The sequence below is a fragment of the Bos mutus genome, chromosome 7, assembly GCF_027580195.1.
Source record: "Bos mutus isolate GX-2022 chromosome 7, NWIPB_WYAK_1.1, whole genome shotgun sequence".
In the NCBI taxonomy this organism is placed as follows: domain Eukaryota; kingdom Metazoa; phylum Chordata; class Mammalia; order Artiodactyla; family Bovidae; genus Bos; species Bos mutus.
In genome coordinates this window covers 96,815,190-97,042,901 of record NC_091623.1, presented here as the reverse complement: position 1 = coordinate 97,042,901, position 227,712 = coordinate 96,815,190, and the positions used below count along the sequence as shown (strand labels likewise).

The window sequence follows — 227,712 nt, the reverse complement described above, 5'->3', positions numbered from 1 at the left end:
GCTGTTTTTCTTTTTTAAGAAGAAGAGTAATTAGATAATCAGTTTTCCTTTTTAAAAAGAACTCTGATGATGATTTTAAAAGAACAAATGAGAATATTTTGATTTGATTGTGATCACTCAGTATTTTGTATAAAGAACAAATAGGTCTTAAAATAATTTCTTTTAGCTTTGATATATTCAGTTAGCCACCAACAATATTTTTTCAAGGCTAGTATTGATAATTTATAAATAGTTATTTGATTATACTAAATTTGGGTGTTTTAAAAGAAGAGAATTTTTTCCGTCCTCAGAAATCTGCATTTATCAGATTTACCTTTAGTCCAGTTGTGTTTAAAGATCAAGCCAACAGTATTGCATATTTATTTTTTTTATTCTTTCTGGAATGTCTTTAGATATTGTCTGTGTCATCTCTTTTCATATGAGGAAAAAATATTAGATATTGACTGATAGCAAGAAAACAATTGCATTTCTTGAAGGATTTCATGTGGAGAAAGACCAATTCTGATAATCCTAGGAAACCTGAACTCTAACTTTCAGATCATATGAAGAGATTTTATTGCGCTTCCTTAGTTTGCTTCATACAATTTGAGATTACAGGGCCTAGTTGAATGCTTTATTACAGATTCATTAAGACAAATCATAGAATGTTAGAACTGAACGATCCTTTAGAGATCATCAAGTACATATCATTGTTTATCTGCTAGGAGCCGGCAGCATAGCAGAGTAGATAAGATTACATGCTCTGAGGTCAGACTAGCTAAGTTAGATTTCCATTTCTTCCATTTGCTACTTGTGTGCTTTTGGCCAGTTACTCAACCCATTTCTTCATTTATAAAATGAAACTAATAATGTACCTACTTTTTAGGCTTATTGTGAGATACTCAGAGGAAACAATCGAGGAAAATCTTACATATATATTAATAGCATAGTGCCTGGCAAGTGGTAAACCTTCTGAAATGCTGCTGCTGCTGCTGACCTTCAATGATTGGTACTGAATACTACTATACAACTATATCAGGGTATAGTAGTAGTAATAATAATTGACTTAGGACTAATAGGATTACTATGGCTGATAATGATGTCATATTTGTTTGGTTCTTTTGGGGCAACTAATTCGTTTGCCTTCCATTAGATTCTTTTGTTGCTCCCTCAATCTTCATAGCTGTAGTTACTCCCTAATCAAAGTAAGTAATCCTTCCTAAGGCCTAAACAAAGGCTACTTAGGTGTAACTTGGCAAATTAAATGAAATGTGCTTGGTCAAAAAAAGAAAAAGGAAAATAATTATACTATTGTGAGTGATTGTGCCTGTTTTAATAAATGAGCCTATGAACCTGTACTTCCTTGGATTACAGGTGAGTTGGGATTCATGGATTCTCTGTTCCCTCAGTCTCAATTCTAATATCTCTCTCCTAGAATAGATGTCTTGCTAGACTGAATATGTTTTTTTTGTGTTTAAAGATATGTAAGTTTTGCATAAGGAAGCCTCTAAATGTAAGCCTATTATTTTATTTGATGTGCAACTGAAAAAAACAGCAATTAATTGAAATACTGAGGGAAAAACAAGTTGCTTTGGGCTTATTGTATTAATATCATAGGAGGTAGTTACCTTCCTAAATGAACAATGAAACAGAATTCATCAACAAAGGAAAAACCTATGTAATCACCTCACAATCAAGGAATAGCACAATGTCAGCACCTCAGAAGCCTCCACCCTTAAAGACAAACTTATGGCCCAGTGTATGAACAGTCTTTATACATGTTACATGTGAGATTTTAAAGAATGTTTAGTCTGCAGTTGTGGAGTTCTGCATACGTGCATTAGGTCATAGATGCAGATTGAATTGTCCAAATCTGTATCCTACTCTTCTGTTTTCTTAGTGTACTCTCCATTTTGGAGACGTACTAAATCTCATGACCCCGGATTAATACATTTCTCTTCTAGTTCAGACAACTTTTGTTTTATATATAATATTTTATGCTGTGTTTGATGCTATATATAATATTTTGATCTATATAAAACAGTTTTTGTTTTATATATATTATGATGCTTCTGATGTTATTCAGAAAACTGAATAACAGTCTTCTTTTGGTTAGTGTTCATATAGAATATCTTTTTCTATCCATTTACTTTTAACCTTCCATAGCTTTGTTTTCTTTTTAAATTTTATTTTGCCAAATTTTAAACCTATCTAAAAGTTAAAGTAATCAGCCAGTAAACACCCATCACTGAGATTTATCAATTTTTAACATTTTGTTTCATTTGTGCTCTCTCTTTAAACATACATTTTAAAAATTTTATTTTGGGATAGTTTTAGCTTTATAGAAAAGTTGGATCTAATGTATGGAATGGCAAGGCGATGGCACCCCACTCCATTATTCTTGCCTGGAAAATCCCATGGACGGAGGAGTCTGGTAGGCTGCAGTCCATGGGGTCGCTTAGAGTCGGGTACGACTGAGCGACTTGACTTTCACTTTTCACTTTCATGCATTGGAGAAGGAAATGGCAACCCACTCCAGTATTCTTGCCTGGAGAATTCCAGGGACACAGGAGCTTAGTGGGCTGCCATCTATGGTCGCGCAGAGTCGGACACGACTGAAACGACTTAGCAGCAGCAGCTGCAGCAATGTATGGAAAGTTCCAGTACACCCTTTATTAATTTCCCCTAATGTTAACATTTTATGTAGCCTTGATTCAGTTGTTGCAAGTAAGTAAGATTGGTACGCAGCTATTAACTAAAGGCTTCATTAGGACTTTACCAGTTTTTCCACTAATGTCTTTTTGCTAATATAGGATCCTATCCATGATACCACCTTGTACTTAGAATATACTTTTTAAAAATTTTGAGCCATTTGACAGTAAGTTGCAGAAACCATGACAATTCATTTTTCAATACTTTAGCATGGAACCCCTAAGAACTAGGACATTCTCCTGTATAAAACACAATATACACATATCTTGCCCAAGAAATGTAACATTGGACATGTATTTTATATGCACAGTATAGTTTAGCAATATTAGGTAATAAGCATTCCTAATACATGAAGTAATAAAATTTCCAAAATATCTCATCAATAAATTTTTTTCAGCATCTATCCAGAGATTAAGCATTACATTTTGTGTTCATGTCTCTTGGTCTCCTGCACACTACAGCAGTTTCTCAGCTTTTCTTTTTTAGTCTTTCCTCACAGTAAAATTTTTGATGGGACTCTATGCCAGTTGTTATTAAGTTTGCCTCACAATCTAGATTTGTCTGTTTTCTCCTGGTTGAATTCAGATTTAAGTCTTGACAAGAGTACTACATGAGTGATATTTCCCATTGCATAATGTATTCATGATTGCTGGATTCATATATTGTTGGCATATTCCTATTACTGATGATGCTAAGTTTGATCATTGATTAAAGTAGCATCTTTAGATTTCTCAACTGAAAAAGTGAGCTTTCCCGTTTATTATTAATAAATAGCCTATAAGGTGATATTTTAAAACTTATGTGAATATCCTGTTTGCTGGCAAACTTTCAGGAAATGGTAGCACTCATGGATCATTTTTCTGCCAGTAACTACACTGGTATGAGAGTTCTTAATTTTACGATTTTTTTTTTCTCCATTTATTAGGTATCGTTCTTCTGTAAAGAAGAGATTTCCCCTTTGTTTCCAATTTTTGTCTTTCTTCATTCTTTACAAACCACTATGGACTGATGGATTTTTTTTTTTCATATATGCCATAACCTATTACTATCGTTATGCTTTGACTGCCCAAATTTTGCTGAGTTGTTACCCAATGGGAGCCCCTTCAAGCTGGTTCCTATGTCCTTTTGCTGTCTCCTCATCAGTCTTGGAACATTTCTTTGCTTACTGGTACAAGAAGTTTCCAGCTCACCTTGTATTGTCCTGTCCCATAGGAGGAATCAGTTTTTTTCTCCTGGGAGCCCTGCTTCATTTTAATGGAGAATGGTATTAAGAAATCAAGATCTGGGTGTTTTGTGTGCTCATTGCTCCTAAGTTTTTTTTTTTTTTAGGCCTTTCCAGTGGTCAGAGCTAAGAAATATATGTATACATATTTTTAAAATCATAATTTTATCTAATGCCACAATTCTTCCTTGCCTTCTTCCTGAAAATATTTGTATGTTTCTTCTCACAGAGTGAGAACTCTGGTTCCCAAGAACCTCAGTATATTTACTCATTTGGTCTGTTAATAATTTTGAAATTACCAATCCAGGGCTACTATGAACAACAAGTTTACTAAGTAGAGTTCAATATAGATTTTTTTTTGAAAAATTTTGCAGTTCTTTATGTCCTTAAAATGTTTCACACTAAAACATATAGACAAAGCATATAGACAAAGTTCAAATGTTACCTGAATGAATTCCTTTTCATTTGTGGTTTTAATACAGTCATTTGTTTCTCTTTTCATTCAATTTTATGCTGTGTTTTTTCCCTTTCTATTTATTTTTTGAGTAATTAAAATACTTAACACTGTTCAGAAGTCAAAATTACATCCATTCAGAGAATTTTTACTTTTTGCACAACCTTCCCATATTCTGTAGCTAACCGTTTCATTAGTTTCTAGATATCTTTCCTGTGTTTCTTTATCCAAAAGCAAGCAAATGTTTATTTTTATGTACTTTACTTACTCTTTTATCATTAAAAAGTCAATATTATAATTGTTTTATACCTTGCTTTTTTAACAACTTTATTTTTGATTAATATATATGTAAATATCTTTCTATTTTAGTTCATGGAGATCTCTTTCTTTCTTTGTCCTCCTCCTTTTCTTCCTTTGTCCCCTTCTGTCCCTCCTCTTCTTTCCTCTGTGTTGTAGTATTATAAAGGTGTACCATAATTCATTCAACTAGTCTCTTATGGATGGGCATTTAGGTTGTTTATAAATTTCTGATGTTTTATAGAATCTGTATAGAATTATATAGTGGCAAACTTTGTGGATATGTAGTTTTGTATTTGTGGAAGTGTATCTTAATAAATTTATAGAAGTGTTATAGAAGTGAGCTTGTACATTCAAGAGTAAATGTGTATATAGTTTTGTTAGCAGATAATCTGGGCAAAACATATTAGGCAGAGGGTACAGCAGGTGTGAAAGCTCTGAGGCAGGGGCATGCAGTGTGTTCTAGGAATAGAAAAGATGCCGCATGAAGAACAGGCCTCAGGAGAGCAAGTGACCTGTCCATATCCCATACACCAGTGGCAGAGCTGAGTTAGAGTCCTGGCCTCCATGTCTCCAGTCCGTTGCAGCACACGTATTAGACAAGGAATGCAGGCATGAGAGACAAGAATGCATTTGACCAAGGCCAGCGATGTCAGGGCTGTTAGGTCAGAAGAGGGAAAAGTTTGTTGGATTCGAGTCAGATAAGACTTCACAGATGAGATGGGACATGAAGGGTGATTAGGATTGGAGTAGCAGCTAGGAGGGAGAAGGCAATGGCACCCCACTCCAGTACTCTTGCCTGGAAAACCCCATGGGCGGAAGAGCCTGGTAGGCTGCAGTCCATGAGGTGGTGAAGAGTTGGACATGACTAAGCGACTTCACTTTCACTTTTCACTTTCACGCGTTGGAGAAGGAACTGGCAACCCACTCCAGTGTTCTTGCCTGGAAAATCCCAGGGACGGGGGAGCCTGATGGGCTGCCGTCTATGGGGTCGCACAGTCGGACATGACTGAATCGACTTAGCAGCAGCAGCAGTAGCAGCAGCTAGGAGAGAGCAGAGCCGTGTTTCTAGCTTTTAGAACGATGTGTGGATGACTGCTTGGAGGTGAAAGCAAATGCATGGCTTGTTTGGGAGATGATGCCAGGAATGGAATGTTTATCTTGGCAGAATGAGAGAGAAATTGGAAATAGATAAGTTAGCAGTAAATTGGGCCTTATAATGATTATTGGATTCTAGGCAGATATTCGAAGTTGATTTAATTACCTCAAGAATCATTGCAAATTTTTGAGGTGGGAATAAGATGACATGTTCCTTCATGTCTTTTACAGTTTGTGGTAGTTGTGTCTGCTTTTCTCTTGAGAAATTCATTCACTTAGTCATTCTAATGACTGTTTACTAGTTATCTATGTGCCTGGTTCTCAGAATTAGCTGATACTTTGTTCTGCTGTTCTCTCTCACTTTCTTTGGACATTACTTCACGTCTGTCTTAGAGAATACTCAGTTACCACCCAAGATTTGTAGCATCAATTAAGTTTTCTAATTGCTCACTGCTCTCCTTAGAACTTAATTGGTTTTAAGGTAGAGAGGAAAAACCTTGCACACTTGAAAAACAAACAGGATAGGACATGATCCTTGCTCCTAAGTACGGGCTTGAGGAATGTGACAAAGGAGTGCTTCATGTCTTTCACTGTGGAGAAGTCAGTGGTAGTTTGTTGTATCCCTTGTTTGCCTTATACTGGAGTTAGGTCTAGAACTGTGCCGTCCAATCATGTGTCTATAGAGGACTTGAAACGTGAGTAGTCTGAATTGAGCCGTGAGGTAAAAGCAGAGAATACACTTCAGATTTCAAAGACTTACTGTGACAAAGAGAACATAGAATACCTCAATAATAATTTCTTTTATGTTGATTATATGCTGACATAATATTTTGAATAAATTGGATTAAATAAAATATATTAAAGTTAATGTCATTGATTTTGTTTTACTTTTTAAAAAAGGGCTACTGGGAAACTTTAAATTGCATATGTGACTTGCATTTTATTTCTATTGGACAGCATGGTCTGTAGATAATGAGGTTGAGGTTAAACATTACTTCCTGTTGTCCCACTCTTAGTGATGCTAAATTTTATAATTTCTTAAACCCTTCATTTTAAAGATACATTTTGATTTTGATCACTTGCAGAACTTTTCATTATAAAAGTACGTATTTTTAAAATCACTTTCAGAATTTTTGTTTTAAAGATACATTTTGAGTATTTCTCCAGAGTTAAGATCGGTTATTTCTTTTACAAATGCAAATCTGTAGAGTGATGATTTGGCATCTTGGGAATATCCTATTCTCAATTTTTTGTCTCATGGTTTTATTACCCCAATGCTTTCCTGAATACATTATGTTGGAGACTGTGAAAAATGGTGATTTTCTAATGCCAAAATATTACCAAACCAAACTTGGGTTTGCTTGTCTGCTGTGCAGCAAAGCCAATTTACTGACACTGGGTTGTGGTGAAGGGAAGTACAGCATTTATTTGTGGGGTGCCAAGCAGGGTTAATGGGCTTCCCTGCTGGCTCAGATGCTAAAGAATGTGCCTGCAGTGCAGGAGACCCAGGTTCGACCCCTGGGTCAGGAAGATCCCCTGGCGAAGGGAGTGGCAACCCACTCCAGTATTCTTGCCTAGAGGATCCCATGGACAGAGGAGCCTGGTGGGCTACAGTCCATGGGGTCACAAAGAGTCGGATGTGACCATGTGATTAACACACAAGCAGGGATAATGAACGGGCAGCTTGTGCTCAAAAGACCGGAACTCTGATGGCTTTTAAGTAAGAGTTTTTAAAGACAACATTTGGGGTGAGGGTTGTAGCTCCTTCAGTTTCTTCTGATTGGTTGATGGTGAAATAACAGGCTAATGTTTGAGGAATCTTACTCTTCAGCTTTCTCATTCCAGCTAGTTTCAGGTTTCTATGCTTATAATTAGCAGATAATCACCATCTTCTACCAGGTTGGTGGAGGAGGGGGCTTAGCTTCCGCAGAAAAACTCAAAGATATGCATCAGATTGTCAGGTATATCCTTTGAGGAGCTAGGCCTCTGTTTTCTCACCGAACTGTTTGCTTTTCCTTTGTTTTTGCATTCCCTCACTTTCTAATTAGTAATTGCCTTAGTTACTTAGCGGGAAGGCCTAGGAGCCTAAAGGCATTTACTGCAAATAAAAAACAGGGAACATGGAGGGATTTCTGTACCTGAGAGGCCCCTGCAATATCCTGCTCAATTTCAGTTCCCCCCTTCTTTGATACTCCTTAATCCTGAGGGGAGAGGGGCTGAACAAGAAAAAAAAGGTCTTTTTATAGTGTGGTAATTCATGAACTCAGCAAGGGAACTCTGTTTTAGGGGACTGGGTTTCAGCTATCATTTCTTTTCCATAAATAGTTGTCATTCTTCTATAAAGAAGAACATTCTTTTTTCTTCTTTCTCTTTTTCATTTATTTTTTAGGTGAAAGAGCTGTGTGGCATGTGGATTGGTCACTTTATTCAACAAATGCTGTGCTGTGCTCAGTCACTCAGTCGTGTCCAACTCTTTGCAACCCCATGAACTGCAGCCCACCAGGCTCCTCTGTCTATGGGGATTCTCCAGGCAAGAATATTGGAGTTGGTTGCCATGCCCTTCTCCAGAGAATCTTCTCAACCCAGCAATCCGAACCCAGATCTTCCACACTGTAGGCAGATTCTTTACCAACTGAGCCACCAGGAAAGCCCTGTACAATAGATGTTTGATGAGAGAAGCTGGGACAAATTAAATTTTAAAATATGGAATTAGCTTATGTTGTTCATTCTTCAAAGGAATCTTATTCTAAATCTTTTTGCAATGCTAGTACTCACTTCTTAATTTCTGTTATAACCTTGAATTTTCATAGATAGCACATTTATTCAACAAATTATGGAGTGCTTATTAATATTGTTTCAGACACTGTGTTAAGCACTTGAAATAGAGTGGTGAGCAACATGGCTGTCCTTCATGTAGGATTCATCCTTAGAGTTAACAAGACAATGAGAGCCGCCCGGACCTAGTGAATGAAGGCAGTCATGAAGCTATATCTGAAGGATCTTGATTGGGAGGGATTATATAGGCTTTTGCTAACAACCGTGTTCGTGTAAATGCTTTGAAGTTCAGAACCCTAAACAGTCATTCTTTATGGTTCTGATGAGAGGAATGTACAGTGTAGTTGGCTGCTGTTGTCTTTCTAGTGTAACACTGAATTGTGATTGCAGACCTTTCCCCTCAATGTGCAATTTTCTTGAATTTTTCTCCTCTAGGAACATTTTTCTATTGTTTCTGGTGTCCATGTCTCTATAAGGTATGCTTCAGAGGCTCCTAAGACCCTGAAGATGCAGAGCAGTAGGGAGGCAATCACCAGCCAAGCCCTGCCTTGTTCACTAGATTCCATTTGGCCACATAGGGAAGAGGCAGTACCATTCTCCTGCTGTAATCAAAGAAGTCCATCTGTAATCAAGAAGTCCTGTAATCAAAGAGTAGGAGACTTCTAGAAATTGTGAAAATCCTTAGAGGCTTGGGACAACTTAGCATAGCTTAAACTTTAGAAAACCATCTTTTATTAGGTGGTTTCAAGCATGATCTCTGGGCTTAAATACCTTCTGTCTCTGTTCTCAGGTTCTGGGACTCATGTCTTCTTGCTGAATTGGACCAGCAGCCTTGGGGGTGATGAGAGGCCCCTCCCTATCACTTCTCAGCTACAAGGCATGGCTGAAATATGTAGCTTCTGAGTCCCCTTAAGGAAAGGTCAAGTGATGCTTAGCTAGATAAATGTTTGCTAGAATTAACTCTTAAAGGGATTTTTCCACCGAAGAGAAGTTTTCTTTTTATTTAACTTACACTGTATCTTCAGCAGTATCTCCTTTCATGTTAGTAAGATGGCCTTGCCCATGGTTAGGTGTGTACCTGTCTTTAAAGAAATAAGATGTCTGTCAGTTACACTGCTATGACCTCAGGTTCCAGAATATCAAGGCAACATTCTTTAGGTGTTTCATTTTGAATTGAACCTAAGTTTAGAATCAGTCAGCTTATTGTTGAAGGGAAAAAGGATATCCCAAGTGACAAGAAAATACCTGTTAACTATGGATTGGTTTGGAAATTGCTTCTCTAAGTTTCCTGAGGATGTTTCCTTTCTCAACACACATGCACCTCTGTTGCTTTCACTCATGTCATCTGAAGATGAACAGCATTTTATCTCCAACCTGAGGTATGAAGTAGGGTGATTTTACCCCCAACTTTTGCTCTTTGGTTGGAATATCAAATCAATCTGTTCTTATAAGGAGCCAGGAAAAAGAAAACTGGGCTCAGGAAGAAAGTAGCTGCTATCATTTCCCATGTGTACTTGAAACGGGGGCAACTGACTAGTTCTTCCTGGCCTTGCTTGGCTGGTGAAAAGAGAAGAGCTGACTTGGATGAAAGGGTGTCCGTCTGTTCTTAACTTAAAATGATGAACACTGATCAAGTGAAACTTTATTTCTGGTGGCTGCCAGTAATCTCCACCCTTTTGAAATCAAAACTCAAGAGTCTTGACTTTAGTTAAGAGTTTGAAATAATCAAGGAGGCCTCAGTGAAGGCAGAGTAAAGTCTTAGTGCTGCAAGTCTCAGTAAGGCAGATGGTGACATGAACACCACCCACCCCCCGCCCCCAGTCAAAGCATCAGATGTGTGGGGACATGCAATGGGGAGTGTGTTTAGCTGCCCGAAGAGGTGAAGGTTAGAGTGAGGGTGAAATGGGGAAAGGCTGTGTATGTCATCCAGCTCTCAGCACTCACTTATTAGGAGCTGATAACGAGAATGACTGGAGTCAGCTTCCTGCCTTCCACCAGTTGAAGCCCCTCTCTGCTTCTTCCCTTTCGGTGACCAACCTTCTTGGTCTGCCTGGGACTGTCCATCCTGGGAAAACCTTTAGGCCAAGGCAAACTGGAATGATTAGTCCCCCTGATTGAATTTTGAGGTATTTGGGTAGCATATGTGACCACTGAGAAACTGCCCCAGGTCTGCTTCCTCTGTTACTAGTTTCTCAGAAAACAGTACATACATGCAAGATCCTTAATTTAAATAATAACAGTAGCTGCTATCTACCATATGCCAAGTACCTGGTGTTTAATCCTCAGTGCAACTATGTAAGTAGGATATTTTAAATCCAGTTTTATGCAAGAGGAGACCAGAGCTAAGGGCTGGGGCAGTTCGTGTTTTCCAAGGTCAAACAACTAGGATGCAGCTGAACCACATTGGACTTCAGTGTGTCTAAATCTAAGCTCTGTCCCCTTTGCACTAGTTGAAGAAGTTGCTGGATTTGATAGCAAACGGTTAGCTGCTCAGGTTGAGAAACTCTATGACCATCAGCTTTACCCACTGCTTCCAAACTCATTCCTCTTAATGGTAGTATAAGATTCTACCTATAGAATATAGAGTAATATACAGAGTTAAAAGCTGTGCATGCATGTGTGCTTAGTCATGTCCAGTTCTTTGCAAACCTTTGGACTGTGGCCCTCCAGGCTCCTCAGTCCATGGGATTCTCCAGGCAAGAATATCAGAGGGGATTGCCATGCCCTCCTCCAGAGGATCTTCCTTACCCAGGATCTGAACCCATGTCTCCTGTGTCTTTTGCATTGGCTGGTGGGTTCTTTACCTGCTGAGCCATTGTGTGTGTGTGTGCTCAGTCGCGTCCAGCTCTTTGAGACCCTATGGACCATAGCCCATCAGGCTCCTCTGTCCATGGGACTCTCCAGGCAAGAATACTGGAATGGGTTGCCATGTCCTCCTCCAGGGGATCTTCCCTACCCAGGGATCTAACCCTTGTCTCCTGTGTCTCTTCCATTGGCAGGTGGGTTCTTTACCGCTAGTGCCACCTAGGAAGCCCCCACTGAGCCACTGGGGAAGCCCAAAATCTGTGCAGTTCAGTTCAGTTCAGTTCAGTTGCTCAGTTATGTCTGACTCTTTGTGACCCCAGGGACTGCAGCATGCTAGGCCTCCCTGTTCATCACCAATTCCCAGCTTACTCAAACTCATGTCCATTGAGTCGGTGATGCCATCCAACCACGTCATCCTCTGTCGTCCCCTTCTCCTCCTGTCATCAGTCTTTCCCAGCATCAGGGTCTTTTCAAATGAGTCAACTCTTTGCATCAGGTGGCCAAAGTATTGGAGTTTCAGCTTCAGCACCAGTCTTTCCAATGAATATTCAGGACTGATTTCCTTTAGGATGGACTGGTTGGATCTCCTTGCAGTCCAAGGGACTCTCAAGAGTCTTCTCCAACACCACAGTTCAAAAGCATCAATTCTTCGGCACTAAGCTTTCTTTATAGTCCAACTCTCACATCCATACACGACTACTGGAAAAACCATAGCCTTGACTAGACGGACCTTTGTTGGCAAAGTAATGTCTGCTTTTTAATATGCTGTCTAGGTTGGTCATAACTTTTTTTCCAAGGAGCAAGCATCTTTTAATTTCATGGCTGCAATCACTGTCTGCAGTGATTTTGGACCCCAGAAAAATAAAGTCAGCCACTGTTTCCACTGTTTTCCCCATCTATTTGCCTTGAAGTGATGGGACTAGGTACCATGATCTTAGTTTTCTGAATGTTGAGTCTTAAGTCAACTTTTTCACTTCAGTAGTGTCCAAAATCTGTGCAGGAAGCTACAATAACTACTTTAGTTTAATACCTGTAGCAGCCCCTGAATAGCTATTCAATTTTTAAAGGAACTACGAAGTAACTGGCACATAGCAGATGCTCAGTTAAGAGTAGCTATGTTTATTTTAATTTTGACACATGAGCTATTATCTTGAAATGTTTTAGTTAATGCATGTCAATTCAAACATAAAAATGGCCAAAGATTCAGAATTATCCAAGGGAAGAAAATAATACAGTTCTTGAGTTCAAAATTAAGCAAACACATACAAACAAAAACCAACTTTTTTTTCCCCCCACCAAGGAAAAGCTATCTCAGTTATTTGATTTGGAATAGAGGAGAGGCTTCCTTGCCGTAATGAGGTGTTACACATATAATGCTGAGGTAGAAGCAGAAAATTCCCTTCTAGGGCTCCAAGCTATAAGTACATTTCTGGGGAAAATCTAATCTAGGGCTCAGCTCTAAGAAATTCCTTTACTAAAATCATTGTAAATTCTTAGTGTAATAGTGGAAGTCCCAACTTGGAGGGATTACGTTAAGAGGTAAATGCACTGGGTTGTGTGGAGGCGTGTAAGAAGCTTTTAGGCTACTCTCAATAAAAACTTGATGTTTTTATGTAATCAGTTCATACCTGAGAGTTGTGCCTTTACTAGAGGATGAAACACAGTTATGGTTACAAAATTTATAGCTATATTTGAGGAGGAGACTCATAAGAGATATAACTTGTTGAAGGTGAAAGAGGAGAGTGAAAAGGCTGGTTTATAACTCAACATTCAAAAAACTAAGATCATGGCGTCGAGTCCCATCACTTTAGGGCAAATAGAAGGGGAAAAAGTAGAAGCAGTGATAGATTTTCTTTTCTTCACTGTGGACAGTGACTGCAGCCATGATGTTAAAAGACGCTTACTCCTTTGGAAGGAAAATTAGGACAAACCTAGACAGCATATTAAAAAGCAGTCATTAGTTTGCCAACAAAGGCCCATCTAGTCAAAGCTGTGTTTTTTCCAGTAGTCACATACAGATGCAAGAGTTGGACCATAAAGCAGGTTGAAGGCCGAAGAATTGATGTTTTTGAACTGTGATGTTGGAGAAGACCTTTGAGAGTCCTTTGGATTGCAAGGAGATCAAACCAGTCAGGCCTAAAGGAAATCAACCCTGAATATTCATTGGAAGGACTGATGCTGAAGCTGAAGCTCCAATACTTTGGCCACCTGATGTGAAAAGCCAACTCATTGAAAAAGACCCTGACGCTGAGAAAGACTGAAGGCAAGAGGAGAAGGGGATGACAGGATGAGATGGTTAAATAGCATCACTGACTGAATGGACATGAAATTTAAGCAAACTCTGGGAAATAGTGAAGGACAGGGAAACCTGGCATGCTGTAGTCCTTGGGGTTGCAAAGAGTTGGACGCAACTGAGCAACTGAACAATAATAACAATATATAACAAAAGAGATACGTGAATTCAGTTTTATCCAATTCAACAAATGTTGTGTACCCACTAGGTTTCAAGGAGTGTGCTAGAGCCTGGGGATACAGGGAGAAAGCACAGGTGCCCCCTGGCCTCAGAGTCCACATGGAAGGAGAGGAGATAAGATATATATAGAGGTAGTTTTTCTAGGACCATTCTGAAATCTTCATAGGGCCTTAGCCTGCTCAGACTTTCATAACAAAATACCACAGACTGGGTAGCTCACAGAACAGATACTTTTCACAGTGCTTGAGGCTGGAAGTCTAAAATCAGCTTGCCAGCATGGTTGTGTCCTCTGAAGACTTCCTGATTTGCAGCTTTCTCATTGTGTTTTAACATGGCCTTTCCTTTCTTATAAGCCAGTAGTCCTAATGGACCAGGCTGCTGCTGCTACTGCTGCTAAGTCGCTTCAGTCATGTCCGACTCTGTGCGACCCCATAGATGGCAGCCCACCAGGCTCCTCTGTCCCTGGGATTCTCCAGGCAAGAACACTGGAGTGGGTTGCCATTTCCTTCTCCAATGCATGAAAATGAAAAGTGAAAGTGAAGTCACCCAGTCGTACCCAACTATTAGTGACCTCATGGACTGCAGCCCACCAGCCTCCTCTGTCCATGGGATTTTCCAGGCAAGAGTACTGGAGTGGTGTGCCATTGCCTTCTCCAATGGACCAGGATCCCACCTCTATTTCTCATTTAACCTTAATTGTCTCCTCAAAGCCCTGTCTCAAAATGTGGTCACATTGGAGGCTAGCTAGGTGTTCAACATATGAATTTGGGAGGATATAATTCAGTCTATAACAATAGGCCCTAACCCACATCATAACAAATATATTAAAATGCACCCATACCAAATGTTATACCCATTATTTTGCTGCATAGTAAGTGAAAGAATTTTTATAATTCTGCTTTTGAAATTATTGGGCTCTCAGTAATTTATGATTGGCTGCTACTGCCTAGCAGTCAGTCATTTTTGGATTTTTTTTTTTTTTACAAAATTAGAAAATCATCAACTGTTTTCAAATGTAATGAAATACTACATCTAAATTCCAAATTTGACCTTAATGAGATAGATACGATACTAGATTTTTATGTTTAATTGAGCATTAACTAATTTATACTTTGCAGTTTTTATATTTTGTAGCCAATATATTTTTTCCAGGTCTCAAACACTTCTGTAGGCTCTTGTAAAGCTTGCTAGGCCCTGTTCCTTGTCTATAATGTCAAATGGACGAAAGGGTGGGGATGTCTCTTAGCTCTGCTTCACACTGCTAGGTAGGTCACTCCTAACTTTCTTTGCTCTTCCAAACTCTGGTGTGGCGTTCCCAGCTGATGTGTCTCACTGGTACTATAGCCTGGCTGTGTTCTACGCACCCTTGTCCCTTCCACCCTACCTCATAGCCTGTTTTCCTTGCCATCTCTCTTACCCTGACATCACCATCTACCTGGTAGGAGACTCAGAAGCCATTGCAGTGACCATAAGTCTCCCAAGTCCACCTGTTTCAGGTTTTAAGCTGTTATCAGGATGACTACATGGGAATTGCCTGGAAACTTTGCATACCGATTTCTATGCCTCATCTCTGGAGTCCTGTATAGTGGTCTTGGGGCTTGGGTATAACAGGGCTTGGGAATTTTTTTTTTTAACAAGCTAATGTGCTGTCAGGTTTGAGGTGTGGACTTGGGCAATATTGGTGAAATGAAAAAAGAGATGTGGATCTTCATAACAAGAACAATGTTCCCTATATTAGGATAACATGAAATCCCATTGGCTTTAATGTTCCAAATCAGAGGTTCTCAAAGGACTCCCCAGCTGTTTCCCTAGTGCCCCCAGAGTGTTGCCTTAAGGATGTTCAGGAGCATTCTCTCCTGGCCTCTAGTCTTTGTGTTCCAGAATAGGAAATGACAGCCCACTCCAGTATTCTTGCCTGGGAAACCTCACAAACAGAGGAGCCTGGCAGGCTATAGTCTGTGGGGTCACAAAGAGTCAGCCATGATTTAGCGACTGAGCATGCATGCCCTGTAACAACAGCTATTACAGGAAGAAATTCTGCTGTCTCTTTATTTTCTCTCAAGTATGAGGCAGGCTCTTTATTTCTTCATAACACATCAGAGACCAAGTGCAAACTCATAATGAAGCTTGCTAAAAGCGCAGAGCAAAACAATAACTCCTGTTATGTATAGGCTCAGATGCATTTTCAGCCCCTCTACCCTACTCTTGACCTGCCCCTTCCAAGGCCAGACAACAGCTTATCCTTTACGCTAGCACTCATTCCAGATATATCTCTATGGTAAGAGTTCAGGCAAAACTAACTTTCAGTCCAAGAAAGAGATGGAAATATTTTCCTCACCTCACTGTTGAAGCCTGTCCCCTGGGCCTGGTTTTTTATTTCAGAATGATTGAGCAGAATAGCTGCGCCCTTCAGGCAAAAGCAAACCAAAGTTGTACTTTGTGGCTGCACTAGGACAATCCTACATACAGTAGTATGGTATCGAGATATATTCTGAAGTCCAGATTATTCACTTAAATGATACCATCTGTTCAACTTCAGTAGCCTCGTCCAGATTTAGATGTACACTTAGTCTAATTCTTTGTCTTTTCAATAAAGGTTCAAAATCCTTGCAGTATAGTCTTCCTCATGGTCACCTTGTTACACATGCTCTGGGCACAGTAAATGAATTATGTGTCCTTCAGTTGATGTAATAACTGTATATGGTAGTTGGTAGTTTTTGCTCTTCTTAAATTTGAACAAACAGAAAGCAGAGAGGTTAAGCAGCTTAACCAAGGTCAAGCTTCCAGGAAGGGGCACACTGAGGTTTGAACAGAGGCCCCTTGGTTCCAAATCTGTGAATCTAACTATTATGAAACACAGAGAAGCATTGAGGTAGTAGACTGAATATTGAGTTTGAGTAATGGGACTTGGAATAGTAATGCCATTAATTAAAATGGGGCAAAAGATTGGAAGAGGTGGTATGATGGAGGAGGAGGGAGGGAAGTGGTAAGGTCAGCTTGGGCTATGGAACAAGAGCCACTGGGCATCATTGGGTCCTTGTCTGTTTATCACTCTGTCCTGGCTTGATGAGTATCTTTCTGAATCATCTTTGTTTCCAAGTTAATCACCATCCTTGACTCTCCAGGAGCTGTGCACCAGCCCAGGCTGTGGTGAAGCAGCCTGTCCGGGGAGCCAGCAGCAGGACAGCAATCACAGCCATTGTCCAGACTGGTGGGGACTGGAGCACTGGCCTCTTCAGTGTCTGCAGAGATAGGAGAATCTGTATGTTTTTTCTCTTCCTTTAAGTTCTTTACTATTTTCTTTCCTGAGACACCAGTAGGTAGAAAAACTACGTTAGGTCCAAGGACAGAAATTAAATGGTTTCAGACTAATTGGACTAATATTCTAGTGACTCAAATATACTCCTTGGCAGGAAGAATTTTGCTTTCAGTGATGTGGATGTTTTGAAAGAGTAAGTGGTAACTTAAAAGATTTTTTAAATGACAAAATCCATTGTAAATAAAGATGCACAAAATGGGCTCCTTTGTCTGCAGCTGATGGAGCATAAATTATTACAGGTTTCTTGGTGAATGGCTAGTAATACCTGTAAAAACAACCTCAAGTGTAATGTAGCCTTTGACCTAGTAATTACATTTTTAGGCATTTAGTCTAAGGAAACAAATCATGTGCAAGGTTTTAGCAACATCATTAAAATTGGCAGCACTGGTTATTGTAGCAACAATCTAGAACAAACCAAGTATTCCATGGGGGCTTCCATACCATGAATTATTATACAGCCATGAAAAGTCATATTGTAGAATGATACCTACTGAGATGGAAAAATGTTGGGATACATTTTTAAGTTAAAGAATCAGATTGTAAAACCATACACATTAGACATTATTTGGGGGGAGGATATTTAGAGAAATATCTGGAAGGATACAAATACAAATGCTTACAGCAGTTGTCTCCAGATGGTATGCTAATGAATAATTTTTCTTTTCGCTTATTTCTAGTATTTCTGTGAGGAAAGTGTATTACTCCCATAACAGTAAGACCAATCATAAAAAGAAGCTCCCTTTGTTGACTGAAATCTTCAGATGCTGGTTTAGCTGTGAAGAAGCACCAGCAACACTGTCCTCTACTGCATGATTTTCCCCTGGGTTAAAGTTCAGAGCACTTGGATTCTATTTTTACCTTGGGACATTCTGACTGGATACCACCTGTCAGTATCCTTTTCCAGGACCTGATGCTCTCGCCCTAAGGAGTAACTTGGTCACAGAATCTTCTTGTTTGGGGTGTGGGGTGGGGGTGGTTTCCTTTCTGATGGATGAGGGCTAGTCTCTTAAGTTCAGTAGACTTTAATATTTTCATGGCTCCTCACCCTGTAGAGGCCCAGACAAGATCTGAATTTGTCCTAAAGCCTCACAGGATATATCAACCAGAGAGCTCTGAGCCATTATCCAATCCAAGGCTTATTCAGCTGGGTCTTGCTGAGTCAAAAGCTCTAAACCATTTTTGGTGTTCTGATCATCCAAGCCTGAGCCTTCATTGTTTGCCTGGGCCTCACAGACAAGAGAGCTCCCAGCTCTAAACCATACCTTCTGTTGCTGTCCCTTTGACCATCTGACCCAGAGCCCAGCAGATTTCTTCCTGCCACTGCTACCCATGTGAACTCCTGACCAGACAATTATGGCAGCTCTGATTCTGTCAGGATTCTTCCTGGTTCTTGTCCACACTCTCTGACTTCAGTTGTTACCCAGTATTGTAGTACAGAGAAGGCAGAATAACCATAGGGAGATATGGAGACCTTACCCCAATTTGGGAACTGGACGATTTTCCTTTCATAGCTTGTAGCTGGTGATTGGGAGTTGGGGTATCAAGGCATTTCCAAGTAGAGCAAAGCTTGAAATATAATGTAGTGGTTAGGAGAACACATTTGTGTTGAGTATAGTCCTCGCCTTGAATCTTAACTTTGCCTCTTACTGGCAATTTGACCTTGAACAAATTCTCAGTCTTCATTTTTCCACCCCTAAAATGAGGGTAAATAAAGGTGCCCACCTTAAAGATTGTCAGGATTAAAGCAGATAATGCATAGTACCTACTCAAGAACACTGGTCTGGAACATAACTGGATCAGAGTCTTTTTTGGTTGCCTACTATATAGGGTTAAACACTGTCCCCTCAAAATTCCTGTTCACCTATAGGCTCTGCATGTGGCCTTATTTAGAAACAGTCTTGCATTGTTGTCAAGTTAAAAAGAGGTTATGCTAGATTAGGGTGGGCTCTAATCCAATTTGGACACACACACGACAAAGATTGCCATGTGAAGACAGGCACAGATTAAATAATGCATCTATAAGCCAGACACGGTCAGCGAGCGCCAGCAACCACCAAAAGTTTGGAGACAAGCATGGAAAAGACTTTCCCCAGAGCTTCCAGAGGACCAACTCTGCCAACGCATTGACTTCAGACTTCTAGCCTCCAGAATTCTCCAGTGAGAGAATACTTTCTATTGTTTTGAGACGTCCAGTCTGTCGTATTTTGTTATGGCAGCCCTAGGAAATTAATACTGAAGCAAACATTGAATTTCATTAGGAGGCTATGGGGCAGTTCACAAAATCAGGAAATAAACGAAAACCTGTGCTTACGAGGGACAAGATGCATAATCAAGAGATAGTTGACAAACTGGTCAACTCCAAACATTTTAATCCTTATGCTTTCCTGTCTGAGAATTACTCTGTCAGCAATGGAGCCCAATTTGCCTAGCCTAATCATGCCTGCTGCTTGACCGGCCCAGGGCAGTTTGAGTGACAGTTCTCCCACTATGGCTGGCAATAGTGAAGGGGTATTTTCCTAAATTCACTACTGGGGTGTGTTACCATGAACACCCCCCTCCCCACGGCAATAATACACAGTAATGACCTTAGTAGAGCTCAGGTATTAATATTGTTATTATAAATTTTTATCTTCTAGTGTGTTGAGAGCAAAGAGTAGAATCAGGAGACTTAGACTAGCTGCTGCCTAATTCCAAGAGTACTTAAAAAAAGTTGATCAAAGAAGGGACCATTCACCACCCCCTCCGCCTTAAACATTGTTTCACTGCTTAGCTCTGCACCCCACCCCCAACAGTGTTCTCAAGACCCAGCACACTGGGTCTTCTGGGTCCCTGCTTGTCCATTTGAGAGCCCATTCGAGGGGCCAGCGAGGAAGGAAGGACATGTGAAGAATACAGTATTCTTTACAGTTGGATGTGACCTGCACAGGAGAGGCCATGGATATTATAGTACCAGGTGATCGCGAATGTTCTGTGTCCTAACTTATCTTCCCTGGATGGGCCTCTGCTTCATGACTGCTCATAGTGTCTCTAAGCTCATTGCCTCACCAGAAAATTTGAAGGCAGTATGACTTTATACACTGGTTGTCTGCACCATAGTTCCCAGGATGCAGCTGGAGCACTAGTGCCACGAGTGGTGGATTTTTTTCCTTTGTTTAAAAGGTCTGCTTCAACCACAAAGTTTTATTTCAAGCAAATCACTGGGACAGTAGTTGTGACAACCTTCGAAAGGGAGATCTTCTTTCCATGACTTTGTTTCACATCAGGTTCCCATCCTGGGAACCGTTTTTGCATTAAATGTTGAGGATGACTGCTACAATTTGTCATCCATTAAGCAAAGGGTACATTATGAGCAGTGATGATTTCCATTTATTTTTGACATTTTGATTCTTCATTTAATTGCGACTCTATTTTTTAAACTGCCTCCCTCTTCCCACCTCAGCTCTTTCATCTGAATTCACACTGCACAGGGATTAGAAATAGGTGCTTCTATGTCCTTTGAAGATGTGGCTTCTGAAAGCTCAGATGAGAAGATGAAGCCAAGATGAAATAAGTGGCTGTGAAATGGCTTCATGGGTGAAAGGCTGGCCATTCCAGCTGGGAATGTTTGTGATGTTGTCTCAGAGGAGGTTGATGTGGAAGGTGTAATCAACCTGGGTTTATAGTTCAGCCAGTATTTACCTATGTATAGTCATGTGATAGGTGTTATAGACATAATAGTGAATAAGACAGAGATGGTTTCTGAGAGGAGATAGGCAATAAGCAAATAGACAAATAATTGTAGTGGTGCTAAATGCCATGGAGGAAATAAACGGTGTTTTGAAAGTAAATTATAGGGGGTAAGTAAAGGATGGCATCTCTGGGGAACTGACTTAAGCTGATTCCTGAAAGATGGTAAACAGCCAGCCACTAAAACCACCTTCCCTGTGGAGGCACCACAAGTGTCAGGCAGCAAAGAGCTTTGTGTGGAGGAGGAATCATCAGATGCCCAAGGTGGGGAGGGGGAAGCAGGCCAGGAATTTCTCTTTGGTTTTCTGGAAGAGGAAGAGGCATGAAAAGGCTCCAGACTAGGAGTCACATCCCTGAACGGTATTTTGGGTACACTGTGTACCATCTGTAAGCAGTCACAACTGGTCATGCTAACTGGTCTTGCCCAGCAGAGATCTGACAAACAGGAGGCGCTTATGAATATTTCCTGAATGACAGACACATCAATGAATGAATTTTAACCTGTATTCTCACTTGCTTCCTTCTTTCCTGCACTTCACTGAAACAATCATACAAACACAATCAGAAGGGATATTGAGGTCACCTGATCTGGGCCCTCACCAGCTTGTCTAAGTTTCCCCTACAGGAGGCCTGGCAAGGACCTGACAGCCTTGGCTTTCTGAACATTTCTGGGGAGGAGGGCTCCTCTCCCTTGGAGCCTGCTCAGTGCTTAAAAAAATGGTTTTGAATAGATTAGCAGGCACATGGTACAAAATTCAAAAGTACCTGTCCCTTTAGTATATGAAGAGCAGGAAGTCCATCCCTGTTCTCCTATGCCGCCCAGTTCTTCCCAGAGCCCATCACTCTTACCTGAGCCCCAATGTAGTCTGTAAAGATATAAACCATTTTAATGAAGATAGATTAATTTTTTTTTATTAGAAAAGTATCATATCATCATGGGAATAAAGAAAAATATAAAAGGCTATAAAAGAAGAAAGCAGTACCCTATAATTCCAGCCACCAGAGATAAAGTGTTAATATTTCAGTATCTGTCCTTCCAGATTTTTTCTGTATATGTGGTATATATAATTGATGCAAATAATGGAATTATAAACACAATTCTGTGTTTTTATTTTGTTTTAATTTAACAATATAGGTGATCAGGCCATATCAGCTCTTCTGGAGCTAATATTTTAAATGGCTGCATAGATTCCATTGTATGAATGTACCATAATTCATTTATCTGCAGTTCTTACTAGCAGACCTTTTTGTGGTTTCCAGATGTTTTGCTATTCAAACCAGTGCTCTGTGAGTATATTCATATAGGCGCCATACGTGTGTCCGTTGATCTGTCGGGTAATTGCTGAGGAGTAAACCTGCTGGTCTGGAGAAGGCAATGGCACCCCACTCCAGTACTCTTGCCTGGAAAATCCCATGGATGGAGGAGCCTGGTAGGCTGCAGTCCACAGGGTCGCTAAGAGTCAGACACGACTGAACGACTTCACTTTGACTTTTCTCTTTCATGCATTGGAGAAGGAAATGGCAACCCATTCCAGTGTTCTTGCCTGGAGAATCCCAGGGACGGGGGAGCCTGGTGGGCTGCTGTCTATGGGGTCACACAGAGTCGGACACGACTGAAGTGACCTAGCAGCAGCAGCAGCAAACCTGCTGGTCAGAGAGCACGTCCCATTTTACGTCTCCACCGATGTTGCCGAACAGCTCTCCATTTAGAAGCTGTACTAATTTACACTCCCACCCGCCTCAATGTATGAGCAAGCTCTATTCCTTTTTTAAGCATCTTTTTCTGTTAGATGATTCTGCTTTTTGTAATAACTGATCTGAAATGTGCCTCACTGCAGTTTCCACCCACCTTTCCTGCTTCTGCTCCCTGGGGCTCCACATGGTTCTGTGTGGCTCCTTTTTATCTTGACCCCTCTGTGAGTTAGAGGGATGAATAGTGAGCTACATTCCATGCTTGAGGGTGGAGTTCATGTCAGAGAACAGGCCAGGAATACTTAGGCAGTGGGAGCTGACATAACCACCAGGCCTTTGAGTGTAAGAGGAAGAGGCTGAATTTATGGCTTGGATCTTTCTTGACCCTCAGTTTCTTAAAAAAAAAAAAAAAAAATATATATATATATATATATACACACACACACACACATATCTATATTTATATGTATGTATTGGAATATATATCTGTGTCTGTATATATATATATATATACATGCATATACAAATAACACATGAATATGCTTATTTTATTAAAAAAGAAACATTACAGAAAACAATCATGTCACTCTTTTTCATTTACATATACATCTATTAGTAATATATACTACTGCTTTGTAGCTCTTTAAACAAAGCATAAATGAATTATGCTATAATTTTATTATGCAGTTTGATTTTTTTAACTCAAAATATATCTCAGAGATTTATCCCTGTTGTTACTTAATTTATCTTTCACTGCATTCTTAATCATTCCCTAGTATGATTTATACCATCATGATTTATTTATGCTTTTGTCTATCAATGTACACTTGTTTTAAATTTTAAGTCACAAATAATGCAGCAGTGGATATCCTTGTACCTGCCTCTTTGTGTGCATGTGTAAGCATTACTCTTATATGTGGAATTACTGGATCCAAGAGTATTTAAAAACTTTACTTGATTCAGCCAAGTTGCTTTCGAAAATGTGCCAACTCCACTCCCATCTGTGTGGGGAGTACCTATTTCTCTACGGTGTCCCACAACATTTGATATTAAAAAATTAAGAAAAATTCGGCATTCTTATTGGTAATAAATGGTTTCCGATTGTCAATATGCAATTCCCTGATTACTAATGATGTTGAACAACTTCTCATGTTTGTTATTGGCCATTTGTGTTTCTTGTTGAGTAGATTACCTATCCATGTCTTATGTTCGTTTTCTTCTTTTGTTTAATCCTTTATATATTGATTTGTAGGATTTCTGTGTATATTCTGGATACTAAACCTTGGTCTATGGTATAGGTAGCAGAATTTCCTCTGAGAGTCTCCTTCAGACAAAGGATTCCATCATCCTGCCCTGAGCAAGGATCTTTCATTTCCTAAAGAAGCTGCATAATTTCAGCCTGTCCCACAGAAATAAATACCAAGTGGTGGTAATGAGGGCACTGTCTTGGAACACATAACTCCAGAGTTGTTTACTAGATAAATACGTAAAACGTGAGATCATATGGCATATGTGTTATGTGTGGTAGTTGAGACTTTGGAGTCAGACTTATTTGAGTTCAAACGTGGCCTCTGTACCTTCCTAATAAATGTATGAACTTGGGCAAATAGCTTAAATCCTCTGGGCTTTAGATTGCTCATCTGTAAAATGGGCCTAGTAAGAGTAAATTTTATAGGATTGTTGTGAGAATTAAGTGAGTTAATACATGCAGAGTACTTTTAGCAGGGCTTGGCACATGGTAAAATCTGTAAATTACCAGCTGTTATGTAATAAAACTTTGGCTTTTATAGTGCTTTGTTTTTATTATATCTGGCTTCTGTCCAAAGGTAATTGAATTTTGGGTGTGTTTCCTCAGTATCTATTACTGCCTCATAATGAACACTAAGATAACGTGGCTATACAATGGGCAGGCTTAAAAATAAAATTAACAGCATGTGTTATTTAAAAATACGTATGAGTCATAAAAATAAGGTACAAGAATTCCAGTGCACAAAACAACATCTTTACAAAAGGCTTACGAAGGATGGTGGGCATTTCTTTGTCAAGTAAAGTGGTACAGCGCAGGCTATTGTGTCAACACAATTTATTACTCACTTAGCTTGCCAGCTTTATGCAACTTTGATTAATTTTTTATTTGCAGAGATACACACTACTGTATTTTGTAATTGATGCATAAAATTAGTTTTGGTTGACTTCTATGTACCATGATTTCAAAGTTCCCTAAATCAGGGCTGCATACCATATTACCACTCTGAACTCACGGTGAGTTCTTGGGCCACTTGCTGTCCTCTGACCTGTTTGTACCAGTAGTCAGTGCTGTGTGGGGCCTGCTGATCTTGCTAAGAGTAATGATTTTTTTTAAATGTGGGCTGAAACATCCTAGACTTAATCAAGGCTGAATTTAGTGTTTGCTTTGGGCCAAGTGATGACTGCAATACATAATCTAGCAATTATCTCAAGATTCCTGATGAAAGAGAGGAAACAGACCTTCTGTTCCTGGAAGGTAGGCTGCTCCTCATCCTCCTCCCACTCCAGCCTCATGCCCTTCGTGCGCATGTGCTCCCTCACCCCTTACATGAAATGGAAGAAGTCCAGAATCCAGGCACATCCCCTGGAGGTTATAAAATAAAACAGCATTCCTAGATTTCTGCTTCTTTGTCACTGAAACTGGGAGTGGGACTCTGTACTCCTGACTGTTGAAGAGGGAGGGAGGGATGAAGAGTCAGAGACTGGTCTTTGACAGGGTATTTTTTAAATTAATTTATTTTAATCAGAGGCTACTTACTTTATAATATTGTAGTGGTTTTTGCCACATTGACATGAATCAACCATGGGTGTACATGTGTTCCCCATCCTGAACTCCTCTCCCACCTCCCTCCCCATCCCATCCTTCTGGGTCATCCCAGTGCACCAGCCCTGAGTACCCTGTCTCATGCATCGAACCTGGACTGGCAATCTGTTTCACATATGATAATATACATGTTTCAATGCTATTCTCTCAGATCATCCCACCCTCGCCTTCTCCCACAGAGTCCAAAAGACTGTTCTGTACATCTGTGTCTCTTTTGCTGTCTTGCATACAGGGTTATCGTTACCATCTTTCTAAATTCCATATATATGCATTAGTATGCTGTATTGGTGTTTTTCTTTCTGGTTTATTTCACTCTGTAAAATAGGCTCCCAGTTTCATCCACCTCATAAGAACTGATTCAAATGTGCTGTTTTTAATGGCTGAGTAATACTCCATTGTGTATATGTACCACGAATTTTAACCATTCGTCTGCTGATGGACATCTAGGTTGCTTCCATGTCCTGGCTATTATAAACAGTGCTGCGATGAACATTGGGGTGCACGTGTCTCTTTCAATTCTGGTTTCCTCGGTGTGTATGCCCAGCAGTGGGATTGCTGGGCATATGGCAGTTCTATTTTCAGTTTTTTAAGGAATCTCCACACTGTTCTCCACAGTGGCTGTACTAGTTTGCATTCCCACCAACAGTGTAAGAGGGTTCCCTTTTCTCCACACCCTCTCCAGCATTTATTATTTGTAGACTTTTGGATAGCAGCCATTCTGACCTGCGTAAGATGGTACCTCATTGTGGATTTGATTTGCATTTCTCTGATAATGAGTGATGTTGAGTATCTTTTCATGTGTTTGTTAGCCATCTGTATGTCTTCTTTGGAGAAATGTCTGTTTAGTTCTTCGGCCCATTTTTTGATTGGGTCGTTTATTTTTCTGAAATTGAGCTTCAGGAGTTGCTTGTATATTTTTGAGATTAATTCTTTGTCAGTTGCTTCATTTGCTATTATTTTCTCCCGTTTGGAAGGTTCTCTTTTCACCTTGTTTATAGTTTCCTTCGTTGTGCAAAAGCTTTTAAGTTTAATTAGGTCCCATTTGTTTATTTTTGCTTTTATTCCCATTACTCTGGGAGGTGGGTCATAGAGGATCCTGCTATGATTTATGTCGGAGAGGGTTTTGCCTATGTTTCCTCTAGGAATTTTATAGTTTCTGGTCTTAAATTTATATCTTTAATCCATTTTGAGTTTATTTTTGTGTATGGTGTTAGAAAGTGTTCTAGTTTCATTCTTTTACAAGTGGTTGACCAGTGTCCCCAGCACCACTTGTTAAAGAGATTGTCTTTTCTCCATTGTGTATTCTTGCCTCATTTGTCAAAGATAAGGTGTCCATGTAGCTGCTGCTGCTAAGTTGCTTCAGTTGTGTCCCACTCTGTGCGACCTCATAGATGGCAGCCCACCAGGCTCTGCTGTCCCTGGGATTCTCCAGGCAAGAACACTGGAGTGGGTTTCCATTTCCTTCTCCAATGTAAGAAAGTGAAAGTGAAGTTGCTCAGTCATGTCCGACTCTTCGAGACCCCATGGACTGCAGCCCTCCAAGGCTCCTCCATCCATGGGATTTTCCAGGCAAGAGTACTGGAGTGGGTTGCCATTGCCTTCTCTGAAGGTGTCCATAGGTGCATGGATTTATCTCTGGACTTTCTATTTTGTTCCATTGATCTGTATTTCTGTCTTTGTGCCAGTACCATACTGTCTTGATGACTGTAGCTTTGTAGTATAGCCTGAAGTCAGGCAGATTGATTCCTCCAGTTCCATTCTTTCTCAAGATTGCTTTGGCTATTTGAGGTTTTTTGTATTTCCATACAAATTGTGAAATTATTTGTTCTAGTTCTGTGAAAAATACCATTGGTAGCTTGATAGGGGTAGCTTGATAGGGATTATATTGAATCTATAGATTGCTTTGGGTAGTATACTCATTTTCACTGTATTGATTCTTCTAATATGCTTATGTGAGCCTTTGTGTCTGTTGCACTATGAACACTACCATGTAACACTCATCAGAATGAATAAGATAAAAAAAAAAGACTGATGGTAGCAAATGTTGGTGAGGCTGTGGAACAACAAACTCTCATATGTTGCTGGTGGGAATGTAAAGTGGCACAAATACTTTGAAGAACTCTTTGTGAATTTCTGGTTAAATTTACATCTGCCTCATGACCTAGCAATTCCACCTGCAGGAATCCACCCAAGTGAAATGGAAAGGTCTATCCACATAAATACTTGTGTATGAATGTTCAAAGTACTTAACCGTAATAGCAAAAAATGGAATTATCAGTTGGAAAATGGATAAATGATTTATAGAACATTTATACATTGGCGTTACTACTCAACAATAAAAAGAACAAAGTACAGATGCCTATAACAACAGAGATGAATCTCAAGAAACACGCGGTTGAACAAAAGACAGTTATGAAAGTAAACATGATTCATTTATATGAAGTTCGCAAAAAGGTAAAACCCCTTAATGGGAATAGAAATCAGAATAGTGATCATGTCTGGAGTGGGGTGGGAGGACTGGGATCATCCAGGAAGGGACACAAGGGAGCTCTGTGGGGTGAGGGCAGTGTTCTACATGTTTGGGTACTTCGGTGAATGTGATTGTCACAACTCATCCAACTCAACGTTTATGGTCTGTGGATTTTCTTGTATATAAATTATGCCTCAATTACATATTTATTGAATACATTTTTAAAGGTTATGGTTAATTTTTTTTTTCTTTCATAGTTCAGATTACTTGTATTCATCAAGGTTGTCATCTTTTGGAATGATGTTAACATCTTAATCATTTACCAGAGATTTATAACCTGGAGTCCAATGATAGCTTTCAGTGGATCCTTGAACCCTGTGAAACTGAATGCACAATTTTGCATTTCTGTGTGCATGTATTTTTCTTTCCCCTTAAAAGTTCATAGCTATCACCGTATACACAAAAGGGTCCATGACCCCAAAATGTTTTTAAAACAGAACCATTGTGTTAATGGTTCATGCAGGATGTGTAGGGAATGGTATCAGTAAGTTAAAGATGAATGAATGAATAAATGATCAACTGTTTCCAGTACATGTTTGAGGAACCAAGCTTCTACTAGTTTACAGATTAAAACTGGCAGGTGTCAGTGGCTCCATGAAACTGCAAACATTAGAGAAACCTTTAGGACTGAGAAATAGAATAAAGTCCTGATAAGAATAGCATGCAGAATCAGTGTATCATAAAAGAGCTTTCAATCACATATATAAAAAAGATGCCTGCTATTCAAAAGTATTATATACTGTGTCTATTTTAAATATTGAAATTAGATAGATGAACATAATAGAAGTAACACATGTTTCAACTATAAAAATTTAATGCTTTTCTCTTGACAGTAGAAACAATTACTGTAGTGAATGTTAACAGAATTGTAGCAGGTTCAGCTTTGCCAGTGTTTAACAAAAGAAGAAATTTTGATGTGGCTCAGTTATGGCAATTTTAATACACTGAATTTTGAGAATTGGTTATTCATCCTCAATCCCTGATTGTAGGGAGACAAAGCAGTATTAAATTGATGGCGTAGGGTTGTAAATGCTCTTGGAGGTGTGATGTGGCTACAAGCACCTCTGAGAAACTTGACTTGCTTTTATGTGATTATTGACAGGTTTCTGTGGTCTTTTTTGTCCCATGTGTCTTGAGTGTGACATCGCCAGGCATTATGGAGAGTGTTTTTGTTGGCCATTGTTACCTGGGTCCACCTTTGCACTGAGAATTGGCACCAGAGAGAGACATAAAATACGGGTAAGTGTGTTTGGATGTATGTGTATATGAGAACCTGGATGGATGCCTTTCAAACCTGTGATTATTTTTATAAGTGAGGTGTGGGTGAGGATATTAAAAACACCATACATAGTGGAAGGCTTTGGGAAAGGAAAGGGAAGAAATTTCTCATTTCACTTGTTACTAGGATGTATATTAAACCAAAATGCCACATTTTGAAGGGTATTTCCAAGGGAGACCTATTATAGTTAGACTGTTGGCCAGTGAGCCACTTCTGTTTCTCTCTTGTTACATCAAGAGAAGACAGTTGTTGTTGTTTAGTCACCCAGTTGTGTCTGACTCTTTGCAGCCCTGAAGACTGCAGCACACCAGGATTCCCTGATCCTCACCATCTCCCAAAGTTTGCCCAAGTTCATGTCCATTGCATTGGTGATACCATCCAGCCATCTCATCCTCTGTCATCTCCTCCTCCTGCGCTCAATCTTTCCAATGATGACAGGTGGACATGCACCAGATTTGAAGGATAAACTTGGGATAACCTCACTTAAAATGTAGGCTCTCTGGCATACTCAGAATTCACTTAGGGGATTCCCTGAGGACACTTCAAAGAACCAGACAATTTCTAGTGTGGTTGAGACTGCGGTACAAGGAGAGACTGAGGAGAGACAAGTCATACCTACTCAGATGTGTACAGATAAAAAGGCATCTTTTTATCTATTCTTGTGAAATGATCCCTAAGATATATATTTAGCAAAAGAATATATATATATATGTAAAATGTAATGTGTACATATCTATATATATCTGTATGCCTAGACTTAGAATTTATCTGGAAGTCTATATAAGAACTGCCCACAATGGTTGTGTCCTGACAGGTAACTGGGTGGCCAGGGGGATTTACTTTTTTACTTCCTCTCCCTTCTTACTGTGGGAATTTTGGATCACGTACACTTATTACTCCAGATAAGTAAATTAAATAATTAATTATAAATATTAAGTTCTAAGAGAAAAAAGAGATGTTGACAGAGAATTTTCTGTCAGTGAGACAGTGTTTTTCAAGTATGAAGCCTTGAGGGCTGGTCTCTGAATTGCAAGGATTGATTAGTAGTCGAGGTGCTTGGCACCCGAGTAACCCCAGTGGAATTGTGTCCATGGGCAATGACTTCAGGGTGGTGGTGGATCTTAGGAGCATTGGATGGGATGGACCATGAGGTAATACTGTGGAGGTCCCCAGGTAGTGGAACTGAGCCTGTGTGACGGCACCAGAACACACACGGTTTCTCCCCTAGGGTACCCTGTGTGAGGACTGGCTGGCAGTATATTGTTGCTGGCCTTGCTCCATCTGCCAGGTGGCCCGGGAACTCAAGGTGAGAACCTCCCAACTCTACGAGATCTATACGGCCCCTTCGACCAAAGAAACTATTATTTGACAGAGCAAGAAAACTCCTCCTTCCTCACTTCCCCACACCCTCCTCTTAAATCCCTCTTGGTGGAGAGATTGTTCTTAAGGTTTCCCTGAAGTAGTATGAAAATAAATGGTTTCCCACTACTGTGTTTACTGTTGTCCTTTCTTCACACATACCCCCTGATGAAAACGCTTATTGGTCTGAAGTTGCTGTCCCAGCTCGGCCATGCTAGGCAGGTTAGAGAGGTAAGCTTTGTGCCCTCCACACCCTGCGTGGAGTTGGGAAGGTTGAATTCCACCCCCCATCTTCCCCTTTCACAAGGGATGTCTGGGAAGCTGGAAGAATTGTTATATGGCTTTCTTACGCTAAGCCTCTTTTCCCAAAGTATCGATGATGGGGCAGAAGATGGTTAATTAAATTTTAACGTTTTATTTTCTTATTTTTAAATTTTTATTGGAGTATGGTTGATTTACAATGCTGTGTTAGTTTCAGGTGTACAGCAAAGTGAATCACATAGGACCTGGACTGGGCCCTAAACACCACTGTAATATAGGAGCATTGTCCTTCCTTTGTCCTGACTCCTTCAATCCTGACTGCATAAAGGAGAGAGCCTCAGCTTGTTGCTGACTTTGAACAACTCCCCAGCACGTGTAAATCTTTAGCCCCAGACTCAAGGCCTTAGGTGGGCAGCTGTTGAATTGTGCCCCTCCCCCAACCCCTTCCTACCAAAGATATGTTTAAGTCCTAACTCCTGGTATATGTGAATGTGCCCTTATTTAGAAATAGTCTTGCAAATGTAATTAAGATGAGTCATTAGGGTGGGCCCTAACCCAGTATAGCTATTGTCCTTACAAGAGGAGATGAGACACAAAGGTGGAGACACACATAGAGAAGACAGCTGTGTGAAGATGGAGGCAGAGACTGGAGTGATGCTACCACAAACCAAGGAGTGCCTGGGGGTACCTGAAGGTAGGAGTTGTTCAGTCGCTAAGTTGTGTCCAACTCTTTGCCACCCCATGGACTGCAGCACGCCAGGCTTCCCTGTCCTTCACTGTCTCCTGGAGTTTGCTCAAACTCATGTCCATCGATTTGGTGGTGCCATCCAACCATCTCATCCTCTGTTGCCCCCTTCTCCTCATGTCCTCAATCTTTCCCAGCATCAGGGTCTTTTCCGATCAGTCAGCTCTTCACATCAGGTGGCCAAAGTATTGGAGCTTCAGCTTTAGCATCAGCTGGGAGAGACAAGGGAATATCTTCTCCTAGAGGTTTCAGAGGGAGCACTGCCCAGCCAGCATCTTGATTTTGGACTTCCAGCCTCCAGAACTGTGAGAGGATACATTTACATTGTTCTAAGCCATCCGGTTTGTGGTTCTTTGTTACAGCAGCTGTAGGAAACTAGTTCACTCACCATCTACCATGTGAGTAGAATACTCTTGTTTTTGTTAGCATGGCAGCATAGAGCAGTGCTGAGGACCGTGGGGTCTGAAGCTGAACTGCCTCCTTTATTTACTAATTATGTAACTACAGGCAAATTTGCGAATCTGTCAGTACCTCAGTGTCTTCCTCTGTAAAATGACAGTACTAACTTCACAGGGTTGTGAGGATTTTAACAAGTTAAGACACTTAGCTCAATGTTCAGAAAGGAGCAAGGACTTGGTAAATATTAGCTAGCTACTATTACTATTACCTTATATTGATAGTAAATGATATACTTTTCCATTTACAGTTGGGATATAAAGTTTTCTATCAAGTTTTAGATTAAAATTAAGTTAATTAGAAGAAGAACATTAAGTAAACGATAATATAAATGGTTGGTGGATAGGGCAAATATTATGAAGGTGGTAAAACATGAATTGAGTGCTTGTATGTGCCAGGCACTATTCAAAGCACTCTACATATTTTAGGACATTTAATCCTTAATATTCCTCAGGAAACTGCTATTATAGTTCCATTTTCCAGACAAGAACCACAGAGAGGTTAAGTACTTGCCCAAGGCCACACAGCTAGCAGGTGACAGGCAGTCAGACTCTTGAGGCTGTGCACTAAGCAAGCAGAGAAAGTTTCTGGCCAAGAGGCTGTCTTGGCCCCCTTGTGGTTTTACAAACCGGGATTTGTCCTAAGGAGGTGAACTCAGCCTGGTGAGCATGGAAAGGAAGTGTCACTCACTCTGCCTCCAGTCATCCCCTCTGAAAATAGGCAATTCCTGTCTGACAGAGTCACTCTTCTCCTCCCAGCCCTGCTTTTGGGTGTCCAGGGAAGCTGCCAGCAGCCAAAGCCCTTTGGGAACAATAAAAGGCTCAGTGTTGACATTTAATACATGATAAAGTACTCCCCTCTCCAAGTCAGCTACTGAAAAAAAAAAAAAAACAGGCCTGAGGGATGAGTCTATTAAGTGAAAAATAAACCTCTTTTATTGTTTTGACCGAAAACACATACTGCGTTTCACAAGCTTATAGCTGGGAACAATATGAAATTCTGGCAAAGGAGACTGGGGTGACCTCTCCACTCTCACATGATGACCCCTCGCTGTGTGAAGAGTAGATGGCATATCGTGCACTGCCTATGGGCCCAGGGCTTCTCTCAGCTGTGGTCAGAGGTGGTTAGAGGTGTGAGTGAACCTCTCCACAAGGAAACCCCCCTCTACCCCCACCGCTTTCCCTTTGCTGCTGCTGATCAGCCTGGGTGGTAGAGCAAACTTAGCACTTCTTTAGAGCCACAAATCCAAAAAAGTAAAACTCTGGGCTCTAAAAGCATTGAGTTTGCCAATGAATCATGGAATATCAAACAATTAATACACAGATGGTTCTTTGAAAATGGATGGTGGAGAATTGTCCTGAAGCAAGGTGGCTTAAGGGCCATGACTTCTGATTTCCCCTAGAACTTGTCAAGTCCATGAAGAAAGAAATTAACAAAAATTTATGCTTCCTTCTCAGGAGAAAAGTTATCCAACATCCAGTGTTTAAGTGAAAGACAACAACCTTGATCTTAAGCTGTCTATTTCCTTGGACTTACGAGACACTGTCAGTGGTACAAATCTGAGTTACCCAACAGTGGAGGCTTCTTCTATGTATTTTTCCTCTCACTAGAAAATTCCTTTTGATTTTCTAAGATACAAAATGTGGAAAGGATCTCTGATAACTCCTTGTGGGCAAACAACACCCATACATAAGCAACAGCCATTTCAAAGTAATCCATTCAGATCATTATAAATTACAAAACCAGAAAATAAACACATGAAACCCCACCACACCTTTTGGCTTTCTAGTGGCATATACTAACAAAGAAATAAGCTGCCAGCCCTGTAACTCTCTTTGTTTTAGAACAAAGATATGAAAAGTGTCCCTGGACCTATAAAATAATCTTTATAATATATTTTACATGTCTAAGGTTTATTTACACAATTGTTCATAATGACTAACATGTAATACCCCTTCTATAAACATTATTCACATACATATTACCTCATAAAGATTCTCTTTTGGTCTATTAAAAAACACTGTACTGAAAAAACAAGCAGAGACACAAGAGTCTATAGATTATCTGCTGATATTTCCATGGAAAGGTGAAGTTTTCTCTTCTGTTTTCTCTTTCTTCTTTTTTCCTCTAAACAATACCCGCTCCCTGACCCAATATAAGAAGCAACAATTCCAGAAGATGAAACTCAGAACTAATGATTAGCAAATTATTCTCAGGTGGATTTCTGGCCTGACCTCATTCTAATCACTCAAATTCATCTGAATCTGCCTCCTCATACCTCCACCACTTTTGACTCATGGCCATTTGAAATCTATATTCTGAAGCTGACAGTCCAGAGATGAAAACTTTAGGGAATGGGGGAGCTTTTCTTAAGCTTCTGAATTTGGGTGGGAACAAATCAGGTTCTTTAATTTGTGCTTTGGGGAAAAAATATCTGTTTTACTGGCTAAGCAGGTTCAAAGAAAAAGCTAAATCTTCATGAAACCCTCCATGAAACTGTAAGCTGTGAAAAGATTCCAGAGATGAAAAAACAGCATGTGTAAATATTGGGAGTGGTGCTTTCTTGCTGTTCTAAATGTGAGAGGCAGAGGCCAGTCTGCTGCTGCTGCTGCTGCTAAGTCGCTTCAGTCGTGTCTGACCCTGTGTGACCCCATAGATGGCAGCCCACCAGGCTCCTCCATCCATGGGATTTTCCAGGCAGGAGTACTGGAGTGGGGTGCCATTGCCTTCTCCATGGCCAGTCTAAGAAGAAGCAAATCTGAATGAGAGAGCCTTGAGGACATATTTATAATTACCCAACGTGAACTAATATTTTTTGGGAATTAAAAGTTGTATTGTTTTCCCCAACTCAGTTTATACAACTTGCTTTTGTGTGCACAGCTTGCCTATACCTAACGTTTTGGCATATCATCTATAAAATTAAAATTCCTCCCAACTCTGACATTCTATGAGTGCCCTGAAAAGTGAAGTCATTGAAACCTATCTATAGGTGAGCTGTAGGGCTTCATGGTTGTAACAAGTAGATTCCAGAATCTGAAGGCAGCATCTCCATATTCATTGCTTCCAACTCTAAACAGCAGCCAACCAAACCCGAATTCACACCAGAGAAAATGGAACCAACATTTAGTCATGGTAGTTGAGAGAAAAGAGATGACTGACAACTGGTGGCACCCTCACAGACCATGTGTGAGAAGGAGCTGTCATTACTGCGTTAGCCTTTCTGTGGTCTCATTGTGCCTCTTGCCTCCTCACTTACCTTTTGGCAGGTAAAGCCAATGCTGTGGGGTTTCTAACAAAAACTCTCTGGATCAGAAAGTATCAGGGTGAAAAGACAGAATGGAATTGGAATGGAAAAGAATGCAGATGTGGTAGAGTGATGCAGTGTGTGTGGTCAAGGGAGGAGGTGAAGGCTGGAGACATTGTGAAGAAACCCTGGCCTCTCTGGCTTGAACACCTGAGAGGAGAATATGATACCACCCCCCTGTATTGCTCTAAACCGAGCTGGAGTGACAGGCTAGACACAACTCTGGGAGGCATTTGATGTCTGGTCTTTTCATTTGTCGGTTAGGTGCCAAGGTGTGAGAAATTGGCAAGGGGAAATTTGGCTTTGACAGCAGAACAGAAAAACAGGAGGGCCCAGGGTCTTGTGTAACCTGTAATGTCACATGGCTTGTGTGTTTCCTCCAGCCTGGCCCACCAGCCATTGATATTGTGGGAAGACAGATTTACTTTTTCTCCTATTCCCCTTCTGTCTTGGAGGCCAGCCTATTGGTATTCCTGTACCGTCCCTGATGTCCAGGGAGTATCACATGGCCCAGAACTCTGCACCGAGGAGTTTCCATCCAAGCAGACGGTTTGTTCTCTTCAGTATCCCATTATTACTACTCCTCCAAGGAAGATTTCCAAGGCGGGATCTGTGAAGGTGAAAAGGATTTCAGAATCTATTGTATGTAAATGCAGCCCAGTTCCAACTACAGTTCTTTAACAATTTTAAGTAGTTTGGGCAGGAATATGTCTTTTAATTTCACAAGAGAGATACGGTGTTCTCCATTCATCATATCAGAAGACACATACTCTCTATTTTCCCATTTCTGTGGATGCTAACTTGATCTTTGGGTAAGGTGGTTGTTTACATTCTTGATAGCATTCTCCACTATCAAGTTGTTATTTTCCATTTTTAGATTAATAAGTATCTTTGGAGGAGATACTCTGAGCTCTTCAGGCTTTTACCCACTACTTTTAATATCCATGAGTGACTCTTGCCCAAGCCAGTGGCTACTGTAGTGGTTACCAAATGGTGATTTAAAAAAAAATTCCATCATTCCTTCTATATTTTGTACCTGGGACTCTACTGTCAGGAAGAGCTCTTCCTTCTCTCTCATTACTCTATGTATATAGTATAGACTCAAGGATTCCTATTTGATTACTTGTAAGGATTATTATCCATTACTGCCAAAAATGAACAATCGGATCTATTGATGAAGAAATGCCAGACAAACCCTAATTGAGAGACATTCTCTAAAATAAATGGCCTATGTTCTTTGAAATGCCAGGATCATAGAAGACAATGACTCAAGGAACTGTTACAGATGAAAAGAAACTAAAGAGACAAATGTGTGGTCCTGGATGGTATCCTAGACAGGACATTAAAACCTTTATTCTCTGTAAAGGAATAGGACAATTGGATAAGAGCTGTAGATTAGTTAATAGTGCCATATCAATGTTAATTTCTTGATTTTGGAATTATATTGTGGTTAGGTAACATCCCTGTTTTTAGAAAATATACACTGAAATATTTTAGGGGAAAATGAACATTTTTAGCTTGCTCTCAAATGGTTTGGAAAGATTATATATATAATTTATATTAAATTTTAATTTGACATTTAATTAGTATATATGTATATACATATTTAAAAGAGAGAGGGTCAAAACTTACATAGGAAAATGTTAATATCTAGGGAACCTAGTAATGAAGGGTATACAGGAATCCCTTGTACATTTTTAGCAACATTTCTAGATATCGGAAATTATTTCAAATAATTTAAAATTCACAAGGCCTCAGAAGTTCTCCAAAGCCTGAAATATTGTATTTTGATTTCCAAACTCAACCTGCATCCCTATCACCCCCACACATGTGGCCAATGTCCTCCCCTCCCTGTGTGTCCCTTGGGGCCTCTTCTCTTCTTGAGCACATTCAGGAGGAAGTGCAACCAACACTTCTGGCTTTCCCTTGTCCAGGTGAGGGCAGGTGGTTTGGATGGGCATCACAGGAGCTGGCTGCTCTCTACGACTTTGCTGCCAGTGCTTGGCTCTTGGCCCTTCTGAATGCAAATGAAGTCCCAACTGACTATGCTGAAGGGGGACAGGAGAAAACTAAGAGGGTAATGGGAAAGTGGTCCCAGGACATTGAGAAAGACTTGTTTTCTAAAAGACCCAGGCTCAGGGTTTGTCCACAAGTGAGTTCCACGAAAACCCAGTAAAACAGGAAATAAGTAGGAGAGGGAATTTTCCATCTCCTGTCCAATGTCTTTCCTTTGGAGCCTGATTTCTTTTCTATCCAAGGACTCCTGCTGATTTAACAGGCCAGTTTTCTCTTTGGGGAAACTTTAGTGATGATCACAGCCTCACTCTTTTCAGGGTGACATTGCAAGCAAAATTTATGGGAAACAGCAATCTGGGGAGTCTGACTCAAACTCCCAACCCTCGAAAGGCCAAACTATGATTTGTTGTTACAGAGACAGAGTGTACTGAAGGAGGCTGAGCTTTCAAGCAGGCAGCCACATCTGGGCTAACCACTGAACTTCTTTACCCTCTCAGGGCCTGCCAGTGAATTACGAGCCTTACTCCTTTGTTGACGTGCTTCACTCTCCATAACAGCAGGTAAGAGGCATGAGGGGCTTAATGGGGTTGCTTCCTATTGAGAGGGAGAAGCAGGCATAAATACAGAGTCTGCCTCCCATCAAGATAATAAGTTACACAGGATCTGGAGTTACGCTGCCTCCATTGTCCACCCCCAAATGTGGGCAGGAGTTTCAGCTTGCTGTTCACAACTTTTATTTATTATTAAAAAATTTTTTTTATTATTATCTTTTTTGGCCATGCCATACAGCAAGCAGGATCTTAGTTCTCTGACCAGGGATTGAACTCATGCCCCCTTCATTGGAAGCACAGAGTTTTAACCACTGGATCACCGAGTAAGTTCACAACTTTTAGTCCTTAAATGGGAAAGTGCCTGTGTTAGTCATATCCTGCTTCTTTTATCTTTGCCTAAGTGGGTACCGGCTCTGATGCTGGGCACCTGCCTTTAGAGATGGGTCAACCCATAGCTATCGCAGTGGGCCCAGAAATGACTGCTTTGGTCTGCACATCAGGCCTGACATCAGCAGCTGGGGGCATATCCCTCTGAAACTGCAGGTAAGGTGATTTGAGTTGACTGCTTCTTGATCTCAAGGGAGTAGTAGCGCTTTGTTAGCTCTTTAAGTACCTTTATTGTGATGTAGCATTTCTGAGAGTCAGCACAGGGACAGGGTAGTGATAGGAAACAACTGCCAATGGAGGGCTGACTGCCACATGAATCTGACCTTCGGGTTGTACTAAGTGATATAGAAAGAACTTCCACTCTAGGATCCACTGACATCTTAATAAACACCTCAAAATCCCATCAGTGGCAGGAGGTGTGAATTTACGTGTGGCTGGCATTGTGCTGTACCGGGTAGCAGCTCATATCAGTCCTGTGTCTACAGGCCAGGGGCTTTAGGATTGGCAGGTGATGATTCTTTGTTTATTAAGTGATCAGGGGACAGGTCTATTGAAGTAGAAAACCCTGGTGTCTGCAGGAAAACTTTGGTGTCTCATCTTAAATGAGGTGGCAAGCAGCTTCCAGTGAACACTAGAGTCCAATTGCCTGGCTTTATTCCCAAGCTCCACCAAGTCCCAGCTGTGTGACCCCATGGAAACGATTTAATCTCTCTAGGTCTTAGTTTCCTTATCTGTAAAATGGACATAGTGATAGTGTTTACTTTGTCTGGTTATGGTGAGATTTTAAAATCAGTCAATATATCTTTTTTTTCTCTCATTGCCATGGCTAAGACTTCCAGAACTATGTTGAGTAAGAGTGGCAAGAGTGGGCACCCTTGTCTTATTCTAGAAAAATGGTGCTGATGAACCTATTTTCAGGGTAGAAATAGAAATGCAGATGTAGAGAATGGCCTTGTGGGCACAGTGGGGAAAGAAGGTGGGACGAAATGAGAGAGTAGGATTGACATATACACTACATATATCTGTGTGTAAAACAGATAGCTAATGGGAGCTCAGCTCTGTGCTCTGTGATAACCTAAAGGGGTGGGATGGGGGGTGGGAGGCTCAAGAGGGAGGGGACATATGTATACACGCGGCTGATTCACATTGTTGTACAGCAGCAACCAACACAACACTCTAAATTAATTATCTTCCCATTAAAAATAAACAAAAGATGAAAATTTAAAAATATCGGTCAATATAAGTAAAGCACATAAAAGAGTGTCTGGCACAAGGCAGGGGATCTGTCTCTCGTTATTGGCTCAAAAGTATTACTATAAATTAAGAGACCTCTTCAAGGTTATGTATTAAAATCCTGCTTCTTGATTATCTCAAAGAATGGAAAACCATACAGACCATTAAATGGATACAGACCATTAAACTGGCTCATGATCACACTCATTACTGGAGTTTCTTTTGCCTTAAAAACCTAAATAGAGTTATTAAAATCTTATATCCTAATCAACAAAATGAAGATAACAGTAGCTCAGTATTTATTATACTTTATATAATTGTCATGAGATGGCCTCTATTATTCTTCTTACTATATAGATGAGAAAACTGAGACTCAGAGAGGTGAAATGACTTACCCAGAGTGACATAGTGAGTCACATTTGAGGTATAACGGGTGTTCTGATTCTATAGCCTGGGCTGTTCATTGCTATGCCAGAGAGAGGAGAGCCGAAAAGGGGGAAGGAGCTGGGGGTGGGGAGTGGGAAGGAGGAAAGGAGGGAAGGGGAGAGGGAGGCTGGCAACTGATAATAAGTATTCTCGGAATGAGTAAGTGGGCGTGGGAATTCAATAAACGTATCCTAATGATAACAAAGCAGATGACATTTCATGCCTTGTCTACATAATTCCAAACAACCATTTGACCACTTAGAAAAATGAGATTGCTTTTTGCGTGCTGCAGAGTCATGGCTTTAAAGAGCTGCGAGGGCCAGTCCCTTTGGAAGGTGAGTTTTTATGATCCTGCAGTCCTGGAATGCTAATACGTGATCCAAGCCCCTTGTTTGAGGGATGAAATGGGGCCAGAGAAAAGGGAAGCAAATTGCCTCTAAGTTTGTGGCATCTCCTTTAAGTTCATTCTTCCTGTGAAGATCCCTCTTGGCAGGAAAAGGGAGGATTCATTTATTCTCCAATTGTTCATTCAACACATAATTGATTGATGACCAAAAGTGTTTGATAAATGAATGAATTTCCTTGACACTTTGAGCTTGTTCCTGTTCATCTCGAAACTGTGCATGTCTGAGTTCTTCTCAGTCTTCGAATCTCAGGAATCAAGGAAGCTGGCTTCCTTGGAGAAACATTGTTGTCCACTCTACCTAATGTCACTCATACCTTCCAGTCATTGTCTGTCCCACCAGTTTGTTTCCTTCATAGCATCTGTCATATAGAAATAATCCTGTGTGTTTAATCATTTTCCATTTATTGCCCTTCATGAAGGCAGGAATATTACTTGCTTTGCTTTGTTCACTGTTGTGAAGTGTATGGAACAAAACCTCACACACAGTAGATGCTCAATCAATATTTGTTGAATGAAGATGAATGAATAAGTGAATGAGGTGACATTGATTTCTACCCAGGAAGAAAACATTCTGTGACTTTAAATGGAGATGGAGTGAGAGCTGGGATGTTGGCCTGGAGCCCCTTGGTCATAATGGCATGTCCAGCAGGGGTTTAACTAATCAGCACATACATTTCCTGAATTACAAAGTGTGCCAGGGACATTTAATTTCTGTTAATTGGCACTGAGGAGGAGGGGTTGTTATCAAAATCACCAGCCAGCTGGAAGCATGTCTGTGTCAGACCTGTTTGCAAATCAGAATGGACATTTCATAAACCTTGTCAACCTTGTGAGGCTGCAAGTCCCCAGAGAGGCTGCACCAAGGTGCTCACTAGCTGCATTCAGGGTCATAGACAACCTTAAACCGCAGACCTTCAACAGATGGCAGGTAAGGTGTAGGGACAACCAGAAGACAAAGGACTGATGAGGGTTATGGCATGAGATGCTTTTAAAAATAACTGTCATATTGCCTCAACCCTGGCACCATTCACCAGCTGATCTGAAAAGTGAAAAGAACAAAGAAGCTGAGATTTTCTAGTCTTGCAGAGCCAGCCCCACTGCTTCCTTTCTGTGACCTTAGACAAGTGATTGATCCTCAGAGCCTCAGATCTGTTTGATCTATAAATAGGGGACAATAACACCCAACTCACGGGATTGTTGTGAAGGTTAAGTGCGAAAAGGCATGTAAATAGTCATGACAGCTAACGTCACAGAGTGTTTTCTATGAGCTAGGCATGGGGTTAGTGACTTCACGCCCCTTATCTCATTTAATCCCCACCTAACCATCAAAGAAAGCACAATTAGAACCTACATTTTACAAACAAAGGGACTAAAGGTTGGGAAGATTAAATGACTTCCCCGTGGTAATACAGGGAAGAAACGCAGAGTCTGGATTTGAATCCAGGTCACCTGACTCACAATGTTTGTAACCTCCCTGTAACAAGCTTCTAAGGCAGTGGCCCCCAACCTTTATTGATACCAGGGACCAGTTTCGTGGAAGATGATTTTTCCATGATTTAGGTGCAGGGGGATCGTTTTGGGATGATTCAAATGCATTACATCTATTATGCACTTCATTTCCATTATTATTTGGGTTCCCTGGTGGCTCAGCTTGAAAAGAATCCGTCTGCAATGTGGGAGACCTGGGTTTGATCCCTGTGTTGGGAAGATCCCCTGGAGAAGGGAACTGGCTACCCACTCCAGTATTCTGGCCTGGAGAATTCCATGGACTATAGTCCATGGGGTCACAAAGAGTCAGACATGACTGAGTGACTTTCACTTTTATTTCCACTATTATTACATCAGCTCTACCTCAGATCATCAGGCATTAGATAGATTCTGGAGGTTGGGGACCCCTGCTCTAAGGGATTAGACCAATACCTGGCATTTAGTACATATGTAATGAATGAATGGCAGCTAGAAGGATCTATTCTTATTCTAGCGTTTCTCCTGATCTTGCCATCACGCCTTTGTCATAACTACAAAATTCACTACTAGGGTCCTTTTTGCACACCAGCACCTGGCCTATATGTCTCACTTCATCTTCCCAATTACTTTGTGAAGTGCTGATTATTGTTTTCACTCTTCAGATGAGTAAAGAAAGTCTCAGAGAGGTTAGTTAACTTGGTTCAAGATTAGACAGCCACGAAGTGGTAGGGCCAGGATCTGAGCCCAAGGACATGTGATTCTAAAACCCTGGTGGTTCCTCTCTATGTAATAGCCATTCTCCACGCTACTGTCTTTCAGAATCTCTTCCTGCTCAGTGGAGCTCTCCTGACAACTAAAACACTCCTTCTAGGACTTTCCTGCTGGTCCGGTGGTTAAGATTTTGCCTTCCAATGCAGGGGGTATGGGTTCGATTCCTGGTTGGGGAGCTAAGATCCCATATGCCTTGTTGCCAAAAAACTGAAAACACAGAACAGAACCAATATTGTAGTAAATTAAATATGTGATTTTGCTCAGTTGTGTCTGACTCTTTGCAACCCTATGGACTGTAGCCTGCCAGGTTCCTCTGTCCATGGGATTTTCCAGGCAAGAATACTGGAGTGGATTGCCATTTCCTTCTTCAGGGGAGCTTTCCAACCCAGGGATCAAACCCTGGTCTCCCTGATTGCAGGCAGACTACTGTCTGAGCCACCAGGGAAGCAATAAAAATAAAAAATGGTTCATATTAAAAAAAATAAAAACAAACAAAAAACCCCACTTCTTTATCACTCCTCTCTCGCACATCTGTCTGTTTGATCGAGACTAGCTCTTTCTTATACTCCATTTCTGAATTGTGCCTCTCTATGTATGTATGGGTAATAGCTACCGTTTATTGAATACTTTGATGTACTGCATACCACAACTGGGGCTGTACATGCAGGATCTCGTTTAATCCTTCTGAGAATCCTGTGAGGCGGAGATTCTGATTCCCATTTTATAGATGAAAAAGCAGGTTTAGGGAGGTGGTGTAACTTTTCTGAGTTGCTTTAGTCATTTGCCAAAGGAAACATAACTAGTAAGTGACAAGCTGGGACCAAACCCCAGATAATCTGATTCCAAAACCCACCACTCTAGCTGTTATGTTTTGTTGTTTCTCCATATCTTGTTAAGTTCCAGTGGATTGGGAACACAGCTAGAATCGCTACCCCCAAATCCCTGTTGACTGATGTTTTAAAATTTAGTTCTTTACTGGTGGTTTCCATGAAGAAGGTCCAAATTATCAAATTTGCCAACCTAAAATGAATGTAAGCTTAAAAAAGAATTCAATTTATAAATAGAACGTGCAGGATGGAGTTTTTGGAAATGTGGTTCTGATATCTAAAAGAAGCCTTCCCTTCCAAACAGTATGATCCCCTCTGTCTGTCTGACCACTCTGTCCTTTGTCATGGAAGCTGCTGCCATCACTCTTGAATGGTGACTGCCATGTCTTTCTCAGGGAGTGTGGTCCTTTGGGTCTCTTCTAGACAGAGAAGAAAAACATCTCCCAGTGAACCAGGCAAGAATGGGGTGGGAATCCAGGTACGATCCTTTGAAGGTGATAGTTATTTGAATTCCTCTTTGGTCCTTCAGGTGTTTTTGCTGTCTCCTTATGTTTTGATTCAAGCTTGCTTTTGCTAATTTGTGAGAGTCTCCTGACTGTAAATAGTTCTCACAATCCACTTGGATGGTCCAGGGAGGAGTCCTCATTTTCATGGGAAAGATGTTAGGATGGCTGTGGCCTCTAGGACATGTGTGGCCTACAGCAGTCAAACTCTGACATTGCAGATGGCCTTCATCAAGTCAGTCGGTCACACTAGCACGGTTTCTAACAGCATTAACCAAGGATACACAGAGTGGCCTTTGCAAATGTGTTTTGCCTTTCTCTCCAGGTCTTGGCTGGCATCGCTTTAGTCTTTACCTGACTGCAGCTCTTGTCCATCCAGCAGTGACCCTATTTGCATAATTACCTTGCATCTGTGGGTGTGTATTTACTCCCCCAAAGCAATTGCCTTTGAACTTTGGATAAATATCAGCATGGAACACTGGAAGATGTCAGCTCTGTGAGCCCTCTTGTTCCCACAGAGAAGATGAAAGTGGGGGTCATTTTGGAAATCATAACCCCTTCTTCTGAACTGTATATCATTTAGAGTGAGGACAGGCAAAACCAGAAATAGACTGGTGAAGAGGGAGAGATCTAGAGACCGCAGAATGATCATCATGTTCTGATGTCAATGATCCAGAACCACATTGCAAGCTTTGGTTCTTTTTCAAGTTGGCTGTGTCTGGCCGCCCTTGCAACAGGGGTAGATGTGCTTCTCAGATATCTCTGTACAGAATATTCTCAGTCACCTTCTTTCCCACCCCTACTTCTTGGTTGATAAGACCCCTAGACTTATTCTCTGGGAGGGCTTCACCCCGAGTTAAACCATCCCCCCACTCCCATCTCCATCTTCATCCCTGAGGTTTCTGCAGAACACACACATTTTGCATCCTCTCCAACTTCAACCATGTTGTGTGTTTACAGTTGCTACTGAAGAAGAGGGACATGATGACTTCTTTTTTTCTTTTTTTTTTAATGGATCTTTCTGGGTCGTGGATTGAACTTACGTCTCCTGCATTGGCAGGCAGATTCTTTACCACTGAGCCACCAGGGATGCCTGGGACATGGTGACTTAAGATTAAGGTTTGGATTTAAGAGTTCTGGGTTCTAGTCCTTGTTACCGTGGACAGATCATTTGACCTCTGGGCCATAATTCTACTCTCTAAAATGGAATAACAGCAGTACCTGCCATCATAGGCTTGGGTAGGATTGGATGGCATGCCACATGTACAGTGCTTGGTACACAGCAGGTGCTCAGTAAATGGTAACAATTATCACTGGATGAAGAGTTAGTAGTTCTCCCTTCCATTTCAAACTCATTATGTGACCTTAGTCAAGTTGCTGAAACATCCTGAGTCTCAGTTTCTTGATCTGTAGTCTGTGGACAAAGATAATTTTTCTCTGAGCATTTCATGCAGTTCTTGGAATAGTTTGGCAGCAGCAGCAAGATGTGTTTTAGTTTCAGAATCTGAGAAGCTACTCTGGTTTCTGCAGTTGGCTACCCAGAGGCTCCAGGCAAGGTGCAGAGGACAGCTGTGTTGAAAACCCTATATTCAAGGAATGTAGGCACAGTCACAGCCCATATTTTCCTTATTCAGGAGCAACAGGGTCTCCTAAAGCAGCTGTACTTGGAAGAATTCTTATAAAAACCCCTTTAAACTCGAATGCCTCAAAACCAGACATGCCGGTGCATCAAAATCTCAAATCCCAGCAGTAAATCAAGCGTTTGAGTCCCAGTGACAGAAACCAGATGGGAGTTTAAATATTCAGGCTGGTGTGTATGGCCTCAGGTTGCAATATCTTCTTTGACTAGTGTTTACTGAGTACCTCTATGAGTTGTGCTGAAAGCTCCATATGGTACATGAGTGGGATATATACATGGGAATGATAAACATGGGATTCAGGATAGAGGTTGTGAGGGAAGTGGGAGGTGGGGAAGGAAGGAATAACTGGGAGAAGCACACAGCAAGTTTCAATTGTTTTTTAAAAAACTAGGTGGTAGATATATGGTTATTGGTTTCATGATCCTATATAATTATGTCTATAGAACATTTAATTATAAAAGGGGAGAAAAGCAGAAAGGAGCCCAAATCCAGAAAAGAAGTAGTAAGAAACACCATTCTGTGGGAGCCATATGTATTTTATCTATCCTGTTTACTGTATCCTCATTGCCTCTCCTAGAGCCTGGGCCAGGGTGCGTGGTGAATTAACTGCTGTTGGATGGATGGATGGGTGAATCTATAATGCTCCTCCATGTCCTCCATCCCATCATCTTTGATCCCACCTCTGCTGCCTTCCATTTGTCAAAGTGTAGGTCAATCGGCGGAAGGGCTTCCTGGGAACATTTTGTTTCTACTCTGGTCTAGGACACGATACTACAGCTTGGCAAACAGCAGATGGCTTGATCATCATTTAACATTGTTCTATTTCAGGGAAAATGTCCTTGTGAGCTTTATCCTTAATGACGCCAACCTGCTATAAGGCTCTCTGGAGTTAATTCCCCCACTTGGTCTTGCCTGTTTAGTGAGTCTTTTATGGTCACCTAAGAGGTTTCTGCAAGTGCTAACATTCTCTTCGCTCAACCCGAGGGGGAACTGGGGCCTTCACTCTCAAGACATAAGTGAGAGAAGCCTTGGTGGCAGCAGCTGCCGCCCCGGGAGGGCCCAGCTTGTTAAGCACGTGCTCCCAGCTGGAGAGGCCCTTGTTATCCTGCCTGCTTCAGCTGCTCACTCCTCGGGCAGGGAGTCAGACGCTGTGGGGCTGGCCTGTGTGAAGAGGCAGTGAGAGGATCAAGATGGGGGCCTGTTCATCTTGTTGAAGTAAAGTACGTGCTTCCTTACCTGCCTGTATGAGACCAGAGGAGCTAGGACACTGAAGTGCGTCATTTACACCTAGGAAACTCTTAGCTGAAAAAGACAGGTGAACAGGCATGTTCACCTATCCTCCAAGTCAGCTCCTTGCCTCAGCTGAGGGCCTACAAAGGCAAATGTTAAGGGCTGAACAGTGGCCAGGATGGGGGCCAGGAAGAGTGTTGGGCTTGATAGTAGTGCTCTCAACTTCTGAGTGACCTCTCTGAGCCTTACTCTGTAGAACAGGGTAACCAGACATTTCAGAATCAGTACGACATAGTGAAAGTGTTAGTCGCTCAGTCGTGTCTGACTTTTTGCTACCCTAGGCTCCTCTGTCCATGGGATTTCCCAGGCAAGAATACTGGAGTGGGTTGCCATTTCCTTCTCCAATGCATAAAAAGTGAAAAGTGAAAGTGAATTCGCTCAGTCATGTCCGACTCTTCGCAACCCCATGGATTGCAGCCCACCAGGCTCCTCCGTCCATGGGATTCTCCAGGCAAGAGTACTGGAGTACTGGTGCCATTGCCTTCTCCGCCAGTATGTCATAGGCACCAGCTAATCAGAATGAAGAAGGGTTTCATTGCTGCGGGTCTCAACTGCAGCTGGCCTTAGCTTTTGGATAGGAGAGCGATGGGGAGGACCTGGAGAAAGAGCCAGGGTGCAAGAGCGGGGAGAGGCCCTGAGGAGCTCAGAGAATCTATCATTCACCTATCAGTACAGGACACTTTCAATATATTGACAACCAGTGTGACCATATTCCTGCTGAATGTCAGAGCCAAATGTCAGCACTGCTATACCATTTAAGAAAGGTGAACTTTCTCTCATTTGTTATGTACCTCTGAATCACTTCGGAGAAGGCAATGGCACCCCACTCTAGTACTCTTGCTGGAAAATCCCATGGACGGAGGAGCCTGGAAGGCTGCAGTCCATGAGGTTGCTAAGAATCGGGCACGACAGAGCGACTTCACTTTCACTTTTCACTTTCATGCACTGGAGAAAGAAACGGCAACCCACTCCAGTGTTCTTGCCTGGAGAATCCCAGGGATGGGGGAGCCTGGTGGGCTGCCGACTATGGGGTTGCACAGAGTCGGACACAACTGAAGCAACTTAGCAGTAGCAGCAGAATCACTTGGGGAGCTTGTCAAAAACACATATGCCTAAGTCCCCACCCCAAAACTACTGAACGGCATCCTGTAGGGCCCTGGCAGGGACCATTATGCTCCTGAGACCTGTGTGCCTGGATCAGCTGGTATCTGGGGACCCAGCTCTACATGGAAGGGGTTTAGAATGCTTCTGAGATGAAGTGGAGCACAGTCTGGAGGGGAACATGCCCAGTTCAGGTGCAGGTCATGTGAGTGAGTGAAACAGGCTGCTGCGGTCAAGGCAAATTGAAGAGCACGTGTCCATTTCACTGACATCTTGACCTTGACGCAGCTAACTCCGGATGGCTGCCCATCAGGAGTGCGGGCCTGACGTAGATGGACTTTCTGAACGTCCCAGGGAAGCTGGAAATCTGTGAGTCAGAAGTCAGTGATTTAGTTTGGCTTCTCACTGAGTCACAGGTGGGGCCATTGCTTTAAAATCTTCCTGTAGAAGCTCTGTCTATGGGAGGGGGTGGGGGAGCCAGTCACACGTGAGCCGGGAAGGAGACAGGCTTTAAGTGAGGACCTTGATGCTGTTTGTGTGCATGCTCAGTCACTCAGTCGTGTCTGATCTGTGCAACCCCACAGGCTATAGCCCACCAGGCTCTTCTGTCCATGGGATTCTCCAGGCAAGAATATGGGAGTGGGTGCCATGCCCTCCTCCAGGGAATCTTCCTGACCCAGGAATTGAAGGTCTCTTAGGTTTCCTGCACTGGCAGGCAGGTTTCTTTACCACTAGCTGCTTATGGCAACCATTTCCTCAAGTGTGGTCCTCAGGGTCTGCCCTCAACTGGTTGCGCCCCTCCTTTGTCTCTCAGGTGTCCCCCGCTCTGTGCCTGCCCACAGCAGCTTTCCTTGCACTGAGGTGTCAGGGCTGATCACAGGGTGAAGGCGGGCCTCTTCTAGGGACTCCGAGTCTTGGCTGAGGGTATAGAGCTCTCACAGGAATGTCTGGCTTCAGACGTGAGGTGTTCCACACCCACCTGGGATCCCTGGAATGTTCCACACAGGAGTGGATTCTTTGTGCTTGGGGACAAGAGATCTTGACTTGGTTGCTACATTTAAACCCATTGCCAGTGCTTCTTACCCCGCTTGGACACCCTTTCTCCCATCCTTTTGCCTGCCTGACTCTTTCCTGTCCTTCAGGACTCAGCGTAGACTGTGTCTTGACCTCCATGACTAGGTTACTTGGTCTCCTTTTAGCGCCACAGCCCTGGGCAGGCCCTTATTTAGACTTTCTTGCCTGGAATTTCAACAGCCCACTTCCTTAAAAACATTCAAGGCTAACCTTTTTCAGGTATTCACTATGTACCAGCATGACTTCAGTCACTTTATGTTACCTCAGTTAACCCTCACAGTTACCCAGTGAGGCTGGCACTGTTATCATGGCTTTTAAGAAGACAAAGCCTAGAGAAGTCAAGTAACTTGCGCAGCATCACACAGCTAGCATGTGGTAAATGAGGAGTGGACCTAGTCTGTGTGCAGCAGAGCCGGCAACTGTGACCACCGCACTGTGCCTCCTCTCTACGGTCTGAAGGCGGTAGACTGACACCAAGGATGGTCTTTTGGTTCACTGAGCATAGTCCTGAGTTAGGCTCTGAAGTTAGATAGCTTGGACTCAGGGTGAGGGCAGCTCTCAAACTCGCTCTGCCACTGTCTGTGGTTACCCTACAAGCCTCAGCTTCCTAGGCTCTATAATTGGAATAGTTACATTTGCCTTATAAAGTTATGGTGGACATTATAGGAGAGGATGTAGTATCCAACATGGTGATGGAACAAATGACAGGGAGTGGCAGTGAGTTCAGCTTGTACCATCCTTTTCAAATCCTCAGGTGACTAGGCAGAGATGGGATTTGTTTGGGAGGGAGGGAGTTTGCTGCTGAGCAGGGGGAAGGGGGCTGGATGGAATGGGAGTGGCCAGTCTGGTATTGCTTACAGTTCTCAGAAAAGTTACTCTATAGAGATCGTGGGCAATGGAATGAATATTCTGTTTCATTTGGAGGGCATGGACTGTGTCTTCATTACACTCAAACAACCTGCTTTTCAGCCACAACAGTTAAAAATTAACTGGCTCCAGTGCTACTGAGGCACAGAGTAAATATTTGGTTGTTTGGGCATGTCACATGTCTGTTGCGCTGGGGGCAGATTGCTAAACTCGTTGCGAGTACTTTTTGGGGTAAATACGAGGGGTAGGTACTCATATTTTGACAAATCATACGATGCCTGCCTGTCTTGGTGACTTTTCTCCATTTCTCCATCTGGATGACTGTTTTCACCTCACTGAATCATGCAGTTGGGGTGACGATTTTGTGGAGTGAACATGGGTCAGTATCTCACAGAAGCACCAGAACGTGTTGCCACATTGGCCCTACCAACCCCAAAGGTCTGACATGTGCAGTAGTCCTTGGCAGGAGGATGGTTTTGTTTGTGTTTTATGAAGGTCTGGAAAAGTCTGGATAATTCAATCTGCCAAGTGTGTGGTTGGTATGTAAAATATAAATGTTTTTAATCCCAGTATCTTTAAGAACTGTCCAGGGAGAAGGTCTAATTAGACTTGTCTTTTTTTTTTTTAATGATATCCAGGCTTAGTAGTAAACGGCATTCATGCACTGAAGTGCCCACATTGATGGGCATGCAATAAATGTTAAATCACAACAGTTAAGTTTAATGAGAATTAATGGTTTGTCTTACAGCATTGTCTGTGCTCCCTGGGCTGCCCTTTAGCCTTGTTTACAAGGCTCTGCCTGGCTGTCCCACTCAGTCAGCCCCCATCTTAGTGAGGTTGCCTAGCTTTGCAGACGCTGCCCTTCTTTCCCCACCTGCCAAGAATTTCAAGGTTGATCCCCTCCTCTTTGGTCTTCTCTGACTCATTCCCTAACCCTCTGTCTTTCTCATTCTCATCATCTCCTCCTTCTTACTCCCTTTCCTCTCCAACTTTATTTGTCCAGTCCCTTTCTACAGACACTTTCCTCTAGAAGGGACCCCCACCCAGCTGTGGATTGCCATCTTCCCCATAACATTGTAACCTTATCCTGCAACCCAGGGAAACATCTAGTCTGCCCCAAATAGAAGAAATCAGTGGAAGTAAAGACTGTTTGCAGTGCAAACAGAATGAATATCTAAACTTAAACCCCTTATGAAGTTGTTTCTAAGCATGTTGTGTTTTCTTTGGGAAGTCAGTCTAGAGCCAGGGATGAACGATGGTCCATAGTACCATACAGGACCCTCTCCATAAGTACATGCTTCCTGCTTATCTACTGTGTAGGACTGTAAGTGGGCAAACAGATTGAGAAGCTTCAAGTATGACAGCAGTCAGCTTTCTCTCTGACCTTGTCTGGAACAAAGCCAGGGAGCTGACTCTTTTTGGTTTAGAGGATTCTTGGAATGTTCACAGCATTCGTCTCATACCCTTCCCAAAAGTTCTCCCTTGGCAGCCAGGATTGTGACTCAATGGAGGGGAAAAAGATACAGTGCCTACTAGTGGCCTGTATCCAGGCCCCAGAAGATGGCAGAAACTGTTCCAAGATGTTGAGGTCAAAGAAGTAATGCCAGCATTCTACCACTGTGACCCCCGGCTGAACCCCGCTTTAGAGCATCTTAGAAATTCTACACAGAGCACAGGGAATGAGGGGTGCACACTCCACACTGGGATGAGAGTGGGCAGGATGAGCTCCCATTCCTTGGTCTGGGCAGTCGTCTTGAGACATCGAATCATTACGTCTGCAAGGTCACCTAGTCTACCTTCCTAGCCAAGGCAGGAATCTGCGCTCCCACCTGTCCTTTCCTGGAGCTAAACAAGGCAGAACAGGACCCATGCTCGAGTCCCCAAAGAACAGCAGGACGCCCTCAGTGGAGGCATACTATATTTAAATGCAATTCACCTCTTTGGGGTCTAGGAAAAGCCGCCTGTAGATTCATTTGCTGGGAAACGCAGTCTGCGTGGCCGAGGCAGTGGACGCCGGGGTCACGGTTTTGCTAAAAGCTGACTTCCTCCGGAGGTCTGTCTGCTGTCCAGAGTGGCAGCCACTTCGGTGGGCGAACAGGATGGTCATCTCCGGGCCCAAGGGGGCTGCCTCAGGCTGGGACCCCTTCGGGGTGGCTGGCTGTTCAGGCTTCCCGGAGGTGTGGTGTTTGGCGGGAGGAGGACTGTAGTTCTGAAATCTCACAGTTTTGACTTGCTGTAAGACAGGAGAACAAAGGGACATGGCTGAGGTGTGAGAACTGTGCTGTTTCCCCCTGGGACTTGGCTCACATTGTTCCTTTACCCTTGTCCCTTCTGGGAATGCCTCATTCATGGGTTCCTCCAGCAAATACTTGTGTCTGCATGAGAGTCCACCAGGGATCACCACTCTGTCAGGTGCTATGTACAAATCCAAGAGTGAACAGAACTGCCCTGAAAGATGACAGTGAGAACCAGTGCCCCCGTGGGGAAGAATAAGATGCTAAGGGAGGGGGTTGGAGTATCCAATTGAAGCTGGAATGGGGCTTGTCATGGAGGGCCTCCTAAAGGCAGAGTTATTTCAATCAAGAACTGAAGAATGACTGGGGATTATCTAGCAGAAATAGAAGGGGCAATCACTGACCTAAGAACAGGGTCCTGGGCAAGAGGGTATGATCCTTTTGAGAAAATATAAGAAGTTCACCTCCCCTCTCTCTTCTCCACCTGCCAGTAAGGCCTGTCTTGAGGCCTACCTCTTCCCTGAGGCCTACCTGCTGACTGCATCAAGTTCTGTGATAAACTTATAAATCCTCAAAGCAGAGCCAGCAAACTAGACACCACTGACTACACTTTGTCTGCAGAAGGTTTAAGAGTTTTAGGTGCTAACACGAAAAATTGGGAGACTGCATATATAAAAGTCAGGATTTCATCTGTCTCTTATGATACAGCTCAGGTGCACCGGGGCCAGGGCCCATTCTGCCAACAGTTGGCTGGTGCTGATCAGCAGCTCCCTGTCTATGTGGGAGTCACCACCTCACATTTGCATAAGCCTTTCCTCTCTCCCTTCTTTCCTAGCCTGTTACAGGATCTGTCTGGTACAATCAGTGTTTACCTTGGCCATTCCCTGTCTTTTGTTTGTTTAGTCGCTAAGTCATGTCTGACTCTTTTGCGACCCCATAGACTGTAGCCTGCCAGGCTCCTCTGTCCATGGGATTCTACAGGCAAGAATACTGGAGTGGATTGCCATTCCCTTCTCCAGGGGATCTTCCTGACCCAGGGACTGAACCTGGGTCACCTGCATTGCAGGCGGATTCTTTACTGCTGAGCCACCAGGGAAGCCCCAAAACTAAACAACAGTCACCTAATTTTCTTGTTACCTCCTCCATCCCACCATCCTTCTTTCCTCAAGGATATTACTGAGAACATAATACGTTTACAAAAATTCTTATGTCTTCTTATGGAAAAGCCATAGAACCACAAAGGTCCTGATAATGGTCAATTGAGTAGTTATAGCTCTGTGTGACCTTGACAAGCCACTTACTCTTTCCTGTCTCAGTTACCTCCTCCATACTGTGAACAGGTACACATTATTCCCTGTGTAAGCACTTTACTCATCTCATTTAATTTCCACTCCAATCCTGTGAGGCTATGACTCTTTGTACTGCCATTTTACAGATTAAGCAAAAGAATCTCAGAAAGGTGAAATGTTTCAACCGGAGTCACCAGCTAGCAAGCAGCAGAGCTGGAATTCAAAACAACATTGTATCTGAGGCTAAAGCCATGCTTTTTCAAGTCACCTCTGGGCCTTGAAAGTAGGATGTATGAGATATTCTGGAAGCATCCAGGAGATTCAGTAACATGTCCAGGGAGGATGGAGGTGGTATGAGGATGTGGAGGGGAAAGGTTGTGTGTGAGGATTCCTTTGATTCCTTGTCCATTCAAAGTTGAAATCTCAGGAGCTGAGACACTGTGCAAAGTTAGGGGTCTAAAGAATCAGGCCCCCCTCACTTCACCTCATGGTCATGCATGCATGTTCAGTTGTGTCTAAATCTTTGTGACCCCCATGGACTGTAGTCTGCCAAGCTCCTCTGTTCATAGAACATTCTAGGCAAGAATACTGGAGTGGGTTGCCATTTCCTCCTCCAGGGGATCTTCCCAACCCAGGGACTGAACACACGTCTCTTGTGTCTCCTGCATTGGCGGGAGGATTCTTTACCACTGCGCCATGTCACCTACTCCTACCTTCTCGCTGCCGTTTCTTGAGTTTTCTGGTTTCACCAGGATGGAGGGCGGGGCAGATGCAGGCGGTTTGGGGAGAGGCTCACTCTTGATGGGGATTTCTTTGCCTTCCATGATGAGGGAGCTGGCTGCCGTGTGGATCCTGGTGTCGCTGCCCCTGCTGACGCATGTGATGGCAGGCTCCCCGGTGGAAGTGGGCTTGGGTCCCAGCTCCGCCACCACCGTGGAGGCTGAGGAGGGGGCCCCCTGTGGCTGGTAGAACTGGAACTGCTGAGGCTGGACCACCATGGTGGGGCTGCGTCTGAAGGAGCCCACCACGAGGGTGGGGATCCCCGACTGGACGGGTCTCTGCAGAGATCCATCTGGGGAATTACAAGACAGAGATATCAGCCCTGGGGCGGCTGACAGCAGCTGGGGGTGGACAGGAGGGGCTGGGTAGGCAGTGCGTCCTGATATCCCAGAATAGTTAAGTGCTTTCCCAATTTGACTGTGCTCACATTCTCCCAGGGTCTTTCAAAGGTGACCTTATTCTTTTTTTAGTACTGCTTGCCAATGCTGGCAGCCAATGACTGGCTAGGTGAATGTTGGTGGGGGGTGGTGTCAGAAGGTGTATTACCTCCATTTGTCCTCTGTCTGTCTCTCTGTCTCTGTCTCTCTTTCTCTCTCTCTCTCTTTCACACACACACACTTCTATGATCTCCTTCCAGGCCTTAAAGATGGGAAATGAAGAAGACAGTACTAAAGACAGGGCTTCACAGTGAGAAGAGAACAGAAATGTCATGCAGACCAAAAAGGACACAAAAGCAGAGGCAACTCAAGAGACAGCAGACATTGAGACTCAAAAGAATGAGTCAGCTGAGAGGCATGAGCAGGAGGGAGAGGGCAGGAGAGAGGGGAGGGGACTCTGACCAGCTTCTTGAAGAAAGTTCTGATGGAAGCATTAGGCCTGTGGTGTGGGGACCTCTGCTCTTCATCGGGTCTGTGGGGAGGAAGGCTGAGTGGGATTTAGAGACCATGTGTACTGGGCAAATGTGACAGTAGCTGGAAGCAAATCTGGAAAGGCTATTTCCGAGTTAGGGTTGGGAGTGGATGAGCTTCGGAAGTCCCATGACACAGGCTCTGGAATCTGATCTCTTCTCAAGGAGCCGGGGGCCAATCAGTCACATCACCTTCCTGCTCTTTGGCCCCTCTGGTTGTAAACTGGAGCTAACAACAGTATCTCATGGGCTGGAGTGAGATTATATTTTATGATGCATGCAAAGTGTTAGGATAGTGCCCGGAACATAATAAATGCCCCCATGTTTGAAAACTTTTTTTTTTTTTTCTTTTTTAGGTAAAGGAGAAGCAAACTGTAAAAATGCATGCATGGTCCAGGAGTTTGGTTTTGCCCCTTTCACTTCCCTGAGCTCATTCCACCCCCACCTTTTTTTTTTTTTTTTGCTTTTAACTGAGATGAGCCTCCTCTGTAAAAGAAAGCCATTCCTTCCCCTCAAATTCTCTAGAACACAGGAGATCCCCACCCCTTGAGCACATGTACTATGGGTGATCTGGAGAATCAGCAAGTTATTGCACTCTGTGGGGGGTAGTGGGAGAGGCACTCTGAGCCGCATTGTGGGTCATTTCTCCATAAGGGTCTCCCAGCATTTGTAGCCATAGCAGAGATGTTAGTCCTCTGTGACACTCTATGGACACGTGTGTGAATCAAAGTTACGTGTGTCTGGCACAGAGGGCCCATCTAAGGCCGTGTTCTGTGTCGTGATTCTTCATCAGGATGGGTGTGAACATGAAAAGCAGACACTCACTCAAGAGCGTCGGTATTCTCAGCCACCGCCGGCAAGTCAGCCACTGCTTACATGAGTCTGACCTTTCAATGTCGACATTTATTTTTTCACTGACAGCCCTGTGAGGTGCACATAGTCAATTCTCTGTCATTTCTCTTTGCTTTGGGGAGATTGATAGCTTGACCAGCCTCACCTTGGGGAAAGGGAGAGAGAGAAAGCTTCGGGGACCTAGAAAAGTCAAAGCCATGCTGGGCAGACCTGTCCTTGCTGTGCTGTGCTTAGTCGCTCAGTTGTGTCTGACTCTTTGCAACCCCATGGACTGTAGTCCACCTAGCACCTCTGTCCATAGGGATTCTCCAGGCAAGAATATTGGAGGGTGTTGCCATACCCTCCTCCAAGGGATCTTCCCGACCCAGAGATAGAATCCAGGTCTCCCACATTGCAGGTGGATTCTTTACTGTTTGAACCATCAAGGAAGCCCAGACCTGTCCTTAGGCTCTCGGAAATGAGTGAAAAATCATTAGTTTATTGCCATATCTATTTATCTTATGGGTTCCTAATTTCCAAGAGATTGGAGCTTATTACATGTGCACATAATGTAATCGGTCAAAACTCCAAGTTGATCAAGATATATGTAAAGGAAGAGAGGAAGTGTCCAAAAGGAAGTGGGAAACATTGCCACGGGGATGTTCTTCTCGGCATTCATAAGTGTGAACATTTCAGCACTAAGTGAAATGATACATTCACATTATGGGTGGACCTAACATGATCTGCTGAATTCTAAGAGCTATGATAATACTGGTAAGACACTAATGCTATAAAAATAGCTAACATTTCTTGAGTGCTTATTGTGTGTCAGGCACCATGTCATTACTATTAAATGGATTCTTTTTTTACTCTGATGAGATAGGTGCTATTTTTATTTTCATTTTTCAAACGAGAAAACTGAAGACCCAAGAAGTAAGTAACTTGCCCAACCAAGGCTATTGTGGTGGGATTACTTATTGTGTGTGTTGCAGGGAGAGGGGGGAGGATGGCACTGGAGGGTGCAGGAGAGAGGCACGAGTGGCTCAAATGAAGAGGCAAGACTGCTGGGATCAGTAGGCAAGCAGGCGACTGGAAAGCACTGAGAAAGAGTAGAACTAAGAAAATAGCTTTAATTTTCTGAGGGCATTTTCCTGTGTGGCATATTGCCTCACATGTGAATCCTTTGCTCTGACTAGTACTGAATTTTCACCTTTAATTATTTTTTTTTAAGATAGAAGGAGGGATGGCAGAGCCCAGGCTAAGTCAGGGGATGTAGAACAAATCAAGTTGACTTAGCTTGGCTTGTTGTCATCTTCTAGAGAGGTGTACAAATATAGAGGTTCGATGTGTTATAGAACAATAGGTCTCAGAAACTTTTTAGAACCCCTCAAAATGAAGTCTTATGCAGAGGTTCAATATATTAGAAGATAAAAGCATGACTTTTAAGATGAAGGAAGTTATGTAACTGCCATGCGTGCAATGTGGATGTTATATAAAAATGAAAGCAAGGTGAAGAACACTGTATTAAGATTACACGGTATGCATGTACATGGATGAGAACTTGGGACTGAGGGTGAAGGATTGGAAGGATATATTTGTACAATATAACGTAATTTTGTACAATATAATTTTTTAAACTTGTACATATATTAGTTAAACAAAGTGGGATTCAGGGGCTCTTAGCATCAACTCCTCTTTTCTTCCTCCCCTGCATCCTTCATTTCCCTTTTGGTACCCCCTGAGGGTTTCCACGGAACACAGTTTGAGAAACACTGATCCAGCAAGAACCAGCATCCAGCCTAGGCCATATTCTAATTACATGTTGGTACTCAGGGCTGGTATCATTCCCAATCAGTGTGTGTGTATGTAGACTGAGGGCTGTGACCCTGAGTCTGTCTTGCTTAATCTAATAAAACAACTTGATATTTGGGAAATGTAAAGCAACCTTAAAGCAAAAATCCTTGTTTTAGCAAAAAAAAAAAGAACAAACCCCCCAAAACCACTCTGTTTGCCCAGAGTGAGATCGCCCCCATCCCTTAGGTCTAGGCACGTACCTCTCCACCACTACTTACTCTTTCTCATGCTACCTCGTCCTTTGCGGAGAGAGCCCTGCCCTAGGGTCCCCAGGCTGGCTGGGCTCCGCACAGGGTTGACTATGGCTGTGGGCACGAAGACGGACTTGAAGGGCCGGCTCTGCCGGGGATCACTTTCTGAAATACTGCCTTGAGAGGACACAGAGGAGGTGGATAACGTCCATGCGGTGTAGAGACCAGGACTTCGGGAGTCTGGAACGCTAGATGTCTTTCTGGTTGTGCAATATTTTTTTTAAAAGAAGAAATAGAAAAAGAAAAAGTTCAGTCAAGAGTCCAACCATATACCACAGTCAGCTCCCAACCATATACCACATGTGGCCGCTCCTCACCTGCTCCTACCCATATATACATACTACACAGAGTCTTAACTACAGAGGCCTCAGCTCCCACACCTGGTAACTGTGTGGGTACACTAAGGGAGGGACGAGGTCTCCTGCTAAGGCCTGGTGGGACAAGAAGACTTGAATTTCACCTTCTTTCCCTCCAGCTCTGATCACTCCTCACCCCACGTTCCTTTAGCCCTGAGTTTAAGACCTTGTATGTGTTCATCTCACTTTGGAGGGGCAGTTTCTTGTTTGTTCAGTGACTTGTCCACTAGATTCTAAACTCTTTGAAGGCAGAGATTTTATATGACTTATCTGATATCTTCTGTGATCTGCATATATTGTTAAAGTGTTGAATGGCTGCCATAATGCACTTAGCACTGAAGCCAGCCATTTTGTGTCACACATATTGAGCACTTAGGCTCAGATGGTAAAGAATCTGCTTGCAATGCAGGAGACCTGGCCTCGATTCCTGGGTTGAGACAATCCCCTGGAGAAGGGAATGGCTACCCACTCCAGTATTCTTGCCTGGAAAATTCCAGAGGAGCCTGGCAGGCTCCACGGGGAGTCCATGGGGTTACAAAGAGTCGGACATGACTGAGTGACTAATGCTTTCACTTTCACTGTATATCTGGCATTGGCCAAGTCCTTTGCCCACATTATCTCATGGGTTCTTCACAACAGCCTTCTGAGTTAGCAACTATAAATACTACTGTTTTGTAGATTAAAAAAATACAGATTTACAGGTAGTTGAGATTTGAACTCAGGTCCAGGCTGGCTCTTGTCACCCACGCTCTTATCACTGAGCTACACTACCTTCTGGCTAGTCAGAGCATTCATAATTTGGAAAACCCTGCATCTTGCTTGAAATAAATAAACCAAAGGAGGTGGTAGGCCCTACACATGCTTCCACAAAACCTAATCCTTCAGCCTTAGGCTCTAATTTTTAAGAATAGTATTTAAATTTTGAAAACAGCAATTTCTTGCTCATTGCTTTCCAGCCTGCAGCTCCATGAACCCCGTGGGGAATGGCTGTCACTTTACATGTTTCTCTTGTCCTTGTCCCATCCTACCCCAACATCACAGCCCCAGTGGAGTAGCCCATCAGTCACCTTGTCACTCTGTTGATTCAGTAACCTCTGCTAATTCCCTGGAGGTAACCAACTCAACCAAGGTCCTGGCACAAAGATGTCCCCATGTAGTTTCCTTCCTGTCAATGCCTCCAGGTTTCTCTTTAGGTAAGTTCCTCTTATTTCTCCTTTTTCTCTCCCTCTTTTGCTTGAAAAAAGTGTATGTAGTTTAATAATGAGCCACCAGTGTTGCACAAGATGGGAAAGGCACCACTTAATGTGGCCAACTCTGCCCATGAAGCATATGCAGCCACATGCCCTGGGGACAGATGCTTGTGGTGAGGGGGTTTCTGTCCACAGCTTTCATTCTCCTCTGGTCTCTGGGGATGCAGTCAGGGAAGTGGAGTGGGCTAGCCACCAGTCAGAGCTCAGACTACATTCTGGAGATGAGTGCTGGGCTGAGAGAACTCCCCAGTGCTGGCTTTCATAGCAGCGTCTGCACCTGCCTGTGTTTTAAACAAAGACCTCAAAGTGTAGGATGCTGCAAAATGGACCAGCAACAGGGAACACAGGTTCCAAAATGGTTGGCAGTGGCAGTGGCAGCAAGTACAGAAAAGTTAATGAGGCCTGAGCCAGGCTTATTTGACTAGTCCTTTCTTTGGCCAACTGTTTACAGACTGAGGTGCAACCTCATTTTTCTGGGCCCAGCATGAGGCTGGACTCCAGAAACTCCTAAATTTCAAGTCCCCTTCCCAACACTGAACCCCTCTATGTTTTTTGGCAAAAAGATCAACATGGGCTTCCATGGTGGCTCAGGGGCAACAAATCTGCCTGCCAGTGCAGGAGACATGGGTTTGATCCCTGGTCTCCAAATGCCCAAGTGCCCCAGCTGCTGAACCAGTGCTCTGGAGCCCAGGAGCTGCAACGACTAAAGCCTGAGCACCCTAGAGCCTGTGCTTTGCAACGAGAAGCCCATGTGCCACAACTAGAGTGGCTCCTGCTCACTGCAACTAGAAAAAAGCCCAAGTAGCAATGAAGAAGACCCAGAGACCCAGCACAGCCAAAAAAAACAAAAAAACAAAAAAACCCACCTCAGCACTTACCCAGCATGTTCTAACATCAAAATGCTATGCTAACACATATTCATTAAGCCCCATGACACCCGAGATCTGCAGACATTATGATCCCTGTTTTCTAGATGGAGAGATGGAAAGGCATCCTGGGTTTAAGGGGGAGGTGAGCGTGTTGCCTCTGGTTTGCCCCACTGCACTGCTTTGAGTGTGTCCCCCTTTCTACCTGAGATACAAGCCCTTACGAACTTGCGCAGTACATGAAAGGAGCCTGACACATGTGCCCTCTACCCTGCTCAGTACTAGCATAGCCTCTTGGTAAGGCAAAAGCTTGCACTGTGACAGTCTTTATACAGTTCCGTGTAGCAAGTTAAAGGACAGTTAGTGGTGGCCCACCTGTCACTTCTCTCTACCCCTTAGGCGACAGGATGGCATATGAGTCTGGTGAAGGCTGCCTGAAAGAGAAATATCCTGGCTTACTGGGCAGAAAGGTGTTTATTGGGAGGACAGAAAGGAGTGGAAAGAGCTTGGAAACAGGATCCTAGGGAGGCTTCTGAGACTAGTGAGGTAGGAGTCTGAGGCAGGGAGTGTCTGATCAGGGGCTGCTGCTTGAGTGCCCACCATGAATGGTATTCAACTTGGCCCATGTGCTTTCCTCCCTTGTTCCTTCCTTGTTCCCATTTCCAAGTTCTGAGAGGCTAAGCCTGTCTCTCAGCTGTGGTGATGAGCTGAGGAGGTTGGGGAGAACGGGGAGGGGAGAGGGAAAGTGAAGAGGAGGAGAAGGAATGGGGAGGAGCTGGTTTCTGCAGCCTCTAAAATGGGAGGAAACATGCCTCCATTGAGACTGGGTGTGGAGGAGGAAACCCAAAAGCATGTAGGTGCTGCTACGAAGGGCCTGAATGAAAACGTGACAAGTGTTGTGTACCCTCGACCCACGGGCTATCTCTGGGATCTGGGGAATAGGTCGTGGTGGCAGAGATCTAGGTGTGGTCAGCACAGCTGGATAGGCTGGCATTACCCTCAAGCACAGAGTGCTGGAGCTTCACACACCACAGCAGCCTCTCCTCTTTCGGTAATTAAAAGGCTTACTTGCTGAACTGTAAACCAAAACCCTCGCATTTTGGTCAGCTCTGGTCTCTCAATTGATCCCCAGACTCTGTCTGGCTCAATGCATTAGGAGATGATGCTGATTAAGAGCGAAAGTTCAAATCTCAGGGGGCACCTCACACCTTGGAGGTCTGGCTGTCTTAGAAAAGGCAGTCCTGTACACCATGGGGGCTGGAGGTAGTGCAGAGCCATCTCTGCAACCACAATGAAAATGGGGGGCAAACCTCTCACTCACACAGAACCAAAGAGCAGAAAGGGACCTCGTACACGTAGTCCAACCCACTCAGTAGCAGAAACTCCGCTGACAAAGAATGGCCTCATTTAGCCCTGAGAACTGGGAGGAACCAAGCCTCCCGCAATGGGAAGGGTTATTAAGAACAAGGGTGAGCTGCCCCTAGATAGACAAACTGAGCATGTCATCTGCATCCAAGGTTTTGGGGATGGAAACCTTCTCTGCATCTGGGAGGCTGTCAGAGAAAACATAACACACAGAGAAAGCATTGATCTGCTGTCAACTAATAGCCCTAAGGAGATTATATGGTGACAGTGACTTTCCTTTTTGGAAATGCTGATTTCCTGGAAGCAAACACACCCATCAGCATCAGCAGCATCTCAATATATGCACATAGTCAGGTTTCTATGAGCCAGGGGTGCGGAAGGACTCATGGCCACCTATGGTGCTGCTGAACATCCATCCACCATCTGACACACGGCCACCTCGGATAGAGTGAGTCCAGAAACTCATCGTTTGCCCAAGAATAGATCTACCTTGGAGAAAAGCCAAGGCGAGAATAGGAAGCTGGAGCCTTGAACTTCATTGGAACAGAGTCCCATGTGCATTCTAGTTAGGGTGATCTTAAGTCCAGATTTTCCAGGGAGAATCTCAGTTTACAGCTGCTCTCCTGGTAGTGTCCCTCTTCTATCTCAAAAATGTCCTAGTTTGGATGATGAATTATACAGTGACTCTTACTTTAATGGTTTTTTGTGGAATAATCAGGACTTCAGGCTAAGGCCTGATACAAATGCCCCACTAGACTAGTAGAGATGGCCCTAGAGAGTTCATGATAGTTTCTTCCATGGAAGACTGTTCATGAGTTAAGGTAGGTCTTTGCTCTTCTCTGTCACTTCTGAACTATCCTCCCACTGTCCTCAAGACTTCGCAGCGTGGACTCACAAGAACAGACTCTACCATCTCCTACTCTGCCTTGTTGCAGACATCACTTTCCCTGTTTCCCTGAGGAATTGAGCTCCCGGCTCACTGTCATTCTCTCCACCACAACGGATCCTACCTTGATGATTTCATCTAGTCTTTGGGCTTTCATCTTAAGCTTAGACTTCTTTCTTAAATGCTAGACTTGTATAGATGCAACCATTTACTAGGAATACTAAGGCATCTGAGACAATGTGCTGCAAACCAGGCTTTTGCTTCCCCTCACTAACACCTCAAAACCTGTTTGTTCTCTTTGGATTTACTCCATCTCAGTAAAAGGCAACCTTGTCTTCAGTTATTCAGGACTCACTTTGAATCCTCTCTTTTTACACCCAGAATTGGATTTGTCAGAAAATCCTATTGTTTCTACCTTTAGAATAAACCAAAATCTAACCACCGCCCCCTCCCTCCCTCCACAGCCAGCACCTTTGTTCATTTCACCGTCAACACCCCCCGCCCCAGCTCCCCCGCACCCCCACCCCCTGGATTCTTACCATATCCGCTTAACTAGTCTCTCTGCTTCCACCTTTCCTGTCTACAGTTCACTCTCAACCCAGCACCCGGAGGGGTTCTGATTACAACACAAGTTAGATCATGTCAATGCTTCTGCTCCAAGCCGTATAACATGGCTGAAGTCACATTCCTCATTATGACTGAGCAAATTCTGAATCTGAATCCCTGTTACCACTCTGGCCTCCTCTCCTACGAGGCCCCTCTCACTTCCCTAATCCAGTCCTCTCGGCCTTCATGTCAGTATGCTCCTTCCCCGGGGCCTTTGATCTGTCCTCGCTGTTCCTTGGGCCTGGAAAACACTTCCCGCATTCCTCCATTCTTCCTTCTCACCGCTCAGCCAGCCCACCCCAACCAGACTATTAACATTGTCGTCACCCTCACATAAATTCTATCCCCCTTTCCTGACTTATTTTTTCTCCTTAGACCTTATCATCAGCACACCACTTATATTCCTTACACGTCTATTTATTTTCTGTCCATCCCACCAGAGTATAAGCTCCAGTGGGCAGAGATTTCTGTGTATTTTGTTCACTGGTGTTTCTCCAGTGTCTAGAAGGGTGCCTAACCTACTGTGCTCAGTATATATTTGCTAACTAAATGGATTAAAGCATCAGTTATAGGCATCCTTAGTTTGCCTTTGGGGATTTTGCAAATTTCTAACAAATTCCAAGAACCACTGAAGGGAGTAACTATGACCCTCTATTCCAACTTTCTGGCATGCAAAGAAATCTTTTTGCCTGGAACTATTGGTACCCACACTTTGCCTGTATTCTATCTAGAAAGGGGATTCGCCACCTCAATAAAAGCAAGTGCAGTCTTTTATTGAACCAGAATCTTCTAAGTTGTATTCACTGGTTCACTGTCCCCTGAGGGAACCAGCCTACTTCCTGATCTACACAGTCTATTATGGTCTCTCTGACCCTTGTCTTCTGCACTCAAACAATCCTAGTGTCTTTCTAGGTTTATCTAGTGATGTAGCTTCTATTTCCTCACCATTGCAGCCCTCCTCTGGACACACTGCCCACCTACAGGAAGGTTCCCCAAACTGGCCATATATGACTCCTGCTCTGACCCCCATAGAGAACAATGGGATTATCCCTTTCCTTGGAGTTATGACTCTCTGGTATGTCATAAAGGTAGTGTTTATGTGTGGTAAGGGGCTTGGTACCTTGTGATAGGCTTTGCCTGGACTTATAGGGGGTGGAGGTAGCACCTGGACTTATAGGAGGAGCCATGGATAGTTTTGGGGGCCTGTGTTTACTTGTGGTTGTATGAGGTGGCTGGACAAACTGCAGCAGTGCAATTGATGCATGTGCCAGAGAATGAAAAAGGTTGGGAAAGCTGTTTGGAAAGAAGACCTGCAGGGTAACTAGCATGTGACTCGGGGGTTGGATGTATGGGTAGTGGTCTGAGTCACGAAAACCCTGCCTAATGGCACCACATCCTGGGAAGTCTCCTAAGGTGCTCCCAGAGGTCTTCTGATCATTGGGCTTTCCCATTGTCCTATGATTATGGAGTGTCTTGGTGAAGACAGTGAAGTGTGATTTGTGGGGGTTATACAGTAGAACTGAAGTCTAGTTCTTGAGTAGGCTGGTTAACTGCACATCACTTTCATCATCTGTAAAATAACCCCCACCTATTGGGATACTTGAGCATAGCCAAAGAGTTAAAAGATGCAAAAGTATCAATACTTGTAAAATGTGAAGAGCTATTTAAAAGATAACCATTTTACTTTTTTTTTTTTTTAATTAAGCATTAGGAGGATAGTGAAGCAAAAATTGTTTCTTGGCCCACACTCTGAAAGGATTGAGTCTTTCAGCCATTCAACTCAGAGATGGACTCTGGCCTAGATGATCCAACCCTCTGATGCCTGAGATTGGAGAGGACGCACCTGAAAATGGGGATGACATAGTTGTTGGGGAAGATGCCAACTCGCCCGGTCACCAAGGAGACGCCCCTGAGCCAGCCGTCCTGGTACTTGCCCAGGACCCTGACGCCCTCTCCCTTCTGTAGGTCCAGTTCGTCTGGTCCATGGGCTGAGTAGGAGTGCAGAGCTACAAACCTGGGGAAACACAGGGAACTGGTGAAGGATGCTGGTGAGTGTGCCTAGTGGAACCAGCAAAGGGTGAAGGGAGAGGAAAACTCAGAGTCCTAACCCAGTGGTTAGCACTAAACATCCTTTAAGAATTGAAACCTCACTATGTAAGGCAGATGGAAATGGTGGAACCTTGTTGAAGTTGCAGCGGAGGGGCCCAAATCCCTGCCCCCTCTATCTCCTCACTCCTCCATAGCGTGCTCTGAAGCTCCAAGTCACTCACTGAGGTCACATCAGTATTTTGACATTGGGGAAACTAGCTGAGAATAGAGAAAGGAGTTGGTGACCAGGAATCAGTGGCAGAGTCGGGTCAAAAGCCTGAAAGTGATGGTTCTATCTAGGATGCTTGTTCACACTGCTTAGAGTACCCTCAAGACAGTGGTCACAACCATCAAGGTTCAGGGAACCAAGGGGTCAGCATAGAAGCCTCTCTGATTCATTCCCTCTCCTGAGGATAGTGACGTGTCTGACCCCCAAGATGCTAGCTTAATGTAGGCAGGAGATGGACATGGGGAAGTGGGAGGCAAGGGTTAATTTCAGTGTTTTGGCACACAGTGGAATGAATATTGGCTGCATTGTGGGATGGAGAAGGATGGGCTTGAAACGTGGTAGAAATGTTCTTGGGTTGGAGCAGTGATTTTCCACTCTGAAGTCCACAGAGTAGCTTGGGTAGATAACATCCAGGTATGAGCTGGGGGATAAAGACCCTGGGGAGTAGTTCGGCTTTGGAAGGAGAATAATTACCCAACTAAAGGCATTAAAAATAACCCACTTTGGTTTCCCAGATTTGGGGTTAAAAGTGTATGGCTTCGAGCTGGATAGACGCTAAGGCAGCAGTTTCCAACCTTTTTGGTGCCAGTGGGATGGTTTCAGGATGATTCAAGTACACGTTCAAGTGCACAAAGTACATTTATTGTGCACTATATCTCTATTATTATTATACCAGCTCCACCTCAGATCATCAGCATTAGAGCCCAGAGGTTGGGGACAACTGCTCTAAGGACTTTGAGGCACTGAAAGGTTTTATCAAAGGGGCTAGGAGAATGTTCTCATCTGCAAGATTTCTTTCCCTCCTGAAATGTTATATTTATTTCTCACTGATACAGCAGCATCTACTGATGACCAAGCATTGTGAATCTAAAGAAATACAACAGAAATCGCTCAGTACCCAATCTCCCTGTAGGGTTTTCATACATAATCTAGTCTCTTTCTGCTTTTGTAAAATAATGAGCCAGGATGATGTAGTTTGGTAATTTGTATTTTTCATCATTATTTCCTTTGGACATTGTAAAGGAAGGGAAGCTGTTGTTTCTCTGCATGGGATGGTTGGGGATGGGGGATGCTCGATGAGAGAGGGATGGCAAAGATGACCGCTCTGTGCCAGGACCAGGAGTGGAGGGTTGAACTCATTTTTTTTTTTTTTTTTTTTTTTACTCACATGTTAGCTGAGAGGTGTTGCTGGGAGCCAGGAAGACTGACAATGGCCGTGGAATGTCCTGGGGAGGCAGGTGCAGGGTGATAGGTGCTGACCTGCAGAAACAACAAGCATTAGGAGCCAGACCCACAGCAGAGCTGCTGCATTCTGACGCAACCAAAAACCAACAGGCACACCCAGCACCACACATCGTGTGTCTTTTTCTCTGTGGTTTGTGGCTGTGGGCAGAGCAGAGTGGTGGTGGATTGGTTTATGGTCTGTTGGGGTGGTATGCCAGGGTCACATTCCAAAAGACTGCTCAGATAAGGCTTGGGATGAAGGCCCGTTCAATTTACAGTCAACAGAGCACTGTCAGGCTCTTCCTTATGTTCCCCCAGCCCCTTCCCACCCATTTTCTAGTGCACTCACCTCCCTCTAAGAAAACCTGTTCTCGAAAAATGATATGATGGCTAATGTTGAGAACACTCGCCAGGCAGTTTTAAGTGCTTCATAAGTATCAGCTAGTTTAATCCTTATTAAAGGAACTATTATCATCCCTATTTTTGGATGAGAAACTGAGGGAAAGAGAAAAATCACTCAACTAGAATGAACCAACATTTAAAACCAGGTACTCCAGGTCCTGAGCCCACACTCTCACTAATGTTAGTATTAACACACACACATACATACACACACACACACACACCACTTTATCCTGTGACTTAGTGATGGTAAATCTGCAACCTCTTCACTTTTCCAGGCTGAAAGAGGGAGCAAAAGTTCTAAAAGCATCTGGAAATTACTAACTATCCTGAGGCTTCTCTTATTATCTAATGTCTTACCTTGCTTATTTTCTTCTCAGCACGTATCAAAGACTGTGATTGTTTTCTTGTTTATTTACTGACCATCCCCCATCACTAGACTACAAGTTCATGAGGAAGGGACTATGTCTTGTTTATCTTTGTGTTTCTTATACTCTTAATATGTTACTTGTAACTTAATGAATGAATGAAAACATCTTTCTACCCACTATACCAAATATTAATGAAATCTCCATGCCATCCAAAGTAAATACATTCAACCAGTCTTCAGTTATCTACCTTTAAGTGATGATAACTACATATATGTGCCTTTTTAGGACTGTGCTTTGTGGGTACAACTATTATTTGAAGAATGTGTGTTTGAGCAGTTGTGAATCCATTACTGAGTATGTATGTACAAGTGTGTATGTTTATTCAGAACCTGTGACAATTGTATGTACATGTTTGATGGCACTGGTCTATTGTATGTCTTATTATGTTAATGCATGTGGGTCAGATAAGCATGTATGCTATGTGTGATATATGTATGTATGGTTGTGAATGTCTATCTGGAATTCTGTATATATGTCTATGAACTCTAGAGGTGTGTGCAAGAAGGCATGGACATAGTTTTCTGTGTGTGTCTGTGTCAATGGTTGTATAAATGTTTGTATGGTTGTGTATGTATGTGTGATGTTTCAATTCAGTTATAGGATCAGAAAACCATTCCAGTTAGATAGTAAGAAGGGTTGGCAAGAGTATAGAGAAATCTAAACCCTCATACAGTGTTGGTGGAAATGTAAAATGGTTCCAGCCCTTTGGAAAATAGTTTTGCAGTCCCTCAAATAACTCCTAAAGTTACCATATGATTCACTAAGTCTGACATCCAAGAGAAATGAAAACATACATCTACACTAAAGCTTGTATGTGAATTTTACAGCAGTATTATTTATAATAGACAAAAGGTGGAAATAACCTAAATGTCTACTGGCTGAAGAATGAATAAAGAAAACATGGTATATCTACACAATGGAATAATATCTATAAAATGGAAATTATTCAACCACAAAAGAAATGAAGTACTGATATATGCCAGAACATGGATAAACTGTGAAAACATCATGCTAATTGAAAAAAGCAAGACACAAGAAACATTACATAGTTCTATGTATATATCTTAAATGGGTTAAATGTAAAATATATTTTATGGTATGTAAAATATGATATGGTATATAAAATATATTTTAATAAGCTTTTTAAAAAGTCCCAAACCATATGATTATCTCAATAGATGTACGAAAAGCTTTTTATAAAGTTTGACACCCATTATGATAAAAACTCTCCAGAGAGCATTCATAGAAGGAACATACTTCAACATAATAAAGGCTATATATGACAAACCCACATTAGCATCATATTTAATGGTGAAAAGATGAAAGTATTTCCTCTAAGATCAGGAATAAGATAAGGAGGTCCATTCTTACCACTTCTGTTCAACACAGTTTTGGAAGTCCTAGCCACAGCAACCAGAGAAAAAAAGAAATAAAAGGAATCCAAATTGGAAAGGAAGAAGTGAAACTGTTACTGTCTGCAGGTGACATGATACTATACATGGAAAATCCTAAAGACACCACCAGAAAAACTACTATAGCTCAGAGCTCATCAAGAGCTCTAGTAGTAAAGTTGCAGGTTACAAAATTCATATACAGAATTTGTTGCATTTCTATACACTAACAATGAAAGGCCAGAAGAAGTTCAGGAAACAGTCCAACTTGGTGGGGAATCAATATTATTAAAATGACCACACTACCTAAGGTAACCCACAGATTCACTGCAATCCCTATCAAAATATCAAAGGCATTTTTTTTTACAGACCTAAGATAATTTAAAAATCTGTATGAAACACAAAAGACTCCAAATAGCCAAAACAATCTTGAGAAAGAAGAACAGAGCTGGAGGGATGGCAAACCTTGACCTCAGATTACAGTACAAAGTTACAGTAAAAAAAATGGTATGGGACAAAAACAGACACACAGATCAATGGAACAGGTTTGAGAGCCCAGAAATAAATCTACGTACTTATATTCAATTAGTCTATGACAAAAGAATCAAGAATATACAATGGAGAAAAGACAGTCTTTTCAATAAATGATGTTGTGAAAACTGGACAGCTACATGTAAAAGAAATCAGAACATTGTCAAATACCATGTACAAAAATAAACTCAAAAAGGATTAAAGACCTAAATGTAACACTGGATACGATAAAACTTAGAGTAAAATATAGACAGAAAACTCTTTGATATAAATTGTACCAATATTTTTGGATCTGTCTCCTAAAGTAAAGGAAATAAAAGCAAAAATAAACAAATGGGACCTAGTTAAAAAAAAGTTTTTGCACAGCAAAGGTAACCATTGACAAAATAAAAAGACAGCCTACTGAATGGGAGAAGGTATTTGTAAATTATATGACCAGTAAGAGGTTAATATTCAACATATATAAATAGCCCACACAACTCAACAGTAAAAAAACATATGATTAAAAAATGGGCAGAAGAATGGAATTGACATTAAATGCAGATGGTAAACAGGCACATGAAAAGATGCTCAACGCTGCTAATCATTAGGGAAATGCAAATCAAAACCACAGTGACATATCACCTCATACCAGCCCGAATGGATCACAAATAACAAATACTGGTGAGAACATGAATAAAAGGAAACCCTCATACACTGCTGATGGGAATGTAAACTGGTGAAGCCACTGTGGAAAACAGTATAGAAGTTTCTCAGAAAATTAAAAATAGAACTACCATATGACCCAGCAATTTGACTCCTGAGTGCATGTCCAAAAAAACCAAAAACATTAATTTGAAAAGATACATGCACCCTAATGCTTACAGCAGCATATTTTACAATTGCCAAGATATGGAAGCAATGTAAGTGTACATCAACAGACGAATGGATAATGAACATATGGTACGTATACACACACAATGGAATATTACTCAGCCATAAAAAAGAACAAAATTTTGCTATTTGCAGCAACATGGATGGACTTGGAGGGCATTATGCTAAGTGAAATAAGAAAGAGAAAGACAAATACTATATGACATTACTTAACACCCTTTTCCCTGTATAACTATCATCCACATCTCATCACTGCTGCTGCTTTCTTGTGATTTTTTTCGGGAAAATGTACGTATGCATATACCAACATCATATATCTATACCTGTTTATTTTTTAATTTATAGAAAAATGCCACATTATGGACACTATTCTATTGTTTTTTCCTTGTATTAATACATTTTTAAGATGTAACCAGGGCTTCCCTGGTTTCTCAGTGGTAAAGAATCTGCCTGCAGTACAGGAGATGTAGAAGATCCCCTGGAGAAGGAAATTGCAACCTACTCCAGTATTGTTGCCTGGAAAATCCTATGGACAGAGGAGCTTGGTAGGTGACAGTCCATGGGGTTGCAAAAGAGTTGGGACATGACTTGGGGACTAACAACAACAATAAATAGTGGAATCTAAAAAATACAACAAACTAGTGAATATAACAAAAAGAGAGCAGACTCACAGATACAGAGAACAAACTTGGGGCTACCAGTGTGAAGAGTGGGGAGGGACAATATAGGGGTGGGGAGTCGGGGGTACAAGTTATTGGGGTATAAGATAGTCTACAAGGATGTACTTACAACATAGGGGATAGAGCCAATATAACTGTAAGTGGAATATGACCTTTAAAATTTTATTAAAAAAAACCTAAGACCATTCCTTGGTCATCCATCTGAAAGTCTCTAATACTTCATAAAGTGTTATGAACTTTGCAATCAAACATTGTCACACTGGTTCCCTCAAACAAGCTGCCGGCTTTGGGCTAGGCTGCTCCTCCCCTGCAACTGGGCAAGATATAATCCTTCTGGGATTGGGAGATGTTCCAAGGGAGAGCCTTGTTATGTGAACAACTAATCTTATGTTTGTGAAGGCTGTTGCATCACTGATTAAGCAGGATGAACTTCACATAACACCTGTGACTTTCCATTGTTATGCTTGAGTAAAAAGTCCTACCATCCATAAGCACTATTAACCATTTACAGGGGAGGAAGATGCCAGAATGCAAAGAAAACCATCTTTCCATTACACCTAAAGAAGTTCTCTTTTTACTTCTCTAGGTCTTCAGCTGGAGAGATGGGTATTTTGCTCCTAATTGGAACAGGGAAACCTGCCAGAACTGAAATCACTGGGTTTGTGTTGGATTTCTTTCTAAGGTTAAATGGGAAGGGAGGCCAGATTTTCAGTTTGAGGTGTCAGGGAGGAGAAGGGAAAATACAAGTGGGGAAGGAGGAGGAGAGAGGGAGGGAGACGGTGGACAGCTCTGAGAGTGGGGGAGAGAGTCAGAACCTGAAGCAAAGAAACATGGGGAAAGAGAAAGATCCAGGGGGATAGAGGAAGGGAGAAGAAAGGGGAGATTAAGACTGGAGAAACTCTTGTAACTCATTCAGAAGACAAATAACCCAGTTAAAAGATGGGCAAAAGGGACTTCACTGGTGGTCCAGTAGTTAAGAATCCATCTTGCAATGCAAGAAATGTGGCCTTGATCCCTGGTTGGGGAGCTAAGACCACATGCCATGGAGCAGCTAAGCCCATGGGCTGCAACTACTGAGCTGGCGTGCCGCAACCAGAGAGTCCATTCGATGCCATGAAGGATTCTCCATGGTACAACAAAGACTCTACATGCCCACAGCTAAGACCTGCTGCAGCCAAATGGATTTTTTAAAATGAGCAAAGGACATCACAAAAGATAATATCGAGTGGCCAGTAAGCACATGGAAAAATGTTCAACATCAACAATAATCAGGAAAATGCAAATTAAAACCGTGAGATACTACTACACACCTATGAGAATGGCTGAAATTAAAAAGACTGACCATACCAAGTGTCAATGGGGATGTGGAACAATTAGAATTCTTATCTGCTCCTGGTGGGTGCCACAGGACAATGCATTGGCCATTTTTATTAAAGTATACATTTAGCACACTGCAATCCTACTCACAGGTTTTTACTTAAGAGAAATGCAAACTTATGTCCATACAAGGACTTGTACAGGAATGTTCATAGCAGCTTTATTCATTTTAGCCAGAAGCTGAAAACAACCTGAATGCCAATCAACTGGTGAGTGAACAAACTGCGGTATAAACACCATGGAAAACCCCTCAGCAATACATGCAATGATGTGGATGAATCTTAACATCATCCTAAGTGAAAGCAGCAGGACACACAAAACTACATATTCTGTAGTGACAGGTTAAGAACTGCCAAGAGCCAGGGATGGGGAGAGATGACTCATTGCAAAGGGGCACAAAAGGGAACTTTTGAGGGTGATAGAAATATTCTATATCTCGGTTTCAGTAGTCATCACATGCCTTTTAACATCTGCCAAGTCATTGAGCTGTACACTTAAAATCGTTGAACTTTATTGTATGTAACTATAACTCAATAAAGCTGTTAAAAAATATGACTATATAATCTAGCTGGCAGGAAGTGACCTTAGCTTGACCCAGCCCAAGCGCTGGAATTAGTCAGCAAAGGATATAGGGGTGACAGGTTAACCTAACAGTGGGCTAGTGATCCTCATATGTCAAGGGGCCACCTGAATATGGGAAAAATCAAATGTGGATACCTAGGGATCAGACAGAGGTTCCATGAGTAAGGTGAAAACAAAAATGAATGAATGAATGGAATAAGAGCGAGATAAAGCCAGGGAGGAAGGACAGCCAGAACAAGACAGAGACGAAGGCCCCACCCGGTAAACGAAGACAGCCGGGTAGATGGGCAGCTTCTGAGGAAGGCAGGTCTGTTCCTGTCAGTGGTATTCAAGACACAGGCCCAGCCTGTCTGAACGAAAGGGCCTCTGGTGGGTGGTTTCCTGAGGTCACTTATGACCTCAGGTCCCCGTGCCACAAAGGGTTTGTGAGGCTACCTTTGTGGTCCTCTAGGCTCTGGTGCTTCCTGGGGTAGGATCCGGGGATCTGAGCAGGATGAGAGAAAGAGCTGGTATTAGAGAATGTGGGTGGGAATTTCTGCAATGATCTAAAAGCATTTTTTCCTTCTTTTGAAGGAAGTGATTCATTGAAAAGAAGTCTTTTTCAGGAGCAGAGGAATGCACAGCTGTGTGGCCTCTGGGCGTTTTCAGGTGTTAAGTAAGGGAGGAGAGGGGGCTCGGGCCTGGCTGGAGCTGCTGCAGCATTCCGCTGGCCCTGGCCTCCCAGATCTGGGACTCAGCACCCTGGCCCAGGCCTCTGGAGGCAGCTCTAGCCTACTCAGGCATTTGGCTCTGCGGCTCAAGCATTTTCTGGCATATATGATCTTGGGTAAGGATCAAATTCTGTGGCTCCTCCATTTCCTCATCTGTAAAATGGGAGCAATAATGGTATTTCTCTCCTAGAGTTGTTATGAGGATTGAATAAAAGAACTCGTGTGTATTATTTAGCACAGTGTAAGTACTCAATCAGTTCAGTTCAGTTCAGTCGCTTAGTCGTGTCCGACTCTTTACAACCCCATGAATCGCAGCATGCCAGGCCTCCCTGTCCATCACCAACTCCTGGGGTTCACTCAAAGTCATGTCCATCGAGTCGGTGATGCCATCCAGCCATCTCATCCTCTGTCTTCTCACTTCCTCACTTCTCACATCCTCTCACTTCTCCTCCTGCCCCCAATCCCTCCCAGCATCAGGGTCTTTTCCAATGAGTCAACTCTTCGCATGAGGTGGCCAAAGTACATATTGCTTATTTAAAAAAAATTTTTTTATTGAAACAGAGTTGATTTACAATGTTGTGTTAGTTTCAGGTACACAGCAAAGTGATTCAGTCATATGTTAGTCACTCAGTTGTGTCTGACTCTTTGTGACTCCATGGACTGTAGCCCGCCAGGCTCCTCTGTCTATGGGATTCTCCAGGCAGAAATACTGGAGTGGGTTCCCATTCCCTTTTCCATGGCATCTTCCAAACCCAGGGACTTAACAGGGGTCTCCTGCATTGCAGGCAGATTCTTTACCGTCTGAGCCATCAGGGAAGCCCTATTCAGTTATATATAGATATAAATATATATAGACATAAATACATGTGTGCATGTGCTCAGTCTCTAAGTTGTGTTTGACTCTTAGTGACCACATGGACTGTAGCCTGCCAGGCTCCTCTGTCTATGGGATTTTCCAGGCAAAAATTCTAGAGTGGGTTGTCATTTCCTCCTCCAAGGGATCTTCTCCTGGGTCTCCTTCATTGGCAGGCAGAGTCTTTACCACTGTGCCACCTAGAAGTATTCTTTAAAATGGCTGGATGGCGTCACTGACTCGATGAACGTGAGTCTGGGTGAACTCCGGGAGTTGGTGATGGACAGGGAGGCCTGGCGTGCTGCGATTCATGGGGTCGCAAAGAGTCGGACACAACTGAGCGACTGATGTGATCTGATCTGATACGTTATTACAAGATGTTGTATAGAGTTCCTTGTTCTATACAGTGGGTCCTTGTGTTCTGTTTTGTATATAGTAGGGTGTATATTTTAATTAAATATTACTTATTTTGGTCTACTAAGAGATTAGCTGCTGTGCAGGGTGTGGGTGGTGGTGTGGGTGGAGCACCTTCTTTTATGTGACAGCCCTGCAAGGTCTTGGACTGAGAGCAGGACCCAAGAATGAGGTGGGGGATGGGAGTAAGCAAGCCTCCTCTTGTCTCTTCTAGAGGAGCTTTCAGGTCCCTGGCTTTCCAAAATATGTTTGGTGTCCCCCACCCCAACCCCTGCTGTGGTACTCAGCTTCCAGGGCTCATGCCTCTCAGGAGCTTACAGGGCATTGGGGTGCTGTCCTCCTCAACAGAGCGTGAGCCAGCCCCTGTGCTCCAGCATCTCAGGGCGCCCAGGAACGAACAAGGGCCTGAACCTATGGAGTGTTCACTCAGGGCTGGAAGAAGCGCTGCATTTTAGAGACAGAAAATTAAGTATTATATGGTAGTTTCTATACCACCACTATGGAAAATCTAGAGTTGACCATTGAACTTTATAGAGTTAAAAATTCATTCTACTCTTTTATTACGAGAGACTTGAGCCATATTTAGCAGCTGCAGTGTGTGGGCCATACTTGGTACTCAGCACTGGAGCTAATGGAATGACCAAGACACACAGAGTTCCTTCCTCAGGTGGACCTCACCCCGTATACTGGGGAAGGAACTTAAAGCCACAGTTATATAAACATAGCACATGTTGGCATGGGGGATAGGGTGGGGCTCGAAGTGCTCTGGGTGCTGCTGGGAGAGGCTTGCCTTGATCTCCAAGAGGTATTTCATTCACACGCTGCGATTCCAACACTAACTTGTGATACACAGGCCTCATTTTTGTCATCCTCATTTCTACAGATAAGCTGAAATGGAAAGATTATGTGATTTTCAGTCCAGCAAGTGGGTGGTTAAGTTGACACCAGGAGGCCTTGTAAGTGCTGACCACAGTTAGCACTTGGGGCTTCCCTGGTGGCTCAGCTGGTAAAGAATCCGCCTGCAATGAGGGAGACCTGGGTTTGATCCCTGGGCTGGGAAGATCCCCTGGAGAAGGAAAGGCTACCCATTCCAGTATTCTGGCCTGGAGAATTCCATAGACTATTCCATGGTGTCGCAAAGAGTCAGACACGACTAAGTGACTTTCATTTTCAAGGTTAGCACTTAACTCCATGTGCCTAGAGAGCTCATGTCTGTGAGGCATGCTTGGGTATCCCAGGAAAAGCCTTCTAGCTAAATTCAGCGTTCTTTTTTTTTTTTAAGAAGAATAATTGTATTTATTTTTTTATTGGCTATGCTGAGTCTTCATTGCCATGTGGGCTCTTCTCCAGTTGTGGCAAACGGGGGCTACTGTCCAGTTGCGGTGCGTGGGCTTCTCATCTCAGTGGCTTCTCTTGTTCTAGAGCACGAGTGTTTCAGTAGTTGCAGCACGTAAGCTCAATCGTTGAGGCTCTCAGGCTCTAGAACACAGGCTCAGAAGTTATGGCGCATGGGCTTATTTCCTCTGTGGCATGTGGGATCTTCTCAGACCAGGGATTGAATCTGGATCTCCTGAATTGGCAAGAGTATTCTTTACCACTGAGCCACCAGGGAAGCCCTCAAAGTTCTGTTTTTAGAGTCACAGGTATGTCATGTTCCTGGTGACCACTGTTCCTGGCCAGTGTCCCCTGTAATATACAATAGATCTGGAGACAGGTGGACTATGAAGTGCTTTTTTGTTTGTTTTTCTCCTTCATTCCCTGGCAGAAGCGAGATCCTTGCAGAGTCAGAACTTCGTTTACCAGACTGCTCCCCTTCCTTCTCTAAGCTGGTCTCAGAGCCAGGCTCAGAGCCAGCCCAGCCTGCAATCCCTCCCTGTTCTGGATGAGCAGGGAGCAGCTGCCCAGTGCTATAATCTGCCCTGAGAGTAAAAGCATTGTCTGAGAAACAGAACTCACTCAGGAGCTGGCAGCAGGTTACTTTAGGTCCACCTCTGTAAGTATCTTCTAGGGGACTTCCCTGGTGATCCAATGGTTAAGACTCCTTGCTCCCAATGCAGGGGGCGAGGGTTTGATCCCTGGTCAGGGAACTAAGATCCCACATGCTGTGAAAGTGAAAGTGAAGTCGCTCAGTTGTGTTCGACTCTTTAAGACCCCATGGACTGTAGCCTACCAGGCTTCTCCGTCCATGGGATTCTCCAGGCAAGAATACTGGAGTGGGTTACCATTTCCTTCTCCAGGGGATCTTCCCAACTCAGGGATGGAACCTGGGTCTCCCGCATTGGAGGCAGATGCTTTAACCTCTGAGCCACCAGGGAAGCCCCTACAATGCTGTGAGACATAGCAAAAAATTAAAACAAAAATAATTAAAAATGTCTTCTGAAGTACATAGTGAGGTCAGTAGGGGTAATCCTGTGTAATGCTGTGAAGACAACTCCATTTCCATCTTCCAGGGAGTCATCAAAGCTTAGAATATTCTCTGTGATCTGGCTCCTGCCCCGTCTCCAGCCTCACCTTCCTCACATCCCCCTCCCCTCTTCACTTCCTTCAGCCGTGGGTCTTTTTTCAGCTCCTTGAGCAGATCACACTCTTTCTGTCACGCCTGCCCTTTCCATACCCTCACCCCACCTCTCCTCTTTTATGTTCCCTTGTTACTGACATTTAAAAATTTTATGTGTATATATAAAGTATATATATATACACACACACTATGCATAGAAATGTGTATATAATTTTTTTGTTAAAAGAAGAATAAGAAAACTAACATCTGCATACACTACCACCCAACTCACAAAACCGAATAAAAACAGGAATCGAACACTGTGCTTAGAGGCCCTCTGCATATTCCTCTATAATCAGATCTCTCCTCCCAGAGCTGACAATGCAGAAATTTAGCTAATGGTTCCGGCACTTTTCTATGCAACTTCTACCATGTGAGAATACATCCCTAAACCATATGTTGTTGAGGTTTGCCTGCTTCTCTGAACACAGGGCATATCAATGCACGTTGAGTGTTCTTCTGTGACTTGCGTTTTTCTGCTTTAACACTAGGGTTTTGTGGTTGGTTTTCACTGCTGTCCCATATTTCATCATATGCACCTACCACCATCTAATCATCCTATCATTTATGTGGCATTTGAGTGATTTTCAGTTTAGGGCTGTCCTGAATGATGTTGCTAGGAACATTCTTGTGTATGCCCCCTGTGCACACGTACACAAGTTCCCCTAGGATCCATGCCTGTGTGTAGAATTGATGGGCTGTAGGATAGGAGCCTGCTCAGTTTTATTAGGCAATAACAAACTGGTTCCCAGCGTGGCTGTAACAATTTACACCTCCACCAGCAGTGAATGACAATTCCTGTTACCCCAATGTGTGGGAATGCTGAGCTTTTTAATACCTGTCTGTGGTGGGTGTGAAATGATATCTCATTGTGGTTTCAAATGAATTTCTCTGAGTACTAATGAGCTTGGGTTCCTTTTTGAATGTTTATGGGCCATTCTTGTTTCTTATATGAAATGCCTGTTCATTTTCTTTGTCTATTTTCCCCTTCTCTTGAGTTATTTTCTTATTAAGTTATGGAGTTCTAATATTTTACATATGAATTTTTTGTAGCTTGCATTTTTTACTCTGTGGTGTTCTTTGAAGAGCTGAAGTTTTTATTTTTAATAGAGTCAAATTTACAGTATATTCCCTTATGGTTTATACTTTTGAAGAATCTTGAATACGATTTTTTTTATCCCAAGGTCATAAAGATATACTTCTATATTGTCTTCTAAAAGTTTTATAGTTTTGTCTTTCCCATTTAAGTCTTTAACCCACCTGGAATTGATTTTTTGACAAGGGAGGAATCCAATTTCATCTTTTTCCACATGGATACCCAATTAACCCAGCACCGTAGTTCATTCTTCCCTTCTGATCTGCAAAGCCTGCTCTGTCATAAATCAAGTCTTCATGCTGTGTCTGTTTCTAGGTTCTCCAGTATGTTCCATTGGTTTAATAGAATCTTTATGCTAAATCCAGGACATCTTAATTCCTATAAATTTAAAATAAAATTTGATATCTGATAGGGTAGGTCCCATTCTTCACCCTAACCAAATTCCATCTTCTTTCTTAGAAGTATCTTGGTCATTGGCTTTTTGTCCTTCCATTTGAATTTTAGAATCACCTTCTGAGTTCCACACAAAGAACCCATTGGGATTTGAATTTGTAAAAAAATTTGGGGAGAATCAACATCCTAAAAACCGTGAGTCGTTCTATCCAAGAGCATAATTCTTCATTTATTTTAGGTCTTCTTTACAATTTTATTTAAGTATAGCCGATTTACAATCTTGTGTTAATTTCTGCTGTTTAGCAAAGTGATTCAGTTATACATGTATGCATTCCTTTTCATATTCTTTTCCATTATTATCACAGAATATCAAATATATTCCAGTTCCCAGTACTATACAGTAGGACCTTGTTGTTTATCTGCTCTGTATGTTGCACTGGCTAATCTCAAACTCCCAGTCCCTTCCCCTCCCCGACCTTCTTTCGGTCTTCTTTAATGTCTTTTGGTAAAGTTTTATACATTTTCTCCAAAAAGGGCCTGCATATCTTTTGTTGGACTTATAAACTGAGTTGCTATGGTAAATGATATATATCTTTTTTTAAAAATTATTTTTCTGTGTTTTTAGGATACAGAAATGCAGTGAACTTTTTTGTACTGATTTGTATGTAGTAACTTTGCTAAGTTCTTATTTATTCCTAATACACTTTTCTAGGTTGTTTTGAATTTTCTATATAGACAATAATATCATCTACAAATAATGACAGCTATGTTTCTTCTTTTCAAATATTTGGCCTTTTACTTTTTTTCCCTATCTTCGTTCCTATCTTTCCTTTTTTTCCAGGTGCTCTGGGAGGGCCTGTGTTGAGTTGAAACATAATGGACATTTTATTCTTTTTCCTAATCTTACAGAGAATGCCTTCAACATTTTACCATTATGTATGATATTTGCTGTAGACTATATAAATTCCATTTATCATGTTCCCTTTTACTTCTAACTTGCTAAGATTTTTAAAATATGCATAATGAATAGCTATAGATATTTTATCAAACCCTTTTCTATATCTGTTGAAAAGGTCTTTATTTCCCTTTAATTTGTTAATGAGATAGATTATATCAACTAATTTTGTAACATTAAACTAACCCTTCAGTCTAGGGAAAACACCAACTTAATCACGGTATATTCTATTTCCAGACATTTTTGGGTTTGGTTTGCTAATAGACACTTGAGGGGTTTTGCATCTATGTTTTTGAGTGAGGTAAAACTCAAATTTTCCTTTCTTATGTTGTTGTTTTCTGTTTTTTTTTTTTTAATATTCAAAATAAATATTTTTATTTATTTATTTTTTTGTTTTCTGTTTTTGAAATTATGAATATCTCAGCCTCATGAGATGAGTTGGGATATACTTTCTTTTCTTCCCTTCTTTAGAAGAGTTTGTAAAAAGTGAAACTATCCCCTCCTTGAAAGTGTGAAAAAACTCACATGTAAACCTGTCTGGGCCTGGGGTTTCCTTTGTGGGAAGATTTTAAATTTCTTTAATGGTTATAATACAATTCTAGAGGGTTGCCAAGAGCTATGTCCCAAATGTAAAATATTTTTCATAAACCTTGTTTGCTGAAGATAAATTCCTGCTTAATTTATTTGCCTACTGGCCTCTTCCGGGGCTTCCCTTGTGGCTCAGCTGGTAAAGAATCTGCCTGCAATGTGGGAGACCTGGGTTTGATTCCTGGGTTGGGAAGATCCCCTGCAGAAGGGAAAGGTTACCCACTCCAGTATTCTGGCCTACCGAATTCCATGGACTGTATGGTTCATGAGGTCACGAAGAGTCGGACGTGACTGAGCGACTTTCATTTTCTCTGGCCTCTGCTGGGGAGAAATGTGGTATCGGAATATCTGTATAGAAGCTTGGAAAACCACAGCTGATGTGATCCCCCACACTGTCAGTTCAAGCCCTTAGCATCTCCAGGGTACCACCGCATTACTCAAGAAGAACCCCATGGGGACTGTCACTGATTCGGTGGATTTCTGTTTAACTCCTTGAGACACTATGCAGCTATAGCTAAGAGAATGGACTTTAGGGGCCGTCTGAACTGAGCTTTAAATTTGGCAGTCTAACCAACTGTATGAGGCTCAGGCATATTTCCTCCCAGCCTTAGTTTCCTCATTTATAAAAAGAGGCAATGACAGTACCTACATCATCAGACTCTTGTAAGGATTCAATCAGAATGTGCATGCAAAGTACTTTGCACAATGTTGGGCTCATATGGAAAACCCGCCAAACTGTAACATTGCTACTATTATGAGAAGGGAGACGTACAAAGCAGACGTGTGAGAAGAAGCGGAAGACAGGACTTTCTCTATGTTGGTAGGTGCCAGGGACTGGGCAGTGGGAGGTGAAGAGTGGGGAGGAGGAATGGGGAGTTAGTTTCTAATGGGGACAGTTTCAGTTTAGGAAGGTAAAAAATTTGGGGGATAGATGATGGTGAGATTTGCGTAATGGTGTGAATGTAGTTGGTGTCACTGAACTGTACAGTTAAATATGGTTAAAACAGTATGTTTTCTATTATGTGACTCTTATCCCTTTATCACCATAAAAAACATCAAAAAAGAAGAAAATAGGACTTTCTCAATGAGACTGGATTTTAAGGAGGAAATATTCTTTCTCTGGGACTCAAGGGCCAGCTTCAATAGTCCAGATTGCCTTTGAGAAAGACCCAGTGATGGGTGACTAGCCTTGTACATGGGACATGTATTCAGGAGTCTGTTTCCTGACACTGGACTGGGCTGTTCTCATGCATGCTGAGGTTCCAGTGAAGGAGGGCTCTGGCACCTCTCCACAGCTGGACTTTGCATCAACTTCTTGAGAAAATGCAAAAACAACCTAGAGAAGTGGGATGGGGAGGGAAGTGGAAGAGAAATTTAAGAAGAGGGGGGACATATGTATATCTATGGCTGATTCATGTTGATGTATGGCAGAAACATAACAATATTGTAATTATCTTCCAATGAAAAACAAAATAAAATTTAAAACAAACAAAAAAACCCCACACCTCAAATCAGAAAGGCAAAATCCTCTTTTTTAAGTTGAGTCCTCTATTTGGGCAAAGATGTCCCCAGCTCCACTACTCCCCCTTCCATTTTTGACCTCATGTCCTCCTGAGCCCAACAGCTTGCTGCCTGCAAGGCAGGATTTTAGTACCAAAGTGGAGTCTGATGACTTGAGTGCCATCAGTGTCTTTTGAAATGCTGGGCTATACCAAAACCTTAATTACAACTCTTGCCCTCCTAGTCATAACAGTCCATTTGAAGAAGTAACTGCTTGGCAATAATTATAATTAAATCCTCTCACTGGGCTTCCTTAGGGGCTATAAAAATCTAAACAAGCAAAGTTCCTCTCGAGTCTGCTGTGAGTCCTCTCATGGCCTTTATTCACAGGAGATGCTTGTTAGGCATCTACAGAGTACCAAACTTTGTGCCAGGTCCTGGGGATGGATGACAAAGGCCACTGCTCACCAGGATAGCACAGACTGAATGAGAACAGCTTCTCTCTGTCCTACATGTGGGTCCTGCCCTCACATCCCAAATAGGAGCAATTTCTAAATACCTAGAAATTCACATGTTCACCCTGCCTCTGATACAGACACCATGTCTTAGAAAGTGGCTTATTATGATGGAGAGAATGGAGCAGACAGTTATTTGTTGAAATAAGAAAAACAGACCCACAAGGAGAGCTAGAAGGAGAAAGCAGCAGATGAAGACCAGTCAAGAGACAACCTGGCATCACTGTACAAAACGTGGGTTCTGAATGCAGATTTTCCTAGGTACAGCTCCCCACTTTACTACTCTCTCAGCATGTGACCCTGGGGAAGTTATTTTACCAGCCTGGCTCTAAATTCCTTCATCTGTTTTAGGTGAGGTTTAATAGGATTTTCTCTAAGGATTGTCAGTGTTTATAGGTTTACTTTGGGGGACTCTGTTGGAGAAGGAAATTGAAGCAGGACTTAAAGGAAAGTTAATGGTTAAAAAAAAATTTCCTCCTAAAGAATTTAGTGAAGGGAATTCCCTGGTGTTCTGGTGGTTAGGACTTGTTGCTTTCACTGCCAAGGGCCTGGGTTCAATCCCTGGTTGGGGAAATAGCATCCCAAAAGTGGTGTGGTACAGCCAAAAGGAAAAAAAAAAAAAAAAATCAATGAGCCCAGGAATCATGTGACAATGTCAAGTTCTCTTGGCATCTTCAGAAAGCTAATTACTTGCTACATATCCATTGTCTCATTATTTTAAAAATTTCTCAAAGGATATCATAGCAACCTTAATGGATATTTTAGAAGAGAAAATTGGATATTAAGAAGAGAAAAAAGATAATCACTCACTACCCCTCCACATTATTGAAGTAGTTGTCTTTGCTACTTCTGAGTAATTAAGTCCCCTTAGTAAATGAAGGATTTACAATCTTAGAAACTGTAGGATCTAGAGCTGTCATGGTACCCTGGAATACTGCCTGATGTATTTTGGTTGACAAGTCTGCATTCCTCTTCTGGATTATTGTTACAGGAGACACTTGGGAGACCTCTGATGTGGTTGTCACCTAACAATTTTTCCTTCCCATGGGGTTGATAGAATGTGGTTGTAAAGTCCACCAAGATTCAGAGGTCCTTTCTTGAGACAAGCTCAGGAATCTACAGTGAGTGAAAAGAACATGTAGGATTTCCAGAGCAGGAACTTATAGCCCCTTTCTGGATAGCGTGCTTGTTGGCTTTATAAGATTCTATAGAAATCAGGAGAAACTTGTCTACTACAGTCTCAACTTAGATTTCAGTAGTTCTGGTTGTCTGCCCAGAGGGCTTAGTCTGTGGTGCCTCCACTGACTTTGGCACAATTCTGTGTGTCCTGAGTGGGCCACACCAGCTTATAACCCCAGGCTGTTTGCACAACTGATGGACCTCACCTTTCAGGGCACTGCATCTGACAGGAAATAAAGGGAGAGCACAACCTTTCAGACAAATTCCATTTCCAGGTATCATATTTTCATCTCATTGTGGTTGGAAGGAATGAAATCATGGACGCACTAAGAAGCAGGCCCTTGCTTAGAACAATTGTCACCTTATTGGTTTTCCCAGCCTGTAGAACAGTGGCTTAGCACTCAGTAAATGTCTGCTGAGTCTGCTTCCAGAAAGGTCCATGTCTGAACCATCTGGGAGAGATGTGAAGACACTATCCTCCCAACTCTTTACTGTTGGCATTTAGAATTTGTTAAAACCAAACAAAAGAGCCATATATATTTTTTGGTGTGTGAGGGGGAAGTTTTACTTTTTGTTCTTTATCTTCTTTTGATGTTCCTTAGCTCAGCCTCTTCTCACACACTGAGTCTCAGTGTCCATGGAATTGGACTAACAGGCCTCCTGTACCATTTGAGGATGAATGTCTGATGCCTTTTGATTGTTAAGCGTTCTGAGTGTTTCCAACCTTGAGTGAGGCAATGACAGATGGGTTGAAAAGAAGGCACAGTCTTTCCTCTGAAGGAGTGTCTAATCTCACTGAGATAAGATAGAGAACACCACAACAGATCTTGGAAATCACAACCACCTAAAGGGCTAATATTTAAATTGCTTCCTAAGGATTACCCATTCCTAAGGACCCTATTAGCTCAAGTCCTCTTCACAACACATCAAAAGGCTAAGTATTAGGCTGGTGCAAACATTGTGGTTTTTGCTTTGTTGAAATTTGCTGTTTGATATTGGAATACATTCTTAAATAAGTGCAGTATTGTTACATGTCATTTTAATGTGCATTTCTCACTTCATGTTTTTTGCTAATGACTTATCACTTGCTGTTTATTTTATATTTATTTTAGAGTATGGTAATGATGTTAGACAAAAAGCAGATTTGAGCAATTTTCTTTTGAGTTCAAAATGGGTCGTAAAGTAGCAGAGACAACTCGCAAAATCAACAACGCAGTTGGTCCAGGAACTGTTAAGAATGTACAGTGCAGTGGTGGTTCAAGAAGTTTTGCAAAGAATATGAGAGCTTTGAAGATGAGGAGCACAGTGGCCGGCCGTCAAAAATTGATAACAACCAATTGAGAGCAATCACTGAAGCTGGTCCTCTAATATCTACATAAGAAGTTGTTGAAGAACTCAACGTCGACCATTCTATGGTCATTGGGCATTTGAAGCAAATTGGAAAGGTGAAAAAGTTCGATATGTCAGTGCCTCATGAGCTGACTACAAATCAAAAAGCTACCATTTTGAAGTGTCGTATTCTTTTATTCTATGCAACAACAATGAACCATTTCTAGATCGAGTTGTGACGTGTGCTGAAAAGTGGGTTTTATATATAACAACCAGTGATGACCAACTCAGTTGCTGGACTGAGAAGAAGCTCCAAAGAGCTTCCAAAAGCCAAATTCACACCAAAGATAAGGTTATGGTCACTGTTTGGTGGTCTGCTGCCCTTCTGATCCACTACAGCTTTCTGAATCCCTGTGAAACCATTATATCTGAGAAGTATATGAAATATACTTCAGGTTGATGCAATAGACCGAAAACTGCAATGCCTGCAGCTGGCATTAGTTGATAGAAAGGGCCCAATTCTTCCCCACAACAACAGGCAACCGCATGTTGCACAACCAACACTTCAAAAGTTGAATGAATTGGGCTACAGAGTTTTGTCTCATCCACCATATTCATCTGTGAAAGTGTTAGTCACTCAGTCCTGTCAGACTCTTTGTGACCCCATAAACTGTAGCACACCAGGCTCCTCTGTCCATGGAATTCTCCAGGAAAGAATACTGGAGTGGATAGCCATTCTCTTCTCCAGGGGATCTTCCTGACCCAGGGATTGAACCTGGGTCTCCTGCATTGCAGGCAGATTCTTTACCATCTGAGCCACCAGAGAAGCCCTATATTCATCTGACCACTTGACAATTGACTACCACTTCTTCAAGTATCTTGACAACTTTTTGCAGGCAAAATGCTTCCGCAACCAGCAGGAGGCAGAAAATGCTTTCCAAGAGTTCCGTGAATACCAAAGCATGGATTTTTATGCTACAGGAATAAGCAAATTTATTTCTAGTTGGCAAAAATATGTTGATTGTAGTGGTTCCTATTTTGATTAATAAACATGTGTTTGAGCCTAGTTATAATGATTTAAAGTTCACAGTCCAAAACCTCAATTACTTTTGCACCAACCTAATACTATTATTATCATCACCAATCCCATTTTACAGATGAAAGTCAAGGTAAAAATCCATTAAAGAAATTTAACCAAGGCCATAGAACGGGCAAGTGAGAAGAGCTGGGGTTCAAACCTAAACATCCGGACTTGAGAGCTAGCACTCTCAGAGCTCCCTACATAGTGTTCAAAGCAGCGTGTGCAGTTGGGAGGTTGGATCAAGAGGCTGTCAGGGTTGGAGGGTCCTCAGAGTGCACAAGTCAGTGAGGGCTGGAGCCCTCAGACATGCCCTCTCCAGATGTCTATACCTTATCTGCTGGGCTGAGCCAGGACAAGTTTGCCTGTTTTCTGGGAACCCTGCAAGCATGCCTGAGAACAGATCTCCGAGTCCTTTCTCTCCCAGGCTTTCATGGCACACAATCATGGCTTTCATAAGGCATAGGCGGTGGGACATCAAGGTGGACTTTGGCTTTGTGTGGAGGCTTGGCAAAGCCTGAGGGGGAGGAATGGCTGCATTTGAATAGTCACACTTGATGCTCAGATGGCCGCTGGCCAAAACAGGGATGTCACCACACCCAGTGTCACTTTATCCTGATCATGAGTCAGATGGAATGGCTGTCCCTTATGTAATAGTCAAAGCTATATATATATATTTTTTTACAGTTATGGTAAGGGGACTGAGGTTCTTATTAACTATATTTGAACCTTGGAAAACCTGAAGCCCAATCCCCTTGGCTTTATTTATTTATTAATATTTATTTTTATTTATCTGACTGTGCCAGGTCTTAGTTGTGGCATGCAAACTCTTAGTTGTAGCATAAGGGGTTTAGTTCCCTGACCAGGGATCGAACCCTGGCCCCCTGTATTGGGAGCCTGGAATCTTAGCCACTGGATCACTGGGGAAGTCCCTCCTCTTGGCTTTACAACTCTAGTATATGAGAGCTGCAGCTTCCTTGGTGGCTCAGATGGTAAACAATCTGCCTGCCAAGCAGGATACTCAGGTTTGATCCCTGGGTCAAGAAGATCCCCTGGAGAAGGAAATGGCAACCCACTCCAGTATTCTTGCCTGGAGAATCCCATGGACAGAGGAGCCTGTCGGGCCACAGTCCATGGAGTCATAAAAGAGTTGAACATGACTTAGTGACTAACCAGGGACAACAACATACGAGAGCTGCAAGGGACTGTGGAAATAGTCTGACCTAATCTCCTGAGTCTTTGAAGGGGAAATGGCATGCTGAAGGTCACACGTGGGATTTGGTGGCAGAGTCAGGTCAGGTCCCCACTGTGAGAAGGGATCCTGTGATGGTAGCTGGTTCAAGTGGTTGGTTTACGTGGTTTGTTTTCCAGACTATGTTTCATTCATTTTTCCAAGTATTTATTGAGACTTCTCTGTACCTGGCTCTGACCTCAGAGAGTTTATATTCTACTGAGGGAGCAGACAAAACAATAAACACAAAAATGGAAAATGAGGCAAAAGACTCAAATATATGTGCCAAGAAGGAAACAGGATAATGGGAGGGCCTGGCACTGAAGAGGGTGTTTTTGATTCCAGTCTTCCCAGCTGGTTAGGATGATCTTGGCCATGAATGTTATCCAAGTTGACACGCTGCCCACCCTTTGCACCTGGAAAGTGTGCCTTCGTGGGGCCCTCAGCTTTGGGGTAGGTCCTGTCCCCTGCAGTGCACAGAAGGGTTGGGGCGGAGGACACGTCCTCTGAAGGCGTATATTTTCCATATATGGGAGGCCACAGTCTGGGAGGCAGTTGTCTGGCCCCACGCCCAGGGGTGCAGGTGTTTCTGTCCTCTGACAGAAGCCCTAGACACTAAAGCACTAAAGCATGGGCACACCCTCAGCAAGGGAGGGTGTTGATTAAGTGCTAAATCCCCAGGGCTGGCAGGGCGTGAGCAAGCAAGGCACAACGGGGATCAGTGGAGCTGGGCGGTAACACCCTTCAGCCTCTTTATGTGGCATTTGTAGGGAGCCCATCACCTACTTTCACTTATACCCTTATTTCTCCTTTTCTTTTCAGCTGTGCCATGTGGGATCTTAGCTCCCTGACTAGGAATTGAACCTGTGCATTCTGCGGTGGAAGTGTGCAGCCTTAACCTTTGGACTGCCAGGGAAGTCCTACACTTAGTTCTTTGTTCAGTTCCTCACTCTTACAAGCATTCCCTCACTGACACTTCCTCACTGATACTCTCCTTCCTTTCATCCAACCCCCCAATCACTTGATCATTCCTTCATTCATCCATTTCTCAATCTCTTGTTTATGTTTATTAACTCAGACACCTTGGTACACTCACTGGGTTTCACTCACTTCTTCACTCCAATCAACTAACATTTCCTAAACACGTCCCCATGCCGGGCTCAACTAGAATTAACCCTGGAGGGGGTCAGGAGGCCCCAGTTACCTTATGGTTAAGGAGTTTAGGGTAAGAAGACAGCAGTTTCATAAATGCCAAAACAAGATGTGAGGTGACAGCCATACACCCAGAGGCAGAGATGAATGGCTGAGGGGGTTCAACCAGCTGGTGCCTCTGGTGTCTCCCAGGCCTCTGTGCTGCCTCTTCCCTTGTGTGGCTGCAAGTGACCAGGTACATGCATTCTCACCAAGGCATTAGGACCTCAGAACTCATTAGGAATAGTGTTAGTGTTAATTGCATCCAACTCTTGGTGATCCTATGGACTGTAGTCTGCCAGGCTCCTCTGTCCATGGGATTCTCCAGGCCAGAATACTGGAGGGGACAATATGGAAAGAATGAGTGGGGCTGTGAGCCAATATGACTTTATTCTGGGGGATTTCCCTGGTGGTCCAGTGGTAAGACTCTGCACTCCCAAGCAGGGGAGTGGGCCTGGGTTTGTTCCCTTGTCAGAGAACTAGATTTTGCAGGGCCTCACAGCATGGCCAGAAAGTTAAAAAAAAAGACAAAAAGACTTTAGTTTTGGATGCTGGAAATGGAATTTCATTTAAATTTTACACATCATGGAGTACTCTTCTTTTGAGCCTCTCCTATCCCCAACGAATCAAACCTGCAAAAACCTTCGCAGCTATGGGCCGTACACAACCAGGCTGAAGGCAGCCTCTGGCCAGTGGCCTATAGTTTGCCATTTAAACTGCTCCCCCAAATAAATGAATAGTGGACAATTTCCAGGTGTCAACAGCAGAAATAGTTTGTATAGTCCTTCTCTGGTGACTGAGAGATGAGGGCCCAGCAAGGGCCTAATCTTAGGCATAGGGAATATGACTTTGAACATCAAGGGCAAACATTCTCCAATCTCATTCATGTTCTGCCCACTTGAAAGGGATGCAAGAAAATGACTGAAAAATCGTGAATGCTGTCTATGACCTGGTATACACTGCTTCAAATATATTAAGGGTTGGTCTTCCCAAGGCTTGCCCAGGACTTGGCACATAACAGGAAGTCAGCAAATCTTTATCGAATGAATGGCACATGGTGGGCATGTCATGTATGTGAATAGAATGGGGAAGGCAAGGAGCCTTCCCTAATCAGTGGCAGCTCAGGTCAAGGTCAAGGCCAAGGCAGTGGGCAGAGCAGATAGCTCAGTTAGGCAGCTTGAACTAAGCCCAGTGGAGGGAAGGGTCTGTTCCTGTGACTCTGCCCTCTCTTGTCCTCAGAGCTGCCTTCAACTCAGCTGTGAGAAAGCACATTGCCTTAGCCGATGTGTCTGGAAAGAGACAACCTGGAGTTTGCAATGTTCTCTGCATATGTAAGCAGGTTTTAGTATGCATTAGTTGTGCAATTTGCCAGCAGGGCTGGATTGTTTAGGAGTGGGAAGAGAGGGAGAAGGATGGATACGGCATCTTCCAAAGCCTGTGCTTTGAAAATACAATAAACAAGTTTTTTCTATGAAAAAAAGATGGCTCATTTCCCCAGAAGTTTCTCTTTCCTTTTCTTTTTTGAGTACATGATTACTCACCGAAAATAAAATTTCTCAAGCATTAACAAAGGGCTGTGATAGGGGCTTTTATTTTGTTTTTCTTTGAGAGCGGTTTGTTAAGAGCAGGCTCCTTGTGCCCTCTGTGGAAACCCTCACCTACAGAGAAGGCTTGATTTTCAGCTATGACTTGAGAAAGCATGAAAGCAGCTAATTTGCTGAAAAAACCCAGATGTACCCCTAGTCCAGTCACAGACTGGATGATCCAGAGTCACAGAATCTTGGATTATGGGCCTGTTCATGGATGGCAAATACATGGCACACCTGCCTCCTTTTCCTACTCCTGGGCCCGTGATAGACATTACTAATCAATCCCATCATTCCATCCCATTGAGCCTGGTGGCTGGCCTCGCTTTGCTCTTAAACTATCCCTGTGAATGATTAAGTCAGTGTATGAGGAGTCCCACTCCTGCCACCTGGGTGGGGAAAGAGTATGGGCTTGGAAGAGAGTCAGACCCAAATCTTCTAATCAAAATCTTGAAATGTACTTGCTGCGTAGTATTTAGCTAATTACTTAGCCTCTCTGGGTCACAGTTCCTCCATCTAACATGGAAGTAATTACATCTGTTCACAGTCCTCCCAGAAGCTGGTCTGTATATAAGACCCTGGCACTGGGCCTGACACCTGCTACTCATGACACAAAATTAGCTCCTTCCCCTCCAAGCTGAGCAGAGTGGAAAGTGGACCTGTCCCAACAATCCAGTCAATACACAGGTTCCCTTGAGCCTCTCCATCCAGGGCACATGAGTCTCCAATTGCACATGTCCAGTGATGGCACTGGCAAGTCTGCCTCTCCTGCCTTTGGAAAGTTCCAGTTTCCTCCAAAGCCCTTATATCCTTGGCATGTGTTTGGGAAGAAGGGGCTGCTATTCAGAAAGGGCGGTTGCCTTGCACAGACCTCATGTTAGCTGCCATTAAAGGAAAAAAAAATTAATTTAATTTTGTTTTATTTTTTTGGCCCACATCACTGTGGGTCTAGTTCCCCAACCAGGGATTGAACTTGTGCCTCCTGAATTGGAAGCACAGAGTCTTAACCACTGGGCCACCAGGGAAGTCCCCTTAGCTGCCATTTATTCTGCATGTACTGTACACCAGGCCCTGGTCTATGTCCTGCACATCAGCAGTCCACAGTTGGGGCTGATTTTGACCCCGGGGGACATTTGACAATGTCTGGAGGCATTTTTTTGTTGCCACAACCGGGTGGTGGGTGCTCCTGGCATCTAGTAGGTAGAAGCCAAGGATGCTGCTAAACACCCTGTGATGCACAGGACAGTCCCCACAACAAAAAGTTACCTAGCTCCAAATGTCAGCAGTGCCGAGGTTGAGAAATCCTTCTGTGTGTGAATATCTCATTCACTTTCCTAACAGGTCTGTGTGAAAGGTGCTCTTACCGAGTCCTTGCAAGTTTGAGCCACATGGACAAGGTCCCTGTGCCATTAAGGACTGTCCATGATCCCACATTTCTCTATACAACCCTCCTTGTCCCTGACTGTACCCCGCTTTTCTCTCTCTTGCCCTTCTATTTTATTTTTCCTCTCTTATTTTTCCTTCTTGCTGAATTCTGTCAGTGTGTGTGTGTGTGTGTGTGTATGTGTGCTGCAGACCCTGGTAGCCTTGGGAATCAGTTACCCTTGCTCCCGGATCCCAAAGCTATAGCGTCTGTGTTAAAATGTCTGCAGTGCAGGCTGGGCCACTCCTTTTTTCACCCAGGCAGGGCTGGGGCTCCAGGATTAATTTCTCTTGTTGGAGAAATGCTGAATCAAAGAAGCAAGCCAGGTTCATTACTGAACTTGCTTTGGTCACCAGAAACAAAAATGGCTTTTCTCCAGGGACCTCAGGGAACTTAGGCAGGCCTGGGATCTGAGACTGCAGGCCTCACAGGGCACCAAGAGCTGCTGTTTTCTGGTGTAACTTCAGGATACAGTTACTGGGGCCGTGGAGAGGGACTCGAGTCAACTTCTCCTTTACCCTGGCCTACTCCCTTTATCCTTCAGGTCTCTGCCTGAAGGTCACAGCCTCAGGGAAGCCTTTTAATAGGCTATTTAATAGGCTATTTAATAGGGAAGCCTATTAAAAGGCTTCCCTGACCATGCTGAGTCTCTTCACTCCCCATCCTTCAACCTCACAGCACTTTGCACATCTGCAACCATGTAATCAGGTATTTATAGTATTTTGATTAGTATCTGTCTTTCCTGCTGGTCTGGAGTGTCCGTGAGCATAGGGACCATATCTGTCTGGTCCACTATATTGCCTGTGCCCGGTGCATGTGGGGACCCAACTGCTGTTTCACTGGCTGCTTCACCGGTGGACCATGAGGCACTTGGGCGACCAGATCAGGTAAGGATGCGGCTTAGAGAAAAAGCTGAAAGGTACCAACAGAAGATGGTGGAAACAAGACCGTGCCTCAGTCTCCACCCTGGTCTCCTCCTTTGTCCAGTCTTTTTTCCTGACTTTCCTCCTATGGGTTCCCCTTGGAGTTACAGTTGAGAGGCTGCGCTGAGCAAGTACAATTGCCCCAGGGGCCCCCTGGATACAAGCCCAAAGCCATACTCCTTCCCTACTTCCACAATTGTCATTGCTTCTCAATGAAGCACAGGGACTTTTGGAAGCCTCTGCACTTCCAGGCAGGCTCTGACAGAGCATCCTTCTGAAGCATGCTGCCAGTGAACGGCACGCTCCACACAGGCCAGCCCCGGGGCACGGGCATGGGGACCTGACCCAACATTAATCACACTGTGAACATTTATTGAGCCATTTACCTCTGCCAAACCCTGGCCATTAGCTCATGTACACGCATCACCTCATTTTATCCTCACAGCAATCTTAAGAGGTTAAAAAAGAAAAAGAAAAAAAGAATCACTACACCAGTTCCATTTTACAGGTGGAAAAACAGAGGCCCAGAGAGATTAAGTAACTTGCCTGATGTTACGCTGGTCAGTAAGAAGCAGAATGAGAGCTGATTGACCCCCAAAGCCCTTACTTTCATTCTCTCACTATACTACTTCTTCCTAAAGTGCCAAGAAGCTCTTTGTTAATAAGCTCTTAGAGAACTCTACCTGACATTACTGGGCCAGAGAAAGCTTTGCAGTAGCCAGAAAGGAAACAGGACTCTTGTGTAAAAGAGGGAAGACCAGAGGAACCACAACCATGACCATTATTATAGGAACAGTTCTTTGGGTGCCATTTACCTTTTGAGTGTGCTATTCACTAACAGAGCTACAGAATCCTCAGGTCTGTTTGATTATTCCACCTAGAAGATGAGAAAACTGGGACCTAGAGAGGCAAAATGCTTGCCCCAGGGCCATGTGGCTGGATGGGAGGGAGCCGTTGGATCAGATTCTTAGGCCTAACTGGTGACACAGTTGCACGTCAGGTGGTGGCAGCATGAGTGCTGTGCTAGAACTGCTACTGCAGCCTGGACTACATGGCTCAAGGGTGAGGCATTAAATGATGTAGTAAAAGGACTTTCAATTTGGTCTTAAACTGCAATTAGTTTATTTTATTTCAGGAAAAGACATTGACTCTTATGGAATCACCTCTTTCTGCCAATTTTCTTACATATAAAATGAGACAAGATCACTCTCATGTCGGCCAGGAGTTGTGAAAAATATACCTTAAGGAATTCAGATTGGAAGGGTCACATAGATCTTGGAAGATGTCTGGCTCATTGCCTGGTTTAAACCAGGGGTTCTCCTCAATCACACCAAATGATGCTATGTTCTAAACCAGGGGTCCCCAGCCTCCAGAATCTAATGCCTGATGATCTGAGATGAAGCTGATGTAATAATAATAGAAATAAAGTGCATAATAAAAGTAATGCGCTTGAAGCATCCTGAAACTATCCCACCTGCCTCCCGTCTCCCAGGTCTGTGAAAAACTGTCTTCCATGAAACCGGTCCCTGGTGCCCAAAAGGTTGGGGACTGCTGTTCAAAACGCTCTGCTCGGAGGCAAGCAGGTAAAAGCAATGGCAGCAGCTTGGTGGGTTATGGCTCATGCCTGCAAAGACCCTGGGTGGAAGGACCTACCCATTTTGCAGATGAGGACTTGAGGCTCGGTGGGGTAAGGTACTTAGTTCATTGTCACTTAGTCATTAGGAGGTAAAGCCATGGCATGAAGCTTTGAGAAGGACTCAGAGCCCTTCTATTCATACTAAGAGCCTTTCCTCTATAGGGAAACATAAAAACCACCCCAAATCTAACAGCAGTCTCCATAGGCTCCTTCAGCATTTTCAGCACTTGGTTTCTAACAATCTATGCAATGGGAGAGATTTCTCCTTGGCCCTCATGAGATCCTTCCTGTGCTGATTTATGTTCCTTCCCTTTTGCAGACACACAAACACAAAACCAGTCTCTAAACCCACGTTTGGAAACATAAAGTCATCTCCTTATCCCCACAGCAACCCCGAAGCCCTTTCTTCTCCAGGCAGACCAAACCTGGTCTTAGCCCAGCTGTGAGAGCCGATCCTCAGGAGGGTGAACACATGGCTGCAGAGGCCGGGTCGAGGAGGCGGCCTGAGGGCAGTGATAAGGCTGTAAACAAGGAGACTGGCACAGGCAGGCAGGGGAGATTAGCCTAGCTGGCAGCGACCAGTGGAAAAAGGGGTAGCAGTTCACGGGTAGCAAACATGCCAGAAAAGAGAAGGTGCTGAGAAATGAGTCCTGTCTTTGAACCAGGGGAACGCCCGGGAACAAACAAGGAAGACAGAGAAAGACTAACATGGAGCAGGTGGTAGAGAATAAATATATAGTGGTTAACTTTGGATTCCCCAGTGGACGCTGAGGGCCTATGATATGCAAGTTTGGACATCACTGTGAGATAATTTATTTAAAAGTCACAGGATAGGATCTTACACATCATCAGCTCTTAGAAAGTAGTAAGCATTCTTAAAGAAGCATTGTAGTTTAAAATTCAGGAGAGATGATAGGTTTAGAATGTCACCTTTTTGCAACCCCCAACAAGTGGTCATGAATGGCTCCTCATGAATGGAGGAGGGGAGTGTGTCGACACTGCATAGCCCTAACCAGTAATACCCAGAATGTGGAAAATGGAACAAGACAAATGACTTGGCTCTTTTGTACATGTCCATAGCAAAGGATAAATAAGAGAGAGAGAGAGAGAGAGAGAGAGAGAGAGGATGAAAGCAAGAGGACCTGTAGAATAAAAGAAATCTAACAGACACATCAACCCAATGCAAGGAGTTTACATCATTTAGATGCCATTGAAACAAACCATCTTGTAAAAAAAAAAACATGTATAAAGCAAATATAGAAATTGGAACATGGGCTGAATAATGCTTTAAAGAACTTATTGTGATAATGGGATTGTGCTTGTGTTAAACTTCTAGGGAAAAATACTGATATTTTAAAAGAGACGCTGAGATGTGTACGGATGAAATAATAAGATATCTGAGTTTTGCTTTAAAACAATTGATGAGGGAGAAGGCTCATGAGTGGGGATACGACTGAAATAAGATTGATCCAGGAGTAGATAATTGCTGAAACAGGGTGATATATACAGGAGGGTTCATTGTGTTCTTTTTTTAACTTTTGTATATTTTTGAAATTTCCTGTTACAGAAAAGTTCCAAAAATTTACAGGAGAGTGATTTAAGAGAAATCTAGCAACTAACTACTAAGAAATTTTGACTGCTAACATTTTTGATAGTAATAAAAATGGAAGCCAAACATTTTATATCCATTTTACATCTTTTGATTTTCCCAACAACTTTGTGAGGTAGGGGTTCGTCCTATTTTCTTGATGGAAACTGAATGAAGCTTAGAGCGGCTCCTGACTTGTCTGAAGTCTCACTGCGATGGGGGAGAGGTGTCTGGGTCTAAGGCTGGAGGGGTTTCCCCTACGTGACACTGCTTTTCTAGGTGGCTCCTAACTGCTCTTTACCCGGGGATCTGGCAAAGCAGAGGGTGGCAGAGGCCCTCTGGTTCTACTCTGGGTCTTTTTTTGTTTGTTTGTTTTCAGATGTCTGCCAGGGAAGTTCTGCTAAGGCATTAACTGATAATGTATGAGCACAGTTTAAGAGGCTGTCTTCACCCAAGGGGTGTGCTCTTGACAATTTAATACAGATATCTCAAGCACCTGTTATGTTCCATAGATGGTACTTTGGGACAGATAATGAAGACATCATATAGAACAGTTTGAGGGGCCAAGTGTCCATTTAATGAAGCCTCCCCACCTTTCACCCATGATTCTTTGTAGCCAGTTTGGCCAGTTCAAGAGAGCTCCAACAGCATCATTAGCAAGTAGGGATTTGCTGTGTGAACATTTTAAAGACAAAATAAATTTATATTGGGAGATACCAAAATAAGAATATAAACATAGGGTAAGCTTATTTCTGTAAATTACCTTAGATGGAGGATTAGCTAAGAATCTTAAACATACATTAGCACTGAGACTGTGTCCAGAGAAAAAAAAAGATCTTACTACTCAGTAAAAAGCACCTCTCATGGCCATCCTGAGTACCAGAAATTCGGGTAGGGAGACTTCTCCAAAAGGTGGAGACAAAGGGACATAGGAGATCTGGACTTAGAGTTAAAGCTCCCAGAGACTGCTTCATTCAGGATATTTCAGATATTGGATCAAAAGGAGAGTCAGCTTTATAGACTTCAGAATTCCCTAAGGTGCACAACAGCTCATCTTCCCAGGAGCCAGGGAAAAGATGCTTAGACTTGCCGTTATCAGCCTGGGATGGGATGGAGGAGGCCTGGGTGTGGGAATCGCACAATAAGGAATGATTTCAGTGACCTGCCTTCCCCTCTCTGTCTTACCTCTTGTTTTCTGGGTAATCAGAAGAGTGGAAGGGGATTGGTAGTTACTGGATTGGCAAAAGTTCCCTGAATGAACTTTTTGGCCAACCCGATATTTAAGTAAATCAGAGGCCTCTGTCTTTGTTTTTGATTCTTGAGGCAAAATATGCTATTAGAAAACTTATTGGGGTTTTGGAATGTCAACAGCAACAGAAATGAATAAAACTCCAATTCTGCCCCTAAGAAGTTTTCAATCTGGTGAACCTTTAAGATATATATGAGGTTCTTCCAGCACAGAGAACACAACTGTAGACAATCTGATGTGAACACGGGAAAAATGAATTCTGCAGAAGAGGAGTGGCAGAAGTTTCCTTGAACAAATAGTATGCATACAGGGCTTGGGGTATGGATGTATTTGTGACAAGCAATTGCACCAAAAATAAATTCTAGGAGGAGCAACATTTATTTATTTCATAGACATTATTCATTGCTCAGAATAATGCAGGCACTATGCTGGGTAGAAGGACAAAAAGCCAAGAGGTGGCCCAGTATCTACTGTGCTCATGAATGTTGAGGAGATCACGGCAACTTTTGTGTGTGTGCTCATGTGTGGGTTTCCCAGTGGCACTAGTGGTAAAGAACCCGCCTGCCAATGCAGGAGACGTAAGAGACTTAAATTTGACCCATAGGTCAGGAAGATCCCCTGGAGGAGGGCATGGAAACCCACTCCGGTATTCTTGCCTGGAGAATCCCATGGACAGAGAAGCCTGACAGGCTACAGTCCAGAAGGTTGCAAAGAGTTGGACACGACTGAAGTGACTTAGCATGCAGGTCTGCGTGGTCATGTGTGCACGTATAGGGGAGAAGCGGGGAGGCTGGAAGACTATAGTCAGATCAGGGAGCGTCTGGAATGCCCTTAACTATTTAGGAGAGAGAGCATAGGTCTGCCCTCAAATCCTGGGTCTTTCCAGCTTTAAGGCTTTGAAAAAGTTTCCAAATTTTTCTGTCCCGTAGTTTGGGCTGTTTGGTAAAATGGGCATATGAACACCTACTCTGAAGAGTTGTGAGAACAGACATAATGTCTGTACATCATCTCTTATAGTTTCTTCTTTCTTTTCTTTTTTTCTTGAGAGTTATATCTTATTTGGCAAACGTTTTTAGGGCTGAAGCAGCATCTCAAGTAACCCTGAGAGAACTGCTCCGAGGAGGCAAGGGAAGAAGTTTTATAGTTTCTGATTTTCAGTGGCCACTTAATTAATGGCAGTATTACTGCCTCTGAAGACTGTAGGGAACCACTGGTGGTCTGGGGAGGAGAAGCAGCATATCAGATTTGGGTTTTCAAGAGTATGAAGGCCACAATGGGGAGAATGAAGCTAACGAATGCCCTCTTCTCTGCGTCCGTAGCACCTCACACATGTCTTAGTTCTGCATGTAATTACTCTGGACTTCTGCTTTCTAAACTATATTGCCTCCCATCTTTATAGATTTTTGCCATATCTACTTCCCACCTGTACCTTGTTAACTTACTGTTCTTTAAAAAAAAAAGCTTTAAAATTTTAATAAAGCAAAAATTTTTCATAGACTTCTGTGAACATAAAACTGGCATCTCTTACAGAGGATAACCATCCAACAACATGATACAAACATGCAGTGTTATGAAGTTCAGACATGGGCAACTGGTGGCTGAAGCCCTGAGTCTGATACCTTGTTCTCTCTTCCTGATGCAAGGAGATTAGCACCCTAGTACAGGGTGTTCCAGAAAGACCAGCACTGAACTGAGACTTTCTGATATCACCAAAAGGCTTGAGGAAAACTGGGAAGGGAATACCCATCTCTATGACAGTTCTTGGTTGTAAAATTCCAAGTATCTTCGTGACTGAAGTCAGTGCAGGTGCCAACAGGGTCCTCATCTCATTTCAGGAAGTTCTAAGTCCACTACAGTCATTTATGTTTTATATCCCTGCTAGACTGTGAATTCCTTGGGGACAAAAACTTACTCCTGCTGCCTTCAGTGCCATGAATAAAACATGGGCACAGTTGGTAGTTCATAAAGGAACAAAGTGCTATTAAATGAAGACCTTCTTGAGGTGCAGAAGGCTTAGGGCAAATTCTTTACTGAGGGGTGGGCAGGGAAGAGAATACTGGAAGGCCTTGGAGTCTACAGGGAGTCGAATGAAGATATGCAAGAAAAGGGAGGCTAAAGACTTTCAAGATAATCAACATTGATGTAATGGTTTTGCCTGATGACATCTTTGCTGATGGCATAGTGGAGTGACAAGAGTCTATGAGCCAGAGTCACATGATTCTAGGGTCAGTACCGACTCTTACTGTTCACTAATTACATGAACTTTGGCCAAACCATTTTTCTTTTGGGGCCTTAATTACTTTGCTATAAAGTGGTAAGAATACCTCTCCTACAAAGGCTCTTACCATATTTTAGAATGTAGGGCAGCACTCAGGAGACTGGCAACAAAGAAAACCCCTCCCTCCTCCTGTGCTTCCTTCCTTCTTTCCCTCCCTCCTTCTCTCCTCCCCTCCCTCCCTCCTTCCTATCCTTTTACTTTCAATAAACGTTTGAGATTATTATTGCTGTTCTTATTGTTTTGGTATAGAATACCTAGGACTTGCTATGGTTACTAGTACACTGTAAGCACTCAACAGATGTCTATTGGCTGGAAGAGTTACAATGACCTGTGGTCTTATAGAAAACAATTCCTCCTTCCGTCTTCCCTCTCTATGTATATGTCACTACGATCTGCCCAGATGTTTAAGTCAAATGTCTTGATTCCTTGATTTACTGAGAACCTACTAGGGACTATGTACCATAAATGGTGCTGAGGTGTGGAAGGAAGGAGGGGCTTGAGAAGCCAGATCCAGTCACAGCTCTGAAGGATATTAGAGACAAAGGAAATAGGAGACCTTGTCACTGGCTCAACTTGCTTCTCATCTTTAGATATAGCTCTTAGGTGGGACATTTTACAAGGGTGTTTTTGACAATATCTGGGCAAACATAGAAATACTGATAATCCAGCGCCATCTGAATCTAGAAAAGGCTATCAGTACTGTGCAGTGATTCCTTGGGGACAGGATATGCCAAAGCTACACTTTGGAATTCTCACCATTTGTGAAAATTAAGAAAAAATACTGTTGGATTGATCAACAAGTTCAGTTGGGGTTTTTCGTAAGATGGTACAGAAACCTGAATGAACTTTTTGGCCACCCAATACCTGGGCTTCTCAGGTGGCACTAGGGGTAAAGAATCCACCTGCCACTGCAGGAGATGCAAGAGATGCAGGTTCAATTTCTGGGTGAGGAAGATCCCCTGGAGGAGGGTATGGAAACCCACTCCAGTATTCTTGCCTGGAAAATTCCATGGACAGAGGAGCCTGGCAGGTTACAGTCCAAGGAGTTGCAAAGAGTCAGAGACAACTGAGAGCAGTGTTAGTTATTCGTTAATACTTGTTTGGAATCCCGCTAGGATTCTCTACTTTGGTCTAGCCTCTCTGTCTATGAGGTAAATTGACCAGGAAAAAGAATTTAAAAAGCACATGGAAAGTGACTCTTGGCTAAATCCTTTGGAAAGCTAACTTGTAGCTGAGTGAGCTAGCCTAGGTCTACCTAGCCTAGCTAGCCTAGGATGTGGGCTGTTCTTCCTATACCTATGTCTGTACAGAAAGAATCGTTTCAGAAAATTCTGCTGGTCTTTCACTTAAGTGTGTCACTAGGTCCCCATGTTGGAGAGTGTGTGTGTGTGTGTGTGTATAGGGAGTGTTGAACTTTGGGCACAAACTGCGTGTGTACTTGTAAAAAAGTATTTGGAATGTGTGTATAGGAAGTGAAGGAAATTCATGATTTTTAATGAAGGAAGAGTGTATAAGCAGGGGAGAGTGTAACTGTATGTGTGTGCAGTATGTATGTGATGCAAGTGGTGGGCAGAATGACATCCACAGCCAGCCCTCTAGAGATGCAGACAGTGGCATAAAGTCTGAAGTGCTGTTGGAAGTGATTGTTTTCCTTTTAGATCAGCTCACAGGTCTTTGAGGAGCCCTTGACTTTCTCCTCCTCCTTGTCTTGTTAAAAACGGATTAGAGTCCAATTAAGTCATTTAATCCCAAGGTAGAGAATCATGTTTAAAAACAAGATTTACAGCTTAAAAAAATTGCAAGTTGAGGTTTGTCCTTTCAAGTTGCCACCTGCATGGTTCCAAAGAGTGTTTATAGCAGAATACCCGACATGCAGTTCTTAATTACTTTGCCTCATACCTCTGGTCCTTCATATTTTAAAGCATCCTTCAACCTAAATAGCCTCATGCTATTAGAAGTATGTCTGTGCGGCCGGGTGGTCAGGATTGCCTTTTGGCTTATCTCCCTACAATAGGCAATTCAGGGGCCAGGCTTAATAATAACAGTGGTAATAATAATAATAATAGTATTAAGAGCTAATGCTTATTGGGTACTCAGTATGTGCCAGGCATGGCACTAAGCACTTTATATATATTATCTTATTAAATGTGTCATAGGAAAACACCACAACTGGCTTCATGAGTGTGTGACATGTGTAGTCACATGGGGCTCTCTGCTCCAAAGGGCCCTTCACTTGGTTTGATGCTCTGCTGTTGCCATCTTGAAATTCTTAAACATTTTTGACCTGCATTTTCACTTTTCATTGAGCCTTGTAAAGTATATAGCTAGTCCTGAAAACACCCAATAACCCATAGTTTCTCTTTTTTTCTTTTCCTTCCCTTCCATGTGATGTCTGACACATTGCCAGAGGATGAAACAGTGAATGTCAGACTGTGATCCCAGAAAACATGCTATTACTGTTCAGGAGGGATCTTCTCTAAGGGGCAGGAACCATGCCATGGCTCTTAGCATGGGAAAGCAACCCCCTGCCTCTAAAGCTCAGTCTTTTCATTTGTAAAGCAGGGGTAACAATAATAATAATACCTAGCTCATAGGCTGTTTCAAGGGTGAAATGAGATCATGTAAAGACAGCTCTGACATATAATACATATGACATTAGTTATCATTAACGCGTCATAAGGGCTTAGCAGGTACTGAGTATCCAATATTGCCTGTGACATGGTGTGGACCAGTTGCCCAACTCCAGGGTGGCCTTCTCCCGGGGGTTTGTTCCCTACCTGTCCCACGGAGCTGGGCGAGGCATCCGCTTTCTCCACATGCTGGGTGATCACAGAGGGGTTGCTGGAGCTGATGAGCACTGGGGTGCTGATCTCCACCATGTGGCGCCCCGAGGGAGAATGCACCATCCTGTTGAGGGTGTTCAAGGCTGTTGTGATGGAGAACTGGCCGGGCCCCTTCCTCCTGGATCCCGGGCCCCTTCGGAGGGTGGGTGTGCTGGTTGCCTTGCCTCTGGAGGGCGAGGACACCAGGGACAGGTTTTTCGTGCGGGATGATGGACGGCCTTTGTTCTTCTCTAGGAGGTGTCTTGCGGTGAGGTTTGGCTGAAAAGATGAAAGATCCAATAAGAATTTAGTCATCCTGACCTCATGTGAGTAGCTATATCTTACCCAGGCTGGTCTGAAGCCAACTCCAATGCCACCACCTCAGGTGTCACTCCTTGGACAGTTTCCGTCTTTTATCCATAAGTCCCAATCCCTCTACTGTATCAATCAATTCTCACAACTCTCTTGCAACGTAGGTACAGCTCTACTGAGGGCTGAAGAATTTAAAACAAGCCATGATACTCTGCTCTGATTTGCCCATCTCTCTCAGCATCATCGCAGCTTCCTTTACCTGGAAGACCCTTCCCTTTTCTTCTAGCTCCCCCTGAGTGCCCCCTCCCCCAACCTTGACGCAACTGCTTGTCCTTCTCATTGTTCCTGCAGCCCCCATGCTTTCCCACTGTACACTGTAATCATTTACCTTCCTTTCCTTCACTGGACTGTTAGCTACCTGAGGGCAGGGTGTTCTCTGCTGTATCCCAGGGTGTGTGTTCCATAAGTGTTTGTGGAAGAATGGGTGGATATTTTGCTCAAGTTCACACATTTGATAAGTTTGACCAGAATGTACATCCATTCAGGACCCTGGATCATCTAAGGCTAAGGCCATCTTTTACTACTTCTTTTAAATACTTTGATCTCATCTCCATTCTCTCTTGTTCTATACCTCTTAGTGCTGGTACATCAGAAAAACAGACAACCCCCTTACCATGATTTGTGGTGTAAATATCTACCACTGTCTAGCAATTTAACCACTGTCTAGCAAGATTCCTGTAAGCCTAACACCAGCCGTTGCCATCAAGTTTCAGCCAGTTCTAGCACTAGCACCACCACTGACTGTACTGTATTTTTTGAATACTCTGCCTTTCAAGCAGCCCATGAGTTCATGTGCTTCAGAAATCAGAAGTATGCTGACAAAGGGGATGGTGTGAATAAACTTTCCAGGACAGTTAAAAGTATCTTCATCATGATGCTTGTCACCAGTTGCTCTCTAAAATTGCACATCTCATTCTAATTCTGAAACTCAACGATAGAGGGAAAAGGGAATTTGCTCATTTAAGAACTGTTTTTTCATTAACATTAATGAAAATGTTCAGATGATTAAGATGATTAAAAGAGTTGAGATAGAAAGTTTTAAAGAAGATGTAGTTTCTGCCTCCAGAAGCTTATACTGTTGGGGAAAAAAATCATCAAGTGGGAAAGGGGCATTATTACTTTAAAGACAAGAGAGTTGAGGCCCAAAAGGGTGATTTATACATGGTAGGCCAGCACATAAACAACTAAACAAGAAAATATCAGGCAGGGATTCCCTGGTGGTCCAGTGGCTAAAACTTCTTGCTCCCATTGCAGAGGGCATGGGTTTCATTCTTGGTAATATTATAGGAGCTATTCATAGATCCTATAAGCAGCAAACTAGAGTTTGCCTGCCAAAACTAAAGATCCATGTGTCACCACCAAGACCCAGCACAACCAAATGAATAAATAAGTAAAGTTCAGGCAGTAATAAATGCTCTGCTATGTCAGAGAGTGACAGGGGGAGGAAGCGACTTCAGATTTGGGGAGTTTGGTGAGGTGTCAAGGAAGACCTGCTGAGAAGGTGACATTCAAGCTAAGACATAGATGCCAAGAAGGAACCAGCCATGTGAAGATGGGGATAAAAACACACCAGGTAGCAGGGTAAGCTAGTGGAAAAATCCCCAAGAGGGGGTAAGCTCAGACTGTTTGAGAAAAAGACGTGAAAGAATCAGAAAGGAGAATGGTCTAGAGTGAGCGAGGAGCAGGTGGTAAAGAGGAGACCGCGGAGACAGGCAGGAGTTGGATCACACCAGGCTGGGAGGCTTCAGGTTTATTCTAAGTGTTACAGGAAGCCTTTGGCAGGATTGGGGTAGAAGGGTGACATGATCTGATTTATGCCTTTATTTAAACCTCATGCTATGGTTTGGCAGTTTCTTACTTAGCATCTGACCCAGCAGTCCCACTCCTAGGTAATTACCCAAGAGAAATGAAAACTTAGGCTCACTCAAAAACTGGCATGCAAGTGTTTATAGCTGCTTTAGTGTTAGCTGCCAAACAACTGGAAACAACAGCGATGTCTTTCAACTGGTGAGTGAGTAACTGACTCTGGCACATCCCTACCGTGGAATATGACTTGACAATAAAAATGGATGAGCTTCATATACACCCAACAACATGGGTGAACCTCAGAGGCGCTATGCTAAGTGCAGGGAGGCAGACTCTGGAGGCTACATTCTTTTCTATTCCATTTCTATGACCTTCTGGAAAAGGAAAACTGCAGGGGCAGAGCACAGATCAGTGGGGTGTCCGGGAGCAGGAGTCAGGGAAGGAGCTGACTTCAAAGGGGCAGTCTGCCTTCATATTTCTGGGGAGGTGTAGGAACTATTTTACATCTTGATGGTGGTGTGGTTATATTGTTTGCATGTATCACAAAAGCAGAAAGACCTATTAAGAGGCTACTCCATTACTTAGTTAGAAAATGACTGTGGCTTTGACTAGTAGATTGGAGACAAGTGGACAGATTTCAGGACCTTTCAGGAGGTAGATCCACAGGACTGGGAGTCTGACAGAAGCATGGGTCGGGGAGAGGAAGTGGTTATTCATCATGTCCCACTTTCTGATTTGTGTGCCTAGGTCAGCAGTAGAGCCATTTGCTGGATCAAGTAACATTTGCTGATGAGGAGCAATCATGATGCTTGGGAGACGATGGTTAAGTAGTCCCTTAAAAGAGCAAATTTTACTGTATGTAAATAAAAATAAATACATCAAAAGCTCATTCTGGCTGCTATTCAGAAGTGTCAGGCCAGAAGGAGAGCGATCAATTGGAAAATTACTGAAGTTACTTAGGGCAGTTCTAGTGGAAGCCTGGACCATGCCTCATGTCCCCCCAGAGCACGCCTCCTGCTACTGTTCCCCCAGGAAAAGGATAATATACCCTCTGAGCTGAATGACTAAAGTTCTTTCTGGTCATTCACAGCCACAATGAAATAAATATATTTTTTTCTGGTTCCATCTAATTTTTCTGTCCTTAAGTGAGCAACACTGTGAGTGTTTTCCATCAGCAACACAGACAAAGAGCCCCATGTGACTGTAGGTCTTCCCTGTCCTCTGCCAGTGTGATTAATAGCTTAGTTGGGGAAGGACTGCAGAGCTCTTCAATTTGCACTCACTCATTCGAAACAATATCCTTGAGGTTCACTGGGCTGAGTGAGGTTCACATGACCCAGGCAGGCCCCGCAGGAGGAGTCCTGACAAGAACTGGCATAAGCTCGGCATTTGTTTTAGCACCTTTATCCAGGTGCAATTCAATAAGTCAAATGATACATTAACAAGAAAAATCCCGTTGATGCCAAAAACGCCCCACCTTGCTGCTCCCAGAAGGAAGCTCTCCTTCCTTCCAGTTGTTCTGCATGGCCTTGGTGGTTCAAAACTTATTCAAAGAGTTCTCAGCAAGTGCTGGTCTTAATGAAATGACTGGAGTCAACATTTAAGTGCTGCTTTAAAAAGCTCAATTTGGATTTTAAGTAATTTTTGAAAACCAGGTTCCCAGATTAGAGCAACCACTTGATTATCTTTTCCCCTCCTAGCAATTAGAAGAACAGATGAAGCGATGGCTAGTTTGATGATGATTGTGAGGGTTCTTGTAATCGCTAATTTTAGAGGTGGAGTGGTGGGGAGAATATCCAAATGAATAATCATTAAATGTAGACGTTTTGGGAAAGAAGGGTATCAGAAATGGGTAATAAAATCAATGATGCCTTGTTTTCCCATACTGATGAAAAAGTTTCTTGAAATAATACAAGGGACTATGCAAGCTCTAATCTACAAAAATTTAAGCACCTCCTATGCATCCAGCTAGGGATTAGTTGAGGGGCTTCCCTGGTAGCTCAACTGGTAAAGAGTCCACCTACAATGCAGGAGACCCCAGTTCAATTCCTGGGTTGGGAAGTTCCCCTGGAGAAGGGATAGGCTACCACTCCAGTATTCTTGGGCTTCCCTGGTGGCTCAGATGGTAAAGAATCAGCCTGCGATGAGGGAGACCTGGGTTTTATCACTGGGTTGAGAAAATCCCCTGGAGGAGGGCATGGCAACCCACTCTAGTATTCTTGCCTAGAGAATCCCATGAAGAGAGGAGCCTGGTGGACTACAGTCCATGGGGTTGCAAAGAGTCGGACCTGACTGAGAAACTCAGCTCAGCACAGAGATTAATTGTAGCTGATCTCTGTCCTTAGAGATACAACCATCATCTCCTAAACATCATAACTGCTCCTCTTCACCAAGTGTTGCTTCATCCAGCAGATGGCCCTACCACTGACCTAGGCACACAAAGCCAAAAGTGGGGTTTTATCCTTGACCATTTCCTCTCCCTTGTCCCCCGCTCCTGTGGATCTACCTACTAAAAGGTCCTGGAATCTGTCCACTTGTTTCCAGTATACTAGTCAAAGCCACAGTCATTTTCTAACTGAGTGATGGAGTAGCTCAGATGATCTTTCTGTTTTTTTTTTTTAATCCCTCCTCCTCAAATCATTTTTCCCACTGCATTCAGAGCAATCTTTAAGAAACCCCAATATGGACTTCCCAGGTGGGTAAAGAATCCGCCTGCCAATGCAGGGCACATGGGTTTGATCCCTGGTCTGGGAGGATTCCTCATGCCATGGAGCAACCAAGCCCATGTGCCAGAACTACTGAGCCTGTGCTCTAGGACCCATGAGCTGCAACTCCCAGTCCACGTGAAGCAACAAGTGAAGCCTGTGGGGCTAGATCCTGTGCTCCCCAACAAGAGAAGCCACCACAGTGAGAAGCCCCTCTCTCCGCAGCTAGAGAAAGCCCATGTGCAGCACCGAAGGCCCAGCACAGCCAAGAAGTAAAAATAATAATCAAAAAAGAAACCCAAATCTGATGGAGTCACTGCCTCATTTTAAATATTTCAGTCATGTCCACTGATTTCTAGGTCAAGTTCAAACTTCTTACGATATGGCAGGAATACTCAGCAAATATTCCATGTGGTCCCCTATACTTCTCAGCTGGTTTCAGGACAGAAGGGACTATGTGACTCGTTCAGGCCAATGAACTATGAGTAGGAGTGACAAATGTCACAGAGCTGAGGCTTTCGCTGGTATACAACTCCCTCTTTTTTACTCTTCCCCTGCCATGAAACCTAGGAAGTCCATGTGTTCCAGCTGGCATAGCTTTAAGATGGCCCTGCTCATCCTGCAGGGTTCCTCAATGACTATGTGAGCACCGCCTCTCACCATTGTGTGGTGAGCAAGTGATATGGATTGGATATAATTTTTCTTGTGAAGCCACTGAGATACGGGGGCTGTTTATTACCATGGCATAACTTGGCTCATCCTGACTAATGCAGGAAGGTTTACAGGGTCCCCTCTGGTCTGGTTCCCATTTGTTTCCCTGGCTTTGTTTTCCTGTCTCTCTCTTACTCTCTAAGCTCCAGCTCTAGTATTTTTTGGTTCTTTGGAGGCTAATACACTTCCTTATCCTGCAGGACATTTGCACATATTACCTCCAGTCCCCAAAACTCTTTTCCCTCCATTCTTATCTAAACAACTCCTAATCATTTGTCAGATCTTGGCTTACAAGGCATCTGCCAACACCCTACTCAAGTAAGTTGCACATCATACCTTCCTCCCCCCAGTAATTCCCTCTCCTTCACATTTTGCATCATTCATCACACTTATAATTACTTATTAATGTCTCATCTTACAGTCCTTGAAATTAGGGACCCATATCTGACTTGTATCACTAGAACTTAGCACAAGACCTGGCATGGCAGGCATTCAGTGAAAAATTAGTTGAATGATTGAATATATATTTAGGATGAGGGACGAGGTCATGTTGAAAGGATGGTTCTCTGAGTTTTTTTCCCAGTCAGTTGGAACACTTCCCAAATATTTTTTCATTCATTTGCTTGTGAAGCTAAAATTATTTTTTTAAACAAAGTATCTGCTCTGTGTTGGGCTAGCCTGTGAAGTACAATCCACATATTCATCAGGTAGGTGTTCAGAGAAGAAAGAGACAGCTGAATGTTCCAACTAGTTACTGGAATTTTATGGAAAAATAGGTTTCTAGCGGAGTCTCATAAAATGAGTGAAATTGAACAACTAGAGAACTGGGTGGGTATACCTGGATGGGGCTTCAACAGGAGAAAAAGCACTATCATTTGGTGGTGAGAGTAGGAGGCCCAGCCTCTCTGGGCCCTTCCTCTTTCCCTCCCTTCCATCTTTCCTTCCTTCCATACAGATTGAGTAGGGGTGGCATAGAGGGAACCTCAACAACTGGGCTGTGTTCTGGGCACTCACTTCACAACCTGCTCTGGCTCTTCATATGGAAATACTGGTCCCTTCTCTGCAACTCTGCCTCTGTTTTGTTTCACCCCACCCTCCTAAAGGGCCAAGAGTACACCTTTTAGTTCTTTTATAGCTCGGCACTGCTCACTTTTAAAGCTTTGTGCTTGGTAAGCACTCAACAAATGTAGTTAAACAATGAAGTCTCCCTTTAAAATTTGTGATAACCTGCTTCAAGCTGGGGTGAGGCTGACAGCTAGAGGGTTAGAGGCTATAGATGATATATTATCTGGAGAAACAGGGAGATAACCTAACAGGTGTTCTTTCTTTCTTTTAAAGTAGATTTAAAAAAATAGAAGTAATATGTGCTAATTTCTGAAGATTTACAAAATACAGGGTGGGAGAAGAAAATGAAAATCATTTAGAATCGCACCATCTGGTGATCACCACTGTTAATATCTTGGTACATATTCTTCCAGTCCTTTATCCATTTATGCACACACACACACACACACATTTATAAAGCTACTTTCATGCAGTTACTTTGTTTTTTAAAAATTGTGGTGAAAAAAATACATAGCAAATTTACCATAATCATCATCTTTAAGTATACAATTTGTTAACATTAATTATAGTCACAGTCACATTGTTGAGAAACAGAACTCTAGAACTTCATTTACTAAATCTGAAATTCTACAGGCATTAAAATTTATTTTAGTTAACAATCCTAAGTGATCCGTGTAAAGAAATAGAGGAAAATGATAGAATGGGAAAGACTAGAGATCTCTTCAAGAAAATGAGAGATGCCAAGGGAACATTTCATGCAAAGATGGGCACAATAAAGGAGAGAAATGATATGGGTCTACAGAAGCAGAAGATATTAGGAAGAGGTGGCAAGAATACACAGAAGAACTAAACAAAAAAGATCTTCATGACCCAGATAATCATGATGGTGGAATCACTCACCTAGAGCCAGACATCCTGGAGCGTGGAGTCAAGTGGGCCTTAGGAAGCATCACTACGAACAAAGCTAGTGGAGGTGATGGAATTCCAGCTGAGCTATTTCAAATCCTAAAAGATGATGCTATTAAAGTGCTGCACTCAATATGCCAGCAAATTTGGAACCTCAGCAGTGGCCACAGGACTGGAAAAGGTCAGTTTTCATTCCAATCCCAAAGAAAGGCAATGCCAAAGAAAGTTCAATCTACCACACAATTGCACTAATCTCACATGCTAGCAAAGTAATGCTCAAAATTCTCCAAGCCAGGCTTCAACAGTACATGAACCAAGAACTTCCAGATGTTCAAGCTGGATTTAGAAATGGCAGAGGAACCAGAGATCAAATTGCCAACATCTGCTGGATCATCAAAAAAGCAAGAGAGTTCCAGAAAAGCATCTACTTCTGCTTCACTAACTATGCCAAAGCCTTTGACTGTATGGACCACAACAAACTGTGGAAAATTTTTAAAGAGATGAGAATACCAGACCACTTTACCTGCCTCCTGAGAAGTCTGTACATAGGTCAAGAAGTAACAGTTAGAACCGTACATGGAAAAATGGACTGGTTCCAAACTGGGAACAGAGTACGTCAAGGCTATATAATGTCACCTTGCTTATTTAACTTATATGCAGAGTACATCATGTGAAATGTTGGACTGGATAAAGCTGGAATCAAGATTTCTGAGAGAAATATCAATAACCTCAGATATGCAGATGACACCACCCTTATGGCAGAAAGTGAAGAAGAACTGAAGAGCCTCTTAATGAAAGTGAAAGAGGAGACTGAAAAGTTGGCTTAAAGCTCAACATTCAGAAAACGAAGATCATGGCATCCAGTCCCATCACTTCATGGCAAATAGATGGAGAAACAATGGAAACAGTGACAGACTTTATTTTCTTGGGCTCCAAAATTACTGCAGATGGTGACTGCAACCATGAAATTAAAAGATGCTTGCTCCTTGGTTTCTTCTATGACAAACCTAGACAGCATATTAAAAAGCAGAGACATTATTTTGCTGACAAAGGTCCGTCTAATCAAAGCTATGGTTTTTCCAGTGGTCATGTATGGATGTGAGAATTGGACGTAAAGAAATCTGAGCACCGAAGAATTGATGCTTTTGAACTGTGGTGTTGGAGAAGACTCTTGAGAGTCCCTTGGGCTGCAAGGAGATCCAATCAGTCCATCCTAAAGGAAATCAGTTCTGAATATTCACTGGAAGGGCTGATGCTGAAGCTGAAGCTCCAATACTTTGGTCACCTGCTGCAAAGAACTGACTCCTTGGAAAAGTCCCTGATGCTGGGAAAGATTGAAGGCAGGAGGAGAAGGGGACGACAGAAGATGAGATGGTTGGATGGCATCACCTAGTCAATGGATATGAGTTTGAGCAAGCTCTGGGAGTTGGTGATGGACAGGGAAGCCTGGTGTATTGCAGTCCATAGGGCTGCAAAGAGTTGGACACGACTGAGCTACTGAACTAACTGAACTGAAAAATAATCACAAACATCTTTCCATAATACCAGATACTCCCTGATATTGAGTATTACCTTTTAACATTTTTTTTTAATGGGCTTGTATTTTTCCATCACCATAATTAAAAAAAAACTAAATCCTTATTCTGACTTTTTACCACTTGCACAATGCTATGATAAACATTTTTGCACATTTTGTACATACTTCTTAGCACATTTGTTTTATTATTTTCTTATAATCAACTCTCAGGTGTGGAATTCATGACTCACAGGAGATGTCCCTTTTCCATATCCTTGATAAGAATTTGAGTCTGGAGATGAGAGATGACAGTGATTTGTACTCCCATCAGCAGAATGAAAAGACCTATATTCCCACAGTCTTGCCAGAAATGGGTATTTTGTAATAAAAAAATTGTTTTTGGCCTCACAGCATGGCATATGGGACACTAGTTCCTGGACCAGGGATCAAACCTGTGCCCCCTGCATTGGAGTCATGGAGTCTTAACCACTGAACCACCAGAGAAGTTCAGAAATGGGTATTATGGACTAGCATCTTTTCTTTCAAGACTTTAGTTAGTTCTGAAATAAGCCTCATATCAAATAGAAATTGCTCTCAGGCATCACTGTAGTCCATGTATAATTCTAACCTTGCATCAGATGTAGATTTGATAGTCACGTACCTCTACAAACAAGATTGGGAAGATACCGACTTTATCTCCCAACTTGCCTTCTGCCCAGTTCTCATCCACTCGGCTGATCACAGTGATGATATCATCCTGAAAGAGAGAAAGTCTCCTGGTTAACATTTACTCTCAGTTTTCTGGGAGGGAAAGCTTTTCATGGAGACCAACTTGGAATCTCAGATGGTGTAAGGTGCAAGTAAGGTAACTCTTTCATAATCTATTTACAAAATCTCTCTGCTAAAATACTCTTTTCTCCATTAAGGGCAGTATTTGGGTCACTAAGACCAAAAGAGGAGTAGAAATCTGGAGTATCAAAGAAATCCATTAAGAAAACTTGGAAATATCTCTAATTTTCCATCACCTGCAGAATCAGGGCTTTTCATTTGAATTAATCTGATGAGAAATCAACATGGAAGACATAGGGAGACAGACTTAGCAAAAGGAAGGATGCATTGTATTCTGATTTTGAGCACTTTTCAGAACATGTTCCATTTTTAATGTATCAAACATAAAATGGCTCTTTATTCAAGTTTTTATTATCAAAGGTTATATGGAGATTTGTAGAAACATTTGGAAACGTAAATAGGCAAAACAAAGAATTCTATCACAATATAGATACAATCAGTGTTAACCTCTTGGTTAACATGTTTTTTCCCCAGGTTCTTTTATATGAAGATAAAATATATATAAATAAATATATGAAATTATAGTATATTTTATATTTAATATAAAAATTAGAAACTAAAATTTTAAAAACTTTTTCAAAAACATGTATACAGGCATACAATAAAGCATAAATATTTTAGATGTAAAGCTTGATGAAGTTTTAAAACTGAATATATCCACAAAGCCCCCATCTGGAGCAAGAGAGATGAATATTTCCAGCACCTAGATGGCTCTTGTGCTTTTCCCTGACACCTAGCAAGAGGTGACCTCCACTCTGACTCTAGCATGTATATTCATTTGGCTTCTTTTGTATTAATTCAAATGAAGTCATATAGGATACGTTGTTTTTTTCCCTTAATATCATGTCAGGAACATCTTTCCATGTCCACACCTGTTCATCGATCTAAGTCTGAATATTCATCTATCTAAATCTGAATATTCATCCACTGATCTCTCTTTGTCCCTTAGTAATGTAGATGAATCTAAATCTAAATTCATTACGGCATTATACCGTTTCTAAGATTTCTTTGTCCTTATTATAATCTGCAGTTACACATGTTTACGTTATGATTGCTATAATGTCTGTCTATCCCATCAGACCATAAACTCTATGTCTGTAGGGCCTGGATCTATTTTGATCATTTTTGTCCTCAGGACCTCATACAGTGGCTTCCTTTTAGCAGTCAACCAATCAGTTTTTATTATTTCTTTTATTGAGGTATAGTTGATGTGCAATATAAGTTTCAGGTGTACAACACAGTGATTCACAATTTTTAAACAATCAGTATTTCTTGAATGCATGCATGGTAAATGAATTAATGCACATATGAATAAATAGGAAAATTTACTGAGACAGAAAGTACCAGGAAAAGAGTAGCTTTGGGAGAAAAGATCTTGAGTTTTTTTTAGACATGCTGAATTTAGGAAGACCATGAGATTTCCTAGTGAAGTCTCAGTCTATGATAGCCTTCTGCCACTGTGCTGTGCTCAGTTGTGTCAGACTCTGTGATTCTATGAACTATAGCCCGAAAGGCTCTCTGTTCATTGGATTTTCTGGGCAAGAATACTGGAGTGGGCTACCATTTCCTCCTCCAAGGGATCTTCCCGACCCAAGGATCGAACCAGTGTCTCCTGAATTGGCAGACAGATTCTTTATCGATGAGCCATTGGGGAAGCCCTGATAATCTCCTAGGAGGGAACAAATCCTCTCTTCTGAGTCCTTTGTCATAACTTCCCATTTATGTGTTTGCTCCTTCCACTAGACTGCTGGCTCCATGAAGATATGGACAATGACTCTTCACTGTATCTGCATAGACAGCCTGGTACATGGATGAATTCAGTGAATGAACAAGTTCTTGGGTAAGTGTCCTGGTCTGCAAATTCCCAGAGAGGGGACACAAAAGCAGATATGCTCCCTGTCTATGTCTTCCTCTGGCTGTGTCCCCAGAGCTCAGTGTCTAATGCCAGGGATAAAGTAAATACTCAATAAATGCTTGTGGAATTGAACTGCTGTCCTCTGGCTGTAGCCAAAGTATAAAATGTGCAGGTCGGCTACTGAATGGTATTCTTTAGGGGACTCACTCTGAGGTGTGACGACAATAACAAAGATCAGTATTTCATAATATGGAGGACAGTGAAGTTATCTGGTCTGAGGGAATCTGAAGCAAATCTCATTTCAGGGAGTGATGGAATAAAAATATTTTATAAAACAAAAGACTTTTCCTGAACTGAGTAGCAGTGCTACTTGCACTTGTATTTGACTTAAGTTGCAAAGAATAAAAATTACCCCAACTTTGGTTTCTATGAGAAAATTTGAATGTTTAGGGAATAATAAATACTGAATTTTGTTGTTGCTCAGTTGCTACGTTGCTAACTCTTTGTAGCCCCATGGACTGCAGCATACCAGGCTTCCCTATCCTCACTACCTCCCGGAGGTTGCTCAAATTCGAGACTTAGATAGAGTACAGTTGACCCTCTGAATCCACGGACTCTGCATCCTCAGGATTCAGTGTGTCCTGGATCTACCCCCTCACCCCGAATATACAGGGATGGCTATAGTCTAGACTTTAGCAGACTTGTTGCTTACAAATGGTAAAGAATCAGCCAATAAAAAAGAGAGGTAAAAAAAATCATAGGGTAACTGATGTCCTTGGAAAGTATATCTTGTAAGAGGTCATTTATGTGTAAAGATATAATTATGTTATTGTGTGTGTTTGGAGTGGTTTTTAAAAAGTTACTTATTTATCTATGGTTGTGATGGGTCTTTGTTGCTACACACGGAGTTTCTCTAGTTGCCGAGAGTGAGGGTCATTGTTGTGGTGTGCAGGCTTCTCATTGCAGTGGCTTCTGATGTTGAGGAGCACAGGCTCTAGGCATGCAGGCCTCAGTAGTTGCTGTTTGGAGTGTTTTGAATGTAATGTCTACAGACAAAATAGTGTTGTAAACAAGCAGTAGTGAACTTGGTCAGCAAGAATATCCTTACAGACACTCAATGAAGAGGTAAGATCTGTAGTTCTATATAGCATGCTATTAAACTATGTTTACAATTTTCTGTCTAACCATCTGTTTCTCCCACTACTCTGCCCAAGCACAGATGCTGTGACTTGTTCATGCTATCTCTCCAGTGTCTGAAAAGAATAGGTGGTCAAAAGTGACTGCAGAATGAATGAATGAGTATATGGATACTTAGTTTCATAATTGCAATACAAATGTTTGAGAACCTCCATCAAACTCCTGTTAGATTTCTCTGGTGACCACCTCCATATCGTTTGAAGTATACATACGCATAACATATATAAGCACACGTTGTTCATCGTTGTTTGGTCACTAAATTGTGTCTGACTCTTTGAGACTGTGTGGACTGCAGTCCACCAGGTTCCTCTGTCCATGGAAATCTCCAGGCAAGAATACTGGAGTGGGTTGCCATTTCCTCCTTCAGGAGATCTTCCTAAGCTAGGGATCAAACCTGCGTCTCCTGCACTGGCAGGTGGATTCTTTACCACTGAGCTACGAGGGAAGCCTGTATAAAATGTAATTTAAAAAAAAATCAACAAATATTAAACAAACAACTTAAGTTCTGCCACAGCCTTTATGTGATCACTGGTGACTTTGGTGGCTGCCCAGAATCTCACCTTGAGGAAGGTCAGGCAGTCCTGGTTCTCACTCCTGTCCTTGTCACGAAGGTCAAAGTTATAGAGGGCCCGGCACAGTGGGGGTGGCTGGGGCAGCTGCTTGATGACCTCCACGGAGCTGGCTGGGAAGACTCCACTGACTCCATTAATTTCCCCCTGGTACCAGTTCTCATCCAGCTGTCTTCGGAGGAGGATGACATCTCCCTTATTAAACCTCAGGTCACCGGGATTCTGCCCTCGGTAGTTGCATAGGGCCTTTGCTCGAGGCACCTGGAGCGACACAGATCAAGAAAATATGTATGGCCTAGAGGCTGGAGGAACCAAGGGGGTCACATTAGTTACTAATTACAAAGTATTTTCCATGCACTAAGTGCCATAGGTGGATTACCTTGTTTAACCTTTGAGACAGACAGCATTATCCCCGTTTCTAAGGTGGAGTGACTGAGGCACAGAGGGGTGTAGTAACTCACTTAAGGTAGTACAGCTGGGAAATGGCGATATGGGGCTTGAACTCAGACAATCTGATTTTAGAGACCCTGTTCTTAATCACTATGCAGGGAGCAGGACTTTGGACTTGACTCTGCAACTACGGGAACTTGAGTAAGACCGTGATTCTTGCTAGGAATACTGATTTTGAATTCTGGCTTCACCTCTTTGCTCTTGTGTGACTACAGTCAAGTTATTTCATCTTTCTTAAACCATGTTCACTTATAAGATGAAGTGATAACAATACCTACCTTATTAGAGTTGCTGTGAGGACTAAAGAATATTAATGATGCATTTGGGTTTTGTTTCATATTTTGCATAGAATGTGCTCAATAGATGACACCTCTTAGAATGATCATCTGTAATGCAGGGCTAATGATATCAGTTCTACCTACTCCTCAGTGTTAATGGGAAGAAAACTGAGGTGAAAACTCCCTGAAAATAGAAAGTGCTATGTGAGAGGGATACACCATAATTTGTCTTCAGCCTTGTCTAGAAACTGAAAACCCCGTGTGTGTTTGTATCTTTAGCAAGCACAACTAAGACAAATTAACAGTCAGAAATCAGTCATCACTTAAAAAAGATCAGCTAAAGAATTGTTTTTTGTCAAATCAGTTGTCAGTCTAAACAATTATTTCAGTCAAATGCATTTTTTTCCCCTAATTGAAACTGGTTTCTCCACAGAGAAACGGTCTCACTCTGGTCTCGCTTGAAGTCAGTTTGACAAATGGAAAGTTCTAGTAACTTGGGTTTTATAGAAAGCCCTTCAGTGTCACCTGCAATTGTATTGTATTTTGTGTTTTCCTCAGTCATTGGGTGGAGTAGCCCCTCGGCTGGGGACAGACTTGCTATTTATGAGGGGGAGGTAAGGAGACATTAATTCAGTTCTTCAAGGACCTTCTGAGTCTTCAATGTTCATTTAAAAATGAACTGTAAACAGCTTAGGGATCGAGATAAGACCTGAACAGCACCATATGGCTAATGCGATGGCAGACCAGCGTGTTTCTGCTGGTCCCTGGGGAGTTAGACAACCACGGGAACACACTCATCTGGTGGACAAATCAGCCAAGACGTTTGTACTAGGAGGTTTAACACAGTGTTGTGTATAAACAGAATCAGTTGAATAAATTATGATACACCCATACAATGGAAAACCCTGCAATCATTAAAGCTGATGATGTTGATCTATAATTAACAACATTGAGAGTTACTCATATTAAGTATAACAGAAGAGATTAAAAACAGTTATGTACACTAGACTTTCTTTATAAAAATATATATATATATTTATATATATTCACCTGAGGAAAATGCTAGATGGCTGTACACTAACATTTGAAAAGTGATTATTTCTAAATGGTGAGATTTTTGAATATTTTTTTAAAAAGTTCCCCTAAGTGCTTTGCTGTGTTTCCTAACTTTTATACAATAGAGTAATTGTGTTGTCTATTAAAATTGGATGGTGAAAAGGAAATGAATGAAGCTGGGGGATGAGAAGTGAAAGGTATGGGAGGAATTTAGGAAGAAAATAAGCCAAGCTAAGTAGGACTAACAAACCATGGAACTACCTTTTGGAGAAGCTGTTCCCTTACATGAGAAGTAAGCAGGTGGAAGCAGAATGAGAGTGGAGGATTTCTGGGGAATGATCTAAATCTGTTAGACTCCCAGGGTGAGCTATATCAGGGAGTAATAGTTGTCAGTCTCTATGCCTTCTCTCAGTTTTATGTTGTAATATAAATCACATTTTTCTGGGTACATCAGCATTTGGCACACACAGGTCACATTTACCAGCCTCTGCTGAAGCTGAAACTCCAATACTTTGGCCACTTGATTCGAAGAACTGACTCACTGGAAAAGACCCTAATGCTGGGAAAGACTGAAGACAGGAGGAGAAGGGGACGACAGAGGATAAGATGGTTGGATGGCATCACCGACTCGATGGACTTGAGTTTGAGCAAGCTCTGGGAATTGGAGATGGACACAGAAACCTGGCACGCTGCAGTCCATGGGGTCGCAAAGACTCGGACATGACTGAGTGACTGAACTGAACTCAACCAGCAGCTACATCTGGCCAAAAGGATATAAGTACATTTTAGGAAATGTCCTTACTGAGAAGGACTGACTTTCTTTTCCTTTCCTCCATTTTGTTATGGGGAATGTGGACATGATTGCTGGAGCTCCAGCTGCCATCTTGAACAATGAGGATGAAAGTCTCACCTAAAAAGGGGGGGAAGTAGTCTGCATTGTAGAGCTGCTAGGCAAGTCCTGGATTACTTTACATCCCAATTTTTATCTGAAAGCTAAATGAACTTCCATCTTGCCTAATACACTGTCATTTTTGATTCATAAAAGGAAAGGAAAGCAAAGGAAGGAGGAATGAAAAATTAGGGGAAAAAAGAATTTAAGCCCTTTTGACTTTGCATAATAGGATGATATCAATATCTAATATTTATTCAGCGTTTCTTCCTATGTACCAGATACTGTGCTAAGCACTCCACAATATCTTTTATTTAATTCTCACCATCTGTGATTAGAAAACTGGGGATCAGAGAAGTTAAAAATTTGCCTAAGTTCATGAACTGTTTAGCTGCATTTTTATGGCACTTTCCCTTTCATCCAACTCAGCCTCTGGTCTGAGTTACATTTTATTCTAACTAAAATAGGAGCAATGGAGATTCAACGCAGGTGTTGTAAATGGCCAAGTTGCTTTTTTCCTTTCTTTTCTGGAAGACATTCCCATACAAGTGGCTTACATATTTTAATGACCACCGGGCAAGAATATTAAACTAAAACTGCACAAACTGCTTAAATCTCTTTGAAGAGACATAAACTTTGAAACCCTGAGATGGTACTAATTGTCTGACCATCTTCATCTTATCTCCATCTCCCTTCAGTAGAGATAAAGGATTGTGGAAGCAGATTGTAAATTCTACTTTTAACATGAAAATATTTTCCATCACCTTTTCTCTTCATTGTCCCCTTTTATTCTCAGTTCTACATTCATACTTATAGGAAACATTGGCTTCTACGTTGTAAAGGTGGTGGGGGTGGGGGTGGGGATGGGGAAGAAGAAAGAGACAGAATCTGAAGAGGGGAAGGAAATGAACACTTGTTGTGGTTGTGGCAAGCCATAGAAATTTGTCTTATTGTCCTACTGTGGGCTTCCCAGGTGGCTCAGTGATAGAGTCCACCTGCGGTGTAGGAGACATAGGAGATGTGGGTTTGATCCTGGGTTGGGAAGATCCCCTGGAGAAGGAAATGGCAACCCACTCTAGCATTCTTGCCTGGAAAATCCCATGGACAGAGGAGCTTGGCAGGTAACCTACCATCCATGGGGTTGCAATAGAGTCAGACATGACTTAGCGACTAAACAACAACAATAATTGCATTTTCCATGTACTAGCTCATTCATATGATCTCAAATCCTGTGAAATAGTTTTATCTTAATTTTATCAATGAAGAAACAGAAGTTCTGAGCTGTTCAACGTTGAGGCAAAGTCACACAGCCAATGACCAGCGGCCCTGAGACTGACTTCCGTTCATTTGACCTCAAAGCCTGAGTTCTGTTTCATCCTCCTGAAATCACCTAGTATGTTATCCATCATAAAATTCATTTGGGGTGTTGTTTTATAATCAAAATCTGAACAGAGTTTGAATGTGATTTGCTTGCTGCTGATAGCATTAGCATGAATTATTGAACTCCAGAGCCCTCATGTAAAAGTTAAGCACCTGAAGAGACTGAGCTGGTTGATTCTATCTGGTCCTCAAAGGTTCTCTCAAGGGAAAATGACTCCAAGTTCCACAGCAGCCATCACCCGGTGTATTGCTGGAAACAGCTTTTACTACCCTGACTGTTTTCTGTCTTGACAGGTGCAGGTGGGAGGGGAGATGAGGATAAAGTGAGTGTGGAGGTTTCAGAGTCAGGTCATAACCAAATGTTTTTCCTGGTGCTTTTCAAAGACCCACACAATCCAATGGAAGGCTGAGTGTGTGGCCAACAAGCTATCCTTTTCTGAGATTCAAAAGACTTAGTAAGCCAATGTGCGGTCTATTGGTCTGTCACCTCAGCAGGGTCTGAACGCCTTGAGGGCCATCTTTTGAGGGAAGATAAAGCACAGGACACTGAAATAAGGACACAGGGGCATGCAGAGATATTCATGGTAAAATTATGTTGCAGTATTTATGTGTGTTACTAGTAAAATGGCAGGTGTCCCTTCTCTGAGGATCCACCTGTTTGGATCCATCTTCTCAGAGGCATGTCATTCACTCTGGTCACACCACATACACATGGGTATGTGGCCCAGGCTGGCCACTAATAAACTGAGCAAGGCCCCATGGGGGCCTTTCTGGGGACAGAACTAACCCCTATCCAGTGCCATGTCCTCTGCTTTTTGTTTATATGAAAAAAGTTTTAGCCTCCTAAGGCTTCCCTGAGTTTCAGAAAACAAATTTAAGATGAGAAAATGCAGAAACAAGAACAGCCAAGTAAGACACAATAAATAGTTTAGTCATAATACAAAGTCAAGGACCTTTCGTTTCTCATCAAGGATGATAGATAATATTCTGAGCTGTGTCCTTGAGTTGATTTATAGATACTAAAATCCCCATCAGGTGAAAAAAGTGATGACCACATACACGTAGAACCCAGACCAGTCAAAACCAAAAGGTTGATGCTGTTAACTCGCTAAATACCACCCAGTTACCTCTCCACCAACCACCAGAAAAATATCCATGAGCTGATCAGGCATCCTGCAACCCTCTCCTTCATCTTGCCTTTAAAATCCCTTCCCTGAAATCCTTTGGGGAGTTTGGGTCTTTTGAGCATTAGCCACCCATTCTCCCTGCTTGGTGTTCCGCAATTAATGCTGCACTTTCCTCACCACAACTGATGTCAGTAGATTGGTTTTACCGTGTAGGTGAGTGGACCCAAGTTTGGCTCAGTAACAGAGTGCCCAAATCCTCCTGGTATAATGCCGGTACAGGGCAGGCATGTGCTCCAAATTGGGTCAGTTAGAATCTTCTTTGATGTGTGATATATAGACACCCAAGAAGAGAGTGTTTCTTTTGGATCATGAGCCTGGAGGTGGTGAGCCTTGGACTACCAGTGATGATATTTCCCAGACACCAGACACACCTTCCTGAATGAAGGTGCAGAAGGCACAAGAACTAGCGATACCATAAGATAAATAGGTAACTATAATAGGTATTGATGGACAGAGCCTTGGCAATAAAATTTGAATGTCTACATCCAGCTATGCCTGAAGGATACACAGTTAAATGAGATGATATTCCCAATGCACTGTTTATTATTGAAATTACCTGGAATTGTTTTCTGACCCTGAAACTGAAAAAGTCTTGATTAATACATATTATAACCCCATAGACAGTAAAACTGCAAAACAGAGAAATAACCAAATGGCAGAATTCAAAAACAGCAGCAGGTCTATCTGCCAACAAGCTCTGAGCTTATTTCCAATTGGAAAATAAAGGAGGCAGGTGGAATGATAACAGGGTAAGAGAAAAGGAGCCCAAATTGAATGGAACCATCACAGTGATCCAGACAAGGGAAAAAGCTTTGCTGCAGTGAACTTTCAGCCTGCTCCTGGGTAACGAGCTGTTTACCATGCATGAATGGCACTCCCCACTTGTTTAGAAAGAGGCTGGCCTGGTTCTCTACTCCTGGCATTGGGTGGGGCCAAAGCCAACATGCTGACTTAACTGCTTACCTCCTTTTGCTGGTCACAAGGTGGCCCATCACGGGAGAATGGAGCCAAGAGAAAACATTCTGGCCTTTGGCTCAAGTTATCAGTCACCAGGCTATGAATTCCCTACTGGATAATTTAGGGTTCATGTCTGAAACACCTCTTAAATTCTATCTCTGAGGCCTGGACACAAGGAGGTGTTTAATAAATGCTTGGGTGAATGAATGCATTTGTGAATTAATCCAGAAACATCCAGGAATTGCCATTCTTGGAGGAAAAGAATGCATATTAGATTACTAATTATGACTGATAATAATTATTTGAAAGATCTATTGGCATGAGCTAGAAAATAAAAAAAAAGGAGAGTTGGGGTCCTATTTTCCAAATTGCCCTGAATTTTAACAATTTAGTGCCACACATACTCAGAAAGTGTTCCATACTCAAATAGGCTCAGGAATCACTGAGTTGAACAAACTCATACAGGCTTGTTACTGGCAGGCTTCTCAGAAGCTCCACTCCGCTAATATGACTTTGTGTTGCCATCTGAACCACTTTGCAAGATTGGCAGGATATGCCTGGGGAATGCTGAGTAAAGCAAACATAACTTCGCCCGTGACTTCACTCTGCTCATGAGGCAAAGAGTCAAGCTGACTGGCCTGGGTCCTCACTTCCTAGTTGCTTTCTTGGCCAACTGAGCCATCCTGCCTCCTTCCCTCATGCTGACAATCCTTTTGGAGCAGATAGTGGAGGCAATGGAGTATATTTTAGAAAGTGCTGGCTGGCCCTTGTGCTCATGTATCTCTGGTGAGGAGGGAGACCCCCACCCTCCCAGCACTCACTCAACAACATCATATCTGGCTGGCCTTGATAAGTCCCAGACCATCTGTTTCTGGGAGCCTGAGATCACCAGAAGGTCTGAATCTGGACATTCCTATCTGAGGCCAGGCTTATGAGACATACTATAAGAATTTCTTTTTATCGTAGAGAATTTTACTTGTTCAGGGAATGGTACTAGGGTGCAACAGAACACAGATGTTAAAGCGAAGGAAGATGTTGGTTTACATTCTGGTTTTGGTAACTGTGGCCAAATCACTTAGCCTTCTTGATTCTTAGTATGGATCATTCATAAACTCGGGCTAATACTAACACTTCTTTGTGCAGTAAACTCGGCAAATCTGTGTTAGCCAAACTCTGCAGATTCCAGTGGAAGATTTGGCCCATTCACCTGAGACATAACCTCTAAGCTGCTAGAAAATCCTGCCTGATGAGAAGAACTGTTTGCTTGGAGCCTTGGGACATAGCAGACTAAGTGAGCAATGCAATTTATGTTGGGGAGAGGCTGGGTTATGCAGTAAAAACGTGACCCTTGGAGGGGCTAGAGACTAAGGCCAGCTGCATGGGAAGCCAGTCACACCTTCCTGACTGACCCCCAGTAAGAACCCTGGACATCGAGTCTTGGGCACGCTTCCTTGGTTGGCAATACTTCATGTGTGTGCTCATGCACTGTTACAGGGAGAAATAAGTGCTGTCTGTGAAACTCATCTGGGAGAGGATGACTGAAAGCTGTGCCAGGTCTCTCCCGCATTCTATTCTTTGCGCTTTTCTTTTCTTTTTGTTTCTGACTTTAGTCTGTATCCTTTCACTGTAATAAACTGTAACTGCATATAAGGGGGTTCTCTGATGGCTTAGATGGAAAAGAATCTGACTGCAATGCGGGAGACCCAGGTTCGATCCCTGATCGGGAAGATTCCCCTGGAGAAGGGAATGGCCACCCACTCCAGTATTCTTGCCTGGGAAATCCCACGGACAGAGGAGCCTGGTGGGCTACGTATAACAGATTTGCTCAGTTCTGTGAGCTCATCTAGGGAATCACTGAATCCTGGGGATTCTTGGGGACCCTGAACACACTTTCTCATGGGTTTGCTGAGAAGCCTAATGGGATAAATTACACAGAATACTTAGTAAAATTCTTAGCAAATAAGAAGTATTAAAATAGAATTGCTTAGATATTTTTTGCCCAAAGGAGGAGAGGAGAGTAATGAACTTGCTGTTATACCTTCTGGACTAACTTTTCCAGCCCTACATCTCACTCTTTCTTTCAATAAGTATTTTTTTTTTCTTTTTTTTGTTTTTATTTTATTTTATTTAACTTTATAATATTGTATTGGTTTTGCCATATATCAAAATGAATCTGCCACAGGTATACACGTGTTCCCCATCCTGAACCCTCCTCCCTCCTCCCTCCCCATACCATCCCTCTGGGTCATCCCAGTGCACCAGCCCCAAGCATCCAGTATCATGCATCAAACCTGGACTGGCGACTCGTTTCATATATGATATTACACATACTTCAATGCCATTCTCCCAAATCATCCCACCCTCTCCCTCTCCCACAGAGTCCAAAAGACTGTTCTATACATCAGTGTCTTTTTGCTGTCTTGTACACAGGGTTATTGTTACCATCTTTCTAAATTCCATATATATGCGTTAGTATACTGTATTGGTATTTTTCTTTCTGGCTTACTTCACTCTGTATAATAGGCTCCAGTTTCATCCCCCTCATTAGAACTGATTCAAATGTATTCTTTTTAATGGCTGAGTAATATTCCATTGTGTATATGTACCACAGCTTTCTTATCCGTTCATCTGCTGATGGACATCAATAAGTATTTTTTAAAAATCTTTCTTTGGTTACACCAGCTCTTAGTTGTGGCACATGGAATCTTTCAGCTGTGGCTTGTGAACTTGCAGTTGCGACATGCAAACCCTTAGTTGCAGCATGTGGGATCCAGTTTCCTGACCAGGGATCGAACCTGGGCTCCTTGTATTGGGAGCACAGAGTCTTAGCCAATGGGCCATCAGGGAAGTCCCTTAAGTATTTTTGAGTGCCAACTATGCCAGGTGTTGTCTAGTTGTAGGGGGAAACAACGATCAAACTTAAGTAAACAATTATGTATATAACTAGAAGTTGGAGTGCTATAGAGGAGAATAGGGAGGTGAGAGAACCTGAGGAATAGAAGGAGAACCAGTGCAAGGAAGGTTCTTGTTATTGGTTCTATAGCTAAACATCTCCATTGTAAAGCAATTATCTTCCAATTTCAAAAAGTCTCTTCTGTCCTGCGACTTCTGTCATGTATCTCTCTCCTCTTTCCCTGAAGTCTTCTGTCTCAGGCCTCTCCTGCTTCTGGGAAGAGAGCTGGAAGGGCACAGACCCACATGTGCCTTCTTTATCTCCAGCCACTGTGAGTCAGTGGACATGGCATTTCTTCCTTCCCCCTGAATCAAATATCAATAAGGCACCCGGAACGTGCCAACCTTCTTTCTCCTAGTCCCTCCTGCCTCCTTCCTGAGTTATCAGGGGTCCTAAAGCAGGAATTAAATTATATTCACCCATTCCAGTCCCTTTTAGGTCACTGATTCCTAAAATGTTGATGTTCATTCTTGCCATCTCCTCTTTGACCACTTCTGATTTACCTTGATTCATGGATCTAACATTCCAGGTTCCTATGCAGTACTGCTCTTTACAGCATCAGACTTTACTTTCATCACCAGTCGCATCCACAACTGGGTATTGTTTTCGCTTTGGCTCCATCTCTTCATTCTTTCTGGAGTTATTTCTCCACTGATCTCCAGTAGCATACTGGGCACCTACCGACCTGGGGAGTTCATCTTTCAGTGTCATATCTTTTTGCCTTTTTATACTGTTCATGGAGTTCTCAAGTCAAGAATACTGAAGTAGTTTGCCATTCCCTTCTCCAGTAGACCACATTTTGTCAGAACTCTCCACAATGAGTCATCTGTCTTGGGTGGCCCTATACGAAGGCTCATAGTTGCATTGAGTTAGACAAGGCTGTGGTCCATATGGGGGCTTCCCTGATAGCTCAGTTGGTAAAGAATCCACCTGCAATGCAGGAGACCCTGGTTTGATTCCTGGGTTGGGAAGATCTCCTGGAGAAGGGATAGGCTACCCACTCTAATATTCTTGGGCTTCTCTTGTGGCTCAGCTGGTAAAGAATTCACCTGCAATGTGGGAGACCTGGGTTTGATCCCTGGATTAGTTTGATTAGTTTTCTGTGATTGTGGTTTTCATTCTGTCCATAAGGATAAGAGGCTTATGGAAGCTTCCTGATGGGAGAGACTAACTGTGGGGAAACTGGGTCTTGTTCTGATGGGCGGGACCATTCTCAGTAAATCTTTAATCCAATTTTCTGTTGATGGGCAGGGCTCTGTTCCCTCTCTGTTGTTTGACTTGAGATCAAACTATGGTGGAGGTAATAAAGATAATGGTGACTTCCTTCAAAAGGTCTCCTGCACACACTGCTACACTCAAAATCACTGCAGATGATGACTGTAGCCATGAAATTAAAAGGTGTTTGCTCCTTGGAAGAAAAGCTATGACCAACCTAGACAGCTTATTAGAAAGCAGAGACATTACTTTGCTGACAAAGGTCCGTCTAGTCAAAGCTATGGTTTTTCCAGTAGTCATGTATGGATGTGAGAGCTGGACTGTAAAGAAAGCTGAACGCTGAAGAATTGATGCTTTTAAATTGTGGTGTTGGAAAAGACTCTTGAGAGTCCCTTGGGCTGCAAGGAGACCCAACCAGTCAGTCCTAAAGGAAATCAGTCCTGAATATTCACTGGAAGGACTGATGCTAAAGCTGAAACTCCAATACTTTGGCTACCTGATGCGAAGAACTGACTCCTTGGAAAAGACCCTGATGCTGGGAAAGATTGAAGGTGGGAGCAGAAGGGGATGACAGAGGATGAGATGGTTGGATGGCATCACCGACTCAATGGACATGAATTTGAGCAAGCTCTGGGAGTTGGTGATGGACAGGAAAGTCTGGTGTGCTGCAGTCCATGGGGTCACAAAGAGTCAGACATGACTGAGCGACTGAACTGAACTGAAAGCAGGAAAGGGCTTCCTGGTAGCTCAGCTGGTAAAGAATCTGCCTGCAATGCAGGAGACCCTGGTTCGATTCTGGGGTTGGGAAAATCCCCTGGAGGAGGGCATGACAACCCACTCCAGTATTCTTGCCTGGAGAATCCCCATGGACAGAGGAGCCTGGCAGGCTATAGTCCATGGGGTTGCAAAGAATCAGACATGACTGAGTGACTAAGCACAGCACAGCAAAGCAGGAAAAGGGGAAGAAAGCAGGAGTTCACACCAGTGGTCAGAGATAGAACCACTCACAACCAGCAGCCTCTTTTCAGGGTCACTATTAGCATGCTTTCATTTTTCCTTTCAAACATTTCTCTGAGGTTGCTTTGGAGGTGATTTCATCCCCCCGGCACAGGAAGTAATGCCCTACACATTCATAGCCATAACCCTGGCTCCTGCCATCAGCTGTTTTTGATACACAGCTTGGGGTTGCTTTTGAGATGAGTGGGGTGTCTGATCCTGAAGCTGCTGGTGGCCTTGTCTTCTTCCAGGAGGGCACAGGGAATCCTGAAGGAAGGGCTGGAGGTGTTTGGGAGCCTGAAGGACAAAGGGAGGAGCCACCTCACCCATTCTGGGGGCCCTTCTGCCCTCATTCATTTTTCCCATTCCCCGAGAGAGCTTTTCCTGTAGGTGTGGTGCTGGAGTGTCTTTCCATTTGGTTTGAGAAACTGAGCCCAAGCCACCACACAGGGAGGAAAGATGAGTCAAATGACCCTCCCACCGTCACCGCCACTTCTCCCCTTGGGGGTAAGCTCTGCTTGCATGTACACTGGCTTTCTCCCCACAAGTTCTTTCTATCCTTTTACCTCCGCGTGGAGGTTTCTGGAGTGGAAGGAGGAATGACGCACTTAAACAGCACAGAGTTTCTGATCAAGGAGCCATTGGGTCTGAGCACTGGAGGTGGCCCCAAGATGAGACACAGAACGTATAGACTTGGTCCTCGAAGCACTGAACCTCTCTGGGCCTCAGTTTCCTTAACTGCAAAGCGAAGAAGGTGAATTTTACCTTTCCTTCCAATGCTTATGATAATGGGAAATTAAGTAGATGATTAAAGCCCCAGGAGGATCTCTATTTTTTAATTTTTAATAAAAAAGGATCTCTTTTTTTTATTAAACTTTTAATTTTGTATTGGAGTATGGCCGATTAACAATACTGTGATAGTTTCAGGTGGACAGCAAAGGGACTCGGCCATACATATATACATAGACATTATCCCCCAAACTCCCTCCCATTCGGGCTGCCACGTGACATTGAGCAGAGTTCCCTGTTAGAGGAACTACTTTAGAATATACCAGAAATAGGGCAATGAATGAGACAAAACCAAATTGGCAAAATGCTGCTAGCCATTGCAGGGTCCTGGGTAGAGGTGCTTTATCCCAGCACTCTCTCTGCTCTCGTGTATGCGTTCCTCCGGAGAACAGCTGCTGAGCAAAGGTGCCATATTGGACAGGGTGTGATGAGGGATGAAAGATCTGGGATGCCCCAGACCCTCGGGGAAAGTGACTTTGGTAAGCAGAGCTGAAGTGGCTAGGCTTGTCTTCTGCTGTTCAAAAGTTACATCTGGGTTTCAAATGCTTTACTTCTTAGTCTCCCTCCTTTCAGCCTCGGGTGTTTTTGCGTATGTGTGCCCACTCAGACTTACTGGTATCTTAATCTGGTGATACCCAAAGAAAACGTCTGCATGGCCTTTGCTGAAAATAGAAAGCCCTGGAAGTTAGAAATCTCCCCTCTCAGTTCAGCTGTCCCTGAGACAAGACTGTCACCACCAGGACCTTCTGCATCTCTGCAGTCGTGTCTGCCTCTTTGAAATCAAAATTCACAGCATCCCTCTCCTTTTCATCAAATGGAACAGATGTGACCTTAGAGGAGAGTACCCTGCTTGCCTACAGAGCTGTACCTGATGTTAGGAGTCAGTGACTGGACATCAGAGAAATACTAAAGACCCACAAGTCGTCTGTCACACCGGGCACTGGATCATTGGAGGGGGAAGCTTGAATTTAGGGAAATCCTCTGAAAGTCCCTGAGAAATAGAAACTGCTTCTGCGGGCTAAGCCATAGAAGTAGTCCAGCAGTTATTTGCAACCATATTCCCAATAAGATAAAGTCTGTAGTCTTCCTAGGAATATGAGATGTTGCAGAATACATGGATGGTTGTTTTTTTCCATAAGGTCTTATCAAATAGATGCCAATATCTTTGGCATGGAGTCTCTGTCTTCTGCATCTCGGTCTTTGGGAAGCCTTTGCTGTCTCATCCCACAAAGTTGAGTTGAGCCTCCTTTTCTGTGAGCCACTGCGCCCTACACTTCCCCTGCCACAACACTCATCACCTTGTATCGTAACTGCTGGTTTACTTGTCTGCCTGTCCACCAGATTTGAACTCTGCCTCAGCACAGTCTACAATTTCTCCATCTTTATCCTCCTCTTGGGCTTCCCAGGTATCACTAGAGGTAAAAAACCCTCCTGCCAATGCAGTAGATGTAAAGAGAGGCAGGTTTGATCCCTGGGTTAGGAAGATCGGCTGGAGAAAGGCATGACAACCCACTCCAGTATTCTTGCCTAGAGAATTTCATGAATAGAAGAGCCTGGCAGGCTACTGTCCACAGAATCACAAAGAGTCGGACATGACTGAAGCAACATGGTGTGTACAAAGCAGTAACACCTGACAAAGCAATGCCATCGACTTATTATTCAACACAAATGTACTGAAAACCTACAGTATGTTAGACAGATGCTGTCTCTGCATTTACGGGACTTACATTCTAGAGGCACCTAGTAACTCAATACTTGTATTTGTTGAATGAAAGCATCTGTTGAATGAATGAAAGAATGAATACTAAGCCACACCATTGTCACTTAAATTCAACTTCAACTTTGATATTTTGTTGTCTCTGCTCCTGCCATAAAATTCTAGCAGGCCCAACTAGTTATTTTCCCAGGGTTGAAGAGTATTCAGGCATGCTAGCCACAGATAAAAACAGTATTTCTCTAGGTCATCCTTAAAAAAAGGCCCCATTACTTGGAATGTGCTTTGAGCTATGTCTGCGTCCCCATTTTGCCAATGTATACCTGCCTTGGAGCCTCCTACTGCTAAAGACTTTTTCTTGCCCACACGTCCTTTTCATCAAGGGTCTAATCTCCACTGCAGGAAGCCATGATGAGTGACAAAAAATGCCAGCTGGCAGCCCCAGGAAAGGGAGCAGAAGGGAGCAAGGAGGTATCTTTTTCTGCCTATTCAGAACATTGAAGTCCAATTTCTCGCCGGCCACATGAGTCAAAGACAGCGGCTCCCAGCAGCTGTTGACCTGAGAGGCTCCAGTCCCAGCCCTGTGACCTGGGTGTCACTGGCACTCCTCATGCATGTCTGAGAGCAGGTTGGCATGAAAGAGTGGCCCTGCTCTTCTCTTCCCTGAGGGCTGGCTTTGGGTGGGCCTGCTTCAGATGGCAGGAAAAAATGAGAGACCCACTCTGTGAAGAATCTTTCTTATTGTGGATGGACATTCCTTGATAAATGCTGCCCAGGGTTCCTCCTCTTCCTATCCCTTTCCTCCTCCTCTTGGTGGTGTGCTGGTTAACAAGCTCTCCAACAAAGGGGAAAAGATGGCTCTGATTTGTAGTGTTTGTCAATTTCCATGATGTAAATACCCTACCTGGGCTACCAACCAGGCGTCACTGAGCATGGAGTTGGGAAGACAGGAGACATGTGTTATTGCCTTTCATGGGCCCAGAGGAGCTGAGTCAAATGCCATGTGCCATAGCTCTCTAATTCACACTGGCTCCAGGGGTGAAAGACTGTGCAGACCAGTCCAGTTGTCTTTCTGCAACTGGGACTTTAGGATATGGGCGGTAAAGTACTTCTGCATCTGTTAGGTCACTGGGCTCTAACCATCATGCTGCATGGTTAGAGTCATGCTTATTTGGTGGAGGAAGATCGAGGCACAGGAAGCTAGGACTGCCTCAGCTCCCAAAGCTGGGATTTGCTCAGTCCCTGTCTCTCCACTCTTCACCCCGGTCATTCTCCTCTCACACTGACCACTGCGGCCCAACCATGCATCTTCCTGTGCTACCAATGCCTCATGCACACTTACTTCTAATGTTCTTCCAGGATGTTCTTTCAGCATTCCACCCTCTTCTTCTCCTGCCCAATTGCTACTTCACTTTTAGGTCTCAGCTTAAACAGTGTGTCCCTGAAAGTCCACATCAGGGGCAGGGATCTCTTCCAGGTACTTTAATGATACTTCCTACTACCACCCCCATCACGGGGTTGTTCAAACGGCTTGTTTCTGGATCTGCCTCCTCCAAGACTGTAAATTTGGTGAAGGCAGACACTTTTTTTAAAGTTTTTGTTTTATATTGGAGTACCATTGATTAAAAATGCTGTGATAGTTTCAGGTGTACAGTAAAGTGATTCAGTTAGACTTGTGTCTTTTCTTTTTCAAATTCTTTTCCCATTTAGGTAGTTACATAGTATTGAGCAGACTTCCCTGTGCTGTCCAGTAGGTCCTTGTTGGTTATCCATTTTAAATATAGCAGTGTGTGCTTGTCCATCCCACCCTGAGGGCAGAAACTTTTACTGAATTCATTGATCCTAGTGCCAAACACAGTCTATGGCCAATAAGTATTTTGAGAATGAATGAACCCATGAATGATGGTCTTCTAAGCCTACACTCACAGCATGCTCTGCTTTCTAGGCTATTTCCTATCAGGATCCCCAGAGAATCCCTTTTCTCATAGATTGGTTGAGGTTTTCTCAGGATTCTGGCATGGGGTTTCTGCTAGAATGCACAGCCAGCCAGACTGCTCATCTCCATAGGAGCCACTCCCCTCCCCTGCCTCGTGGTGGGCCCCCTCCCCGCCCCGGGCTCTGCCAAGTGTCACTGAAACAAGCTGAGAAACCTGTTCGGTGTGCTCTGGAATGTGCTCATTACACACATGCCAAGACAAAGACCCAAGGCAGGAAGAAGGTTCCAGACAGAAGCACCTGCCCCTCTGGGAAAGGAGGAATGGTTGGGCGTATTCTGGAACCAGCATGCCCTATAACTGCAAGCCTGAGCCTTCCGGGTTAGCGCTGATTCCCTCAATTTCCCTCTGAGGAGGCAGGGAAGGGTCCGGGCTGCTAGTGCGCTGGGAGCTGCTGACCTTTTAGCATCACGGAATCTCATACGTAGCTACATGTCTCATTGCAAACATATGATCATTGTCTGGAAACACAGGTGGCTGCCACTTAAAACAGGTAGGGGTGGTCTGGCACATGTGAGTGACTTCTCTTATATTACCTAAGCCTGCCTAGTAATGCAAGCTTTGGGGTGGTCATCTTTGATCTTGAGCACAAATGAGGAAAAAATAATTAAACAGTCATAGAGGATATGATGATGTCTCTAGAAGCATTCTGTCCAAACGGCTGTCTGTGATGATGGAAAGGTGCTATTCTGTACTGTCTAATACAGTATCCACCAGCCACACATGATTACTGACTACTTGCATATGGCTATTGTGAAGGAGGAACTGGATTTTAGATTTTATTTATTTTTAATTCATATAAATGTAAATAGCTTCCTGTGGCTAGTGGCTATCATACTGGACAGCACAGCTCTGGATATAACAGTTAAAAGAAATACAGAAAGGGGAATTTCCCGGTGGTCCAGTGGTTAGGACTCTGCGCTTCACAGCGGAGGGCATAATCTCAATCCTGATTGGGGAACTAGGATCCCACAAGCTGCGTGGTGTGGCCAAAAAAAAAAGAGAGAGAGAGAGTGAGAAATACAAAGAACTGAAGAACATATTAAATGACACAACAAGGATGCAACAAGAAAAATTCAAAAAGGGAAACTATAAGACAGATGACCGAATTCCTCTAATGAGAGAGAAGAGAGAGTGTTGTGTGTGTGTGTGTGAGACATAGAGAGATCAAAAGACATGTAAGAAGTAAGTCAATCAAGTGGTAATGTGTGGTCATTGGTGGATCCTGATTCAAACAACACAATCATTAAAAACTTCTGAGACACAAGGAGCTCAACCCAGTGCTCTGTGACAACGTAGAGGGGTGGAATGGGGTGGGAGGTGGGAGAGGGGTTCAAGAGGGAGGGGACACATATACCTATGGCTGATGCATGTTGATATATGACAGAAACCAACAGAATATTGTAACACAATTATCCTTCAACTACAAATAAATAAATTAAAAACAAACTTCTGAGACAATTGGGGAAATCTGTACACTAATTGGATTTTTGATGATACCAAAGAATTTTTAGATGTGATAATGGTATTGAGGTTATGTTTACAAAAAAGACTCCTTATCTTTTGAAGGTACCTATTGAGCTGTGCACAGATAATAGAAGATGATACATGAGTTTTATCTCAATTTAATCTAGTGGGAGGGGAAAGCAGGGTATAAATGAAATAAGACTGGATAATTGTGGAAGCCAAGTGATAGCTACACAGCAGTTCAGAATTATTATTTTGTGGTTTTTGTATTAAGAAACTTTCATAATAAAAACTTTTAGAGGTCTAAACAGCAAAGTGAGATTCCATGGGCTGACCCCATATCCCCACTCCATTTCTCCTCCGACCCTCCCCCTCGGCAACCACAAGCCTGTTCTCTATGTCCATGAGTCTGCTTCTGTTCCATAGATAGGTTCATTTGCGTCATATTTTAGATTCCACATATAAGTGATATGATATGGTGTTTGTTTTTCTCTTTCTGACTTCACTTACTATGATAATCCCTAGTTGGATCTGTGTTGTGGCAAATGGCGTTATTTCGTTCTTTTTTATGGCTGAGCAGTATTCCGTTGCATGTGTGCACCACGTCTTCTCTGTCCACCTGTGGGTGGACATTTAGGTTGTTTCCATGTCTTGACTCTTGTGAATAGCGCTGCTATGAACACAGGGGTGCATGTATCTTTTTAAATTAGAATCTTGTCTGGACATATGCCAAGAAATGGGATTGCTGGATCATATGGTAGCTCTGTTTTTAGTTTTCTGAGGAACCTCTATACTGTTCTCCATAGTACCAACTTAAAATCCCACCAACAACGTAGGGGTTCCCTTTTCTCCACAGTCTCTCTAGCATTTATAGTTTTCAGAATTTTTGATGATCACCATTCTGACTGGTGTGAGGTGGTACCTCGTTGTTTTGATTTGCATTTCTCTGATAATGAGCAATATTGTGCACCTTTACATGAGGCACTTTCTTTTTGAATACCTTCTCAATTTCACATTGAAAAGTCAATTTGGATACACTGATCAAGATTTAAACTGGGTGTTTTGTTTTTTTTTTTAACCCAGAAATCCTAGTTCTAGGAATTTTTCCTTCAGACATATGCAAGAGTTTATAAAAGATTATGGAGTGGGGAATAATTTATAAGAGTGAAGAATTGGAAATAGTCTAAATGTCCTTCAGTCATGAAGTGGTTAAATAAATGCTGGCATGTAGCCAGTGAGGAGTGCTAAACAGCTTGAGAGAGGATGCAATAAACTGGTATGGACCACCATCAGAAAGATGTCCATGATATGTTTTTAGGTTAAAAAGAAAAGAAAACTGCAAAAAAAAAAACCAAAAACAAATGTGTGTACTGTGTGTACATATGTGTACTATGATCTGATAGAAAACTACATATTTGCTGCTGTTTAATCACTAAGTTGTGTCTGAATCTTTTGCAACCCCATGGATGTAGACCCCTAGGCTCCTCTGTCCATGGGATTTCCCAGGCAAGAATATTGGAGTGGGTTGCCATCTCCTCCAGGGGATCTTGGCAACTTAGAAACTGAACTTGCATCTCCTCTGTTGGCAGGTGAATTCTTTTGCCACTGAGCCACAGGGAAGCCCACACATGTGTAGGTATATATATATTTTATCAGTGTGTAAGCACAGAAAAAGCCTGGGGGAAAACTATACGAAATTGGGGAGGGGAGGAGCTTAAATAAGTACCATGAATAATACACAGCTGGCTTTTCCATCAGACAACCTGGCTGCTCTGGTCTGAATGTTGTGTCCCTCGAAAACTTTTATGTTAAAAATCCTAACCCCCAAAGATGATAGAATTAGGATGTGGGACTTAGCAAGGTGCTTAGGTCATGAAGATGGAGCCTTCATAAACAAGATTAGTGTTTTTGTAAAAACGACTCCACAGAATTCCCTAGCTCTTCTGCCATATGAGGACAGAAGGGAGAAGACATGAACTGTGAACCAGGAAGATGGCTCTCACCAGAACAAGATCATGCTGGTGCCTTGATTGTAAACTTCCTAGCCTCTAGAACTGTGGGAAAGACATTTCTGTGGTTTATAAGCTACCTGGTCTGTGGTATTTGCTACAGCAGCCTGAATGCACTGACACTGGCCCTTCCTCCCAGAAGAAAATGAATGCAGCGTCTGTGACCGAGAAGTTTCTTTGGTTAGGTTCAGTGGTTCAGTGGTTAAGACTCCGTGTTTACAATGCAAGGGGGCATGTGTTCAATCCCTGGCCAGGGAACTAAAATCCCACATCTGTGCAGCACAGCCAAAAAAAAAAAAAAGTTCATTTTTATGGTGACAATAGCTACCAGTTACTAAGTGACATCCTGTGCCTAGCATTGTGCTAAGAAGTCTATACACATGTCTCTCACCTACAGGTTCTGCAGTCAAGCTCAGATTCTCCTACTTGCTAAGTGTGGGACCATGGACACTTCAGCTGTTTCCTCATAAATAAAATAGGAAGGAAAATAGTACCCAACTCATGGTTATGAGAATTCAGTGACATAAGGCATATTAAGTGCCTGCACATATAAGTATCTCATTATTGTCTTTCTTCAGCATTTCAACAAATCTACAAGGTAAATACTAAATTCATCCATTTGACAGATGAGAAAACTGAGTCTTAGAGGCAGTGGTGTGCTGGCACCAGCTTGCATGGGTTTATGAGAGCTAATTGTTAAATTTTCACAAATTTTTTGAGTTGGTTGACCATCATGAAGGTAGCTTGAAATTAGCTGAGATGGGAGTATTTATACCATGGAAATCAGCAAACACTACATTCCCACTGAGCCGTTTGTTAAACATTTACCAGCACCCTATCACTCAGAGCAGTTAAATTACTTGTGTCTAAACCCCGTGGCTGGTAAAAGGCAGAGCCTGGATTTGAGAACTGCTCTACTCAGCTCCAAAGATCTTAATGTTTAGATATGGTTTGTTTGAGTAAATCTCTCCTTACAAGTGAGAATTCTCATCTCCTGGACAAAGCTAGTAGGATCATGCGCGTCAATATCATGTCCCTAGAGACGAGGTTCTCAAATTTTAGGGCACCTGAGATTCACCTGAAGGGCTTGTTGAAGCACAGATTGCTGGTGATCTCAGAATTTCTTATGTATATTGGGGTGGGGTGCAATAATTTGCATTGCTAACCAGTTCCCAGGTGATGCTGATGCTGCTTGTCTGTGGACCACTCATGGGGAACTACAGTTTTGGCACAAACTCTAAACCTTTGTGCTGTATCTCTTGCAATCATCCTAGTGGTTTGACCAACTCTTCTCTGATCAAAAGATGGGAGAACTTCCGTACTGGTTCCAGCTCCAGAGCTTTCTACAGGAGACCATTTTGGCAAGAGGTTTATCCTCTCAGCAGTCTGAGCAGAAGGAGACAGGAACCAAATCTTGGTGCCTCTCTCTTCGGTTGGCCCCATTTAGCTCTGGCTGGTATCCCAGGAGCCTGAGCTGCTCCCCACACACAGCGGGAGGCAAATAAAAAAAAAAAAAAGGAACATTTGAAAGTCTATCTTTAAAGCCTGGCAGAAAGTGAGCTGCCCTATAATTACACCAAGTGAACTAGTTACAACTTCTCTCATATTGATGTAGGATTATTAAGAGATTGCTCACACAGCCCTGTGGAATTCAACTAACGAATTTAGAGATATTTTGTTAAACCACCCTTCTCTTCTAACCACTTTCTGCCTCTTAAATATGATAGAACACAAAACCAGGAAGGCAAATGAAGCAAATCCTGAATTAATGTTCCTCATCAGAACGTGATTGCTGCTTTTAGAACAGCATAACTTTCCTAACCTAATGTTCTGACTTAAGTATCTCATTTTTTTTTTTTTGGTAAATGGGGAGAAAGCAAAAGAGCACTGAGGGACTTTTCTGGCGGAACAGTGGTTAAAACTTTGCCTTCCAATGCAGGGGGTTTGGGTTTGATCCCTGGTTGGAGAGCTAAGATCTCACACATGCCACACTGTAAAAAACCAGAACATTAATAACAGAAGCAATACTGTAACAAATTCAATAAAGACTTTAAAAATGGTCTGCATTAAAAAAAATATTGAAAAAAAAAAGAGGGCAAGGAGATATATATAAAAAGTCACCTGTGGACATCATTTCAAAGGAATATAGAGGAACTGGGATGTGGATCTGGCTGCCCCAGGTTTGCACAGATTTAATCTATTCTCCTGGTAACAGTCTTCTGTGGACATCCCAGCCAATTGTGCAGAGAAGGAAATAGATGTGGCCGATGGACTGAGTGGGCCACTTTTGCAATCCTGGGCTTGGCAAACTCTCTTGCCTTAAAATGTACTGTGGGCTTATACCATTTGGATCTGCTTTGAATTAAGAAATTGGGGGACGTGAATCTAGGAATATGAATTCTTTAATTTTTAAATTTTATATTGGAGTATAGTTGATTTACAATGTTGTGTTAATCTCAGGTGTACAGCAAGGTGACCTAGCCATACATAAACATATCTCTATCCTTTTTCGGGGAATAAGAATTCTTGCCGGCAGTTGGGATTCCAATTTCTTGGTAGGCACTAAATCTTATTAATCTTTGTAGCTCCATATTTCTGAGTACATAGAGTTCAATACACTCAGCAAATGCTTATGAATTACAGAATGCTACTGTGGAAAGAACAGGGGCTTTAGAGTCAGAGCGACTTGCATTCAAATCCCAGCTCTATCTCTGACTCTCTGTGTCACTTGAAGCAAGTCATTTAGCCTCTTTGACACTTGGCTTCCTCATCTGTAAAATGGGGGTCAATCAGTCCACGAGATTTACTGAGTGTTTTTGTGCGTGCTGATACATTTTTGGACACTGGGGCTACGTCAGTAAAGCAGTCAGAATTTCTGTCCTCAAGATATATTAGAGCTCCTGTCCCAACCTGCCTCTCACGAAGCCCACATATGAGACAAGGGTCCGAGTTCCTGGTTTCAAATCCTGCCTCAACCCCACTACCTAGCCGTGGCATCTCCGCAAGTGAATGGTAACAGGACTAGCCACGTGGAGATGCTGTCAAGACCCCTGCACCACATATCCACGTGTGCCTGTGTGTATATTTGGGCAGGTAAGTTATGCTTAGAGGCCTGCCCTCCTGCCAAGCAGCTGATATGGTCAAATGTCAAGGTTGGATAAGCAGAGGTTGGATTCAGCCCATATGATACCTCTTTGGCTGGGTTCCATGTGCAAATACACATAAAGCTCCTAGAAGAAACTCCCTGGTGGTCCAGGAGATAGGACTCCACACTTTCACTGCTGAGGGCCTGGCTTGCGTTCAATATCTGGTTGGGGAACTAAGACTCCACAAGCCGCAAGGTGTGGCCAAAAAAAAATCTCCTAGAATGGCACCTGGCTATCTTTAATCAATAAATTCTATCTTTTATTACTGTGGGTGTATGATGAGACTTTTTTTCCTTTTGAACTTTTTATCTTGTATTGTGGTATAGCCAATTAATAACGTTGCAATAGTTTCAGGTAAACAGCGAAGAAATTCAGCCATACATGTGCATGAATCCATTCTCCCCTAAATGCCCCTCCCACCCAGGCTGCCACATAATATTGAGCAGAGTTCCCTGTGCTGTACAGCAGGACCTTTTTGGTTATCCATTTTAAATATAGCAGTGTGTACATGTCAATCCCAAACTCCCTAACTATCCCTTCCTCTATCAACCATAAGTTTGTTTATAAGTCTGGAATCTCTTTCTGTTGTGTAAGTTCATTTGTATCATTTCTTTTTAGATTCTACATATAAAAGATGAGGTGTATGATGAGACTTTAATGTATGTAAGGCATCTGTAGTATATAGTTGGTATTCAATAGCTATTAATTCCCTTCCTTGAGTCTGTGGAAAAATAATAAACATATATGTCAGAACAAAGTATAGGTGACCGGCAACCATTAGCTACCTTGTCTTCTCTTTTATTATAGTTGGTGCGGGAGGTAGTTTGACCTGAGAAAAAGAGCTCTGGGCTAGCAATCAGAAGACCTGAGGGACTTCTCTGCTGTTCTGGTGGCTAAGACTCCAAGCTCCCAAAGCAGGGGGCCTGGTTCAATCCCTGGTCAGGGAACTAGATCCCATATGCACAGCTGAGAGTTTGCACGCTAAGAGTTCGCTAAAGATCCTGCATGCTGCAACTAAGACCTGGTGCCGCCAAATTAAAAACGAAACAAAACTTGGGTTCTGGATTCCATTCACCCACTGCTTGCCTCTAATTGTTCATCGGATGTTCACTAAACCTCAGTTTTCTCATCTGTCACTGAGATGAGGGTGTGGGTTGGTCCAGTCGTGTGCTGCTCTTACGACGTGAATGCACTTCTCTGTAACGAGTTCTTGCCCTGCGCAGTGTGTGTATAGACAAAAAGGTACGTGCCAGACTCTGCACCACGGTGAGCGGGTGAGTCTTTGAGTGACTTTCTGTTCTAACACGCTCTATTATTAAACACTAACTGAGATGACAGGACTTGCCCAGGATCACACAGTGGGTCAGCTCTACATGGTTTCAAATGACCTGAGCTTAGAGAACCACGGGGAGGACTGGCTGGAGAGCCTAGCTGTCAACTGGATGGCCGAGGCGTGTGCGCTTCTCTTTGATGTCCTAGGCTTGCCCGGGCTGACTGGGTTACAGTGGCGATATCACTTCTGCTCAGTTTGGTCTAAGAGTCTATCCAGCTTAGATACTTTATCAGTCGGTGACTAATATCTTTCACTTCTCATTGACTTTTCCAGTTAGAACAAGACTATTCAAATTCCCAGTCGGGCATGAATGAGGCAATCTTTCTCTCAATTTGGGGAGTGAAACTGCAGCATGGTGGTTTCTAAGCAGTTAGTCATTTTCATCTTTAGGCAAGTGCATGTCAATTGATAAATCCCCTTTTGTTTTCCCTTCTTAACTCAGTCTGTAAAAGAGTGAATGAAAGTCATTATTTATCATCGAGTGTTTACTGTGGATCAGCAACCAGGCTAAAGTACCTTTAGATGCAATATCTCATTCAATCTTGACAACCAGCCTATTAGGCATTTTTTTTTTGGGGGGCTGTGCTGTGCAGCATGTGGTATTTTATGTTCCCCAACCAAGAATTGAACCTGTGCCCCCTGCATTGGGAGCATGGGGTCTTTTTTTTGAGGCAGTTATTACTGATGTTTTACAGGCAAAGAAATCTGAAGCTCAGAGAGGAGGCGTTGCCTGCTGATAAACAGGTGCTGGAGTCTGAGGGTGAAGCCCAGCCTCTTGCATCCTACATTTATTAATGATCCCTCTTCAGGTAGTGTTAGACGAGTGGCTTCTCGGTTGTAGTTGCTGGATATTCCGGGTCAATGAACTCCACAAATATTACTAAATCCGTCACATGCAAAGGAAAGCTCTTTGTTGCTGTGCATGTGACATGTCACTGTCTGGCTCAAGCTGCACAGTATTTGTATACATTGTTCAATGCAGGTATGGAATTTTTCAACACCCTTCATTCCTTATTGAGTGTCTGCTGTAAGTTACATTTACTGGTTAGTTAGTACTACGTCCTAAGGCAGCATCCCACCTGAGTCTCATAACAGTCCATGACGTAGGTCCTCTTGTCCCAACCCTCAGAAAAGGGACGTGAGGCCCCGAGCAATGCCACAGATTGTGAATGGCAGGGGCTAGGTATGAGGACAAAATGTCTTCCGTTTCCTTGGTCTCTCTGCTGCGGGCGCAGTGTGAAGTCTGAACTCAGTTCAAATTTAAGGCTTGGTCAGACTCCCACAGGGTTGACTGTGAACCATAAGGTCAATGGTTTTACTCATCTCTCTCTGGGCAGGAGGGGACCAGCTGGGGGCTTTGTCAAGTCAAACAGTGCAGGCAGTGGGGGTGGGGGCTGGGGCTAGTCATACTGCCAGCTCCAGATTGGTGCAGGGGGTCTGTATCTAAACCCTTCCTTTCCCCCACACTGCTGGCTGAGAGTCATCTTCTGTCTGCGGGAGGAGGCTTCCTGTGCTGCCTAGAGCTGCTCCGTGCAGACATTGGAGAGAAGTCAGGGCTGTACAATGTTCAGCCTTCCTTCTTGGAGCAAAGGTTGGAAAATACTAGTTCCAAGGACTGATGCTGAGTAGCACTTTTAGAGCAATTGAGTTATAGTTACTGTTGGAAAACTGAGCTCCAGTGTCACCTGGGAAGGATGGAGCGCCCAGGAATAGAACAGGACATTGCAAATGAGCCGTGAAACACGAGCCCAGGCTCCAGCCCAGCCACCTGGGCCCAGATGTGCTCCTGTAGAAATTTGGCAGAAGGTGGGTATAGGACACTGCCTGGATGAGCTGGCGTCTCCAAGGTCCCAGACTGCAGTGCTTCATTCCAGGGAAAAACCCAGGTGGGCCAGAAAAGGGTTCAGAAGCTGAGACTCATCAGTGGTGCTACCAGCTTCAGTTCAAATTCATGTTTTTCTAACTGGCTGCTTCCTGCAGAAACCAATCCAATATATTATAGACCTAAGATTTCCTTATTGATTGCCAACTCTTTTAGGAACAAATTTGCATTTACTTGGAAACCCTTTTCTCTCTTATTTCTTTATTCTCTCTTTTATTTTCTTTCTCTCTCCCATTCTCAGCTCTCTTAAAACATAGAATAGTAGTTATAAACTTGGACAGTGGCATCTATCTAGTAGAAATGACTGTAAATTCTGGCTTTACTTTTTACACTATGTAAACTTGAGAAATGGACTTGATTTGAACCCTCATTTTCTCTTTTGCAAAATGGGAATATTAGTAACACCTACCGCGCATGGGGATACAATGAACGTAAAGATGACTGGCACAGGGCCTTGCACATAATACACGGGCAATAAATGTTATGCGTGCTCAGTCACTCAGCTGTGTCCAATTCTTTGAGACTCCTGGTGGCTTCCCTCTTTACGATCAGGGCTTTTGTGGTAGCTCAGCTGGCAAAGAATCCACCTGCAATGCAGAAGACCCCAGTTCGATTCCTGGGTTGGGAAGATCCACTGGAGAAGGGATAGGCTACCCACTCCAGTATTCTGGCCTGGAGAATTCCATGGACTGTATAGTCCATGGGGTCATAAAGAGTCAGACATGACTGAGCGACTTTCACTTCACTTCACTTTGTGACCCCACAGACTGTAGGCCACCAAGCTCCTCTGTCCATGGAATTCTCCAGGCAAGAATACTGGAGTGGGTTGCCATTTCCTCCTCCAGGGGATCTTCCCGACCCAGTGATGGAACCCATGTCTCTTGTGTTTCCTGCATTCGTAGGCAGATTTTTTTTTTTTTTTTTTTTTTTTTACCACTAGTGCTACCTGGGAAGCCCAACATGGCTTAAAGGCCGCTGTCAACTTCTTCGGCTTCATTATTGCTCTTTCTTTCTCTGTTGTTCCTAGATCTCTCTTGTTTCAGAAGCTTCCTGCTACAGGAATATGTTGTTCCTATGCCCTGAACCCTCTTTGCCATGTTCTTTAACTGGCTGTCTCTTATCCATCTTTCAAGTCTCAGTTGAGGTATCATTCATTCAAAGCCTTTCTTGACTTCCAAGCACAGGTCAGGTTTCTCTCCAGGGGACCTTTCCTTCTCCAACCATAGCTCTTAATATACTACATTTTAATTGCATGTTCACATGCCTGTCTCACTCCAGTGAAGTGTGAGTTCCTTAAGGGCAAGGTTCATAGCTTGGTTCCTCTGTATCCCTCACACCTTGCTGTGTGCTTACCACTTGACTAAAGCAGCAAATAGGACTGAGGTTCACCCCCATGGAGCTCAAACTAGGATCAGGGTAATGGACAATGCCAGGCCCAGCTCCTCTCAGAATCTCTCAACCAAATAGGCCAGGTGATTTGCCATGGTGGTAGATCATCCGAGGTAAAGATAACATATGCAGCCTCTGTAACTCCCAGAAGGGTACAAAGGATGTAGGAGCAACTGCAGAGCAGATGTTTCCTTCTGGCATCATGTGGGCCCAGATACTCACATGTTGAGGCAGTGCTCAGGTTAGGAGAGGACTTTGCATCCAATCCATTGCCCCGTCTATGGCTGTGGACGGGCACTGGTGATTACCTTGTGAATAGCACCCTGGAGCCTGATCTGCAGGGAGCAAGTCAAGTATTTGGGGTGGTAGTCATGGTGATGGGGGGACTCCACATCCTTCTAATGCCTTTACTTCTGCACTCCCTTTGGAGGTAGCACACCAGCTGGTCCTGAAGAGTAGAAATGGAGCCTCTGCTATTCTGCTGGGATGCTAGAGGAGTTCCTGTTTTCTCTACCTAATATGATTAAGAATGTGACCTCTCTCTTCCTTCTTTCCTCCCTCCCTCCCTCTTTCAGTATTATTAGTTTTATTTATTTATTTTCCAGAGGAATCGATGCAAGCAAAATAAGTTAAAGAACATGCTCAAGGTCATCAGATAAATGAATGGCCTGCTGCTGCTGCTGCTGCTAAGTCGCGTCAGTCACGCCCAACTCTGTGTGACCCCATAGATGGCAGCCCACCAGGCTCCTCTGTCCCTGGGATTCTCCAGGCAAGAACACTGGAGTGGGTTGCCAGAATGAATGGTCTAGTAAGGACTAAAACAAAGTCTCTCTGGTTCTAAATTCCAAGAAGCATATTCACTGAAGAGGGAAAGTACGTTCAAATCCCAGTTTCTCCACTCCTAGCTGAGTGACCTTGGCCCAGTCTCTTCCTCTTTATAACGAGGATGATAATAATACCACCGACTTCATGCAGTTGTTGTGGGACTAAAAGAAATAGTCCATATACAATGCTTAGAACTTTGTTATATGCTCAAATTTGTTAGAATCACCATTGTTACTTTCACTTTTTGGCTATTCCAGGTCTTGTGTTTTGTCTTGTGTCTTAACTCTGTGGATGGGTGTTAATCTGACCATTCTGGATTGACAGTCTTATGTACCAACACTGCTGGGATCAGCTAAGACCACGTGATTTTTGTTTTTTTCCTCACCACAACACCTAGCATGTAGCTGGACACATTGGACATCTTGATCAGTCATTCAAGCCTGGATGCTTGCTTCCCCTATCTTAGAAAACAGCATGGTGTTGAGGAATAAACACAGGCTTTAGAGCTATTTGCTGGCTGGGAGACTTCAGAAAAACAACCCATCTTAATTTCTACTTTCCGCATCAGTCAAGTGGAAAGAATAACTCCCACCCTGTATAGTCCCTGTAGAGGTGAAATGACACATGTGAGGAGCCCCGCATGCACTGATCCCCTCTCCTCTCCCCTCAACCAGCTCCTGTAACTAGGACAGTTACCTCCTGATGCTGGGATCCAGAGGGAAAGAGAGAGGCAGACTGCTATTTACTGGCTCGTTGCTTCATTTACTTACAAACCAATAAAGCCTGCTTGTCAGCTTTTGACTGGTAGGAAGAGTTTCCAAGCCCAAGGGCTTAGTTTGTAGATGAGACAAATATGGCTTCTTGCAGAGTTTTCAAGTCCAGACACAGTCATGCAAATAATATTCATAGGCTGTTTGGGGCTGAATTTCTAAGTTCTTAAAAGACAAAGCAGAGCCCTGATCTAAGAAGAACCAGCCTAATGCAAAGGAAACCTCAAAACTTGAGACTATTTAGGGTTGGAAGTCCTTGGAACTGGGTTCTCATTAATATTCCTTATGACTCAAAAATGAGTCAAAGCTTTGTAAAGAGATTGATTTCCCTCCTTTTCACATGCTCTGAGAATAATGTGGAAATCAAATTGCATTTCTAAGCACGTCAGGGAAAATTACACATTCATTAATTGTCAGAACATCTGAAAATCACCAAGTTCACTTCTCTCTTAAAAAAAATTCTCAAAGCTCTTAACTCCCAGGGGGTTGGGAAAAACTGAAAGAGTAGTTTTCTCATGCTGACTTCCGTTTCATTTGCTAGAGTAAGATGGGACCCATTCAACACTCAATAGGAAGGAAAACAAACAGCACAGAGGTCAAGAGTACTGGGCAGGCAAATCTGATTAAAAACGTATAGAGAAGCTGAACAGACACTTTTCCAAAGAAGACATACCGATGGCCAACGGGCACGTGAAACAAGGCTTAACATCACTAATTGTCAGGAAAATGCAATTCAAACCACAGTGAGATATCAGTTCACATCTGTCAGAATGGCTATTATCAAAAAGACAACAAATAATAAGTGTTGGCAAGGATATGGAGAAAAGGGAACCCTCACATACTGTTGATGCCACCACTATGGAAGAAGGTATGGAGGTGCTTCAAAAAAATTAAAAACAAACCAACCATATAATCCAGCTATTCCACTTCTGGGAATTTATGCAAAGAATATGAAAATAGTAATCCAAAAATTTATTCGTACCCCATGTTCATTGTGGCAGTATTTGTAACACGTGAGATATGGAAATAACCTAAGTGCCCATCAACGAATGAATGGATAAAGAAGGAAAAAAGACATGGCTGTGTACACACACACAGACACACATGCAATGGAATACTACTCAGCCATACAAAAGACGAAATCTTGCCATTTGCAACAACAGGGATGGACCTTGAGGGTGTTATGCCAAGTGAAATAATTCAGACAGATGCAGACAAATACTGTATGACTTCACTCCTATGTGGAATAAGAAAAGCTATAAACAAACCAAAGCAAAGTCAAGGAAAAAAATCAAACAGAAACAGACACATAGACACAGGGTAGTTGTTACCAGAGGGGAAGGGATGGATAGTGGGGGAAGACAGTGAGATGGTAAAGCGGATTACCTGTACGGTGACAGATGGAAGGTAAGCTTTTGGTGGTGAGCACACTGTAGGTTATACAGAAGTAGGGATAAAATATTGTACACACGAAACATATAGTGTTACAAATCAATGTTACTTCAAAAAACAAACAAGCCACTAAGAGGTGATGGGAGAATGCTGGTTTGGGCTCAGACTATATCAAATGCCAACTCAGCCCTTACTGGCAGTAGAAATCTGGGCAAACAAGCTATTTAATGTTTCTTTTTTTTTTTTCCAAGCAATACATGTTGATTTTCAAATTTATATGTAAACATGTAATTCAGGAAAGCATTGAAAAATTAGAGAAATTTTAAACTAGACTTCTCAGATACTTAAATACACTATGAAGTCTTTATAATAAAAGTGTGGCATAAAATAAAGTCCATAATGTGACACACTTCAGTTAATATGAGATAATGGTGACATCGTAATTCATTAGAGAAAAAAGAAATTTATTTTTATTTTAAAAAATTAAGTTAAAATGTAATAAAATGTTGGAGAAGCATTCCAAACATTTAATTTTTCTTGAATCTCAGTTTCCAGGATATAAAATGGGATGATGTTGGTACAGTTACCCAAGGTCTCTGTGAGGATTAAATGAGTTAATACATGTAAAGCCCTGAGAGAAAGGGTTTGGTCATGATTAGCCATTATTATTATTAGGCAGAATGAGTAGGTTCTTTGCACATGAATCTCTTCTTTCTTGTTAAGTAGAGTATTTTCAGATTAAAGGGGTAGGGAGAGAACAAGTCCTAGGAGAATGTGCTCATGATATGTGATGCTACAGGATGACTTTGGTCATTCAAAATCCTGGGAGCCACACACACATGTTGGCGGGTATACTGACCACCCCATCCCGATCTGCCTGGTGTTCTTTGACAACTCACAGCTGGGATCCTTCTTTCCTCTAAGCTGGTTTATCCTCTCACCTCTGCAGCTACTACAAAAACCAGGTAGAGAAATAGGAGGTGTTGGAATCTGCCTTCCAGCCCTTTCCATCACCACTCAGCTAGCTACATGACAACCTGGAGTCCTTCTGATCTATTGAAATTGTTTCTCATCTCCTTCCCTTCCATCCTTTCCTTCCACTTCCCACAATTCCTATTTCTTTGAATTCCCATTGCATTGTCAGCCCTACACTGCCTACTTGATGATGCCATTCAGCCTTGAATTTTTTTCTCTAGTTTTTCCATAAATACGTCTTTTCTTCCAGCAAAATTCTAAATTCAAGGGCAGGAGCTGTGTTTCCTTCTTCTTCATAACCCATATGGGGTTTAGCTCATACTAGATTTTTTTCACACTATGCATTTTTAACTTGATGTACAGTTGATGTATAATCTTATATTAGTTATAGGTGTACAATATACTGATTTGTAATTTTAAAGGTTACACTGCATTTATAGTTATTATAAAATATTGGTTATATTCCTGAGTTACATTAGGTTGTATTCCTAAGCTACAATATATTCTTGTAGCTTATTTTATACCGAATAGTTTGTACCTTTTAATCTATTACTCGCATATTGCCTCTCCCCCTTTCCCATTGGTAACCACTGTGTGTGTGTGTGTGTGTGTGTGTGTGTGTGTGTTAAGTCACTTCAGTTGTGGCTGACTCTTTGTGACCATATGGACTGTAGGTCCCAGGACCCAGGACCAGGCTCCTGGGTCCATGGGATTCTCCAGGAAAGAAAACTGGAGTGGATTGCCATGCCCTCCTCCAAAGGATCTTCCTGACCCAGGGATGGAACCTGCACCTCTTATGTCTCCTGCATTGGCAGGTGGATTCTTTACCACTAGTGCCACCTGGGGAGCCCTAGTAACCACTAGTTTTTTCTCTCTGTGAGTCTGCTTCTTTTTTGTTTTATTCACTAGCTTGCTGTTTTTTTCAGATTCCATATATAACTGATAATATGTAATATTTGTCTTTTCTTTATCTGTTTGACTTATTTCACATAGTATCAGATCAGATCAGATCAGTCGCTCAGTCGTGTCCGACTCTTTGTGACCCCATGAATCGCACCACACCAGGCCTCCCTGTCCATCACCAACTCCCGGAGTTCACTCAGACTCACGTCCATCGAGTCAGTGATGCCATCCAGCCATCTCATCCTCTGTCATCCCCTTCTCCTGCCCCCAATCCCTCCCAGCATCTGAGTCTTTTCCAATGAGTCAACTCTTCGCATGAGGTGGCCAAAGTACTGGAGTTTCAGCTTGAGCATCATTCCTTCCAAAGAAATCCCAGGGCTGATCGCCTTCAGAATGGACTGGTTGGATCTCCTTGCAGTCCAAGGGACTCTCAAGAGTCTTCTCCAACACCACAGTTCAAAAGCATCAATTCTTCGGCGCTCAGCCTTCTTCACAGTCCAAGTCTCACATCCATACATGACCACAGGAAAAACCATAGCCTTGACTAGACGAACCTTTGTTGGCAAAGTAATGTCTCTGCTTTTGAATATGCTGTCTGGGTTGGTCATGACTTTCCTTCCAAGGAGTGAGCGTCTTTTCATTTCCTGGCTGCAGTCACATAGTATAATACCCTCTAAGTCCAACTGCATTACTGCAATGGCAACATACGTTATCTTTTATGGCTGAGTAGTATTCCATTGTATATATATACACCACATCTTCTTTATCCATTCATCTTTTATGGATACTTAGGTTAGCTTATAAATAATGCTGCTATGAACACTGAGGTGCATATATCTTTTTGAAACAGTGTTTTCATTATACCCAGGAGTGGCTTAGATGGATCATATGGTAAACACTCTTTAGTTTTTCTGAGGAACTTCCATGCTGTTTCAATAGCGGTCACACCAATTTATATTCTCATCAACAGTGTACTAGGGTTCCCTTTTCACCATATCCTTATCAACATTTATTTATGTTACTTTTGATGACAGACATTCTGACAGTGCACTGTACATTTTTAATAAACACTTGATGGTTTGATTTATCTGTTTGGCAGAAGCATGTAAATATTTACATATCCTGGATCTAGAAAATTTGTTCTAGATTACAAAATACATTCAAATACATTCTAGTCTGGCTGGATATCTGGCTGAACTTGAGAACAAATTCGGGTACCTCTATGCTGCTCCTAACAGTTCTTTATGTGATTAAATATTTTAATCACATATTAATATGTGATTAAGGAGAACTAAATCTTATCTATAAAAAAATCTAGGCACTTCCCTGGGGGTCCATTGGTTAAGACTTTGCCTTCCAATGCAGGGGGTGTGGGTTCGATTCCTGGCGGAGGAGCTAAGATTCCACATGTCTCCCGGCCAAAAAACAAAACATGAAATAGAAGCAGTATTATAACAAATTCAATAAAGACTTAAAATTTTAAAAAATAAAAGAAATCTAGACATTATAAAATGTATTAAGAAGACATAGCTCCCTTTTCTGCTCTCTCCTCTATTCTACTTCCTGGACAGTAGTGTAGTGTTACTTGTTTAGTCATGTCTGACTCTTTGCAACACCATGGACTATAGCCTACCAGGCTCCTCTGTCCATGGAATTCTTCAGGCAATCATACTGGAGTGGGTATCCATTTCCTTCTCCATGGGATCTTTCTCAACCCAGGGATTGAAACTGGGTCTCCTGCATTGCAGGCAGACTGTAGTTTGACGTCTATGCTTCTGGATTTGCACTCTTCAGTGGGTAGCCACATGTGGCTACTGAGCACTTACAATGTGGCTGGTCAAATTTAATGTGCTTCACGTACACACTAGATTTCAAAGACTTAGTGTGCAAAAAAAATGAAAATATCTTGTAATTTTTATATTGATTACATGCGAAATAATATATTTGATGTATTAGATTAACTAAAATACATTATTAAAATTTAATGTGGCCACAAAAAAGCTAAATCATATACATGGCTCACATTATATTAGAGAATAATGTTCTAGGATTTTTTTCTATGCATATACACATCCATATACATGCACAAACATATGTAAACATAATTTTAACAAAAATATCCATATAGCACATGTAGATATGCTCTGCATCTTGCCTTTTTTCATTTAGTTATACTTTGTGGACATGCTTTATTAGTATATTTAGATCTATCTTCATTTTAAAAAATGGCAATAGATATTCTGTTGTATAGATAGATCATTGTTTATTTGATCATTTCTCACAACTGGGGCTGTTTTCAGTGTTTTCTTTTATAAGCAATGATGCAGAGCTTGAGCATCTATACACAAATATTGTTAAGCACTTCACTAATATTTCACAAGTGAGATTATTAAATTAATAAGTACACATATCTCAAATTTTGATAGATTAAGCCAAATTTAAACACTCTCGAGAATCTAATGAAGGTATGGACTCTCTCTCCAGGAAATTGCACACAGGCAAACATGTGTATGGTTTTCCATAGAGTGTCAGGAATTCAAGAATCTTCTGAAATCAGAGTTAAGAAGCACATGTACACACTGCTCTATGGAAAATGATAACCAACAAGGTCCAACTGTATAGCATAGTATCTTCTGCTCAGTGTTATGTGGCAGCCTGGATGGGAGGGGAATTTGGGGGAGAATGGATACACGTATGTGTATGGCTGAGTCCCTTTGCTGTTCACCTGAAATTATCACAACATTGTTAATCGGCTATACTCCAATATAAAATAAAATTTTAAAATAAAACACAAACAAAACCCCAAGTACAAAAACAACAGAACAAAGTTAAGGAGTCTACTGCTGGTGAAACAACCTGCCATAAATTCAGCTTCTAGGAGTCCTGACTATTGACTAGAAGAGAGCGACAAGCCCGCAGTGGTCCGAAGTCCACACCCTGGTGGTAGGCAGACCTGGGTTCAGAGTCCCACTCTGAGGCTTATACCTTGAACTCACACAGCCTCAGTCTCCTCCACCATGAAGCAGAGGAACACAGCCTACCTCACGAGGTCTGACAGGCACTAAACAAATATTATTTCTCTTTTGGCACTTCTGCTGAAGGATTTTACCTTGAGGCATCTTTGTTCCACCGACAGTTTACAGACTGCTTTCAGTGCTTGGTACCTGGTCAGTGACCAACTTGAACAGGAGTCGTAAAAGGGAGAATTAGAAGGGTGAATTCATATCTATGTTGAGTTTACTTAAAGGCTGGGCACCATTTCTCTACACAAAATTATTGTTTTGAAGCAGTTGCCTAAGTAGGAACCATTTAAAACAGTATTCAACTCAAACCAGGGCTCCTGTTCCAGTATCAGGGTTCCAACTGGCAGATTTTCACCTAAAGGATAAGAGCTAAAGGGTTAAAGAAAAAGGTCCTTTGAAGGATCTTTGGTCCCTGTTTATGAAGTCATTAATTCTATTTGCTTCATGAGGACCCATCTTATCATCTCTTCACTCCCACCCATGAAGTCTGGATTATTCTGAATGTAAGAACCACATCTCCTCTGTCTCTTGGGTCCCCCAGCATCTGATACAGGACTGGATATAGAACGTGTATTTTAATTCTTGTGAACTAGAACCCCTTTCAAGAGGTCCTCATTACAGAGAAGAGAAGTTTGTTCATTTTTTTTTTCCAAATCATTCTGAAAATTGGTCTGAAAATTATGCAAGCAACGATAGTTAACATTTACTGAGCTTTTACAACGTGTCAAACATTGCTATAAACCATCGAATACGTTGCCTTCCTTTTTTCTCACAACCTCAAGGTCTAGGTGTTATTGATTCCATTTTAAAGGTGAGGGAATTGAGTCCCAAAATAGGTCTCAGCTAGATCACTTCTGTCTCACTTCCATTGTCTTCTCTCTCTGCCTTGCCCTCCTCACAGTGTCCCTACTTCCGATTTGCTCTCATCCAGTCCTTCACACAAACACAGCCAGGATGATCCTTAGAAAACCTAAATTAGATCATACCCTTTCCATCTGAAACTTTTCAGTGGCTTCTCATAGCCTTTAAAATCTGACCGGGCCCCTGCCTTCCTCTCCCCTTTCCTGTGACTCCCCGCCCCTTCAGTACAAGGCCTGAGGGCGGGTCCTCTAATAGCTCGCTTTCTCTTCTTTCGGGACTTCTGCACAAGCTACACCCTTGCCTCAGATACCCCTGTCCAGCTCTTTAGCTGGGTCATCCCAACTGATCCTTCACTCCCTTAGGAAGTAACTTTTTCTCATCTCTAATTCTCATTTTAAGAAAGACTCCCTCATCAACTTCTTTTAATTTAAAAAAAATTATTGAAAAAGACCCTGATGCTGGGAAAGACCAAGGGCAAAAGGAGAACGGATGACAGACGACAAGACACTTGGATGGTATCACCAACTCAATGGGCACAAGTTTGAGCAAACTGGGGAATAGTGAGGGGCAGGGAAGCCTGGTGTGCTGCAGTTCATGGGGTCACAGTCAGACACGACTTAGTGAGTGAATAACAACATCAACTCCTGTCTAAAATATCCCTCCCCAAGACTAGGCTAGAGCTTTCGGACCTTTTTCATCTTATTACCAGACACACCTTAGAATGTTCCATGTGTCTATGTGTTTTACTATTTAGCATCCCTGATGAGAAGGCACGCTCTGTGAGAGTGGAAGCTGCATCTCCATTTCCCTCCACTGCAGTATGCCTGACATATGGTGGCTGACAAATACCCGCTGAAAGGATGAATGACACTTAGAGTGGCTCATATCAACACTGATTACCTCACCTCTTTTCAACTTTGAACACCCCAAAATGCCCACTCTATTGCTCTCTGTGCAAAAGGCAATGTTTGTTGAAATGAATATAATCGAGTTTCAACTTTCTTTTCTTTCTGGCAGCTTAACAGAAGACTGCCATCATCCTAGTCCAAAATGGTGATGGCTCGAGATAGCAAAATGATGATTGCTCAGAATGGTCTTAGGGTGATGTGTAACACACGGAGTCAATTGACCATTGACTGTTGGGCTAATACAGCCCCAGATAAACACGTGAACTCACAGCACTCTTCATTTGATAACTACCTGCAGAATCAAACAGAAACTGAGGGTAGACACCTCTGACAAAACAGAGCAGTGCCATTTCTAGGAGAAAACCTGAAAAATTGCAATTGGCTAAAGTAGGGCTCTTCTAGCTTTTGCTTTTTGAAAAACCTGTCAGAAATAACAAAAGCCTGAAAAATGAGTTGGCCATTTAATTATTCTCGGCACATACAAGAAAATGTCTTTCTACTGAGCGTTTTTTTGTGAGAACAAAGTGGAGCTGTGAAGCAGATCACTTAAGGATCCATAGTCAAAATTGACACGGCACGCATCTATAACATGCTCACCTCTGGTTTTGTTGTAAATAGAATTGAACTAGAACTGCAGTTTTCATACTTTCTAATAATATGGCGACACGGCAATAAAAACCCAAAACAATTAAGGGGGACTCCAAGGAATCAAAGAGTTGGGGATGAGGGAGAGGGTTGAGAAGGTCACCTGATGTTATTTAATTCAGCCCCTGTGTTCAGGGGGCTTGAAAGGTAGATACAAGCGAAGGTAGGAGGGGATTTGGTGTTTAATCAGCCTGACAGGACTGATTAGTTTAGTGGTTTTTCATTATATGAAAACAAATTCTCTTATGCAATAGTTTAAGGTATTGTGCTCCATTTGCTTCCTTTTTCTTCCATCCTTCCTCTCTTTCTTCCTTTTATTAAGTTTTTCATTTCTTACCCAGCTGAGCTTAATCCCTTCGTTCTTTGGACCTCTTTTTTATTGGGTAGCTGCTGCTGCTAAGTCACTTCAGTCGTGTCCGACTCTGTGCGACACCATAGATGGCAGCCCACCAGGCTCCCCCGTCCCTGAGATTCTCCAGGCAAAAACACTGGAGTGGGTTGCCATTTCCTTCTCCAATGCATGAAAGTGAAAAGTGAAAGTGAAGTCGCTCAGTCGTGTCTGACTCCTAGCGACCCCATGGACTTCAGCCTACCAGGCTCCTCCGTCCATGGGATTTTCCAGGCAAGAGTACTAGAGTGGGTCGCCATTGCCTTCTCCATTTTATTGGGTAAGGGGAAGGTTTATGCCAGCCCACAGCTGACTCTATTAAGTCATCATTTTTTGTTTATCCATCCATCCATGCATCCAGTATTTATTTTGTGCAAACTATAAAAGAAAGAAAGAATTGAGCAACATAGTCATTGCCTTCAAGAAACTGAGTCCAGGAGGAGAAAAAGGCAAGAAATAACCATCAGAAAAAGAGAGAAGTTTGCTGTGGTGGCCACTACTGGTCGCCAGGCTGTTGCAGCGCACCGATGTGGGTGGCCTGGTATGTGTTGGGTGCTCCCCACACCCACCCTCCCCCCCCAAAAAAAAAGAAAAGGAGAGAAGTGTTATGGTTGGGGAAGCATGGAGTCCAAAGGGGATTCTGACTAAGCCTCTTTTCTTCCTCTTAGCTTGCCTCCTTATCTTTTTCAAGTATTTTCTGAGTTTTAGTCTGGTGACAGAGGTGGTGGGGTGAGTGTGTACAGTAAAACCATGCATATATAGGATACATGGAGGCAGGACAAAGTGAGTGCCAGGTGAGGCTTGCTACAGGAACTGAAGAGGGAGACAGAATCTCAGGCAGGGACAAATAAATGTGAGACCAGATACTGTAAAACTACAGGAAAACATAGAACTCTTTAAATCACAGCAATTTTTATTTTTTTAGATCCATCTACTAGAATAATGGAAACCCAAGTAAAAATAAGCAAATTGGACCTAATTAAACTTAAAAGTTTCTGCACAGCAAAGAAAACCACAAACAAGACAAAAAGACAACCTTCAGAATGGTAGAAAATAGTTGTAAACTTGGTAACTAACCAGAGACTAACTTCCAAAATATACAAACAGCTTATACTGGTTAATATATATTAAAAAAAAAAACCCACAAACACCCCAATCAAAAAATAAGCAGAAGACCTAAACAGACATCTCTCCAAAGAAGACGTACAGATGTCCAGCAGGCACATGTAAAGGTGCTCAACATCACTAATTATTACAGAAGTGCAAATCAAAACTACAGTGAAGTATCACACCAGCCAGAATGGCCATCATCAAAAAGTCATTTACAAATAACGATGCTGGGGAGAGGGTCTGGAGAAAAGGGAACCCTCCCACGCTACTGGTGGGAGTGCCAATTAGTACCGAGAATAGTATGGAGGTTCCTTAAAAAGCTAAGAATAGAGTTACCATATGATCCGGCAATCCCATGCTTGGGCACATATTCTGAAAAGACAAAGGCTGTAATTCAAAAAAATACACACATCCCAATGTTCATAGCACAACTATTCACAATAACTAAGAAATGGAAGAACTTAAATATTCATTATCAGATGAATAGATAAAGAAGATGTGATGTGTGTGTGTACACATACATACACACACACACAACAGAATATTACTCACCCCCAAAAAAGAGTGAAAAAATGTCATTTGCAGCATCATGGATGGACTTAGAGATGGTCATCCTAAGCGCAGTAAACCAGACAGAGAAAGACAAATATCATATGATATCTCTTACACATGGAATAAAAAAAAATGACACAGGAACTTATTTACAGAACAGAAATAGACTAACAGACATAGAAAACAAATTTTTGGTTACCAAAGGAGAAGAGGGTGGGGGAGGGATAGATGAGGTGTATGAGATTAACAAACACATACAACCACATATACGACAGATCAAAAACAAGGTTCTACTGTATAGCACAGAGAAATATATTCAGTATCTCCTCATAACCTATAGTGGAAAAGAATCTGAAAAAGAATATATATATATATACACATTCCATTGTAAAAGGGTTTTCTTTTCTCTACACCCTCTCTAGCACCTGTTATTTGTAGACTTTTTGATGATGGCCATTCTGACCTGTGTGAGGTGATACCTCATTGTTATACATATGGAATCATTTTGCTGTAAACCTGAAAACATTATAAATCAACTATACTTCAATTTAAAAAAAATTAAGAAAAAGAAGAAGTAGCAAAGCAGGATTTTGATGTGCTCAACTGTGGGGTGGTAAAAAGGTTGGATGGAAAGTCAGACAGTTCAGGGAAATAATAAAACATTGGGAGGTACTTGGTATTTTGGTTTGTTTTTGCTTTTAACTGCCATGAATAAATGCCATGCATTTAGTTAATCCTAAATAATACTAAAGATGTGCCCAGGATTTAGGTGTATTCTTACTGAGATGTTTGCACAGGCTCTTCTCCTTCTGTGAGCTACCTTTCCTTTATTCCCTAATAATTCTGGCCCTGTAGTGCAGATGGCTGACCCCAGCCTTCTCTCTGTGGCCACAGGACCTAGTCCTGACCAATCAGAGAATTCCTTACATCCCATCCACAGCAATTTCTCACAGGGTCGCATAAGACCCAAGGCAAGCTAATCAGCATCTCTGGTATAGAGTTGTCAAGGAGAATACCCGCAGTTTCTGTAAGAGTAACAGCCTTAAGAATGTTGTAGAGTTTGGCTGCCAGTATCTTTCTCCTGCAAAGAACTTTTCTAAGAGTGAAGAAAGCAGTGGCAGGTAGGGCAGAGACAGAGAGCTATGGAATTCAGATTGCCATGAACCCACAAACCCTGCCACTCCTAAGATCTGTTCTTCAAATCTCCATGAAACAACCCATCCTCTAGTCACTCTCTCCCATTTTTTTTTTTTTTTTTTTTTGGCAAGGAGTTTTGAAAATTGCAGCTGAAAACATCCTCACACATAGAGCTGATAAACTGTGTTGACACAAGGGAAATTTTCTTGGATAAGCTGGTCTAAACAGTAATAATAAAAATTGACATTTCAGGTTGACATCTGGTTTGGCCAACTATTCATGCTTGATAAGCTGACGGCTTCAATCAGCAACTGCAGTTAAAATGATAAAACCACTGTGGTTCTAAGACAAGGCTAAGTAGATGCCCTGACTTTGAATTCTTTACACCAAAATCACAAAGTTCTTTAAACCGTGAATCACCATTATTATTCGTGTATTTTAGGGTCTTGATTCCTTTCATTCCAGAGAATTCTGAAATAGTTTCCTATCTGCACCTAGGATTTTCTGAGTGTTTACTTCATCTGCCTCTGAAAGGTTATCTCTTTCTCTGGTTCCCTCCTTCCCCACAGGGAGAAAGAGGCAGGATGGTCTGGGGAAGAGTCAGTGAGCTTTCCTGAGAAATGAAAAAATTCTAATGACTCAATACGTGCTAATTTCTACTACCAAATTAGGGAAAGACTGTCACAAGTGATAACTAAAGATAACCTCTAAGGATTTTTCCGTACTACACTCTTTTGAATTGACATGAAGCAAAAAAAAAAAAAAAAGGATGGACGCAGATGCAGGAATACAGTGGTTCCTGAAAAATCCTACTGTCTTCAAAAACCATACCAGTGTACCCTCTTCATTTTATCTCCACAGGCAACTTTCCAAGAGTCAAAGCTGGGTAATGCTCACTGTTGGAGGATGTGTTAGCAAAGCTAATTTCAGCATCTGTATAAAATTTTCCATCAGTGGCGTGCTGCTATCAAATATCACGCTACCTGTGAAAGCTCTTTGAGGGACTGCATTTTAACTTCCTGCCTTGTTTTCAATGAAACTGAGAATTGTATTTGTCATCTGCCTTGCCTATTGGACTCTTTTTGATCCCAGTTTTGACCCTACTAATGTATCTTTAAGTGCCAATAGCAATTTTACATGCTGTTAATGTTCTTCCTAGGTAAGAATCTCATCTTCTATTTCAGCAGACTTCCATTGGTAAAAATGCCAGGTTTCCATTTATCAGAACTATTATATCCCCCTTTTTCCCTCTGCAAGAAGAAATCAGACAGCCATGAACATTAGACACAAACAAGGTATGTCAGCCTGCCCACCTTTAAACAAAAGTTCAGGGAAGAAATACTTTAGATACAAGGAAACCAGGGGAACACAGGACTTTAATTTCATCTTAGTTTAGTCAGTATCAGACACAAAGGAGTCTTGCGATTTGGAATCAGGTCTTATTAGTTAAAGTTTCAGGATTATTTCAGTCCAACAGGTATTTACGATGTGCCAGGCAAAGAGCTGGACACGACTGAGTGAGTGCTCATGCACACAGGCACTGAGCAAGGTGGTGTCGGAAAAGAATTTTTTTTCTTTCTGGGGTTGTGGAGCTAGAGTGATGTAACTCTCAGCTGTCTGTTGTCACGTTTCTTGTAGTATGTGTTCGTGATTCTTTTGAGTGCCATGTATCTGAACTCCCTTTCTATGTTTAGAAAGTCACCCTCCTTATGAATTTTAGTGCATGGGAGAAACTGCCTCAAAATTACGAAGCTGTAAATGCCAGCTTTATCAGTACCACTTTCCACCAGGGGCCAGGCTCTGTCAGTGACAGAAATCTGACTTGGACTTCAAATTGGGAGTGAGTGACACAAGAAGGCACCCAGGGAAGGCTCATCTGCACTTCTGTGGGAAGGTGGTGGGGATAACACCAAGGTGACCTCCAACTGCTGGAGAAGGAGAAAGGCCATGGTGGGGGCGGGGGAGATTCAGTGTTCAGTGTCTGCAAGGTCCACCCTGGAAGTCAGCACTTGGTCATTTGAGGTGGTGTTCCTGGCAAAGTGGCCTCAAGTCAGTCTTTGCAGCCTTTCCAGAAATTCTGTGAACTTAGTAATCCTACCTCTTCTTACTTTTGTTACTACTACCTCTACACCTGGTTGTTGTTTGGTTGCTCAGTCAGGTCCGACTCTTTGTGATCCCATGGACTATAGCCTGCTAGACTCCTCTGTCCATGGGATTTCCCAGGCAAGAATACTGGAGTGGGTTGCCATGCCCTTCTCCAGGGCATCTTCCCGACCCAGGGATAGAACCCTAGTCTTCTGCATTGGCAGGCGGATTCTTTACCACTGAACCACCAGGGAAGTACACTATTACTACTACTACTACTATTATTATTTGCAATAGATTCTCTTGTTTGCAACTAAGAACCCTGGGGGATGCACCTTCTTCCATCCACATTATCAGATCAGATCAGATCAGATCAGTCGCTCAGTTGTGTCCGACTCTTTGCGACCCCATGAATCGCAGCACGCCAGGCCTCCTGTCCATCACCAACTCCCGGAGTTCACCCAGACCCACGTCCATCGAGTCAGTGATGCCATCCAGTCATCTCATCCTCTGTCGTCCCCTTCTCCTTCTGCCCCCAATCCCTCCCAGCATCAGAGTCTTTTCCAGTGAGTCAACTCTTCACATGAGGTGGCCAAAGTACTGGAGTTTCAGCTTTAGCATCATTCCTTCCAAAGAAATTCCAGGGCTGATCTCCTTCAGAATGGACTGCTTGGATCTCCTTGCAGTCCAAGGGACTCTCAAGAGTCTTCTCCAACACCACAGTTCAAAAGCAACAATTCTTCGGCGCTCAGCCTTCTTCACAGTCCAACTCTCACATCCATACATGACCACAGGAAAAACTATATTATAGAGAATGTTATTTGTAATTGGGGAGAATAATGCCATTATAGGGAAAGAAGTGGAGTTATGATATAGGAGTGATCTGGCAAGACAATCTGGGTCCTTTGAGGTCCTGAGACCAGCTTTCTGAACTTCCCGTTTCATGAGTTAACAAACTCCCACTTCTGTTTGAGCTCATTTGAGGTGGGTTTCTGTCACTTGCAAGTAAAAGAGTTCAGCCGAACACAGATGAAAGCAAATGAATATTATGTATCAGGAGGCTCAAAAATATTCATCCCCTTTGAGCCAGTAATCACTTTTCTATTCTTTGGAAATAATTTAAAATGTTTAAAAGACAAAACCAAAATAGTGGTTGCTATTAGGCAAATGGTTGCATAAGAAAGGGCTTTCAGAGAACAATATCCATGAAATTGAGCCCCTTGATGCCAATGCCAGGCTCACCTCTTTCATACCTTTTGTTTCACATAGGAAAGATTTTTCTTTCATTGCTATCCAGTGTTGCTCTATGTCTCTCTGTGTAGTTTGTCCCTTGTTCTTTCCCCCAAGTCTTTAGAAACTGCCTCTTGAGGCTCCAAATTGGTGTAAACTGTAAGACCGTGGAAATGTTTACATGCTTTTCAGCCCAAACTGCAGCTGAGGGCCAGAGGTCTCAAAGTGCCCTTACCAGGCCACGCTGCAAAACACTACACGTGATCTGAATGTGCTCACGTTTCTAAAGGAGTGCTTTATGCTGAAATCTGTTTTGGAGGCCTCCAATCCAAGTCCAGCAAACTCATTACAATGGCCTGGGCAAGAGGCAAGGCAGTTAAAATACAAGGTGCTCAGGCCCAGATTCAGAAAGCCTGGCATTGCTCCTGGTGTCTATTCACAGGTAAACTGTGTAGCCTTGGCTAGTCTTTTCTTCTTGCTAAGCCTCAGACTCCATATTTGTATAGGAAGACACTGTGGCAGGCAGTTTCTTATGATCCTTTTCAGCTCTCAGCACCTGTGCTTTATGATTCCTTACAAGGTGGCATTTTCTTTAAAAAAGAAAGCCTGAGATGAACTTGGGTTAAGAGCGCCTTTTATGTAACACCCAGTCTCAGTCAGGCCTCAGGGAGAGTCATGGGAGGAATTTGTTTGGATGGGTTTCTCCTCTAAAGGAATCTGTCTTTCTGAGTCCTCAGAGTCAAGTCTCCTGAAACAGCGCCTAAGGATGCAAGCCTGATGTGGTCCCAATTCTGCTCCTGGCTGGAGGCACCCAGGGAGCTGGTCTGAGTTGGCTCTGGACAACCCAGTGATTCACTTTGTTGTTATTGTTCAGTTGCTAAGTTGTGTCCGACTCTTTGCGACCCCATGAACTGCAGCACGCTAGGCTCCCCGTCCTTCATTTAATATAAAGAACAGCCATTTGACACAACATTGTAAATCAACTATACATCAATAAAATTAAATAAAAACAACCATTTGAAAAGACGAAGCTGACTTACTGAGGAGGAAACTGAGGCTCAGAGAGTTTTAGTGACAGCCAGCCAGTGAAAGAGCTAGGATCAGACTCAAATCTTTTGGCTTTAATGCCTGTGCTTTTCCCTCTGCCTGACTGACGTTCTGCCAGTCAACACCACTGACCAAGGACACGTTCAGACAGGGGGACACGGGGCTGATCCCCACCTCTTCTTGGGTTTAATGTGACAGTCAGTTCAGTTCAGTCACTCAGTCGTGTCCGACTCTTTGCGACCCCATGAACCACAGCACACCAGGCCTTCCTGTCCATCACCAACTCCAGGAGTTTACCCAAACCCATGTCCATTGATTCGGTGATGCCATCCAACCATCTCATCCTCTGTCGTCCCCTTCTCCTCCTGCCCTCAATCGTTCCCAGCATCAGGATCTTTTCAAAAAAGTCAGATTTTTGCATCAGGTGGCCAAAGTATTGGAGTTGCAGCTTCAACATCAGTCCTTCCAATGAACACCCAGGACTGATCTCCTTTAGGATGGACTGGTTGGATCTCCTTGCAGTTCAAGGGACTCTCAAGAGTCTTCTCTAACACCACAGTTCAAAAGCATCAATTCTTCTGTGCTCAGCTTTCTTTATAGTCCAACTCTCACATCCATACATGACCACTGGAAAAACCATAGCCTTGACTAGACGGACCTTTGTGGACAAAGTAATGTCTCTGCTTTTTAATATGCTGTCTAGGTTGGTCATAACTTTCCTTCCAAGGAGTAAGCATCTTTTAATTTCATGGCTGTAATCACCATCTGCAGTGATTTTGGAACCCAGAAAAATAGTCAGCCACTGTTTCCACCGTTTCCCCATCCATTTGCCATGAAGTGATGGGACCGGATGCCATGATCTTAGTTTTCTGAATGTTGAGTTTTAAGCCAATTTTTTCCCTCTCCTCTTTCACTTTCATCAACAGGCTCTTTAGTTCTTCACTTTCTGCCATAAGGGTGGTGTCATCTGCATATCTGAGGTGATTGCTATTTCTCCCGGCAATCTTGATTCCAGCTTGTGCTTCATCCAGCCCAGTGTTTCTCATAATGTACTCTACATATAAGTTAAATAAGCAGGGTGACAATATACAGCCTTGACGTACTCCTTTTCCTATTCGGAACCAGTCTGTTGTTCCATGTCCAGGTCTGACTGTTGCTTCCTGACCTGCATATAGGTTTCTCAAGAGGCAGGTCAGGTGGTCTGGTATTCCCATCTCTTTCAGAATTTTTCACAGTTTATTTTGATCCACACAGTCAAAGGCTTTGGCATAGACAATAAAGCAGAAATAGATGTTTTTCTGGAACTCTCTTGCTTTTTCAATGATTCATCAGATGTTGGCAATTTGATCTCTGGTTTCTCTGCCTTTTCTAAAACCAGCTTGAATATCTGGAAGTTCACAGTTCACATATTGCTGAAGCCTGGCTTGGAGAATTTTGAGCATTACTTTACTAGCATGTGAGATGAGTGCAATTGTGCAGTAGTTTGAGCATTCTTTGGCATTGCCTTTCTTTGGGATTGGAATGAAAACTGCCCTTTTCTAGTCCTGTGGCCACTGCTGAGTTGTCCAAGTTTGCTGGCATATTGAGTGCAGCACTTTAACATCATCATCTTCCAGGATTTGAAATAGCTCAACTGGAATTCCATCACCTCCACTAGCTTTGTTCGTAGTGATGCTTCCTAAGGCCCACTTGACTTCACACTCCAGGATCTCTCGCTCTAGGTGAGTGATCACATCATCGTGATTATCTGGGTCGTGAAGATCTTTTTTGTACAGTTTTTCTGTGTATTCTTGCCACCTCTTCTTAATATCTTCTGTTTCTGTTAGGTCCATACCATTTCTGTCATTTATTGAGCCCATCTTTGCATGAAATGTTCCCTTCATATCTCTAATTTTCTTGAGGAGATTTCTAGTCTTTCCCATTCTATTGTTTTCCTCTATTTCTTTGCACTGATCACTGAGGAAGGCTTTCTTATCGCTCCTTGCTATTCTTTGGAACTCTGCATTCAGATGCTTATATCTTTCCTTTTCTCCATTGCTTTTTACGTCCCTTCTTTTCACAGCTATTTGTAATGCCTCCTCAGACAGCCATTTTGCTTTTTTGAATTTCTTTTTCCTGGGGATGGTCTTGATTCCTGTCTCTTGTACAATGTCATGAAACTCCATCCATAGTTCATCAGGCACTCTGTCAGATCTAGTCCCTTAAATCTTTTTCTCACCTTCACTGTATAGTCATAATGGATTTGATTTAGACCATACAGGAGTTCATGATCTGAGCCACAGTCAGCTCCCAGTCTTGTTTTTGCTGACTGTATAGAGCCTCTCCATCTTTGGCTGAAAAGAATACAATCAATCTGATTTCAGTGTTGACCATCTGGTGATGTCCATGTGTAGAGTCTTCTCTTGTGTTGTTGGAAGAGGGGTTTGGTATGTGACGTAGAGCACCTTAAAGTCACCAGCTATGACTACATCCAGCTTTGTCTCTTGATCTCTGTGAGACCCTAAGCAAATTATTCTTTCTGAGCCTCAGTCTCCCTACCTGTAAAATGGGATGAAGGTAATGGTATCTGCCTCACACAGAAGTTGCAAGAATTAAATGGAAGTGCTTCACATAGTGAGTTTTCAGTGACACATCAAGGGTCCAGTGTGCATGCCCAAATCCATCAAGTTCCACTGTTTCTACTTTCAAGTGTATTCTCAAACCCATCCACTTTTCTCCATCAAACATACCATCTTAGTCCAGATCACACATCCAGAAGACTTGAAATTGATCTTCTATTCAATTGGCAAAAAAGTTCACTTGGGTTTCTCCATAACATCATACAGAAAATCCTAAATGAACTTTTTGGTCAACCCAGTACTTCCATTCTTGTTCCTCAGAAATTCACTTCCCACCCAAGAGCCAAAGTGATATATTAAATTGAAAATCAGGTCAGATGGTGTCCCTGCTTTAGTCTTTCTCATTGTATCCAGGATCCAAGTTCCCTTCTTGACCATGGCTTCTTGGTCCCCGTAGACCTTCCCTTGCAACATTTTCTCATGCCTCTCACCTCACTGCTTATCATCCCTTAGCCAAGTGGGTGTTCGGTCAGTTCCCCAAACTCAGCGAGTTCCTTCTGGGATCAGGCTCATGATGTCCCCCATCACTAGAACCCATCCTCGCCTCATCACAGAGCTGCGTTCTTCTCATCACTCAGATCTCGGCACAAATGCCTCCCCTGATCAAGGATCTTCCCTTTCATCCTCTGTTTCATATCCTTGTATAGATAAAAGTTAGTTTATACAGCAGACACTTAGCACAATTTGTGATTATCTTGGTTATTTCGTGTGCGTGTAAGTGACACAGTTAGTGCTCTGCCTTTATCTTCTCAGGTCCCATTCCCATTTCTGTGCAATTCAGCTTCACTTCCAATAGCTAGCACCTGCAGTTCTGTTGGAAGACTTGCTTTGAGCTTCTAGAACATACTGTGCCCCTTGGGGTAGCTCTTAACCAATGACTGATAGGTATAGGGGTTTAAATGCCCCAGATCTCTCACCTCTTGGCCACAGTAATTCTAAGGTCTGAGTTTTACACTGTTTCCCACAGTTTTTCCAAAGGGTTAAGCATCAGTAACCCATTGTGGTGAGTGGCTTCAAAACACACCTTAACTAGTCACCTCCCTCTCCTGTATGAGGTCCCCACGCCCTGATCAATGTCCTCACACATCCCAAATGATCTGTGAGCACTCAACTCTCATGTCAGAGTCTGATTCCCGGGGGAACCTAACTAAGACCATGGCTTTTTTGTTCATCGATCCCAGTAGAGCATACATTTTATGTCTGTCTTGTTCATGGTTATATCCTGCTGTCTAGTTTTCTGCTGGTACATAGTGAGAACACGCAATATATAATTGTGTAACGAGTACCTGCTAGTGGTATTACTACTGCAATGTAGCATTTTTTCCTTTCATTGAGTTTAGTTTATACCACTAACCTACCTTGCTTCCTTGGTGGCTCAGATGGTAAGGAATCTGCCTGCAAAGCGAGAGACCCAGTTTTGATCCCTGGGTCAGGAAGATCCCCTGCAGAAGGGAATGGCAACCTACTCTAGTATCCTTGCATGGAGAATTCCATGGACAGAGGAGCCTGGACAGCTACAGTCCATGGGGTTGCAAAGAGTTGGACACAACTGAGCGACTAACACACATATCTTGCACCCACATAATGTTACATGTTTCTTCCCAAATGTACAGAATAAAAAATATTTGTCTTCCATAGTGCTTTCAAGAGTAGCATTCCTGTTACAGTATTGATTAGCAAGGTTTATTATGGCTGGAGGCTCTTTACTGGAAGAGATCTCAAGAGACATTCTCTAAGACTGTGTCATTGCTTCCTGAAATTCCAGTGTGGAGATACTTCAGAGATCTTTCATGAGACAGAACTGTTTACTTTTTAGATAGTTTAAGCAAAAGGCAACTGGATCCTGGACCAGGCGCTCCCAGTAGAATAAGATGGACAACTATGCAAAGACAGGGGCAATACTAATACTAAACAATAACAAAAATCGCCAACATGTAGGAATGTAAATTTGTGTAGCTGCTGTGGAGAACAGTGTGGAGGTTCCTCAAGAACCTGAAAATAGAACTACCACAAGCTGCAGCAAGTCCGTTCCTGGGCATACATGTGAAAAATGCCCAAACCTCCCATTTGAAAAGATACATGCACCCCAATATTCAGAGCAGCACTATTTACACTTGCCAAGATACGGAAGCAACCCAAGTGCTCATCAACAGGTGAATGAATGAAGATGTGCTGTACATATATACAATGGAATATTATTCAGCTAGGAAAAAGAATGAAATTTTGCCACTTGCAACAATGTGCAAGTTGTGTCCAACTCTTTTGCAACCCCATGGACTGTAGCCTGCCAGGCTCCTCTGTCCATGGGATTTCCCAGGCAACAATATTGGAGTGGGTTGCCATTTCTTTCTCCAGGGGAGCTTCCTGAGCCAGGGATTGAACCAGCACCTCCTGCATCAGCAGGTGGATTCTTCACCACTGAACCACCAGAGAAGCCTTGAAAAGGGAGAAATTTATGCATCTTTTTCTTTAAAACATAAATGCAAATACTTCTGAATCATTTCCATATTCTGTAAAATCTGTGATACAGCGGAATTCAGAGACTCAGAGAATCTGACTTTTTCTTTAACCATAGTAACTGCTAACATTTAATAAGCACTCGGATACATTTCATGTCACAGGGTGGTTCTCAGCTAAGCCAGGATTAAAAGCTGACTTTCCTGAATTTCAGGCTCTATTTTTCCCCACCTATAATAGACCATTTTGCCTGTCCTGATGACAGGTTTCTGAAAGGAATGGAGCATAAATATTTTGTTCTAACTCTGTTTAAGTTCAAGAAAAGCAGACCAGCTTTGGATCAAAGCCTGACATGTCTCCTGATAACATATCTCCCCCAGGTTGCCCCCCCAGCCCCGCTACTCCCACACACTTGTTGCCTTGACCAGCTTCTGCCTTTCCTCCTCCTTCCTTCCTGGTTTCTGTCGCCCCTGTCTACATCTCCCATGCATCTTTTCTGCCTTTCTCTATCCCTACCTTTCTCTTTTCTCTGACTCCATTTCCTCCTCTCTTGTCTCCCTCTCTATCCCCTCACTTAGACTCATTTCTACTACTTAAACCCTTCAATTTATGACCAAGTGGCATCCAGTTAAGACACAGCATATCATGCACACGGAGCTGGATTGGTTAGAGATTACCTCGTACTCCGGAAGTCTATCAACCACATTAGAATGGTGGTGTTGGTGCCCACAGAAAGTGGCCGGCAATGGCAGATGGTGCAGGGCTCCCTGAGGTGCCAAGGGAGCATCATGCTTGTTCTGGACACCCTAACTGATCTTGTTAAGAGCCCAGTCGTTGGATGTAGGCAAACCTGGTTCAAATCCTGCCTCTTCTTTCATCCGTAAAATGAGAAAACATCATGGACTTCCAGAGGTTGTTGGGAGAATTCAAGAAAATCATACTTATTTCACAGTGTCTGGCACATGGTGTGTGCTGCGTGATGGTCATACTTATTAAGGTGCTAATGAGAAATGTCCACCTCCCTTCTGGCTTCTCTCTCTTCTGGTCCCACCCTCCTTGCCCAGGCCATCAGGACGAGCATTCCATGTGATGGAATTTGCCTGATTCTCTAGGTTGTGGGACAGCAAGTAAAACAGAGAAGTTAGAAAACCCAGGACCTGTCTCAACCACAAAGTTCTATGATTGTGAAAAAAAAAATCTTAGTTATTCAAAAACTTAAGAAAATAAAAAAGTTAATAGAAACATGCATGCATGCTAAGCACTTCAGTCATGTCCAACTCTTTGTGACTCCATGGGCTGTAGGCAGCCAGGCTCCTCTGTGCCTGGGATTTCCCAGGCAAGAATGCTGGAGTGGGTTGCCATGCCTTCCCCAGGGATCTTCCCAACCAGGGACCGAACTTGTATCTGTTATGTCTCCTGTATTTGCAGGCGGGTATTTTACCTCTAGTGCCACCTGGGAAGCCCCCAAAAGAAATGTATTTAATAGCAAATTCTTTTCCTTGCTCACACAAAGGGAAGTAAAAGGAGTTGATAGAAAGTGTTCTTTTTGTGAAAATACAGGCTCCTGCATCCTGGGCCCTTTTTATGATCTCTCAAGAAGAAGAAAACACTGTCATCTCCTTCTGTTCTTCAATCATCCTATTCCTTCTTCCTTCCAGCATGCAACCAAATCTCCTTGGATTTCTCTCATCCACAAAAGTTCACCACTCTGAGGAGAAACTTGAAATCCAGAAGATTACCTCTCCTGCTTCTCCAGAGGGCCAGAAAGAGAAGTTTTCTCTTTTGCCCCTCCCTTTCTCTACCATTTTCATATACTGAAGAAAAGCCCCAAATAAGATTTATGGCAGCCCTGCCTTTCTCCTATCCAGGCAGCTCGTTAATGTCACAGCCAAGCACCCTTCCTGAGCACAGCTCTGCAGAGATCTATTCCTGCTTCATGCCCACTGACTCTGCCGCATTGCCTTGGCAACCAATTAAAATACTCCTATGTGTGTGGCGATATCATCCTTAATTGTGCAAAACCAGGGGAACCTGCTCAGAGGAACGCACTTGCCAGTTTTGGTGTTCTCTCTATCTGGCTCCATACTGGTCTGACTTCTTTTTTTCACCTCTGAATCCCCTGCAAGCACTTATGTGCCATTCCTAACACACCTGGCCTTGAGTCAAGAAACACCCTGGTCAACAAGACAGGGGCTGAAAGGGATCCGGGGGATGAGATAGTGGGGATGTCTCCTTTCCTCTTGTCCCAGGCGAAAACACCAGGGCCTTAAAGATGCTGAATCTAACTGCAGTTTCTTGCATTATCACCAACACTACGTATTCAGTACTTCAATATTTATTGAATTCTGGTTGCATTTCAGGCACTCTGCTGCGTACAGAGAAGACAAGACACCTCCTTAACCTCAGGAGCTTACATATGCTGGGAGGCTGGCGGGTAGTCTCGGAGAGCCTGAGGAACCTGCAGCCGACTGGCTTGGGATTTGGGACAGAGGGCTGACTTTCTGGAGGAGCGAAGGGGACACTGAGATGGGAGGATGGGCTGCAGCTGACTATGTGGACCAATTTTCCAGTTAGGCAAGTGGTTCCACACTTGCCTTCTCCAACACTGGCGGGTGGCTGATACCCTTAAACGGGGGTGGTTGGCGTCAGGCACTCTGGGAAATATTTGTCTTCTTTCTCCTTAGCTTCTCAAGGAAGATTAACAGTGAATAATCCAAGCTCTCTCATCAGTCCTCTTGCCTTTCCATGTTGTGAGTGTGAATGGCAGCCAAAAGGCATATTTTTTCAAACCAGCGGTGTGGGGACCATGATGCCAGGGCTCCCCACCCAGTGTACGTGCCTCTCAGTGTATTTTGAGGTTTGCAGTCCTCAGTGTCATGGGTTGCTGTGAATGGTCAAGAATAAAACTAGCTGCAGGGACTTCCCTGGTGGTCCGGTGGCTAAGACTCCACACTCCCAATGCAGGGTCTGGAGTTCAATCCCTGGTCAGGGAACTAGACCCCACATACCACATCTAAAGTGTTCACATGCAGCAGCTAAAAACCCCAAGTGCCACAACTAAAACCCAGTGCAGCCAAGTAAAGAAATAAATAAAATTAAAAACAAACAAAGACTAGCTGCATTTAAGTCTTCCCTGGTGGCTCAGTGGTAAAGAATCCGCCTGCCAACGCAAGAGATGAGGGTTTAATCCCTGGGTCAGGAAGATCCCCTAGAGAAGGAAATGGCAACCCACTCCAGTATTCTTGCCTGGAGAATCCCATGGACAGAGGAACCTGGTGGGCTACAGTTCATGGGATTGCAAAGAGTCAGACACAACTAGACAACAAGCTGCATTAAAAAAATAAAATAAAATGCAACCTCAACAACTGCCCTGAACACAAGCACAGGAATGCTCAATTTTGATCTGCACCCGTTTTCTCCCATTGTGTTTTCGTATATGAGCTCTTCTTGAGCACAAACCTCGTATGTGTGAAGTAGACAAAACGGGAACAGTCATCTCAGATTTGTAGAGTTAAATGAGATTCTGTAGATTCTGTAGTAAAGAGTGCTTTACCCAGTGCCTGACACAGTAAGTCCTCTGTTTTAACACTTATTACCTGGCTCGTAATTATTACCTTACGTGGCTGCCTCCCAAAAGTCCATGAGCTCTTTAAAGCAGGGTTTCAGCCATTTTGGTGAATTACTCAGTTTTCCTGGGTCTATTCCATGTCTACATGTTAATAAGAATCATATATTATTTGCTTTTGTTCTTCACTAGAGCCTGGCATTGGGTCTTACTCATAAAAGGCATCCTGTATATGCTTGCTGATTGAATGAGGCATAGGAAATAATAATAATGCCTCACAATTATTATCAAGAAGTAGTGTGTGTCACGCCCTGTGCTAAGAACTTTACAAGAATTGTCTTGACTTATCCTCCAAATGAAGCCACGATCACAGTTACCCCCATGTCTTCAATGCAGTAAAATAGCAGGCTGACCGCAATAAGCGTGGTAGTGCTTTACAAGTTAACCTACCCAGATGAGTGCGAGCAGACAGCTCACCCTTAGCAGGAGCTTACCTCATCCAGACCCTGTGCTAAGCACTTTACAGGAACTGCCTCATTGAATCCTCCCAAGAACCCTAGGAGCTAAGATTCCTATTTTCATCTTGTAACAATGATGCTCAGAGTTACTAAATAACTTGACCAGAAGCATACAGCCAGTACACATGAATGAAGAGCCTTGGTTCTGAATCACAGCATTATCTTGTTTGCTTATCTCATTGGAAGTCTAAGGTCAGAAGCAGCAGAAAATTAGAGTATATATTTAAAAAATGATATTAAAAGACTTATTCCTCTTACCCAGAAAGAAGTTAAAAAATATACATGTGAATATCTATTTGTCAATCTATCTACACACACACACACACACACACACATGCACGCACACTTACACATACACACCAGGAGGCAATGAGGAGCTATTAATTGGTACAGAGTTTCAGTATGGGATGATGAAAACTTCTGGAGACAGATGGATAGTGGTGCTGGGTGCACAACAATATAAATATACTTAATGCGACGGCCCTACACACACAAAAGGGGCTAAAAATGCCAGTTTTATGCTCTCTATATTATATACATGTGTGACATAGGTTGGTCAGCCTGAGAGGTGTAGGAGCCATGTTCCTACCTGAAATGCTGCTTCCTTCATGGAGGAGGCCAGGCCAGTTTAGTACATAACTCGTTGGCAAATTCTTCTGATGTTTCGTCTTTTCTGCCACTGGGGCTAAGTGTAAATTAACTCACTATGAATATTTTTCCCACCATCAGAGGAGTACATAGCGTTTGTGGATTCCGATACAGGAATTTGGTCATATATGGAGACACATTTCCTATCTTCTTAGGGTTAACAATTCATGAGCTAAGTGGTTTTGAACTTGGCCCACTATGTTTTCTGGGCAGTACTGTCTGTCACCCCAAAAGGTATTTAATAAGGTGATTCACCTCCAGAATATTTCATTCACCACGTGGCTTTATGCCTAATATAATACGCTGCTCATTCCTCATAGAGCTTTGTCATGGCTCAATTCAGGAAGAGTTCATTTCCACATTATGAGGGGTTATTATTCCATGACTCCATAAAGTCTACCAAAAACGTGAATGTGTTCATTCATTAATTCAAAAAACATTTGAGGGTTCCTAATCTGGACCAGACTGTAGGTTTGTGCTCCAAGCATGGTACTGAGACCCAGACCCAGACCCAGGACAAGTTGCCTGTTGTGCTGCTGCTTGGATAAAAGATTGGAAAAATGACAGAGATCTAAAGTGAACTCAGCTGCTATTTGAGTCCTGGAGTCTGAGCCCATGAGCATTCCTGCTGTGAGCTTTCAAAGGTGTGAGCTTTCAAGATGGAGCCTGGCACGTAGCAGGCACTTAGAAGCAGTCTGTTGAATGCCCTGGCTTCTGAGCCAGGCATCGGGAACAGTGTGACCCTGGCAGCTGACACAGACCCAAGTTGCAGGAAGCAGCTCATGATGAATAGACTTGTCTTTCCCTGCCCTGTGTTCTGCCCCTTGCTGTGGATGTGCTGGCTAGTGTTCCTGCATGCTGGGGTTGTCAGGTAACCTGACCATTTCAATGAAAAAGAGTGGTCCGTCTGCCAGTGAAGTGGAAACTGCTCTTCAGTTTACCCAGGGAGCTTGGCCGTCTGTTCAGAGCAGAGATATCTTGTTTGGCTGCTCTGAATCCATCAGGTAGATACAACCCATAGGCCACGTGATTACATGGAAGTAGACACAGAGATACTTAATTACAGAGTAATTGACATGTGCCTTCCTAGTGGTGGTTTTGAAGCAGATAACCAGTCACGCCAACTCCTCTCCATCTCTTTCTCCCTCTCTTCCAACTTTCATTCTGTTCAAGATATCCCATCTTTCCTAGCCCCCACGTGCCCAGACTAGACCCTGCCTTTTCATTCTCTGACCGTGTCCTTCCTACCATTAAAATGCCCATATTTTTAAAGGAAGTTTCTTTTTTTAGACAAACTTCATTTCCCTTAAACTGAATCACCTCCTCATCTGACATTTTCATAAACCAGTATCTTTTGAGTCTAAGACTTCTTTGTCTTAATCACTTTATTGGGTTATATATATATACACACCAAAAATGTACTCTTTTTAAGTGTACGATTTGATGAATTTAGACAAACCTATATAACACCACATAAAACATTTGCATTACCCAAAAAGCACTATAGTTTGCCATTTCTGGAATTTTATATAAATGGAATCAGACAATATGTACTCTTCAGTAAGACAGTCCTTTTTTCATATCTTAACATTTCTAAAATTGGATGTATCTTACAGTGAACATCTAATATAGTAGTGCTTTTTTTATTCCCTTTGGGGCTATAACTAAATAATGTATCTTATAATAGATAATATCTTTAAATCAGGGATATGTATGTATATATTTATACACATATGCTTAATACACGTATCTAATTAGTTGGTTTTACCATCAGACAGTAAGCACTGGGAAGGTAGAATCTTTACTTTGTTGGGTAGATTCCCACAGTACCTATGGCTGACTACTGACAGAAGCTAAGGGACTTCGTTGGTGGTCCAGCAGTTAAGATTCTGTACTTCCAGTGCAAGGGATGTGGGTTTGATCCCTGGTGGGTAAACTAAGACCCCATATGATGTGTGGCATGACCAAAAAATAAAATGATAGAAGCTAAATAAATACTGCAGAAACTGGTGGTAGCAAGTTTCAAACAGTTTTCCAAAAATATCTTCTAACGACAAAAACTTGCCTACAACTCTTCTTGGAATGCATCAGTAGTCTCTAATTATAATAGGGATTCTCTTTGAGGGCTCAGCTATCTCTGCATTAATATGAGACAACATTTCCCAAAATTTGTTCTGTGGACAATTAATATAACTCAGGGCACTAATAAAAGTCTTAGGGTTACCACTGTCACAGGAATTTGGGAAATGTTTCTTATCATTGTCTGCTCTTTGGAGATTCACCATTCTTTAGTACTAAAAGTACAAAAAAGTCCTGCAGCAAAGAAAAAAGGTTTAACTCTGTTTCAACCTCAGGTTTCTTTGACTCTGGAGCTTTATGGAACCTCCATTAATCACTTACATAATACAGTTTGTCAAAGACAGGTCTAACACCTAAGTATAGATTTGAAAATGAGAAAGAGGAACTTCCCTGGTGGTCCAGTGGTTGAGAATCTGCCTTCCAATGCAGGGGACACAGGTTTGATCCTTGGTCCAGGAACTAAAATCCTATATGCCACAGGGCAACTAAGCCTGAGCACCACAGCTACTGAGCCTAGGTGTTCTAGAGCCCATGCTCGATAGCACAAAAAAACCCCTGCATGATGCAACTTAGAGAAATCCTACGTGCCCAGTGAAGAGCCTGCACACCTCAACAAAGTCCCAGAAGGCAAAATAAAATAATAAAAATAAATTAAATTAAATAAATGAAAAAGGGGGAAGATATTGAGATTGAAGAGAACCATATGTGAGCTGGTCCCTGCTCAGCCAAAAGCTATGCAGTGGCGTCTGGAATGAGATAGGTGGGGATGCTCTTTGCGTGTCAAGGGCTGAACAAGCACTTTCCCTTGTTCCATAATCTCTTCATAGTATGAAGGGACACATGGGCAGACAACCTTTCCTAAGAGGCATCGAAACAACATGAAATATGCACTGACTAATCCCTTAGGTGACACGCCCCAGTGCACATGATGGATAATTGAGGTTGAGTAAGGAGAACCTTCTGCCCCAGCCATCTGCTTGGGCCATCTCCACCAGGGGATGCGCTGCTGTTTGTCTACTGGCCAGATACCTCTAACTGATGAGAAAACTGAAGCAGTTAATAGAATAGTTTGCTAAAACAGAGAGAAGCCCACCCGCAGGAATTACCCTGATTGCTTAAATGATGGCAAAATCCTTCTCCAAAATAGCGTTGACCCAATACACACAGACATGAAGGGACATCAGAGCAGGCCAGGTGAAAATCAGGTAGAGACTCAAAGAGATGTACAAGAGCTTCCTTTCATTTTTAAAAATATTATTTTAAACATTGGCATACAATGAAATTGACTTTTTCCCCTCTTGGCATATATTCATATGAATGTTAACACATACATAGATTCATTTAACTTTCATCACAAACAGGATGCAGGATAGTCCCTTCATCCCATAAAACTCCCTCATGCTATCCTTTATAAATCCTCTCCCAACCCATAACCCCTGGTCAGCACTGAAAACCACACTTTTTCATCACTGTAGTTCTGTCCCTTTGCTTTTGGGTTACACCACTTGGTATGTGGGATCTTAGTTCTCCAACCAGGGATCAAACCCATGCCATCTGCATTAGGAGCATGGAGTCTTAACGACTGGACCACCAGGGAAGTCCCTAGTTTTGTCTTGTCAGGAACCCCTTTTTCTTTTGTTATCCCCTTTGCTTAATTTTTGAACAGAGGTCTCTGTATGTTTATGTGTGGGTACAAAGAGCTCCAAATCCAGTGCTCCAAACTTTGTCCTCTACTGTTGCTGTTTTGTTACTTAACATTTACCATAGTATACTAAGCATTTTACATACATCATCTCTTGTAACCTTATGACATATGTATACCATTAATATCACCATTGCACAAATATGGAAACTGGGGATCAGAGAGGTTAAGTGATTTGCCTGAGGCCTCACAGCTCAAAAGTAATTGAATACCAGCACAAACTCAGCTCTATTTGACCACAGTCCTTAAACAGTAATCAGTGAAATGGGGAGGACTGTAATGAAGAGGGTGGTATATCGACAGAGGGTAGGGGTCAAGTCAGTTTGGAGCCATATGGTTTTGTCAAAGGTTTGCAAAGGTGGGAGGAGCCGGAGAACTATCTGGGTCTCCTGACTTCTCAAACTTGGCTCCTCCACGTGCCACATCCAGGCCTCGCTGACCCAGTGCCATCTGCCTGCTATCTTCAAGGGCTTGGGATGGTTTTAACTGCCTTGCAAATTTAGCAGAGATGACCATGTGTGTCGCGGCACTGCTGCAGGACACAGCAGCTGAGACCCAGGAAAGGGACTGGATGCCCTTTGGTTTCTCCCCAGCCTCAGTTCCCCCCTGTGCCTTCTGACCTCATTTTTCATCTCAACTGCTTGCCACACCAGCTGAAGAAGTTTCTAGGACACAACCACCTGGTCTGTGTGCTGGAGGTGCCAGGTGTGTTCTTGCTGAGGTAGGGCGAGCAAGATAGGAATGTGTGTGGTTGGCATGATGTTTAACAAAGAAGCGAGAGAGTCTGGCCCTGCAAGACCCAGGACGGCGACATTTGTGTTGGGGATTGGGGAAAGGAAAGACAGATGCTAATGAGGCATTGGCAATGCTGGGAAGCTGGACCAGGTTGTTGCTCCGTGTATGGTGTTTTGCTGAGCTCGCCATTTGGGGAAGAGAAGCTGGCGAGTATTGTTTCTCCTAGAATCCATTCCTAGCTCCTAAAGGGTCTTGGAAATGAACTGCCAAGCCAGCTCATGCTGGGAGGAATCACACACGTGAATTATGGCCTCACATCCTTTGGAGACACACATACCAACCAAAAATCAGGGTACCAAGGACCATCTCTGGGGGACACTCGATTAACAAGAGAGATGGTGCATAATTTAGCGTGGAAAGTCTTGAGTTGCTTTAATAACAATAGCAATACCAGCTAAAATTTATTGAGCACATAATATGAACCAATCACGGTGCTACGAGCTAAGTGACATGAACTGTCTCATTTATTTCTCCCCAACAACCCTCAGAACAGAGAAGGCAATGGCAACCCACTCCAGTACTCTTGCCTGGAAAATCCCATGGACGGAGGAGCCTTGTAGGCTACAGTCCATGGGGTCGCGAAGAGTCGGACACGACTGAGCAACTTCCCTTTCACTTTTCACTTTCATGCATTGGAGAAGGAAATGGCAACCCACTCCAGTGTTCTTGCCTGGAGAATCCCAGGGACGGGGGAGCCTGGTGGGCTGCTGTCTATGGGGTCGCACAGAGTCGGACACGACTGAAGCGACTTAGCAGCAGCAACAACCCTCAGAGGTAGGTACTGCTATTATCTCCAGGTTTCAGAAGGGGAATTGGAGGCTGGCCCTGAGGTTCATCCAAAGTATGCAACTGTCGAGAGGCAGAATCAGAATCTGAATTCTGGCTTTTTCAAAGTCTAACTTTGCAAGTTTTTAGCTTCACTGCTTTCCTGCCTGTTCTAAATCAGAAATACTATTAAAGGGTAGTGGAGGAAGGAGGAAGAGCGATCAGCAATTCAGAAGCCCATAATCTTCTCGAAGACTTGCAAAGTTCCTTTGGCTCGGCCACAATATGGGAAGGAATAAGAACCAATGACATCAGCACTGACATGGGTCCTCCAGGAGTCTGTTGGTCTTACGTGTTGGCTTGAAATAATTGCCTGCTATAGAAACCTAAAGCCATTTCTCAAGCTTTCTTTTTACACAACTGGCTTGGGAGGGTTTTAGACAGGTAGGCACAATGGGCTATTTTTTTTTTCTCTCTTGAGTTGGCACTATGAAGTGTGGCTCTTGGTTCCACCCTGGCACACTGGCTAGCACAGAACGTACCAGACCTCTCTGAGCCAACAGAAAGATCTCGATGAGCTTGTTTTTTAGATGACGCAAGGTGAGCAGAACAGACTTTGGACTTAAAAAGCTCCTGAACACGAAATTAAATTAACTCTTTGAGAATGCCACCTTAACACTGAGTCCTCTGGAAGAGGTATTTTGCAAAATGGTACCCAGTGACAACAGGTTGCTTATACCCTATTAGTAGAGTACTTTACACTTAGTATTATACTGGCCTGGACTCCTTGTAGACTCAAGTTCAATAATAACACCTATTACACTCTCCTGCAAGGACTATCACTCCTGCTGTGTTTTGTAGAATGTCTCATGCACGACAGGGCACAATAAACAGTCAATAATAATGTTTACTACGATAACAGATCTTCCAAATGCCTTTCATCTAAGGATCTCAAAGTGCCTTGAAAACACTCATTAGTTAAGCCTCACCATGGCTCTCCACTCTTATAATACATTTTCCCATTTTACAGAATTTTAAATTGAGACCCAGCAAGCTGAAGTGGCTTGCCCACAGTCATATAGTCAGCTTAAATGAATGATAATGATGATGCTTTGCATTTACCCAGCATAGGTTTTCTAAGGTGATATGAGTATGTTGTAAAGATAATGTTTACACTATCCTGGAGGAAGAGGGGTAGCAAATATTAAGAGTTGACTGGGTTGGGTAAACTGAGGCCAAGAGGGCAAGTAGCTTGATGAGGGCTTGACTGAGGATGTAAGGCCACACTTCTGCCTCTCAGAACAGTGTGTAGACTCTCAGATCATCTGCAATTGTCTGAACCCAGGGATGCACAATTGCTTTCACACTTTAGGAGAGGCAGCTACAACTGGGGGGAGTAAAACAGGATGCAGAATTATAGCTGTATTTACATCCAGGAATAGTTTGTTCACATCCCCACTGAGAGAGTCAAAAGGGATGAGATGAGCCACACGGAGAAAGGTGGGCTCAGGAAAGGGAGGAAATGGGTGAGGGTGTGGAGTGGCCCCCGGCTCTGCCCTCTCACAGAGCATCTTCACTAAACCAGGTGCTGCTGGAAAGCAGGTACCCTCAATGGCTTGGTTTGTTTTAGCCTCATGGCAGGACTCGGTCCAGTGCAGCTCGGAGGATGGGCACAACCCCGTCACCGGCCCCTTGGTCTGAAGTGATGGGTCCTTGGGAAAGACTTCCAGGGACACGCAGGATCTTACTGGCTGTCTCTTATTCCTATAAGAGAATAAGAGCTCTAGTTCCTATAGCTCCCCATGCCAGGAGGGACCTGGGAATTCGCTGTGGTTCAAAAAGTAGGTAGCTGTGGCTCCATCTGTTGCTACCTTTTCTTAGCAACATAGCCACATCAAAAAGAAGAAAGCATGAACAAAAATATGCGAAGTTGATAGGGGACTTGCCTCCTCCCAGTCTCCCAGCACTCTCTGAGTGATGGATGATACTCCGCCCTGCAGGGAGGCAAGTCAGACTTTGCAGGGTGAGGGAGGAGAGAGGTTGCTGGGTCTCAGGAATTCAAAGGGAGATCTGCTGACCCAAGGTTCAGCCTGATGCTCTGTAAACACAGCCTGCCTGGGAAAGCTTGCGCCCCTACCCCTCCTCTTCCAAGCCTGTGGATTCTGATTGATGACTAGACCTGGGGCTAATAAGGAGCCTTAAAGGAGGGCACCAAGCCCTTTTGTGGAATGTGTTCTCACACACAGGCACAATGGCAGTAAAAAGTCTGCTGTGAAGAAATCACACTGAAGCCTGGTTTCTTCCTGCTCTCCTTTTGGAAAGTTTCCACACTACCCTGCTGCATGGGTGGCTTAAGGGTGCAGGGAGCCCAAGGAGTAATAGGCTGTTGAGAAGAATATTTTAGAAACTTGTCCTGAATGCACACCCGAGCCTATTCTCCTTGGAAGGAGTCCGGGGAAGACCCTCCCTCCCTCTGCTACTCTTTCACAGCAGGGAGTCATGGTTAAAGTCGTGGTTAGCTGCCAGGGTTAAAGCTTGCTTTACGTGGCACTTCACAGAATTTCTGAGTATGCCAACCACCCAGGCCATGGCGTGCCATGCCCACTTGGACACACTGACTCTGGGGGTGACAGCCAATAATCCTCCTGTAGCCACAGGACCATGATCTTCTCTCAAGTTATCCCCTTCCCCAGCTTCTCAGAATGAGGCTCACAGTCAGATCATATAAAGTCTCAAGGATGTGCCCACAAGGCTGGACAGGACGATTCACGTTGTCCAAACACAAACGCGTTACTGGGTGATCTCTTGCGGCTCGCCTGAGGCGCTTCATTTTTCATGGCAGGCTCTGATGTGCATTTTCTATATGCTTTATTCATTTTGTAAAATAAGACACATCTTCGGGGCTCCTGTACATGTCAGTTGTACTTCACAGCCCAGCCTTTCCTGTCAGTCACTCCACCCACATATATGCTTCCTTCTCGATCGAACTTTATGTGTCCAGTGTCTTGATAACTTTGAGTGATTGTGAATGAGCATTGTCATCATGGCACTTTATGACTGGGAGTGGAAAGAGGGACTTGGGTAAAATGCAAACAAAACCTGACATTTAGTAACTTCTCTGAGATCGCAAAAGCGACGAGCAGTTGGATTTGTTTTTCTTTTTCTCATCCTCTGTGCATTTCCCATGCCCTGGTACCAAGAATATAATCAAAGGACTTCCCGGGTGGTCCAGTGGTTAGGAATCCACCTGCCAATTCAGGGGACACGGGTTCGATCCCTGGTCATGGAAGATCCCACATGCCAGTAGTAACTAAGCTGTGCACCACAGCTACTGAGCCAGGCTCTATAGCTCCCGCTTCCAAACAAGAGAAGCCACTGCAATGAGAAGCCTCCGCACCACAAGGAAGACCCAGTGCAGTCAAAAACAAACACATAAATAAATAAACAATCAAGAAGGCTTTCCATGTTCCACCACCTTCTGGACTACAAGCAGGGAGGACCTGGGTAGCTTTAAGAATTTTAAGAGTTCCTGATTGGACTGGATAGGCTCAGGGTTCCACTGAGTCTCAGTAGGACAATCACCACCCACAGAAACTTATCCTCAGGGAATCCTCGGCAGCGGCTCTTTGAAACATAGCTAAAAGAAGAGAAGCCCCAACTGCTGGCGCACACAAACCCAACCTCCAAGGAAACACGAAGGAACAGAGATCTTTCTTACCCCATCCATGTGGATTCTGACGTTAGGCACCAGTCGGAAAGGACTGCACTGCGGACCTCTGGGGTGAGTCCTGCTCCTCCTGCCGTCCTGTGGGGTCAGCACCCCGGGCCGGCGGAAGGACCCCCCTCTCCCGGAGCTCTGTCCGGCCCGCACGCCGTCCAGAAGGCGCACGAGCAGCAGGTTGGCCGGCAGCGCCTCGATGCTGCAGAACACCAGGGTCCTGCACTCGGGGCACCGCAGCTCCTTGTGGGCCTTGAAAATCCTCTGGAGACATGGCTTGCAGAAGGTGTGCTGGCAAGGGAGAACTTTGGCGGTGACATCGAGCTTTTCAAGGCACACGGGGCACTCCAGAAGATCAAGTAACGTCACGTCATCCATTTTATTTTAAAACTCCAGTCCTGACCTGGAGGGGCAGAGTCCACATGGTCGGGTCAGCTGAGCCAGTGGGGCAGAGACGGGGCTTCCTTGAGAGCGTCAGGATGCCCGCTTGTCTGAAGGAGAAAGGAAGAGGGAAAAAACCGTGACTGCTTTCAGAGGTATATCCCACCTACAGGAGGCAGAGCCTCATAAGGCGGTTCGCAGGGACTTTGTTTCCGCACCCAAGTTTCAGATGACTCATTCTGATTCAGTGCTAGCAGGTAGAGACCTCGACTCCTGCCTGCTGGAGGATGCGAGGGAGCAGCCAATACAGCTTCTGACTGCTTGCCGGACTAACTTACTCATTGCCTCTCCGTGAGCAAGGCGGGAGAAGGGAGACAGAACTGACCCAGGGCTCCAAGGATGAAGCCTTCCAGCAGTCCGTCTGGATCTCAAATGAAAGGCCCCTCAGGATGTAATTTCTCTGAAGCTATTTTCTCTCTTTCCCTTCTTTAAGTGTATCTGTTATCTGCATCACGCTGATAACAAGCTGTTTACATAAGTGTATGGGAATCTCCCGTAGTTGTAGAATTCTGTCCTTCACAGTACATCTTCCCCCTTTATTTTGTTCTAGCAATGTACAATTTCTACGAGAACCTAATTTTCAAAAATTGTTTTGCCTCAACTCCAGGCTGTGGAGCTTGAAAGTTTTTTTCTTTCTTTTCGTACCTCTTTTTTTTTTTTTTTTTTTTTGCCTTCTTACCTTGATTATCTTAGCCTCAGAGACACTATCCCTCCCACACGATAAAGTTGCACAGCCTGTTTTGTTACTTTGACAACTTCTCAGTTTCAACTGAAGCAGATAGGAATTTGGGATTGTGGTCACAGTCTGCAAGAACCAAGATGGGGCAGTACATACAGGTGTGTGTGTGTGTGTGTGTGTGTGTGTGTGTGTACCTGTGTGTGTGTATATTCTGAAAATTACCCTTGTTCCAGAAACAGTTTCCTTGTGGATGTCTGAGAAGTACCCCACTTAAGGAAAGTGGCTTGGGAACAGGTCCCGATCCCTCTCAGCTCCAGGGCTTAGGGGAACCCGTAGCGGGAGGGTTGGCACGAGCCGGTGGCCCCACTGGTGGAGTCAGGCAGACAGGACAAGCCAGGCTGGGAGAAGGCGCCCAGCCTCCTGAGACAGCTCCAAAGATGTCAGCACGCGGAGGTGTGCGGGGGGCCACTAACCTTGAGCTTGCCACCCGGGACTGAGTTCAGCTCAGCACTGTCCTCGATGCTCCGCCAGGCTCCCTCCACCGGCTTCCGTTTCTCCTGGAGCTGCTGCTGCCCCCGCTTTGAAAACTTTAACTCGAGTCTTAACTCTTTTCAGGGATCGCCTTACCCAGCCCAGTTAACGCTTTCACCGCCGTTCTGTCCTTTGCACTCTCACACTCTGCTACCGATCCTTCCTTTGTGGGAGTCGATTTCAGGGAAAAGATTACAAGGGGGCAAAATACAAGTCAATTTCCTCTAAGGTTAAGTATTTACAAAGTTTATATTTCCCCTTCCTCATTTTCTGTCCTTTCCCGGAAATTGAAACACACTCAAGTTATGAACATGCCAAGGTGATTGTGTTTATTTCAAACCTTTATGAGGATTTCCTGAAAAGTTCAAACGTATTAAGGTAGCTGTGAACACAAAGATAAACCGGTCACCTAAAAAGTACTACTCTATAAAATCAGCCAGTCCTTTAACTGTGAGATTTGAGACGGACTTGAGTGATCTATTTGCTCAATCTTATGAAATTAAAAACAAAACAAAACAAAGCAACAGTGTTGTGGTAGTCCAGACACATCCTTGAAAAATCAAAGCACAGGAGGGCTAGTAGAAATTACCTGGTGGTCTACTGGTTAGAATTCTGAACTTTCTCTGCCAAGGGCTGGGTTTGGTCCCTGGTCAGGAAGCTAAAATACCACAAGTCACCAAGCTATGTGGCATGGTCCAAATAATAATAATAAATTTAAAAAGGTAAAAAGAAAAAGTAATATTCCAGCTTTCCTTACCCTACCCACTGGAGCCTTTTATAGCCCCAAATAATGCTTATACTTCTATTTCTTGATTTATCAATAGTATATTTAATTTAACACTTTAACACTACACTACAAAGTTATCCAATAAAGTAAATAATAATAATCTTATTATTAATACCTAACAACAGAGTAGTGTAGCCCTTATCTGTGCCAAGTGTTGTTGTAAATATTTTATCTTCATGAACTCATTTAATGCTGCTATCAACCCAATGATACACTGGCCTCTTACCTTCATTTTATGAAGAAGGAAACAGAGACCCGAGACATTAAATAAGTCATCCCAAGAGACACGGTGAGCAAGAGGCAGGTGATCTGTGGCCTCCTTCACTACTGTGTCCTGTGGTAATACAACTTTAAGAGGAGGAGAGATGGTTGAGGTGAGCTGGACCTCATCTAAGACAGCAGAAAGTCAAAAGATAATGACTAAAGTGACCAATCAAATTCTTTGGCAGACGAGGCTGCTGAGAGATTCTTGAAGTTGGGAGATTCCTTGAAGTTGCTCAGTGAGCTAGGGGCAGAGCTGGAACTAGAGAGTGGGTGTTCTCTTTTTACTGTGTCTTCTCTCTCAGACATAAGGCTGACAATTCCTTATCAGGCAGAAAGCAAACAGATTGTGGTGATTTGTTTGTTTTAGAAAGTTCTTCCGTGTCAGTTCTGAAAAAGTAAGCGTGCTTGAAGCTCAAAACAGGGGAGATCTTAGGGATGGAGCAGATGAAGTCATATGTCCCCCAGGTGCAGAGCCCTAGTTTGGATCTGTGTCAATTTCAGAGATCACTTTCAATTCTTTTTTTTTCCTCTCCCTTTTATGGAGGGTGTTTTGAGCTTCAACACTACCACACCTCACTCTATTACCTGTCTCCTTCGGTTAATTTCCACTTTAGATTTTGTGCTTATTAGGAAGCCCCTTGCCATTTGAGACCCTTTGCTGTCCCCGCTTGGTAAAGCTGATCTGCCTCCTCTGTGAGCGGCCCCTGTCCTTTCACCCTGCAGAGAGGGCCACTCCTGTGGGAACTCTACCTGCTCCCCTCTCCTGTTCTTGGACATCCTCTCTCTCTCTTACATACCCACATCTGCACGTTCACACACTGGCACACACATGCTTGCACAAGGACAAGTAATGTAACATTTATGCCCCAGAGCAGTGCTAACCCTTTGAACAGACTATCTCCTTTTCCTGCCAACCACCCTACAAGGCAGATGCTATAACTTTCCCAGAGTCACAGAGGTTGTGATCTAGGTTGGCCTAATCCCAGGGCCTAGGTTCCTTGTCATTTTTGTTCCCCGTCTTATAAAGTTATGTATTTGCCCTAAGTACACCATGTATGTTTACATAAGTGTTATGTGAAGATTCATACACAATATTATGGATGCCTCCTGTAACCTACCCCATCTCACGGGCCCTCCCTATTCCTATGTGGCCAGTCATCTCAAAAAGCTTCAGATTCTCCCATCCCTGAGAACACTCCATTTCAAAAAGTCAGAATAGATCCAGTGCTACTATATTTAACAATTAAAATTTCTTCATAATAAAATGGTGATGGTAGAATTTCAACACTAATGTGGGGCAGAGAAAGTTTACACTGAACAGGAGTGGTGTTTTAGCACCTTTCAGGTCAAGCCCTGTAGGTGGTCCCTACCACCGCCCACCTACGAGGTTAGTCTTAGTGGAAATTTGAGGAGAAATTTTCTTTTGAAGCTTCTGAAGCAGGGGAAGAGTTTTCAATGGGGATTTCATCCTGGCTTACCCAAATACAAACCTGGCATCAGATCAACTGAACAACCAGCCCTCCAAAACAAGCAAAGAGGTGAACTCTGCAAGGCTTCCCAGACTCCAGGCTCAGGCCACCACCCGCACCCCATCGGCACTCCTGTTTATATTTGTACGATTATGTACTGATTACAGACTGTGCTCTTTTTAAATACCTGCTGTGTGATATTTACGAGCTTCTGTTGCTTGTATGTACAAGCATACCTTGATTTATGTTTTTTAAAAAAAATCTGATCGTAAATATTCCCCCGTGCAATATCCCTCAGTAGATTCCCATTGACCTTAGGATACAATCGAGATCTTTTTTCTGACCTGTCAGGCCAGACGTGATATGGTTCCTGCTCACTCATCGACTTATGCCCATGTTTCCCCCTCACTCATCCACTCCAGTTCCACTGGATTTTTCTTTTTACTCAGGATAGTTTAAGTTTTTCTGCCATAGGGTATTTGTTCACATTCCTTCTTTCTGCCTGCAACTTGCTTTCTAGTTGCTCTCTTCCTAGTTACACTCCTACACTTTGTTTTCTTCACCATCTCCTCTGCAAGTTTTAGCTTAAATGCCACTTCCTCCAGGAAGCCTTCCTTGATTCTCATTACTAGAAACTTTATCATCCTATGCTTCATGACAGTTATCACAATTGTAATTCAGTAATTTTTGTAATAATTTATTGAATCCTTGATTCCCCCCAGTAGACTGCAAGTTCCAAGAGGGCAAAGCACTTATAATAGACAAACTACTCTATCCCTTGTACTTAACATAGACACTGGCATGTGGTTAATGCTTAATAAATGTTTTTTGGGTGCATTTATGAATGAATGGCAGAATTTTTTTAAAAACTGTGTCTGAGCAGGGACTTCCCTGGTGGTCCAGTGGTTAAGACTCCACGCTTCTAATGCAACTAGTGTAGGTTTGATCCTTGGTCCAGAACTAAGATCCTGCATGCCTTGTGGTGTGGCCAGAAAAAAAAAAAAAAATGTTTCTGGGTTGTTGATAATAGTTTTATGTTGGAGACTTCTTGAATGTCACTTTGTTCTCCGCCTCATGTCTTATACTAAGAGGTTTTGCCACATTCAAGTGGTTGCTACCTGGCACTGTCAGGATCCTGCCATGTACTTCCTGCTTCCTGCTCCAGAGTTTCTCTGATGTTGCAACATGGGATACCCATAGGAACTTGTTCTCTAGTCACAAGTGCATGATCCTAAAGTGTGGACCACCTGTCACTAATGGTGAGTCTATGGTAAATGCTTCTTCCTCTCATCCTTTGGAGTGAGCAGTCCTGAGATTTCCTAAGACTCTTCAGAAGGTTCAGTGGCTTCCCAGGTGGCCACAGTGGTACAGAAACTGCCTGTAAATGCAGGAGACATAACAGGTGAGGGTTCACTCCCTGGGTCGCGAAGATCCCCTGGAGGAGGGCACAGCAACCACTCCAGTATTCTTGCCTGGAGAACTCCATGGACAGAGGAGCCTGGTGGGCTAAGGTTCATGGAATCCCATGAACTGCAAAGAGTCAGACATGACTAAGACGCACGTTCAGAAGGTTCTGTGGCATGAGTACCACTCACTCATTGGGTGGCTAATGCGATAACGCATCCTCATATCATCTCTCCTTCATTCCCTGTATCACTCTTTCATCCCTAACCTTTGCTCCCAGATAAATTGCCTTCAAAAAAGCAAGTCTTTGTCTCAGGCTAAGATAGTGTCTTTCAAATTTAAAATTAAATCATGAAACAGGTGTACAGACAGTTTTGTCAATCAAATTGGCTTACTCATTGGAGATATCGTTTTAGAGATATCTAAATGATATCTTTTCATTTGATCTGTTCTTAACACTTTGGAAGTCTTAGGAGCTTTTCCATAAACCTAATCATTTGTAAACAAATCCGTAAGTCCATTAAAGGAGTTCAGTTGCTGGAAATCTGAGGTATTATGTCAAGGGGTCATGAAGACTCTGTTGACTATCCCTGCCAACTCTTGTTGGCAGACCCCATGCTTTGTAATTCCTAGCTCTCTGTCCTCAGTACCTAGTATAAATTTGAATATAGGTTTTAAATATTTGAATGAAGCTCTATTATCTGTTTCCATGAAGCTGAATTTGCCCTTGTGATTTGGTTTTCTAATGGTATTGGAAAACCTTTGGAACTATTCAAGGATCGGAGAAACGTAGACATCTTTCCAAGAGTGGAAATGTGTAGGAAAGCAGAATGGCAGTGGTTGAATGGCTATTAGATGTTTTGTCTTTTTTGAACTAAAATTTCCTTTCTAATCAGAAGGATGTCTGCAGGTCAGGAATATACTTTAGGGAATTCCTATGCAATCACCAGACCCACAGTGACCCCAAATCCTGGCAAGGATAAAGGGTCATGCCAAATTTTCTCGAGATGACTGCGGATGCATGCGTGTTCAGTTGTGCCCAACTCTTTGCTACCCCATGAACTGTAGCCTGCCAGGCTCCTCTGTCCATGGAATTTCCCAGTTAAGAATACCGGAGTGGGTTACCATGCCTTCCCCCAGGGGATCTTCCTGACCCAGAGAGCGAACCCAAGTCTCCTGCATCTCTTGCATTGCAGGCAGATGCTTTACTGCTGAGCCTCTGGGAAAGCCCAGAGATGACTAATGGTCTTTAAATTTCATGACAATGGTAGGAACCAGCAGTCACCTAGTCTGAATGTGTACCCTGCCAGTACCTAGATGGATTACTTGGGCTGATTATTCCATTCTTCTATCCCTTGGACTCCTCATGTTTCCAATGGAGTTACTAATGAAACCTATCTCATTGAGTTGTTCTGAGGAGTCTATGAAATTATGTATCAAATAAGTGCTTAATAGCTATAGAATTGTCTTCACCTTTTTCACTTGTGTAGGCAGATCCCATAAGAGAACCAGGAGTCAGTTTGTTCTGCCTCTCTCCCAAGCTCAACTCTTAAGGAGAATATGCAAGGCCAGGTGACTGGTCAATTTCTTACTGACCAAAATGCTCTCACAGGACTTCCTAGTGATCCAGTGGTTAAGAATCTGTGCTTCCACTGCACGGGGTGCAGGTTGGGTCCCTGGTTGGGGATCTAGTTGGGGAACTAGATCCCTGTTTGGTTGCTTTTAGCCATAATCACATTTTTTTTTTTTTACATAAAATCACTTTTTTGTTGAAATAAATTTATTTTAAAAGGGAACTTCAAAAATACTCTGTAAATGGAAAACCAGTTTCATCTGCTGCAATTTGAAGGCAAAAATGCATTTCATTAAACTAATAAAATGCTATTGAATTCCAGTTGACTGATATTGCCTGCCTACCTCTGAACTTGAAGCCTGAACAGTTTGTTAGAGGGAGAATTACCAAGTATGAGAGAGGCATTGAAGACCAGCCCTAAACTGAGGCTTTCTCCTTGATGTAATCAAAGGCCTGAAAGAGAAATGAATGCTTTTCTCCCTGTGTGACTCACGGTTACTTATTTTGTGTTGGGGTACCCCTGCTTTTTGAAACCACCCTAGTAAAGGAACTGGAGTGATGCAAAGAACCAAAAGAAGGACAAAATCCTACCTGTTTTCTGTGCCATAAATGTTGACTCAACCACCTCTGCATTGGGTGAGAGAGTTTTCCTTGCATTTCTTCTTTTTAATTTTTAATAAAAGACAATAGTCTACTACGCATCATTGTATTCTTTCCTCTACAGAGCTTTGGAAAGGAGTTCTAAAGGCAGCTGTGTGAGAGTTTTAAAGGCATCTGTAGATGTAGAAAAGAGAGAATACATCTTACCATTCTATTAATATTAAAAAAAATAATTCAGCTGTTTAAATCTGAGTAAAGTCTGTAGCCTAGGTATTGTATTGGGTTGGCCAAAAAGTTCATTCAGGTTTTTCCATGCCATCTTACAGAAAAACCCAAATGAACTTTGTGGCCTACCTAATATTATACCAGCGTTCCACTTTTATACTGTATTGTTTTTATATATGATATTATCACTGAGGAAAGGGTCCAAGGGATTTCCCCATACTCCTTCCATGTTTGCAACTTTTCATGAGTCTGTAATTATTTAAAAAAAAAAGAAAGAAAGAAAACAAAGAAACCAGTACAAAATTAGACACAGTTTTACAAATATGTCCCTATTTGACTCTGAAACACCACTTCTAGAAATTTATAGTAGTGGAAGGGGTATATACCCACATATGTTCCTCATATAATCATTTGTGGTGTTTGAAAACATCCTTAACGTCCAACAGTAGGGTAATGGGTAAATGGGTAAATAAATAGTGGAGTAGATGATAGAAGATAGACACATGCTAAAACTATTGAAAATTATAGTGGAGATGTATATTTAATGACATGAAGGACATACACAATTAAGTGATAATAGAAACTCACAAGCCATATGAGCCCAGGTTATTTAAGAATGTTAAATAGAAATATAATATCGAGACTAGAAGAACATATGCCCAAATGTCAGTGACAGTTACTGCTGCCCACTGGACTTATCAATTGATTTTAATGTTTTAATTTTGCTCAGGTGTGTTTGTAGTTTTTCTACAGTGAACATATATTACTGGTATAATAAAGTTTTCAAAGATAATAAAAATAGCTTAAATCACTATAGATTTACTAAAACAACTAAAACATTCACAATAGTTAAATCCTATAACACTAATAGTCTATGAATTACAATGGATAAGATAGCCACTGAAAAGAAAAATAAAAACCAAAGCTCCAAAATTGCTCTATGTAGACACATTAATCCATAACAGATACTGTGCCTTACAAAAGAAAAGGGCTGTGATCAGTTATTTCACTCAAAACCAGTCTTTCTCCTTTTCCTTTACAGTTTCCTTTCTGATGAAATCAGTAAATGTTTTGATTCAAAACCATAAGCAGGATACAACCTTAATACTTATTAAACTCAGGGCAAGTCTGTGCAAGAGTTGACTATTTGCCTGGGCTATTGGGTAACCACAATCTTGTCCTTTAGATCAGAGGTGGGAAAGTTGCAAAATTTAGTAATTCCCTACTTAGTAAGTCCCTGAATGCAAAACTTAGTAATTCCCTGAATGCCTTAGTAATTCCCTACATGCCTTTCTTCATAAGTAGGTCTTCTAGGATAATAGGAAAACACATGATAAACAAATACCTTCCTCTTTTTTTTTAAAAGAGAGGATTAGAATTAGAACTACTGTAAATATTTGTCAAGTCAATTAGACATTTTTGGGGCCCTGTGATGTGCTGTTATTTATTAATTATCCAATATATAAAATGTTACTCACTTAGCCCTATAAATTGTTTCTCTTCCAAATAATCCCTGTTCCATGGTGCAGGAACCATGTCTGTGTTGTTCATTTGTGCTTGAGACAAATAAATATTTGCTGAGTGGTGAGGATGAGTCATTTGTGCTTGGAATTCTTACTGCATTCCTAGGAAGAAAGCCTCACACTTGGAATCTGCAGACATGCTTTGAAACTCGCCTCTGTCACTAACAGCGCTGTGTCCTCGGGTGTTCAAAAGTTCTAAGCTCCACCAATCCACAAAAGTGCTATCAGTAATACGTAATTCTCAGGAATGACATTAGGAATAAACTTCCTAATATGTATGGGTAGCCCTTAGAATAGTCTAGTGCACAGTAGTTGCTTGAAAGATATTAGTTGACAACACTCAAACTCCTTATTTTGCCCTTCACTCCTTTCTGCCATTGTTTCTAACTTACTATAGTGGTTAACAGCATAAGCTCTGAAGTCAGCAGGCCTATGCTATCTTTTATATTTTTAATTTTTATTGGAGTATAGTTGCTCTACAATGTTGTATTAGTTTCTGCTGTATAGCAATGTGAATCATCTATACACATACATACATACATATATATATAGATCCCCTCTTTTTTTGGCTTTCCTTCCCATCCTTCCCTTTCCTTTTCCATCACAGAGCACCGAGTAGAGTTCCCTGTGCTATACAGCAGGTTCTCATTAGTCATTTATTTTATACACAGCAGCATATATATGTCAATCCCAATCTCCCAGTTCATCTCACCTTCTCTTCCCCCCTTGGTATCGATGCATTTGTCCTCTAGATCTGTGTCTCTGTGTCTGCTTTGCAAATAAGTTTATCTGTACCATTTTTTCTAGATTCCGGATATAAGTGGTATTATACAATATTTGTTTTTCTTTCTGCCATGCCATCTTATTAAATAAGAGGATGACTTAGAGAAAGTTGATTAAACATCATATAATTGGTTTTCTCATCTGTAAAACAGGGATGATAATAATAGCGCTCATTCCATAGGATCGCTGTAAGCATACCCTGAGAAGATGCTTATAAAATGCTTCAAAGAGTGTGATACAGAGTTAGTGCTAAGTAAAGGTTAGCCATTATCCTCTTACCAGACCTCTTATTATTTATCATGTTGTATCTAAAGTACAGCTTAAGACTGAGCCCAACTTCTGGCTTCTTTTCTGAAGGAGTTATTCATTCCGATTTGGCCATTACATGATTATCAACTCACAGAGTAGCTGCCCAGTGGCTTATGTGGTCTTGGGCATTGTAGCATCTTCTACACTTTAAGAGGGAGTGGAGGTTGGCTATTGTGTTAGAATAGATACTAACAATAAACATTATTTTGTGACAGATTCTATGCAAAGAACTGTAACCGTATTCTTAGCCCAATCTTAATAGTTGAGGAGACAGGCTTAGAGAGGTTTTTGTTTCACCCCAGCTAGTGCTTGGGGGAAGTCAGGACTCATGTCCAGGCAATCTCTACTCTTAACCTTCAAGTCATCCCACTTGCTGCATTTATCATATAAAGAGAGACTATTTTAGTCAAATCCTTGTTGTAATTTTGATCCCAGATTTTAATCTTTAGTTCCACTCAGTAGAGCTCAAAACTTGGAAACATACACAACCTTCACACAGTAATATCAGGGTAATATACAAGGAACAGAAATGGAAATAAGCCTGAAACATAAAGAGAGAAAATATGCTGCTGCTGCTGCTAAGTCACTTCAGTCGTGTCCGACTCTGTGCGACCGCATAGACGGCAGCCCACCAGGCCCCACCGTCCCTGGGATTCTCCAGGCAAGAACACTGGAGTGGGTTGCCATTTCCTCCTCCAATGCATGAAAGTGAAAAGTGAAAGTGGAGTGGGGTGCCATTGCCTGAGAGAAAGTATAGGGAGTATTTTTTTAAATAGATAAGACAACAAGAACTATCAAAGAACTAAATAAAAACTAATCAAAATATTTGTATAAAAATTTCTTTGATTTTACTGTTTAAGTAGCCAGGAAATGGAAGCAGCCTAAATGTCCATCGACAGATGAATGGATAAAGAAGATTTGGTACATATATACAATGGAATATTACTCAGCTATAAAAAGGAAATAATTGGGTCACTTGTAATGATGTGGATGAACCTAGAGTCTGTCATGCAGAGTGAAGTAAGAAAGAGAAAAACAAATACGGTATATTAACACGTACATGTGGAATCTAGAAAATAATACAGATGAGCCTATTTGCAGGGCAGGAATAGAGATGCAGATGGAGAAAACAGACACGTGGACATGGTGGGGGAGGGAAGTGTGCAACCAACTGGGATTTTAGGATTGACGTATACACCACCATGCATAAAACAGATAGCTAGTGGGAAGCCGCTGTATAGCACAGGGAGCTCAGCTCAGTGCTCCATGATGACTTAGAGGGGTGGGATGGGGGTGGATGGGTGGGAGAAAGGCTCAAGAAGAAGAGGACATATGTATACATACAGCTGATTCACTTTGTGCTACAGCAGAAATTAGCATAACATTGTAAAGCAGCTGTACACCAATGAAAAATGAAAAAAATTCCTTTGGCTTATAACAACAAATGGAGAATTCCATAAATATAACCAGAATTATTATATCATTTTGTTTTCATGCCCAGTTTATGAGGTGACTGAAATCATTTTTAGCTAGAACTCTAAAGTATATTTGTCCTGCTGCATCTGCATTTTCCATTTGCAATATTGTCTTTGTGGTGATCATCTGTGGGTAGATCAGGAATATAAGAGTATGGTTATTCAAGAAGAGGGCTCACATGTTGGACAGTTCATCTCTTTTTTAAAAATTTATTTATTGACGTAGAGTTGATTTACAAAGTGTTAAATTAATTTCTGCTGTATAGCAAACTGATTCAGTTATACACATATTTATGTTCTTTTTCATATTCTTTTTCTTTGTGATGTATCACAAGATATTGAATGTAGTTCCCTGTGCTATGCACCAGGACCTTGCTGCTTACCCATTCCGTGTATAATAGTTGCATCTGCTGATCTCAAACTCCCAACCCATCCCTCACTTCTTTCCCCTCCCGGCTTGGCAACTACAAGTCTGTTCTCTATGTTTGTGAGTTGGGCAATTCATCTCTGATCCCTCTCTCCAGTCTCAACCACTCTTTGCCTCTTTCTTGGGGACAAAATATGGCTTGGATTCTAACCCAACTTCAGTATTTTGGCCTTATGTATTGACATTTTAAATATGCATTATTCTCTTTTACTAATTTCACATTTTGAAGTTTATTCAGCAAAAATACCCAGGACTTCCCGGGTAGTCCAGTGGTTAGGAATATGCCTGCCAATGCGGGGGGCACGGGTTCAATCCCTGCTCCCAGAAGATTCCACCTGCAAGGGGGCAACTGAGCCTGTGTACCGCAACTCCTGGAGCCAGCGCTCCACAGAGCCCGTGCCCGACAACAGGAGCAACCCGCGGAATGAGAAGCCCCTGCACCGCAGCTGGAGAGTAGCTCCCGTTCGCCACAACCAGAGAAAGCCCGCATGCAGAAATGAAGACCCGGCACAGCCGAAAAGAGTACATTTTGTATTATTTTGTAAATAAATGCAATTTTAAAAAATGAAAAATGCCCAAATATACAAAGATACAGACAAGGGTTTTTACTGTTACCTTTTGTTTGTAACTGAAGATAAATGGGGCTAACCTAAATCACTGGCAGGAAGGGACCATAATGTGGTCATTCAGAGGAATACATAGGTAGAGCTGTGTGTATTGATCTGGATATACTAAAAAAGAGAAAATTATAGGCAGCGCCTCTTAATACTCATGTTATGGAAGGGTTCATAAGGATCGACATCAATGATTGCAAACTCAAATGCATATGAGGGCCAGACTGGTTTCATAAATGGGTCAGGTAGGGACTGTAACAACCTTGAGAGCACACCCAGTATGGAAGTAACTGGTACTACTCAGCTTCAGATAGTCATTACTGGTAGGGTGGTGGATCTTTGGATTTTCCAAGAGAAGCTGTAAGTGATGGTATTTTTCATGCTACTCTGTGACACTCTATTTCCCTCTCTGCCACCTTCAAATCCCCACAAAACTATCTCAGATACAAGAACCTTTTGATGTTTAATTCATGGCAACTAATTGAAATATTTTAAAAAATACTGTACGAGGTCATCTGTACACTGGTTTGCCTTGCAGGCTTATGGCACGTCAATCTCTAAAATACTCTTGTGTGCGTGCATGCTTAGTCGCTCAGTCATGTCCGACTCTCTGTGTTCCTATGGACTGTAGCCTGCCAGGCCCTTCTGTCCATGGACTTCTCCAGGCAAGAATACTGGAGTGGGTTGCCGTCCATTCTCTAGGGGATCTTCCTTACCCAGGGATCAAACCTGGGTCTTCTGTATTGCAGGTAGATTCTTTACCAGCTGGGCCACCAGGGAAGCCACACCAGTAGCTACCTCTGAAGAATTATATTATGGGCCAATATCAGAGCACAGTTTTCCACGTTCTACACATTGCTCTATGTTTGAGGGTTTTTAGGACTGTTATAGAACCCGGTTATTGGTTGAGGTGAGTGGGTAAGGGGCCTATACCCTTGAGGAGCAAGGGCTAGGGCCTCCACAGTGACCTGGAAATCCACATCCTTGGACAGGTCTTGGAGATAAGACTTAGACTGGTTCAAGGTAATGGAAAGTAAGTGGTTTTTGGAAATGTGCAGGTCCAAGGTATGCCCCAGTGAGGAGATGCCCCCTGAATGGATCAGATCTGGCAAGATGAGTAGGCTCATGGGAATAACCTTGACCACCAGGAGCATCTTGATGGACAGCTGGTCCCATGGCCATGACTCCCCTGCAAGAGAACTGTGGTATAGATCATAAGTGTCTGCTTCCTTCCATGAAGATATTCAGATCTGCCACATAGCTCCCCCCACCCCACCTGCAAGGCAACTCAGCACAGCCTCATGTAGCCTAGGGTTTGACAGTTTTGTTGGTTGTCCAGATAGTGTCCCATCCCCTGCTTCTGACCCCACCAGCCACGGGCCCCTCAGGCAGAAGGCAGTCTGCTGGAAGATTTGGTATGACGCCATGGTCTGGCATAGAGAGCTGGTGCACACAGAGTGCTGGGTAGCTCTTGAACTTGCAGCTGCACACACCTTCACCCTTCCCATCAGCTGGGCTGTAGAGCAGTGAAGCTTTCTTGTTTCTTTATTGCTTTTATGATAAATACAAACATACCTACTTCACTGGCCTTATGCTAGAAAGGTCTGAACCAGAATGAGTTTCCAATCCATTTCAGACTGGAGCCAGTTCCCGGACTTTGGTCCAGCTTTGGTTATATTACTGACAGTAAGAATCTTGAATCTGGTGGATACCCCTGGGCTCATCTACATAATGATGATGGACTTGTCTGGATACTGCTTTGGACTAGGGTTTCTACAGCCTCGAGGTACTTCTAGTCATGTTGCACTGTATGAGTCCTCAGTGGTGGAAGTAGCATTTTAAGAATGTTGGGATAGAATGATTGTCTCTGTCATTTCCATGGTGTGCCCAGAGCTTGTAAGACAAAGGATATCTAAATGATCAACTGTCATTCATTCACTCTTTCATTCAACAAAGATGTTCTGAGAATTCCCTGGTGGTCCAGTGGTTAAAATTTGGGGCTTCCATTTCAGCGGGTGTTGGGATTGATCCTTGGTCTGGGAACTAAGATCCTGCATGCTGCATGGTGAGGTCAAAAAAAAGAAAAAAGAAAGAACAGCCTGGGCTCTGCTGCCATCAACATAGACACATCTTCTGAGTGCTTCCCATGTGTCTGGCCCTGTGTTGTACCCCTATGAGAGTGAGGTATTTGCACGAAGCTCCCAGCTTTGGAGGTGACATCAAATCAAACAGACTGAAGAGTCCTGTGGTGAAGGTCAGCACACGGTGCCTCGGGAGACCCCAGTGGAAGTTGGGGAAGACTTCCCTCAAGAGGCGGCACCTGGGCTAAGTTGGGAGAGATGAGCAGGAGGAGTAGTTTGGTAAAGGAATGGAGGGGGCTGTTGAGAGACCCACAGGCGTAAAGGCATGAAGGCAGGAGAGGACCTGGAGTCTTCTGGGAACAGCCCGTACTCCGTAGAGCCTGAGTACTGGCTTTGTGGCAGGAGATGTCAGGCTTTCGGGCCAGCCTGGGCAGCTACCTGATCACAGGCACTTGACAGAGCAGCCTGGATGCCTGGACCCCATCCTGAAAGCACCTGAGAGCCAATGACTGGTTTTTAACTAGGGAGATTTGGGGCTGTTTTATATCAATATCTGGAGTAGAAAATGGTACCCTACTCCAGCATTCTTGCTTTGGAAATCCCATGGACAGAGGAGTCTGGCAGACTACAGTTCATGGGGCTGCAAAGAGTCAGACATGACTGAGCTCAGCGCACATATATCAATATATTTATGTCAACAAATATTTTTACCCAGCGTTTTCATTTTACGTTCCCTTGATTCCATGAACCAAGGGGGAGGGGGTGGAAATACTGGTGTGTTTTTCTGAAGTGAAAAGAAAGAGCAATGTGTTAAAAAAGAAATAACATGCTACAAAATGATGGGTGAGAAATAGTAGCTTTAAGTTTTTTACCTTCCCGTGCTGCTTGATTTTAGACATTTCATGACATGTTGTACATTGTCTGCAAGTTAATTAAGCCATCGACTTGGAAGATTGCTGGTAAATTCCAAACCAGTTTCGAGGGTGTGTATATATTCTGTGTGGGGAGCTGGTTAAAGGCATCCGAAACATTATGATAATCCTCGCTGAGTATTGCTAGAATTTCTACTGGCAATTCACCCATTTCTGGCATCATTACCCACAAAAGGCTTGGCTTCCCTGGAAAGCTAGATGAATACTCAGTTAATAGGAAGAGAATAAGCATGCTTAACTTGGTAAGAACTTGACTTCCCTGTCCCACAAGGGGAAAGGGAAAAGTTGGTGGTTTTTGAGACAGAAGGGAGGGAAGGGAGGAGCAGCCCGGGGTGGCTGGTGACGCTGCGAAAGCCCCACAATTGCTGTCGAGGTGGTTTTTCAGCCCTGGAGCAGGGTGATCTCACTCGTTGCTCCCTATGCACTCAACCCTGGCTTTCTGCTCTTTCTGCCATGAGGACACCTGCATCTGCTGAATGTGTAAGTGTGCCTCAGGGAGGCTGTGAGGATTCTTAGAGGCAGACTAAGCAGGATTCAGGTGCCACTCTGCAACTTCCTGAGCTGTGAGAGCCTGGGAAAGTGGCTTATCCTACCTGACCTGATTTCAGAATGCCTACCTGGCCTGGTCTTCTGGGACAATGGAATGAGGTGAGATGTTTGGGTACAGTGACTGGCACGTAACTGATGTTCAATAGATGTTCATTTCTTTCCTGACCCTTGACTAAAACTGTTGGGTTGGCCAAAAATTTCATTAAGGTTTTTCTGTCAGATGGTAGGGAAAAACCCGAATGAACTTTGGGACCAACCCAATACTTCTCATCGGTTTCCATAGGAATGGCCGTTTGCATCTCAGACTCTCTCCCCTGCTGACTTTCCACCAGTGAGGAAACACATGTTTAGAGAAGTGGGAACTGGGGAAGAGAACTCCCTGTATTCCAATCCTGGTGTTGCTACTGACTTGGGACAGGTCACTTGATATTTTTGAGACTTAGGTTTCTACTCTGTAAAAACGGGAACAGTGATGCCCAGCACTTGCTATATCTTCCATGGTCATTGTAAGGACTCAGTGAGGTGAGCCAGGGTTCCCAAACCTTAGAGCATCAGAATCACCCAGTGAAAGTGAAAGTCACTCAGTTGCGTCCAACTCTTAGTGACCCCATGGACTGTATAGTCCATGGGATTCTCCAGGCCAGAACACTGGAGCGGGTAACCTTTTCCTTTTCCAGGGGATCTTCCCAACCCAGGGATCAAACCCAGGTCTCTCGCATTGCAGGTGGATTCTTTACCAGCTGAGCCACAAGGGAAGCCCCAGGATCACACAGTCACCTTGTTAAAATGGATTGTTGGACTCCTTCCGCAGGAGTTCTGGTTCTTAAGTCTTTGGGGAGGCTGAGAAATTGCATTTCTAACCAATTCCCAGGTAGGGCTCATATGTGGTCTCAGGCTACACTTTGATGACAGGACAGGCTATCAACACCAGATGGAAGTAAGCTACTATTATTCTTTTATTTTGTTTTGTTTTGTTTTTGAGTAGGGGTCATAATGTAGTCTGAATTTTGTAATAAGGAGTTCATAATCTGAGCCACAGTCATCTCGGTATTGTTTTTGCTGAGTGTATAGAGCTTCTCCATCTTCAGCTGCAAAGAATATAATCAATCTGATTTTGGTATTGAACATCTGGTGATGTCCATGTGTAGAGTCATCTCTTGTGTTGTTGGAAGAGGGTGTTTGCTATGGCCAATGCAGACTTTAATTTCAGACTTAAATTGAAGAAAATATGTAAAATCACTAGGCTTTTCAGGTATGACCTAAATCAAATCCCTTATAATTATACAGTAGAAGTGACAAATAGATTCAAGGGATTAGATCTGATAGAGTACCTGGAGAACTATGGAAGGAGGTTTGTAACACTGTACAGGAGGCAGTGATCAAAACCATCCCCGAAAAAAGAAACGCAAAAAGGCAAAATGCTTGTCTGAGGAGGCCTTACAATAGCTGAGAAAAGAAGAGAAGCAAAAGGCAAAGGAGAAAAGGAAAGATATACCCATCTGAATGCAGAGTTCCAAAGAATAGTAAAGAGAGATAAAGAAGCCTTCCTAAATGAACAACGCAAAGAAATAGAGGAAAACAATAGAATGGGAGACTACAGATCTCTTCAAGAAAATGAGAGAAGACAAGAGAACATTTCATGCAAATTTGGCCCAATAAAGGACAGAAATGGTATGGACCTAACAGAAGCAGAAGATACTAAAAAGAGGTGGCAAGAATACACAGAAGAACTGTACAGAAAAGATCTTAATGACCTGGATAACCACGATGCTGTGATCACTCACCTAGAGCCAGACATCCTGGAATGTGAAGTCAAGTGGGTCTTAGAAAGCATCACTACAAACAAAGCTAGTGGAGGTGGTGGAATTCCAGCTGAGCTATTTCAAATCCTAAAAGATAATGCTGTGAAAGTGTTGCACTCAATATGCCAGCAAATTTGGAAAACTCAGCAGTGGCCACAGGACTGGAAAAGGTGTTTTCATCCCAATCCCAAAGAAAGGCAATGCCAAAGATTGTTCAAACTACGGCACAGTTACACTCATTTCACAAGCTAGCAAGGTCATACTCAGAATCTTCCAGTCTAGGCTTTAACAATATGTGAACTGAGAACTCCCAGATGTACAAGCTGGATTTAGAAAAGGCCGAGGAACCTGAAATCAAATTCCCAACATTCGTTGGATCATTGAAAAAGCAAGAGAATTACAGGAAAAGCGTCTACTTCTTCTTCACTGACTACACCAAGTCCTTTGACTGTGTGGATCACAACAAACTGTGGAAAATTCTTCAAGAGATGGGAATACCAGGACATCTTATCTGCCTCCTGAGAAACCTGTATGCAGGTCAAGAAGCTACAGTTAGAATAGGACATGGAATAACAGACTGGTTCCAAATTGGGAAAGGAGTACGTCAAGGCTGTACATTGTCACCCTGCTTATTTAACTTATATGTAGAGTACATCATGCGAAATCCTGGGCTGAATTAAGCACAGGCTGGAATCAAGATTTCAGGGAGAAATATCGATAACCTCAGACATGCAGATGACACCACCCTTATAGCAGAAGGCAAAGAAGAACTAAAGAGGCTCTTGATGAAGGTGAAACAGGAGAGTGAAAAAGCTGGTTTAAAACTCAACATTCAAAAAACAAAGATCGTGGCATCCAGTCCTATCACTTCATGGAAAATAGATGGAGAAACAATGGACATAGTGAGAGACTTTATTTTCTTGGGCTCTAAAATCACTGCAGATGGTGACTGCAGCCATGAAATTAAAAGATGCTCATTCATTGGAAGAAAAGCTATGAAAAACCTAGACAGTATATTAAAAAGCAGAGATATTACTTTGCTGACAAAGGTCTATATAGTTAAAGCTATGGTTTTTCCAGTAGTCATGTACAGATGTGAGAACTGGACCATAAAGAAGGCTGAGCACCAAAGAATTGATGCTTTCAAACTGTGGTGTTGGACAAGACTCTTGAGAGTTCCTTGGACTGCAAGGACATCTAACCAGTCAATCCTAAAGGAAATCAACCCCGAATATTCATTGGAAGGACTGATGCTGAAGCTGAAACTTCAATACTTTAGCCACATGATGCAAAGAGCTGACTCACTGGAAAAGACCCTGATGCTAGGAAAGATTGAAGGTAGGAGGAGAAGAGGACGATGGAAGACTAGATGGTTGGATGGCATCACCGACTTAATGGACATGAGTTTGAGCAAGTTCCGGGAGTTGGTGAAGGACAAGGAGGCCTGGCGTGCTGCAGCCATGGGCTCACAAAGGTTGGACGTGACTGAGTGACTGAACAACAACAGCAGCATAATGTAGTGGTTTCCCTGGTGACTCAATGGTAAAGAATCTGCCTGTAATGAAGGAGACACAGGAGATGTGGGTTCAATCCCTCGGTCAGGAAGATCCCCTGGATCTGGAAATGGCAAGCCCACTCCAGTATTCTTGCCTGGAGAATCTCATGGACAGAGGAGCCTGGTGGGCTACAGTCCATGGGGTCACAAAGCTTCAGACACAGTTTAGCAACTGAGCAGGCACATGTACATATAATGTAGTAACCACCAGTTGGCTATCATTCTAATTTTAGGGTTCTTATTTTGGCTGTGTCAAATAGTTGTTTAATTTTGAATTTAAGTGGAACTAATATAAGTGGTGAGGAAGAAGACTTTTGTGTTCTAGGGGGTTAGAATCCACCTTTGGTCCAAAGGACATCTGTGTGATGCAGGTACAGGAGAGAGGGGCCTGGACTGACCAGGTGTCAATACAGTTTTTATCAGCCTGCCTTGCTTGTAATGTGCTGGTTTAAAAAACACATTTCTGTGACATTCTCTTATTGTACAAGACTCTCTACCAGGTAATAAGGGCACATTTTAAGGAAATTCTGGTAAATGACAGGATACTTCCATAGGCCAGAATCTATTTTGGTAACTTGTAAAAAAACCCCATCATCCTTGAGGATTTTTAAGTACATAAAGGATGGATCTTCCCACTGAGGAAATCATCAGTCCTGGCTTTTTTATTTTAGAAGGTGGATGGAAAAGATAAAGGGGCATGGTGACATTTCTGTCACTTAATGATCAGTCTGAGTTACAGATCTGAAATTAACAGCCTCTCCCTGACCCACCCACCCACCCAACCGGTACTTAAACTCTCCTATGTCATTGTTTCTCAAAGCAATCACATCATACGAAATGCTACCTGGATCCACAGATCCCTCAAACACAGCTTAGGTGGGAGATTCAGTGTTACATTAGGGTTAGGAGTTTAGGTTCTGGGATCAGATAGATGGGTCCATCTCTTCACTTTTCGGCTTGGAGACTGTGGCCTTGATAAGTAATCTTCTAAACGCCCATTTTCTTATCTAAATTGAGGAGAGTAGTGATACTTACTCCAAAGAGGCCTTGGGAGGGTTAGATAAGAATGTGAAGACTCAAGGCGTGTGTGCATGCTAAGTCGCTTCAGTGTCTGACTCTGCTAAGTGTCTGACTCTATGCGACTGTATGGACTGCAGCCTGCTGGGCTCCTCTGTCCATGGGAATTTTTCAGGCAGGAATACTGGAGTGGGTTACCATGCCCTCCACCTGGGGATCTTCACCATCCAGGGATTGAACCCACATCTCCTGCATTGCAGGCGGATTCTTAACCCGTTGAACTGCCTGGGAAGCGAAGGCTCAATAAATGACAGCTATTGTTACTTCGAGGGGATTTTTAAAAGTTTAGGATTGGGCCAACTGCTGAATGCCCCCTCCCACCCCCACACCGAGCTGTCACGTTTCCAGAATCATCCAACAATGTTCAGATGGCTTGTGGAGCTTCGATTGTCAATTTTCTCCAATTTGTTTTTATGGTTTTGGATTGAAAGACAAGCCTTTTGCATGGGGACTGGGGAAAGAAATGGGGGCACAGGGACAGTGGATGGCGTGTGAGGGGTCTGACCCTGCATGGATCCAGGAAGCGATGCTCAGCCCCTATAAGGGAGGGCTTAGAGCCACAAGCTGAATGACCTGTTCTCCCCCTGGGGAGACGTCAGTAACTCAAAGGCCAAGGTGACAAAATACAGAGTTGGGAAAAGGACTTACAATGGCACTACGGGTGCAATGAGGACACAAGGGACCCAGGTCTGCTTCACCTCTCAAGGGCTTGAGGTCCCAGGAGGCAGCATCCTGGGCAGGAAAGCAATGTTTTAACAGAGCCACAACATCCATGGAGATGACAAGCTGATTCTCATGGGGACCTGTGAATGGGTAGTAGTTAGTCATGAAAAACATGAGGGGGACTTGTTTGAAGGTTCTCCCTCTGCATGTAGAGAAGTCCCTAAATAATGGGGTGGGAGGAACCACAGTTACACAGGTGGGAACCAGGGAGGAGTAGGGACATTTGGGTGATGTAGCTGAAGCCTGCTGCAGAGTGCTGGACACTCGGTAACCATCTAGGAACTGGTCTTTTGACTGATAATTTATTTATTTGCTGTGCTGGGTCTTGGCCGGGGCATGTGGGATCTTTTAACTGCAACAAGTGAACTCTTGGTTGCAGCACATGGGATCTAGTTCCCTGACCAGGGGTGGAACCTGGGCAGCCTGCATTAGGTGTTTGAAGTCTTAGCCACTGGACCACCAGGGAGGTGCCCAGGGACTGGTCATTATTCCCAGCTGTTTCCTGCTACCTGGCCTTTCCCTGTGCCCATGGGACTGGGCAAGTTCTGCTTGAGCATCGAAAAACATAAGAACTCTCAACCCCTCCTTCCATGGAACTCTCTGGAGAATACAGAGCAGGAATTAAGTCTATACAAAGTGATTTTTTCCCCATCAGAACCACAAAGTGTCTACTCCTGAGAGGAAAGAGTAGCTTAGGCCTGAGATTCTAGGAAACAGTGATGGTCCTGACTGTATTTGCTGGGCCCTAGACTTGGAGTCGGAAGACCTGATGCAGGCCCCAAATCTGTTACCTCTGAGCTCTGGGGCCATAGGCTAATTATCTAACTTCCTTGTCTATACCGTGGGGACAAAATTGCCTGCCTGCCTACCAGATAATAAATGTGACAGTACTTTGTAAACTGTCAAGTTCTGTTTAGGGAATTAAGGAAACTGGTTTTGGTGTGGCTGATGATAGCTCCTAGGGCTACTGGCATTCAAACAAGGGATGGTCTTATTCCACAATGAAGATTCATGAGGGATTAATTCAGGCGTGGAGACAGGTGAAGGATGGGAGGGGTTTGAGGACATCCCTGGACACTCCTACTCCTGAATCTGGTCCATGGGATGTCATCAGGAGGCAATGGTGACTGGGTCATTTTGAGGATGTGGGAGGTGCCTCTCCTCTCTCTCCAGCTGTGGCTGTTTATCCCCTTCTCCCTTCTAGACTGTGCTCGTCTACATCAGGGACTGCATTCTCTTTTCATTGTTGTCCAGACCCTGACACAGGGCCTGCTATGGTAAGGGTTCTGTCAGGGTTTATAGAAGGACTCAATCAGTGACTGAGAGGGTATATTTTCTGGTTTGGGACCATGGTCCTTGTCTCTGTTCTGCATACTCACTCTTGTTCTCACATTGCTTCTCTTTCTAAAATGTCCTTAAAGTAAGTCAAAGCTCTGGGGAGACTGGAACATGCAGACACAAATTCACAGGTTGAAAAAACAGGAAACCCTGAGAAAGAACAATAAGAATTCCTTTCCTTTCTGAGCCATTTGTACCTTGAGGATCAACTCTAGGGAAGAATGGAGATTTGGGAATTGGTTGCTGGAGGTGGGTGGGGTGGGGCAGCAGGCGTTTTCTATGGAGTTTCTTTGTTTTGAGGCAGCGATACTATTCTGTGACTTTAAGGAGATGGGGACTCCCAAGTGAAGTGAAAGTGAAGTCGCTCAGTCGTGTCCGACTCTTTGCTACCCTGTGGACTGTAGCCTGCCAGGCTCCTCTGTCCATGGGATTTTCCAGGCAAGAATACTGGAGTGGGTTGCCATTTCCTTCTCCAGGGGATCTTCCCAACCCAGGGATCGAACTCAGGTCTCCCGCATTGCAGGCAGATGCTTTAACCTCTGATCCACCAGGGAATTCTGGGACTTTTTTTTTTAATTTTATTTTATTTTTAAAACTTTACAATATTGTATTAGTTTTGCCAAACATCGAAATGAATCCGCCACAGGTATATCCGTGCTCCCCATCCTGAACCCTCCTCCCTCCTCCCTCCCCACACCCTCCCTCTGGGTCGTCCCAGTGCACCAGCCCCAAGCATCCAGTATCGTGCATCGAACCTGGACTGGCAACTCATTTCATACATGATATTATACATGTTTCAATGCCATTCTCCCAAATCTCCCCACCCTCTCCCTCTCCCACAGAGTCCATAAGACTGATCTATGCATCAGTGTCTCTATTTCTGTCTCGTACACAGGGTTATTGTTACCATCTTTCTAAATTCCATATATATGCGTTAGTATACTGTATTGGTGTTTTTCTTTCTGGCTTACTTCACTCTGTATAATAGGTTCCAGTTTCATCCACCTCATTAGAACTGATTCAAATGTATTCTTTTTAATGGCTGAGTAATACTCCATGAGGTACCATTTCACGCCAGTCAGAATGGCTGCAATCCAAAGGTCTACAAGCAATAAATGCTGGAGAGGGTGTGGAGAAAAGGGAACCCTCTTACACTGTTGGTGGGAATGCAAACTAGTACAGCCACTATAGAGAACAGTATGGAGATTCCTTAAAAAACTGGGACTTTAAGGAGATGGGGACTCCCAAGACTTCCCTGGAAATAAGTGCTTTTTCTAAAAGAACAGGGAGCTTACAAAATACATCTAGCCATGGCTCCCATTGTTGTTAGGGTGGAAACCGGTGTTCTGTGGGTTTCCTGGATGCTGCTATGATTCTAGGGAATATCTTGATTTTATATTGGTTCCCATTGTTGCTCCCCAAAACTTTTAGGAGTAGTGACAGCAGTGACATTGTTGAGGACGGTGCCCTTTCTCTGAGGATTTGCTTATATCATCCTGTTTCATCTCTCACAACAGCTCTATAAGATTAGTTATAATCTTGACCCCATTTTACAGATGAGGAAACTGAGGCTCAGAGAACTTAAGTGATTTCCCCAAGGTCACACAGCCAGTCAGCTTAATTTGAACCATGTCTGAATCCCGGCCTGAAAGCTACATCCATGCCCTCCTCCACCCCGCTGAAAGGCCTCCTTTGAAAAGTGTAAGGTTGAGTTTATGATGAAATTGTACAGACTTGCTACCTGAAATATTCTAGGTAGTTCAAATAAAGCCCTTCAAAATACAGACTGTGTGAATTTCCTTGGCAAGAAATTCTCCGCCTCCTAATCCCTCCCTAATACCATGGAGAGCAGTCCCCTCCCCATCCAAGGTTTAGCCTGGAGCCTAGGGGAGAAAAATGGGACAAGAAAACAATGAAATAAAACAAAAGACCCAGAGGCCTATAACCAGTCATGAATGAAACACACTTCTCCAGCCTCGCAAAGTGTCAGTCAGATTATCTTTGTTCTGAAAGCTCTGGTTTCACAGAGCATCAATTTCTCCTAATAATAAGCCATTTTATTCCTCAAACTAATGATGCAGCCTGGTCTTGAGGATTCATATCATGCCTATTGCTCATCCAGGGTGACAGACACACTGACAGTTTGTCACTTCCCTTCTTTCCTCTTCCTTTCCCGTTACACATGATTCCCGCCTCGGCACAAGCAGGGGCTCTGAGCAGCACTTCCCCTTGCCTCCTCTGCTCCCTCACTCCCACGCAGCTGCGCACAGCTCTCTGAGTTTCCATGAATAGGCTCATCTTTCTCCCCACCTCATCCACCCTCCCATGGTGACTCCTGTCAGCCGGGTGTGCTGGGGGCGCTTCCTCATGGGGGCTGGGCATTTCTAACAGGCTGTATGTTTGAGCTAACGCTTACCAAGCACACGCTGAGAGCTTTGAATGAATTATCTCGTTTGCTACTTATAACATCCCGATGAGGTGGATCCTGGTGATAAATCCACTGTATAGATGAGGAAACTGAGGCACAAGGTGTCTAAGGACACACAGTCCTCTAGAGTCTAGAACCTGTCTTCCTAACCAGCAGGGCTCATCAGCTTAGGTTTTCTTCTGGAAACTTCTTTGTGAAAATCAGAGAGTCTTGAGGGTTAATCTCTGGCTTTTCAAGTTTTCAGCCCACAGGGCCCTAGAGAATCAAGGTGGACAGTAAACAGGGAAAGATAAAGTCAAGCAGTAACAATAATTAGGGGGAGTTACAGAATATCGATAGACTGTTTAAGATAACCGAAACTTGACCACACTCTCCCTGGAAGGACAGCACGGGCATGGTGGCGGGAATGCCCTGCTCCTGCCTCCATCTGTCCCCTCCCGCTAGACCTCCTCCCGTCATCTGCATCTTCCCCACACTTCTGTCATCACCACCATCTACAGACAGGTAGGTCGGGTGGCTTGAAGGACAGCAGTTTTTCCTGTTTCAGGTGGGTCAGGATCACGTGGGGAGCTCATCTAAAATGCAGATTCTGGAAATTCTGATTCAGAAGGCCTGGGAGAGGGACCTAGAATTTTCATTTTCCAAGCTCCTCTGGTAATCCTGATGCAAGAAGTCTCCAAGTCACTACTCACTTTTTCGAGTTTTTTTTTTTTAATGTAAATAATTTTTAATGTCTTTGTTGAACTTGTTACAGAACTACTTTTGGTTTTAATGATTTAATTTCATTAAAAATTATTTAATTTTTTAATGATTTTTTTGGCTTGGGTGCACGTGGGGTCTTAGCTCCCTGAGCAGGGCCTGAACCCCCAGCCCCTGCGTTTGAAGATGAAATGTTCACCACAAAGTGCTAGAGAAGTCCCCAAGCCGCTATTTAAAAGTAACTGCTGCTTCTCGGAATATAGCATTGGGACAAGGAAGCAAAAAGCACCAGTTTATCAGCGACCTGATTTTGTCTTCAGCCATCTCTCACAGATGCTGGAAAGCATGACTGTAATCTCTGGAGCCCAGCATCGCTGGGTTTCCCTCACTCTCTGCTCTTCATCCTTCACCTCTGTTACTGGGGAGGATGCAGCTGAGGAGCTGTTCATCTTTATCTGCTGTGCTTATTGTAGGGGCTCAGTATGTGTTATTATTTTCTAATCTTCTTAACTTGGATAAAGATTTTTATCTGCTGGTCTAAGATCTCCTACCTAGGGATTCCCTAACCTTTGACTCCCCATTTAGACCAACTGGATTGATCAGGAAAGAATAGGGAAGATGCTGCACTAGAGACAGATTATAAAGACAGCTGCATGTAGGTGAAGGTTAGGTGTAGACACAGCTGAAGTTGCCCCCAACTTGCTTTCCTGTTTACCTTGTGCTGATGTCCTCATCTCCCACAGGAGACCTTTTTCCCAAGAGGAGGAGTGGCCACCCTTCCCACCCCAGATATAATCTCCTTTGCAGCACTCCCATTGTTATGCTCAATTAACAACCAATCCGTCAACGTCAGGTTGCCTGTAATCACTGGTTCTATCAGGTTAGTAATAAACCTCTGAACAGGTCATTGTGCAATTAGTTATTTCATTTTCTTTGGTCCATGTTGTGCTTCTAAAACCAGAGCTTTTCTGATGTTCACATAGGCTGTAGGTAGTGCCTGAAACAGAAGGTGCTCCATAAATGTTTGCTGATTAAGTACTATAGTCCTGTAAATCCACAATTTTCTGAGGACCATTTGTCCCCAGAGGAGATTCTGTAGGCTGGATCAGTATAAATTCATATTAAGTTCTACTCTTCTTCTCAGACAAAATACAAAAATTCTGAGTCATGTATTAAGTGTTTCATAAAGTAAATTTAAAAGACTGTCTGTTCTGAGACCATGTGAAGTGAAAGTGTTACTCAGTTGTGTCCAACTCTTTGTGACCTCATGGACTGTAGCTCTCCAGGCTCCTCTGTCCATGGGATTCTCCAGGCAAGAACACTGGAGTAGGTTGCCATGCCTCCTTCAGGGGTTCTTCCTGACCCAAGGATTGAACGTGGGTCTCTTACATTACAGGTAGATTCTTTAGCTTTGGTTGTTGTTGTTCAGTTGCTACACTGTGTCTGACTTTGTGACCCCATGGACTGCAGCATACTAGACTTCCCTGTCCTTCACTATCTCCTGGAGTTTGCTCAAATTCTATTGTATTGTATTGGTCTATTAAGTTGGTGATGCTATGCAACCATCTCATCCTCTGTTGCCCCCTTCTCCTCCTGCCCTCAATCTTTCCCGGCATCAGGTCTTTTCCAACGAGTTGGCTCTTCACATCAGGTGTCCAAAGTATCGGAGCTTCAGCTTCAGCATGGAGCTAAATTTAGAAGACTGTCTATTCTGAGACTATCTTCTTCTTAATTTGGGGACGTTAAAATTACCTTTATTCTATGAAGTGATAGCAAGAGATGTGACTGTATCGACTCAACTGACTCCCCGTCCCCTTTTTTTGGATAGGCACCAACATCTCTTGACTAGAGGACTGAAGTAGCCTCCAGAGGTTGCCTGCCTGAGTCCACTTCACCTCTCTTATATGTCCAGACTTTCAGTTACAATCCAGAGAAGCGGATTCTAGGTGACTTGAGTATTTCCTCAAAGATAGACTATTTAAAAGAGGGTAGGCCTAAAAGCATGGCACTATCCTGAGTTGGATCCTGGGAGAGAAAAACGATATTAGTGAAAAGACTGGTGAAATCCAGATGAAGTCTGTAGTTTAGTGCTATGGTAATCTATCGTTTGTTGGTGTTTTCCTTATGCTGCGTACACCATGGTTATGTAAGATGTGAGCAACAGGAGAGGCTGGGTGAAGGGTATAGGAAGTCTGTGTACCATTACCATTTTTTTAGCTTTTCCAAGAACCTAAAATTATTCCAAAATAAAAGTTCATTTAAAAAATGCTCACAGTCCATGTGAGGCTTCCCCTGGGGCTCAGCAGTAAAGAGTCTGCCTGCAATTCAGGGGTCCTGGGTTCAATTCCTTGGTTGGGAAGATCCCCTGGAGAAGGGCATGGCAACCTACTCCACTATGCTTGCCTGGAAAATCCCAGGGACAGAGGAGCCTGGTGGGCTATAGTCTAAAGAGTAGCAAAGGGGTTGGACACTACAGAAGTGACTGAGTACGCACGCACAGTTCCTTGTGTTTAAAAACCATTTGACTAGAGTTACCTTTTAATGTTACCTTTTAATGTAAGCCAGGAAGTCTTTCAATGACTTCCCACTGCCCTGGAAATAAAATCCCACAGCCACACCAGGATCTTGGGAATCAGTACTGCTTGTATCTCCCATCTCATCTCTGGTCCCTCCTCTCTGCCTTTGATGACTTTGGTCACAGTGGCTGTCCTGCATTTTCCTGACTAGGGCACACTTATCCCCACTTTAGGCCTTTCTTTCTTTTTAAATTTATTTTTTGGTTGTGCTGGGTTTTCGTTGCTGTGTGCAGGCTTTCTCTAGTTGCAGCGAGCGGGGGGCTACTCTGTTGCAGTGTTTGGGCTTCTCACTGAAGCGGCTGCTCTCTTGTTTCAGATCAGGGGCTGTAGGGCACATGGGCTCAGTAGTTGTGGGGCACGGGCTTAGCTGCTCCATGGCATGTGGGATCTCCTCAGACCAGGGACTGAACCCATGTCCCCTGCAATGGCAGGTGAATTCTTAACCACTCAGCCACCAGGGAAGTCTGCCCTCCTTAGGCCTTTCCACTGCCTCCACCTAAAAGCGTCTTCCTCCAGATGTCCACATGGCTGGCTCCTCTGGACACTTAGGGCTCTTCTCCAGTGCTCTTGCTGTCAACCACATCCAGCGTAGCTTCCCTGCCGACCTGTCACTGTCCTTCACTCCACTTTGCTTTGTGTTCTTCACAACACCTAACACCATCTATTAAATTACTTAAATGATGTGTCTGCTGGTTATTTGTTTCTTGTCTCCTACTGCCTTTGGATATTAGCTCCATGAGTGCTAAGTCTCTTCAGTCGTGTCTGACTCTGTGCGACACTATTGACTGTAGCCTGCCAGGCTCCTCTGTCCATGGGATTCTCCAGGCAGGAATACTAGAGTGGATGGCAATGCTCTCCTCTAGGGGATCTTCCCAACTCAAAGATCGAAGCCTCATCTCTTACATCTCCTGCCTTGGCAGGTGAATTCCTTACCATTAGCGCCACCTGGGAATCCCAGCTCCATAAGGACAGGAATTTATGTTCATCACCTAGAGCAGTGTCTGGCACATACCAGAGGCTCTCTAATTATTTGTTGAAGGAAGGAGAGAAGGGACATTTCACACCGGAAGCCTTCCTGACTGCTGCTCAGGGATAAGACTCCCTGATTCTGGTTCTGTGGACTCCTGCACTTCTGTCTCCCACAGCTCTTGGCTGACTGGGTTGTAACCATCCACTGGGTCGTAACTGTGTCCCTCACTAGGCCCTGAGGGCAGGTGGGTAAAACGATGTGATCCACCTGCACACTTTCAGAGGTGGCACCTAACTGGGACAGAGGGGCATTCATGGGTGGAACTCACAGGGCCTCTGGCTTGAATGCTTGCTGGCTGTCTTGGGGAGTCCGAGATGAACCCTGTTTTAGACAAGACCAGTCACTGACCACTTCATTCATCTTTGGATCATCTCTATCTAATATTAGAGTGTACTCAGCAGGGACTTCCCTGGCGATTTAGTGGTTAAGATTCCATGCTTCCACCGCAGGGGGTGAGGGTGGGATCCCACATGACCCGTTGCACACCACCTGCCCCCCCCCAAAATAGAATACACTGCTTAGGGAATTCCCCAGTGGCCCAATGATGGTTAGGACTCTGCTTCCACTGCCAGGCTCCTGGGTTCAATTTCTAGTTGGGAAACTAAGATTGTGCAAACCACTCAGTGCAGCCAAAAAGAAAATAAAATTAAAAAGAAGAACACACTCAATAAATACACACTTTTTGATAAATAAGGAAGAGCATGGGAAAAAGTCATTTAGCTGTGGGACCTTTGGGGAATCAGCAATGGACTTGAAAATTCAGCCAGTGTCTAAGCACTGCCCACAGAGGAGGCTTCCCAGCTGGCTCAGTGGTAGAGTCCGCCTGCCAATGCAAGAGATGTAAGAGATACGGGTTTGATCCCTGGGTCGGGAAGATCCCCTGGAGGAGGGCATGGCAAGCCACTCCAGTATTCTTGCCTAGATAATCCCATGGAGAGAAAAGCCTGGTTGGCTACAGTCCATGGGGTCGCAAACTTGGCTGAAGCGAGTAAGCACACCCACCCAGAGGAGGAATGAACGGGGGCTTCGCTCCATTCTCTCTTGGTCTCAATTCAGTTCTTCCTGTGTTTTATCTTCTATGTACTTCCTTGGGCCCTTGTCAGCCACTTTTTCTCCAGCTATCAATTTTATTGGCCATCTTGTCTTCCTTTCATTTTCGCTTCTCTTACCTCCCCTCTGTGGTTGAGATAAAATCTTCCCCAAACAGCTGCCCCAGCACACTTGCTCAGTCTTGCTCAGCCATCACCACAATGTACAGGGAAAGGAACTTAACCTTTTCCCCCAATTAAGTGTAGGTCCTTTATCTTCTCTGGTTTATGCAAGAAAAGGGCAGAACTGTGGAAAGAGTGTGTTACTTGGGGTTAGACTAGATGGGTTTCCAAACCTTGTCTTTTAATGAGTGAACTTGGGCAGGAAACGTAACCTCCCAGAGCCTCGATCTCCTCATCCACAGAGCAGTGATGTGACTGTTGATGGACACGTGTGTGCCCACGTGTACACACTCACGCACCCACACTTCACATGGCTGGCCTTCTTATCCTTTCAATCTTACCTTAAATCTTATCTGCTTTATCTAAAGCAGGTCCCTCGGCCTCAGCCATAGCACGTATCACAATTTATAATGAGGTGATTTACATGTTTTGTGTTATCTCCGCCTTCAGAGTGCATGTGGGCACTGCAGTTAATTGGCGACACAGTATCCTAGACATTGCAACAGCAGATACTATAGAGTTGCTATAGTATTATGTCGTTATTTATACTTACATTATTTTTAGGGCAGTGGGGAATTCTTGAAAAGAAGGAAAAAGAAAATCTCCGAGCAACTAGATTCTCTTTGCATGGTTAGTGGAGAGAGTAATTTAGATTCACAAAGGTCAAGCTGTGGTCTGGGGGTGCCAGTCAAAAGAACTTATTTCCCAAGGAGAGGTGGCATGTGTTTTACTGATTGTCAATTTATGACCAGCTCCCGAGTTTGAGAAGATAAAGTTTCTTAGATGCCTCTTCCCCTCCAGCCTGCTTATGTAGTTTCAATTTATTTTAGTAATGAATTCAGTTGGCATTTTCCCTCTGGAACCCTGTTATTAAAACAAACTTGACAGAAACTCTGCTTGCAGGGACAACAGCATAGGAACAAGATGAACTCGATGTACTATATGAGTCCCAATATTGGTTCAGCCTCAGCATGACACTTAGAATGAGTGAGAGCGATGGGAATCTCGTTAATCCTCACAATTTAGTGCCAGCCTCAGGGAGAGGAGAAAATCACGTCTGATCATCCTGACCTGTTAGTCTTGTAAATGTGTGAGAGAGAGGAATTAATGGGGGGCAGTAAAGGGAACAGGGCCATTCATTTCAACTCCTTGGTCATTTGTTGGCAGATCTAAGAAAAAAGACTAATTGAGAAGAATTTATAGGAGAAGTGAAATGAGGCTGAGTCTGAAGGCTCAGACCAAGAGGGACTGTCACTCACTCATCTTTCATTTATTGAGCATCTGCTATGTGCTGGGTGCTATTCGAGGCCATGTGGATTGAGTGTAAGGAAGTCAGTCGAAGTCCTTGCCCTCAAGGGGCTGAAATTCTGTTGGGAAGAGATAGACAACAACCAAATGAGCAAAATCATGAGTAAGGTCAGTAAAGAAAATAAGACAGTGTCGAGTTATTGGCAGGTACTGGGATGGGAGTGGTAGGGACTGCTTTAGGTTGAAGGGCAGGAAAGACTTCTCTAAACATGTGACGTGGGGGTGAAAAATGGATGTTCGGTGGGAGCAGCTGCCTGGGGAATGAAAGTTCACTGCAGCTCAGCTGAGGAGCAGAACAGGGTGGTGGGGGAGCTGTGAAGTGAGCTCAACATCAGCGAGAAACCAAAAGGTCTCTCCAACATTAAATATATAAAGAATGAACATGTCCACATTCTTTACTACTTACTAGTGGTACTTATTATTTAACCATCAGTGTGATCTTAGATGGGGCTTTCCTGATGGCTCAGATGGTAAAGAATCCGCCTGCATCATATAAGAAACTAATCGCCAGTCCAGGTTCGATGCAGGATATGGAATGCTTGGGGCTGGTGCACTGAGATGACCCAGAGGGATGTATGGGGAAGGAGGTGGGAGGGGGGTTCAGGATGGGGAACATGTGTACACCCATGGCGGATTCACATTGATGTATGGCAAAACCAATACAATATTGTAAAGTAAAAAAAAAAAAAAGGAATCCGCCTGCAATGCTGGAGACTTGAGTTCAATCCCTGGGTAGAGAACCTTCCCTGGAGAAGGAAATGGCTACCCATTCCAGTATTCTTGCCTGGAGAATCCCTAGACAGAGGAGTCTGGCGGGCTACAGTCCACTGGATCACAGAGTCGGACATGACTGAAGTGACTGCACACACATTCACGTGTGATCTTAGATAAGTTACCTGTCACTTTCATTTAACAGCCGTAACATGGCAAGTAATAATGAGTACACACCTTCTGGCTGTGTTATGAGACTTACACATGTTGGTAATAAGTACTGATAATTATTAAGTGCTTATTGTGTGCTAAGTGTTTCATGTATCAAAGACCACTTAATCTTCTTGCTCACCCTCTTGATAAGGTTAGACGCTAACATCGTAATCCTCATTTTGCCAGTGAGGAAACTGAGCACAGAGAGGGTGAGTAATTTGTTCCCAGTCACCCAGCCGGTGAATGACAAGCTGGGATCTGAATCACAGAGCACCGAGCTGAGCTCCCTGTGCTGTATAGCAGTTAGAATCTGCATTTTAGAAAATGCCATTCAGAAGTCAGTGATTTGCCATTGAGTTGGGAGCTAGATCTTCTGATTCCCAGTCCCACAGTCTTTTCCCCAGGGTGCGCCTCCCTGGAGTTTTTGCTTATTATAATTAAGCATATTTTGAAAGGAACCCTCAGAAATACACACTGAATTTGCTTCCGCAGAGCCAGCTGTTTGCCAAACAATAGGTTCAATTTTCTTCCTTAATACCGCTTCTATTAACATTTAAAAGATTCCCTCCATATTCATTGTTCCTATTTTAAGCTTTAGAGTGTTTCAGCCTTCATCAGCTAATGAGCCCCGGAACCGTGCGCGGCACCACCTCTGCCCCCACCCACCAGCACCCTGGCATTGCTCTTGGTGTCTGTCTTGCTCCTCCTTGTGTGCGGCTCAGGAATTCCAGGTCCCCTGAGACTTCTCAGGTAGGAAACGTGGTGGTTCCCGATGGGAACCTGAGTGAGTGTGCTTTTGTTTTTTTGCACACGGTCATTCCTAAGTTCTTGGATTCCTACCTAGAGTTGAAATTTTCACTTGAACAACTTAAGAAGAAAAGTCTCCTTGAATAGGATTGTTAGAATATAGAACATCCCCTGAGACTAGAGGAAAGCACATTTGAGCTCACTGCCTTGTCAGGCAACTACAGTTACAAGCAGGAGGAGGAACAACAGAGGATAGATAAGGCAGTCAGAGCATCTTTCCCTTGATCTTTCTCTGAGGTCAGTGCAGGTGTGTAATCCAGTCCAGATACTCCCTCTGGAGTTGAGACCCAAATATTTGGCCACCTAGAAGTCTAACAGGCAACTCAAGTTTAACTTGATGACAACAAATGCCTGACCTTCACTCCTGTTCTTGCTCCTCTCTCGGCCTTCCCCAACATCTGTTAATAAAAACTCTGTCCTTTGAGGTGAGGGAAAACGATGGAGCCTCCCTGACACTGATTCTGATGCTGATCATGTCTTACCACCTTCATGGCTGCCACCATGGACCTAGCCACCAGCCTCTCTCTCTTGATTCCATGGGCTTTCTCTTGTGACCTTCTTCTTCAAACTCAATGTGTAGCCAGAGTGGGCCTTTGAAATCAGCATAAGTGCATGCTTCTCCTCCACTCAAAACTCCCCAGTGGCTTCCTGTCCTCAGAACAAAGGTTTAATCCTCAAAATGGCCTATTAAACGCTCAGCTTCCCTGGTGGTCCAGTGGTTAAGAGTCTTGTAGTGCAGGGGACACCGGTTCAGTCCCTGGTTTGGGAAGATCCCACATGCTGGAGCAACTAAGCTTGAGAGCCACAACTACTGAGCCCACACGCTCTAGAGCCTATGCTCCTCAACAAGAGAAGCCACTTCAATGAGGAACTCATGCACCGCAGCTAGAGAGTAGCCCACTCACCACAACTAGAGAAAGCACACGTGCAGCAACGAAGACCCAGCACAGCCAAAAATAACTAAACAAAATTATATTAAGCCCTCTGGGATCCTGCCCCTCCCCAGTTATTGTTCTAATCCCCTTTGAGCTACCGTCCTTGTTCACTTTAGAATATACATTCCATGAGGACAGGAATATTTGGCTGTTCCCCCTCCCCCACTCTTTTTCCAGTGTCTAGAAGAGTGTCTAACACACAGTAGGCACTTAAACATATTTCACATAGTGCCTGACTGTATGAAGTCTGGAGTCACTTCATTACAAGAGAAAACCAGTTCAAATGCAATGTGATTGGGTCACTTCCAACGTGATGGAAATTCAGGGGTACATTACTTTCAGGCAGCTTTGTCCAGGAGCTCAAATGAAACCATTCATCACTCATTTCCTTTGTCTGTTATCTTTTCTCTTCCCTGTTAGTTTTATTCTCGGTGACCATACACTTCAGCTGACCTAGCTCTAATCAGAAACCTCTCCCTGAACCAGCTACTGGGATGAAATGGTCTCATTGGTCAAGCTGACTCATCTGCCCAGCTTAGAGCAGAATGAGAGAGTAGGTGTATCAGGCCCCCCAATACTCCATAGACCAAGGCAGGTGAAGGACTGCTTCTATAAAGGGAAGTATCAGTTCATCTCTCTTTATCACCAGATTGATCTTTGCAAAACATGGTTTTGATCTTGCCATTATTATTCTCTAGGTTCCTCACTGATTCCCTATTAAATGCTGAAATCCTAGGGCCGGCATTCAAGGCTCTTCATAACATGGTCCCTGTATATTCCTCCAGTTTTATATCTCACTGTTCCCACCCATCTTCCCTTTATGGCAGAAACACTGGATTCTGTGCTATCCTTGGAACACCATTTATTCATTTGTCTATCTTTTTCTTACCAAGCGCCTACTTTTTCTTACCAAGTGCCTTTCTTCTTTTGCTGCCCACTCTTCTGAATGCCTTTTGCCTCCTCTATATGTATAAAAGCCAACACATTATTCATAGCCCAGATTAAGTACCATATTTTCTGAGACGTCCTCATTCTTCCCCCTCATCCCCCACCATTCAACTTAGAATGATTTATTCCTTAGAAAGATTTATTCCTCTTGTGTGGCAGCATTTTTTTTAGCTTTAGGTTAATGAATATATATATATATAGTCAGTTGCTCAGTCATGTCTGACTCTTTGTGATCCCATAGACTGTAGACAGCCAGGCTCAGCTATCCATGGGATTTTCCAGGCAAGAATACTGGAGTCGGGTTGCCATTTCCTCTTCCAGAGGATCTTCCTGTGTCTTCTGCATTGGCAGGCAGATTCTTTACCACTGAGTTACCTGGGAAGCATATATATATATATATATATATATATATATAAATAAAAATATATAAAAGCATATATAATATATCTATTATATTCATGTATATATACATACATATAGTCATTAACAGGTATATATATTCACTTTTCTTCTCTTGGACCCTAAATTCTTTGGGGGCTTGGACATCTCCTCCCACTGTATAGCTAGCCAGTTATAATAGTGTTGTACACATAGTAGATATCTAAGGACTGTTTGTGAAATGAATGAATTACAAACTAAAATGATTTAAACTTTGTTTCCCTTGCTGTATCATCACCTTTATCATCATCGTGTATGAAATGTCCTATTTGTATTGGACATCTATGTGTATAGAATATTAGGATTTTTCAAATGTCTGGGGATTTTCATCTTATTTACTTTTTATAATGGCATTCTGAACTGGATATTATCTCTGTTTTAAGGATGAAAAACTGCATCTCAGGTCAGTTAACTTTTTAACTGCATGTAGTAAAGATAAGACTTGGATTCAAATCTTTTGACTCTCTATCAGTCATGAATATTTTGGCGATAAGTGAGAGCAACTCAAGTCAGCATCATTACAATAGGAAATTTATTGGTAAATCAGTGACCCCTAAAGAACCAGGTTTTCTGGTACTCACACTGCTGTGTGGGGCCACCCTTCAGTGACTCTGAGCTTGGACATGTGACATGTTTTGACTGATGGGATTTTTGCAAGTGTGAGGTAAACAGAGGCTTGATAAATTAATTGAGACTTGCCTACTTGGAATGTTCCTTCTTGGAACCCAACTGACGTGCCCTAAAAAGTTCACGCCGCATGGAGACACCAGATGTTCCCTCCAGTCCACAGCTCCAGCAGAGTCTTCAGCAGCCACACAGCACCGACAGCCAGTGTGAGTGAGCCTGCTGGGTGCAGTGAGGGTCCCAGGTGGTCCGGCCCAGGCCAGCCTCCAGATGACTGCAGTTCCAGCCACAGAATCTTTAGGGAGAATAAAGTGGCTGTTGCTTAAGGCCGTTATGCTTCAGGGCAGCGTGGCCTTGAGCAATAGGTAACAGAAGCATCAGGCAAGCATCTGATTTATCCCAAGTTCACCTGCCTGGTCCTGAACCAATCACTGGGGCCAGGGTGGTGGGGTCTTTTGCCTCCTTGAGGACTGCGTGGAGCAGGGGAAGAGAGACTCCCAAAAGTGGGTCTGGGAAATTGTGCAGGACAGACAAATAGTGTAGGTCTCCGAGCCTCATAGAGACTGCAGAAGGCAGCATAGCTCCTTGGGAGACAGATGGGGCTTCTTCACACCAGGGAGTTGTAGATTGTCAGAGTGAACAAGTTCACGTCCAAATACTGGCAATGGGCAAGTAACTGGGCAATTAAGGCCCAGAAAAGGACATTTCTAGAGTCAGGATTCACCAGTCTTTGGGACAGGAGCCCAGGGTCCCAGCCCCTCCTCTGGGTCCTTTTCTGTCGCCCCAGGTTTCCTCCGTGGTGATGGTTGGCTGGTGTGGGGTACAGGTGGGGCAAGGGTGTGTGTTCCTGGGAGTCTGGTCTGGGGTGAGATGGAGGGCCCTGGGCTCAGGGTTTCGGTCTGGTGATGTAACTCTCGGAGCTCTGTGTTCAGCACTCAGTGCGCCTCTGGCCAGAGACCTGTGTTCACATAGAATCAGCTGCCTGTATTTGGAGGTAGTCAGAGCTACCTCACCTTTAGTCACCACTGCTCCTCAGCCTTTCGCACACAGCTGATGGGTAAACCAGGCAGCCTAGGACACATCTCTGAAGTGCTGTAAAATTTTCAAGGCGGGCGGGGGGTGGGGTGGGGAGGAAGTACTTACAGACAACATTTGGGGCCTCAGGCTTCATGGAATGCCCTGCTTGATGTGAATTTGTGGCTCTTTAGACAATTTAAGATCAATTTTTGTGAAATTTCCCAGAACATTTTGTTTCCTCAGGCAAAAAATGGCTTTTGCTGCATGAATAGCACTTGAGCATCTGCTCCAGAGGAAGACAATCAATTGTGGCCTCTGACAAATCAATAAATATAGGTAGGAGGCAAGATTCTTTGTGTTCACCTTATCCATCACTCTCTTCCTTCCCATTGCCACTGGAGATAGAGCTGTAGGATGTTCGTTCTGAGAGAGAATTTAGAGTTTATTTGGGCTACTGATGATTTCAGAGATAGGAAAACAGGCTCAGAGAGGGCTTAGGGCTTGTTTGAGTTCCACAGCAGTCCTGTGGATTGAGTTGGGATTTGAGTCAGTAGATGAGTTTTTTTTTTTTTTTGGACAGATCTGGGTGTTTGTTGCTGTGTGGGCTTTCTCTAGTTGCTGCCAGCAGGGGCCACTTACTCATCGTTGCGGCGGCTTCTCTTGTTGTGGCTCACGAGCTCTAGGGCTCTCAGGGCTCAGTAGTGGTGCACAGGCTTAGTTGCTCTGCAGCCTATGGGATCTTCTCGAACTACGAATTGAACTCGTGTCCCCTACATTGGCAGGCCAATTCTTAACCACTTGTCCACCAGCCCTGAAATCTTTTTATGACTTTGGTGGTAGCTCTAACATAGGATAGAGAGTAGGTCTTGAAGAAAGGAGATAGGAAGGATGCTGTGTTTCCAAGGAAACTTATCTGTAGCAGGGGGACCATAGGAAGTGGAGAGAATGATCTAAATTTCTCCAGTAGAGACTCTGGACTTCACTGCCTATTTTTAGCCACAAACAGGACACTTGGATCTAAAAGCTTTAAGAGGTTTTTCTATTCACAAGTCCCCATAGGAAATTAGCCATACTTTGTTTTGTTTTCTCAGGGTCCTGACCTACTTCTCTGAGATTTAGTGGGGTAGGGGTGGGGTTAAGGCGTTCACCCAAGATCACACAGTCAGAAGGAGCTGATTCCAGAGCCTGTGTGTGCCCTTTGCATCACCCCACACGGCCTTTTAGGGGGCCAAACATAATCCTTACTGTAAATGGAATCCAAGGTATTTTGTCCTGGGGAAGAAGAATCACAGGGAAAAGGGAGAAGTTTATTTATACTAGATGCTGCGCAGTGCAGTTGCTGAGGATGTGAGCTCCACGGCCAGGTTCAAATGCAAGTTCCAGCAGTTATATATGTGTGCGTTTGTCCCCTACAAGGTCTTATTTTACTTCTTATCTATATAATTTTTTTTTTTTTTGGACATAAACGTTTATTTCATAGTGTGGTCATTAGTATGAAGTGAAGTGAAAGTTGCTCAGTCATGTCCGATTCTTTTTGAGCCCATGGACTGTATAGTCCATGGAATTCTCCAGGCCAGAATACTGGAGTGGGTGGCCTTTCCCTTCTCCAGGGAATCTTCCCAACCCAGGGATCAAATCCAGGTCTCCTGAACTGCAGGCGGATTCTTTACCAGCTAAGTCACAAGGGAAGCCCAAGAATACTGTAGTGGGTAACCTATCCCTTCTCCAGCAGATCTTCCCGACCCAGGAATCGAACTGCGGTCTCCTGAATTGCAGGCAGATTCTTTACCAACTGAGCTATGAGGGAAGCCCCATAGTGTAATTAGTGTAAAAAGGAGATAATGCTAGTCAACTGTGCCTGGCACTCAAGTGCTCAAAAAAACGAGCTGTTATGTGGTTTTATCATGCACAGTATTAATTGGGGGATGGAATGATGCAAGAAGGGAAAGTACAAAAGAGAAGAGAAACCTTTTCTTCACATTTAATTTGACTTCACGCACTGATTCTTTTGCATGTCCCGAGCACACTATTGTCTTCCCTGGTAGATCAGGTTAGATAAGTTCATTTCAAAGATGAGAGAAGAGTGAAGCTGTTCACTGGGAAACCCAATTGGATGTGCATAAAGGTACATGTGAGAGAATAATCTTTGAAAGATCATTTATAATAGAGAAAGCCCAGAAATAACCTAAACGTTAGTTTAAAAGGAGCAGTTTACATTACCTGTGGCATAGCACAGTTAGTGCAGCAGAGTACCTCCACATGCTTAGGATAAATCATCTCTGAGTCCTTTTTTCTCTCTCTCACTCCCATGTGAATACCTTCAGTAAATTCTGTTGACTCTACCTTCAAAATATATGCAGAATGTAGCAAGTTCTCATTACCTGCTACCACCCTGATCTTAAACTATTATCATCTTTTGTAGATATTTCCAGTCACCTTCCACCTGGCCTTCCTGCTTCCACTTTTGCCCTACCCAGCTGCAGCAGCATCCTTGCAGTTTCTTGAGCCTATTAATCACATTCCTACCTCAGGACCTTTGTACAGGTTGTTCCTGCTGCCTGGAAAACTTTCCCACAATGTTCTCATAGCTCCCTTTCTCATCTACTTAAGACTACTTCCCACTGAGGCCTGCTATATCCACCCTGTTTCTAATTGCAATTCTCCCCACTCTCAGTTTAGGATTCCCAATCTTCTTTATCCTGTTCTATTTTTTTCATAGCAATTATTGCTTTTTCATATGTAATATATTATTAACTCATTTATTAAGTATACTGTTTCTTTCTCTCCATTGGAATGTAAGCTCCATGAAGACAAGGATTTTTTGCCTTTCTTTTTGCTTTTGTTGTTTACTCTTACATCCTTAGCACCTAGAATAATTTCAAACAAATAGTATGTGGTTAATAAATATTTGTTGAAGAATGAATTAATGTTTTTATAGTGAGTTAGTATGGAGTCACAAAATCAATGCAGGGGAACTCTATCTGTATTGATATGGAAAGATCTCCATATTATATTTTTAAATTCAGAAAAATTAATATATTTAAACATAAATGAAATTATATCTGTATACATATGCATATCTGTATGTATAACTTCACTTGTGCTTAAAAAATAAAACCATTGATTTGTATCTGCAGATACATGTATGTGCATGCATGCATGCTCAGTTGTGTCCGACTCTTTGTGACCTCATCACTGTAGCCTGCCAGGCTCCTCTGTCCATGGAGTTTTCCAGGTGAGAACATTGGAGTGGGTTGCCATTTCCTCCTCCAGGGGATCTTCCCTACCCTGGGATTGAACCCACGTCTCCTGTGTTTTCTGCATCGGCAGGAGGATTGTTTACCACTACGCCACCTGGGTGGCATGCACATGTATATAAATGCATAAAATATTGGGAAGGGCTTATTCCAGGTGTATTAGTAACAGTTACTTTTTAGGTAACTTTTTAGGTAGAGTGAAGGAAACCATTAATTTTCTTCTTTATTCCTTTCAAATTTAAAATATTTATCCTCTAAAAGGCTGTATTCATGTGTCGCTTGTGTATGTTTTTCTAAGTTGATATAAATTTGGAAAAAATATGAAATACATGTGCAGAAAACTTAGCACTCTTTCTTATATTTTCCCACATCAACTAACCTGGACAAGTTGTTAACAGAAAGGTTTGAAGTGGACGGGGGATGGCGGTGGGGGGGATGGTGTCTCTGACCAGCTAATTATCTGTGCCCAGATGAACTGATCCCCCTTCCCCACACCTACGTGCTTTCCCACCCCAGACTGTGAACTCCTTGAGAGAAGAGCCGTGGTTGTTCACGTCGCTGATGTAGCAGTGTGAGTGTCTTCCAGCACAAGACTTTGGACTTGGGAGGTGCCAAGAATGCAGTTGTTTAACTGAGGCAACTCAGGGAGCTCAGATGCTAAAGAATCCGCCCTGCAATGAGGGACACCTGGGTTGGATCCCTGGGTTGGGAAGATCCCTTGAAGGAGGGCATGGCAACCCACTCCAGTATTCTTGCCTGGAGACTCCCCATGAACAGAGGAGCCTGGCGGGCTACAGTCCATGGGGTCGCAAAGAGATGGACACAACTTCAGTTTCACTTTCTTTCAAGCGACTAAGTACAGAACAAGGAAGTTTGCAAATGAGCTTTGGGATGCAGTTTCAGTTCCCTCTCCTTCCTGCAGGTGGCAGTCTTCATCGGCTTGAGCCAGCCACGCTCCTTCCCTGAGCAATGATTCTCAACCCATCAGGCACAATGAGTGATCTTCCCGTAACTCTTTACTTCATAACATCCATTTACTATCCTGGAATGAAGTTACTAGATTAAATAATCCTCCAACAAATACATTAATAACTTCGAAAACCAATACAACACCTTTGCTCTCATATAAAGAGAAATAAAAGGAAAGTAATTGATAATAAAATACTGTGTATTTTAATGGCAAATGCTTGGGTATGATTTCCCTAGAAGATATCATGAAGTCGTCAGATGCTTTACCCATGTCTGGGACCCCTGTGAAAAGCCACAGCTACAGATGCTGTCTGATGTAGGAGCAACATCTCAATCTGTGAAGCAGTTTTTCAAAACGGTAGACAGTTTTTGGTAGAGCTCTGAATAAAACAAAATACAAACTTCTCTTAATCCATGTTCATTTCAGTCCCCCAAAATGTATGTTAAAACCAAGCTTACCAATTTCACTAAAACAAACCAACAAACAGGTTCTAGGCTCAGATAATTATAAACAGGTGATAGTCTGAGGTGTGAGACAGCGTTGTGCTGTGCAGAACTGCCCTTAACATTGCAGGATGTCCACGTCCCTGTCCTCTTACCCACTGACTGTGTCATTCCTTTCTTGTGAGTACAGTGCTAAGAAAGCAAATGTTCCCACACGTTTCCATAATGCCCTTTAGGGGGCACTGCTGGCCGCATTAAGTACTCTTGCACAGCTGTGCTGTCTTAATAGGGTAGCCACCAGTCGAATGTGGCCAGTGAGCTTAAAATGTGGCTTGTGGGACTGAAGAACTAAGCTTTTAATCTGAATCAATGTACACATATACTTTTAAACTGATGCTCAAGTCAGTCATTGGAAAAAATTTAAGTGTGATTGGAACAACTTGGATATGAATCTACTTTGTCAACTATAGGTCTTATGAAAGGGCTTCCCTGGTGGCTCAGACAGTAAAGAATCTGCCTGCAATGCAGGAGACCTGGGTTTGATTCCTGGGTCGGGAAGATCTCCTGGAAGAGGGAATGGCTGCCCACTCCAGTATTCTTGCCTGGAGAATCCCATGGATGGAGGAGCCTGGCGGGTTATTTCATGGGGTGGCAAAGAGTCAGACACAACTGAACGACTTACTTACAATCTTATGAAATCTGAATAGTGATAAAATATTTCTAGTTTTTTACTTGTTTCTTTGTACTTTTAAAATGTTGCTACTGGCAAATTTAAAAGTAATATATGTGGGTTACATTACATACATATGTGCATTTCTATTGGAGATTGCTGAGATGGAGAAAATTCAGGACTGTTTTGCAACCTCAGAGAGCTCTTCTTTCTTTCTGTCTTGTAGGAATGAACAGTGAGTCAGAAGTGAGAGAGGAGTTAGAAAAGAAGGTGAAAGTGTTAGTTGCTCAGTCATGTCTGACTCTTTGTGACCCCACCAGGCTCCTCTGTCCATGGAATTCTCCAGGGATAGAACCCAGGTCTCCTGCATTGCAGGCACATTCTTTACCGTCTGAGCCACCAGGGGCTGCAAAGGGGGCGGGGGGATCTTTGCAATGGTACAATAATCCCAGGTGATTATTATTTTTTAATGAAGTCCCAGATTTTGGCCAGTGGCTCTGGCAGAGTTGATGTTTTTCCACTATGCTCACCTGCTCGGTCCTCTGGGAATCCTCTCATTACTTTCTGACGTGGAGGTTTTAGCCTGTGATACAAAGACTTGTGCCAGCTCTGCTCAGAGGCAATGAGGAAACGGCTCAGAGTATGAGGAAGATGGCCTATCTCTCCATTCCGGTCAATTACAGTTAATGCAGATGGTTAAATTTCAAAGCAAATTCTGGAGCCTCCTCTGAGACAGAGCATAGAGAACCAATCATATGGGTAGCTTAAGTTCCATCCCTGCCTCAGAGAGACCTTGCTGATTGTATATACTAGAGTCTATTGTGGGTTTTAGATTACGACTGGATTTGTTAAAATATTTTCTAGCTCATCTTTAAAGAATTGACCTTTCCCCCACCAAGTGGTCAATTTGATGAGATGAGAGAAACATAAACTTTGGGGTCAGACCTGGGTGAGAATAACAACTGACATTTTGTGCTGTGTGACTGAGCAGATATATAACCTCTCTGAGCTTCAGTTTCCAGTTTTCTTATCTGTGAAATACCTCTCTCACACATAGCAAATGCTTCATAAGCTGTAACTATTTTTCACAATGAAGAGGATGAGAGTCAGAGGTGGGAGAATTTTTAAGCAGAAAAGCATCTTCCAACAACGTCTTTGAGACTTTTTTCTCAGAACACTGGTTTTCTGAAATAGAATTCCAACAATAAAAAGAATTTTGTGGGCACTTCATTTTGGAAATGGTGGAGGTTGACAAAGTACATTAGTATATTTAACATTCTCAGAAGTCCTACGGTAAAGAAATCAGTTTAACTTTACTTAACCCAGAATTTCCAAAACTTATTTTATTAGGATTTTTTTTTTCAAGAAATAACTTATAGCTCTGTGAGTCATACTTTGGGAAATGATGGCGTGGAAGAAAATGTCTTACTTTCTAATCTGAATCCTTGATCTCACACTTTGGATGGGCTGGTCTCATCAGATTGTCCTGTGATGCAGGGGGTGACCAGTCACCAAACTATGTTCCATATCACCTAGGTCTATAATGAAAAACTTATTTCTGTGGGAGCTTAGACAATCTTGTAAATTAAAAAAATTTTTTTTAAATAGTGATGATAGTCTCTTGAAGCATTGCCTTGGAAATTTCTGTTTTGGTTGGTGATAGAGCAAGGGGGACTATAAACTTCGGTTTTGTTTTTCATGTTTTTTATAAAGTTACATGAAGTCTCACAACTTTCTAGGCATGATCAATAACTATAATAATCTTCTGCCATAACAATGTTTCAAAAGAAAATGCCAGACTGGGTTTAAATACACACACATTTCACACACACACACACACACACACACACACTGTGTAGTAATGCATGAGCAGATTAAAAGGATATGTTTAATTTATAAGCCCTACTCTGATTAGAAAAGATAGATGTGGAAAGATCACTAAAGGATAATGTTTATACTCAATTTGCAATAATTGCACATTTCTTTCATCAAGACACTTTTTAACATAATCTCCCAAATCCCAAAGTACACATAAAAATAAAGTCCAGTAAATTACATCAGACAGAATAGTATAAAAATTCTACTCAGAATACCCAAGGGTGTAAATCAAAATGCATAAAAGCAAGCCTAGATATCTGTGAATATTTTTCTAAGAGAATTTTTGGTCCCAATTTTTATTATAAATATTTCAAACATTAAAAAATTAGAAAAATAGGATAATAAACAACCATAAAGAATTGTTAATATTTTTCCATTTTTTACTTCACATGTATGCATATGTGTTAAAGTGGGCTTTCCAGGTAGAGCTAGTGGTAAAGAACCTGCTTGCCAATGCAGGTTAGACATAAGACGCACTGATTCTATCCCTGGGTCAGGAAGAGTACCTGGAGAAGGGCATGGCAATTCACTCCAGTATTCTTGCCTGGAGAATCCCAAGGACTGAGGAGCCTAGTGGGTTATAGTCCATAGGGTCACACACAGTTGGATACACTGAAGCAACTTAGCATAGCACAGCACGCACATATACTGAGGGAATAAGCTTTTAAATAATGAATTGAAGACATCATGACATCTCACTGTAAGTATTCTAGCATGTATCTCTCGGAGAAGGCAATGGCACCCCACTCCAGTACTCTTGCCTGGAAAACCCCAAGGACGGAGGAGCCTGGTGGGCTGCAGTCCATGGGGTCTCGAAGAGTTGGACACGACTGAGTGACTTCACTTCCACTTTTCACTTTCATGCATTGGAGAAGGAAATGGCAACCCACTCCAGTACTCTTGCCTGGAGGATCCCAGGGATGGCAGAGCCTGGTGGGCTGCTGTCTATGGGGTCTCACAGAGTCGGACATGACTGATGCAACTTAGCAGGAGCAGCAGCAGCAGCATGTATCTCCAAAAAAAAGGACATTCTCACACATAGTCACTTAAATTTATCCTGCATATGAAAATGACAACAACTCTTAAGTTCCCTCTGATACGAGTTCTATTTTTAAAAAATTTTTATTTATTTATTTTTGGCCACATCTTGAGGCATGTGAGATCTTCATTCCCCAACCAGGAATCGAACCTGTGCCCCTGCAGTGGAAGTGTGGGGTCTTAACTAATGGACTGCCAGAGAAATCCCTGATACCAACTCTGGAGTCAAGTTTCTCTAGGAAGCAACCAAAGTTCATATATTACACTTGGTTGTATCTCTGTAACTCTAGAATGTCCTGCTCATCCCAACATTTTCTGCAGTATATTAACCTTTTGGTGAGACCAGTTGTCTTGCAGGAGGTCCCACCACTGTCCATCCATTTCCTTTTGGGTCATTTAGCTCATTCTTCCATCACCTGTGCTTCATATAAACCAAAAGTTAGGTCAAAGTTTTGATTATATAAACATTAAATATTTTGGCCTAAATACCTCATCCTAGTGGGGTGATCATTTATCCCCATTTGTCTCCTGTCCTGGTGTAACTGTAAATAGTGCCTTTCAGTGTCAAGAATGTCTTGGTTTGGACACCCTATCTGTAAATGAAGCATCCCATTAGGAGAAATAGAATGTCAATTTGTCCTAACATTAGGATCACTAAGTCTACTCATGTGGTTAGGTGTCCATCAGAGCTTTTAAAAAGTAATGAGCCCCATAATGAGATTGTAAATTGACTGATTTTGTTATACGTCACACATTTTACTTTCAATAACCCATTAAAATTTTCTGCATCTGGGTGCAATCATGAATAAACAATTCTAGGGACTTTCTGGTGGGCCAGTGGTTGAGACTATGCACTCCCAAGGCAGGGGACGTGGGTTCGATCCCTGGTTGGGGAACTAAGGTCTCAAATGCTGGCACACAGAGTAGCCAAAAAAAGAAAATGAGAAAACAATTCTACTTTGTTTGACTCAGGTTAAAGTCACTTCTGCTTGTATTAAAGTGGTATGAAAAAAATATCTTTGCAATAAAATAATGATTTCCTATTAGCTGAATTCATGCAGAGGAAAAATGGCAGAGGTTGAAGATTTAATTTTCTCCAGCCAATTGCATAAATTCATCTATATTTTAAAATGATAGGCACAGTTTACTTAAAAAAACTTTTTCCTAATATTAATATTAGCTAATTATGGAAAATTTAGAAAATACAGAAAAGTATAAAAAAGAAAATAAAAATCACCCCTAACTACCGTCTCAGAATCATTTTTAACATTTTAATAGATTTACTTTTGTCTTTTTCTCCTATACAGTTTTACATAGAAAGTGCTATAATTACAGAACAAAAAATTTTACATCACATCTTTTCTCACTTAATTTGTTTCATAAATATTTTTCCATATTATTTCAAGCTCTGTCAACCTTTTAAACATGACTACATGATCTTTCATTTTGTGAAATTCCTACTGTTGAACATTTAAGTTGTTTGCAGATTTTTTTTTCCTATGGTGAATAAGTTTTCCATATAAATATTTTTCTCTACTTGACATTATCTCCTTAGAAATGCTCCTAACCATTTCTGGTTCAGAACTGCTAGATTTGACTTGATTTTTGCTCAGATAAACTCTTAGACTTTTATCATACCTCGGTTTATCTTTTCACAGGTCTGATGACTGAAGAGGGAACCAAGGAGAACTTTGACGGCCCTCAGGGGCAATGAGCAACAGCAGCG

The 227,712-nt window shown here is 42.9% G+C and overlaps 2 protein-coding genes across 3 annotated transcripts; one reads left to right on the top strand and one right to left on the bottom strand.

Annotated features, from left to right (window-relative positions):
• The first annotated feature begins 4,466 nt into the window (after positions 1-4,466).
• On the top strand, positions 4,467-31,156 carry PLAC8L1 (PLAC8 like 1). 2 transcript variants are annotated; one of them, XM_005906621.2, is made up of 4 exons: positions 4,467-9,916; positions 16,941-17,077; positions 29,036-29,172; positions 30,441-31,156. In XM_005906621.2, the coding sequence occupies exons 1-4, from the start codon at positions 9,792-9,794 to the stop codon at positions 30,579-30,581; spliced, it is 540 nt and encodes a 179-aa protein (XP_005906683.1). In that variant the 5' UTR covers positions 4,467-9,791; the 3' UTR covers positions 30,582-31,156. The 2 variants fall into 2 exon arrangements, 1 of the variants encoding a protein (XP_005906683.1); XR_011464839.1 differs by lacking the exons at positions 4,467-9,916; positions 16,941-17,077 and having other exon boundaries at positions 17,118-29,172; positions 29,501-30,609.
• A 1,773-nt stretch (positions 31,157-32,929) lies between these two features.
• SH3RF2 (SH3 domain containing ring finger 2) lies at positions 32,930-181,349 on the bottom strand. The gene is made up of 11 exons (XM_014481769.2): positions 181,218-181,349; positions 179,625-180,115; positions 115,816-116,085; positions 112,016-112,111; positions 102,229-102,552; positions 66,857-66,948; positions 65,215-65,385; positions 58,010-58,242; positions 54,133-54,491; positions 51,833-52,129; positions 32,930-35,947 (listed from the first exon to the last, which is right to left on the bottom strand). Exons 2-10 carry the CDS (start codon positions 180,000-180,002, stop codon positions 51,866-51,868), a joined length of 2,187 nt encoding a protein of 728 aa, XP_014337255.2. The 5' UTR covers positions 180,003-180,115; positions 181,218-181,349; the 3' UTR covers positions 32,930-35,947; positions 51,833-51,865.
• Between the last annotated feature and the right edge of the window lie 46,363 nt (positions 181,350-227,712).

Coding starts and splice junctions, on each gene's coding strand:
- PLAC8L1 (XM_005906621.2), top strand. CDS start 9,792: ATGGATTGGTTTGGAAATTGCTTCTCTAAGTTTCCTGAGGATGTTTCC. Junction 9,917..16,940: donor CATTTTATCTCCAACCTGAG/GTATGAAGTAGG, acceptor TTGACTCTCCAG/GAGCTGTGCACCAGCCCAGG. Junction 29,173..30,440: donor GAGAGAGACATAAAATACGG/GTAAGTGTGTTT, acceptor TTTCTCCCCTAG/GGTACCCTGTGTGAGGACTG.
- SH3RF2 (XM_014481769.2), bottom strand. CDS start 180,002: ATGGATGACGTGACGTTACTTGATCTTCTGGAGTGCCCCGTGTGCCTT. Junction 116,086..179,624: donor TCAGAATCCACATGGATGGG/GTAAGAAAGATC, acceptor GTGTCGCTCCAG/GTGCCTCGAGCAAAGGCCCT. Junction 102,553..112,015: donor TCCCAATCTTGTTTGTAGAG/GTACGTGACTAT, acceptor TCATCTTTTCAG/CCAAACCTCACCGCAAGACA.